The sequence below is a fragment of the Glycine max genome, chromosome 7, assembly GCF_000004515.6.
Source record: "Glycine max cultivar Williams 82 chromosome 7, Glycine_max_v4.0, whole genome shotgun sequence".
NCBI lineage: Eukaryota > Viridiplantae > Streptophyta > Magnoliopsida > Fabales > Fabaceae > Glycine > Glycine max.
In genome coordinates, this window is record NC_038243.2 from 800873 (window position 1) to 1083499 (window position 282627).

General features: G+C 32.4%; 33 protein-coding genes, 1 non-coding gene and 4 pseudogenes across 60 annotated transcripts; 24 read left to right on the top strand and 14 right to left on the bottom strand.

The window, feature by feature from the left end:
* The first annotated feature begins 4309 nt into the window (after window positions 1-4309).
* LOC100790464 (DEAD-box ATP-dependent RNA helicase 20) lies at window positions 4310-10462 on the top strand. Its single transcript, XM_003529836.5, has 10 exons — window positions 4310-4580; window positions 6306-6577; window positions 7001-7180; window positions 7293-7454; window positions 7598-7752; window positions 8166-8258; window positions 8446-8531; window positions 8620-8846; window positions 9288-9521; window positions 10180-10462. The coding sequence occupies exons 1-10, from the start codon at window positions 4525-4527 to the stop codon at window positions 10236-10238; spliced, it is 1524 nt and encodes a 507-aa protein (XP_003529884.1). The 5' UTR covers window positions 4310-4524; the 3' UTR covers window positions 10239-10462.
* A 763-nt stretch (window positions 10463-11225) lies between these two features.
* On the top strand, window positions 11226-15555 carry LOC100305896 (uncharacterized). 2 transcript variants are annotated; one of them, XM_006582769.4, is made up of 4 exons: window positions 11226-11489; window positions 11591-11764; window positions 15021-15367; window positions 15486-15555. In XM_006582769.4, the coding sequence occupies exons 1-3, from the start codon at window positions 11441-11443 to the stop codon at window positions 15320-15322; spliced, it is 525 nt and encodes a 174-aa protein (XP_006582832.1). In that variant the 5' UTR covers window positions 11226-11440; the 3' UTR covers window positions 15323-15367; window positions 15486-15555. The 2 variants fall into 2 exon arrangements, with proteins under 2 accessions (XP_006582832.1, NP_001238383.1); NM_001251454.2 differs by having other exon boundaries at window positions 11404-11489; window positions 15021-15520.
* A 2121-nt stretch (window positions 15556-17676) lies between these two features.
* LOC100797868 (3-epi-6-deoxocathasterone 23-monooxygenase CYP90D1) lies at window positions 17677-22434 on the top strand. Its single transcript, XM_003529849.3, has 8 exons — window positions 17677-18071; window positions 18305-18629; window positions 19156-19305; window positions 19401-19646; window positions 20107-20196; window positions 20289-20474; window positions 20558-20679; window positions 21801-22434. Exons 1-8 carry the CDS (start codon window positions 17860-17862, stop codon window positions 21889-21891), a joined length of 1422 nt encoding a protein of 473 aa, XP_003529897.1. The 5' UTR covers window positions 17677-17859; the 3' UTR covers window positions 21892-22434.
* Window positions 22435-24981: 2547 nt separating this feature from the next.
* Window positions 24982-28091, bottom strand: LOC100801943 (calcineurin B-like protein 10). 3 transcript variants are annotated; one of them, XM_003529855.4, is made up of 9 exons: window positions 27919-28091; window positions 27663-27837; window positions 27472-27554; window positions 27231-27290; window positions 26382-26490; window positions 26243-26295; window positions 25857-25937; window positions 25649-25761; window positions 24982-25359 (listed from the first exon to the last, which is right to left on the bottom strand). In XM_003529855.4, the coding sequence occupies exons 1-9, from the start codon at window positions 27946-27948 to the stop codon at window positions 25272-25274; spliced, it is 792 nt and encodes a 263-aa protein (XP_003529903.1). In that variant the 5' UTR covers window positions 27949-28091; the 3' UTR covers window positions 24982-25271. The 3 variants fall into 3 exon arrangements, with proteins under 3 accessions (XP_003529903.1, XP_014633110.1, XP_014633111.1); XM_014777624.3 differs by having other exon boundaries at window positions 26210-26295; XM_014777625.2 differs by lacking the exon at window positions 25649-25761 and having other exon boundaries at window positions 26210-26295; window positions 27919-28074.
* A 2597-nt stretch (window positions 28092-30688) lies between these two features.
* On the bottom strand, window positions 30689-34365 carry LOC100789235 (phospholipase D alpha 4). Of its 2 annotated transcripts, none has more exons than XM_006582957.4 (4): window positions 34190-34365; window positions 33300-33866; window positions 31755-32949; window positions 30689-31275 (listed from the first exon to the last, which is right to left on the bottom strand). In XM_006582957.4, the coding sequence occupies exons 1-4, from the start codon at window positions 34298-34300 to the stop codon at window positions 30839-30841; spliced, it is 2310 nt and encodes a 769-aa protein (XP_006583020.1). In that variant the 5' UTR covers window positions 34301-34365; the 3' UTR covers window positions 30689-30838. The 2 variants fall into 2 exon arrangements, with proteins under 2 accessions (XP_006583020.1, XP_006583019.2); XM_006582956.4 differs by having other exon boundaries at window positions 33300-33884; window positions 34190-34364.
* A 4397-nt stretch (window positions 34366-38762) lies between these two features.
* On the top strand, window positions 38763-41400 carry LOC100789765 (PRA1 family protein F2). Of its 3 annotated transcripts, XR_005892317.1 has the most exons (3): window positions 38763-39766; window positions 40060-40115; window positions 41081-41400. XR_005892317.1 is itself a non-coding variant. In XM_041017240.1 (2 exons), exon 1 carries the CDS (start codon window positions 39211-39213, stop codon window positions 39745-39747), a length of 537 nt encoding a protein of 178 aa, XP_040873174.1. In that variant the 5' UTR covers window positions 38763-39210; the 3' UTR covers window positions 39748-39766; window positions 41081-41397. The 3 variants fall into 3 exon arrangements, 2 of the variants coding, with proteins under 2 accessions (XP_040873174.1, XP_003529735.1); XM_041017240.1 differs by lacking the exon at window positions 40060-40115 and having other exon boundaries at window positions 41081-41397; XM_003529687.5 differs by lacking the exon at window positions 41081-41400 and having other exon boundaries at window positions 40060-40265.
* A 2233-nt stretch (window positions 41401-43633) lies between these two features.
* On the top strand, window positions 43634-47235 carry LOC100810989 (RNA binding domain-containing protein). Its single transcript, NM_001255895.3, has 10 exons — window positions 43634-43895; window positions 44006-44068; window positions 44580-44661; window positions 44944-45018; window positions 45251-45317; window positions 45473-45512; window positions 45734-45837; window positions 46001-46070; window positions 46750-46832; window positions 46935-47235. The coding sequence occupies exons 1-10, from the start codon at window positions 43713-43715 to the stop codon at window positions 46963-46965; spliced, it is 798 nt and encodes a 265-aa protein (NP_001242824.2). The 5' UTR covers window positions 43634-43712; the 3' UTR covers window positions 46966-47235.
* Window positions 47236-47998: 763 nt separating this feature from the next.
* LOC100814216 (DNA replication complex GINS protein SLD5) lies at window positions 47999-51238 on the bottom strand. Its single transcript, XM_014777626.3, has 6 exons — window positions 51010-51238; window positions 50817-50939; window positions 49979-50061; window positions 49700-49809; window positions 48520-48610; window positions 47999-48436 (listed from the first exon to the last, which is right to left on the bottom strand). The coding sequence occupies exons 1-6, from the start codon at window positions 51184-51186 to the stop codon at window positions 48376-48378; spliced, it is 645 nt and encodes a 214-aa protein (XP_014633112.1). The 5' UTR covers window positions 51187-51238; the 3' UTR covers window positions 47999-48375.
* A 4278-nt stretch (window positions 51239-55516) lies between these two features.
* LOC100816340 (inactive protein kinase SELMODRAFT_444075) lies at window positions 55517-61432 on the bottom strand. 5 transcript variants are annotated; one of them, XM_014777627.3, is made up of 12 exons: window positions 61184-61416; window positions 60734-60806; window positions 60315-60508; window positions 59771-60040; window positions 59278-59432; window positions 59103-59197; window positions 57925-58958; window positions 57436-57596; window positions 57066-57142; window positions 56828-56975; window positions 56498-56647; window positions 55517-56021 (listed from the first exon to the last, which is right to left on the bottom strand). In XM_014777627.3, the coding sequence occupies exons 4-12, from the start codon at window positions 59952-59954 to the stop codon at window positions 55773-55775; spliced, it is 2253 nt and encodes a 750-aa protein (XP_014633113.1). In that variant the 5' UTR covers window positions 59955-60040; window positions 60315-60508; window positions 60734-60806; window positions 61184-61416; the 3' UTR covers window positions 55517-55772. The 5 variants fall into 5 exon arrangements, with proteins under 5 accessions (XP_014633113.1, XP_040873125.1, XP_040873123.1 ...); XM_041017191.1 differs by having other exon boundaries at window positions 56593-56647; window positions 60315-60806; window positions 61184-61432; XM_041017189.1 differs by having other exon boundaries at window positions 60315-60806; window positions 61184-61432.
* Window positions 61433-74205: 12773 nt separating this feature from the next.
* LOC102661144 (ABC transporter C family member 8) lies at window positions 74206-76159 on the top strand. Of its 4 annotated transcripts, none has more exons than XR_415023.3 (5): window positions 74206-74323; window positions 74539-74628; window positions 74709-75046; window positions 75198-75263; window positions 75422-76159. XR_415023.3 is itself a non-coding variant. In XM_014777628.3 (4 exons), the coding sequence occupies exons 2-4, from the start codon at window positions 75040-75042 to the stop codon at window positions 75712-75714; spliced, it is 366 nt and encodes a 121-aa protein (XP_014633114.1). In that variant the 5' UTR covers window positions 74354-74628; window positions 74709-75039; the 3' UTR covers window positions 75715-76159. The 4 variants fall into 4 exon arrangements, 2 of the variants coding, with proteins under 2 accessions (XP_014633114.1, XP_006583024.1); XR_415022.3 differs by having other exon boundaries at window positions 74740-75046; XM_014777628.3 differs by lacking the exon at window positions 74206-74323 and having other exon boundaries at window positions 74354-74628.
* Window positions 76160-79525: 3366 nt separating this feature from the next.
* LOC102667823 (ABC transporter C family member 8-like) lies at window positions 79526-82572 on the top strand (annotated as a pseudogene).
* Window positions 82573-85650: 3078 nt separating this feature from the next.
* On the top strand, window positions 85651-92253 carry LOC100790301 (ABC transporter C family member 8). Of its 2 annotated transcripts, XM_006582962.4 has the most exons (12): window positions 85651-85791; window positions 86144-88101; window positions 88211-88531; window positions 88623-88709; window positions 88787-89380; window positions 89489-89653; window positions 89746-90040; window positions 90135-90349; window positions 90464-90769; window positions 91044-91107; window positions 91342-91581; window positions 91671-92253. In XM_006582962.4, the coding sequence occupies exons 1-12, from the start codon at window positions 85767-85769 to the stop codon at window positions 91802-91804; spliced, it is 4404 nt and encodes a 1467-aa protein (XP_006583025.1). In that variant the 5' UTR covers window positions 85651-85766; the 3' UTR covers window positions 91805-92253. The 2 variants fall into 2 exon arrangements, with proteins under 2 accessions (XP_006583025.1, XP_014633116.1); XM_014777630.3 differs by lacking the exons at window positions 91044-91107; window positions 91342-91581; window positions 91671-92253 and having other exon boundaries at window positions 90135-90365; window positions 90464-90625.
* A 7728-nt stretch (window positions 92254-99981) lies between these two features.
* On the bottom strand, window positions 99982-102253 carry LOC100306469 (inorganic pyrophosphatase 1-like protein). Its single transcript, NM_001248572.2, has 4 exons — window positions 102086-102253; window positions 101856-101977; window positions 101240-101438; window positions 99982-100752 (listed from the first exon to the last, which is right to left on the bottom strand). Exons 1-4 carry the CDS (start codon window positions 102221-102223, stop codon window positions 100381-100383), a joined length of 831 nt encoding a protein of 276 aa, NP_001235501.2. The 5' UTR covers window positions 102224-102253; the 3' UTR covers window positions 99982-100380.
* Window positions 102254-104519: 2266 nt separating this feature from the next.
* LOC100782134 (inorganic pyrophosphatase 2) lies at window positions 104520-106966 on the bottom strand. The gene is made up of 4 exons (XM_003529891.5): window positions 106543-106966; window positions 106263-106384; window positions 105975-106176; window positions 104520-105039 (listed from the first exon to the last, which is right to left on the bottom strand). Exons 1-4 carry the CDS (start codon window positions 106678-106680, stop codon window positions 104683-104685), a joined length of 819 nt encoding a protein of 272 aa, XP_003529939.1. The 5' UTR covers window positions 106681-106966; the 3' UTR covers window positions 104520-104682.
* Window positions 106967-109135: 2169 nt separating this feature from the next.
* On the bottom strand, window positions 109136-111246 carry LOC100785878 (inorganic pyrophosphatase 2-like). Its single transcript, NM_001254485.3, has 4 exons — window positions 111047-111246; window positions 110613-110734; window positions 110291-110492; window positions 109136-109652 (listed from the first exon to the last, which is right to left on the bottom strand). Exons 1-4 carry the CDS (start codon window positions 111182-111184, stop codon window positions 109296-109298), a joined length of 819 nt encoding a protein of 272 aa, NP_001241414.1. The 5' UTR covers window positions 111185-111246; the 3' UTR covers window positions 109136-109295.
* Window positions 111247-124121: 12875 nt separating this feature from the next.
* LOC100789058 (serine/threonine protein phosphatase 2A 55 kDa regulatory subunit B beta isoform) lies at window positions 124122-132016 on the top strand. Of its 3 annotated transcripts, XM_014777631.3 has the most exons (15): window positions 124494-124626; window positions 125007-125196; window positions 126128-126231; window positions 126349-126447; window positions 126533-126652; window positions 127326-127532; window positions 127978-128069; window positions 128293-128411; window positions 129673-129796; window positions 130020-130143; window positions 130538-130606; window positions 130696-130787; window positions 130868-130945; window positions 131029-131099; window positions 131200-132016. In XM_014777631.3, exons 4-15 carry the CDS (start codon window positions 126379-126381, stop codon window positions 131334-131336), a joined length of 1302 nt encoding a protein of 433 aa, XP_014633117.1. In that variant the 5' UTR covers window positions 124494-124626; window positions 125007-125196; window positions 126128-126231; window positions 126349-126378; the 3' UTR covers window positions 131337-132016. The 3 variants fall into 3 exon arrangements, with proteins under 3 accessions (XP_006583026.1, XP_003529950.1, XP_014633117.1); XM_006582963.4 differs by lacking the exon at window positions 125007-125196 and having other exon boundaries at window positions 124122-124626; XM_003529902.5 differs by lacking the exon at window positions 125007-125196 and having other exon boundaries at window positions 124122-124626; window positions 127326-127529.
* Window positions 132017-139801: 7785 nt separating this feature from the next.
* Window positions 139802-141715, top strand: LOC100790822 (dof zinc finger protein DOF3.1). Its single transcript, XM_003529689.5, has 2 exons — window positions 139802-141064; window positions 141169-141715. Exon 1 carries the CDS (start codon window positions 140374-140376, stop codon window positions 141007-141009), a length of 636 nt encoding a protein of 211 aa, XP_003529737.1. The 5' UTR covers window positions 139802-140373; the 3' UTR covers window positions 141010-141064; window positions 141169-141715.
* Window positions 139848-140309, top strand: LOC100796263 (uncharacterized; annotated as a pseudogene).
* A 9331-nt stretch (window positions 141716-151046) lies between the features above and the next one.
* On the top strand, window positions 151047-151775 carry LOC102668090 (zinc finger protein 3). Its single transcript, XM_006584090.1, has one exon. It carries the CDS (start codon window positions 151047-151049, stop codon window positions 151773-151775), a length of 729 nt encoding a protein of 242 aa, XP_006584153.1.
* Window positions 151776-155295: 3520 nt separating this feature from the next.
* Window positions 155296-164273, bottom strand: LOC100802120 (ubiquitin carboxyl-terminal hydrolase 6). Of its 2 annotated transcripts, none has more exons than XM_003529919.4 (18): window positions 164024-164273; window positions 163209-163354; window positions 162968-163003; window positions 162769-162876; window positions 161634-161734; window positions 161422-161548; window positions 160539-160598; window positions 160380-160447; window positions 160028-160078; window positions 158979-159087; window positions 158417-158505; window positions 157368-157437; window positions 157156-157236; window positions 156951-157046; window positions 156405-156453; window positions 156199-156309; window positions 156035-156109; window positions 155296-155737 (listed from the first exon to the last, which is right to left on the bottom strand). In XM_003529919.4, exons 1-18 carry the CDS (start codon window positions 164031-164033, stop codon window positions 155682-155684), a joined length of 1443 nt encoding a protein of 480 aa, XP_003529967.1. In that variant the 5' UTR covers window positions 164034-164273; the 3' UTR covers window positions 155296-155681. The 2 variants fall into 2 exon arrangements, with proteins under 2 accessions (XP_003529967.1, XP_006583027.1); XM_006582964.4 differs by having other exon boundaries at window positions 161422-161554.
* A 1641-nt stretch (window positions 164274-165914) lies between these two features.
* Window positions 165915-166472, top strand: LOC102668207 (probable galacturonosyltransferase-like 4). Its single transcript, XM_006584091.1, has one exon. The coding sequence runs from the start codon at window positions 165915-165917 to the stop codon at window positions 166470-166472; it is 558 nt and encodes a 185-aa protein (XP_006584154.1).
* Window positions 166473-167211: 739 nt separating this feature from the next.
* LOC100791352 (dentin sialophosphoprotein) lies at window positions 167212-176018 on the top strand. Of its 2 annotated transcripts, none has more exons than XR_005892309.1 (12): window positions 167212-167639; window positions 168197-168420; window positions 170788-170855; window positions 171101-171172; window positions 171312-171658; window positions 171767-171835; window positions 171915-172003; window positions 172110-174314; window positions 174445-174522; window positions 174626-174737; window positions 175282-175372; window positions 175633-175735. XR_005892309.1 is itself a non-coding variant. In XM_006582965.4 (12 exons), the coding sequence occupies exons 1-12, from the start codon at window positions 167316-167318 to the stop codon at window positions 175678-175680; spliced, it is 3687 nt and encodes a 1228-aa protein (XP_006583028.1). In that variant the 5' UTR covers window positions 167213-167315; the 3' UTR covers window positions 175681-176018. The 2 variants fall into 2 exon arrangements, 1 of the variants encoding a protein (XP_006583028.1); XM_006582965.4 differs by having other exon boundaries at window positions 167213-167639; window positions 175322-175372; window positions 175633-176018.
* Window positions 176019-177283: 1265 nt separating this feature from the next.
* On the top strand, window positions 177284-187580 carry LOC100809032 (NADP-specific glutamate dehydrogenase). Of its 5 annotated transcripts, none has more exons than XM_006582967.2 (16): window positions 177284-177680; window positions 178151-178789; window positions 180286-180415; window positions 180526-180727; window positions 181781-181867; window positions 181947-182006; window positions 182087-182173; window positions 182635-182706; window positions 183066-183121; window positions 183443-183528; window positions 183716-183806; window positions 183896-184053; window positions 184143-184234; window positions 184499-184579; window positions 185284-185357; window positions 187167-187580. In XM_006582967.2, the coding sequence occupies exons 2-16, from the start codon at window positions 178228-178230 to the stop codon at window positions 187240-187242; spliced, it is 1914 nt and encodes a 637-aa protein (XP_006583030.1). In that variant the 5' UTR covers window positions 177284-177680; window positions 178151-178227; the 3' UTR covers window positions 187243-187580. The 5 variants fall into 5 exon arrangements, with proteins under 5 accessions (XP_006583030.1, XP_003529976.1, XP_006583031.1 ...); XM_003529928.3 differs by having other exon boundaries at window positions 178185-178789; XM_006582968.2 differs by having other exon boundaries at window positions 178185-178789; window positions 180304-180415.
* Window positions 187581-189113: 1533 nt separating this feature from the next.
* LOC100813322 (RWD domain-containing protein) lies at window positions 189114-194583 on the bottom strand. Of its 2 annotated transcripts, none has more exons than NM_001254993.3 (11): window positions 194398-194560; window positions 194160-194225; window positions 193954-194021; window positions 193132-193165; window positions 192888-192957; window positions 192678-192735; window positions 192303-192428; window positions 190638-190729; window positions 190255-190333; window positions 189640-189718; window positions 189114-189551 (listed from the first exon to the last, which is right to left on the bottom strand). In NM_001254993.3, the coding sequence occupies exons 1-11, from the start codon at window positions 194402-194404 to the stop codon at window positions 189469-189471; spliced, it is 762 nt and encodes a 253-aa protein (NP_001241922.2). In that variant the 5' UTR covers window positions 194405-194560; the 3' UTR covers window positions 189114-189468. The 2 variants fall into 2 exon arrangements, with proteins under 2 accessions (NP_001241922.2, XP_006582944.1); XM_006582881.4 differs by having other exon boundaries at window positions 189272-189554; window positions 194398-194583.
* A 1043-nt stretch (window positions 194584-195626) lies between these two features.
* LOC100791879 (uncharacterized protein At1g51745) lies at window positions 195627-200596 on the top strand. Its single transcript, XM_003529691.4, has 3 exons — window positions 195627-196309; window positions 197160-198229; window positions 199041-200596. The coding sequence occupies exons 1-3, from the start codon at window positions 196119-196121 to the stop codon at window positions 200132-200134; spliced, it is 2355 nt and encodes a 784-aa protein (XP_003529739.1). The 5' UTR covers window positions 195627-196118; the 3' UTR covers window positions 200135-200596.
* A 1810-nt stretch (window positions 200597-202406) lies between these two features.
* LOC100499921 (uncharacterized) lies at window positions 202407-204299 on the top strand. The gene is made up of 3 exons (NM_001251082.2): window positions 202407-202570; window positions 202854-203017; window positions 203998-204299. The coding sequence occupies exons 1-3, from the start codon at window positions 202423-202425 to the stop codon at window positions 204136-204138; spliced, it is 453 nt and encodes a 150-aa protein (NP_001238011.1). The 5' UTR covers window positions 202407-202422; the 3' UTR covers window positions 204139-204299.
* LOC113002265 (small nucleolar RNA R24) lies at window positions 203494-203586 on the top strand. The gene has a single exon (XR_003267808.1). It is a non-coding gene; the product is annotated as a small nucleolar RNA R24 (small nucleolar RNA).
* A 3027-nt stretch (window positions 204300-207326) lies between the features above and the next one.
* LOC100792403 (anoctamin-like protein At1g73020) lies at window positions 207327-213073 on the bottom strand. The gene is made up of 16 exons (XM_003529692.5): window positions 212361-213073; window positions 211978-212047; window positions 211713-211828; window positions 211257-211383; window positions 211072-211172; window positions 210888-210979; window positions 210697-210801; window positions 210316-210585; window positions 209348-209480; window positions 209150-209263; window positions 208945-209012; window positions 208714-208841; window positions 208447-208529; window positions 208205-208312; window positions 207864-208022; window positions 207327-207772 (listed from the first exon to the last, which is right to left on the bottom strand). Exons 1-16 carry the CDS (start codon window positions 212532-212534, stop codon window positions 207644-207646), a joined length of 1977 nt encoding a protein of 658 aa, XP_003529740.1. The 5' UTR covers window positions 212535-213073; the 3' UTR covers window positions 207327-207643.
* A 623-nt stretch (window positions 213074-213696) lies between these two features.
* Window positions 213697-215540, top strand: LOC100792932 (IAA-amino acid hydrolase ILR1-like 1; annotated as a pseudogene).
* Window positions 215541-219492: 3952 nt separating this feature from the next.
* LOC100784989 (IAA-amino acid hydrolase ILR1-like) lies at window positions 219493-223830 on the top strand. Its single transcript, NM_001364125.1, has 5 exons — window positions 219493-219940; window positions 220139-220264; window positions 221054-221368; window positions 222172-222300; window positions 223145-223830. The coding sequence occupies exons 1-5, from the start codon at window positions 219590-219592 to the stop codon at window positions 223547-223549; spliced, it is 1326 nt and encodes a 441-aa protein (NP_001351054.1). The 5' UTR covers window positions 219493-219589; the 3' UTR covers window positions 223550-223830.
* Window positions 223831-224460: 630 nt separating this feature from the next.
* Window positions 224461-228055, top strand: LOC121172631 (IAA-amino acid hydrolase ILR1-like 4). Its single transcript, XM_026129139.2, has 5 exons — window positions 224461-224808; window positions 225019-225144; window positions 225822-226136; window positions 226843-226971; window positions 227399-228055. Exons 1-5 carry the CDS (start codon window positions 224461-224463, stop codon window positions 227807-227809), a joined length of 1329 nt encoding a protein of 442 aa, XP_025984924.1. The 3' UTR covers window positions 227810-228055.
* A 654-nt stretch (window positions 228056-228709) lies between these two features.
* Window positions 228710-234307, bottom strand: LOC100793448 (glycosyltransferase BC10). The gene is made up of 2 exons (XM_003529694.5): window positions 232713-234307; window positions 228710-229848 (listed from the first exon to the last, which is right to left on the bottom strand). The coding sequence occupies exons 1-2, from the start codon at window positions 233214-233216 to the stop codon at window positions 229189-229191; spliced, it is 1164 nt and encodes a 387-aa protein (XP_003529742.1). The 5' UTR covers window positions 233217-234307; the 3' UTR covers window positions 228710-229188.
* Window positions 234308-237344: 3037 nt separating this feature from the next.
* LOC102663657 (ELF3-like protein 2) lies at window positions 237345-242202 on the bottom strand. 4 transcript variants are annotated; one of them, XM_006582973.4, is made up of 7 exons: window positions 241911-242201; window positions 240963-241225; window positions 240195-240302; window positions 239745-240099; window positions 239354-239654; window positions 238602-238653; window positions 237345-238492 (listed from the first exon to the last, which is right to left on the bottom strand). In XM_006582973.4, the coding sequence occupies exons 2-7, from the start codon at window positions 241188-241190 to the stop codon at window positions 237497-237499; spliced, it is 2040 nt and encodes a 679-aa protein (XP_006583036.1). In that variant the 5' UTR covers window positions 241191-241225; window positions 241911-242201; the 3' UTR covers window positions 237345-237496. The 4 variants fall into 4 exon arrangements, with proteins under 4 accessions (XP_006583036.1, XP_006583035.1, XP_006583034.1 ...); XM_006582972.4 differs by having other exon boundaries at window positions 239354-239675; XM_006582971.4 differs by having other exon boundaries at window positions 239354-240099; window positions 242000-242202.
* Window positions 242203-254746: 12544 nt separating this feature from the next.
* Window positions 254747-256821, top strand: LOC100793975 (transcription factor bHLH87). Its single transcript, XM_014777635.3, has 3 exons — window positions 254747-254807; window positions 255007-255189; window positions 255294-256821. The coding sequence occupies exon 3, from the start codon at window positions 255372-255374 to the stop codon at window positions 256665-256667; it is 1296 nt and encodes a 431-aa protein (XP_014633121.1). The 5' UTR covers window positions 254747-254807; window positions 255007-255189; window positions 255294-255371; the 3' UTR covers window positions 256668-256821.
* Window positions 256822-263627: 6806 nt separating this feature from the next.
* Window positions 263628-267584, bottom strand: LOC100794504 (LRR receptor-like serine/threonine-protein kinase IOS1). Its single transcript, XM_026129140.2, has 11 exons — window positions 267112-267584; window positions 266872-267004; window positions 266715-266786; window positions 266531-266602; window positions 266366-266446; window positions 265558-265784; window positions 265261-265490; window positions 265045-265171; window positions 264900-264968; window positions 264619-264808; window positions 263628-264291 (listed from the first exon to the last, which is right to left on the bottom strand). The coding sequence occupies exons 1-11, from the start codon at window positions 267464-267466 to the stop codon at window positions 263880-263882; spliced, it is 1968 nt and encodes a 655-aa protein (XP_025984925.2). The 5' UTR covers window positions 267467-267584; the 3' UTR covers window positions 263628-263879.
* Window positions 267585-273312: 5728 nt separating this feature from the next.
* Window positions 273313-278366, top strand: LOC100801945 (glucose-6-phosphate 1-dehydrogenase, chloroplastic). The gene is made up of 10 exons (XM_014777636.3): window positions 273313-273654; window positions 274698-274888; window positions 275246-275340; window positions 275496-275610; window positions 276092-276297; window positions 276367-276516; window positions 276618-276738; window positions 276893-277122; window positions 277225-277425; window positions 277866-278366. The coding sequence occupies exons 1-10, from the start codon at window positions 273444-273446 to the stop codon at window positions 278110-278112; spliced, it is 1767 nt and encodes a 588-aa protein (XP_014633122.1). The 5' UTR covers window positions 273313-273443; the 3' UTR covers window positions 278113-278366.
* LOC100795025 (pentatricopeptide repeat-containing protein At4g26680, mitochondrial-like) lies at window positions 278344-280199 on the bottom strand (annotated as a pseudogene).
* A 153-nt stretch (window positions 280200-280352) lies between these two features.
* LOC106799203 (mediator of RNA polymerase II transcription subunit 6) lies at window positions 280353-282578 on the top strand. The gene is made up of 3 exons (XM_014777373.1): window positions 280353-280419; window positions 281455-281573; window positions 282417-282578. The coding sequence occupies exons 1-3, from the start codon at window positions 280353-280355 to the stop codon at window positions 282576-282578; spliced, it is 348 nt and encodes a 115-aa protein (XP_014632859.1).
* The last annotated feature ends 49 nt before the right edge of the window (window positions 282579-282627 follow it).

Genomic DNA, 282627 nt, shown 5'->3' on the forward strand with positions numbered 1-282627 from the left:
TCAATAAAGAGTGGAGAGTAGTTATGATAATTTTAGTTAATGCGCCAAACTATTTAGATTTTGGATGTGTACTTAATTAGATTAATAAGTTGAATTTTATATTGAAATTCGTTTCATAAAGAAGAGAAGGTTTACTTTTCGTCGTGCAGGATACTAGCATAGCACCCCATCGTATTATTTTCTTTTTGTAAAAAAATAAGAATACAATTGAGACTTGTTCCGATACGAGTGGCCTGAGATAGAGATAATGTGTATATATATATAATTACATTAGTGTAAATGACAATTATTACATTATTATTATAATTTGGTATAAAATATGTTTTTTATTGATCTAATCGTTGAATTATATTTATATATTATTATATTATTAAGATTGTTTGTGTCAAATTTATCAAAATTGAACAACAAGTAATCAAATGAGTCATATTTTAATATATTTTAAAATATATATATTATGTTAATTTTAATTTATATGAATGAGATTATAAATAATTTTGAATTAATATAAAAATTTAAGAAAAATATTATTTGGTTGAAAGTTATATGATGATGTACTAGTTGTCAAAGTTAAAATAATATAATTTGATGGCTCTTCTCTTTCTATATATATATTAGAGATAATGACTAATTTTATTAAAAAATAAAATTAATTATTTTTAGGGAAATTTTATTTTTCTATTTATATGATTAAAATTTGAGATTTTATTTAAAAGATTTGAACTTTTTTCGAACAAATAACTTGTTGATGCTAATATTTATTTATTGATAGTTAGCAAACTTTTTGCATATTATGCACAAAATTTAAAATTTGAGTAAAATTCATAAATAAAAATGAATAAAGAAAATTATGCATATTTTTCATCATTAATAATAATAAAAATTCTTTATTCTATGGGAATAAATTAAAGAGACAGTATTATTAAAATATGTTGAATATAAATTACAAAATCAAATTATTATAATTAAGGCACATCATTTTTATTGATATAGTATGTCAAAGTAATTAAATTTTAAAAATTAAATTCAAATGAGGACTAAAAAAATTATAATCGTTTTAAGATTAAATTTATCATAAAATGCATTTTAAACTTGACGTAGTTGATCAAGATTCCAAATTAAAAAATTATAAATAAAAAATCAAATATTTAATATAAGAGAAGTAATTAAGTGACATAACAAAGAAGAAAATAATTCTAAAAAAATGCTTCTGTTCAATAATAAAATTCAAATTAATAATATAAAAGTGGATTAATTAGTATTGGACTATTAGCTGTAAATAATATGACTGAATCATCAATTTTGGTTCGGCTATAATGAGCATCTAGGGTCCATGCCTCATAATGTGATGTCTCACCAGTCACCCACGTTTTCCCCATTTTTGTAAGCACGTAGACTTTTACATAAATATATTGACCGAGAAGAAATAGTCATTTACATCAATCTTCCTAAAATAATAATAATAAACAAACTAAAACATTTTCTATTCATATTGTTTTTTTGAAGTTTCTATTCATATTCTTGTGATCATATATTTAATTATCATACCATTATTTTAATGCAAAGATACATCAGTCATTTACCCTATCCGTGTATGACCTTTACCTCATCCTAATTATTATGCTCTATTTTTTAAATCATTGTAATAATCCGAGGTTATTAACTAATTGAGCTGTACCTAACATATTTGTCATTTGTGGCAGTAAACATATGTAGTAAAGAATAATGATTTTTTCCTAACTATTTTACATCATTGAAAGTTGTTTTTTTTTTCAAAACACTTCTTCTTCCTCTGCAGTTAGCAAACATAAGATGTACTTGGCTAGAATCCGCATGTCCACTTTTGGTTAAGGTTGTTTGAGACCAAAAAAATCTGAAAGTGGTTAGAACCAGTTGATGTGGTGCATAAACTATTTTTTTTGGTTCAACTACCATTGCCTTGAAATAAGCTTTTCCTCTTAGATTTGAACCTTCAAGGGCAAATTATTTGCTTATAGATAACTCAAAGTGCCCTGTTTGTTTATTCCGAGTGACTCTTTTTGCCTACTTGTTTAGAATTTGAGATGGGGCCAATTCCATGATATAAAGTCTTAACATTTTGCATTATTTCGTTAAATGTCATTTCTCATTGGCTCACAAGACAATGCCACTAAGGACCATGTGCCCAATGAACCAAACTAACCGAACATAAAAGATAATATTGGCCTAAACAGAATTGGAGTAAAGAGCTTTGTTGTTTATTGCAACAGATTTTATGCTTGTTTTGGTGGGAAAGAGGGCCTGACCATGTTACCTTAAGTTATTGGACCACCAATCCAATTCTAAATGCCACTAAACACTTTCTTTCACTTTTTTATGAAAAGGAAAAGAACATGCACTTTGGGGTAGATATATATAGTTTTGGTTAATTTCAGTTCTCTTTGCACAAAATACACAAAGTTCTTAATTAAGCTAATAAGGAATTTCAAACAAATACACCACTAAAAGGGTCTATTAGATTGGAGGATGAGGATTGGAGATGCTCAATCTTATCACTACTTGATCAAGTCCATGCTTCTATCACTGTTACTTCTCAAGGCAAAGATAGGCCTTTGCTTTTATCCATTACAGTCAGCTACTATCATTAGGTATCAGGAACTTGTTTGTATTATGTAGTGATGTGTGATAGGTCTATATATCAACCAATATACATGAAACAATTTCATTTTATATATTACTTTGCTAAATATACTACTAAATTTTTGGTTCCTAAGCTTACTGTAATCAGTAAATACATTGTCCATAAAAAATTAAAATACTAAACGTACTTTATAAATTTCCCCAGAAATTCTAGTTTTAGAAATCTCATTCATAGAAAAGTAGTTTAATTTAGAATGGAAGATTTTCTGTACTACACATCATTTCAGTCTATCCAAATATCTTTGAATAGGAGGAAATAGACATGTTATCTGCCTATGCGATGGGAATGCCACTCTACTTTTATATTTTTTTTAGCCGAAAGGAATGTCATATTTTGCAAGGCCCTAAATAGTACCATATCCATATTCCAGAAAAGTTTGCAAGTTGCATGATCGAGTGTCCTCCCATACCTGATCCAAATGAGAAGCCATGCAATGCAATTACAACTTCAGCATATAGCATTCAGGGCCTTTTTTTTTTCGAGTCATTTATTCGTTATTATCCAATTGCCTTTGCCTTATCCATAATGATGTTGCCATCAACGTCTATTGTCACACATTCTCTCAAAAGACCTAAGTGGATAAACTATACGAAATCTAACGCATTACGCATATCATATCATATCAAAAGAAAAAGAAAAGACTTTACTATTATATATATGTGCCCCTGCAACTGACTAGGTACTCTTCAAGTTACATTACTTTGTGGGGGCAGGGAGAGAGAGGTTATTATTCAGAGCTTGATGGTAAGCTACTACGATACTAAAAAAGTCTTAATTTTTGCATATAGAAGTATTATCCCATGCAAAATTAACATAAGATAAAAGAATTTGTAAAAAAGAAGTTAATGTTCTAGAAATGACTATTAGAAAGGCCCAATTCTAAGGTCAAGACTCTAAAACCATAAAGGTATTGTTCCAACTACTACACTTGTTTGATGTGATGACAAAACACTACATCCCAAACCTACTAAGGTCATTGAGACTTATCTTGAGGGAATCTCGACTAAGATGACCCATCATGACTTTAATTCACTTAACAACTCTTCTAATGTGAACACAAATCCTAAAGTTACTTTAATTATATTTAAGAACTAATTATAAGAAAATATAGTAAAGAAGTTTGATGAAGATGAACATACACTTGTATTAAGGTACATGAAAAGTATGTATAACAAATAAACTGATTGATTTATAGTATATATTCTTGTCGTATTCAATTTGGAGAGAATTAAAGGCAACTTTAGGACTTCATTTAGAATAATATGGCCTATAATTAGATAACTACAAAAAAAATTAATTATTAAACACCATTAACTTACCAACAAATCATTGATGATATTGATCTTAATCTACTTAAGTAAGGTATTCAATTTGAGTTTTAAAGATAAAAAAAAACATGATTAAAAAGAAAAATCTCACTAAAAATGACCAGTTAAATTTTTTGATAAGATTAATAATTACTTAGATATTTTGCACCATTTTTATGTTGATAAAAAAAAAAAAAACACCATGAACTTTGTAATCAGATAATGGAATTACATTGCTCACCTTTTGTTTAACGTCATCATCTGTCCTCTTTCCAAGTGAATGTTACAACTTGATCAAATTCGTACATGTTGTAATTAGGCACACGTGCCAAAGAAGGCAAACCCTTACACAAAGTCTGCCTTAGCACAACCCATTATGAAACGTGTTAGCTTGAGCCCAAACGGCCCAACAGAAACATGACTTGGGCTAGCAAAGAAAAGGCCCAATTATATGCTAGAGAGAATCTGAAAAACGCTTTCATGGTCTTTGTGGAGCTGCAGTTAGAAGTGTGTAGTTCGACTTCGTGAAAAAGCATCATGAGCCGCTACGACAGCCGCTCCGGCGACCCAACTTCCTATCGTGACCGGAGGAGGTAACCGCCACTTCCGCTTTATTATCAACCCTATTTTTCTGTAAACAGTCATACATGCCCCTTTTTTGTTCTAATTCTATTTGTTTCATTATTCTTAATCAGTTTTGTAGCTTTTGCACGCCAATTTAGTTATATTGTTAAAATTTCACACTGTCAGTTATAGTTGACATTGATGACTTGAGTAATCCCCTAATATAAATGTTCCCGGTTTTTACTTTTTGTTATCTCCGCCTCAATCTTGTTTTTTTAGTTTTAGAGTGTAGATTTTTAGGGTTTGTTCATGAAGGAAACATTTACAGCTGCTACTTTAATCCGCCTTAGGTCCAATGGTATATTTACAGTTGAATGAGCCGGTGTCAATAAATAAACCCTATCAATTGCTTTGTTAATTTCACATTCATGGATGTTTTTAAAGGTTTTATTTTATTTCTATTTTTCGGATCCAAGGAGAGACTCATTATAGGCCTTAGAAGGGAGAGTTCAGAGGGGATTAGGGAGTGAGGAAGGATTGAACATATGCACTCACAATAGATGTCCTGCAGCCTAAGCATTTGAGTTAACTTGTAGTTGTGGGACAATGTTTTAATTTATTTTATTTTGTCCAATGTGGTTGTCGCTTGTCACCTGCCACCACGTGTAGTGACAAATTTAAAGCTTTGTATGTTTTTCCTTGAGGAAGAGTATTAAACTATCTAGAAAATATCGCATAATATCATATTATTGTGTTTATGTTAAAATATTTTAAAATATCTCAGATGCTTTTTAAGGACTGGTTTCCGAATTTCATTATATTTCAGAAGTCAATAGCACGCTTAGTAGAGAAGTGGAATGGAGCAACCCTAGGTTGCTTCAGGATTCAAATGTCGGAGTGATTTTCAATAGCTGTCATTGCAGCCAAAGTAGCTGGTTTTCGCTTGCTATTCGGATGCTACCATTACATAAAAGTGTAATTTGGGTTCTTTTTTGGGGGGTAAAACTGTGATTTCACCCCCATTTTCTAATGCATATTTTGCTTTAGAAACATAAAAACAGAATTTGAAACCCTTATTCTTGATCATTCCACCAATCGTTACCCCTGTCTTGATCTCTGTTCCTTCATACTTTCCAGGACTATTTTTTTATGTCTCATTTTTTGTTCTTCCTTTAGATTTCCCAATTCATGTTCTGCTAGTTATTTTTTTCTATTAATTTCACCATTGTCTTTAATTTTTTGACTTCATTACTATGCTCATTGCTCCTAGATTGATGGTGATTGTGTGGGTAAACCAAAACTTATTATTTATCATGAATTTCTTTAATTATGGGTTCTCTTTTGCTTTTGAGTATTTATATGTGTAGTATAAGCTATTTAATTTTTATTATAATATTTAAAATAGCAGCCACCCTGTTCCTTCTATCTTGATATATCATTTTCAAAGTTGGCTGCTATGTGCTGCTATCTGAGATTGATATATTCATAATTCTTTACTTATTGAATTTTGAATTGAAGTCTAGTAGACTGTCAAGTATTAGTATACTTAAGGGTTAGAGGGTTGCATTTTTTAATGCATTATTACACACACATGTTAATATTGCGTTCTATTATTCCACCATATATTAATATTGTATTCTATTATTAAGTGTTTATCCTCTCTTTTCCTTCTTTACCCAAATGCCTATAATTTCAACAGTGTTAATTTTATCTATATTAAAATGTTTTGCTGAATTACTGTGTTTGTTTGTTAGCGATTCTGGGCTAGGTGCACCTACAGGGTTTGGTGGTTCTGTACAACACTCTTCATCAAACAGGAGGGATTATGATGATGGTGGGTCACCAAAGAGGAACCTCAGTTTGGATGGTTTACCTCATTTTGAGAAAAACTTCTACGTTGAGTCACCAGCTGTAAGGGCAATGACAGATGCTGAAGTTAATGAGTACCGGCAGCAGAGGGAAATAACTGTTGAAGGTCGAGATATCCCGAAACCTGTCAAGTCCTTTCATGATGCTGGTTTTCCAGGTATTTCTGTTCCTTGTTTTTTTTCTTTCTATTTCATCAGTTTTACTTTCCACCTCCTTCAGCTTAAAGTACATGACTCTTCTCTTTATTGCTTTGTTTTGCACAAAACTGTGTCAAGAGCTGGTAATTTGGAGGGATTATTAGTTCTATGGGCTAGATTTTCAAGTAAAATAGCGTGCTAATAGTATTTTTCTAATGGTTGAGAAATTGGTTGTTTTATTTTATTCCGTAGACAGTATGTGATTTCATTTGATTGAAGTGGTCAAAACTTCCTGTTTGCAGAATATAAGGCAAAAGAAAGGGAGAAGATCATTTTGTTTATAATTGATTATATTGTATGATTATCTTGCAAAATTTGTTATCAGATTATGGGATGACATGTTTCAAACAGTGTACTGATTTTTCGGCCTTGGTTTAATCCAGAATATGTAATGGAAGAAATTACAAAAGCTGGCTTTACTGAACCTACGCCCATTCAATCTCAAGGTTGGCCCATGGCTTTGAAGGGGCGTGATCTGATAGGAATTGCAGAAACAGGATCAGGGAAGACACTTGCTTACTTGTTGCCATCCATTGTGCATGTTAATGCTCAGCCTATTCTAAGTAAGGAAATAAGGAAACAACTGAGACAATTAGATTTCATATTGGATGTAAGGGTGCCTTTTCTGACTATGTTACCTTTGTCTTGCCGTCCATTCGTTTACGATATTTTCAGATCCTGGAGATGGACCAATTGTGTTAGTTTTGGCTCCAACTCGTGAACTTGCTGTCCAAATACAACAAGAGGCTACTAAATTTGGTGCATCATCTAGGATTAAGAGTACATGCATCTATGGTGGGGTTCCAAAGGGACCTCAGGTGCGTGATCTCCAGAAAGGTATGTATTGAATTATACAATGCCATGAGTTTGGTTAAACAACTTACTGACTGCTTGTTGCAATGTTGCCCCTTTGTACAGTTTTTATTTTATTTTTTCATAATCATGGATTTTATTTTACTTCTGTTAATTTTTGTGATTAGGTGTCGAAATTGTAATTGCCACTCCAGGAAGGTTAATTGATATGCTTGAGTCAAATCATACCAACTTGCAGAGGGTCACATACCTTGTATTGGATGAAGCTGATAGGATGTTGGATATGGGGTTTGATCCTCAGCTACGGAAGATTGTCTCCCAGGTTGGCTTTATTTTATGATGTGGTAAATATTTTGAAATCGTACAATTTCAAGAAATGGTGTAATATTGTATTACAACTATTGTTTGTCACTGTCACAGTCAAGTTGTTGTTCTTGATGCTTCATTCGCTTATTATGAGTAATGTTCCAGGCTTCTAGCTATATTGCTAGTGCATTCAGGGGTTTGAGCTCACAATTATTTTTTTTAAAAATTGTTTTTCAATGTTAATTTATTTATAAAAAGTCCAATTTGGCTTACTAGCAATACTATATTTCCTATTTTGTCCCCTAACTATAGTACTAGCTGCACCTACCAATTAATCCAAATCGATTTAGAAATACAGATTGCTGAAGCTGCATTTTAAAGTTTCTTTATTCTGCTTGTCATATGATCACTGTTTTTTGTTTTTCTTAGATTCGTCCAGATCGTCAAACTTTGTATTGGAGTGCTACCTGGCCAAAGGAGGTCGAACAATTGGCAAGGAAGTTCCTTTATAACCCATACAAAGTAAGATATTTTATGTTGGGATATGTAACTGTAGTTTTTTTCTTTTAAATTTCGTTCCTCTATGATGAAATGATTTTTGGTCTGAAATGAATTGTCTTTTAAGAAGCATGTATGATGTTTATGTATAGTATTGTATTTTGTGAGAACTTTATTTATTTAAGCAACAATTTCTGTAATCATTGTGCAGGTAATTATAGGCTCTTCTGATTTAAAAGCTAACCATGCAATACGGCAATATGTTGACATTGTTTCGGAAAAGCAGAAATATGATAAGTAGGATGTGTTCTACCTTATTTTCATTCTCGTTGCATTTAACACCTTATCACATATGGCCACCTAATGGAGTCTTCCTATTTGTCAGATTGGTAAAGTTGCTAGAGGACATCATGGATGGCAGCCGAATACTGATATTTATGGATACCAAAAAAGGATGTGATCAAATCACTAGGCAACTCCGCATGGATGGATGGCCTGCACTCTCAATTCATGGAGATAAAAGTCAAGCAGAAAGAGATTGGGTGCTCTCAGAATTTAAATCAGGCAAAAGTCCTATTATGACGGCAACAGATGTTGCAGCCCGTGGTCTAGGTGCAAAAACTTTTGCTTTATTTAATTCTTTGTCATATTGTTATTCAGTGGATGAAAATGATTTAGTGATATATAGTTATGGAAATACTCAGTACTTTTATTTATTTTGGAAAATACTAATATTAAATTACTGTTATCCTTGTTTCCTTCAATCTTATATATTAAATGCTTTTTTAATTAATATTTTTTTGTCTACTTTTTTTCAGTATTTGATTATTTATTACATTATGCATGAATTGTTTGCCTTTTAAAGTTAGAATTACCTATCTGCTGCTGGAGGACGATCTCGTCATTAGTCTGTCTTAGCTTTCTGTTGTGACAAATAGGAAAAAGCTGCTTTTGTGATTTGATGACTTTCAGTTTACTTTGTCACTTTTTAAAGTTAACCAATAGCTTTGCTTATGTATATCTTAATCCTTTCTACTATTTGATTACGGTCAGATGTGAAGGATGTGAAATATGTAATAAATTATGACTTCCCGGGGTCACTTGAGGATTATGTTCATCGCATTGGGCGGACAGGGAGAGCTGGTGCAAAAGGAACTGCATACACATACTTCACAGCTGCTAATGCCAGATTTGCAAAGGAACTTATAGCCATACTCGAGGAAGCTGGACAGAAAGTGAGTCCTGAATTAGCAGCAATGGGGCGTGGTGCACCTCCTCCACCTTCAGGTTTAGTTAACTGGACCCAAGTATAACCAGGGCTTACAATGTACATATCATTTTTTGGTTTCGTACCTCTTCTCTTGATTGTAATTGTAGCTGTGAAGGGTCACGCATATAATCTAATACACTCACCTCACCTAGAAGAAACAATGAATAATACTAAAAGAATAACATTCACATATCATTGTGTTTGATAGTTTTCAGTGGGGTTTGCTTTGTTATTGTTTTGGTGCATTTGATTCCTCTGGATGGCAGTCTTCTTTTGAGCTCATTTTGGATGGACTAGAAATATCTGTGGTATTCTGCTAATGATCTTTTTAGGGGAGGGTCTTGATTCTTGAATAAATTTTCAGAGAGATCGACATGCTATGTTGCATGGTTCTTGATCTTTATTTTTTTATTTTTCCTGTTAAGTCTTTATTTTGATGTCTTTTTTCCCCTTAAGGATTTCTTTTTTCTTCTTTCTAAATGAATTCTGTTTGTAAAACTTTGACCGCTGTCTAGCTTGTCACTTTTATCCATAGGGATTTGTTGTGTCGTTGGCCCCTGAGACTTGTCCAAAGTTACAACATGTTTCTATTATACTCACTAGTTTGTTAAGTTTGTTGCACACTTTTGGCTTCTAAATTTCTCCTTTGTCCTTGTATATCAATCAATCAATTAGGTCCCCGAGGTTTCCAAGACCGTGGGAGGGGTTATGGCAGTTCTCGTCCATGGAGCTGATTGATGAAGGAAGGTACAGACAAACCAACTTGATTGACGAGGAAACTCCCAAGAACCATGCCATTTGTGTTATTACGGACATTATATTATCTTGGTAATTAGTGTAAACTTGTAAGCGTAGTAATAGGAATTTAGCATTCTTGTTCTTCAATTTTTTTCTTCAAATGTCCATATAACATGTACCATCAGACAATTGTTCATAAATACATTATTATTTATCCTTATGGTTTACGGGTTGTTTTGAATACTCTTTTCTGGCAACTGCATTGCAATTTGGTAGGTAGAGAATTACAAAGAAATTTAAGAATTTATTATGGGAATGTTTTTCGTTTTTTACTTTTATTTATGAAATTATTTTATATTCTATTTTGTAAATATTTATAAAAGAAACAATAAAAATAATAATAAAATTTCATATAATTTCTTGTACAAATTTTCAAAAATCGGAGAGAAAAATGCTTTTATGCTTAATAAGTAAAATAAAAATAAACACTTTATATATGAATTGAAATATAAATTTGGAAAATGAAGAGTTAAGTTTTTATTTTTCAATCTGACATTTTCAATTTCTTTTATCTCTTTTAAATTTGCATCTCACTTTTTGCGCAATTAGTCAAAATATATATCTACTATTTCAAATTAATTTTTAAATCTTTCTCTATATACTTGATATTCCCAATGGTTTGTGCATTTCAAAATCACTTTGTAAAAAAAATATTTTTTTATACACTTATACTTTTAATGGTATTGAGTCTAACATGTTTATATAATATAGAGAATGATTACTATAACTGTTTTTTTTTTTTGGTAAAGAATATTTTTTTAAATAATAACTTCTTTTAGCTTTTCATGTATTCGTTTTAGCTTTCCAAATCTAAATAAAAATATTTAAAATCTTATTAACATTTGGAGTTTTTTTTGAATGATTTCAAATATATTTTCCAAGACAAAAACAAATAAAACCTAATATAAATTAGGTTATAAGTCCCTTTCTAGTTACTTCATTATGGAATGATCCATTTTTTCAAACTCCCTCCCATCAATGGTTGAAGTTAAAGAAGGTGTAAATTAAAAAGAGAAAAAAAGTGACTGATTGCGTATATGCATGGGAAACAGTGTCTAGCAGAGTAGAGTTAAGAATTGAAATTTGAAAGGATTGAATGGTGAAATGAAGAGGTAGTGAGAGACAAGAAAAGAAAAGAATGAGTGAAGAAGGTCCTCCAAAGCTATATACCGACAAGCCCCGAAAAGGTTCGTTTTTTTTTTCTCCCTCTTCCTTCCGGATAAGAAAAATTGTGGAAAATCAAATCAAATCTGTTGTTTTGATTCAAAGTTTGTGGCTTTGGTAACAGCGCGATTGAAGCAGTTTCGGGGGCAACAGAAATCAAACGCGTTCTCCTCGCCGGCGGCGATGGGGACACACGCCGCTACTCCGCCGCCACCTCCGCCACCGCCAAAGGAACCCTTTATTCGGCGCTACAAATTCGTTTGGCCTATGCTTTTGGCTGTGAATCTTGGTGTCGCAGGTGATTTCTTCTTCTTCACCCCAATGACCAAAATATCGTTTTTTTTTTTCTTTTTGGTTTGAGGTTTTGGGATTTATGAAATGGGGTTTGTTTGTTTGGATTGGATATGCCCTCTCAATATGAATGAATAATGGTAACTTCATTCTTTTCTGTTTTAATCATTGATTATTACTTCTTATTGATCATGGGGTGGGAGGGAAAACACAGTTTTTCTTTGGGGTTTGAAATTTCATGGGTAAATTGACACCTTGGAATATTTGATTTCATTTGGGGAGGCTAAATTGACACCTTGAGTTAGTTAGGTATTATTTGATTTGGCCTACCAGTGTTTATTTTGCTCCTCTAATGCACAAAATACTCCCTCAAAATTAATGTGGTGTGTTAGGAAGAAGATGCAATCCCGCAGTGGGGGCGCCATTGGAAGAAGATGCAGTTAGTTAGTTACAATCATATTAGAGTTGTTATAAAGGTAGTGTATATACAGGATATTGAATGCATGAATAAACGGAGAGAAAGATTTGAGTAAAAGCTTAGTTTAGTTCAGGAGGGACCTTGACCTCGAACCAAGGCAATTTATCTTCTTCCTCTCGCTCATAACAATTGGTCCGACATGCCATCCATGTCTGCCTCTACCTGCCAGAACCACTACCTTCCACCTTACCCACTCACTACAGCCACCTACCGCCCATGGCTGCCTCTACCCCTACTCCGGCCATACCATAACACACCACCCGCAACCACCCCTGCAGGAGCCATCCCTTCTGCCCCAGCACCCACCTTCTCCTTATACACATCCAGCTCAATCCCTTGGGATTGATTTTGAGAGTACTCGGATCCGCTTGCTAGCCTTGTGCGGTACCTGGATCCCATGGTTTCCTTCTTTGGTGCAGCCACCACCGCCGCCGCTGCCGCCGCCTTCCATGGATCCTACAACGCCAACGGCAATGCTGGAACATCAAAACACAGGAACTTCCTCCTCCGCCAACCACCACTAACAACAACACCCACGTCAGCTCCGTCCTCCTCCGCACAACCACCACCAACAACAGCACCCACGTCAACTCCACCTCCCTTGGCTGTTTCCCACCATCCCAAACTCAAAACAGTCGCACCCATGGCTCCCTCGCTTCCCCGCTTTCATACGACCAACCGTCACTTCCAACTCAGTCGTCTGTTGCCCCTTTCACTCCGCACTGCCCACTGTCGTTACCGCCACGACCATTGCCACAAAATCCCTTATGGCAATGACACCATCTTGCTCGACGACGATGCCGTCAAGCATCAGATTCATCTGTGCTTGGTTTGGATTCTTTTCGCCGTCAAGACTTGGCTTTTTTCTGTCTGTCATCAGCGACGACGTCCGCCGCCACACCCGCCACCACATCCACCACCACCACCACCGAAGCCACCGCCTCAACCACAACCATGGCTGGCACAGACTGAGCTTCTGTTTTACTCATGTTCTGTTTTCTGCGCCCAACACCTTGAGGACAAGGTGTTTTTGATGGGCTAGGGAATGTTAGGAGGAAGATGCAACAGGTAGAAGATCAAGCAGCAGTGGGGCGCCATTGGAAGAAGATGCAGCAGGTAGAAGATCCAGCAGTGGGGTGGCATTGGAAGAAGATGCTTGCACTACCATAAATTGCCATAGAATCAGTTAGTTAGTTAGTTACAACCATATTAGGGTTGTTAGAAGCTGTTGTAAAGTTAGTTACTGATTTGTTAAAAGCTATTATAAAGGTAGTGTATATACAGGATAATGCATGAATAAAAGGAGAGAAACATTTCGAGTAAAAGCTTAGTTTAGTTCAGGAGGGACCTTGACCTCGAACCAAGGCAATTTATCTTCTTCCTCTCGCTCATAACATGCTGTTATCGGTTTAGGTGGGTAGGAAGTAGGATGATATTACATTAAGCTGTATTTCACTTTGAGATGTTTGTTCATGAGTGTGATGAGCGAATTAGTTAGAAGTTCATAACTCCATGAGGGTGTGCAGTGGTTTCTTGGGGAGGATTGGTTTAATGATCTTCATGTTCTGCAGTACAATATCTGTTTCCGAGGATGAGAGTGGGGAGCCAGTGAGATCGTAAGTTAAAAAGCATTGGATCTGGCCATGATTAACCAAATAAATAAAAATAAAAAATAAGAAATCACATGATTAGAATGGAAAGCTTTGACTTTATGTCTGAGGATGGTTCTTTTTATGAAAGGCCAAAGAAAGGGCTACCTTGTGCCTTTATTGCTATGATGCATGCTTGGTTGTTATTTTCTTAATATATGTTGGTTGAGGTTGTTAGATGCATCATTTCTAAGATCAGTGTGCTTGTTTCCTATCATTGTAACTTTTAGGTTGCATTTAGAACTCAAGGTTTGTGATTTTGACAATTATTATCATTTTCTTTATGATGCATTGAATCAAGGTTTGACAATAAAAAATGATCAAGGTGATACCTTAATCATTTTTGGGACTGTATATTGGACTACAGCATGCTATAATGATTTTAATTTCATAATTTATAGATTAATCATCCTATATACAGCTTTATACTTTTTAAATTTCACCAAAATAATGCGTTCAAACATACCTACAAATTTGCCCTTGATCTTATGGAAGATGATTGATTGCCGTGTGTTTGTTTCTAATCTAAGCTCAGTGAGAAACATGATGTGCAAGCACTTTATCCTATACATGATTTAGTTAATAAGATAGAGTGGACAAGGTCTAAATATCTAAGGTGTGCAAAACACAACATTTCTGCTATATTTGTTTTTAATCTATATGGTAGCTGCAGTACTGTTGGATAATATGGAATTGGAATTTAGTTTTATAAATGTAGTTATCACTTTTACTGGTATTCTTTTACACTTCATATTCTGACATCTTGTAGAATTAAGATGTTTAAACTATACCTTGCATTTCCCTTGCCAACTTGAGCGTAAAAAGGTGTTGATGAATCTTGTAACTAGTTTAATGATAATTTAGCCAAAGTCGGCTTCTCAATTAAGGATTCACATAACTGTACAATACACTGAAAATGTATTGCCACACTTATTGAATACATTTAACATGTGTCATTTAATATATTTTGAACAAGCAACTACTCTGCTCTGCTACCATGTCATTTTTCAGTGTTAGATCTTGCTTGTGTTGTTTTTGTGATCCCAACTCTAGTATGCCTGAATGAATTTCTATTTTTAAAACATATGTTGTTCTTGTTGCTAGATATTGGACTGATGATTGTCTGAACTCTGTAGCTTATTTGTTTACGAGGACAAAGAAGAAGGGTACTGGTGAGGAGGAGCAAGATGTAACTCGTGTCTCAACTAAGGATGCTACCCCTCATGTTGTTGAGATGCCTGTGCCGCCACCATCTATTACAAATCCCATGATCAAACGAGAGCCAATTCCAGAAAACGAACAATGTGAACTCTTGAAGTGGATATTGGAAGAGAAGAGGAAGGTCAAAGCAAAAGACGCAGAGGAGAAGCGGAAAATTGATGAAGAGAAAGCTCTGCTTAAAAAGCTTATTCGGTCAAAATCCATCCCAAGTGTCTAATGATGTTATCTTTATCGTCAGGGAAAAAAGTTCTTGAATTCAAATGTACTTGAATTGATTCATCCAATGCTTTTATTTTCTGTTGGTTTTTTGTTGGATTCTAGATTATAGATTTGTGAATTTGAGAGTTCAGGGTCCTGACATCCTAAATTGTCATTTGCAGAATTTTGGATGTGGTTCGCTGGTTCTTTTGGTTCTGACAATAATACAAGTTGATGGCACTTGATTTACAATGTCCATGTTCTTTTTTACCTATAGATGTCATTTGGATTTTCAATATATTTATTGGTTTTGTGAATAAAGCCAAATTTGAGTTAGAGACTCAGCACATGGCAAGTGCAGAGGCTGGTGAGCAGTGTTGCTTAGCTAATTTAAAGCACTAAGGTGAGGGTACTAATTAAATTGTCCAAAGGCAATGAAATTTTATTGAATTTAAGTATTCACTCTTAAGCTATGAAGCACAGACACCCATTCCCTTTCTGTGTCCGAGTGTTCGATACGTGTCCGGATGTTCGACATGTGTCTGTGTCTGACACGACATCGACACTGACAAGTAAATCAACATTCCATTAACTTTTTTAAGAGGTGAGGTGTCCACGTGTTTGTGTTCGTGTTGTGTCCGGTGTCTGTGTCAGTGTCGGTGTTTCATAGCTCTTAAGTTCCTTCCATGAAAAACATTCTGCATGGATCTAGGAATAGAAGACCGTCATTGATTAGATTATTTCAAATTAGTTGTTGGATGACACCATTTCTATTAGAATCTCAAATCTCATTATATAAATAGAAAAGGTGAGAGGTTTTCTGAATAATAATTTTATGGTTGTGCCACTCTATAATTTCATGAGTAAAACATTGAACTGTTTGACCTTTTTCTATCATCAACTCATCTCCCTTTAATCTCTTTGGTTATTTTCCAATTTCCAAGCCAAGCATGCATATTCTCCATGTTTTTTTGGGGGTGCTGAATTGCATATTCACCATGTTGAGGTTTGAGAGAGATTCACATGGGCCTAATGTAAGCATGCACCATTCCCCGAAAGGATGTGGACACGGATGGCACTGTTCAGACTGGCGGGGTTCCCACAACATGCATGCAAGCAAACCTCCATCACGAAGCCAACCACTAAAATACTATTAATTTGTATTCTTAACTACTAGTTTTCCTTTTCCTTTCTTTTCTCTTTTGAGAAAAAAAAAATGCTTTTTCTTGTAGATGATGCTCCAAGCTCCTCAAACTCCAAGAGAATATACAATATACTATATGAATTTCTTTATGGGATTTCCACTGATTTTGCTTAATAGTTAAATAAGATTCAGAACAGCGCCGAATAATCTCTGTTGCCAAAATGATATTAAAGTATGAATGTTGAATTGTTTGCCTGAAACTGATAGGTTGCTTCCCTTTAAACTAAGTCATAAAAGCTAACTCAGGAGTTGAGTTTAGAACTAGGCCATTGTGGTAGTAATATAAAAACAAAATAACAAAAAACAGAATTGTTGACTACAGTCAAAGTGAGATTTATAAAAGCTTAATCAAAGTTGGGTAAGCATGCATAAGAAATAATCAACTTGGAGAAGAAGTTATTTATCTTTAAACACCATCTTTCATGCAATTTTGGCACTCTTATTCTTGCTTGGTCCATTAAAGGATTGTGCCATCACTGCCCAATTAATACATTTTAAAGTCATACAAAATGTGGGGATGAGTATTTTTACATAGTAAAGAGAAAGAAAAGGTATGTGGCCTCTAGCATATAATATGAGAAAGGATGGAAATGATGATAACGTGAGAGGTTGGAGAAGACCATGGATTAAACAAAATGTTGAAGAGAGAGAGTAGTTTTGAGGAGCGGTGATGATGACGGATGAATGTGGTTGGACTTATTGAGTTTCACATGAAGGCATGAGGTCATCCAATCCAACTGCTACTGCCAAAGGAAAAGGAAAGGGGGGGACGCCATAATCCAATGTGCCACAGCAACATTAATTATGCCCTTCTGTGGGTACTTCTTTTATTGTATAATGTGAAACAAAATCATAAACTAAGCAAAACCAGACATGCATTATCAGCTAGTATTTCACCATCTCAACATATAATAAAAAGGCCTATTCTCTCACTTTTCTATATTTCACCATCTTAGATAGTGTATATTTCTTGGAATTTGAGATATAGATAATAAGCTATATATGATCTGAGACCGACATTCCCAACCCGATATTAGAGCCCCATAGCAAAACTGTTGACCCAGTTAAGTCCAAAGGACAAAGGTAGCACTAAAATTCTTTATGGCTTGTGAATAAAATAATTCAATACTATGCTTTTGTTAATGTATACATGAATATTTATACTCTCCCTAACGCAAAAAAGTTAGCTAAGACTTCACAAAACCTCTCTCCTTCTCCCTCTTCTTGCACGCGTACACACACATGCACACTGAAATCTTTCATAAAGAAAAACGTGGTTATGGCTGTGGCCACCATAAGATTATGCATATTTAAACCAAAGCTAGAAGTATTATAGAGTGTGTGAGAAAATAATGGACAATATTTGGATTGTGTTTGTGACAGTGTTTCTCTTATGCACTGTGATCCTCTACAGGAACAGGCTTAGCCTTATGCTTAAATCAAAACGTAAGAATAAGCTTCCATTAGGCACTCTTGGATGGCCTTTTATCGGTGAAACCGTTGAGTTTGTCTCTTGTGCTTACTCTGATCGCCCTGAGAGCTTCATGGACAAGCGACGCCGCATGTAAGTTCATAACAGCAATCATTTTCCATGCACCACTTATTTAAGCATGCACTTCATTTCACTTTAATTCAGCTTCATTACAAGTTAGCTTCAAAGTGTGATTTGTGAGTGTTTAACTAAGAAAAGCCATTTGGGTTGACAAAAGTCTCATAATGCCTTGGTTTTGTACTCAAAGTTGAATCTAGAAATTTATGTTGTTTTCAACAAGGATTTGGTTGTGTTGCAACTTGCAGGTATGGCAAGGTGTTTAAGTCACACATATTTGGAAGCCCCACAATTGTTTCCACTGATGCTGATGTGAATAAGTTTATCCTGCAAAGTGATGCAAAGGTTTTTGTTCCCTCTTATCCCAAGTCTCTTACTGAGTTGATGGGAGAGTCTTCTATTTTGCTCATCAATGGAAGCCTTCAGAGGAGAATACATGGACTCATTGGAGCTTTCTTCAAGTCTCAACAGCTAAAGGCTCAGATCACCAGAGATATGCAAAAGTATGCCCAAGAATCCATGGCAAGTTGGAGAGAGGACTGCCCCATATACATACAAGATGAAACAAAAAAGGTTAGTTCTGTTTCCTTCCCTTCTTCTCTCTGACTCTGAAGGGGTGAGTGAGTGTTTGTACATGTGCTCTTACGCCTATCTTTGTTTGCTTCTCTCTCCCACGTGTAGAGGTCAGAATCTAGCTCCAAAGTTAGCTCACGGTGACTTCTTGAGAATAGTTCCATCAGACACAAAATAAAACAAAAAGATGCTGCTTCTATTAAATCTATACTTGGCATCTTGTTACATATTAAGTTGTTTATATGAAAAATCCACTTCTACAAAGTTGTATGACTAAGTGACCACACTTTCTCCTCAGGTTTGTGTATGAGTTACTGAAGTAATTATTGGTGACTGAGTTATCTTTTTGGCAGTCTCCTACTTATGTTTCAAGATGATATAATTGTAAAGTGAAAATCCTAGTTATCTTTATGGGGTTCATAATCATTTAGCTGTAATCATGCTACATTGAAATTGAGATTTGCAATTATAATTTACTCTTTTCAAAGATACCTACAGGCAACAATTACTTTTTTTTTGTCCCCAGATTGCTTTTCATGTACTAGTCAAGGCATTGATTAGTTTGGATCCAGGAGAAGAAATGGAACTTCTAAAGAAGCATTTTCAGAAATTTATCTCAGGCCTCATGTCTCTACCAATAAAACTACCTGGAACTAAACTCTATCAATCTTTGCAGGCAAGTCCATTAATTAGATATTGATTTCTTTTTTACCATACATGTCATGTCATGATCATGGACCTGGCACTAATTACTTCATTTTTTGGTTTTAGGCAAAAAAGACAATGGTGAAATTAGTGAAGAGAATTATCCTAGCTAAAAGAAATAGTGGCATCTGCAAAGTTCCAGAAGATGTGGTGGATGTCCTTCTTAGTGATGTTAGTGAAAAATTAACGGATGATTTAATAGCAGATAATATTATTGATATGATGATTCCAGGGGAAGACTCGGTGCCACTTCTTATGACTCTAGCTACAAAATATCTATCGGAATGTCCTGCTGCTTTGCAACAATTGACGGTATGCTAGATCTTCCCTTAAGCGGTTATAATGAAATTCACCTTACCACAAATCATAAGCATTTCTGAATTCAAATAATCTCATTTTGTTTTGGTCAATTAGTATTCAGTAGTTATGCACAGGACTCCTACTCCTAGTGGCCTAGTCTAAAGACTAAAAGTAGAAAATCACTTTGTTGTTACCATTATGATTCTTTTCAACTATGTTACAAAGATTTTGAATTTTTCTTAGGGACAATTGGCTAGTAATGATAGGGTTATGTCCTTTCTACACTAGCTATATATGACTATGAGCCATTAAAAGAGTGGCCAACATCACACTCACGGCAGATACGTATGGATTTCGTGCTCCCACTTACCAAAGTTTTTGAATAATCTCTGATCATGGCATATCATGAGATTGAAACATGTGCCCTAATTTCCTGATTAGCTTTTGGCAAACTACTTTTGATGATTCTCAGGAGGAAAATATGAAGCTTAAGAAACTTCAAGATCAGGATGGGGAATCCTTGAGTTGGACCGATTACTTATCACTGCCATTTACTCAAACAGTAAGGAAACCATAGCTATTGGTTCCTCGTCAAAGAAATATAAAAATAATCCATAGTTTTCAGCTAACTTATTATGTGCTCTACTTGTATAGGTCATCAGTGAAACTTTAAGGATGGGAAATATTATAATTGGAGTTATGAGAAAGGCCTTAAAAGATGTTGAAATAAAAGGGCACTTAATACCAAAAGGGTGGTGTGTGTTTGCAAATTTTAGATCAGTTCATCTAGATGACAAAAACTATGAATGTCCATATCAATTCAATCCTTGGAGGTGGCAAGTAAGAGAAATCCCCTGTTAGTTTCTTTATGTTTTGTTTGTATGTTATTTATTTAGCTTAAGTGATGGATTGGTGAACTTCAGGACAAAGATATGAGCAGTTGCAATTTCACTCCTTTTGGAGGGGGACAAAGGCTGTGCCCTGGCCTTGACTTGGCCAGGCTGGAAGCTTCCATCTTCCTACACCACTTTGTCACTCAATTCAGGTAATCATTCAACACTTCACTTCTTTTCTAATGAGTGAACATAGTGAATAATTATTTAAATGTCATCATGCCCAAATTTTTGACCTCTCCTTATGACATAGGAGCAAAGGAAAAATCATAACAGCAGAGATGAAAATTTCTGTCACTCTGCGGACCAAATGGCTTTGCATGAACCTTTTTATTTACTTTAACATTTTCACTCATGATTTGCTCTTTTGAATCTAAACTTGATAGCTGAAAATTACATATTCCTCATATAAATATTCTGGTGGGTCAATGGCATAAATGTCTCTTTCTTGCATATGGACAAAGGAGGAATCAAAGTTGTAAAGTTTAGGGGACCAGAAAGCTTTACATGCTACATCAGAATTCAGAAAAGAAAAGCCACTTGATCCTAATCTTTGGTGTACAATAATAATTAATGTGTTAATCAAACTTCTTATAAATCGATCCTAACTGGGAGGAAAGCCATGATGCTTCTTGAATGTATCTAAACTGTTACTACAGTGCCAGGCTTGAGGATTTTAATCATAATCATGCTGCAATTTCACACTTGCTTTAATGACATATAAAATAGATATGAGTTTGACTAGTGACAAGGGTTCACAATCTCACAAGAAGTACAAGATTATACCGACATAGACAGAAAGAATGTTATTTCACTAGAGAAGTACATGCACCTACTGTCTCTTGGTACTGTTTATTTATTTATTTTCTAGCTTGAAGCAAAACAACCTGTTGTTGAGTACCAATTTATTTTATATTATTCCATAGGACTATATAGGTTTTGACTTCTAATTGCACCTGCTTCTATGAATATATATATATGGCCTAAAAAAATGAAAGATGCTACAATAAGGAGCTATGTTGATCAAATCATGTTAGGTTGTTGACCAAAGTCTTTGATGATATCAATCAATCAAGCAGCCTGATGATTTAGGCTTTGCTAGTTCTGCATAATGTGCAATCCAATAGTGCATTTTATGCCTTTCTTTTCTAACATTTTTTAACTCTTAACTTCTCTCAGCTTTAGTTTGTTTCAAACATTTTAATTAAGGGGAAAAAACTTAATGCCATGCAATGATAATTAGACATGTTAAAATTTAATGTTTTACATGCAGATGGCATGCTGAAGAAGATACAATAGTGAACTTTCCTACAGTAAGAATGAAAAAGAGGATGCCTGTGATGGTAAGGAGAGTGGAATCTTAAGCTTCCCTTGGCCAAAAAGTGTGGAGCCACTTCTACCTAAGGGTACAGAACAACAATTCTATGAAAATACAAAATGTGAAAGAAGAGAACAAAAGGAGGTGTGGGGGACAATAAAGATGTGCTAATGTGGACACACGTGTGGTGAACTTCATAAGCCTTTTTTTTGTCCCCTTGCATTAGTCTTTCCACATAAAGACAATGGAAAGTTTAATCTTGAGGGACCCTTAAATTAGGTAGTATTTACTTTTCACCTATTCTTCTTTCCCATTTTACCTAGTGTGGTAGGAAAATAAAGGTTGCTGATTGTAAGGGATAGCACTTTTATCTTGTTTTTTAATCAGAGTTCCTTTTGTTTATTTTTTTTTTTCTCTTCCCTACTTTTTTGTTCTTTCAACTTTTTCTCCTTTCTTTGGAAGAAGAGGAGGGAAGGGAGGATAGGATTGAATAAGGAGAATAATTGGACACGGACGATTATCGTTTGAGTTTAAGGGTCCCATAAATTAATGTTATTCTTAGGACAACTTGCTGAAGGTCCATTTTAAATATTATATTTATTCATATTTTAGATAGGCATGATTGAAGAGAGAAAAGAAAGTGAATAGTGTACACAAGATCCACCACCCTTTAGTTTGATCAATGATGTGAAGCAACTAAACCAGAAAAAAAGGTACTAAAATTATTTATGGATCTAAGATTCTTGCTTTTCCATGAACTCCAAATCGTTTTTGTTTATAATATATAAAACCTGAAGCACGAATTGTGGAATTGATAATGAACATATTTTGTTATGAAAACATGTCATCTATCATTACCTTCTATTATATTTCTTTACTTCCCTTACTTTAATGTTTCATTTATTAGAATGTTTTGGTTCCAACACCTCTTCATTAAGTGATATTAATACTGTTATACAATTTATTGAAGAATATAAAATAATGGAGCAGACATGAGTATTTTTTGCTTAAGAAGGAATTTGAGAAGCTTGAGAAAATTTGAGAAAGGAATGAAAGGATGGTACGTAAAGTGTACCAAGATTAGTGCCGTAACAAATAAGATTAGCACACAAATTATAGCTGGATACGTCAATGTTCATCTTATTTTTCTATTTATTTTTCAAACAAATGCTCGAAATTTACCATCTAAGCAAATATCTGTAAAGAGATTTATGAAACACCTTACTTTGATGAGCTAGTTTTTTTTTACCATCTTTGATGAGGTAGTTAAGATACGTTAGATCTATCAATAAAATATATAAATCATGTATATAAAAGATATAAATTACAAAAACGTATAATAGTCTATCAGTATAAAACCATTTGTGAGAATTAAATCCAAGATTTTTATGTGATGCGAAGAGTTAACCATTATTAGCCAGTCTTAGCCTCTTAGGCTTTTCATTTTGTACCTAAAACTAGTCCTTGCCTATTATGCATACCTCATTAAAAAAAAAAAAAATCAAAACTACCAAGTACTTACCCCCTGAATATGTAGAAACAACAATTTCTTAACACTTAAACTTTAGTTTGTTTTATATTAATTTCAATGCCACCGGCTTTAAAAGGTAAGATCACCAAGCGCATTTGTAATTTTATAAATAACTGGTAAGTATCTCCTATAACATGAATAATTTTTATTTGAATGAGTTTTAATAGATATAAATAAATAAAAACGTTTATCGAGAAGTTGTAAGTGTGAGGAATACTAAATTCGGTTACTTTAAACAAAATCTCTAAGTTCAAGTCTGGCTGATGAAAAAAACTTGATTGTGATAAAAAAAATTGATTTTCCAACAAAAATAGTCATCTGTAAAGTTGATAAATATTTCACATCAATGTGATAAATAGTGACAAAAAATAGAAATGTTTAAATTATAATAGGAAAATATATAATTAATATAAATAAATGAATATTCAAGTAATTTAGATTTATTAAGAAAAAGAGAAAAATATAAAATAAAAAGTGTAAGATGATGTTTAAATTTTTGAAAAAAAGAATTAAGATAAAAAGTTAAAGTTTATTAAAGTTGAGATTAGAGGAAAGAAAGTAGATATACAAGAAAATTTCAAAACAAATACTAATTTGGAGTTAAAAAAAATAAGTTATGAAACCACACACTAAAAGAAAAAGGGTAACCGAATAAGAAATGCCCTCAGAACATTGGAAGTCGGCCTATGTCAAGTTTAGGTGAGGGCAAACGATTATTAAGACAGACGTCAGAAGGAAAAGATTCTGGATTTAATATTTTTTACTAATAAAATTAACATTTATTTTTTGTCTAAATTGTTCGGGTTAAGAATTGTTTTTGTTAATGATGAAACTTAGATACTATTTGAATGATATAATCTTGACTTCATTTAATTAACAAAATTAATATTTGTCAATAAAAAAATAAAATAAAAGAAAATTGTATCGATAATAAAGGAGAGTTAAAATTACAATAGCCTTATTATATAACCTATGTTAAGGCTTTTTAAAAGTCCATTTATTGTTTTTTTTAAGAAGAAGCTTCCAACTATTTAAAAGAGTTCTTCAAACTTTAACAACTTATTTATAAATACAAATTATATAATGCTATGATTATTGTGTTTTTTTATCACAAGGTATTATTAAATTTTTAATGTCTTCAATAGTATTTATAAATCTATCCAGCCACCAAAATAATATTCCACGTGTCACAAAATTATGCTCTAACTTTTTTTTTATTTTTAATTTAATTAGTCTTTGTATTTTTCAAACTTATTTCTTTTAGTTCCTATAACTAATAAGTAAACATTTTAGTCCTTAAAGTTTATATTTTAATTTTTAAAAAATTTTTACAGTTAAAATTCTTTAACCAGCATATTTTAAAAAAAATTAACGATAAAAACCTTTTAAAAATTAGACTGTAAATTTTAAAACTAAAAAATTCACTTATTAATTATAGCAACTAAAAGAGATAAATTTAAAAACTATAGAAACTAAATGGACAATTAAACCTTTATTTTTATCTTGCATTTTGAAAAAAACGGACTCAATTTTCCTTTTCCAAATGGAACCTTTATTGATGTAGAGATTAAAACTATTTTTTTAATAGAAACTAAAACTTAATTATGATCATAAACACACTATATTTTAATTATTCCAAAATGCCCTCTCGTACAAATAAATTTTGTACACCGGCCAAAATGAGCTGTACAGTTAGCTGATCAAACCAAACAGTAATTATATTCAATTGAAGCACTTTACTGGTTTGGAAAAGATTTTTAACACTCTTAGGTGGTTTCATTCACTTCCATGAATTCTCTCGTTGGAGTGAAGGAGTCAACATTGGGAGAGTGGAATTGCTAGAATCTACTTCTCAGAACAGCAACAGCTGGTGCAACATAACAAGCTTCAACTCCTCAATGTTTATGATTGCCATTAAAATGCCAGTGAGAATCATCAACTTCTGTGTTGAAAATGAAACTGCTAAACAGTGTGGTGATGTCCCTGGCCAGTGACCAAACAAAATTGAAAACCATGAATTTCAGTCCCAACCAATGAAATGCAAACCTCCTAATGTTTAAAATGTATTTTTCTGTATTATATTGCAATTTTTATAAGTATTGAATAAAGACACACACAGAGACATATATGTATAACACTAAAGGCACCCTCCTTGTTTCTTTGTCCAATTGATAGATTATTTGCTGATTGATAAACAATAATGACATGAGCGGAAATCAACTATCATGGAAGAAGATATTAGTGAAAGAGGTATGGTAAGGTAATTAATTACTTCAGATGAGGAAGAGTCATGTGCTTCAAGAGTGTCGGGTGTCGAATGACAAATGCCTTCCATTCTTCTTTGCTTATTTTATCATCTTTGTTAGTATCAGCATCTTGAAATGTCTGATTTTTTTTTTAAAAAAAAAAGGGAAAAAGTTGCTTAAAGGACCTAAAATAATATCAACATGGAGGGAAAAAATGTTCCTGCAAACAATTACCTTATCAATAATGGTATCAAGGACTTCCTCATCCAGATCCATGCCATATTCTGACAGAATGGCAACAACCATTTGCCTAACCTGGAAAAAGTCACAGGTTAACATAACAGTTCCGACTGTTGATAAACTAAAAACAATAGGGGGATACACGTTATATAAAATAGAAGACGTCCTCATGGTTATTTTGTGTTTTACATATTATTTAATGGACATGAGATTGCCATAGACTTGACAAACAGAAACCACCAACACCACTTTTCTTTGTTAAATATGTCAAATCAAATTGATAATTGCAGTAAGGGAACTCTAGTGCAATATAATTCTATAATATCAAATATACTTAAGCCAATTACATATTCATAACCTGGACGTGCCAAGATACTCACTTCTTCTCGCTCAATATATCCGGTCTGTCTCAAGTCATACAATCTAAAAGCAACTACAAGCAAACCAATGAAAGAAAATTAAAATTTTCATCAATATAATCTTAAAAAAACAACTGCAATACTCTTACTGAAGTCTTACAATCAATTTTTTTTTCCAGAGGAGTGCAAGGATGAAAGATACTGAGAGCATGCACAAACTCCTCGAATTCTATAATGCCGTTTCTTTTTTCATCGAAGACATCAAACACCTAGAAGATTTTGTAAACAATAAAATAAACTCAATTATACAAATCAAAAAGGAAAAACAGAAGCAAACAGATCTTTCTGCACAAGTATATATATGTGTGGAACCATGACCGCAGGCTATGCCATATAAGGTCAACAATGTAAAATTAGATATTTAAACATCAGAAATAAAGTTGTGACTCTGTACGATACATCTTTCAATATATCAATTAAAAATATATACACCTTTGATCTTTCAAAGAGTTTTATTCAAATGACAAACAAAGCTAGAAAAGAACATCAATTTATCAAAATAATTTAAGACCCTAGTCAGTGTGGCAACAATCACTTACATAAGAAATTTTGAAGGGAAGTTTGGATATGGCAATAGACTATGGAGTTTTCATTCATGAGTTACAAAGGATGGAAATTATTACACTAGTAATAACAGAATTGAGTTGTGTGTACAAAAACAAAAAGGAAGTATGAGTGTATAAGGTAGAAAAATACTTCCACCCTGATTTACCCAAATGCCATAGGAAATCAAAGGGTATGATCTAATTAGGTCCGCTGAAAGAAGTTTCCCTTGCAAATCAAAATCTCCTTCCTTACAAGAACATATTGTTTGGTTGGAGAGAGAGAGAGAGAGAGGAGGGATCTTGAACAAAAGTCCCTTGTTTCAGTTGTTTGGATCATAGGGTCATGAATGAAATCAAGAAAACAGAAAACAGAAAACAGAAAAAAGTGATGGAGATGCGTATACCCTGTCAAGGAAAAGATTCTCGCCAGTGGTGGTCTTCAACAGTGCCAATGCGAGCTCTTCCTTCACAACACAAACAAACAAGAGTTAAAAGGACGCAATCTCACCACAAATCCAACACCACTAGCGACAGACCTAACTAACATCTCAAAATTAAGAATGCACAAACTTGGGATCAAAGAGACATTAATCCCCAAATCCCAATCTAAGTAGTTAACTTAATCTTCACACGAAGATGGAGTACCTTGTGGATGAGGCCATCATCAATGATAGAACTACTCAACTTCTTGAACAACTCATGCAACGCCTCGATTTCATTAACACTAACTGCCACACACAAATCAGCAACTTAAAACTGGCATCAGCATTTCCTTAGCAATATGAACAAAACAGCGAAAAATGAAATGAAAGAGAAAAAGAAAAAGCAAAACGAACATGGAGAATCCTCGGCGAGGGTGAGAATGTCATCGAAGGTAGAAGAATGTTTCTTATTCTTCTTGGGAGATTGGAAATCGAAGCAACTGGCGAATGTGAAAACCAAAGCTTCGACTATTCCTATGAGCGGAATGAACACCGAGCACAGCGTCTCTCCGAACGTCAAGCTCGATCTCTGACACCAATCAATCATAAATTCATTTTAACGACAACCAAAAAGAAATCGAAATCGCACGTTAGCAAAAAAGTGTATTACCAGAGACAAACGCGTGTCTGGGAACTCCATTTCATTTCATCGTTCAGAGTTACAATGCCATAAGTTTATTGACTATATCCTCCCAATTATAAAATAGATGCGTGCACTATCCACAAATATTAATTTGTTAAAAAATTAATTTTATTAGCCCAAAAAATTTATGATTTTTGTTTGTTAACCACTTAACCATCTAATACATCTTATATCTTTCTATACATACAGAAATTATTTTTTTTATAAAAGTATAAAAGGTGTAATTTTGGACTACTACTAGTTTTTTTTAAAAGTCATATAATTAATTAAAATAGTCATATACTATTGTTAGTTAATCCGTTTAATGGGCTACTTCAGCCAAAATAATGGACCAGCCTAGCGTGTTGATTGAAGTTGACATCATACTTGGGTGAAATATTTCTACAATGTACTTGTAATGTAAATAATAAAATCCGATTTTGAGAAAGATTAACATAGTACTTTTGAATGATCGATCTCGCCTATAATAAAAAATAAAATAAATCTAACACATCACACATATAAATATAAAAATATATGATCGGAGAATAAGTCAAGAGATAAAATTTCATATTGGCTAGAAATGAGAAAGTCGAACAATATTTAAATGATGGAAAAATCTATAAACTTAAGTCTTAATGTTTTGGATTAAAATGTAATATTAGAGTCACTTATATAATTTGTTCATGATCTATTGGTTAAATCTATTTGGTGTTTAAACTTCTCTATGCATAACCATTGATATGAGAACCTGGTTCGAGTTGGTGATCGATTTATATGAGTATAATGGAGTTGACGGTAGATCCATAAGCATGAAAGTCTATTATATCGAAAGTTTTTTTGACGAGTGAGTCCATGCATATAGGTTAGATTGCGAGTCCCACAGATATTGTGACGGTGCAAGGTATTAAAGCATATTGATGACAATAACTAAGCATATTAGATCATTCACAGTTAAGCTCAAAGGGTCACCATTAGGTGCTTATGCATTGAAAATAATTTTCGCTTGATGAGTGACTATCAAGTGGAAGAGACTCACATTTGAGTGAAAAATTATTGGAATATAAATGTGAGATAAAGTCTCACATTAGGTAAGAATAAGAAAATTAAACAACATATAAGTGATGTAAAAATCCATAAATTTAAACTTTAAAATTTTGAGTTAAAATGTGATATCAGACTTATTTATATGATTTGTTTATGATCCATTAATCAAATTTATCTCGTATTTAACTCCTTGATTGTATAACAAATATATAATGGATGTGTCTGAAAATCCATTAAACATAAATTTTTCAATTTGTAATACACAAATTTACAAGGAAGTGAAGAGTTATATTCACTTGGTATGGCAAATCTTATAATTCTTTGAGTTTCAATTGCACAATTTAGATGTTCTAAGCATTATTATTTTTATCCATTAAAATTAGGAAACTATGTGAATAATTTAGCCATTATTATTTTCATGTTTATTGTACATTTTATCATCATAATTACTTATTCTTTTTAATCTATTATGCTTTATCTCTATTTCTAAATTAATTTTTATAATAAAAATAATTTTATATTTTAATTTATATTAGTCATTATAAATAAAAATACAATTTATATTTTTTTAAAAAAATTAAATTAAATAATAAATATTTATCTTGTACAATTATATTGTTAAAAAAGAAACTACTAGTTATCATAAAACAAATATAAAAATCAGAATGCCAACGTAGCATAGCACCCCTCGTGGTCGGGACCTTGGATCCACCACATGAGGCTGGGAATGAATGTAACTAAAATAAGACTTAAAGAGTAATTTTATAATTAAATTAATGATTAGAAGGCTGAAGTTAGTGACTAGTGACTAGTTTTTATCCACATGGATTAAGTATTTATTTCTTCGATAGAAACGGAATTTGTGACGTGGGATTGGCCTTGCCATCATGTTTTGTACATTATTTATTCTAAGAATCATTATTTTAATTTCTTATAACTTTCCTTTTACGAATTTTCCTATGTATTAAATAAAAAATATTAAAATTTTGAAAGTATGAATAAGTAATGTTTTTTAAAAAGTAAGAAAATAACACGTATTAAAATAGATTAAATTATAAACACGTATAGTATAATTTTTAAAGTAAATAGACAAAAACATTATAATTTAGACATGCATGGTGCCCACAAAGGCCACGGATTTTTATTTATTATTTTTTGAATAGACCACAGATTAGTGGATAAAAATGTCAAACAAACATCACATTATTTATTTAAAGGGCAATGATTGATCCAGGATACATTAATTAATCTTGTACCTAATTAATTAGATTGCTTAAGGTTAATGCTTTCTTAGTCGGCTTCAACGTTGGCTTCCACGAGCTAAAACAAAGTGAAAGCTGAATATAAAATTTTAAAATGATTTAAAATTCTTACGTAACATATTATTGATACTAATTTAATTGTTAAGTACAGAGAGACAAATAATTATTTTTCATTAATATTTTCATGAAATATCATAAATATTATGAAAACATTACAAGAAATAATAAATCCTAAATTCCATTACCAAATTCAAATTACTGGAAAATGAAAAACACTCCAGTTCAACTCCAAAATAGGCTTTATTAAATCCTCTATCTATTCATCAAATATTGTTGACGCATGAATAAAAAAATATTGTTGAAACCAAATAAGACTCTTTTAAAATGAATTCATCCATAAAATAAACAAGATTGTATTTATTATTAATTTAATTTAAAGCACATTATGATTTTAGCTCACTAAAATATAATGATATATGCATCATACTGTACATTTTACAAACAAATTGACCTATGAGAAGTATTTTCAGTTTACATTTACATATTTATTAGAACACTAATGTGTTTGTGTGCTCATAAGTCACAACTTAACCATATATCTAAGTGGTAAAGATAGGGGGCAATATTTTAGACCTTTTCCCTTTCACTAAAGAATTTGTATCAGGAAAGTGAACTCCATCAGTGAGGTCTTTCACATACCCTTCTTGTGTTACTCTCACAGGGTAAGTTACAAGGTGCACACCTTCCATGTCCACAATTTCTTCACTGCTGTAGATTTCCCACATTTCATCTCCTATTGAGCGCATTCTCTCCACACATTCCAATCTTTCTGGCTCTAAGAACAACTCATCAACACTAACAGTGTGCTCATACCATAGAGACATTCTATATGCTTGAATATCATCTAGGTTCATTTGGTTGTTATCATCTCCATCTTGAGACTGGTAGCATCCAATGGCTATCTCAGTGTCCCTTTGCCCGTCCATGGATCTTTGGTTTACATTAGCTGATCCTATCAATATGTACAGGTCGTCCACTAGAGGCACATGCAAGGAAACAAAATTTGTCAAGCAACAATATCGCAATTGCACACTGCTATTACTTTGATGATTATCCTTTTATATATAGAATAAACTATTATGCAAACATCATTCCAAACTCCAAATAAGCACTTATGCAAATATGAAATAGTTAAGTAGTCTAACCAGCATATGATTATAAAAATGATATTAGAAGCATATGTGGAAAATGGTGTAGATGACTTCAAAAAGTAGACTTAAAGTCAATATTAACCATTGTAAAATCCACTAGGGTTGGCCGAATGGTGAGGAGTTTGGATAATTTGTTAGAGATCTTAGGTTCAAATCTCATTGCCATCATTGTACACATACACAAAAAAACACCTTGTCACAACACCTACAGTTCCTCTCATCAAAGATATTGGACTCTTTCAAGAACAAGAAAAGACCAAGAAGTGAAAAAGAAAATGATAAATGAAGAATAATGCTATAATACCTATCATGAAGTTGGAGTGAACATAAACCATGAATCTCCTATTTTTTTGAGCATTCCAGTATTGAGTTTCAGGTTGGGGAGAATCTAGTGGAAGATACTCCCCTTGTCCCTTCTGCTCCCTATTTGCAAGACAGAAGAAATTCAAGTAGTCTCTAGGGTGTGCTGGTTCTCCACTTTCTTGTATTGCGTCTCCAATCAACCTATACATCATTGCCATTGTTTCTCGGGTCCAATGCAGTATATCTTGAACAGGTTCACTTTCAGGCTCTCCTTCTGGCCACATTGGTATGACTATGTACACGGAAAATCTCTCCTTTGCCTTAATCTTACTTACCACCTTTAGTGCAATTTCAATTGGAATTAGATTAGTGCAGCCACTGTGCCTATCTTTCTTCCACCAATGGCACCCCCCAATGAAACATTGGTTTTCAATGTAAATAAACCTTTCAGCACGCCTAATTGCTTCAACATAAGCCTCATGGATGCTCCTCTCCACATTTAACTTTGTAGACAACTCACCAACTGAGACATGGTCAATTGACCTGTATACTTGAACTTTCCAATTCCTCTCCGTAGGAGTGCTTGAGCTTGTCCTAGGCATAAGATTTGCTAAGGTGCTAGAAGGGACTAGAAAAGAAGGATCACATTGCTTTGTCCATCTTTGCTCAAAATTGGTTAACACATCCCAAGCAGCCTCACCAGTAACACAAGCATGAGCATCATGCCAAGGTTTTCTTGGCCCTCCTTTGTTGAGGCTAGCTCCTTCAATGCTTGTTTGGTAGAAGTCATAACAATGAGATTCCCTAATGAGTGTTTGAAACAATGAATGTTGCTCTGAGTCATATCTTCCATCACACAGATCTAATCCACCCAGAAAGCTCATAAGTTCTCTGTCACCGACAGATTTGGGTGCTTTGGTGTCCACTGTTATAGTCTTCTGATGGTGAGCAAAGAGTGTGGGGAACATATGGTGTGACCTGGGACACTTTCTGCATATTACTTTTGTGTGGTTGAAATAAGCAAAAGCTTCCTCATCTTGGTTGTTCAGCTCACCTTTGTTCATAACAAAGGGTAAAGATGTTTCATCATCCCAAAGCATAACCCTCACAGCCACTCCTTCCTCTGCCTTCTTCTTCAATAGTTCACCTAACTTTATTCCTCTGGCACGTGGGATTTCTGTGAGAGGATCTCTAACCTGCCAAGGAGCATATTAGCTTCTAAAAAAATGTAAAAGAGGGGTGGATCCTTCCATTTTCATGATGTCATGTTCAGATTTTATGTGTTTCTCTCTTCTCATAAATACTAAATAATCCTTACCTAGTACCTATCAACTTAGAGTGATAAACACAAAATTTAAACTTGATCTGCTCATGTTATTATATGGTTTAGGACCATATGGTCCCAACCAATTTTTGCTTATTAACTATTTTTCATAAAATGAAAAATGTGGTCAGATGTCACATAGAAATTGATTAGAACCACATATCTTGGACCATGTAATAATTTCTAGTCTAAAAGGAAGGTATGAAATGACATTGCATTTACCAGAACCATCATGGGATTGAAGGACCACCCTGCAATATAAACTAAATACTTTGCACCCTCAATGGCTTTATAGACATCCTCCCATAGCTTTTTTGGAGCTCCACATAGATCAAATGGAGGTTGAAAAGCAGAAGAATGGTGAGCATCATGGTAAAGTTTGACCTGACAATTGGACCTTAGTGGGAAGGTAGCCTCCCTCAGCCCTTGAAATTCCCAGTCATTGCTCAACATCTTCGCCCAACTTGGTTCTAATTCTGCCGGCTTGAACCATAACTGGAACTTCAATTTAAGTTTTGGGTTTGGTTTTCCATTATCCATGAGGAGAGGGAAGAAACCATTGATCAAACCTCCTTTCTTCAGTAGCTGCTGAGCCTGAATATGGAACTTCCCCAATATGGAAGAACTCGATGTTTTCAGTGTTATGGTGATGCATGAATCAGCTGGATGAGCACATTGAATCTGAAAAGTTTGGTTCCACACACGGTTGCTTTCTTGGCTGGTTTTTGCTAACTTCTGGCTGTCTATCTTTATAGTCACATAAGCAGGATTTCCATTTGCACATATGCACTGAAAACAAGGAAAAAGCTGAAAAAACAAGGAAATATTAAGCCAGGGCATGAGTTTACGTAAGAACAAAACTTAGATGCAGTTCCTTTAGTATTTTTGGTGATATTCTTCAATCAAAATTTTAGTCTTACCTTGGTAAGGTGCATAATAAAAGTTTGCATTAAAGATCGACATAAGTTACTATGGTGAAACTCCAATTCTGATTGAAGAAAAATATCAAAAGCACCAAGGAACTAAAACACTGCAGAATTTTCAGCATAGCTGTATGCACACTCCATATACACATGACTACCATAACATGTGTGTGTGTTAGTGAAGCTTACATTGAAGGGAAATAAAGGTGAGTAAGGTGACGCATTGAAGATAGTAGCTTCAATTGTTCCATGGAGGAGCTTAGGAGTTTCCTCCATTGATCTTACGGTTAAAATTTTCATGAGGAATAAACGAGTTTACAATTGCCAAATCACAATTGATGAATTTTGTGCCAATTTACAACAACCAATTGTTAAATTACATTTATATAGGTGAGCAGTTTACAGTTGCAGATGAAGAAGCAAAGGAAACCTTGTAATGCAATTGAAAGTTGGAAAACTTGTGTAACTTGGCATTTATGTAGACACAATCCAGCCTTCAAAGATTTGCCATCACATGTTTTAGCTTGAAGCTAAGTTTCTTGAACCCAAATCACAATTTACCGTAATCAGTAAGTATAAAACAAAATACGGGCCTCGTATGGTCTTAGTACATTGACTACATCATTTATTGGTCGGTCAATCAACAAATATATGATTTCTTAGGAGGATAATTATTTTATAGTTAGGCCAAATTTATTGGATAAACATTTACAAGTCACATGCATGTTAGCTAGAATCGGATAAGTGGGTGAAGGGTCTTGTGAGATTGACACTTTATTAACGGAACGATTCCAGAGTACAGGGAACTTCGAGAAAGAAAAAAAATGAACGTCTTCTTATGTCTCTACCAAAGACCAAAGATTTAAAGAAATTCAGTTGCCTGTGGGTTGTTAGAAGGAAACATACCATGGATCTGTTTAGCATACCTAATGGGTAAGTTAGTTAAAATTTGATGTTTAAATAACTTTTTAGTCTCTTTAAAAGGTTGTTTCATTTTTTCTCTATCTTAAAATATTTTTATTTTTCTTATTTTGGTTCTTATAATTCTTTTTGTTTCATTTCAATCTTTATATACTTTCGTATAAATTTCTCTTAATAATCATAAGGATCAAAACAAAAAAACATTTTATAAGAATCAAATGTTTTTATTTTTTTTTCGACAGGGATAAGATTAATGAAAAGGATGAGTTACTTATCACATGATGAACGAATGTTCAAATTTTTGTAGAAAGAAATATTCAAATTTAGTGCCTCGAACAAAATTGTTACAATGGAGAATACATGTGAAAAAAATAAGAAAATATTCTTTTTTTTAATCAAAACAACATTATGGACCAAAGGGTTAATTAAGTTTTTCTTTTATAACTATATTATTGGTGTGAAGTATTTATTAAATTTGTTTGTATTTTTTTTGTTTATGCACTTGACACGAATTCCAGAATTGATCTAAGAAATTTGAGTCAAATTCCACTCATATTAATACCAATGACTTATTAGTAAAAATATAAAATTAGTAATGGATAATTCTTAAATGTAAAATTAGTGAGAGAAAGACATAATTACTTAGTCAAAACTCAATATTTGATAATTATATATTTCTAAATAATTACAATTTATCATCTTAATTAGGATAACAATTTTTTTATATTTTATTCTCGTTAAAAATTATTTTTATTAAATGTAATGGGATAACATAAATAAATTTATATTATTATTTTGATAATTTTATATTATACAGAAATGAGATTTGATGATTTTTGGAATTCTTTTCAAGAAATTAACAATCCATTTCTTTTCAAAATAATAAATCTTGTAACATTTTTTTGTTATGTTTTTCCTTTTTGAAATGTTTCTCCCGGCCCAGTAGAAATTTGGGGCCTTCTTTCTAAGCTTCCTTTTATATTTATTTTCTTTCTTGGAAGTTTCCTCCTGCACCCTCAAATTTCTTTCTTCACCTACTCTGAAATGTAAAATTAAATTCTGGATCGGTCTTTCTAGAACGTAAAAGTTTACATTATGGATTAGTGTTTCTGGAAGGTGCAGGAACCAATTGCCTTCTTTCTATCTCTATTTATTTTCCCCCCAACCCACAACCAATAGCTTAAAAAATTAAGACTTAAGCTTGAGTGTTTAACTCATTTATAACTCAATTATTTTTTTTAAAAATAAGCTAGATAATAATCTACAAATAAAAATATGTGCTAAACATGTGGTATAATAATGTGGAATCTATGTAATTTTAATTTTTATATGATATATCATTTGGGATATCAAACAAGCTATTCACGATATATTGATGTCGAACATGCAAAGCTTAGGCTTAAATCATTTAAATAATAGAGCTCAATTTCAAGCACGAATTTGTTTATTTAATTAAACAAAGGAATTTAATCAATTATTTAACAAATTAAGCTACAATAATTCATGAATAGTTTGACTTACACTTCCAATTGTCCTTCTATAGTAATTCTTCTAAAATATCAAACATACTGCCAACAAATTTGTCACTCCTCCCACGAGAGAAATTATCATGTGGTCTAAACTCTAAATTATATAGTCTCTGTTAATTATTACATGACATATAATTGTTGTTAATTTTTCATAAATTGAAATTTTAAATGTTTAAATATATTTTTGGTTTTGTTAGTTAGTTTTTTTTAAAAAAAAATTTAGTTCATGTAAGTTTATACTTTTTCAACTTTGATTCATTTTTAGTTTTTATAAATTTGTATTTTCTTCAATTTTAATCATTGTAAGTATGAATTTATGAAGATTATAAATGAACCTTGTGTTTGAGCAGAACCTTTCCATCTCTTTTGTTGAGTAACCACTTAAAAAAACATGATTGAGTTAATCTAAATCACATATTTATATTAGAACTATGTTTTTTCATTGAAAAGTGTAAAAATTGATTATTTTTTAAACTTCAAAACAAATATCATTTAAGTCTTATTGCCATCAACAAGAAGACAAGAACTATATTTTAACAAAACTAATAAGAGATCTTTTTGTTGACATCATAAGTATTGTGTATGAAAAATAATCTTATTCATATCAGACAGGATAATGATAACAATAATCTTTTGAGTATTTAACATAATTGTGTCATCATCCTTAAGCTGTAATAAGAGATTATTGGGAAGTCTGTTTGCTTTGGATCAATAGAAAAAAAGAAGGAAGGAAACTAGTGGAGTAAATATCTTTGATTGACAAAAACCAAAATAAAACACGTAAAAAGAGTTTGATTTACTATCTTGGAGATTCCAACGTGGAGACACACTGTCCTTGCTGGCCTGGACCCTTCTTGAGTCGTTATTTCTTTGTCGTGATGGCGTCCCTACTCCCTACAGGGTGTAGTCTAGTCTGAATTAATATTATCCTTTTACAAGGTTTGTTGGAAGTGTGGGATCAAATAAAGCAGAGCTGAGTTTTTGTATCCCACTACTATCCAATTACTTTAGTCTCTGTCATGCATGTGCAATACTACAAATGCAAAACAACAACTCAGTTTCACATGAAGCATGGACTTGAAAAATATTGCCCTCCAAGAATATGATCTTGTTTCTCACCTCTACTTAGATGAATTTAAACCATCTGCCATCTGTTTCTTTACCTGTTTTTTTTTTCAATTGAAAAATGATAGTGTAACTCAATTTCTTCGCTATTTGTTGTTAAAAGGATAGTGCTAGCTAGGTAAACTAAGTTTAAAACGGTTTTAATATTTTTATGTTTGAAAAATTAAAAATATTTTTCATATAAATCTCATTTTAACAAATTCTCTCTATTTTTCTCAATAAGAAATTCATCCCATAATCACGATTCATGAATTTAAGATGTGAACAAAGAATTCTAATCTACATTATGGAAGAGACCGAAATAGCAACGATGAAATGTATCATCTTCATTAAACTGTAATTTTTTAAGTTAAGGAAACTTGTACATTTTGCAAATAAGAAATTTCAGGTGACTTACTCAGCAGATTGTTGTTGGCAATCCTTAACATAAACCTATAAATTATTATGTTTATATGGTTCAATTTCTGATATACAAAATTTACACGAACGAGAACAAATCAAACAACAGTTAGAGTATGGAGATGAGATGACCTTGCATGACTTTTTAAGAGTACGTTAAACCCTGGCTTTCCTTAAAGTAGAGGCTAGCGGTACTGAAGAATGAACGTAAGACGTATCGAAATGCATTATGCATGGCTTTATGGCTCCAATGTATACCCTCTTCGAGTGATATCACTCATCAATGTAACGATGGGGCCTATATAGGCTATAGCTGTTCCTCAAGCAGTTACACATTAATTAATTGTTACTGGAACATTCTTGCTCGGTTGTTGAATTAGGGATCTTCAAGCAGTCTCAATCAGAATTTATGTTATATTCGATTTCCTTTTAAAATCTCTCCTCTTGTCCAGAATTTATGTATACTTTGTTGGAAGACGTGAAGTAATTTTTACATCTTAAAAAAAATAAGTCCCCAACGCTATTGGTTATTGGTTGAGAAATATTTTAGTGCACACCAAAAAAATCTTTCAAAATAAAGGCAAAGGAGCATTCGTATGATCTTGGGATTTAAAGAAATCAAGTAGATTTATAATCACCCAACTTTCATCATACTTTACCTACTAGAATACGTATTTTGTAAAGTAAGAAAACATATTCTAGTGAGATAAAATAAAACACTCTGTTAATTTAGTTAAATAAAATTATAAATATCCCACTCCTTAGAGTAACTATTGAACAAGATTAGATTTCTCACCTCACATTCGGAAATAGGTTAAACACTACAACCAAGGAAGAAAGCAACACCAACCTCGTTCCAAATTTGACAAAAAAAACCCGCCACGAATGTCTTCACTCATTTGGAAACTATACCATCCTCCATCCCTCTTGTCAATCATAAACTTGGACTCACCCAGAAGGAAATGTAAGTCCAGGAGCTCAAACCAAACGCAAATTAACATCAACCCCCAACTCACATCAAATTATACACCCAATCATACATTACAACCCCATAATAATTCACCCAAAAAATATGAAAAAAAACATAAACAAATTAAGTCATAGGTCAATTGATTCCACTTAAAATAATCTAATTCAATTCGAAAAAAAATGAGTAGGTCCCAACTCCCCCTATAATATACCAATAGCATTTCATAGTGTCACTCACATAATCGCACTTCTTTTCTCTTCTCAAGCATGACAACAACCTATGGCACGATCCCAACCTCGCCGCCTCCGAACCTGGAGTACATCTCACGCGCGAAGCAGCGGATCAAGGCCGGGCTGGGGACGCGGCGGCCGTGGAAGGCGATGTTCAACTTCCGATCGCTGAAGGTCCCTGGCGGCGGCGTGCCGGAGGCACTATCGCGGATTCGGATCAACGTGTCGTATTTCCGCATGAACTACGCAATGGTGACGCTGCTGATTCTGTTTCTGAGCCTCTTGTGGCACCCGATCTCCCTGATCGTGTTCCTCGTCCTCATGGCGGCGTGGCTGTTCCTCTACTTCCTCCGCGACGAGCCGCTTGTGGTGCTGGGCCACCTCGTGGACGACCGCCTCGTGCTGCTCGTCATGGCGCTGCTCACGGTGGCGCTGCTGCTTCTCACCGACGCCACCGTGAACATTCTCGTGGCGGTGGCGGTCGGGGTGGTGGCGGTGGTGGCGCACGCAGCGTTCAGGAGGACGGAGGATTTGTTCTTGGGAGAAGAGGAAGAAGTTGCTAGTGCTGCTTAAGTGATTCTTCTTCTAAAATGTAATAACTTATTTGTTCTTTGTTTTTTAATTTTTTTGTGAATTCGGGAAACTAAAAAATATGGTTAGATTTGGTTCGTTTTTACCGTTTATTGTTATATTTTTTTTTTTGGAAGGTGAGCATCATGTCACTTTGATGGATCATGGATCTATTTGGTAGTATTGTAGTTACATCATTTTTATTTTTTGCCCTGTTTTCGTATTTAGTTCTAACTTGTGTTGTGTAACAGCATCTAATGTAAAGTCGTTAGCTTTGGTTTGGGAGGGAAAATCTGACATGTGATTATGTGGCAGGGGTTATTGGGTCTTGAATCTCTTCAATAGCACGCTACAAGACAAGACTTTAAATGGTGTGTTTAATCCAACTTAACATGCATTATAATTTTAATTTATTAAAATAAGCTTTAAAGAAAATTATGCTTTTATTTATACAATTATAATGAATAGATAAAGACTTAAGTATATTTTTTTTTATTTTAGTGTACGCTTTTGTTTTATTTTGATTCCTATAAGTATTTTTTGTTTATTTTTAGTTTTTGTAAATTTGTATTTTTTAAATTTTAATTTCTTTAACTTTGTTAATTATTTACTTTTTATAATTTATAATAGATAAAAATGTGTTTTTTTATTTCTATATTTTTTTTGTCAAACTTGATTTTGATCCCTATCCTTTTAATTTGATAAATTTTGTTCTCAAACTTTTGAAAATATGTGAACTTTGTTCTTTCTCCAACTTTGTTGTCCTAGAAAACATCCATTAAATGTTAAGTTTAAATATGAAGAGAGGTTAAATTCACATATTTTTAAAAAAATTAGAGAACTAAGTTAATCAATTTAAAAATAGATACTATAATCAAGTTTGCCGAAAAGTATACGGATTAAAAACATATTTTTTATTTAAAATGAAATGAAAAAATTGTTTAAATAATTTAAATAAAAATATATTTAAATTTTTGTAATGTTAATTTTTTAAAATGTATTATGAATAAATAAAAAATATCATGAATAATACAATTAGATCAGAATAAATTTAAATTTTTGTATTGTAAGAAGTTTTTAATTTGTTAATAAATTGTTCATAGTATAATTTTAAATTGAATGGAAATAAAATGAGAGAAAAAATTTCTACTTTAATTTATCATGAGTAAAAAATATAATTTTATATTTTGTTTCCTTTTACTCGAAGGATGCAAACAAGCTCACTAAAAAAGCCTTATTCGTAACAAACTAACAATATTCCACATATATAGTGCTGAAAGGTAGGTGGCTTTGGGCACTTCATTTGATAGAACATGAGATTTTATTTTTACTGCAGAACGTGAGAAGTGATGAATTCAATATTCAGTAACACGAGGCTTGGTGATCGAATTGTTGAGGACTTCGGTGGAGTACTTTTCAAGCCATACAATCGGGGTTTTAGTGTTTTACAATATATTTTGAGGAGATCAATAACCAGATTATCATCAAGAAAATTGAGATCGACCCTTAATTAAGTTGGCATGCATGATTAGGAGAAAACCGATGATGATTAGAATTACAATATGTAGCTTTTATTTCCAAATAATTATGTTTTAACCTTGCTTGCATTCAAGAATCATAAAATAAACACTTGTTATTTCTTTTTGGGGTGAGAGATATATTATTCTTAGCTTGTGGATATATACACAATTGGTGGAACAAGAAATTCATATTTCATTTTTCAAGGTATTTTACCATATCTTTTTTTATTTAATTCACATATGAAACATACATTTATTAAAGGAGTTTAATTTAATTGATTGAGCATATGATATAAAGTGTCATTTTATGCCTATTTAATTTTAAATTAAACAATGGTTGCACCCCACGTGTTCTGGCTAGGAAAAGAAATAGAAGATTAGAGAAAACATCTAATCTGTTGCTTGTAAAAAAAAATTAGAAAGCAGAAAAAGATTAATTTGAAAACTCATTCCTTATAGTATTTTCTTATTCTCCGTAAGTTTAAAGAGTTACGAGTTAATCAAAAGGACGGGTCACTCCAGCTAAATAGATATACACATCATAACAGGAACTATGATCAATTAACATCACATTGAAATATCAATTACCATATCTTATGTAAATAATTACATATTTAATTTCATTTTAAAGAATTGGTTTAATTTGAAACAACTTTAAGTGTGCGTTTGATTTCTCATCTGGAATCCAAGTTTAATGCAAAATCATGTCAAATTAACGCTGGAATAACTATTATTGCACGCTTGATTCTACCTTTGAGATGAGTTTTGGAAGTTACTCCCCCAAACATGATTCTTCCATCCTTAACAAGTTTTTAAATATGTTATTGGTTACGTAGGAGATCCATTTTATTAAAAGATGCCATATAAAAATTGGAGCGCCTTCACTTCTTGAAATTAGACATGAAATTAAATATTCGAAGTTAATACTATTTTTTAGTGAGATAGTGCAAAATTAGAGAAAGCATCCCTAAGTATATAAGTTAAATTTTATAAAATGGAGACACGTTGTTGAGACATATCAAATGAAGAGCCTAAACTAAACTAAATTACTTGTAAATGGTGATAAACCAATCTATATATAGCTATCAGTAAATTATGCACAGTAAATTGTAACTTGAGTTTTTATCTTAATTAATCACAATTGTAATTTTGTCTATCATTACGTGAATTGGGAATCTATTGCAGTTTTGACCATTTTTTCTTCATTGTTTTAGTTCTCTTTGTCAAGCTTATCACTTTTTAGATTTGATTGTTATATCATCATCAGCTCGTCACCTGACAAAATTAAACAAAAAATAAAAATTGTTTAGGTGGAAATAACTCTTAAATAACATCTTTCAGGGTATTCAAATCTAAAACTTAAGAAGACAATCTCACAAAATCTATAAAACTTGTGTGAAAAGTGATGAAAATTACAACAATTTAGAGCATCAAGGAGAGGGAGAAAAAATGCCAAACTTGGGAGGGATTAATTTTCATAGAACAATTAGTAGAGGAGAGATTTAATAATAATCTTCGAGCATTAACACGTAAGCAAATAGGTTAATGTGACCCATAGTATATTGATGTAGCAGCGTATAATTTATATTATATAAAAATATGAGTAATATTATTGACTTTTTATAATAATTGTAATTTTGGTAAGTTTTTAGCTGAAGATTTTATTTATATTTGATTAGTCTTATTTTTACACTATTTTTCTCACATTGTATTTGTAATATCAATATTGAATTTGAATGTTTTAAGTGAGATATTAAATTTTATAGATAAAAAATATAATTAAAAACAAATATTCTATTAAAATTGATTACATAAATTAGTCATCAAGACATTTGTATTGGATAATGTACTTCTCACTTAATTTTTTTTTCACTATACTATTTCTCAATAACTATTTAATATATTTTTAATTAAAATATTTTTCGTTCTCATAGATATGAAAATATTTAAAATTTATTATATAAAATTTTTAAAATATTTTTCATACTTATAAAATTAAAATATATCTTTTTTTATTCGGATGTTGATGCAAAATCGATGTAAATGTGAATTTATTTTTTCATTCGTTATGTATATAATTGATATAATTTTGATGGTTTTTTACATACAAACAATGCACCTCTGAAATTTTTATAGGAATAAATTTTGAATATTTTTTTATGAAGAAAAAAATATATTTTAACCTATATTTTTTTAAATACACTTATTATTATAAAATAAAATTTATGATACAAAATTAAATAAATATAATTCTTCATTTAATTAACATCGCTCATAATTTTATGAGTATATACTAAAATTTAATTTAATTATTAACAGTAACACTCCTCTGGTTCGTAAATAAACGACACTGATACACAAGAATTTCGTTTCGTTTGTATAAAAGAAAAGCTAGCGTCATCGGACCTTCTCCGGCGTCGACCATCGCCGTCGCAGACGACGGCGCCCATGGCTCATCCGCCGTTGGATCCGTACTACCTTTACCAACAACAAGATGAGCGGAGCAACATCAACACGTTATTTGTCTCCGGTCTCCCAGACGACGTGAAGGCGCGTGAGATTCACAACCTCTTCCGCCGCCGCCCCGGCTTCGACTCCTGCCAACTCAAGTACACCGGCCGCGCCAACCAGGTACCATTCCTTCTCGTGAATTGTTCCTTTTTACTTACCTACTATTATGCATTGAAACTGAAGCTCGTGAATTTTGTATGTATTGAATAAAATTTCGCTTTCCTTTTCAGGTCGTAGCGTTCGCCACGTTTTTCAACCACCAATCGGCAATGGCAGCGTTGCACGCCTTGAATGTGAGTACCGTTAGAGTTAGGAATTTAGTCATTGATAACTCAATTTTATGATTTTGATTTTTGTTCCTTAGAATTATCATTTTGGACTAAGGGTCTGTTTGCACACACTTCTCAATAGGCACTTGAGAAGAAAATAAGAAGCTAAAATGAATTTAAGTTTCTCCTAACATAAAATTAACTTACGTATAAGTTAATTTCTACAAACTCTCATTTAGCTTTTCCAAAAATTGATTTTAACTTCCGCGTGAGCTAATTTTAGCTCATGAGAGAAGTTTAAGTCGTTTTATCTTCTTATTTTCTTCTCCTAAAAGTGTATATTGAGAAATTTATCCAAATGAAAGTGAAAATTGCACTGGCCTTGCGCAGATACTAAAAAAAAAATCTAGAGTTAGTGGGCTTTATGATAGAGTGTCAAAAGAAATTGTTGATCATATTTTACTGACAAGATGTTTGCAGTTTATAGAAATTGGTCTTCTATCTAATTCCTTTTTTCATTTTTGATCATTATCAGGGTGTGAAATTTGATCCTCAAACTGGATCTGTTTTACATATTGAACTTGCCAGGTCAAACTCTAGGAGGAAGCGTAAACCAGGTATATATATTATATGCATATTATATCATATGACCAAAAAAGGAGTGATGGAAAATATGAGAGTATCATCAAGTTACAAGGCAGATCATAGCATATGGATATCTTCTCATTTTTATTACATTCAGTTTTTCCTTCAAGCAACTTTTCTTCCATCCCCCCCCCCCCCCCAATTTGTGAACTTTTATGTATTTCTTTTGATGAACTCTAGAGGAATTCAGTTTGTTTTACTTTTATGGCTTTACTTCCTTTTTAGGATGATTACTGGATTTTTATTCTGCACAGGTGGTGAAGCCTACGTGGTTATAGATAAAAGGTCCACAGGGGAGCCTGATCTTCAGGGATCATCAAGTGATGATGGTAACATTACTTTATTAAGTTCAATGCTAAGTGTGTGTATTCTGAAATGACTATGATCTAGCTTGTTGCCATTTTATTGTATGCATCCATAGCTAATTGTCCTTTTCTTTCAATTTAAATGGGATGCATGAGATTAGAAAAAAAAATGGGAAGGGAGCAGCACGGGGAACTTAGGTTTCATATTCTTGGCCCTCTTGTTTCTGTGTCTCACCTGCACATCTTTCACATTTAGGTGACAGTGACCCTGATGAACCATCAGACAGTGGTGACAACCAGGGTGATATAGCAATCATGACAAGGTTGAGAATACAATAACTTTAATAACTGTTTAGCTCAAATGTTCAAAATCTTGCAAATTGTTCACACACGCACAAAAAAAAATGATAAAGTTATAACAGTACTTTGAATTTTCTAGTGGTTCACTAAGTCTATAATATTCTCTGCTTGTATGCAGTGATGAAACGGCTGTAGGTTCTGACAATGCTGTATCTGTGGTAAGTTCAAATGAAACTCAGCAATAAGTTGAAACTCTTCAGCTTATTGCATTTGTAGAAACCATCCAATATTTTCTTCTGCTTTAAATGCAGTACCTAGAATTCATGTCATTTCCTTCAGTGTTTCAACAAGCAGATGAAATTCTGTGTAGTTTGAAAAGGTGTCGCTTCCTTTTCCCATTAAGTACTTCTGTACTACAATCCTTTCAAATTGGCTGCAGGAGCAACATGGAAAGGGCAGTGCTGGAGGACTGTGTTCCACTCTTTTTATCGCAAATCTTGGTCCTAATTGCACTGAAGATGAATTGAAGCAGGCTTTTTCTGTGTGAGTTTATCCTTCTCTCTTGTTGATGAATCTGCTAATGGCCTCTGTTATTCAGATTGGACCATTGCTGAACATGCTAATTCTTGTTATGTATAGATCCTGCAATGTTCTTCATCTACTTGATTTGATCATAAAACTTAATGTCTTTAATCCATTTTTTCAGATATACTGGATTCAACATGGTCAAAATGCGTTCCAGAGGAGGAATGCCTGTTGCATTTGTTGATTTTGAGGTAAGTCAGCATGTGCCTCTTTTGCATTTTGAGGTATCTTGTTAAAATAATTGGCATTTATAATATTCATATATTGTGTGTGGATGTTCAAGGGAGAGAAAAATAAGGGTGGAGGAAGGGAGGGAAGGAAATGATAGATTAAACGTTTAGTAATAATGAGGGTTACTTCCATCAACTTTTTATTTTTTGGAATGATTTGCTGAGTTCTTTGTATAGAAACTCTACCTTTTCTGTATAGCATTAGACCACTGATTGTTCATGTCATCAATTTTGAATCATGTTTCTGGAAAACATAATTTTGTGTGTCTGTTTGAGGTAAGAAAACCATCTAGAAACTAGAGCTGTACATCCTGAGCCATCCAGGAATGTCTAATAGAACTAAATCTGATCAAGAGGACTTCACTCTGGGAACACAAATTCTAATTGGGCAAACCCTGTTCCATGCTGTTATTTTCTCATGCTTCCTGAACAATTGACTTTTTAGAAATATGAAATATGAGAACATCATGACATAGGCATACCATTGGATGAGAAAAGGTTGTTTGGTTTTTTTAGGTCATTGTCTCTTCTATAGCCTTGCCACCAAAGTATGGTCAAGCATACCGTATCTGTCAAATAACCTTGTCCTGATTTTTTACTCATACACTGATTATTTTATCAATCTTTCTTCTTTTGAAAGGAAACTGACCAAGCTGCTAAAGTTGTGGAGGAGCTTCAGGGAAGCTTGCTGCCATCATCAGATCGGGGTGGCATGCACATTGAGTATCTTCTAACCCGATGAGTTCTATTAATTTTAATTCTGCAATGATTAGATACTTCATCTTTCTAACTTCCTTTTTTTTTCCTCTTACCCGTGCTCTTTAGATATGCAAGGTCTAAAATGAGGAAGCGTTAGGAGAAACGGGAGCTAGACAGTTTCCGGATAATTTGGTTGTTCGATACAGAGGATTCGCAACATGTAGGAAAGATTGGGAATTTGGCCAATTTTGCAAAATGTTGTTTTGGTTATGCCTAGAAGGCTAGAACCATGAATTGTGTAGGAATTAAAAATATTCAGAAGGTTGCAAAATGTTTGTCCCTATCGGCAGTAAAACTTCTCGGCATATATTTTTATGGTAAATGGTAACCACATCAGTTAATAATAAAGTTTTTAAAGGGAAAATTACACTTAGACGCTTGATTATGTTGTCTTTTGCTCTTAAACAATTACACTTGTTTCTTTGATAACCCATTTTAATTGGAAACTAAAATTTTCTCTTTACACGGAAAGTTTTTTAACACTTAGAATTATTAACTTATAAGTTCTCTTGTGACATTTAACAAAGAGGGATATTTTGTATAATTCGAAAAAATCTCAGTAGGTGTTAATGTAATTTGCTTCAATATTTATACGGGTCTTCATTTTAAAAAAATTAAATGAGCCATATTTAATAATTCATGTTTTGAAATTATGATCATTAATAAAATATTTTTCTATAAAATATTACAAGCATTTACCTTTTTTCCCTCTTTCAATTACTTATTATTTTCAAGTCATTTTTTATACTTTTTTTCATGCGTTGTGTACCTTATTTAACGGTGATTCTCTTACCGTGAGTCTCTAGTTGGGTCATTTGTACTTGTCACAGCAATATATATCCTTCAAAGTTTTTTTTGTCACGCTCATTGGTTATATTTTGAGAAAAATATTGTTAAATACTGTCATTTAAAAAAAAATGTGCTTCATGCAAAATGAAAAAAAAAAATATACACGTAGTTAATATGTTTTTGTTAACAAAGAAAAATCACATTTTTCGTAAAATAAGAGATGATTTTTATCAATGAAATGAAAAAAAAATGCAAAAAATTACAAGATCCAAAAAGGAGTAAAGGTAAATGGTATACAAGAATTAGGAGAGATGCATTAATCATTTAGGGTAGTGAGAAAGTTATAAATCAAGAATTAATACCAACAATATCCATATGAACCAAATGAGCAATCTCCATGAGAATTGCCACGTTGAATGAGAAACGCGCTTTAGAACATTTAGAAGGAGATCAAAGGAATACTAACGAAATAGTGAGAAACGCGCATTAGAACATGAGATCATGTCATGTTGATTTTTCAAGTGACACTACCATGTCAAAATTTTGCACCTCTATAAGTTCGGAATTGTTTTACTTGACAACATCTTAAATCAGCTCCATACTTCAGAATTGAAAAGTAGGGGGGAAAAAACCCTTAGGAATAAAGGGTAGCCGGGATTTCACAGGTATCATTGTGAACTTATCAGAGGAGATCAATTTTGCCACTCTCTACAAGTGCCTATATTGATTTGTAACATATGAAGTGGAGGACACCAGGCTCCATCTCAAACAGCTTCGACCTGCGAGAATAATCGATTAAACTTTTTTTTAACCTTTTTCAAGGCAGAGCAGAATTAATTCATCCAAGTACAAGAGAATTTGCCTGTCATCAACAGGTCCATCTTCGAGCTGAATGCCCGTGAGATACTCTTTACTTCTACACAAAACAAATGTGTCTAGTTGTGGTTCTGGGACTGAAATATACAAACAAAATAATTGTCAAAACAGATGGTTCATTTAGGTCAGAGGACATCATAGTCTCAAGGAAATAACATATAATATATTAAAAAACAAAGTATGAAGCAATGAAAGACATCAGTTAGCAAAAGAGAAAACACAAGTGGCGAAAATGAGGAAGCTCCTCTAACTCTAACATGGTTTTTCACGTAAAATAATCCACAGTAACTGAGATGCACAAAAGGATATAAAATTAAAGGGCAACCCAATATGTATCAGACTCCAACCAAGTGGATTTGAAATTGGGGGCTTCCAAGTCACAAGGTAGCAAGATATAATAGTAATATATGTGTGCGTGTGATCAGAGAAAAATATACAATAGTTGTCTATACTGAAATACCATTCAATGTTAATAAGATAGCTAATCAAACAAAGTGATCAAAGTTTAACTGAGAATAATAATTTGACGCGTGCAAAAAAAAAATCTCTCGTCCTTTCTCTTTTCACCTTTGTAGGTTTCCATGTTATTACCAAAGATAAACAAGGTTAGCAGCCTTCTGGTATTTGTTATAAGAATGTGAAAGCAAGGGCAGTTATAAGATCGTGAAGTATTTACTGGGCTATTAAAAAAAATATCATTATAGCCATCAGTATATAATATAGTGTTACTGCACACTTATTTAGTGTCATCAATTTAGTAGTTGAAATTATGGGGTTATAGATACAGAGGGAGGAAGAGAGAGAAAAAAGAATGAAACACTAATTCATATTAACTGAGATATTTTACAAAACTTACAGTGAGTTTATGTGTTTGAAATAAGGGAAACTAATCCTAGGAGACAATGAGGAATCATGGAAACTAATCCTAAAAGACCATCTAAGACTAAACTTCCTAATTGACTGTCGGACTCTTCAATCCAAGAAATGTAAATCATTTCAAGCTACTTACTGAAATGCTAACAAGGTAACAAACTTTATCTCATAACAGACTGGTGATTTTCAGGCAAAGCAAATTTGACTACCCAGACAGATACACAATGATCCAAAAGAAATAATGAAATAACATAACCTAAATTGTCTTTTAACTTCTGAGAATGATAAATTACCCATGTCATCCTCTTCACTCATTGAAGATTGCCTCAGAACAGACTTATAATCTTTAGGCAACTTCAACAGAACGCTCTCATCCAGATGTTGCTTTAGGTCATTTTCACACCTGCAACCTGAAAATCAGATTCAAAAACCACAACAAGTGTGCTTTAATGCTACAACTTAAAACACATTGCTAGTCAGAAAAATAAATTATCAAAAAATATATATATATGTATATATATATATATATATATATATATATATATATATATATATGTAAAGGATAGCCTTACGCTTTGGCAAAATCTTTCTCGTCTTTAGATAGCCTGTTCCAAAGTTCTTCAGTTTTTTGGATGTGGAACACGAACTTTTCAATCTACAATAAAAACACAGCTACAAAATTAAACAAAAAGCAATCTAATGAACAGAGCAATAAGTCAAGTCAATTCCCAGCCGGTGGCTAGTCTTCAAATAGTTCAGCAACTAATACATACCCAGATACCTTAATTATTATAACCTATTATACAGGTAGTAAAATGAAAGCCGCAAAACTATTATTAGGGTGAAAATATCTGCCAAAAGTGAGTCCACAGAGAAAATTCAATTTACATCTAGTCGAAGATTCACACGGCCATTGCTCATACTTGAGGTTAATAAAAGACTACAATAAATTTCACTAGTTCAATTCTTTTACCCCTGATTCCTTCCCAAGGTTTTAAAAATCGGTTGGCAGCTACAATTTCTGTCGCAACATCAAGGAATTTCGGCTCTCCGCGGCCACGCCGGTCGTTTTCAAGGGTTTTAAACTGCAGTGATCGTCACAGTCACACGTTTTCATTGCCTTTCTTGATGTTACGGGAAATCATGGACAAATGTAGACACAATTGCAGTCGCATTGCCACACGAACACTTAAAAAAACATTGATGTTACGGTAAAAAACCATGGTTTTCAAAAACCTTAACCTTGCCGCCAAAATCACGGTTGCCAACCGCTTTTAAAAACCTCGGTACTCATTTGTTCATAATTACCAACAATGTCAAGAAGCAAACCGCAATTGCAATTTCGTACCTAAAGAAGGAATTCAGACTTAACAGGCATAAACATAACAATGGAATTTCTAAGTTGGGTACCTTCTGGATGCGGATCCTGAGATAAGATCTTAACAGAAAGAGAGTTCTATCCAAGTCCATCTGATACAGAGACACTGAAAGAGGATTAGTACCGCCACTGGATTTCTCCTCCACAGTTTCTTCCTGCACAAATAAAAATCTAAAGTTGGTTAGTTAGTTAGGGTTTGAGGTGTGAGAAGTAACGGTTACGCACCAGGAATTGAATGACTTTCTTGACGCGGGAAACCAAATCAGATTCGTAGCGGAGAATCTCGGGGGCTGCCTTCTCGTTGCGCCATGCTCGCTTCAGAAGCTCCGCGTCGGTGGTTGCAATCAAGGCTTCGTAATCGTCGCCCATTGATACTCCTTCCGCCGCAGAGTTTGAAGCCATTCACAACCACCACCCAATTATGTTTCTCTTTTCATTTTGCTTCCAACAATTAATAAATTGGCGCCAAAGGGCCAAAAGAGAGACTTCACGTGGCGGGAGCGTATGCTGAGGCGTGTGCATGTCAAAACTTAAAACAATCATGAGTCAACAATTCCCATTACTTATTTAATTTAGTTATAATTTTGCTAAATTTAATTTAAAATTTAAAATTTTGGTCTTTTTGTTTTTTTTTATTAATTAAATTATTTTTATAGTAGTTTAAGTGAATATTTTAAGTCTAAAGGTTTGACTGAAACAAAATAAAACATAAGTAAAATTAAAAATTAATTAAATTTGTGAATTCTTTAGAATAGAAATACTAAGATCTGCAAGAAAAAAAACAAAGAAACCAAAATAATAAATCAAGAGTTAAATGGATAACAAAAATACAATTTAGGCAATTATTTAACCATTAATTCAAGTTAGTTATCGGATTAGTTATGCAACCCAGATCAACCCATATATACAGGGGTGTTCGTGGCCCAGATTTTGTTGATTTTAAAATTTAATCCTATCAAATTTGATCGATTTGGGTCAATGAATTATCCATTTGAATTTGGTTTTTCTTTCTTTCTTATAACTACTATTTTATATCATAATTCATCTAAATATCTAATACAATTAACACAATATTATCAAATGTCTAAAAGTAGTAAAATTGATTCATTTAATACCATCAACATAATATTTTAAATTAGACTAATATAAATTAAAACAAAATATTCTTCAATAAGATTTACTATAATAGTTTGAATCATAATTATTTCCTACAAACTAATTTCTTGCAACAAGTTCTATTGCAACCAAATTTACTTAAACAAATGAACAAAAATATGATCCATTAATATTATAATCATGGCAAAAAAATGAAAAAAAGGTGAAACAAATAACAATGTAATTGAAAGTAATATGACCCAATACTTGTAGTTGTAACACTTGGAGTTTCAATATTAATAGTATTTAAAGTCAAACAACCAACTATAAAAATTTAAACACAATCTCGTTAACACAAAAATTAATCGATATTTTATACAAATATAAAAAAAATGAAATAAGAGATTACACACATGATTCAATCTTTTTCGTTACATTTATTTTAACTTGCAAGTCATTAATATTTTGCTTAGCAGATCTAAGCCAATTTTGGACACAAATAAGAGCTTCAATAGTAGCATGACTCAAGGAATTATGAAATGAAACTATAATTTTACCCATGTACTAAATGCCGACTCAGATGATACAGTAGATATATGAAGGGACAATATATCTCTAACCATACAAGAAATGTGTTAAAATGTAATGTCTCAAAATGTAAATGTGTTTCTAATTCTATTAGTGTGATGTGTTTCGGTTTTCGTAACTCCCAACATATTAAATTGTTAATATTTCATTAAAAGCACTAAAAGAAATAATGCACTACCACACATTCCCTTGATTGTCAAATTATATTTTTAGTTTTTAATATATATTGATAACTGACGTGCCTAAGTAGATTATGTAATTAAAACATACAAGAATTAGTAATATTCTTCCATTTTTATTGCTTCTTTTTGTGTGAATCATTGGAATTTCGACACCCTCTGAGTTTTTGTGTAGTAGGCGCCTTAAACTGCTAATTCATACTGTTTTGATGGTTTTCATTTTGCAGATATACAAGCAAGAGATAGAGAGAGAAGTTGAAGTCTGATGGTTCACGCTCTGTGCGCCAAGCTCGCTTAGCAGGAAGGTTTCCGCTGAGCGCGAAGAAGGAGCATAGAGAACCTGCAATTAGGCGAAGGGGCGTTTAGCGCACATGACGCGCTTAGCGCCCAACCACTTACTCACGGTCAACGTGTAGCCGCGAAATCTCAAACTCAGAAAGGGTTTTTAAGTGAAAAACAAAAAGAAGAAAGGAGTTGGTTCAGAACAAGAGAAAAGCCCTAAAGCTTGAGCTAGAGTTAGAAGACAATCATTGGGAGCCCATTCTCTTCCACCGATTCACCTTGATTCCTTACTCCTTCACCTTTTACATCCTTTTGTACATTATAGCCCTTTATGACCATGAAGGGCTAAACAACCCATTGTTGGGGAGCTTTCCACCATACTCTCTTGATGTAACGACTCTTACTATCTATTTAATATTATTGCTTGTTGCATTGTTCCTTCTTATGTTTATTTCCATGTACTTGGTTTGATCATCCATTTATATGCTATGTTAGGGTTTAAGCATTGAGAAATGTGGTTAATCCTTAGAACTTGGAATAGCATATAAAATGCTTCATTGTTAGGAATATTGTGAGGTAGTTTAGCCGAATTATACATCTCTATTAATTATGCAGTTCAACTAGTTTAGTTCTTGAGGGATTAAGAAAGAAACTAAGGGTATTAGGCTCCCTCGTGTGAGGAATTACGGTTAGAGTGCTTTCACGGATGTAGGTGATAACTAGAGTATTATTAAATAGAGAAAAATTAACCCAATTACATTAAGAGAAGTTCCAGAAGGGAGCCCCTAACATAATCAACTTCTGCATTTGCTTTTCGTCATCAATCTCAGTGTTTATTTTCTTTACTCAATTTTAGTCTAAAATCACATCATCGTTTAATTTGCAAACAAAAATGATTTACTTAGCATTTCTCCAATTCATTCATTAATTGCACACAAATTGAATACACACTAGTTCGAGCACAAACAAAATCCTTGTGGAAGCAATACTCAGTTTGATCGTTTTAAAATACTACTTGGACAAATTGGTGCACTTATTAATTAGTAAATATATATATATATATATATATATATATATATATATATATATATAATAGAATTTCTATTTTAATTATATGTTCATGAGTCGGGTTAATGGGTTAACGGATCTATAAATCTAAATCTGTGATCCAACTCGTACGTAAACAGTTTTGGTCGATTTGATTTAATTTTGATCCAAATATATAAATGACTCAATCCAAATTGTTCGGATCAATTTTAATTAATTTGGATTGATGAGTGACTCATATCCATTAACACTCTCCACATATAACCCGGGTTCAACTGTGAAACCCTTAACTAGTTCGACCAATTTCTTATTGTTAAATGTTGCTTTTGTCCATCACGCGGCCCAATGTGTCAAAAAATTGTTAACTGCACGCTAGGCCCTTTAAATACAGCATGACCTTATGGCCGCCCTTAATTATATAAGACTATATGCTGTTTTTTTTTTTTTTTTTTAACAATTTGACTATCATTTTCAACTAAGCAAACTTGTCATTCAGAATAATATAAGATTAATTAAGTTTTTAGTCTTTAAATTTTTTAAAATTAAATTTTTAATTTTTAATTTTTAAATAAAAGTTTGATAATAAAACTTTTAAAATTCAATATTTATTTAATGGAATTTCACGAATTAAAAATTAAATTTTTAAAAATTTAAGATTTTAACTGGACAAAATTCTATTCAGAAACTAAAAACCTTAATAAGAAAAAATCTAGGAATCATGACTAATCAATTTTGTTCTGGGAGCTAAAAATTAAATTTCAAAAATATTTAAAAACTAAAAACTTAATTAATCCAATAATATATTTTGTGACTGCTCAAGGTCCAACTGTCATCTCTAGATGGTCCCTAATTGTAAAATGCATGCATGAAATTTTTTGAAACTTACACAACAATATTGGAAGAACACAAGCTGTGGGTTCTGCAAAGTTTTTTTGTTTTTGCCGATGTTGATTAATAAGTAAGATATATGGACAAGAATCAGACAGAGTCGACCTCGGGATAAGGTGTGGAGTCTCTTTGTTTATAACTTGCCAATACATAACCGGGAAACAAGACACTTGACATGTCTCTTGATTGTATTATGTCTGAACATCATAGTCCTGTCACCATCAGCCAACCAATAAATTTTGTTTTACATGCTACGAGAGTCAAGAATTCAAGAAAAAAAAAATAACATTGTCATAATCAGCCAACCAAGGTGTTTTCATTTTGCATGCTTCTCAAATTTAAAAATTTGAATAAAAAAAACACAAGTTCTTAAAGTTAACAGATGTGGTGCTCTCACTGTCCCGATTGCTAGTTCAGATGATAATCTCAGCTCAGGTTTTGTTCACTTCTCAGTGCATGCATGTCCATGCACAGACAAGAATTGGAACAAGAGGAGAGAAACAAAGAGATGAAAAATTATTATGTATTATCCCAACCAATTTTTACGTAACATAATTGAGTTTTTTAGTTTACTCAGAAAAATAACTAATAAAACTGAATTACATGTTACGTGAAGATTGATCAAAACCATAATAGTTGGAACATAAAATAAATTAGGGAGGGTTGAAGAGTGAAGATCATATAGACAGCAGTTAGGTCTGTCAAGTCATTCAGACACTAGTTTACATGATTTCCTGAATTTTTTTCAAAAGCTTTTCTATACTTGCCTATCCTACTTTCACTCTGCTATACAGATGCAAAATTAGATCCCATTGCACAAAAAAGGAAATAAGAAACAACAAAATAGGTAGGCAACAAACATATTTTATATTTAGCATAACAAGAATGCAATTTTCATCATCAATCACTTCAGATGTCATCTTCACATGAAGCCCTCCTAGCCTTGTCCCTGTCTCCCCAATAGGAAGGCTTGTACTTGTCAAGGGATAGCTTTCCACTGAAGGATTCCAGAGACTCTTCTAAAAGGGGACCGCTATAATGCTGCTGCCTTTGTAACGGCTCTGACCAAAGTCTACCACTCCGGTTTCCTGCATCATAACCTGGAGTTGAGATGTAATTTGAGTCCATCACCATGTCACCTTCTAGTATTCGGAGAACCTTCAATAAACAACCACAAGTATGCCAAAACAGTTAGATTGTTTTAGAATGCAGAAACATGTCCAAACAACTAAGCTTTTAGTATTTCAGCAATGAGCATATTATATTATTAAAAAAATGTAACCAAAAAGTCTTGCCTAAGACTAGCCATTAAACTTGGCTTTTATTGGCAATTGCAACAAATTAATTTAAACACCACAAATTATTAAAGTGGAAAGTGGAGCAATTTTAGGAACTTAGGAAAGTTGAGAAGAAAGTGCACTGCACGCATGTGAGGAATTACTACTATACAAGCCTCCGGATATTTCGGAGAACATGTTATAATCCTTTTGAGCAAGACATGCAGTTAGCCTTTTCCTACAGGCAGTGTAGGATATTTAACTATAACTAAACATGATCAAGTTCCAAGAAATATGCAATTGTAAGTTCTTAGGAGCAAGCCAAGTTTGCCAAAAAGGGTTCAAAACTTCCCTTACCTGTGACATGCGTGGTCTACATTGAGGATCTCGCTGTATGCATAATGATGCAGCATGCAGCATGCAATAGACCTCATGTTCTGAATAGTGCTTACCAAGCCTTGGATCAATCAGTTCCTCAATGGCATATTCTTCCAACAGTGGTCGTGCCTGTTTAATATTCAAAAGTTTACACAATTAGGCAAGGCTAGTCATGAAAAAACAAAATAAATTGAAGCTTTTATGTTTGTCCATTGGAGTGTCATGAATGTTACTATTTACTCTCTTGAAATGGTGTTGTCAACAATCCAATAACATAACAAGTTAGATATTCTCATACTCTTGACTTACCCACTCAGTAAGGCACTGCTGCCCCTTTGGCCTAGTGAGATCCACAGCTTTTCTCCCTGTAACAAGCTCCACTAATACCACCCCAAAGGAATAAACATCAGCTTTTTCAGTGATTTGGCCACTTTGAGCATATTCAGGAGCCAAATACCTACACAGAAATGGCATAGCTTAGTTGTTATCTCGCATTGCTTATACAAATTTAAGGATGAAACTGTTTCAAGATCAATACAACACTTACCCAAATGTTCCAATCACTCTAGTTTCCACACCCGTGTCTCCATCAGGCTGCCACCTTGCCAGTCCAAAATCGCCAACCTTACATAACATAATTCAGCACAATTACAATACTGTTAGAAATGAAGCACGCATTTGATGCATCTCAAAACACACACTTAAGATCGTGATCTCTAGGAAACTGAAAAATCCATGACCCTTTTCCTTTCATAAGTATTTTTTTTAAGCAGTCCACAATTACTTTAATGAAGAGAAAATTTGAGGTAAAAAAAAAAAACTGTAGAGAGATGAACATTCAATAATGAAGTAATGGTGTCTTTCAATATGTAAACTATGACACCGTGTTGTACAAAGGAAGGAAAGCAGTAACCTACCAGAGGTTCAAAATCATGAGTTATGAGAATATTGTTTGGCCTCATGTCACGGTGGATAATACAACCCACTCTACACTCTTCATGAAGATATCGTAAACCGCGAGCAGCTCCAACAGCAATTTTTTGCCGTGCAGACCATTCTAATGTATCCCGTTGTCGCCCTGAAATACTTCAAAGTATTAAATCAATTTACAATCAAGTCACCATATTCATATCACTGAATGTAACATGAAAGTATCATGATGTTAACATACTATGCATTAATATATAGCCTTTAAAGACAAAATGTTATGATACTTGGCATATCCATTTATAAACCAAAAAATTGATTTTAAATTATCATTTTCCAATTGTTCAATGACACTTAGATATATGATATATAATTAAGAACTTGACAGATTATGAACTTGAAAATCTTCACTAAGTTCAGGCCAATTCTAAATATATTTCTATCATGAGATAATTTGGTATGGGAGCAAGAGAAATCACCATATAAATGTGAATCCAATGATCCATTGCATATATACTCATAAACCAGTAGCCTTCTCTTATCCTCTATACAGAACCCAATGAGCATAACAACATTCCGGTGCTGAGCACAGCTCAGGACTTCCACCTCTGAGCAAAATTCAAGATCACCCTGAGAACTAGCCAATTTATGTTGCTTGACAGCAATGACTTGTCCTTCTGGTAGGACCCCTCTATGAACAGATCCAAACCCTCCTTCTGCCAAGAAGTTGGCCTGTGAAAAACCACCAGTAGCAAGTTCTAACTCCGAATAGGTAAACCACCTTGGAGGTTTTCCAAAAACAGGTGCCTTGTGTTGACATATTGAACATAATGGAGGGGGACCAGGTGGGGCGTTTCCGGATAATGCTATTGCTTCTCTTAAATTTCCACTGAAATCCATGTCATTTCTATAGGTTGAGATTTCAAATCCAGCTCCTCTATCAAGCCTAGAATACTTTTCTAGGAAAGCTCTGGTTGTAGATGCTTGAGGAATACCGTGAGATATATCTGATCTCTCTTCATTGCGTTGTGATGATTGTTGATGTAAAAGCAATTCTGTGATCCATGGCTGGTATCTCATGCTTGCTGAAGATGTGGACAGACTTTCACTTTCTGTGTCTGAATTAGTATCAACCAGTTCTTGACTTTCCTTGATAGTTTCCTCTTTTTTGAACTCACCATTCATCTCTGAGATGAAGAATGGTGAAGTTCCTGGATCAGAGCTTGAAACTGATGAAGTACCAGCTTCAGTTGCAGTGAATGGTGTCCCTAGCTCAGGACTGCTAGTTGGAGTTACAGTTGGTCCTTTGATAGAATTTAAGGAATCAAGCTTTATTTTGGTTCGGTTTTCAGGCATGTCATCTTGCTCAGAAGGTGATGGACCTGCTTCTTCAACATCCTTCTTTTGTGGTCCAATCAAATTCAAGCGCAGTACTTTAGGTTGAGAACGCTTCATAACCACAATGTTACACTGCAGTTCTTCCATGCATCGCTTTTCCTCATGTTTGAGCTGTCTGCAAAAAAGGCAACACCAAAAGCCAACAACACAAACTCAATTATAATCTCAGGTAAACAACAAAACAATAAGTCAAAAATGGAGATATAATCAAATAGCATGTCTATCAGTGAGGAAAATATAAGAGCTGAGAGACTATTACTTGTCTAATACGACCCAATTGGCTTGTGTTTTTTTGGCTTCTGCAGCCACTGCTCCACAAGGTGATCCGGAAACAATTTTAATCCTGACATTTATCTGTTGGGGAAAAGATTGGAATAAGGATACAACCTCAACATTCAATTTGCATGAACCTCGTATACATCAAGGCTACTAACCTTGTTTGGATCATAGACATTATGGAGCTGAAGGATCATCTGAGAACAAGAATCAGTGAGATCACTCTTCTGCTCTGATATTGTTCCTGGAGGGTACTTCTTAATACCACTGGCACAATCACCAGCAAATCTAGGAAAACCCCATAATCTTCTGCCTGCATACAAGTAGAATACCAGTCAATTACACAGAATACCATGGTGAAGGTCAAATTCCCACAAAACAAACACTGACAAAGTGCATAGTTTAGAACCACTCATTGCTATTTCCTGCCACATTGCCATCACAATTTCAAAAGGAAAAAGCATGAAACAATCCCTTTATATGATAAAAAAAAAAGGAGGATGATATACATGAAAAACCAATGACCATGTTAGATACTCAAATCTGAATCAAAGGAATCAAATTCCCATTTTTCCAATTTGCCAGAAAAACAATATCTGGCAAGAAAAAGAAGCGCAAAACTATATCAAATGCAGGCAACAGAGGAATTACCTGAACTTTGTGAAGGCACAACCACTAGTAGTGTAATGCAATCCCCAGGTTGAACAACATGACTGAGGGACCAAACAAGAGCAGTCTTTGGAATTTCCTTTGATGCCTTAACGGCAACAATGACCTTCTCAGCACCATCAGAACCTTTCTCTTGCTTCCCCCGCTTCTGTTGCTCTCGACTCATCAGCACCAATAAGATTGCCTCAAAAACTTCCGTGCTCAAAAGATTGAACTCTCAACAACCATCCAAAGCATGTGTGTTGCCGATTCCTATATAAGAGAAAGAGAAACAGAAGAAGACGTTCAGTATGATATCTATCAATCATTAGCCTGCCCCACCAGTACAATTATTATTTATCTTATCACCAACATGCTTGTACATTCCACCGGGCAATAAAAGAGACAAATTCTTAATGCCAAATTCAAACCATATGTATCAATATCACAGACTCAAAAGTAAAAACCTTCCCCAACGTTCACAGAATCTTGTTTCTTTTACAAGTACCCTCCCAAAGTAGTATAAAATCCGGGGAGAATCAGATACCCTTTTGTGGATCAGAAAGCAAGACGAGGTTGATGCAGCAGCACCAAGTTCAAAATGCATTTCAAGCTTTCTAAAACCCAACAAGATTCAAAGCAGTGAAAGATGGCATAGCACACTACTGCTTTACTTGCTTGTAGATGAGAGATTTGAAAGGAGACCCTTCACTCCACTACTAGCTGTTGTGCTTTTTGTACCTTCAAATCACCTACCAAGTCAAAATAGTCGAAAAGAAGCTGCTTCAAAAAAGGTAAAGGGGGTGTGTGTGATTTGGATCCAACTATTTGGCTCTACTATCGAAAACACTTAGATAGAAGCCTCCGCAAAAGATTCCTCAGCATAAATAGTATCTTATCTTGTCCTTCCTACTTCAACAGCAAAAAAAAAAAAAAAAGACCAATCCAATCCTAACTCCCCCGAACCTCATAGACACATAAATATGACTTGAGATATAGCTCTCTGGCTCCTTCAAAGTTCACCCTCAATTTTTTTACCCTGCATAGCCCCAGATTCAACGTACATCAGAAAAATAATACAACAATATTGCAGAGTTAGGTGTGTGAAGAAGAAATGTAAATAAATAAATTCATGTATCATGTATGTACAAACATATGTATGATTTACTAATAACTTGCAACCGCCATTTTGTTGGTTTAGAAGGTCAAAAGCATCATTGGAGACAAGAAAAAAAAAATAGGGGGGGAAGGCCAGAATAAGATCCAGTCCAAAACTTTCATTTTCTTTCTTATTATTTATTTATATTATATTTGTCCATCAAGCACAATCCCTGTGGCCAAATGAAACAACCAGCGAAAAACAAGAAAAAGGAATATCACACTTTTTTTATAAAAAAAAAATTGTTTTTTGCTTACAAATTATTGTCTTCAGATTCTCTTAAAAATTTGATTTCCAGCGATAACACGCCTGAGCAAACCAACTCCAATCAAAACGCCTCTTCCCCATTAAAATATGAAAATGGGGCAAGCAGAGAGAAACTCCAAAATGAAACAAAGTTGGAGGCTTTAGCAACAGATAAGCCAACCCTGAAAGAGAAACCAGTGTTGGTTGAGAAGAAAATGAGTAATGAGTACAAAATGGTTTCTGGGCAAGACAAAACAAATGGAATTGGAGACAGAGAAAACAAAACTTAAAAAATTTAAATAAAAAGGTAAATATAAAATATTACCGTAATATTAATAAAATCAAACTATTCATTTGCTCTATAATTAGAAACCGAAAGAAAATTAGTTCGTGAACAGTTTATTTGGCGGTTTATTATAGTAAAAAAATATTATAGTAATTTACTGATTTTACACCGCCAAGTGTTCTATCTTCTATGATATTAGCAAATAGCAATTAGTAATTTTTTTTGGTGAAAAAAAATTAACCTATAATAAATAATATTTTTTTAATACTTACATTTAATCACAAATTATTTGCATGATAAATTTTTTAAATCTTATAATAAGTCATATTATTTGATTAGTTTACAGTATAAAAATTTTGAGTGAAATTTTTGCATACTATCGGTTAAAAAATATTTTTACATTATTAATCATATATTATAATAAATATAATGTACAAAGTAATAAAAACAAACAACTTGGAGACTTTCTGAACAGATGACCATATAACTTCTTTTTTTTACACTGAGTATATTGTATATAGGTTAGTATTTTATAAATAAAAAATTACATGCACACCTATATTATGTGATATTAATATTATATAGTATGTTATTTAAGAAAAATATAAATTTTGGGAGAAAAGGCAATCGTATTCCTCTCTGGTTTGGTGTACATCGTAGAACAGTAAGGTGAAGAAATACAGAGACCTGGCAGTCACCTCATCATCTTCTTCTTCTATTACACAGTTTTGATTTTTGCAGTAAAATAACCTTCGAGGGGTGGTCACGTGTTGAATGTTCATAGTATGAAACGGCATCGTTTGAGGCTCTGAATGTGAATCTAAGAATTTTAAATGTTGATGCATGGGCGGGATCTTATAGAAAACGGTATCAAAATCTATAAGGGTTTTCTGATCTGCTCTGAGCTGCATGCATTGATGATTTTATGACTTATATGTCATTAATAAAGGGACAGTGTCGTGTTATGGCTGTGGTTATTATATTATGACACAAAACTCACTGACTTATTTGGGTCACTGACAAATGAAGCAATTTGTTACTTGGAGTAATGGGAAGATAGCTTAGATAAGAGTGTTGTGGGGTGCATGGGGGGGGACCTACATGATCTCTTCTCCTAGGAGTAGTATTTGTTTTTTCTCATCTTAAAATTTCAAATTAAAGGGTGTTTTGTTTTGTTTTCTGGTGATTCGAATGTGCTAAAGTTTGCTTCTACCTAAAGTTGTGTGCCGGTTGAGACCAAAACAGTTTGGGAGGGAAATCTGGGTGACATCATCACCTCAACTAAAATGGAGAGGTGTGTGTACTTTTTATGGTTTTTAATTGGGAATTTTGAGATTGATCTCATCATTGTCTAAATTAAAAGGTACTCTCCCATGAATCTAATGTCTAACTTTGTTATTCCTCCTTTATCATCAGATCTTAACTTCATGATTTTGCTTGTGATTGGTTTTACTGCTACCTCAAAATATTGCATAATGGATGCAGTGATTAACAAATGGATATCATTTTCTAAACTTCATTAAAAGATTAATATTGTCATAAAATAGCTACAATGACTAACTCAAGTGATAATTTAATAATAGTTGAAAAAAATTTCTTAAATATATTTTTTCTTTTCGTTCCTTTAATTTAACTTTTTTTATTTTTATTCTTACAAAAGAAATTATTTTAGTCTTTATAAAATGTGTTTGTTATATTTTTTATCTTTAAAATGTTTTAGATAGTGTTTTAAATAATAAAAAAAGTGCATTGGATAATTTAAAAAATGTTATCTAAAACGTTTTAAAAATAAAAAACAAAAAAAAAATATTTTACAAAGATTAAGTTGTAGTATAAAAAAATTACTACATTTTACAAAACTAAGTTTTCTACTATTTAAACGTCAAATTCTAAATATTGTATTTAATATCCTTCATCATATACATTGAGTTTTTATTTTACATTTCTACACATCCTAAAAATATTTTATACAAATCAAGAGAACAATAAATATTGTCTCAAATTTGTTGTTAAAAAACCTTATTCCAAAACTAGTACTGTATGACAGTCAAAGAAAAGAAAGTGATATGGAGTGTGGCGTTATTACATGGGCATGGGCAAGTGTGTGAGAAATGAAATAGACGAAAATGATGAATCCCATGGATCGTAAATTGCTCAAGGTTAATGTTATTGTCTTCTTCTCTCACCCCATTCAATGTTTTTGGATTTCGCTATAAATGCCATAGCGGTTAAACTTAAAAAATGCACCGTCACGTCACCGTAACATTCAATACTACTATAATATACTAGTTCTAGTTCATGTTCATGTTCATGGTGGTAGTGCTACCACCACACCTCATGCTCATGCTCATGCTCATGGGATCCACTCACTCAGCTGAACACAACTTCTTCTCATGAATTCAACATTATTCATCAATCTTGTATTTTCAGCAACAATATATATATATATATATATATATATATATATATATATATATATATATATATATATATATATATATATATATATATATATATATATATATATATATATATATATAAAGTATCTAATACTAGTTTTTTAACTGACATTTTAAGACCTTCCTTTAAGTATTATTTAGAATTTCTAATCTAATAATCTAACTTGGTAATGGTGGAGTTTCTCCCCTAATAGTATAAGTTTTGATATGCCCGCAAAAAGGTTTATTCTTTTTCGTTTCATTCACGTGAAGATGATCGAATAGAATATTAAACTCGTTAAATTGAAACTGAAAGTCATTATATATGTTTAATAAAAATATTAATATAAATATTGTAAATTTACACCACAACTCATTATATTACTGTATTAACAACATATATTAATTCTTATAAAAAATTAAGATGATTTACTCTTAAGTACGTAAGTGTTAAGAATGAAGTAAAAAAAAAGATAAAACCTGATGTGTATAACATTTGATGAGAAATGAGATTTTTGATGGTAAGAGTTGTTAAAGTGATAGTAACATCTAAATAATTCATTACTTATAAATAATGTATTATTAATAAATAATTTGTTGCTAATAAATAAGTAGATATATATAACTTGATAAGGGAATAACAATATTATAGTTAGAATTAACATATTTATATTTTATCGACCTAATAATCTTAAGTTCGTGTAGACGAAAAGAATTGAGGTGTATATTTTAATATCATCTCACCTATCATGTCAATTTATGAACCCAAGATGTATGATAGTACAGTAATAATAAGATTATTATTAATATAATGTACTATTAAACGGTCAATATAAGCCTAATAGTTAACAAACCGTTTGTAAAAGAAAGAAAGAAGGGTTAACATGTACTGTAACAATTTTTTGAAGTGAAATTTTATAGGGTATAGACAGTGACTCAACGACGTCGTCTTAGTATATTCGATTGTGACGCCACGTATCCCGTAGCTTCCAAACCTACGAAGCATTTTTTTATTTGCAAGATCTGATTAAAAAGTCATAATCTCTTCGGCTTAAACGAGGCCAGACACTAGACAACTCAATTAATATTTTTTTTTATTTCTATGATAATTAAAAATGTTCGTAAAAATTAATTATTATTTTTCAATATAATACGGGATTTTTATTAATAATTTTCAAAAGATATCAATAAAAGAATCAATAATAAAAAATAGGAAAAACATGTTAGGAGTATATTGTAAATTGAATTTATTTAAAATACATTTATAGTACAATTTTTTTATCCTGTTATTTAATCATAAGTTATCACATATAATAAAATAATTGATTTTTATAATAATTTGTTAAAATTTTATATTCACATTGTATGAAAATTAGACTCTTAAAAATTATAATAAAAATATATAGATAATATTTTTAATAAAAAATACTTATAATTTATTAACGAGTGTCTTTATTTAATATTTAATCAATAAAATAATTTTTAAGAAGAAAATATCATTTATTAAATGGTAGTAAAAGACAAGAAGTGTCCTAACAAAAAACAAAACAGTGCAAAAAGGATAGTCAATAAAATATTAGAAAAAATAGTAAAATACTGAAACAGAAGGAAACAATTTTACGCATTGATGTTTTGTCTTTCTTTGGATACAGTAGGCATAAACCAATTAGGCCGTAATTAGCTAGATGTTCCCAACGTTGGTTCAAAAAATAAAATTAAGGGTTTATTTATTTAGTTTTTAGTTGGGTCTGATTGTAAATTGAGTAGTTCTGTTTTAGTTTTATCTTAAAACTCAGTTTAAAATGAAATTAAGGAAGCACTTGAAGAAATTTTAGTTCAAGCATGTACTTAAGCAAACTCCAATCAATTTATCACTATAAATGTCATTGATCACTTTTCTACGTATAAAACTCATTAAACTAGTAGTTTAGTAGATTGATTATTTTTTAACTTTCATATTTTTTTTCTTTGTCTTTTGCTTTTACTAGGAAAAATACTATGATGTAAATGTATCGTTATTTATTTATAATATTAGAAGCCTATTGACAAAACGTGTTTCAGACTCAATGCCAAATAACACCATGCAAAAGGTTTATCCAACTCGAGCACCCCACTATACACTATTCAAATAAAATACTTTGCACAAAACTCTAAAGTGATATTAGATATCAACATCTAGAATGCAGTGCCATATATAGTGATAAGATTTTAACTTAAATTAAACATAAAGGTTAAATCCATCGCATTATGAGATAAAGGTATATGCTATGCACGCCCAAGCTGTCTGTCTACTGTTCTAATCTATCTAAACGCATAAACAAACATAAACATTCAAAAGAGACAAAATGATCTCAATTTCATGAATGTTATTTCATAAGTTAAAATTCACAGTCCAAACTCCGAAGTTTGTAAATCTAACAGCACAGCCTAATTTTCTAAGCCCTAAATTTGTCCGATGTGCTACGTACTCTCGTGCTTCTAACCTATATTTAATTAAGAACAGTTGTGATTGTTTGAAATTAGATGAACTCCCCATATAATACGCATCACTATAAAATGGACTTAATTGCACGTGGCAAGTAGCATGCTCACCAAAATGTGCAATGAAATATTATGTCAATATTTTCTCCGGACTCAAATATGACTCAAATAGTAAGTACCAATATATACTTTCATATTTACTAAATTTTTTATTAAGAATCTTAGTTAAACTTATTTAGTTTTTTATTTTATATAAAAATTACCTTTCTTAAACTATCCTTAATCATAATTATTAGAGATAATGCTCACATTTTTAGTTACTGTAATGTAGATATGAAGTATTTATAGATGTTACTACTAATTAATCTTTATCAAAGAAATTTATTGATAAGTATTCACTTGTTAATGATTAATTTTTTTCAAAAATAACTAACTGATTACTTATGTTTACATTTAAATTAACTTACGAATAGTACTTTTGAAATAATGGTTTATATGAAGTTATGGAGGTTTGAGATTTACTTAGTTAATTAAACACACAATACTAGCATAAATAAATTTAAATAAGAGTATTTTTTTAATCATTCATCATCTCTTATCAATATTTATATTATTAATATATCAATACAATGGCATACTTTCATAATAATCCTCTCTTGTTCTTTGTCCTTCATCAGTTTTTGCTTCATTAAAGTAAGTTGCATCGATCTATCTCAAATTTATGATTTTTTTTTTTTGGCTAAGATCAAATTTATCATTCATAATATGTAAAGCTAATGTTTTTGTAATTTTGAAAAGCACGTATAATCTTTATTTTATAATTTATTAATTTTATTTTAACTTAATTAAACTATATTTTATATCATCGAACGTGCAAATCAAGGGCGGAACTACGTTAACAGCAGGAGCAGCCACCCCAAAGATGTAAAACATCTTAATACTTCAGTATAAAGAAAAACAATATATCTTCTTAATATTTGATCCAATGTCCATTAAAATAAACCTATTTGTAGCATGTAGCTAGGAGTGGGATCGACGACTCACCATATATTTATTTGTTAACTTTTATTTATTTATAAAAATAACCTAAAAAAATTCATTTTTTAACCTAACCTTTTAACTTTACGGACAATGAAACCATTTCACTGTTTGTCCTTATCCCTATCTATAATATGTTAGACACTTTTACTCATAAGTTGTAATTGGATTGTTAAACAAATAAAATAAAATAAATTCTAATTATATGAAGTTTATATGCTAAAAGTTGAATTTAATTAAACTTTATTCTCAATTGATTATCATACTAAAAAAAGTTCAATTGAATCTTACTTTATTAGATTGTTTTTAGTGTTACTTTTTATGTTTATTTGTTTGTAAAAAGAAATTGTAATTGTATTGTTAATGATACTAAAAAAATTTGTCCCTAGTATTTCTTTCCAGGTTACGCCCTTGGTGTAAATCATTTAATTAGCGTGAAGCTGTTTCTGAATTTGAATTCAAGTCTTAACAATATAACTATATTAAATATTCATATTGAAAGTGTAGAAATTAAACTTGTGATATCTAAAAACAACTACTATATTTTATAAGTTTGATATAGTTTACACTTAATACATGTTTGAAAATCAGGTCCATGGTGGTGACCAAATCATTCTATTAGAAGATTACATTATCTTTCTCTGTGTGCGTGGGTCCTGCTTATTTTATAAGTTTGATAACTAACACTAGAAGTACGTGGGTCCTCTTTGATTATTGACTTAGAGTGGCTAATTTGGTACAGGATGCTGAAAATCGGGTCCTAACAACAAGATTTCGTTGTATAAACTTCTTTTCATGCAGGCATTGATTGAACAATTATTTTTAGCTTTGTTGTACACCGTTGACCATAAGGTTTAAATATCAAATTAGGAGGGAACATGCGTTAGGTAAACTTGCAGGGTGTGCTAAGTACCACATGATAAAACTCACTAATTAAGTTCATTCTAATTTATTTGCCCACTAAGCTGAGTAGTGTGCCCTACTTGCACAAACAGTACATGTTTTCTTTCCTTTTGTGATGCGATTGATGCTGGCCCTCTCAAGTAGTGTTGGGAGGACATGACCATATTGTATGATTAATCTAAACTATGTGTTGGCTTCTTTCCATAGGAATCTGGTTTGCAATTTAAATCTTGTTGGTCATCCCTGTGATAAAAGTGGTTGGGCTGTTAAAAGCAAAAATGAAAAATTGATGGAGTGTCATTTGGGAAAAGACGAGCTCTAACATGAATTAACTAACAATTTTATTCATCATAAAGGGTAGTGGTCATTCAGATCGGAAACAAAAACAATCGCTTGTGCCAGTGTGCAGTTAGATGATACTTGAGTAGAACTTCAATTAAATTTTTTACCGTTAACATATTCGTGATTTTTTTTATGACAACATTATGTCATCATAATTTTTTTTTGGTTTAGATTACAAATATTTTTTACTCAAAACAATCTCTTCAATTATTTAACATAATTTGAATTCGAGATGTTTAGTTAAATTCAAACTTTAAGAGTGTGTTAGTAATAATTTAATGTTGAACACTGAATCCAAAAGATAATACTGTTGATATAAATATCAATGATAAATTTTCCATATCTCAATTTTTATACCACCATCATATTCTTTTTTATTTCTTCTTTTGCATTGCATCATAATTGTTACATTATTACAAGCCTAATTTGTTCGTGTTAGTGATTTTCATCATGTGATTTGGTAAATAATAAATACTTTGAAAGGGACATGAAAAGGAAGGTGGAGAATGGAGGGATGGACCATTCATTACCTTATTTATTCTTCACACTCCCTAATAGGAAACTTTGATACAGCTGAAATAGACTAAACAGCTCAAGAATTTGCCAACCATTATCACCTTCCATTCACAAAATCCATTACAAGGAATATAAAATTAAAATATCATAAGAGAAAGAAAAAAAAAAAGTCCCCACCAAAGTGCATGTATCACACACTCAATAGTGCAAGCCCTCATGGGTGGGCCACTTATGCCACATGAAATTTCTCCCACGTAGGGTGGACATGTTACATCCCCATATGTTCCCACCCTGTGTCCATGAAATGATGAGATAACTGGGTCTCCCCTTCCCCCACAGAAGGACTTTTATTGCTACTTACACTTCACATAACTACTTTATGTCTGTCTCAATTTCGAACATGGTTTTAAACAATGGTCGGGGATCCAGATTTTGACTGCAATGTCAAGGTTTTTGAAGTGTTTGTGACCCTAATATCAAAAAACGTGATGAAACTGTGATTATGTTTGACGCAATTTAAAAACCATGACTTTATGAGCTTAATGATTTTGCCGGGGCATTGTAAAACGCAAACCCAATAAGCACATCAAAGTATCAAACCTTGTCTGCTTATTGAGGTTATAAATTGTTCTTTTTCCAATGCTTTATGACATCGGCTGGCCCTTTTCTTTTTTCGGTTTAGTTTTTCCATATTCGTCTCTTGTTTTCTTTTGATCAATTTAATATTTCGGCCATCATTTCACTGTTATATACTGTGCGAATTGGCTGCAGACTCTGCTACGAAGACAAGTTCAGCTCAGTAAAGTGACAAAAACATCAAATATGTTGACCAATGATCATTTTCCCTTAAACAAATTATTGTTTTTTCCCCCAAGTTCTTTTTTTGGGTATTTCCCCCCTTTTATTTGTATCATCTGCTTGTTTGGTCCATCAGTTATATTTGAGTGACGCGAATTCTAGGATGCCAAATGAAACTCCTTTGACACCCTACTTAAGTTTATAAAAAAAAGTGGTAATCATTCGGGTTCGTCTAATTTAATAATAATAAAATTAAATGGATCGAATTTGATGATGATAACTGGATTGAGAGATCACCAAATGTACACTCCTACGATTATTGTTCTTCCACCGACGTCATTCCGTTGATAAATCTGGAAGCATCCCTGGCGAACTGCTCTTCCAAAGCGCATCTCGACCTCTCTGGAAGCATCTCCGACGAACTCCCTATTAGCCTCAAAACCCTCGACCTCTTGTTAAATGCTTTCTCCGACAAGATTCCGAGCTCCATTGCAAACCTCTCTCAGGTTCAGTTGATAAATCTTTCCTACAATCAATTTTTCGACGAAATTCCGACGAGCCTCGGAGAGCTTCAGTATTTGCAGTAACTCTGGCTAGACCATAATCTCCTCGGAGGAACGCTTCCTTCGACGCAACCAAGAACTGCTCTATGCTTTTGCTTCTGAGCATGGAGGGAAATACATCGTTCCATCGGCAATTTCAGCGCTTCCGATTCCGGTTGCCATCTTCAAATCTGATCCATTTAATTTTTTATTATTAAATCGGACGAATCCAAATGACTGTTATTTTTTTTATAAACTTACCTAGGGTGCAACCTAGTCATCTTCTTGAGTGGCATACTTTTCCATAAAACCTAGTTTTGTAGTTCAACTTTTAACAGATTTCTTTTATTTTTTTTATACAGGCAAAAGAAATATATTAATAAAAACCAAATGACACAAGAAGTATCAAAATTTGGTCAAACATATAAAAAAACATGAAAGCATCGCTACCTAAAGACATACGCAATATTCTACATGCACAATGCATCCCTGTAAAAATCAACCCATAATAACCAAATTTCACTAGTACATGAATCCCCTCGCTTAATGTGCAAACAAAAACCCTTCACCAGATGTCAATCATAACTCCCCGCAAATAATATTATTGCTCCAGTAAAATTTCACCTTGTGTAAAAGTTCCAATCACAGAATGGCAGGAAGTTTTAACTATTTCCGATTGTATTGCATTTTTTTTATAAACAAAAATTCAGGTGAGTGTCTTAGGGGCTTACTGTGACACCCTCTACTCCTCACATATATATTAATAAAGGAATAAAAATTCAAATATTAATTAAAATTATTTTTAAAACATTTTTAAATACAAGCTTTTCAAATGGGTAAAAGGCTCACATTCACTTTCTTCTACATCATATTCAAACTTGTCCAAATAAATAATAAAGTCATCTCGACTCAAAGAAAGTCATATAAGTCTCATACAATTAATATAGAACCTATATCCTAATGTCACATCCAATCAGAGCGTGGTGTTCCCGTGTCCTCTAGCATGAGGTTCTTCATAGTCATCCACCTATTCATCTGCTCCCCCGAACACAAGTTCAAGATCATCACAGGATCCAAACACAACAACACACAGGGAGTGAGTTATCACATTCCTAGCTAATAGAGAAACAAAACAATTAAATATACGTATTATATAAATGAGATACCACTTGCTTAAACATAGCTCACGTAACTTCACCACTTCGTCATTCAAAATTCACTTTTCAATTATCACTCACATTACACAAGAATCTCACACTTCGATCAAGATATAATAACACATCAATTAGCAAGCATATGCAATAGTTATGCTAAGACTCAATTCTATATGCAATGTGGTACCATGTCAGTGAAAAACCACCCTGGGGCGCTTAGGAGTACATAACAAGACACACCACACAATGGGTTTGTCAGGTCACTCTCACTAAGTAAGATCATAGGGAGACCAGTCAGGGTCACGATGTTTTGCGAGAATGCTCCAACCATATGAGATCAGCATAAGCTTAAAGGAGTACTCAAACCCGGTGACCCCCAAGGCCTACACTCCGAAGAGTCCGTCAGGGCCTCTCCCTCCTGATTCAGGTCCAACCCCTAAAATAATTTTTTTTTACATGCAGACACTGCTCATGAATTATACAATACCCACGACCTTACACTCGTGTTTTAAACACGTTCAACACAATTGCGCTACGATTTAACACTGGTTCCTAAATAGGAAACCTACATTTTCTCTTTAACACTGCGCATCAACGCTTTTCTCAAGATAACGCTGGTCGGGTATTGTACAATTCATAGCTTACAACACAAGTAATTTCACATCAAGTGTTAACTACACACTTATCCACAACTAGAACTCATTCACAATTTCACATCTCATAGTGTCACAATCCACCATCACATGTTTACACGTATCTCACAAATTAACACATGTTCAACTTTACACTTATACTCAATCTCAATAACAATATTATAATCTCAAAGCAACATGTTATTCTACAATTCATCACATACTCACAATTTGAATTATCATTTCATGTCCTCAATATAACAATTTATATAAAAGACTATCACAACATGAGGACTAAAACCCCTCAAATAATATTACACAATCATATCCAAATCATAGGTCCAAATATACAATATCAAGAGCACAATTTATTAAGCAATTTTCATCAGGACATCAATATTTTATTTATAATCATAAAGGAAAAATTGCAATTTAACAAACATCCCAAAATAAAATTCCAATATAATTCTCTAAGGGTCCCTACACATGTTCTCACTAATCCCCAACTGTGAATAACTCATCCCTTACCTCTAAGCGAGCTCACGTGTCTTCAGCCAGCGATAGCAACATCTCTAGCGGTTCCCGGAAATTCTTTCAATTATTCATCCGACTGCTCCGATAGAATTCCCAAACGTCAGAGAGACGGAGAAGAGATTGAAACCTCCACTTGTATTGTCTTCATACGATTCCTTTTTCTCCCTCCACGAATATTATCTCGCAAATCCCAACGGTGGAAGCGTGCGGAATTGAATTTCGAACAACATATCCAAATTTCACAATAATCCAACGGTTAACGAAACTAGGATCGTAGTTTTACCAAGACAGCTCTGGGTTTCTGCGGGAAAGAAAAAGGCTACAATGCGAAGGGTTTTTCTCTTAGTTCAGACATGATATCGAAATTCCCAACGGTGAGAATTCTCGGAATTGTGTTGCGAACATGATACTCAAAATTCACGACGATCCAACGGTGAACGGGTTCGAGATCGTCTTTTTTCTGAGACTGATTTGGTGGGCTGCGGGAAAAAGAAAGGGTTTTGAGAGGAGAAGGGGAAAAACGAAAATGAGACCAAAAGGAGGCAGCTGACTTAACATAACTATTTATACCTAGGGTACTCAGCCTATTATTTGTTCTATATTTATTTATTTATTTATTTATTACTAAAAAGCTTTTTAAATTTATTTACGAAAAAATTGGGATGTTACACTTACCAGGAACAGAGCACACTCATCACTCAAAGAGAACTCTTAGAAGTATTTATGATTATTATCTATCAACAAAATTTTCACATCACTAGTGATAACTTATATCTTTGTGGAATATGAATCATATTTTTACCAACCTGACCAACCTTGGTTTGATTGTATTGGAAGCATAGGGCACAATGAACATGCATGAGGTAAGTTTCATCTCTTTAGGTTGGACAAAAGAAAATCATTAAATTCTCTGTTTGTGTCAAAAACATGAATTTGTTGAGAATTAATCAATATATCATCCTCCTATTGGGACAATTGAATTAGGAATGGTGCCATCTTTCAAAGTTAAGGAGCTAAACTACACTCTGAACAGTAAACACAATGTTATTCAAATAAGTAGCATGTAGCAATGCACCTTGTCCTGCTTGTGGCATCCCTACCACATTCATATTCGAGAAATGTCATAAGTACGGGACCTTAGATTTCAATAACAGTAGTATATAAATATTAATCTAACATACCCAATAACAAAAAAGGAGCTAGTAATCTCAATAAAAAAAAAGAGTAGTAAAGCATTCGGCCCAACTTTAGTTGTAATGGGCTCGGAGGAAGTCCAACTTTTTTTTAATTACAAAAAAGGTATCATCTACATGAAATAATTTTGTTAGCATTATATGGGAAACAAAGCTCAGTGATACTTAAGTCTAGTTGACACAGATGCTGCACTTTTCTTGCACACTAGGGCTGCTATGGAGTGGTTACTAACAAGAATTGAAATACTGCAGCTTCTCTGTATGTGTTTCTTCCCAAAGGATCTATAGCCTCAGGTGACATTAAAATCATGATACTATAATCTATATTCTGTGTCCAACTATGGCAGGGTTCTAAATGATTTTGACATGTTTTACTGTTTTTTTGGTGTTTTCATGGCTTGTGGGACTTTCTCTGTCTTACGCTCTGTCATTGACAAAAACTTTGCTGTATGTCTTGTAACTTCTCAAACTTCATCATCTCTGTTGAACGAATCAAACAATTCATGCAGATGCCACAAGAGCCTCCAAAAATATTGGAGGATGAAAGGCCACCATCTTCATGGCCTTCTAATGGCAGGATAGAGTTTAAAGCTTTGAAGGTAAACAAATGAAAAGATTAATATAGTAGGAATTCTAACCCCATCCCTCGGTTTGTAACATTATTCCACTTTTGGTACAGTTTGGACCAACCAACACATTGTTATTTTCAGGTTAAATATCGTCCAAATGCTTCATTACTTCTGAATGGAATCACTAGTACTTTCAAAGAAGGGACTAGAGTAGGAGTTATAGGAATGACTGGGAGCAGAAAAACAACCCTTTTAAGTGCATTGCTTTCGTTTGGTAGAGCCTACAAGTGGTGAAATTCTTATAGATGGACTTAACATATGCTTAATAGGCCTGAATGAATTAAGAATGAAGCTAAGCATCATCCCTCAAGAACCAATTCTTCTCAGGGGTAGTGTTCGAACCAACTTGGATCCACTAGACCAATTCTCCGACAATGAGATATGGAAGGTTTGATAATTGACTCTGCCAAAGACTCCCCTTTGGTTATTATACATAATTTTTATGTGTTTAAATAGGTGGAAGCCAACAAGTGTAGGGAGTAGGGTAGGCTTCAATTAATATTTCCATAGTACCTAAAGCTTTTCATTTTTCTATATAGGCATTGAAGATATGTGTCTACTCAATGAGGCTATTAGTGGATTACCATATCTACTGGACTCATCAGGTGACTTGTGTTCATTGACTGAAGCGAATACTTCATAGTTGGTAACATAATTAAATCTTGACAATGACCAAAAGAAGAAGATTGTTTTACTTTATTTATTTAATGTGATTTACTAACAGTTATATATAACTGTATTATGTTCTTGGTTTATTTTACAGTGAGTAATGAAGGTGAAAATTGGAGCATGGGACAATGCCAATTATTTTGCCTTGGAAGGTTTCTTCTAAAAAGGAATAGAATTTTAGTTGTAGATTCCATTGATTCTGCAACAGATGCCATTTTACAAAGGGTCCTCAGGCATGAATTCTCTGAATGCACAGTTATAAATGTGGCTCACAGAGTTCCAACTGTAATAGACAGTGACATGGTCATGGTCCTGTCTTATGTTAAGCTTCTTTTTCTTTTGTACATAGCAGGACACTTAAAACTCTCCCCTATTTCCCCCAAATAGTTATGGTAAATAGTTATGGTAATGTTGTAAAAAAAATGTAGAAAAGTCAAACCATTTTTTTATATTCTTGAAATTGGTTTGTTTGGTTATAAGTTTTAACCCTCTTGTTGGTATAAGTTAACAGTAAAAAATGTTTGATTCATACCATTGAGTTTTATATTATGATTGTAGGTAAACTGTTGGAGTATGATGAACCATCAAAACTTATGGAGGCCAAATCTTCTTCATTGTCCAACCTTTGTAGCTGAATACTGTTCCAGCTGCAGCAGGAACTCCTTATGAAGAACTTTAGGACTTTGTCTACTAAGGCCCCCACCCCTCCCCTTTTCTTTTTTGCATTATATGCAAGCCTGCCTTTATAGTTGCGTTGCTTTTATCTGTTATCATTGATTGAGACAAGAGAAATACGATGTTTATAACGTAATGAAAATTCAATACGCTAGACTCTGATGGATAACCATATATGCAGAAGTTGATTATTCTCAGCACAGTCCAACTAACATGAATTTTAAATGGAGTTTTTTAGAAATTAGAGAAATTGGACTTAAGGCCTAACTGAACTCTACAAATGTGCCTTAGGACTGGATATCCAAAGCATAAACAAATGTGGGTGACTGAAGAACAACAACCCCTTGTGCCTAGGAATAGAATAGACATCTAGATCCTAGACAAATATGGGTGTCCTAATTATAGATCTATGATAGATTTTAATACCATTTTAGAATTTGACCTTTTAGGGGATGTTTGATAAAAGATAAGCTTTTGATTTTTCGGGAATCATAGATTGAGATACTTACAATTTTTCATGTTTGATTTGCATTTTAAAAAATAAATTTCTAAAAAAGAATGTTTTTTAATCAGTTTTTTATAAAAACTTTTTCATGGGAAAATGAGAATCTTAGAGTTTGTTTGTGATGGTTGTGAGTTTGTGATTTTTGAGTTTTAAATGTAATTTTTAAAGCAAAACGTGCTTGGTAAAAATGGAGTGAAAATGATTTTTAAATCATTTTCAAGACACTCTTACACTCATCTTCAAAATCAAGCAAAAAAGTTTTGTTAATTTGATTTTTAGTTAAAAACACACCATTCACACATTTTTTACATTTGAGAATGACATTTTTTATTATCACCACCATTCATCACTAGCTTCGTCACTACCACTACAACCACCACCACTAACGTCTTTGTAATCACTACCACTTGATGTCATCACCAACACTACTACTATCGTCATCATTGTCGCCATCAACATCACAATCATTATTGGCATTGTTACCACCACCACCATTAATGTCACCGTCATTGTCACCACTACCAACAATATCACCTTCATCATTGTCATCGTTACCACAACCACCAACAACATTGTTACAACCACCACCACATTGCCACCACTTGCTACACCAACACCACTACCACCACCACCACACCAATACTGACCCACCATTGTTGGTACTGTTATAACTAGTTGTCACCAGCATTGCTACCACCACTATTATTGTCATCGACATCACCACTAGTATTGACATCACTACCATCAATGTCATTGTCACAATCACCACCATCATTGTCACCATCGTCGATATCGACATCACCATTACCACCTTCATTGTCATCACCAATACCAATAATACCACCACCATCATTGTCACCGCCATCACTTGCAACCAACGCCAACACCATTATTATACCACTGTCACTATCACTGTCGTTGCCACAAACACCACCAACATTGTCACCACCATGACCATTGTCGTCACCGCCACCATCACCACTAATACCGCATCCATCACCACCACTAACTATCATTGCCACCTTGTTACCACCACCAAATTATCATTGTCACCACCAATGCCACCTCCACCAACACCACGGTCTGTCACCACCAATATTCACTACCACCACCACGTCGTCATTATCATCACTATCAATATCACTATCACCATTAATGTCACCTCCACCAACATTGTCATCATCACTATTGTTATTGTCATCATCACTAATATCTCTATTGTTAGTGCCACTGCTGACATCATTATCATCACCGTTGTCATCACTATCATATAAAAATATTCTTAAACTAATTTTAATATGATATGAAACTTTCAAAATGAATTTATTTGAAACTAATTATATTTTTAAAACTGCTTTGATTTTTTTTAAATTAAAACTAAAAATTAATTGTTATTTTTAAAAAAATTTCAAAACAAAAATCACTCCAAACATGACCTTAATTTTCCAGTTTAATTTTTCTTTTATTACAATAAAAATATCATACAATTCTTTATTAAATTATATCATGTAATAAATAATTGATAAAAATAAATATAATTCTTTAATTATTAAAAATATATGTAAACTTTTTTAATAACCAATCAAATAAATTTTATTCATCTTTCAGTAAAATATGATTATTTGAATTCATAAGAAATACCTGCATCATATATCTGTACCTGGATAATCATTCAAAGACAGCATAGATAGAACCAGCAGTCGAAGTATTTCAGGATCTGTGAAATTCGAATACAGCCAACAACAATCTCTATCCGTCTTAGTCATTGGCCTAGTTAGATAATCTGTCTGATGGCTAAGGGTTATCTGGGACAGCTTGATGGCCTTGAATTACGTACCCTTTTCACTTGTGAATATTTTATTTGGCTTCTTTCATACCATGCGTACATATATGACACGGCAAGGTTTCATATAAAGCCATTGACAGTGTCTATCGGTATAACCAACAAAAAGTTTGGCATGTATTATAATAACAATTACAATAGAGTTTATACTAAAATAATTTTGATATTATTTTGAGTTTTAAATTGGCTGTGCCTATAAACATCACGTTTATGCAAAAATTACACCATCTTATGAAGTATGTAATACAAGTCACAAAGTGTTCAAATTAATTACAAGTAACATTAAAAGTATAAGGAAAACAACAGTAAATTAAAGTTTCGAAAACCTCTATATTATTAACTCTGCAAAGAGAGGGATTCAGATACCTGCTCCAGGCCGGATTTGAATTTTATCTGCCGCTCAATAACAGTGTCAAAGTCCAGAATTTCACGTTAAGATAGACACATTGACATTAATTCCTGCCATGAAATTTTTAACAAATCAAGCAATATTCCACACTATTTAGAGGTTGCACAGTTTCAAGATTTCAAGATAAGAGAGAGATTAAGGTTTGACCTTTGAGCCACGTCGCGCACGGAAGAGGAAAGGTTAGAATCAACTGTTCGGAATGGCGGGAAGTGTTCGATCACAAGTATGAAGAAGATGTGAACTGGCGTGGGTGCGAAATTTCAGGCTTAGCGTGAGAATCAACAACTTAAGTATATTAACCTGTTAATTGTTGAAGCAAATTTAACCATAACTTTATTTTCAGAAATAATATCTTCTCATGCATCTCATAATTATCTCAACCTATTGGCATAAGTGATATTATGTCTCTTAAGAGTGAAAGATCTAAGACCCGAAGTGAAATGGAATCAAGCTATTTAATAATAACTATCATGTATATGAATAAATAAAAAATATTAAACATATAAGTAGGATAAGAAAATGAGATAATAACTTTAAACACATAAAAATAAGAGATATAAATATTAAATTTTAAGATAAATACTTATAATTTTATTTAAATAAGGGATACATTTATTTATCCTAACATAAAAATAGATTAAGAGATTCAAACATATAAGATTAAGGGATATAAAATATAAAATTTATATAAAACTTTATTAAAATGAGAGGATGCATTTGCTCACTCTCATAGGTTTGCCAATGTCCTTTAAGCAAATGTTTTAAAGTTTGAATTCAAGTTAATATCATGCTCAGCCAAAAAATAAAACTCATAATCATCTTAATACATCATTACTTTTATCCACAGGACAAAGGGAATCATTATCATCTTCAGTATTGATTTTTTCCCCACCAATTAGGTTCATATGTTAGGTATAGAATTTGAGGAAGTAGGCTATCTAGTTCAATGAAACTGTTATCCTCACTTCAGTGGATCAAACCACTTGCATTTACATGCGTACAGGACTGTGTAATGATGGCTCTAAGAGAGAAAACAGTCATTCTAGTCACTCATCAAGTGGAGTTTCTCTCACAAGTGGATACAATCTTGGTAAAATATCTCACTTGGATGCCTATTACATTGCATTCGTATATAGTTAACATTCAATCAAATTCTAGGTAATGGAAGGTGGAAAAATTACTCAATCGGGTAATTACGACAATCTCCTGACATCTGGGACAGCCTTTGAAAAACTTGTGAGTGCTCATGAGGAAGCAATTACAGAGTTGGAACAAAGTAATGAAATCAAAACTCATACGGAAGAGTCTCAAGATTTTTATGTCGCTAAAAACGAAAGTGAGGAGGAGATTTCAACTGAGGGTCAACTTGAGGCACAGCTTACACAAGAAGAAGAAAAAGAGAAGGGTGATGTTGTCTGGAAGACATTCTGGGATTATATTTCGTTTTCCAAGGTTTCATTCATGCTGTGTTGGATCATATTGGCACAATCTGCTTTTGTTGCTTTGCAGACTGCATCAATGTTTTGGCTTGCTCTAGCCATTGAAGTTCCAAAATTAACTAGTGCCACCTTGATTGGAGTTGACTCATTAATTTCATTTGCTAGTGTTGCGTTTGTATGTCTAAAGTCTCTCTTTGGCGCTCACCTTGGAATAAAAGCTTCTACAGCCTTCTTCCCAAGTTCACGTCTGCTATCTTCAATGCTCCTATGTTGTTCTTTGACTCGACTCCTGTGGGAAGGATTTTATCCCGAGTAAATATGAAAAATTCCAACCAATTTCCTTGTTTTTTTTATTACTATTTAATCATGCTCAAAATTTTGATCCATCTTTACTCTCTTGCAGGCTTCAGCAGATTTGAGTATTTTGAACTTTGATATACCTTATTCCATCACCTTTGTAGTATCTGTAGCAATTGATATTGTGGTGACGATTTATATAATGGTTTTAGTAACATGGCCAGTACTCATTGTTGCCATTCCTGCAATGGTTGCATCAAAATATGTTCAGGTTTACCAACTTTCTTATTTTTCTGTTTCCCGCCCCTGCTTAGATCACAGAGCTAGAACTTTCTTAATCTTTTTTTCCCCCTAAAAGGGATATTATCAAGCCTCATCAAGGGAATTAATGCGGATCAATGGAACCACAAAAGCTCCTGTCATGAATTTTGCAGCTGAGACATCACTTGGTGTGGTTACTGTAAGAGCATTTAACATGGCAGAAAGATTTTTTAAGAACTACTTAAAGCTTGTGGACACAGACGCAACACTGTTCTTTCATTCTAATGTGGCCATGGAATGGTTAGTTTTAAGGATTGAAGCACTTCAAAATTTGACGGTCATTACTTCAGCTTTGTTACTTATTCTAGTTCCTCAGGGATATGTGACCTCAGGTAAAGGTGAATCGCCAAGTTAAGGCTTCTTGCATGCTGTTAACAAGCTAATAACTCTTGACAATTCTCTTGGATTGTGCAGGCCTTGTGGGACTGTCTCTCTCTTATGCTTTCTCCTTGACAGGATCTCAAATATTTTGGACTCGATGGTACTGCAACTTATTAAACTATATTATCTCTGTTGAAAGAATCAAGCAATTCATTCACCTTCCAGCAGAGCCTCCGGCCATCGTGCAGGACCACCGGCCTCCATCTTCATGGCCTTCCAAAGGCAGGATTGACCTTCATGCCTTAGAGGTAAAGTTGCATCATTGTCCTTGAATATTTTTTTCTTCATTTTATTACTTTCAATAGGAATAGACACCCCTTTGTGTCTTATGGCCATTTTTTTTACATTGACTTCAGATTAGATATCGTCCCAATGCTCCATTAGTGCTTAAGGGTATCACTTGTACGTTTAAAGAAGGTAGTAGAGTGGGAGTCGTAGGAAGGACAGGAAATGGAAAAAGTACACTCATAAGTGCTTTGTTTCGCTTAGTTGAGCCAGCAAAAGGTTATATTCTTATAGATGGGATTAACATATGCTCAATGGGGTTGAAGGATTTGAGAATGAAACTAAGCATCATCCCTCAAGAACCAACTCTTTTCAGGGGCAGCATTAGAACCAACTCAGATGATGATATATGGAAGGTGAATGAGCTAGCCTTCCAGTTGGAAAATATGTTATATTTAAATACCTTTATCTTCTATGTGAGCTTTTCAATAAGCACAGGATTGGTTATGTTTAATTTGTATGTAGGCTTTAGAGAAATGTCAACTTAAGGATACTATCAGCCGCCTTCCAAAACTCTTGGATTCCTCCGGTGAGTAATCTTCACATACTTGAAGCTACAAGCCTTGAGCCAGAATCTATTGCTCCTTTACTCTTTTGAGGCTGAACATTAGGTGGAATACAGAATCATATTTGAACTTACATGTTGTAATTTTAAAGTATTCAGTTTGCAAATTAAGATTTTGGAATAATTTAGCTATTAAAGTCAAATTCTGACAAGTTATACAGTGAGTGATGAAGGAAATTGGTGGAATATGATGAGCCTTCAAGACTAATGGACACAGACTCTTCATTGTCTAAGCTGGTAGCCGAATATTGGTCCAGCTGCAGGAAGAATTCCTCTTCAAATATTAGTAGGCAGCAATATTGAAGAATAATATTATGGGAAAAGGGAGAACTAATAAATTGAAAGAAGATTGAATAATTGAAATTTTAGAAGGGTGTGGATACTTTTGATTGAGTTGGGCTTCCTGCACATAACTTAGTTTATTTGTATGGATTATGCCTAGAAAGAGGAAGAACAAATTGAAGAACACTATGGAGAGAAATTTGAAATTGAAACACACTTGTATTCGAGCAAACTATTCAACAAGTCGCAATGACTTTCATTGCTATTCTCTATGAAAGTTTATTTGATTCCATCATGTTTGTTAAATGTAGGAAAAGTAAATCATTTATATATTCTAACTTAATTTTATTATTTTGAATAATTACACTCCCCACGCGTCCTTCTTGGGCTTTATCCCCCTCGTGACACACTTATCGTTTTCTCCCTCGTCACATTACACACCTCCATCCAATTTTTCTGCACCACAAAGGAACAAGAATGAGAGACCAAATCTCATTTTCTCCCCGTGACATTCATGGTTATTTTTTCTTCAATTGTTATTATTAAGATGGATTTGGAAATTAAAGAAAAAAAATAAATCATAAGTTTGAATTTTTTATTAACATTTACATATAAGAAAATGGATGTTCACTCCTTAGCCGGTGTCACCTAGAGACGTAACATTAGATTAATAGTGTGGGAAAGAAAAATGACGTCCCAAGAGAGAGTGCCATACGGGTTCCGTCGGCCATATTAGATGCAAAATATCACCACAATAGGATAGAGTCTCGTACTAAGACAAATAAAATGTTTAAAGGCTTAATTACTCTTTTTTTTTTTTTATAGTTTCATGATTTATATTTTTTAGTCTTATAATTTAAAAGTAATTTTTTAATTTTTATAATTTATAGTTTAATTTTTTTTTAATTTCTATAATTTAAAAGTGATTTTTTTAATTATTATAGTTTATATTTTAATTTTCTCTTATTTTCTATAATTTAAAAGTTATTTTTTTAGTTGTTATATTTTGTATTTTAATTATCTTTTAATTTTTACTTAAAAAAATGATTAGTTATAAATTATTAACTATTTTTTATTATAAATTATCTTGTCATAGATTAGGTATGAATTATATGTTAATATTTTTATAATTAATTATATTACTCATATTTTGATGGTAATAACTAAAAGAGAATTAAAAATATAAAGTATAGTAATTAAAAAGATCATTTTTAAACTATAAGGATTAAAATAAAATTAAAATACAAATTATAAGAACTAAAAAAATTATTTTCAAACTACATAAACTAAAAAATAATTAAAATATAAATTATAAAATTATAAGATGAAAATACTAATTAAATCATGTTTCATTGTGTTAATATGGTAAACATTAACAACAAATTTTGAAAAGACAGGATAAAGACATTTTGAGAGTGAGAGAGAGTACTTGAGAAGGTATGAATTAGTTGTAGTCACATTGAATTGATCAATTAGTCAGAACAGTCATATAACGACTGAAGTTAGGAAGTTAAATAAGAAGACAAATAAATACTTAATCACATTATTAACCCTGCACTACACAAATTTGTTTGACACGTTCATTCATAAGAAAGCAAATACTTAATAACATTTTGAAAATAAACTAACATACCTAACTTATATATTTATTGAAAAAATACTAATATTTTATATGAGGAATATTTATTTTAATATAAATTAAATGACTTATTAAATTCTTAAATTATCCTTTTAATGATATAAATATGATGTTTTGATACATATAAATATGATTTCACTATTATGTAAACAAATAATAAATAAAATTGTCATTGATTGATTGATTGTTAGAGCATGTTTGGAATAACTAAAATCTTGTGATATCATTTTAAAAGAAAAAACTATTTGCAGAATAATCTAAATGTTCGGGAACATAGTGTTTCTTAATCTGAAAATTTATAGCTTATGATTATTTTTAATAGTTTTTTTTTTCTTTTTCAGCTATTTTCATTCTCTTTTATTACGTAAAAGCTGTTTTTTTTTCTGAATCCAAACAGACCTTTTCAATAAACTTACCCAAATTAAAATTAATTCTGATAATCTATTATAACAATAGTTAATTATGCATATAATCAATTATTAAAATAACTTAATTTATGTATCTATCCTTAAAGTAAAGAAAAAATATTTTTTTCATATTTTTTTATTAAGATATGATAAGAAAAAAAAATGTAATGAGTAATGCATTAAAAAAGAAAGAGATTATAAATTTTAAAAAATATTTAAGAAAGACATAAAAGATAATAACTGTGATAAATATAACTCTTTAAAATTTAAGAAGTATTATAAATTTTATTTTCTTTCTTATTTTTCCTACATTATTTTAATTTAAATATTTTTTTCTACTCCCAGTTAAATTCCATCAGAACTAAACACAGTGTAAGGCTACCACGCGTAACACGACAACTCCTTGATTTTAATTGTTAGTCTCAGGTCAAAAGCATCTTCTTTTCCCCCTCTAATGACAGAAACAAAGAGGTAGACAACACTAATCACATCACGTGGGAACACAAAATATTAATATTTAACGCAGACAATGATGAGTAGTAGTTATGAAATAGCAGTAGAAGACCAACCAACTTAATGTAATATTATTCATAGATAATTTTGTCCGCACATGTTTTACGAGTTTAATTTCTAATTCATGTATAAAAAACTATTTATTGAAAAAGATTAATTTTTTAAATGAATCTTATAAAAAATTGATAAATTAATTATTGATTTAAAAAAAAAAAAACAGTAATAGAAGGTGATGATGATGGCCGCATTTTTTTATTCACATAACGACTCCAGTTAAATGTTCCTGTAATGACATACGTATCAAAGACGATATGCATCTATCAATGCAACGTGCTTACATTTAAAGTTGAGTTATAGATGTATCAAAGGAGCTACATGTTCAATTTCAGAAACATGGACATGTTCAAAGTAGATTTTTCATTCCAAGAAAAGCATGTGCTTTATCCTACCAATTTGCCCAGAAGAATTTTCAGGAGCAATGGAGTGGACAACTTGTATTGGAAACGCATCTTATTCTATCTTACTACTTGATTTTTCCATTGCACTTAGAAATGGTATAATTCTAAAAGGGACATGGGTAAAGTTTTTAAAATGTAAAGAAATCAAGAGAATTTATAATAATTCTTACACTTTATTTAAAAATGATTAATTTATTTCAAATAGCAAGAGTATTTATAATAATTCATACACCTTATTTAACATGTTAACAAATTAATAAGTAAAATATTTTTATTAAAAATTATGCAAACAAATTATGATTGCCTCAGAGCAACTGGTGCATGAAGCTTGTTTTTAAAAATACTAGTGCCGCACAAGTATTTTAAAATACTGAGACACTGCAAAAAGGAGGACAAACCATTCCAATTCAAGCTCCAAAAATGGCTTATTTTGGGAAAACAATAGGTATGCTTATGAAATTCTACACTGCGGTTCGTTTTTTTCTTTTATGAGCTTGTGCTAATGTGTGGTTCACTTATTTCAGTTATGCAACTACAATCTGCTTTTGCTATAATATGAAAATAATTTCTTGTTTTTCTGTATTATTTATGTCTCACAACACTCGTTCTCCTTTTATATGCAATAAAGAGATTCTGAAAGCAACTTTTTTCATGGAAATAATAAAATGATGTCTTTGCCTTTGATTACTGATTTTCATGGACAATTTCTTATTAACTTTTCCAAGTTTGAACTGTTGCATGTAGAAGTGTTGATCAAATCATTGACGATGGTTGCTATTTAATGGATCTATATGCAGATGATTTCTCATGGACTTGTCTGAAGGATTTTGAATTCACTTCTTTCTGTTCGCAAAGAACCACAATAGACACCATAAATCTACTTTTTGTGTGTTTCTTCTACACGTCTATGATTATCAGTATAATCAGAAGATGTTCTATAAGTTGTAGTTTCAGGACAAAATGGACTTTCCTTGTTGCCTCTATCTGCTGCGCTATTATTAGCATTGCTTTTTACAGTATTGGCTTGTGGATTCTCATAGTCAAAACTGATAACACCAAGCAACTGAGCTGGGTAGCTTGCGTTGTCAGAGGATTTGTTTGGACTTCTTTGGCAGTTTCTCTGCTTGTTCAGAGAGAAAAATGGATCAAAATTCTGAACTGTGCCTGGTGGACATGTTCCTGTGTACTGGTTTCATCTCTCATCATAGAGATTCTGTTGAGAAAGCATGCAATAGAAATTTTTGATATAGTACAATGGCTTACACACTTCCTTCTTCTGTTTTGTGCCTTCCAAAATCTATGTTACTATGTCTCTCAAAGTCTGCCAGAAAGCTTATCTGAACCACTGTTAGCTCAAGAAGTTGACACTAAACAAACAGAACTAGGCCATAGTACCTTTCTCAGCAAATTGACTTTCTCTTGGGTTAACTCCTTACTCCGTCTGGGTTACTCAAAGCCACTAGCTCTTGAAGACATCCCTTCCCTTCTTTCTGAAGATGAAGCAGAATTTGCGTACCAAAACTTTATGCATACATGGGAATCCCTTGTAAGGGAGAGTAGCAAGGACAATACCAAAAACTTGGTTCTCTGGTCTGTTGTTAGAACTCACTTAAAAGAGAACATACTCATAGCTTTTTATGCACTACTTAGAACCATAGCTGTGACTGTTTCGCCTTTAATACTTTATGCTTTTGTCAACTACTCAAATAGCAGGGATGCCAAGCAAACAAATCTCAAAGAAGGTCTTTCCATAGTTGGTTTTCTTATTCTCTCCAGAGTGGTTGATTCTGTGTCCCAGAGACATTGGTTTTTTGATTCCAGGAGATCAGGATTGAAGATAAGATCAGCTCTGATGGTGGCAGTGTATAAAAAACAGCTAAAGCTTTCTAGCTCGGCAAGGAGAAGGCACTCAACAGGTGAAATTGTGAATTACATTGCTGTTGACACATATCGTATGGGAGAATTTCCATGGTGGTTTCATATATCATGGACTTCTGCAGTACAACTTGTTCTCTCTGTTGGTGTCCTTTTTGGTGTTGTTGGTGTTGGTGCTCTTCCTGGTTTAGTCCCACTTGTTATATGTGGACTTATCAATGTACCATTTGCTAAGATCCTACAACATTGTATGGCACAGTTCATGATTTCACAGGATGAGCGTCTTAGATCAACTTCAGAAATTCTGAATAGCATGAAAATCATTAAGTTACAATCCTGGGAGGACAAATTCAAGAATTTGGTTGAGAACCTACGTGCTAAAGAGTTCATCTGGCTGTCTAAGTCACAGATGATGAAATCTTATGGAACATTTCTGTATTGGATGTCACCTACCATCGTTTCTGCTGTTGTTTTCCTCGGTTGTGCTCTTTTCAATAGTGCCCCGTTGAATGCTGGAACCATTTTCACAGTTTTTGCAACGTTGAGGAACTTGTCAGAACCTGTTCGAATGATTCCAGAGGCTCTATCCATGATGATCCAAGTTAAGGTATCCTTTGATCGTCTCAATACCGTTTTGCTTGATGAAGAGCTAGATAGTAGCAATGCTAACAGAAGAAATATAAACCAAAGTTCGGTTAATGCTGTGGAAATCCAAGCCGGAAATTTCATTTGGGATCACGAATCAGTATTTCCAACTTTAAGAGATGTGAATTTACAAATTGAACAAGGACAGAAAATCGCAGTTTGTGGGCCTGTTGGCGCTGGAAAATCATCTCTTTTATTTGCAGTACTTGGAGAGTTTCCAAAGATCTCAGGAACCGTGAGTTATTAACCAAACAAGTTTAGTTTTTTGTCATGTCAAATTCATGTTTATAATCCTTGTGTCTAACACTTTTTTGTCCCTGAAATTTTACAATAACTGAAAACAGGTTAATGTGTCTGGCACTGTAGCCTATGTTTCTCAAACTTCTTGGATACAAAGTGGGACAGTTCGAGATAATATACTCTTTGGAAAGCCAATGGACAAAACAAGATATGATGATGCCATTAAAGTTTGTGCTTTAGACAAGGATATTAATGATTTTAGCCATGGTGATCTGACTGAAATAGGTCAGCGAGGGATTAACATGAGTGGAGGACAAAAGCAAAGGATTCAACTAGCTCGTGCAGTCTACAATGACGCTGACATCTATCTCCTTGATGACCCTTTCAGTGCAGTTGATGCTCACACTGCTGCTATCCTCTTCAATGTAAGAAGCTATCACTTTTAGATTCTTAACTTAAATAAAACTGTTATCCTCACTTCAGTGAATCAAACCATTTGCATTTACATACGTACAGGACTGTGTAATGATGGCTCTAAGAGAGAAAACAGTCATTCTAGTCACTCATCAAGTGGAGTTTCTCTCACAAGTGGATACAATCCTGGTAAAGTATCTCACTTGGATGCTTATTACATTACATTCGTATATAATTAACATTAATTGTTATGGCTCAAATTCTAGGTAATGGAAGGTGGAAAAGTTACTCAAGCAGGTAATTATGTGAATCTCTTGACATCTGGGACAGCCTTTGAACAACTTGTGAGCGCTCATAAGGAAGCAATTTCAGAGTTGGAACAAAATAATGAAAACAAAACTCATACAGAAGAGTCTCAAGGTTTTTATCTCACTAAAAACCAAAGTGAGGGGGAGATTTCTTACAAGGGTCAACTTGGGGTACAGCTTACACAAGAAGAAGAAAAAGAGATTGGTGATGTTGGCTGGAAGACAATCTGGGATTATATTTCATTTTCCAGGTGTTCAATGATGCTGTGTTGGATCATATTGGGACAATTTGCTTTTGTTGTTTTACAGGCTGCGTCAACGTTTTGGCTTGTTCAAGCCATTGAAATTCCAAAATTAAGTAGTGTCACCTTGATTGGAGTTTACTCATTAATTTCATTTGGTGGTACTGTATTTGCATTTCTAAGGACTAGCATTGGTGCACACCTCGGATTAAAAGCTTCTACAGCCTTCTTCTCAAGTTTCACTACTTCTATCTTCAATGCTCCTATGCTGTTCTTTGATTCAACCCCTGTAGGAAGGATTTTAACCCGCGTAAGATTTTTCATTCCCACTGGAAAAGAAAATCTAAACAATTTCCTGTCATTACTATTTAGTATTCAATCATGCTCAAAATTTTGATAATTTTTTTCTCTCTCGCAGGCATCATCAGATTTAACTATTTTGGACTTTGATATACCCTTTTCCATCACTTTTGTAGCTTCTGTTCCAATTGAAATTTTGATGATAATTGGTATAATGGTTTACGTAACATGGCAAGTTCTCATTGTTGCTGTTCCAGCAATGGTTGCATCAAAATATGTTCAGGTTTACGCACTTCCTAGTTTTTCTTGGTTTTCTATTTTTTGTCCTTGCTTGGTTCATAAAGCTAACAAACTTTTAATCATCTTCCTTGAAAGGGATATTATCAAGCCTCAGCAAGGGAATTGATAAGGATTAATGGAACCACAAAAGCTCCTGTCATGAATTTTGCAGCTGAGACATCACTTGGATTGGTTACTGTAAGAGCATTTAATATGGCAGACAGATTTTTTAAAAATTACTTAAAACTTGTGGACACAGACGCAGCACTGTTCTTTTATTCTAATGCGGCCATGGAATGGTTAGTTTTAAGGATTGAAACTCTTCAAAATTTGACAGTCATCACTGCAGCTTTGCTGCTTGTTCTAGTTCCTCAGGGATACGTGTCCCCAGGTAATAATTACATGAAAGGTTAATTGCTAAGGTAAAGCTTTGTGCATGCTATTAACAAGCTAATTGTTCTTGGTAATTCTCTTGGTCTGTGCAGGCCTTGTGGGGCTGTCTCTCTCTTATACATTCACCTTGACAGGAACCCAAATATTTTTGACTCGATGGTATTGCAACTTATTAAACTATATTATCTCTGTTGAGAGAATCAAGCAATTCATTCAGCTTCCAGAAGAGCCTCCTGCCATTGTGGAGGACAACCGGCCTCCATCTTCATGGCCTTCCAAAGGCAGGATTGACCTTCAAGCCTTAGAGGCAAAGTTGCATCCTTGTATTTCCTTATTTTTTTTCTCTTTATTTTAGTACCGTCAATTGGATAGATCTATTCATTTCTGATAGCTTTTTTTTTTCTACATTAATTGATTTCAGATAAGATATCGTCCTAATGCTCCATTAGTGCTTAAGGGTATCACTTGTACGTTTAAGGAAGGAAGTAGAGTGGGAGTTGTAGGAAGGACTGGAAGTGGAAAAAGTACGCTCATAAGTGCTCTTTTTCGCTTAGTTGAGCCAGCAAGTGGTGATATTCTTATAGATGGGATTAACATATGCTCAATAGGGTTGAAGGATTTGAAAATAAAGCTAAGCATCATCCCTCAAGAACCAACTCTTTTCAAGGGAAGCATTAGAACCAACTTGGACCCTCTAGGCCTGTACTCAGATGATGATTTATGGAAGGTGAATGAGCTAGCTTTGCAGTTGGAAAATATGTTAATTTAAAGAGGAGTGCTGGCAACACACTCTCTAGCTTACTCTTTCTTACACACATTTCTTATAGGTTGAAATATATTGAAAACTACAAAATCATGAGAGACTCACTGAAATCTATGATTTCTAACAAATTTCAGTTCAAAAATGTGTGTTTACTAGCATTTTTCTAATTTAAATACCTTTATCTTCTACATGAGCTTTTCAATAACCACGGGTTTGACTATGGTTAATTTGTATATAGGCATTAGAAAAATGTCAGCTTAAGGAAACTATCAGCCGTCTACCAAATCTCTTGGACTCTTTGGGTGAGTAAACTACACATACTTGAAGCTACAATCCTGATATGAGTATCTTCTATCCAATTCTCTCAGCGGCCTTCGGCAATCATCTATTGTTGCATTACTCTTTTAAGGTTTAACATTAGGGGGAATTTAAAATCATGTTGAAACTTACATTTTGTACTTTTAAAGCACTCAATTTCCAAATTAGAATTTTGGAACAAATTAGTTATTGAAGTCTAATTCTGACTAATTACACAGTGAGTGATGAAGGTGGAAATTGGAGCTTGGGACAGCGCCAACTATTTTGTCTTGGAAGAGTACTACTTAAGAGGAACAGAATTCTAGTTCTGGATGAAGCTACCGCATCCATTGACTCTGCCACAGATGCCATTCTACAACAAATAATTAGACAAGAATTTGCCAAATGCACAGTTATAACAGTGGCTCACAGGGTTCCAACTGTAATAGATAGTGACATGGTCATGGTCCTCTCCTATGGTATGTTTTTCATTTTTCTCCTCCTTTTTAGATATAATACTTCTATTCTCTAATTCACTCTGTTACCTTTTTTTTTCTTGTTGCTAAAGGGAAACTTGTGGAATATGATGAGCCTTCAAAGCTAATGGACACCAACTCCTCGTTCTCTAAGCTGGTAGCTGAATATTGGTCCAGCTGCAGAAAGAATTCTCCACAAACGTTAGCAGGCAGCAACATTGAATAATAACACTATTGAAAAGGGAGATCACTAAAGGGAGAACAAATAAATTGAAGGAAAATAAAATAATTGCAATTATAGAAGGGTGTGGATGCTTTTATTTAGTTGGCCTTCTTACGCATAAATTAGTGTATTTGTAAGCCTAATTGGCCTTGAATTCCCATCTTTTTTTACCTAGATCTTCAGTTGTCTACCCATTTCTTTAATTAGTTGAGTTGTCAATTTTCTTTTACCTAAACCTTGAGTTGTTTAGCTTTTTCACTTGGCCTTGAGTTGGCTAGCTTTGTCTTCAATTGGCCCAGAGTTGCCAATTTGTCTTTACCAATATCTTGAGTTGTCTAGCTTTTTCGTTAGACCTGGAGCTGCTCATCTTTTCCTTCTTTTGCCTTGAGTTTCTAACTTTTCTTGAAGTGAATCGGAGTCAATAAAAGGAGTTAAAATAGTGACAGTTGACAGATTATGCCTGTTTTTTTCTCCATTCAGATTGTTATGCTCAAGTTGCTTCTTGGCAATAAAAAGGTGATTGGTGATTGGTGATGAATTATTATTATATTTATTGGGTTTAAATATATTTTTAATCCTTTAACGTTAAGTCATTTTCTTTTTAGTTTTTTAAATTTGAAGTTATTTTTTTTCTTCTTGAAATCCACAATATATTCTTTTTAGTCCTTCTGCATAGTATGAGTCAAATGAAACAAGAAATTTGTAATGACTTTTCACCTCCAAAAGTTGATTTTCTATTTTATATTTTAAAGTATATTTCTGGTGGTTAAAAAGTGTCATATAATCGTTCTAAAAATGTGTAGTACAAAACACTAGCATAGGCCTATGCCCTAACAAGGAATCTTCAATCAAACTTCAGCAATTTAACTCAACGAATCAGAAATCTGTCACATCCTATTTAAGAAATACACAATAATATAATTGATATCACCAATTTATTGTAAAATGTTCTGGGCATAGTGATTAATCGTTGATAGTTGTGTGGAACACCTGACCACATAAATGCTATACAATGAAAATAATCTCTAACACACAAATAATAGATTATCAGAATTTAAAATTACTCAAAACATTATCATTATTTACTCTAATATCGATAGTTTAAAGATGCAACCATCATTAATCCAAGGCACAATTAACAATAATATTCTGCTCAGTCCTATGTTTTGTAGGATGCAGGAAATATTTTCCTTTGCATTTGTCCCTAGTTACAGTTCATAGTTCGATGGTGCAACTTGATCCTAAAAGATTTGACCTATTGTGCCGTTGCATTTCAATTGGCAATATTGTATTGTTCATTGCTAGGTTTCTTGTAAAAAAAGTATTGGAAAAGAAGCAGGAGCTTGAAACTTCGGATTCAAAAGCGAAATCTTTTAGTGAATTCTTGTATAGATACTGCAAGATGGAAGGGGATCAAAGCTATACCAACTCCATGAAAGCTGTTTCTGGTTATTTGCAGAAGAGAATGACTTGCAAGTCTATACTCCAGAATGTGAAGATCTTCTGACTTCAAATATTATTCTTGTCCACATACAATGTATAATATCATTTTTCTGAATTCTGACAAACATCCTCTTTGTTTCTACTTTTATGTCCCAGTTGTGGGAAATTGAAGATTTTGAACGCAAGAATGGTTGTTACAGAGTTTGCCTCAACTATTGTGGTTATATAACCCAAAGGTTAGTTAATCATGCTTGGTTTCCTTATTTTTGTGAGTGGAGCTTAAGTATATCTTTTATGATATGACTAAATATGCAAGTTCCTACTTATTATGATTGAATGTAGGTTCATAGTAAATGCTAGTCAATCTAACATAATAATATCAAATACCTTGAATGATGTGAATATCAGGAAGGTAATTTGGTTGACAATTTATCTATTTAATTACAACATTTAATTTTCATACCTTTCTCTTTTCGAATATGGTGTGTGTATTTTTAAGACCTTCCCAAACTTGGATGCTTTTTCTGCATTCGTGTTTGTCTTAAACCCTCATACCACTAAGAAATGCACTGGTTCAAGCAGTATGGCACGAGAAACACAGGTAGATTACTTTATTTCTTATGATAATTTTCTTGTAGAAAGTTTGTTTTTTTTTCCTTTTGGAGGGATTACTACAATTGTTATTAATGATGATGGTGGTCTACAATTAACATGTATATTTCAATATCTGCTTGATATGGACCAGGAAATTTAAACTAATGATATGGATCACGGATAAGCCTTGTGGGCTGACAATCCTTGTAGCGTTGGCTAACAAGCCACAATTTAAAATATGACATGGCCAAGTATAATAGTTACTGTTGGAGAGCAGTCTCACATGGTGAAAAATTAGGGACAGAGACATAGAAGACAAAGAAGAAACACAACTATTGCAAAGAAGACAATCAGTGATAATTCAAATTTCAAAGAAACTTAAAAGATCAGTGGGGTTATAAGTTGATCACATAAATATACATTTTTATTTCTTGGGCTAAGAGTGTTCTTTTTACATCCTCATAGGTTTCAAGTATTAAAAAATAACAAATGATGAATACTATTTTGCAACATTATGTCATAACTGACCCGCTATTCTACAGATAACCAGTTCACTTCTAATTAATTTTCTAGGTGTGGTTGAGGAGGTTCAATCAGCTTGGATAGAGATTAGGAATTTGGTCGAGGCAAAGTTTTTTTCTCATTCTGGTAAACAAAAATTTGCTTTACACTTTGAAATATTATTTTTAAATTGTATTCTCATTTCAGCCTTAGAGTTGGATCCTCAATTATGTGCAGAAAATTCTTCCAATATCTGATTGGAAGTTGTTCCTACCTTGCATTTTCTTTGAATTGTGTTGATAAGGACAGACTGCATTTTCACTTTAATTCATACTGCTTTTGCAGTTCAGCGGCTTTATTTGCAGTTGTCTTTCATTGATTTCTATAGTGGGAGGAAGGTGAAATTGACCTTTGATATAACATGCTTAAAATGGTAAAGTTTTGCATCTTTTTTTTTTTTTTTTTCAATTTCAATGCTCATTGATCCGATTTTAATATTATTTCTGCATTTTATTTTTTTTGCCATAATAAAATGTCTTTGCCTTCATCGCTTGTAGAAGGAATAAGAACTGCAGCAGAGAGTGTGAGAGTTGGGTATTCAAGAATTATTAGTCTTCCTAGATGTATTTCCCAGGCAGTTCAGGCTTGCAATAAAATCAGATGATTGGCAATTTTTGCTTTCATTGTTCCCAATTTTTGGTTGATTGTTAAATTAGTTTCATCTTGTATGTATATCTTTACTTCATGGTTTTGCTACAAACGGGTGACAATTCTCATGCAGCATGCGGAATATTCCTGCTATTATCCAGTGGATAATGCTGAGTGAGCTTGGGACACTTCACCCTTATGTTTTGGTTGAAATCAGTTTAAGGTCTGTAAATTTTCGATTAAAAAGAAATTATTGTTTTTAGTTATATTTTTGCTTATTTTCTTTACATACTAAAATGAATGATTATGAAAATAAAAAGATCCAAGATCAAAAACCGGAATCGATTACAAACGATGAAAAGGGACATTAAGGAACAATGTTTTACCAAGTATAAGGATTCTTTTCTCTTCCTTTTTTTGTACTGAAATACAGCCTTTCTGGGATATTTTAATTTTCACATATGATTACAATATTTTGGTTTATTCTTTAATTGGTCATGTTTAGTCCAACTTTTCGATGACACCATCAAATACAATGTAAATTTAAGTGGGTTGAGCTAATGTTTGAGTAATGTAGTTTTATTTCTATAATTTTTTAATAATGGTTTGAATAATACTGAGGTGATATCGATTAGTTAGTTGAAAGCGAATGAAAAAGAGTTTAGAGATTCTAAAAATAATTAAAGATAAAAAAAATAATTAAGGAATAAACTGAAATTTAAATATTTTAGGGACTAAAATATTAAAAAAAAAACTGATAATTTTACACGCAACACAACATGTGATTACAATTCCAAGCTTTACTCTTTCTCATATATATGTTAGTCTATGTCTTAATTTCATTTGAATACAACATATAGCTGAATTTTTGGCCCTCAGGTGGGTGATGGAGTTAGCCATCCATCTTTCTTTTACAAATGTCCCCTATGAGTTGGACTGTCAAAGGCTAGTGAAAGCATGGAGCTGAGATATGTAAGCTCAGATAATATGAGTTGTTTTGCTAGTTTGGTTCTGGAGTGTAAAGACTTGGTGGTGGTGGGGTTTTCTCACCCACAGTCGCTATCTTTTATTCCTAGGACTGTGAACAGAATAGCTGATAGCTTAGATTGTTTCCCAAGTTGAGGATAGAGTTTGGATCGAGGAAGTTTCTCCTCATATTCTATCTTTTGTAAATGATAACTTGAGGCCTCAGGCCGTTTTATGTTAATGGAAATCATTTACTTCAAAAAAAAATAAACATATTTCCAACAAAGAAAATAATTATCATTTACTGTCATCTAGATTTTTTTTTGGTACACATTTATTCATCTGGATGATTCGGAATATAAGGTTCATTTGTTAGCGCTCGCGATTGTAGCATGAATGCAATGAGAACAATAGATCATAAAAATAATATGATTGAAAAGTTATATATGTAAAAAAAAAAAAAATGGGAAAAGGAATTGAATCAAATTATTTAAAGTTGTCACGAAATTGACACCCCTTCCTTAATGAACATTTGTAATGATATGATGGGGTACCCTTTTTATCAATACCTTTATTGCAAAGATTACGGGCATAATACAAGTGTTTACGCGCGTTATGATGACAACAATATGAGGTGAATCAGCACTACAGGGTGCCAGTTTCTGATTTGAAAAGTACATTGCATTCACTAAATTTAATCTTCAAGAAAATTTTAACTTTATTCCATGAATGGACAAACAAATCTAATCTTTCTAGCAACGAAAAATATCTAAGCTCTAGCTTTTTTTATAAAAAAAAAAAGGACTATCTAAGGCTCTAAGCTCTTTCTAGGCCTGAGTTATACTCTTATAAGGCCACCTATACGGTTAAATCAAGGGTGAGATTACACAAGTTGCTCTCCTAAACCCTCATCTGATTCTGACAATAATTAATTAAAACTGTGTTTACCACAAAATCAAAATTATTAAGTGGCATGATTATAACAATACTTGCTTTACTTTGCTTGTATTGAAAATGGCTTTCGTAGTTGCCAATAAGTTGAAAGAAGTTCAATTATAGAAGCAGTGTTTAGTTAAATAGTTTAATGAAGTGCAAACTCTAATTATATGAAAACTTGTGTCATAAATTATATTTTGTCATAAAGTTTATTAGAAGTTCTTCCAAATACTCATTGTGGATATCTAAACTGCACGCAGCATGCTGCATGTATTTCACACAACACAACTGCTCTAAAGTTTTCAACGAGGCAAAAGATAGAACACATTACTTCTACGGAAGGAGTACGTTCCAGCAATAAGGAGAATGATTTTTGTACATTTTTTTTACCTTTAAACCTATTTTTGGCCCTATATCATCCTGTCCAGTGCCTGAGATTTGCCTAAAAAGATGATAGATTTTTTGTGCGGGAATTTGACCAATCTTTGCAAGAATTGAGTTGTCAAATTTAGTTATATATGCAGAAAGAATTAATAGAGAAAAATATAAAGTTATGATCATATAAAACATATAAGTGCATAGTTTGTCATAAAAGAAGAGCATCTAGCAAAAAGACTTGGACACATAACATGATCATATCCTGAGAAATAATGCAATATGTGTTGCTAGTGTTTATAGGTTTGGTTGATAATCTATGTTATGGTTACAGTGTTTTCTTGCTTTCATGCTTTATTATCTTTTTCTTAAGTGAGATCCAACTTGTGTGCATTCCCTAATTAATGGTAGCTAGTATAAAGCAAACTAAAGGTGGTTTTAGTGCGCATGATCGATACACGACTCAAACAAGGCATTATGCACGGAAGCATGTAGCTTTTTTCCTGATTCAATAGCGTGTGCTTTGAAGAATAGACTAAACAAATCCAGCAATTTCTGAGAAAGCGATCGAAGAAGATGCCAAATTAATAATGACAATGGAGAACATATGGTGCATGAAAAAAGTGACCGAGATTGGATTTTTCTAGTTAAGCATTGACCCAAATCATGAATAGTATGTTGTCTGATCTTTGGTTCTCTAATTGCCCAATTGGTGGTTTTGTACGTAGCATGTATATCTATTTTTAATTTATCTTTAATACGATCTACAACTGCAGTTCAAAATTACTACTTTAACGTGGAAACTAAATTATGAATAAGATGCATTAAATAAGTAGGATGCATTCAAAATGTGTAATTTTTAATAAATTTCAGTTAATAATCAAAAATTTATTTAAAAGAATAAATTATATATACTTTTTTAAATTTTAAAAAAATTACGCATTCATCCTACTTATTTAATGCATCTTAAATATATGTAATTTTTAATAAATTTTAATCACTAATAAAAAATATATTTAAAAGAATAAATTATACGTGTCTCCCATGAGAAATTCCATATGCATCTCCTTCTTTTGTAAAACATACACATATCTCTTCTAAGATTTAAAAAAATTATATATGTCTCTTTTATTTACAAAATCTACACAAATCACATAAATATTTTCTAAACATTTGACAATAAAAGGTCATGTGCATTAACAATTTTGTTTAAAAAATATTAAAATATGTTTTTCGTCTCCATAAATATGAAAATGTATGGAATCTGTAAAAAAATATATATCTATTTTTCGTTCTCGCAAAATTTAAATCAGTTACTTTTTTGTCTGGAACTAGATTTGAATTACTCAAATTAACCTGTGAGTATACTGTTATAGAAAGTATTAAGATTTTTAACTTTTTTGCATCGGTTATAGGTATAATAGATTTAAATTTTGGAAGGATAAAAAATAAACAAAAAAATTTATAGTGACGAATTTTGAAAATTTTTATATTTATGAATACGAAAAACATATTTTAATCTTTTTAATCAAAATTATCGAGACAAAAGACTTACTAGTGTCAAATGCTTAAATAACATTTAGGAAATTTGTGTAAGTTTTAAAAATAAAAGGAAGACGTATGCAATTTTCTTAAACCTCAAAGGAGACATATAATTTTCTCAAACTTTATAGGAGATATGTGTAGATTTTACAAAAGAAGAAAAAATATATGTAATTTTCTTAAATTTCTTGGAGACATGTATAATTTACTCTATTTAAAATTATATTAAAAAATAAAAAGACATTTGTTTCACAATTTAATTTTACATTTTCCGAAACATATTCCCAAAAATATTATTCCCATACATAAGTTTGGTTAGTATTTAGTAATTTTGAAAAATATTTAAAATTTATATTTAATTAAAAAAGAGAGAGAGAAAGAAAAAGGTTGAAGAGGGTAGGGGGAATAGATAGTCGTTATTGTCCATGGGAATACAAACTCCTCACAAATTCGGGAAATATATTTTCATAACCTTCAAAGATAAAAATATTCATTCTCGCTCTCATATTCCTAGAAATAAAAGAAGATAGCATGAAACAAATATCGCCTTAGTTTCGGATGTATTTAAGAAAATGTATTGATGAAAGTATTACTATCATTTTTCAATAATAAATACAGTATATAGTTTTGCAGTGTATATTGTATTTTACTATACATTAACAATAACCATTGGGTATATATATATGAATTATAGTGGATTTGGTTAACGTTGAAAAGGCTTGATTTCAATTTAGAATTCTAAAATAATGTTTAAGACTATTGAAAATTCGTATTTTTATGTTTTTAGCAAGTTTTTGTGAGTTAAAATCATATTAAACTTGATTAAATCAAGCTAATTAAAAAACAGTGAGTTAATTTGGGTTCAAAAGGTCTAGGCACACTTCGCGATTCGTACATAATTTCCTACCTAAAAATCTATTTGTAGAATTCTCACTAACAACCATTTGATTATCGCATGGTATCTTAGTCCTTTGAATAAAGTAGTCAAAATTTTGATGGTTACACTTTAACATGAACCAATAACGTGTTTCATCCATGCTTCACATTAAAGTTCAAATTGACAAAATAACTGTCGGGTAAAAATATCTTGTCAAAAGGCAGAAGTCTAATTCTTAACTTTTCAGCTAATAATTCAAGCTTTTATTAAGAGAAAAAGGTTGTTTGACAACAGGCATGCACCACAAATTACTTTAGCCTTTCGTACTTTTATTCAACATAATATATTTAATTATCGTGAAGGACCAAAGCACGGTCTCATACATTGCCTGAGAATGAAACAGCACTTAAAATAATTCAGAAGTTGACAAGACACAATAATGGCCCTTATTTTTTATTTTGAGGGCTACAAAAGACTATAACAGCTTTAGTAAAAAATTAGCATTTGACAAATCATTAATTACGTGATCCGAGATTATAATCTAGACCAATTTTCACATGACACATAATTAAGTATTATTATATTTTACGTAACTTATATACTTGAACATGTGTTATAAAGAGATTAATCTGGAGTATAGATATGTGGTGGCACATAACTATCTAATAATTTCTTCCTTGCAATTGTAGCTGACTAGTTATTGAGGAACTGATAGGGCTTTAGGCAAAGGTTGACGAGTGTCAATTGCAATTGGCCCCATCTTGCAATCAACTGAGACTTTCTGAGTAGAATTATTAATGTTGTTTCCTTCCCCAATTTCTTTGTTGATAACATGGAGCAGAACATGTTCAAGCTCTTTCCCATCTCTCCAACCATGTACTTCTGCCTTTATCTTATTAGAATTTTTAGAAACTAAATCACACAATGGAAAGTCCTTTCTAGGCATCACATAGTCACCATCTTTGAGCCTCAAACTTGGGCAAAAATCTCCATTTCCATCTCCAAGATAGATTAGTTTCTTCTTTCCTGCTGCAGCGAGGGAGTTTTGGATCCTTTCTATCACCAATCCCTGTATGTCATGAGAGAACTTATGAGGAAAAATTAAAACTGCAAACATATAAACTGTTTCTAGTGCAATTAATCTTGATAAATTAGCAAACAAATAATATTTATGAATTTTTTTTCCAGGAATTATCTTTTTTTTTATTGAAATTTTTTAAGACATAATTTGACAAATATTGCCAGGTTACCCTGGATGGTGACATACAAATGACAAAACCCAGAAAAGTGGAGGATGTGAGGTCAATAATCACAAAGTGCTAAAATTTTGTTAATTTAATATGATCAAATTCAAAAGTGAAATTGACCAAATCATCCTCCAATAACTGGCTTGTGTTACTATCCATTAACGAAATGTTGAGGAAGTAAAATACTAGACCTGGGGTTCAAAGGCATAATAAAAGCTTAAGTGGTTAACTATATATTACTAGAATAAATATGAGAATTAATTGCTTGGCCATAAGTAAATAGATCTTGGGAATCAATGCAATTATTGCCTTGCACATGTTTGGTGGGCAAAGATTGCATCCATGAGAAGATTTAAGATAATCATGGTATGGACAAATATTGAGCCTCCCTTCATTAACATGGATGGGGTTGGCAATGACATCTGAGAAACAGTTCCACACTCCATGATGCTTCAGAATTGTCTCAATAAAGAAAATATTTGCGTCACTCACAATCTTCAGGTCACACCTGAATACATTTCCATAGGCATTAGTTAGTATCCTCATCCAACCAACAAAAGCAAAATGACCACACACGTTTCATTAGCTACTTGATCATAAGGGTGTGTTCATTAGGAGAAAAAAACAGAAGAAACTTAAGGGCTACTCGATTACTCTGAAAAAATATTTTTTTGCTGTTTCTTTTAATTACAAGGCTGTTAACTTTATTGTTAATTTGTTTTTTATTTTCAAATATTCGTACACTGAACAGTAAAAAAATTGTTTTCTCTAGATTTGTAATTAGAAGTGAAAACAGAAAACCAAAATAAAAGTAAATAGGAAGGTGGTGAATGAAAATTCACAGAAAATATTCTCTCTTTTTTCTCTTAGTAGGTGGTACATTTTACATGTAATAAAGAAGAGTGAAAGAGAAAAACAGAATTACCCAAGAGAATAAGCTGCCTCAATAGCAGGGACAATGCGAGGATGCATTGGTGTCCTACTCAGAATTTGTACAATGTCTTGAATGGTTTTCCCTTGTGAATGAAGTTCATTCATCATCTTATCCTGCAATGTTATAGGAAAAACAAAATTAACAAAAATATATTATAACCCAAACATGAAAGAAATAAGCTTCAAAAATATAGTGTGTAAAGCAAGAAAATAAATGTAAACCATTAGAGGGTTCCAATGCGTGCTAGGAAGAAGCTGATAGAACTTTTCAGTTAAACCGGTCTCATCAAGCACCCAATTATCACTATCACACTCAATGATTGTTGAGTCAAAGTCAAAAATCACTACAATCCCAGCCATTTTTTGAATGCACCAAAAACAAATGTTATGATAAATTAACTGTGAGATCATGCACTAATTGAGAGGGTATTTATAGGAAAAGAAGGTGAGAGCTTGCACGTAAGCATGATATTAGGAGCATTTAGATTACAAGGATATTATTTTAGTGAGTGTTAGGAAAAGCCACTTTCTCTCCACTTTTAAACATTTTCTTTTATTGGGACAAGTAATTTAGAGGAAAGGATAGCCGTGAATGCCTCCTCATGCAACATGAGACAGATATTCTATCACGAATTAACATGATGAATAGCCTTGTACTAGAAGGAGGGAGAACTAGGGCAGAAATATGAAATCAATGGTACGGAAAAATTGTTGCATAGACTTAATGTATATAAGTTGTGCTTATTAAATTAAAAACTTTTTTTAAGGTAAAGACACAAGTTATCCTTTTAGATAGGTTTAATTGAACAGTTTTCCATTTTACTTTTACTTTGATGATATTGTAATTCTGTCACAAGTTTTATTTTGAGTATTTTGTCTCCTTATTTTTAAAAATTTTAGGAATTTTGTTCATTTGTTAGTTAAAGTATTGGAGGTTAGCTTGTTTTGGTTTATATAATTTGCATAATTGATAATTTTTTATAATCAAAATAAAATATTTAATAAATATATTTATCATATTAAGTATTAACTGTTAATATGTTGTCATATAATAAATATAAATATAAAACCCAGACCCCTATGTTGAGAGGCACTCTTTACCACTTAACCAACACATTCACTCTTGACAATATAAGTGACATTCGTATATTGCATATATAGACCGTTTTTTAGTTCAACTATTGATTCATTGATTTAATTGATCACCTATTAATCCAATATCTAGAGCATATAAATAAATCGTATGGTTTTTAAAACACTGGTTTGAGAGAATGGAGTTGGAGGTTCCAAATTCATTTTGATCAGCTAAAATCACATGGTGTGTCGCATGTGTTCTTTCATTCATTTTTTTTATTTGTTGTTCTATCTTATTGTTTTTTATATTTTGTTTTTTGAGGATTGAGAATTTGGATTGCCATTTTCTAAGGACCATTGGCCCAAAACAACTTCTTGTGTTCATCTTTTTCTTATTGGGCTCAGGCTGACCCATTATTATTTTTTATTTCATTTTGCTGTTCTTTTTTATTGTTTTGTGCTGAAATAAATTTATTAAATTATTATAATTATTATTATTATTATTATGACCAGAAAAGGAAAATTAATATATAAAAAAATAAAACAAAATTAGGTGTTGACATTGTGTCTCATACCCGTAAACCTGGTTATGTTCTATTATTAGTTACATATACATCTACACTTTTGACAAATTCTACAGTATATGTTTTAAAAAAAGTATATGTTTAAATGACAAATTATACCAAAAAAGGAAAATAAATATAAATGTCATATTAAAAAAAAGGAGAATATGAATATGTTTGATAATGCATTTCAGTTAGTTTCTATTTTTTTTTACTCGTTAAAAAATTTGTTTAATTATTTGGTAAACGAATTTTTAATAATTTCTAAAAAATTTTACTAGTGTTTTTTAAATAGGTAAATTTTACTTTTTTATATTTATTCCATTTTTTCCTTAAATATTTATTATATTTCTATTTTAATCTTTTCTATTTAAGGTAAAATTTTATTATTTTTATTCTTTATGTAATTTTATATTTTCTCGTACTTCACTTCAAGAGATAATTTTATCAAACACTTATGATTTAAGAAAATAATTTTTCAACTTTCAATTAATTTTTAACTATCACCTAACTTTTCAAATAATTTTACCAAACATTTATAATTTTAATAACAACTAATTTTTAGCTTTTGTGAAACATATCCTAAATATAAAGGTAGAATAGTATAAGCTACAATCTCATTCATTCACAACCATGAGTTGTTAATATGCCTTTGCAAATTGTAGTTACGGCTTGGGATAAAAACAAATTTTGACATCATAGGATAGTAGCGAAATGTGAGTGGCTTCCATTTCCTCTTATATTATTTGTATAATGTTTTTATAATATTGTTATTTTTTTTTCTATTACATTATTCATCTTATCTGATATTTTTATTTTTCTTCTCTTGTTACCTTTCTCTTTGATGCAAAAAATTCCTAAGTATAAATATCGTTTATATTTGTGAATTTACAAACAGAAAACCACAGTGATGTTAGGTATGTTTGCCGAAGACCAAAATATCTTGATTCTAGTCAAATATTTTCCTTATTGAAACAGTGCTTAGCACATAAAACAAAAATAACCAATCCTCAAGCATATAGGGCAAATCGGTATGTATTTGTATTTGATAGATGCCCACTTTGGACCACTTCCAACATTAGAAATTTTGGTGAAGATTTGATGAAGGTTTATCAACGAAATAAGAAAGAAAAAAAAACGTTGAGTTATGATACATTTTGAAAGATACTATAAACTAAGAGATTATGGTCGAACTGGGAGGACTTTAGGCAAATCCTCATGAGCAGAGACAGACAGAGTCTGTAGCTTGCAATCAGATGAAATGAACTGAGCATTTTCCTCCATTGAAATTTTGTTGATTAAGTGCAACAAAACTTGCTCCAACTCTTCTCCATCACTCCAGCCATGGATTTCAGCCTTAACAAGCAAAGGGTCTTTGCATATCAAGTCCCACACTGGAAAGTTCTTTCTTGGCATCATAAAGTCTCTTTCTTTGAGCCTCAAGCTTGGGCAATAGTCCCCACTACCATCACCAAGATAGATCATCCTCTTTTTACCCTCTTCCAAAATTGAATCTTGGATTCTATCTATGATTAAACCCTGAAATGGTTAAAAATTTAATAAGATTTTAGAACCATAATAATTGGTCACAAGATTCCAAATGATAGAAACTTCAAAATTGATATGAGTAAATGCATGTTTGGTTTGACTTTTCAGAATTGATTATAATTACATAATTAATTTTGAATATATTTTAATATGTTTTATTTATCAAGAAGAATTCAGAATTGATTCTAAATTAAAATAACTTTGAATAGTTTTTACATTTAATCCAAAATTTTATATTGAATTTTATTTTTAACTTGATTTTATAATAAAGTATCCAAACATAAATCACATAATTTTTCATTCAAACACATACTAAGAAGCCTGAATCCAACAATCATTTGGTAGATGATTTTTTTATTTATTTGAAACTATTTGATGATTCTAGGTCAAAATTGTTCTTTGCCATAATCAAATTCAGCGGCCACAACTCAGAGAAACCCACGATAGAGTGGCTGGTTGGTTTGAGCAGAATTTTTTAATGGCGAAAAAATTAGGAGACAGCACTCCATTGTTAAAGGATCAATTCATGACTCATGGACATGATGAGTCACGTTAGCAGCCATCTTTATAATTAAAAATAGCAAATAATACTTTCCCAGAAGCTAGAGTCAGTTAAGATCAACTTGAAAACAATATCTAAAAACGTGTATTGTTGCCAACTGTTTATACAAATCGATTTTTGAATTTTTAAACCAACAAGAGTGTTTCAATTCAGAATTAACTCTTGTATATTTTTCAATATTCACCATGATTTGGCAAATCAAAGACAGGTTCAAATTATTTTGAAAAAAATATCTTTTAACAAATTAAGAAATAAAAAGGTATACATATACATACATGTATATATATGTATATGTATTTATATATATATATATATATATATATATATATATATATATATGTGTGTGTGTGTGTATGTATATTACCTTGCACATGTTTGGAGGGCATAAACTGCAGCCATGAGAAGCTTTGTTGAAGTCATGGTAAGGTAAAATCCTTAACCTTTCTTCTTCGTTAACATAACCCGGGTTAGTACTGATCTCCGAAAAATATTCTCTTATTCCCAAGTGCTTCAGAATAGTCTCAATGAAAAACATGTTTGCATCACTCACAATCCTCAAATCACACCTGAAACACAAATGCCACCATAAATTTCCACCCCAAATCATATTTCACAAAACAGAATTTTGTGTAAGAAATGCATAGTTACATACCCTAAAGTATGAGCTGCTTGAATAGCGGGAATCACTCTGGGGTGCAAAGGAATCCTATGCAGAACCTCTTCAATGTCCTCAATGGTTTTACCATTTGAATGAAGCTCCATCATCATCTTGTCCTATAAATCCAAAACCGAAACACAAAATCCTCGGCTAAGTTATTCATGCCTATAAGACAATGCAGTATGCAAAGTTATATTTGAAATATAAAAAGGACTTTTGAGAACCATGGTATTGAAAAAACAGAACATGTGACAAGACACCAAATGCTTCTTACCATGAGAGAGTTCCAAGGCATGGTGGGAAGAAGCTGGTTGAACAAATCGGTGAAACCCAATTCGTCGATGACCCAGTTGTCACTGTCGACATCGACAATGGTCTTGTCAAAGTCGAAAACAACCACAATTCCAGACATGATTTTTTTGGAGAATGAAGAAAATCTCAATGACCCAGAAGAAGAAAACTGTTTCTCAAGAATAAGACTCTATTTGGGTGTCTTGGTGGTCTCAAGATCGGCTCTTGGCTTGGTTTTGTAGCGCAGGATGAGAAAGGTATTTATAGTGTATGTAGGTTAAGCCTAAACCAAAAACCCCAAAAGAAAAAAGGAATCTTTGATTTCAAAGGAATATTACATTGCACCTGGTAGAGGAGAAAAGGAGGCCATGAAAAACTGAAAAACCGAAAAGATGTCATTTTGCCCTCATAGAACAAATTTCTGTGTGGCATTTCAAATTCAATTCTTACCGTTGGATGTGATGAAATTTAGGTGGGTCAAAGGATCGGAGGGTGAGAAGAAAAGGAGGGAATAAAAGGGAATATTCCAGAGGGAGAATTGGATGCATTTATGAAACGCACTACTCCTCCAACAGGTGCAGCCAATGAGAATATTCTGGGTATAGTCCGGTTCCACTTATCTCAGAAGGTTAATTCTTTTTTTATGGGAAAAAAAATTCTCAACCCCAAAGATTAATAATAACTCATGTAATTATTTAATCAATTGAATTAAATCTTTGATCCATAGTATTTTTGTGATTGCATGAAATTCTGACTATTAATGGAAATAATTTTTTGGCAGAAAATTTTTATTTTCATTAATGAAAATAAATTATTATATAAATTAATGGTTGTTTGATAGGCTGAATATGGTATAGATAAAATTAGATAAGATAACTATTCTATTATGTTATAGATTATTACGTTATTTTTTCTAATAAGATATGGTTAAAAATAATAGATTTAAATGTAATTATGGTTTTTATATTTTATTCAATTTGTAATTTTGATTTTTTCATTTTAAAATTAAAATATTTGATGTTTTGTTTTTTAAAATACGTAACTTTAGTCCTTTTACTTTAAAATATAAATAATTAGTTTTTTATTTTAAAAAAATTATAATTTTGATCACATTCTCAATTTTGTCTAATTTTATATATTTTCTTTTGATCCAATTGAACCATAAACTTAACATATTCATTTAAGGTATTATGAAGCAATAATTTAATTAATTATAAAATAAAAAATAAAATGTAGGAAAAATTATAGGTTTTCTAAAATATGAGAACCAAAATTGTAAATTTTCTCTCAATTTTAAAATAGATAGATCAAAATTGTGGATTGAGTAAAATAGAGGGATCAAAATTACATTTAAGCCAAAATAATATAATAGACGAAATTCTCTCTTTAAAAAGGATAAATTATCCCCCTTACTCTCATTCTATATTAGATTTATATATAATAATAGTAATATATTAGTTTATAACATATATATATATATATATATATATAACAATTTTATATATGTAATAATTTTGACTTGTAAATTTAAATTATATTATTAATTAATAAGAATTAAATGACTATTATTCAAACAAAATTTAAGTAAAAATATTTGAAGAATAGTTATAATTTTTAAAAAATTATATAATTATTTTTATAATTTTAAAAATGCTAACTACATAAATATTTTCTATCAAGTCTCTACTCACAGAAGTGAGAATACTGATAAGTAGAGATTTGGCCATTTTCAATTAGCTTTGAATTATTTGTCATGTTTAAATAGATTTATGAACTATTTTTTTGTTCAATTAGATATTTGAACTTTTATTTGATTTTTAATTTAAAATAATTGATAAAATTAATTAAAAATTATCAAATAGTTCAAAAACTCACAAATTAATTTAATTGTTTTTTAGCAATGTCATTTTTATTAATATTCAATTTAGTCAACCTTCAAGCCCGTTTAACAATTTAGATGGACTCAACAAATTGATGTCCATATATCGAGTAAAACCGTGAAATTTCATTTTTGTTTTTCCATAAAGCTGATATGGATTGGCGGCGTACAATATGGATTGGCCAATCTTTAGTGGATTTATGGATTGACCAATCTGTATGAGGCCCAAACAATTTTTTTTTCAAAAATATATTTTACAAATTAATTTAAAATTAATGATTATACGTTCTAATCAATTAAGTTAATAGGTCAATTATATTATAAAATAATTAATATTATTATATATAATAATAAAGTTTCTATCATATATTTAATGCACATGCAAATTTAGATAATAAATTTTATGATAATTAATTTTGATATAATAATTAATTTATTTACGTATAAATATGTTGTGATATATGGGACTGTTGTTATAGGCATCCGACACAATTGCTGTACACCAACCTTTGTAATAGTTTCCATTTAACCTTAATTTATAACATTTTTTTGTATTTCTCTACTTTACATTACTCATCTTATCTCACATTTCTTTTTTACTTTTATCCACCTTTGTCAGTGTTGTATGTTTTAGTCAAATAATTTCCACAGTAAAATAATGTAAAACACATGAAAATAACCAATCCGCAAAGATCTAGAGCAAACCAGTATTTGTATTTGATAGAAATTATAGTTGCCCATTTTAGACCATTCCAACATAAGCAATTTTAGTGAAGCTTTCTTGAAGGTTAATCAACGAAAAAAGAAAAACCCTTTTGAGTTATGATACATTTCTTGAAGGTTAATCAACTAAGAAATTATGGTCGAACTGGGAGGGCTTTAGGCAAACCCTCCAAAGCAGAGACGGACAGAGTCTGTAGCTTGCAATCAGATGAAATGAACTGAGCATTTTCCTCCATTGAAATTTTGTTGATTAAGTGCAACAAAACTTGCTCCAACTCTTCTCCATCACTCCAGCCATGGATTTCAGCCTTAACAAGCAAAGGGTCTTTGCATATCAAGTCCCACACTGGAAAGTTCTTTCTTGGCATCATAAAGTCTCTTTCTTTGAGCCTCAAGCTTGGGCAATAGTCCCCACTACCATCACCAAGATAGATCATCCTCTTTTTACCCTCTTCAGAAATTGAATCTTGGATTCTATCTATGATTAAACCCTGCATTGGTTAAAAATTTAATAAGACTTTAGAATCATAATAATTGGTCACAATTAAAAATACAAAGAAACTTCTTAATTGGAATATGAAGCTTCCATCCAACATCTTTTGGTGGACAATTCTTTACATATTTTGAACTATTGGTGGGCCTAGGTCAAAATTATTCTTTATTTTCTATTTCAATCAAATCCAGTGGGCTCAAATCAGAGACAAAAACCACGATAGAGTGGTTGGTTGGTTAAGCAGAATTTTCGTAATTTTTTAAAGAGCCAAAAAATCAGGAGGCAGCACTCCATATATTGTTATAGGATCAATTCATGACTCGTGGACATGTTGAGTCACGTTAGCAGCCATCTTTATAATTAAATAAAAATAGCAAAGAATACTTTCCCAGAATCTAGAGCCAGTTAAGATCAACTTGAAAACAATATCTAGAAACGTGTATTGTTGCCAACTGTTTATACCAATCGAGTTTTGAGTTTTTAAAACTAACAAGAGAGTTTCAATTCAGAATTAACTCAAGTATATTTTTCGTTATGATTTTAGCAAATCAAACACGGCTCCACATTATTTAAGGAAAAAAAATCTTTATCAAAAGATAAGTTAATAGATCAAAAAAAAAAATTAGTTGAATTTACCTTGCACATGTTTGGAGGGCACAAAGTGCAGCCATGGGAAGCTTTGTTGAAGTCATGGTAAGGTAAAATCCTTAACCTTCCTTCTTCATTAACATAACCAGGGTTGGTGTTGATCTCTGAAAAGTATTCTCTTATTCCCAAGTGCTTCAGAATAGTCTCAATGAAAAACACGTTTGCATCACTCACAATCCTCAAATCACACCTGAAACACAAATGCCACCATAAATTTCCTCTCCAATTTAGATTGTTAAAATAAAATTATAAAAAGAAAAAGAACAGAAACAGAATTTTGTGTAAGGATAAGAGATGCATAATTACATACCCTAAAGCATGAGCTGCTTGAAGAGCTGGAATCACTCTGGGGTGCAAAGGAATCCTACGCAGAACCTCTTCAATGTCCTCAATGGTTTTACCATTTGAATGAAGCTCCATCATCATCCTGTCCTATAAATCCAAAACCGAAAAACAGAAGACTCAGTTATTCATTTCATTAAAACCATACATTTTGCAAATTTAAAATTAAAAAATAAACAAAAAAGGACAAAACAGAGTATTTTAAATAATGACAATTTAGATGCAATTCTTGGATATTTTTAGTATTGTTCCCGCATTAGAATTAGTGTTTCACGTCAATAATATCAAAGTGGAAAAGTCTAATTTTGATTGAAGAACAATACTGAGAACATGCGACAAATTGCAACCAAGTTTTATCTACTGAAAAAAGAAAAACCCAAAGACGTGACACCAAATGCTTACCATGAGAGAGTTCCAAGGCATGGTGGGAAGAAGCTGGTTGAACAAATCGGTGAAACCCAATTCGTCGATGACCCAGTTGTCACTATCGACATCGACAATGGTCTTGTCAAAGTCGAAAACAATCACGGTTCCAGACATTTTGTTTTGAAGAAGAAACCTGTTTCTCAAGAATAAGGCTCTGTTTGTGTTCTTGTTGGCTTGGTTTTGTAACACAGAATGAGAAGGGTATTTATAGTGAACGTGGGTGAAGAAATTTAAAAAAAGAAGAAAGGAATCTTTGATTCCAAAGGAATATTACGTTGCACAATGCACATGGGATGGATACTTCCTGGCCGGGGAGAAGGAGGCCATGAAAAAAGAATTTAATAGATATATATTGGTTAACTTTTAAAATAATTATTTAAAATTATGAGAAGATAAAATTTATTAACTTTTGTTAAAGTAATTTTTAAAATTAGTTGACTTTTAAAATAATTATTTATAATAAAATTGAAATTTTGTTATAGATAATTATTTATAATAAAATCTGTTATAAAATAATCATCTCATCATAATATATCATTTATAATAAAATTTGTTAACTTTTAAAATAATTATTTTAAAGAAAATTATACAAGAAGTTAATGTCTATACACACATCATCAGTTAATCTCAACTCATTATTTATAACAAGATTAATTGGCTTTTAAAATAATTATTTTAAAATAAATTACACAAAAATTCAATGTTTATATAATTTATACTATCATTCAATCACAACTTACTATTTATGATAAAATTTTTTAATTTTTAAAATAATTATCTTAAAATAAACTATCATGTGATTTATTTTTGAGATAATAATTTAAAAGTTAAGTAAACTTAATATACATTACACAATGCGCATTGATTGAGGGATACTTCGTCCTAGGAGAGAAGGAGGTCATGAATAAAGAATTTAAACACTTTACTTTATCATTCAATCAAAACTTATTGTATATGATAAAGATTTGTTAACTAAAATAAATATTTTAAAATAAATTATGATTTTAAGATAATTATTTTAAAAATTAATAAATTTATTATACATTATAAATTATGATTAAATGATTATATATAAAAAATTTACAACATTACTGCATAACTTTTTTTCTCACGAAAAAATTGAAAATCAAAAAGTTGTCATTTTATTTTAACCTCATTGAAGAATTTCGGTGTGTGGCGTTTCAAATTCAATCTCAACCATTGGATATGATGAAATGTACGTGGGTCAAAGAATCGAAGGGTTTAGGGCCAGAGAGGAAAACGCGGGAATAAAAGGGAATATTCGAGAGGGGAATTAGTTGCCTCTCCTGACTGTGAAATGCACTTCTCCAACAGATACAGCCACCAGAATATTCTTCCGCACAAGGTTAATTCATTTATTCTCCGCTCAATATAATACTAACAGATTTTACTCATTAATGCATAAATTAAAACGTATAACAAATTTTTTAATGCATAATTTATGCTATTATAAATTTTAATAAGTCAACATTTTTAAACAAGTAAATTATACTAGTACTTTAGATTTGTTGTTAATTTTTTTTAAAAAAAAAGAGAAATTTAATTTAAAAACAAAGATGAAAAAGTAGATTAAGACAGATAAATAGTTTAAGAAATAAGTATACAAATAAAGATAAAAAAGAGTGTGATTTGAAATGATTGTTGAGAATAAAAAATGTCTGAACTAGTTGTGAGATTAGATTAAATTTGAAATTAAAATTAAGAAATATGTTTAAAAAATAAAATAAAAAATACTCAATATTTGATATTGATAACTTTTAAAAAAAACTAAGAGATAGTTATAGATTATTCTTAGAGATTTTTTAGGAAAAAATTAAGAAATTAATATCTAAATACACTTGTTAATATTTGGGGATTTTTCTGTGGATGTTAATTTGCTTGCAAAACATGTGCAGATGAAAAATGGAGCTAAAATTGTTGAAGTCTACATCGTGTTTGAGTTCTCTTTCGTTTGTCGCTTTGCGAATGGGAGGTCAAAATTCAAACTTGGAAGGTCCCCCGGAAACCATTGCTGCCAACAATCTTCTTCCCTTCCACATTCTTTCTTTTAATTCATTCATTATTTCCGAAAAAACTTTCATTTCTACATGTTACTTTCAAAGCAACAATTGATAAAAGTAAATGAGAGTTCAGCTAAATATAATTTAAACATAACAATATATATCAAGATGTAAACGCGATAGTTTTTTCTTCGAATAGTTAAACTTAACTGACAGACATCTCTTGTACTTTTCGAAAAAAAAAAAAAAACCAGACATCTCTTGTAAGAATTGGAATATATTTTCCAGTTTTAATTTCTTTCACATTTACCGGTTAGTTAGACTAATGTAAACAACTAACTGGTCAAGAGAATATTTTTTATTTGTTGGATTGATTTTTAGTTAATTTAGTTATTCAATTCATATCTGAGAAAATAATAACTTATAACCTTTTCTGTGTATTTATCATATATGATTTTAACTCGTGTAAAAGAAAGATTAACAATACTCTTTCTAATATATTTTTTTTTTATTAATCATGCATATATATTTCCTACCATTGACTGAAATTGACCATAGAAATTACAAGTTTTTGTGGGTTTAATCTCTTATTTAACGAGTCTGTCCCGTAGATTGTTGTTGTTTTTAATATATTGTATCTAATAGTAAAAAAAAATATTATTAGTCTTCCTCTGAATGAATAAATAGTATTGAATGCAATGAACTAAAGGAAACATTTGCCTAATCAGATCAGACAACATACGTGCTCTTCATTGGATCATGTCCCAAATACTTAGTGGATTTGAGTAAGACTCAAGAGATACATTTAATTATCATCAAGATGTTTGGATTGTAGTGTTATCCAAGAAAGAGAGTTCATGATTTAGTATTATACTTTTATTATCTTGTCATCTCCATCTTTTTTTGCTTCGTCACATCTTATATCATCAAGACAAGATAGTGTTTCTCTTTATCATTGGTGGTTTTGACCTACTAATGGATTTATTCTGCCAGTTTTTTTGCGTCTTAAATTTGGTAATCCGCTGATTTGTATATTAGAGATTATATTACCATTAGTTGGTGATGACAAAACAGGGGACCCCATATGCTTGTTGTTTTTGTACGTGCTAGTGTTTGTTTGCATCAGCATTTTGATTAAATTAAATTGTTGAAAATTGATTTCATGATATGTTTGGATATTTTTATTTTAAAAATAAGTTATTAGTAGAAATAAGAATAAAACTTTGGATTTAACACCAAAACTAAAAATTGATTTTATATTCAAAATCAATATTCTTCAATTATTTTATAACTAAGATTACATTAATTTTATTTCAACGTGATTTTAAGTAATTCAATGTTAATTCAAATATACACGTGCATTACCAATTTTGATTTTTTTATTGTAAATTGATTTTTACATACTTGTTTTTTATATTGTGTATCACCAGCCGTGACTGTCATCCATTGCATAGTACTTTCATATTATTGACTTCAATCGTCACTTGTTGCATGAATTCAATATGTAATTAATTCGTGATTAGTATTCTAGATTATTTTGTAGAAACAAAAACAATCTTCTCAAACATGGTATTGAAATGGTTTTTGAGTTCCTGACTCAAAAAAAAGGATCAACTTGCGTTATTCTATTCTCATAATTAAATATTTCTATCAACAGGTGGTAAGTCTGAGTTAAGGGATTACATAATTGCTTAAATTTAAAATTGATTTTCGAAACTGGTTGGAAGGAGAATCTTCTGTTGCTGTTTTAAATTTATCATGAGGGGGATATTCGATCGTAATATTTTTTCATTTAAGTAAATTTTGCATAAGAGTTGTTAATTGCGAATTCAGTTTAACTTATTTTGAGGGAATAATTATTTGTTTATTTGAAATTTTGAGAAAGCTTAAAAAGACATGAAGTTTATTTAATATTAAAAAATGTCTCAAAAGAAATTGTGGACACTGGGTTCCTTTAACTAGATCGCCTTTTGAAAGTCTAATAGAGTCGTAGCTAGACATCCTAACTTAGATTCAACAACAGAAGAAAAATTTATGCGCATGGCCTACCTTTGGGTTTGCAATTTAATTTACATTGTTTGTTCTCCCCAGCATCAAGTGAAATTATTAGGTAGTTTGAGATATAATCTCCACCAATCTTTGCATGATACTTATTGAAAAATTTTAATTTATAAGAAAAATTAATTAATAACCCTCAACTATATGTTTTCTAAAGATTAATATGAATAACAATAATTCCAGACCATCTAATAATTTCTTCCTTCATTAAACTATGGTGCAATCTAATATTTCAAACTTGTTTAATACTAATTTTCTGATTTTTCATTTTTAAATGTTTCAACTATTATATTTAATTTTAAAGTTATTTTAAAGTATTTAAAACAAGTAAAAATAAAAAATATATTAAGTTTAATTAAATAAAAAAGTGAATACTTTATTGTTATTATATATATATATATATATATATATATATATATATATATATATATATATATATATATATATATATCAATAAAATGTCCAAAAGCATTATTTTTATTTATGTAAAAAAATTATCAATTTTTGCTCTTATTCTTATAAGTTTTATTTAATAATGTTTGAACATTTATTTATTTATTTTATATTTTATTAGTAACATATTTAAATTTTGATAAATGTAGAAACACATTTTTTAACTTTCTCCTTTGAACACTCATTATTATTATTTTTTTTGGAACAACTCATTATTAGTTGAAATTTATTTGGAACGAAGGCAGTACCAAATATTTCAAGCACAAGAAGCACCCAACTCAAGACTCACAAGTCACAATCTTGATATCTTTGATATACTTTACATGATGTTATAAGCATTGTTATTATTATGGGAAACATTAATAATATTCAATCAAAATAAACTAAGTTTCAACAAATAAACTAGAGAACATGTCTGAGTGACACTTTAATATATATAAAGCGCGCATTTATGCTATTGTCCTCCAAAGAATAAAAGCCATCCAAGTGTTCAATAATGTCACAGGGAGATGGGAACGATTTGAAAAGAAGAAGAAATATTCCTTCCTTCTTAAAATCATTATAATCACGGATCGACGATTAGAAAATATAGTTTATTTTAAGTTGTTTGTGATTTTTAAAAAATGAAAAATATTCTTCTTTAATTTTACTGTTATCTTTAATATATTTATTGAGGAAAATAAAATTTATTAAAAAAATTACAATCAAAATATTTCATAATTTTTTGAACTATATATATATATAATAAACCATCTTGAGCAATATGGTTTTTCTTACAACGTAAATACTACTAACTGATACGTATAAACGTTGATTAATTTTTTTTTAAAAAGCTGTCAATATATACCTTAATTTTTAATACATTTTTAATGTGATTTCAAATGAAAAAAACGTTAAATTTTGTAGTACTGATTATAATCATTACCAAACGTGTTAATCAACTACGAAAATGATCTCGACCATGTTAAATATTCAAAAGAATCTTAATAACAATTACGAGTATGTTTGAATGTGTTGTATATTTATGTTCAACTGAAAAATTATATACTTTCTAAAATATAATTGTCAAATCAAGTATGTTGAAACTTTGGCTTAAACGTCCGTTGCATTTTAACCAAAAACGACAGTTGCGTTAAATTTAATTCCAACACAAATATATTTTTTTCATATCTGATTGGAATAAAATTATCTCAAATAAGATATCTTTTTTAGAAAATATTCATACGTGATGTATATACTTAAAGAATATATACTGGTCATGAAGACCATTTCCTACCATCATCTAAGAGGTGGCCTGACGTTTGAGGGCATGGAGCTAACGAAGTCATTTGTGATTTGCCAAAATACACAAACTAAAGATCCTACAAATTTTTCTAGCAGGTTTGTTTGGATTAAATGCAAAGCAAAGTGTCACAATTTTAGTTGCCTTTCAAGACACGTGGTATCCATAACACGGTGCTCTTAACTCTTACGTACATAATAATAATAATACCAACCGAAACAAATCATTCTTCAACATTATTCGTAATTTCGTACGTGGTTAACACAACATGCATGATGCATTGGAAACTCCACATGGCACCATTCTTGGTCTGTTTCATGCATGCCACAAACTAATGTGATGACTGACGAAGTTCACGAGCAAGCATTTGCAATCAATTGTTGTCCACTTCCCCTTTCATCTTTTTATTGAGTATGTGGCTGTTGATTCGATACTAAACTACGAGCTCCGTTTCTTCCACTTATTTTACTTTTTCTGAAATGTACGTGTCTTGTAAGGTTCTAATTCAAGCCAAGAAATCCCAACAAGAAAAAAGATAGAGGAACAAATCCTTTCTTGAATGATCTACTCCTTTTATTTATTCATTTGGTTTTTGCTTAGTTACCCTAAAGAAATAATTTCAATTTTCTACACCCCAAGTCTCACTCAATATCATGAGTCTAGGCATATTCGCTCATCAGTTGAGTGACAGCTATTTAATTAGTTCGGTAGAATATCACGGAATTAAGAACCAAATAATAATCAGAAGTTTGGCCTTCACACTGCTTTATGATGTGCCCTAAACTTCTTCTTTTTTATATTTTTTATAAATATGCAGTACTAAGAGATGACAACAAAAGAACATTGCCACCAGACGTATGTTCGCTTAAACTTTAAATCAAGAGGGGCGTATCATATGACAAGACAAGAGATAAGTTTTTACAAAATTCAATAGTTGCAAGTGTATACATTTTTTTCGTTCCGATGCTTTTGGGTGGCTATAGGATAGGTTTGGTAAAAGTTTTTGCACTTGGGATTCAGGGGGGAATAGGTGGTATAGTGTGGTACTCATTTCATAGTTAATAGATTATAATCCCCATTTAGGGTGTGTAATGTTGTGAAGAGAAAAGAACCGAAGACAATAGGTGAAATGAGAAAAAAAGAGAAATTGAGTGAATATTAAAGTTATTTGATGGAAGTGAAATAGAATAGAATAAAAATATTTAAATTAAAGTGAGTTAGTAAGAAAAAAATAAAAATAAAAAAATTAATAATTTATAAAAATATTACTCTATCCTTGTAGTTAAAAAACTCTCACTAGGAGAAGGACTAATCAAGAAACAAAGTAAATAATACTTATTTATTCTCAAATCTCATCATTTTTTTAAGAAATTTTTTTAGTGAATCCATATTTTTTTTTCAAAAAATTCCTTCCTCTTCTTTCATACCAAACCACTCCTTAATCATATTTTTCCTTCTCTCCCCTCCTCCTCCCCTTTCTCTCCTTAATATCAAACCACTCCTTAGTCATTTTATAAGTAGGAGTGAACCTAGAGATTATAATATTTATCTTAGAAGTATTGGTAATTATAGTAGTTAATTATCTTAGAGTTATTGGTAAAAAAAAAATGTTCTTTAAGAATTTATTTTTAATAGATTTAATTATTTGTTTAATTCTTATTATTACATAATCATATGCTTAAAAGTTACATGCTGAGTTTATAAGAAAATATTAAGTTAAATTCTCGCATAATACATCTTAGGAAGCATATACGTGAAAATATCATTAGAAAGTAAAAAATTCAAATTATGGTGGTTAAAAAAAATATCCTTTTTAATTTCTTTTGATTCTTATTATCTAAATTCAAAGATTAATATATATATATATATATATATATATATATATATATATATATATATATATATATATATATATATATATATATAAATATAAAGATTAAAAGGAATAATTTTTTAAAGTATAAGAACTAAAATATAAAACTTAAATGCCTATAAAGATATTAACCTCCTTATTTGTTATACATCTCATTTTTAATTTGGGATGTTTGTATAATTTTATATACATATTTTTTATTTCACTTATTATACATCTTACATTTTTCTTTTCTTTTTCTTTCTTTTTTCACATTTTTTTTCTCTGCCTTTCCTTCCTAAATTTAACAAAGCATTAATTTCTAACAAGAAAGAGGAATAAATTAAACCACCCTTCGACATCATTAACTAAACTTGTTTAACATATTCCTGGTAGGCATGCATGTAACTGCAGTCTGTTTAACATATGTCAAGTTCTTGGGGTGTTCCTATGCCTTGTTGTGTCATTCATCCATAGGATATATACCTTATCCAGTCACATGGTCGAATTTGTGTTAGCCAGTCCTTTTCGTTCACACATTGATTGAAACAACATATATGATTGATGAAATGAGTGCTCCGCAATCCTCTCTGGAAGTTTGTAACCAATGCCAAAATCAGCATATATCTGACTGATATGATATGTATAATGTATCGATTCCATAATTCTATTGATTGAGAAAAAAACTAAATTTGTCAGGTTCTTTACACACAACTCACATAAGGATTGGGTGGGTCGGTGGGTAGGGGGTGAATCTAGCCCTGACAAACAATGATTTTAATTAAATGAGTTAAATTTAGTTCATATTTTAAAAATAACTAAAAATATGTAATTGTATATTATACATATTTTATTCATACTTGAAATGATGAAAATAAGTATTTCTTTTATAACAAAATAAAATAAAATAAATAATAATATAGAAATATAACAGTTTAATAGAAATGAATAAAAAATATTCAAGAAATGCCAAGTCGATCTTGAGCTGGGATATTGAGTAACCTTGGTCCACTCTATATCATAATTGGGACAAAAGTGACACCTGCTTTGTTGTGGGACAAGCTCAACATTTCCAAAAACATCACAAGTTCACTTTAACCCAATTTTGAGATTGTTTTGCTTTCACACCGGAAAAAGGTTTTGTTTTTCCATATTAGCTCAGGCTGGTTACCACTTACCAACCACAAGGAGTCTGCCTTTTGATTCTTACATATAACAAAATATATTAGCTCTCGTTTATTTTTAATTAATCTATAGCTGATGTGGGATTGAACATATTATAAGGCTATTTTTTAATATTGCACTGGAAAAGTCTCCCAGTCAAATGGATTTCTCTAAAAAGAGTTGTAGGCTAAGTAAATTTTTGGACAGAAGAGGGTGACCTGATGTCAAATCTCTATTAAATAATTGAAATTAAAATCTTTATTAAATTAAAATATTCTAAAAATAATTTCATTAAATAAGATAAAAATTAGTTAAAATTTTGGATTATCTTTATGGAATTTCTTTCATAAGGGAGTATCACTTGAACTACACATGTGGTGTTGAAATGTTTTTTTTGTTGCCGTTCAAGTTCAACGGTGGCATGACTTTCTTTCATTGGGCCGTCAACCATCGGGAGAGAAAAGCCCAGATATTGAGACGTAGATCCAATGGCCCAAATAAATACATCGGGCTTCAGGACTGGAATTCTTGAACGAGTTACTGAGTTGGTTTAGTTCATCATGAACAATTGTTATTTTCACTTTCCCTCTTTAATTAGACACCCTCCTTCTTAATTTATTTTCCAAAAACACCCTCTTTCTAAAAATACGCTCCTGTTAACATACTTGCATCATTCATGTCCAGAATGTCTTAATCTTTTGCTTATTTTCCTAAACATAATATAATTCTCTTAACTTCAAATTAGGAAACCTGTTTCAATTCCTTCCGTAAAAGCTCACTCCCAAAAATACCATTAAAAACAGTTTATAGTGTTTTTAATAGCATAGGAAAATGCTTTATTCAACAAGTTGGGTTTTAAGGTTACGTGTCTTGAGGGAGCAGCGTTGAGTACTCCAGAAAATGGCGATGCGCGTTATTGCTCAGCTCCGTGTCCAGAAAATGGCAGTGCAAGTTTGATGCTTCGATACTTCAATTTAGGGAGAGAAACAAAAAATTGGGTCTCTTTAATTTTGAGAAAAGTTTGAGGCTTTGTGCTAAAACCTTGATGGGGGTGGGTGATTTTTGAGTTAGTGTGTATCATTCTAGAGTGTATGAGGATTCAAAGTACCAAAGACAGGGAACAAAGGAGAATTGTAGAATCATTAATTTTTTTCAGAACTGTTAAAAGTGGAGGAGAGTGTATTTTTTTAATGGAGGATATTTTTAGAAAACAAATTAAAAAAAAAATACTAAGCAAAGAGAGAGAGAGAGTGTGAAAATAACAATTGCCTGAATTAGTATGAATTTCATTGAAGACTTGAAAGTAGACATTTCATCATGGTTAAGGTCTCCGCTTAAAATAATGGATCGTGTCCTTCACGTGTCTAGATCCGAATATACACATTTAAAAGGCTAAATATCTAATCAATAAAATATATATTATTTTATACACCATTTAACACATTTGGTTGATTTTATTAAAAAAATTATTACCTTTTTCGTTATTAATTTCTTGAAAGAGATTTCTTTAAAAAAATATTATTTTTCTTAAAATTATTCATTCCAATCATGCATATATACTATAGTTAAACCTTTGAGAAAATTAACTTTTTAAAGTAGTGATTATTAAAACAAATATTTTACAAGTAATAATATCAAAACTGAATAGCGATTAAAAAATATGTAATTCATATTCTTAGAAAATAAAAATTTATCTTTTGAATAAAAGAATTGAACATGCACTATAAAGAATATTTTAACAATTTTAGGAAAGTAACATTGAATTTAAAGTTTCTTATCTTTGATATAAAAAATATAAAATTTTCTTAAAATAATTTATTCTCAAAATATTATTTATAAATTATCAAAATAAAAATATATCTATTTCATAAGTGAGAATAAAAATTTTACTTCAGTAAAATAAAAACTTAATTTATTTTTGGAAATTATCAATAAAATATTGTTTTAAGAAAATAAATTTAAATTAAATACATTTTATAAATGTTTTTCAGAAATATATTCTTAACAAATCTCATTATTAGAAATGTATTTTAAATGGAAATCAATAATTTCTATACCAAACTTCCTCCAAGTTCAAAAGAAGATGATTGGAGAAATAGAAAATGAAAAGTCGATACACTAAATGCTAACAGAAGCATATAATTTCCAATGAAGAAAAATTAACAGAAGCATGTAATTCATAGGAAAATCATATTTTTTTATGCATTAGAATAGGAAAATTATATTTGGACACAATGTGTTCTAGACACCCAAAGATACAGGAGAAAAAAATATAGATATTACTTATAATATGATATGATAGAGAAAAAAATATAAAGATAAATGATAAGTATCAGTTAAGTGTTTTAAGAAAATATTAATATCGATTAAGTGGTTAATTTTTCTACTAAAACTTCCTTTGGTTATATATTGTTGGTGAATAACTTAACCTCGAGTAATAATTCACTAGCAAAAGGTAGTTAACTTGAATTGTCATTTAATTTACTAAAGACGAATTTAGTATTTTAAATAAAAAGGTATTAGTATTAGACTTTCCTCACTAAATACAAAAAATAATGTTATAAGTTAAAATGCAGGCATGCATGAAATAAAAAAAATATTTCTAGAGGATTTATATCTGTTTACATATAATAATAGATTTATTATTTGTATCTGAATTAAAAACTTGCATCTGTACATAATTGAATTTTGGATTACAAAGAACTTTCCAAACAAATAAATCAACGTAACTTTTTCCATGTCTTTTTTTAATCTTGTTTATCTTCTTTAATGTTATTTAAGGGTGTCTATCTAGTTAGAACCACTTGTTCTAAGAGGAGGTTCTCAAGTCCTGGTTTTTTTTTAAAAGCTTTCTCCATGTCATGACAAATTCGGATTGTCTTTCCGGTTAAGAAAGAAATTAAAAAATTGACCTACAACAAAGTGATATACACTTTCAAAAACAATTATTTTGATAGTATAAATAAACAAATAATCTCAACGACCTTCCAAGAACGTGTTTTTTTCTTCTTCACTTTTTTGGCCAATTGTGTAAGACCCCAAATGTTTGCTTGGTCACGATGAAGATAAGATAAAAAAAAATAATGCAAAAGAAAGAAAAAATTAAATAAAAAAACTAACAATTTTTTAAAAATCAATTAATTAGTTTAGACTTCTTGGTTCATGCATGATTAGTCATGAGCTTGATGTTCTTTTTCGTTCACTTACAACATCATTCCGAATCCTTAGCAAAAAAAGAGTTCTTATATTTATATATTTATTTTCTTTTTCATCTCATTTCCAATCCGAGTTTATTTTTTATCCTCTTCTTTATTTTGTAATTACATAATTTATTATACCTTTTCTCTTTATCTTCTTTCCACTTATATACGGAAAACTGGGATGTACATTGATATTTTTCCTAACAAAAAAGCAAGGTGATGTCCAACTCTATGTTAAAGATAAATTACTGTACTATGAAATTATTATAATTTAATTAATAATTCAAAATTTAAACTTTAAATGTATATTTAAATTAAATGTTGAACAAACATAATTTTTTCCTGTTTATAATAATTTTACTCAAACATGAGTATGTTTGGTAAAAAAAAAATGAATTTTTTTAACCAAAGACAAATAAATAACTATGGATAGATTGGGTGCAAATGTTTTGAGATGGGGTTGAGGGCAAGTACTGACCAATATCCATCAATCACACTCTATTACTTGCATATTCCATGTATACTGCATTCTTATCATGTATGCAACATAATCTCACGGACTAAGATTTCTTACATTTTTTTCTTTATCAATTTTATATTAAAAATAATAAAACCTTACAATCCTTAGCCGTTTGATCATGGCCTTGTCTCCCTGTACATGGCCCACTTCTATGTGATGGAAGATCTCAGGAGTGGTGGTGAAAGAATATCTGTGGGGAGAAAAGGCAAGGACATCAATGTCATTTCACACAAATCTCACCTTAACCTTTTTTTCATCAACAATTTCTGGTCCTTTCACAAGTACTTTGTTAAATTAATGAAAAATTCAACCAGTCTAAAAATTATTCTCTAACTTCACCGGCTTTCACAACTAATTCGTCACAGACGTCAAATATAACGACATTTCACCCCACCACCCCATCAGAATACAGCCAAAGGCAGCACATTCACAAACCGTGCATGACCGACGCACAAGGTTATCACGGACGAGGAAATTATATATATTTACGTACGAAAAGAACAAACAGAAACCTATTATTCAGAGAGAGAGTAGAGAGAGAAGAGTGTGCGTGCGTGCGTGTGTGTGTTGTGTTTTTTTTTTCATCTCCAAACCCAAATAGAACCGTTTACTCGGCCATTTTAATCCCCCAAAAATTCCCATTTTACTCCTTTTAGAGAGAGAAAAGATTGAGCTTTCAGGAGAGAGAAAGAGGAAAAAGACTTGGAATTTTTTTTTTTGGGGTGTTCCAATGGTTGAACTGGAAATCCAAAGAAGGGTGTGAAAAAAATTGCATCTTTGTTTGGTGGGTGTCTCTGAAACTATGATCTTGTGAAAACCCAGAAAGGAAACCTTCGATGCGCGTTGGTAGATAGAGATTGCTGTTGGGATTTTCAGAGAACCGTTGATTGACAAATGAACGGTGGTGATGAGGTCGTGGCAGCTCCGGCGGGTCCACCGCAGCCGCTGGAGTGGAAATTCTCGCAGGTTTTCGGGGAACGTACGGCGGGGGAGGAAGTTCAGGAAGGTAATTGTTGTTCCTACGTTGTTCTGTCGGATCCAGTTGTTGATGTCTTTGGATTAGGGTTTGGTTCCTTTGTTTCGATCTGTTTCGGATCATGTTCTGTTGCTCCCTTGTTGTTTTGGATTATGGGTCATTGCCTTATCGGGGTGTGATTGTGAGGGTGTTTTTTGATTTGTGGGGGAAGGGAAATAGTGGTTTGAGGTTGGGTTTTTTGCATTGTGGATTTTTACGTGGTTGGATTGGTATGAGTGTAACTGAGCTGTTGGACTTAATGATGGCGTTTTTTGTTTTGGTTTGTGTTTTTAGTTAGTGGTGTGTGTTGGTAGCAGTTTTTGTTGTTGTGGATTGGTTTGTTTAGTTTTTAATGTGAGTTTGGCTGCTAGGTGTTAGATCTTAACGGTCCGGAGTTTGGTGAGTGGCATTGGAATCTGGCTTCAGGGATCGGGTTGGTGGTGTTTGATTGGTGGGAGTATAAGTGAACAGGTGGTGATGTTTGGATGATATTTTTCAGAATGAGCATGTAGCGGATTTGTCCATGTCGTAGAGGAAGAAATGCCATTTTCTTTCCACAACGTAAAACAATAATATATATTGATAAAATTGAAGCTATGTCATGCTTTTCTGTAATAGTCAGATATGTGATGTGTTACCATTATGCTAAGGTTGCATTTGGAATTTGGGATTGGGTTGTTTTGAGGGTAGAAAGAGGATGAGTATGCATCCAGCATCTAGATGAGGATGGGTATTTACAGTAATGCGGGTTCAATATTACATTTCTTTCTAATTTGTGTTTTTATTGCTGCAACTAATAACCTTTATGGTTTGGAAACATTGTCTCTGGTTCAAATGGCAGAGCTGTCTTCTAATTTAATTGTTTATGAGTGACAATTGAAGAAAAGTAAACCACTAAGTATCATTGAAGTTCAATTTCCCAACCCTCACCAAAAATGAGAGAGAAAACGAGGACTCAGAGAGAGTAGATAAATGTTTGATGTTTTATGGTGAAACTTGTTCATTTAATAATTTTTTATATGAGGGAACTAAAGACATGTAATTCTCTTGAAGTTGTATCTAACTATCTATATTATCTGAACTGGTTTGATTCTAAATTTGGACAACTTTGGAAACTTTTGACATAATATCGCACAGGACTATGATGGGAGAGATTTGGACTTGGATAATGGACTTGATTTCTCTATGCACAGAAACCTTCTGTTTTTTGAACGTTGATTTAACTCACAGCAGACATGCAGTACTCATGTCAAACTGTAACTAAGATCTATTTCATGGTTTATATATGGGATTAAGAGACTAGAAATGATAGCAATTCCAACACGGGTCTTTTAAATCTGATGGGTACTTGTTGGGTATTTATTCTCAGCATGCTGACTCCATTAACTGAATTGTGAAGCCTGCCAGTATGAGTGATTGACATAATTGGATTAGCTATTGTTGCTGTTAATGTGTAAGTTTCCTAATTATTTACCCAATTTTATTTCTTCAGTGGATATAATTTCTGCTATTGAATTTGACAAGTCTGGTGATCATCTTGCTACTGGTGATCGTGGTGGTCGAGTAGTTCTCTTTGAGCGGACAGATACAAAAGATGTAAGTCTAATTTTTTCTTCAGCAATTTCTTTTATAACTAAAATTACTAACTTAGGTTTTAAAGATTCTACTTTACACCCTTAATTTTCTAATATCTATGTATACTGTAACTTGCAGCATCACGGATCAAGAAGGGACTTGGAGAGGATGGACTATTCTATTAGTAGACATCCTGAGTTCCGTTATAAAACAGAGTTTCAGAGTCATGAGCCTGAGGTAATTTTCAGTCACTGGTTAATGCTGCCCGAAATGCTTGTGGAGCAGAAATCTTAACATTTATGACTTGTGATTGTTGTTTCAGTTTGACTATCTTAAGAGTCTGGAAATAGAAGAGAAAATTAACAAAATCAAATGGTGCCAAACAGCTAATGGTGCTTTGTTCCTTCTATCCACAAATGATAAAACCATCAAATTTTGGAAGGTATGAAATGAATGCTCACTTGTGGGATGCTGAATGCTATTTTTTTTATTCAATTTATATATGAATGACACACATGGTTACATTTCTGTCAAAATAAGTTTGGTTCCTTGTTTCACATGCTTTGACAGTATATGTTTATGGGGATTTGTTGTAGCTTACGAGGCTTATATATCTGAGTAATAATGGAATCTGTTGCTTGGACTTAGCCTTTGCAAATTACAAATTATATTTGAGGTTTAATCATTGTTTACTTTACTAATGCTGAAGCATTTTTTAGTTAGTCAGATAACTCTGCTATTTGAGGTTGACTTTTTAGGGTGCATGTGTGTGTAAAGCTGTTCATTTTTAAGTGCATTAATAATGTCATGACTTCTTTTCTGAGCAATGCTATCTTTTAATTACTTTGGTTGATATGTCATCGTAATTTATAACGGATTGTATGATTGCTACTTTCAATATTTTACCAGGATAGGAAAATATGAAAGATAACCATGCTGTTCAATAAATCCCAATGGACTCTGACCTTAGTGTTTGCTTGTGCATATATTCAAAATGAATGTGTTCTGTGATTACATTTCCTTTAGTTTTTTTTTCATATGAATATGAATTCACATTATTGATCTGTCTTCAAGGTCACTTATTCGTATTTTGTTCTTATCTATGAGTTAAACAGGTTCAAGAAAAGAAGGTCAAGAAAGTTTCTGACATGAATGTTGATCCTAAAGCAATGGGAAATGGCTCTATTGCTAGTTCAAGTAATTCCAGTAGCTCCAAATCATATCTTGCAAATGGAGTATCTCCAGATGGACCATACAATTATTTAAACAACGATTTCTCATTTCCACCAGAAGGCGTACCTTCTCTAAGATTACCATTGGTAGTTGTGTTCAGCCCTTCCATTTTATTTATTTTTTCCCAATATTTGTTTCTTGGGGATAAAAATTATAGTAGGTTTTAATGGAGGGGAAGGGAGGAAAGGAGAGGGTTATTCTGTTTGGTTGAAGAGTGGGGGAGAGGAGAGAAAATAAAACTATCTTACTTTAAAATGGAAGAATATTTTAGTCAATGTATTTTAAATGTTATGAAGTTTAAACCCAGCTCTTCCCTCCAAAATCCCTGCAATATTGGAGGGGAGCCAAAATTGAATGAGGAGGGATGTTGACCCCCTCCAAATCGTTAACATTAAGTTTGTTGTTTTGATTGTTCCATCCTTGTTTGTGACTGTATTTTTGTATGTAGTGGAGCTAGTTTTCAAGCCTTGACAATTACTTGTTTGAAACTTTGTAGTTTAGTGAGTGCTAACACATTGATTGTAAAATATGTAGGTAACCAGCCATGAGACCAGTTTGGTGGCTCGATGTCGTAGAGTATATGCCCATGCTCATGATTATCATATTAATTCTATTTCAAATAACAGGTGATTTGAAACCTTGAGGGTTCCTATTTTAGGCTGTTCAGTGTGGAATCTTGCTTTTTGGTTATCTTTATTTGTTTTAACGTAGTGTTGATTTGAAAGTTTACTGCTTTTCTTTTTTGAGTTTTCATGTATGCATTTTTTGCGCCCTTATTTTTGTTTGTCTATCATGCTTTTCTGAAATCTGATCAAATTTGGACTATGGTATGTTTCAAATATCTGCTAGCGATGGAGAAACTTTCATATCAGCTGATGATTTACGAATAAATCTTTGGAACCTGGAAATTAGCAATCAAAGTTTTAATATTGTTGATGTAAAGCCTGCAAATATGGAGGATCTGACTGGTAAGTTTTCACTATTGTATTTTTATGCTGTGCTGAAACTGTTCTCTGTTGATAACTTGGTATAATTTATCCATTTAAAGGGCAAAACTTACAGTACCATAGTTACTAGTGGGTGGTACTGCTCTCTTATCGAATCAAAGTATAACTCGAAATATAACACTGGTTACCAAGATGCCAATTTTAGTTATCTAGATGAAATTGGTTGCCACATTGAAAGTTGAAAGCAGTTAGAGATGAAAATAATACTTGGCCAATTTTGATTGGAAAACAGTACCATGACCATTAAGTCTTGTCCTTTAAAGAAGTGATAACATGTAAGTTGTAGTTATCTGAGTATTGTTTATTTACGTGTGTATATCATTCTAGTTTCATCTCTGTGATGTTCATGGGAAGTAAGATTGAGATTAATCTTATCTGAATCAGGTTTTTCTAGGTGAATTAAGGGTAGATAATAGGTGGACTGAAGTTTCATGGGTTGTATGTCTTGGTAAGGGGATTCACAAGCAATTGGATGGAGTTTTATGGTTAGATTGATGGTTGTTTGGTTTCTGTGAACAATATCCACAGTATTAGTGTTTAGGTTTAATGGGTTTGAAGAAGAATCAAAGAATCAAATTGGACTTTCATAGGGTGAATTTTAACGATGTCTGCCAAAGAAATATGATCTTTGCAATTGTTGCATCTATAGGATTTTTGATTGCCGCATATCGTCAGGCATATAGAATATGTTGTCTTACACTCATATTTCATAAGTTTGATCTTTTGTTTAAAACCAAGCATCACACTAGTTTGAATATCGACCTCTTATAAATAATCCTGCAGGAATGAGTAAAATCCTTAACCTATAAGCATGAAGATTCCATCATTCTACTAAACAATGTATGGGCAAATATGCCAAAATGGTGTGCCTATGATGTTGAGGTGAGGTGCCAAGAAAGGGGTCAGCATCTCTAGCTAATTGAGGTGTTACCCCACCTCTGGACCCTTAGGCAAGCCTCTGTGGTTCAACTGTTCAAGCATGGCATGCTCCAGTGCCTAACTGTGGTATCTATGAACCCCCCTCCCCTAAAATAAACCCCAGCAATATAACTCGTTCACTGTGATGCTAAAGCAGAGAGATAATTAGTTGGAAATTTAAAGAAATAAAAAGTTGTTAGTCTTGTGGATCAGGTATCATAAATTGAACCTTCTTTAAAATTATTTTTCTTTTTTTTTGTGTGTAGCTTTGGTTGAGCCTTGACCCTATATATTATTATTGCAGAGGTTATAACATCAGCAGAATTTCACCCTACACATTGTAATACATTGGCATATAGCAGCTCAAAGGGTTCAATTCGTCTTGTTGACTTGCGGCAGTCAGCATTATGTGATTCTCATGCCAAACTGTAAGCTATCTTTTGCTTATGTTATTTGTTTTCATTATGGCTTACACCCAGCAATGTTGAGGTTGATGGGGGAAATTAAAGGGAAGTAGATAATTTGATTCCTTCTTTACAGGGGCCACTGCATTTTGCATACAAAGAAAAGCATTTTTCTGGATCCTATTATATTTATTCATTTATGTGATTTCTTTTGCGGTAGACTCACAGAAAATTATTTTCTGTACAGATTTGAGGAACAAGAAGCCCCTGGGTCACGATCATTTTTCACAGAGATTATTGCCTCAATCTCAGACATAAAATTTGGGAAGGATGGAAGATATATACTTAGTCGTGATTACATGACCTTAAAGGTTTGAGAGCTTTACTATTCCAAAATACATGCTTCTGTCAATGAAGCTTTTCTGAGTATTTTGGATGGAGTTACTCTAAATTTATTGAATTGAACTCCATGAGACATGGGTGTTTGGTTTTGGTCTCAATGATAAGATTCTTACTTAGGCTCAAGTTCAATCAGATTTTTTGAAAAAATTGGTATTTGATAGAATCCATTGGTGGTGGTTGTTGATACCATGAACCAACAACTTTCTGTTCAATTTTTTTATTTTTTATTTAATTTACATTGGACATTCAATTGTGGTTGGGCAGGCAGAGCATGCTATGTAATTCATTTTTTTTTACTTTTGTTTGGATTCCCTCTGTTTTTATCAACAAAATCCCACTAGTCTCATCTGTCTTGTATTTCAGTTATGGGACATCAATATGGATTCTGGTCCAGTTGCAACATTCCAGGTTCACGAGTATTTAAGGCCAAAGGTTAGATTCCCATGTTTATATAAGTAATGAGCAATGAATTCCTGCTGCTTTATCAAGTCATAGTAACTGGCTCATTTTTTTTTGGCCAGCTTTGTGATTTATATGAAAATGATTCAATTTTTGATAAGTTTGAGTGTTGTCTAAGTGGTGATGGATTGCGTGTTTCAACTGGTTCTTACAGGTATGGATACAAACTTAATCTATCTGTGGTTCTGTCATTCTTGAGTCTGCTTCTTACTATTTTGTTTCATTTGATACCAGCAATCTATTCCGTGTGTTTGGTTGTGTTCCTGGAAGTACTGAGGCTATGACTTTGGAAGCCAGTAAAAATCCAATGAGGTAATTTTATACCTTAATTTTTAAAAACAATTGCGGTTTAGTCGGGCACTGTAGAATTCATATGAACTTTTTCATTTACTCAGGCGTCAAGTTCCAACCCCTTCAAGGCCATCTAGATCACTGGGAAACAGTATAACAAGAGTTGTAAGACGTGGTAAGTTCTCAATTTATCAACTTTGCCCAAGTTTTTATGATATATATAGCTTGTTCTTGTAGTATATCAAGACTTGCAATATATTGGTAATCTTGAACAGGAGCAGAAAGTGCCAGTGTCGACGCAAATGGGAATTCTTTTGATTTCACAACAAAGTTGCTGCACTTAGCATGGCACCCAACTGAGAATTCAATTGCTTGTGCTGCTGCAAATAGCTTATACATGTACTATGCTTAAGGAAGAAAGATGATTGAAGAGCATGTATTTGCTTTGGTTGACCTGTTTTTGGGTTGCTGTGGAGAAGGCTTCTTTACCCTTCTTACCAACCAATGAGTTGGAGGCTACATTAACTCACACTACAAAGTGCCCTTCAAAATCTTTAGCAGGAGCTTTTAGAAAAAAGATCCAGAAGTGGCTGTTTCAAAATTCCTGGGTAGGCAGAACCTTATTTTGTTTCTGGATGATGAGCAGCATCTCTTTTTTTGTTCAATTTTTCCACCTTCTTCCAACCCTAATATTCTTTCCCCCTTTTTCTGTATCTTCTTATAAAAAGAGAAGGTGCAGTCAATGCTTCATATTGTGTTTGGCTTGCAAATGAAGAAGAAAATGTGATTGTAGCTCTCCTACAACAAATACTAAAGGATGTTCAATATCTGCCACTAGGATAAAAAGATAAAATGTAGTTCTTTTCTTTTTACCCAGATGTCTTGTGGGATGGAGCAGTGGAAACCTGCAGTGCATCATTTTTTCATTGATTATTTGTGTTGGGAATTAATTTGACACTGTTTCAAACTCCAATTTTTGCTGCACTTGGTCAATTTTTGTGTAAAATGTCTAAAGGAAGTAATAATTCTAGGTTGGAATGATGTAGGATAAACTGGATTGTCTCTTCCTACCAAATTTTTATGGTTTTATCACTTGTTGGATTTTTTCCTTTTTGCCTTGTGACTGACTAACTGTTCTTAATGTGTTGCCCAGAATGTAAGGGTATCAAAAAGCAATTAACAATTTCATGATTTGGTTGCTGAACATTTTTCTGTTACTTTGTTTGTAAAGTACAATTTTTTTTTTTTTTGTTTCTAACGACTAATCGTGTTTTTAGAAGTTTAGGCAACTTACAGAAATGGAAAACCGATTATATTTTTTCCCCTCTAATGATCAGTGCTTAAACATTCCAGTTTCATAGAGTTTGAGCTAGAAGATAGATGAAATAATTATCAGAGTGGAATAACTACCTGTTAAGACAATTAATTAGAAGGTCCATTTTTAATTTTTTATTTATTAAAGCATATTCTAGTTAAATTGATTATTATGAAAATTTAAAATTGTTCAACCACATTGCCGTTTGGGGTAACTTTCTCCATGTAACTTTAGAGTTTGGCAGTGTTTGAATCCTTGCCTTGAGTAAAGTAAATAAATAGATTCGGATCCATCTTTTGCTGAAAAGAAATGAAAATGTCCACCTTTTTCTTTTCTCCACTTAAAATATTGGTGCAATCTGCTCACATTTTCTAGAATTTTAAGCTTTATCTTATTATCATTATTGTTTCTTTTTGATAATTTAGTTTACTTTAAAAACTTACGGGAATTTCCTTAAAGCAACAAAAAGAAGAGGTGTTTAATTTATATACATTTTGAGTGTAAAATATTTTATTATTCACTAAACAATATTTGATGATTTTACCATGCTATTTTAACCATTGATATAACATGGTACACTCTTATTGGATGCGGGTATTTTACAAGAAGGGGAGACCGAGAAGGAAGAAAAGAAGTATTTTCAGAGTAGAGAAACACTTTTTTTCTTACTTTTTATTTTCAATAAATATTACCACCATTCTTATATATAAGAAGTTTTTGAGAATTTTGTTTGTTTTTGTAAAATTCTTTTTAAAATGTCTCTTGCTTTAATTCTTTTTTTTTTTACCTAAAATTCTCTTAATTATTTAACAATTTTGTAGTCAATAAATAATAAATGTAGTAAATTACTAAGATAATTTGTTTATTTCTCATGGAAAAAAAATTGAACATGTCAAGGGTCACAATTTTACCGTTTTTCTTTTAAATCTTAGTTTTAAAATAAAAATATACTATGTTGATGAAATTTATTCAAGGGTTGGAATGTTGATCTAGAGTGAGATGATAACTCGATAATTTTAAGGGCTAGTTTGAAAAAAAAATTATTAGTAAATGTAATATCATTATTAAAAAAAAATGTAAATAATGTCAAGAAAGTTTGGCTCAATTAATTGAACAGCATATTGAGTTATTAAAAAAAATCCCTAACGCGGTCTTCAATTGTCACGAATAAAAAAACACAATTAATATTAATAAAAGTCTCTTTTTTTTTTATACATCTTTTTCAGTTCTTTGTAAGAATAAATAATTCATACACTCAGTTAAAAAAAGTAATGCACTGATGATATGAAATTACATACTCTTTCAATCACAACCTATCTTATGTGATAAATTTGTTGAGTATTATAATTTGTTGATTATGATATGAAATTACATACTCTTTCAATCACGTGTAAATTGTTCTTTTAAGGAGAACAAAGAGTATCCAAATCCTACTGCAGTATAGCAAATTGGGGTGAGCTAATCTTTTTCCTTTTTTTTACTCACCCCAATTTTATGTTTCAATTTTCTAGGTTTCTAATACTGTCATTTTTTGAGGCACTTGGCAATTTTCTTAATCCTCTTGTCCCACAATGCTTATGCTGTGTGCAAACATGTCAACTCATGAACGTGAACGGTTTTCAGCTATTAGTTAGCAACAATTCATTCTCGGTTGTTATTTTTGTATTTGTCTATCACCTTAAGGTATGCGATCAATGATACATGCGAGACCCTCCTATTGTACGTTTTGATCACTCATGTCATTTAATTCTTGGTCACTGTCCATGGATTGAGATGTTTGTTCATTTTACATCACTCACGTTTCCATCCTAGCCAGATCAATCAAAATTATTTGAGCACGATTACTCGTGTGAAGATGGGCATGGACTTTTAATTCATAGGGTTGCAAAATGGAACCTTGTGACCAATTGAAAACCTAACTTGTTAGGCATAATGACTGACATATGGGATACATTCATGGTATTAATGTTGGGCCTCCTGCCTCAATTTCATAAGGAGTTGTGATCTTCAACCTCTATTTTTGATGTATAAGTAAATACCATTCCTAACATAACAAAACATTATAATATTGTCTTATCAATTTGCTACCTTAATTTAATTAAGAATGTGTAATTAATAATCAATCATTATCATCTATCTTTCTTTACTCACCGATGCTGGAGTATCATGTCACACCTTTGCAAAGTTACAATTAGAAAACCGAGTATTTTTAATTATACAGTTACAGTTCTTAAATGCACTAATCATCTACGTCTCTAGGACGAAGACTAGGGTGCATGACACTAACTACATCGTTCTTCCATTTTTTTTTCTCGTGAGCAGGGTGCAAAAACCAAAGGAATTCTACTTTGACACCCTAGTCTTTGTCATCATCTTCCCAGCTATAGCATACTCTGCATGACCTGGTAATGTTTAAAGTCCCACTGAGTATATAGTACTCCATTCGAGTCATAATAATTGTTGTGTATAAATAAAAAATTTATGTTAAATTATTTGTTATTATAGTTTTAATGTAATCTTAAAAAAAAATTATTAATATTTTTTATAATATTAATGATATGAATTATAAAAACAAAAATAAATTAATAAATAAAATTAATTTTGTAAAATAATTCTTTTATTTCATTTATTTAGTGGTTTTTTTAGTTGTATGTAAAATAATCGAATACGATAATTATGATGAGTTGGCATATGTAACATTTTATTTTTTTATTTAAAGTATTTATGTCATTATATGTATTATTTTATTTTCTACGCAACCAAATAAGTAGAATTTTTTTTTACCTTTCCTTTTTTTTTTACTCTTCTATCAAATAGCTTGAAAAACTATTTTATTCTACTTTTACTTTCTTTTTTAAACCGAACATGTATTAGTTTTTTGTTATATTTCTTTATCAAATATAAGAGGAAAGAAACTTTTTAGTTAGGTCTCATAATAATTCTGGTTCCACCCCAAAATAGATGGAAATTAGGGGAGAATGGGCTTTTAATCATATAAAACCGAAATTAACATCATTATTTTAATCACGTTAGTTCTTTAATTTTTTTTTTCTTATAAAACAATTTAAAAAATGATCTTATTCTGTACCTTTTCTTCCACTTTCCTTCGTTTGTGAAACACATCTACATAAGTACATTTCTGGCTTGAAATAAGACACTGTATATTATTAAATCTATGCAATTTGTTATCCAGAGATAAAGAGAAAAGGTTCATTAATTAGTATTCATGATTCTGTTGACGATGGTGATGATGAAATCGTGCAGAAAAGTGGTAAAATATTGAGTGAGGAGAGCACATCCTTCAAATCATAACCGCGCACGTTTTGCTGAGATAATCATTATTCATTCAAATCCTTCATTTTGGTGCACGAACACTGTGCTTTTCTTCATCACCCAAATCAAATCCTAGCCCTTGGATTATTTTTCATAAAAGGTGGGTCCACATTTCCTAGTGCTCAACCGAACCCACTACTCCTTCTATCCAATAAGTTATAAGTACCAGCGGGACCCAACCAACTATGTTTCTAAATATAAATATATATTTTTTCTTTAAGACATTATTGAGTAAATGATAAATTAGTCTTTGAATTTATACCTGACTTCATTTTAGATTTTGAAACTAAACAAAAACTCAATAAATCTTTAAGGTTTTTAGAATTTTATTTAAATGCATGAAATTAGCTTCTTTTTCTCATTTTGATCCATAAACTTATATTATTATTATTTTTATTATCACTTAAGTCTCCAGGGACAAAAATGAGCAAAATGATTCGTTTTAAGATTTAAATGAAATTATAAAAATTTTCATACACTTATTTGAATTTTTCTTAGTTTTAAGGACTAAAATGACAAAATAATCCAAATTAGAGATTAAATTGACTATTTATTTAAAATTATTGTTTAATATTCTACCTTTTGTTTAATAATTTTAAGAGTTTATTTGTTAAGCATTGCAAAAAGTTTTATATTATTATAATAAAAAATAATTGTTAATATAATTTTAAAAATAATTATCAAAATAATTTTTTATATATAATAACTTATTATTAGATAACAATGTAAAATTATTTATACTCTTACAATGCATAAGTTATTTTTTAACTATTTTTAAAATCTTAGACATTATATAAAACTAAATATATACGACAACAATTACTAAGCATTTTCCACATGTTTACTGTAACTTGTTTTTTCTATAAAAAATCAATTACCTTTATTAGTTTTTTAAGAAAGTTGTTGAAATAATTGATACTACGTAAGTGATTATTATTTTTTTTTAAAATCAATCTACTTCTAACATGTACTAAGTGGAATAAGCTACAAAATTTATATTGTACCATTTTTTCGATAAAATTATATTATAATGTATCATAAAGTTTGCTGCGTGAAATAAGCTACATAGATTATACTGTATCGTAAAGCTTTGTCATTTATTGAGTACAGAAATGAACTATTTACATTTAATTTCCTCTTAATATTTGACATGTAATTTTTTTGTCCTCTACTTTTAATTGCCAGACCATCTTCCATCTAATTAACCTTCTTGTTGGTACTTTGATATTTAATGAATTAGATCAAATATATAACTCATTGAATAACATTACTACATAATATTAAATGCAAGTGGTACATCTAATTAAATTATTAACTAGACTATTAAAATATTAAAGTATTATTTTTTTTATATGTGAGAATCAAAGATAATATTAAAAAATTATAATAAATTATGTATCTTATTTAGCCAATTGAGGCACTAAATTAGACTTCCTTAACAAAAGTATTATTTATTAACATAAAAAAAATTAATTTACTTATTACTCAAATTTATTATTATTATTAACCCACTTTCACAAGAATCATTGGTAATAAATAAGTAAATTTTCGTGGTTGACCTACTTGACCAAAAAAGTTAGTGAAGAGTTAGATATTAGATATATTTTGTTAAATCGTCTCATAAAATATGTTTAGTAAAATCCATTTAAAAAATAGTAAAATGGCCCAAAACTAAATGATAATTGATTGGAAATAGCGTTCTAGATTTCCGATTTAACAAAAAAATATTTTTAAATCAAATTAAGGCCCGCTTAATGCATGTTAAATTGTAAAAGTTTATATATATATATATATATATATAATCCTTGTATTAAATGCTTTATAAGCTTGAATTTTTCACTCGAACTCTACGAGACTTAGGAATAATGTCTTGTCTCAACTTTACGCGTGTACTGTTGTCTGTATAGATGTCTGAACAAAGATAAATGAACATCTATACTTTTCAAACACCTAATTAATATTTATATATATTTTTATTTTTCTCCTCTTATCATATTATATAACTTATTATAAATTATATATATATTTTTTTCTTTTTTCATTTTTTCACTTGGTGGGTCGTATAATATATTTGACATCCATAAATTATTTTGGTAGATGTTTACTTTGAAGCATCTTAAAAAATTTATTTATTATTGACCTATGTTTTATGCTCTGATAAAATTACTATGTAATGTTTAAAAATAATTAATATTAATACTAATTATTATAGTTAGACCAATACACTATGAACCAGTATTTACACCAATAAATAATGTTAAATCTAATTTAAAAAAAAAACATTTAGAAGAATAGTACCTTACTTACCTAAACTGTAGTGTATAATTAGAGATGAGTGATGTAGTAGAGAGATAGGACTGGGTCAAACCCAAAATGACAAAAACCACTCCCATGGATGGGGGGGTTACGCCACGTGTTGCGGGTGACATTGGCCATGCTGAGGTGGGGTGACGGTAACTCAACGCAATCAAACGGACCATTCCCGCTTCTTCAGGCTTCCACGTCCCAGATTTCCTTCCGTCTTATTCAACGGCTCAGATCTTCCCCAGAAACCCAATGATGCCCCTTTGCTTTGTTCGCACGCCAGGGAGGTTCCCTGGCCCACTGCTTGCCCTTATTATGCTGCTCTATGTTTGGAATGAGGATAAAAGGATCAAGAGAAAAGTAAAATATTTTTGTTTTTATTTTTATTTTCTCTTAATTCAATAAAATAAATTGTATTATTATTCTCATTTTTTGGGTCAATCATACCATAAGAGTGTGCTTGTTTTGCCCAATTGAGATATGATTACACCAAGTCCAATATAATTTGACTATAAAAATAAGAAATGTGATGTTTTTCGGAAATAGAGATTGACATAAATGTATATTGGGATCGACAATCTATAAAGGTACTAAATATAATTTTAGTATATCTAAAATATAAAAAAATTGATTTTAATTTTTAAAATTTTTATCCTAAAAAATTAAGGTATGTTATATTTCGGGAACCGATTAAAATGTCTCTTGTGTTGAATCTTGGATGTGTCTTGAAACATATTTAATAACAAATTAAATGATAATCTAAACATGCTCAAAATTATTATTTCTGGACCTTATTATTATTATTATTATTAGGTAACACTTATTAATTTTTTTAAGTGACATATCATGTCAATACATAATATCGCAATTTTTTCTAATTTTTTATATATTTTAAAATGAACATTAGAAAAAAAATAATCATTTTTAATTTTGAAGAAAAAAGTATTTTACAGAGTAAAATGATAATTTACTTATTTTATACAGACTGAAAATAATAGTTTTAAATTTTAAAATAACGAAATATGAATTTATATACAAATTAAAATTCACTTTTTTTTATAAAAACTAAAAATATCTTTAAACCTCACTTTCATTATTATCTAGAATTATTAGATTAGATAGACTATTAGTTGATAGTTGTGCTTTGTGGTTGGTGGATTAATTAGATTAATTAATTTGATAGAGACATTCTACTATCACAAACTAATGTTATGTTTAAACAATTAGCATTAGTATGATGTGTAAAAATAAATCTTGTTGATTTGTCTATTACCATAGGAATTTTTGTTGTTATTATACCCTACTTTTGCCAAAGAATAACCTGTTTCCTTTTATATTTTAGTGTTACTTTTCCATTACCAGTAGTCCAGTACACTTTGGGAAAGTGTGTGATATGCAAAAGTCATGGATTTTGCCTCTTTTCAACTGGAAGTTTATTTTATAAGAAAGAGAATTATAATTTGTTAATTAAAAATATTTTTTTTGTCTACAATTACAGTGTCTTCTACAGAATAATCCTAATTCATTCCGAGTTTTGAGAAAAAAACATTTATTTAAAGAATTAAATATGTATCACTTTAAAATCAATTATTTAATGATAAAAATTTAAATATTTTATAATTGATCATGCACAGTTATATATTTTGGTAATGGTCTTTAAAGTAAAATAAAAGTAATTGATAACTTAGTTTTCTACATATGTAAGAGCATATTTGGAATGCTTTAAATTCAGTTTGGAGAAAAAAAAAATAGTTTTACGACATACTTAATTACCTTTAAAAATATGTCTCACATAGTTATATTTGATCTGAAATTAAGTTTCTATAAAAAATCAACTTTATTTTAAAATAAACTCAATTTACAAAATAAAACTATTTCATAATTAAGGTGATTCTATTTGATTTGTGAGCTTGTGGTCACTTCCACGCGGATGTACTGGTTGACAACATCTTCATCTTTGTCAACATTTTCATGCTCTCCAAATATCATCACATGCCATCTCACATTTCCTCTTCAACATTGCTTGCTCCATGTTTTCTCCACTTTAATCTGTGTGCTTTTCTCCTCAGTCACTACCACAGAAATCCAACAACCGAACAGAAGGTTCAATCTCTATGCATTCGGTACTTTGTCTTATATTCCTATGTTTTATATTATAGCCTATAAAACAAACTCTCTGAAATTGGTCCTAGATTGAAGACTTTTCATGTGATTACATTTACACTAGACCTCCAAAACACATTTCCAGAGTCCCAAAAAATCCAACCTTTTTGTCCTCTTTCTTCTCTTCTTCTCTCATTGGTGATTGGTGGTTCAACTCAATTCAATTCCTTTTTGCCACTTCACATCCTCAAAAGCCAACACCAACTACTGTTTCCCTCAAGCAAAAGTTTGGATCTTCCTACACCAACCACTCAGTCACTCATCTCTTAACTTTGACACTTATCTTTCCATAAACACCATACACACCCTCTTCAAAATTCAAGTCCTTTCTAGGATGCAAGACCCAACAGCATTCCAAGGAGTGAAGCCACCCCAGTTTCCTGAACAAGAACAACTCAAGTGTCCACGTTGTGACTCCAACAACACCAAATTCTGCTACTATAACAACTACAACCTCTCGCAGCCACGCCACTTTTGCAAGAACTGCAGAAGGTACTGGACTAAAGGTGGCGCTTTGAGAAACATCCCTGTTGGGGGTGGAAGCAGAAAGACCACAAAACGTTCTTCATCAACCTTATCAAAACGCTCTTCTGCACCATCTTCTTCCTCTGCAGTTTCGGATCCTGACCCGACCCGGATTTGCACCAACCCGGTTGATCAAGACCAAAGGGTGCTCAACATTGGTGGTGGCAGTTTCAGTTCCCTTCTAGCTTCATCTGGGCACTTCGGAACCCTCTTGGAGGGTCTGAATCCATCTGGGTCGGGTCTCAAAATGGGTGAATTTGTGGAGGGCGTGAGTTCTGACCCGGGTCTGAATCTGGATTCGGGTCTAAACCCGGATTTGCAGGTTCAGAGCAATGAGAATTCAGAGAGTTTTCTAGGTTTGCAGAATGGTGATTCAAGCTGTTGGAATGGTACTCATGGTTGGTCTGATCTTGCAATATACACACCTGGCCCAAGTTTTCAATAGAAGCTTAGTGATAAAAGTTTGAGACTTTTTGGCTTAATCCAGCTTCTCGATTATGGTGATTGGTCTTATATATATAATATATACTTAAATACTATTGTTGTGTTTTTTCCTGGTTATAGAAAAGTTTAGTGGAGTTTGATCTTGGGAAATTCATAACAGGTTTCACCGTTCAAAAAGCACTTAATGTACAGGATATTCAAATTCACATTCTTGTGAAATATGAATTCTATCTTGTCAACTGGATCAATCTTCGTTCATATTTACTATATGATTATGTAAAGAGTTATATAATTTGATCAAGCCTATGGAGAGCATGCTATGGAGGATCATACATACACCAGAATGTCACTGAAGCAGCATCCTTTAGGTAAAGATTTTTTTTTCTTTCAATAGTTTATATGCTCGTGATTGGTGTTTTTCAAACTTACCACTTGTGAAAATTTGGGGAAAAAAAAGGCATTTTTTTTGTGAGGATGGCTCGGAGGATGTGAGATGTTATTATCATATGTAATTTGGTATGTGTTTTTGCATAGCTTTTGAAGTGTCCTCGGATATATGGAAGTTTACATTGACAAGTTGTTGTTGACTTGTTGTGCGTTATATTTAGATATTTAAGGGGATTTGGGGATGATATGGGGAAATCTAAAGTACCGCCTTTGAAGTTGTATCTTGTTTGTATCTTATCAATGGAGAACCTGACAACTGACACCTTGTTTCTTTGCTCTTATGTTCCGTCCTGGTCAATGTTTTCAGATTCATGCCTCTCATGATCTTGTTAACTTGTTCAAAACTAAATGGTGTAAATGTTGGTATTATTTAATATTTATTTAACTTTAGCATTCTTAATCTGTATAATTTAAGCTTCAAATTTATGGCTTTAGTATAAGGGATGTTCCGTTGGTAAGCATATCTCAAATGGACGTGAGTTTTACTGTCAATGTGAAAATTTTGTAGGTAAATAATCTGTAAGTATTATCATGATTCTGACGAGTCCTCATAATTTCAGCTCATGAAAACTTTCCATGAGCTAGAGTTGTTCAGTTTCTTTTAGTGGAATTCTTCCAAATATGTTATTGTGTTCATTTTATTTGTACTTATAGGTATATAATTTTGAGTCAATATATGGCTTGCCAAGAATCAAGATCCCTCCAAAGATTGTACGAATTTCTATCTTAATGTGCTGCCATAACTAAACTCATGTTGAATTGATTGTGCTTTTGTGATCGAGAAGTGTGTGTTTTTTAATGGGTGTGTGATCATGATCTTAGTTCTCAAGTGGTCTCCACATACCATGATGGACCACTATGTGTGTGTGTTCTCTCAGTTACCATTTCATTTACGACGCCGCACATATGTGTGGGTTGCCAGCTAAGTTTGGCGACAGATTCATGTATATGTTTAATTTACGGAACTTGTGGAAATTATGCTAATAAATAGCTAGCTAGCATCAATATATCCTATGGGAGTATTTTTAGTAAAATCATAAGTTTAAAGAAAAATATTTAAAATTTTAAAACAGCTTATGAATAATTTAAAAATTGAATTTAAAATAAAAGTTATGAATTATGTGTTGTTTCTTTATGGCTATAAAACTAGAGATTTAAAGGTGTGTTTATATTAGTGACCATGTTAAAATAAGATTGAATATGACTTGCAAATTTTTATTTCATGTTCGGTGTATTTTAAAAATAATATTAAACTAGACAAGGGTTAAAAATAGTATATTTTGATTAAACTAAAGAGGAATCGAGAATAAAATATAAAATCGTTCCATTTGATTTTATGTTTGAATAGACAGAAGATGATGAAATTGCCATTGTGTAGAACACTAATGCTATACTTAGAAGAAGTGAAAAGGGGAGGAAGGAGAGATGAAAAAGATCAAAATATGTTTATACATTTTTTGTTTGGTATGTTTGTGTTTATAACATCGAAGAAAAGATTAAAATTCAAGTGAGATTCATTATATATATATATATATATATATATATATATATATATATATATATATATATATATATATAATTTTTATACAATAAAATAAGAAGAAAAAATGATAACTTATTTTTTTCACTTTCTCTTTTACTTTAAATAATTATCTCATTCTTTTTTTCATCCTAGATCAAACGTACCCTAACTCATTTTCTATTATTCAATATCTTCAACTAGTTTTTTTTCCTCTTGAAGGATGGACCATGCAATGAAATGAATATTTTGTTTGTTTGATCATAGAAGTATCGAACAAATATTTTATTTTAATATTAACAAACATTGGTATATAATTAGATTTTTTTTTAATCATGTTGAGTAGTTTTTGATTCTGTGACGTGAGTGGACAAACATTGTTGAAAGAAATTACACTTCCTCATCTCGGCAATTTTTTCTTTTAAATCTTGTTACGGATTAATTTCCGAGTGATAATTAGGGAATATTCTTATAATTTCTTACTGTCAATCTCATTCTTTATTAGGTATCCAAACACAACCTAATTCTTACTAAAAAATATCTCTAGTTTAATTTATTACACAGGAAATACCATAAAACAGTTGTTTAATGCAAACATTTATATCACTTAATCTTAAATAATTTCTATTGATTATTTATGACTGAATTTTTATAGGAAAAAAAGAAAAATGCTGGGTCATTAACATGGACAAAGAACACGTACAGCTATTTTCTTTCACAGTTGATATGGTTTCATCTGAGTTTGAATTTGCGGTACTTCATTTTCTTTTCTTCCAATGTCAAACATAATCGGAACCATATGTATGGGCCGTGTACTTAGCCTAGTAGAATACTCAAAGAAATTGTCCCAAGTTACATCACAAAGAAAAACGTGTTTTGAGTAATCAAATTGATGGACACAAACGTGATGTCTATAGTTTGCTTAACTGTGGCCAACGTTGATTGGGGGGGAGGAACAGAATAGTCATGGTGAATTTCAAACTTCACATTTCGAATATCACAATCGACATGCAAGCTTTGACTAAGATTGCTATAAATGATCAGGAAAGAAGATATTGCTTAGCTTCTTCCCTATAATAAATGTGATCCACGTCAACTAGAAGATAAATCATGTTAGTCCAAATGTTAACTCAGGCATGTTATCATTAACAAAATGTCTTAACTAACACATTGAGTGTCTTCATGACACACATGTTCTAGTCAACAAAGACTAGGGCTTTGCATGGCATACTAGACCTTTATGCCAAGAACAATTTCATTGGTACCTCTTCTTGAATCCTTGTCCCACCCTTGGGGTTCACCTCTAATATCTCTTCCACTCTTGTGCCTTAGATCTTTGCATGGCATAATTTAATTTAAGGTTCAGAGAGAAAGAGAATTATTTGAAAGTTAAGGTTAGAGGTTCATCGACGGCCGCAGAAATGGAAATCACGCACCCAATCCCTTCTCTGGTTTGCTACGAGCAAAGCAATCATTCATGAAATTGTATTTGTTTTTCTTCTTATAATGTTCATGAAATCCCTTCTTTAGTTATTACATCCTTGCATTTGTTTTTACATGGTTATTATTGCAAAATCAATATTTATTTTGGAATCAATATTGACTAAAAATTGCTCAAAACAATCAATAAAATATTACTAATAGAATGATGCAATCAATAGGTCAAAGAGTTTCATGGATTATAAAATGCCCAGTGAATGAGTTTAAGAATTATTGGATGCTAGATTATAAATTACTCAATCAATAAGTTAATAAGTCAAAGAGTTTCCTAAATTATAAATTGCTCAGTTAATAATAAGTCAAAGAGTTTTTTGGATTTATAAATCATTCAATCAACAACTTAATAAGTCAAAGAGTTTTCCTGAATTATAAAGAATTTACTGAATTATAAACTGTTCAGTCAATAAGTCAAAGAGTTTCATGAATTATAAATCATTTTTAATTTAATAGTAAGTAAAAGAGTTTCTTGAATTATAAACGTTTAGTCAATAAGTCAAAGAGTTCTCCATATTATAAATGGCTCAGTCAATAAGTGTTAGAAATTTCATATGTATTTAATACGAAATTTTCTTTTTGTTGTGATAGTTGCTTAAACTTCTTATATAGTAAGATACTCCTTTAGTCCACTTTTATAAGATATTATTGATTAATTTATGCTTATTAAAAAATTGATTAATTTATGCTTATTAAAAAATTGATTAATTTAAGAAATTAACATTAAATTTATCTTTAATTATAATTTTTTAAAAAAATTTACTCTTGAATAATTAATGCATGAAAAGGAACTAATAGTAGCATAGTTTTAATTTTAAAATTAAACTCTTCACTTCTCCAATCCTTACAAGAGAAAAAAAAATTCATAGCATTTATTATTTATGAACTAGATTTATTAAATGTATTTTGATAAAAAAAAATAATTATCCATATAATATAGTTTTAGCCCAAAAGATTTAGCATGTAATAAGGAAAAAATAAAGCAAAACGTCAAATCAAAAACTAATAATTAAATATACTAAGAGGGATTAACTTACATCAAAAATTTGGTTTAAGTTTAATAGATCAATTTATCATTATATTTATTTTTGACGTACAATAGTCACATTAAAGTTTGAACCTAAGACCTCATACATATTACTCCAAATCTCTCATCACTGGATCACCCTAATGGTTCAATTTTCCATGATTGATTTCTCCTCTTAGTTATCTATTGAAACTGAGGTCTTAAAGTCTGGAACTTAATCAGAAACTCTTGTAATATTATTTCATGTAATCAATTAGCAACAAACCGTGTAATAATATTTGACATAATAGGCGAAATAATTAATAAAGATCATATCCGATGATCCAAAGATAACTAACATCACCATTACACCATTAAGATCTATCACAAGATAATCAGATAAGGTATTTTTTCAAAATTACCAAAACAAAACGGTTATAATAGTGTTTAACAACGATTACTAAGTTGAAGATTGTTATATATAAGTCACTTGTAATAGCTGGCCTTGAACCACTAAAAGCTACTGAGGCAATCTTGGCAGCAAAGATAAAATGGAAATCAATCATGGAAAAGTTGTTATTGCTGCTGCATCAAATAAGTCAGCATCATTAATGAAGGAAGTTTTTTGCAAGTATTGCAATAAGAAGTTCAGTAGTTATCAAGCCTTGGGTGGGCATCATAATTCTCACAAGGCTGAAAGAGAGCAGAAAAACAAAACAAAATTCTTAGCAAGGCTTCTGCTTATTATAAAAAATCATCTGTTAATTCAAATCATGCTTATGCTTATGGGTATGGTGGAAAAACATTAGGGGTTTCACCACTATCCATGACTCCTTTTAAGCCCTTCTGTTATATGGGGTCACACATGACTATCAACATGTTGCTGCATGGCCATGGCAGTACCAGATTTTGAATCCTCCTCAACCCACCATGCATCAATTCATGGCTGAAGGGAGTGGATTTCATCAAAATCACAAATCATATCAACCTTCAATTTCTTCTACAGGACCAAATTCAGGGTCACAACCACAGCCAAATCATATCCACACTTTTATGACTGATGGGAGTGCATCTCATCAACAATACAAATCACATCAACCTTTGATTTCTTGTACCGTTGGAGAAGGACCAACAAATTCAGGGTCAAAGCCACATTCATCACATCCTAGTTTATGTGATAAAGGCAATTTTGGGCAAGCAACCGATTCTTCAATGATACATCAGAAGGCAATCATAGAAGGGTCTGATTTGAATGTCAAGACTTCATGTGATCATGAGAATTCTGCTCCGGAAAATAGTTCTTCTTCAGTGAATGGAGCAGTGGAGAATCTTGATTTGATTCTCAAGCTTTGAAGTCCCAATTCAGTCTAATTTCATGTTCTTTGGTGAATTCACTAGAATTATGCTAATGTTGAGGGACTTAGTAATTTGGTATTAGTGTTTGTATCTGGTATGCATAATATGGACAAATTAGTCATTTCTTGGAACATAATAAGACTTGTTTTTTCTGATCATTATCAACTGTGTTGAATTGTTATATTGCTTCAGCCCACAATAACAAACGCATCACTGTCCTGATTATTATAAAAAACGCATCATTAATGTCTTCGACGTTGCCAAAGCCAGATTGTCATTTTATATAAATTATTATAATTATATGGACTTTCTATTATCAGTACTAAGATTCAATATTTTAATGAATAATATTGGACAGTAAAATCTCACTGGATGAATTACATACATATTTTCACTAGAATGTCATAAAGGAGGTTATAAAAAGATTGACTCAAATTAATGAGCACCAGATAATTAAATAAATAAGAAAAAGAAGTCAAATTACCAAAACATAAGGGGCAATGATTATTAAGTTGCAGAGAATGCGAAACTTGTTAGTATACCATATATAAGTCACTTTTAATAGCCTTACACTACCGTCAGTTACAAAGCTAACTAACCCTCTTTGTTTCTATTTCTTGGCAACAAAGAAAGCAATCTTGGGAAGAAGAAGGATACAATAATGGGAGCATACCGAAATCTTAAAGAAGCTGCAAGAAAGCATGGAAAAGTTGCAGCAGCAGCAGCATCATCAAATGAGCCACCACCACCACCACCACCAGGAGAAAGGTTATTGCGTTGCAAGTGTTGCAATGCCGAGTTCGATTGTAGCAACGCCTTGCGTGAACATGAGAAATTCCTCGAGGAAGAAATGGAAGAAGAATGCAGAAATTCTTCAACATTACCTCAGAATGAAAGCATACAGAGGCAACTTGGCCAAGAAACCAGCAATTCTTCAATATTGTCTCAGGCGGCACAGAATATTATCATGCATCAGTTCCAAAGTTTAATGGCTCAAGGGATCAGTGGATCATCTCATCAACCTTTGGTTTCTTGTTCTGCAGTGCCAGTTACAGTACAAGGACTTCCAAGTTCAAGCTCACAGCCTAATGGGAATTTTGGCCAAGAAAGCAGTTCTTCAAGAAGACCTCAGAATGAAAGCTTAGAGAGGCCTCATTTCAATGTCAATGAGAGGCAATTTGGCCAAGAAAGAAGCAATTCTTCAATATTACCTCAGACTCAGAATATTGACATGCATCCTCAGTTCCAAAGTTTAATGGCTCAAGGGAGTACTGGACCATCTCATCAACCTTTGGTTTCTTCAATAAGACCTCAGATTGCAAGCATAGGGAGTGCAGCATCTCATCAACACCACAGCTCATATCAACCTTTGGTTTCTTCTTCAGTTACATCAAGTTCAAGGTCACATCCTAGTTTATGTTATGAGGGTAGTTCTGGCCAGGAAAGCAATTCTTTAGTAAGGCCTCAGAATGCAAGCATAGAGAGGAGGAGTGATAAGAGGAAATTTGGCCAAGAAAGCACCAGTTCTTCAATCAGAGAGAGGAGCCCTGCTGATTCGAATGTCAAGCGACTCAAGCCTTCATGTGATGAGAGGAAATTTGACCAATCAAGCAGTTCTTCAGTAATAGTACCTCAGAATACAATCACTGAGGTAGAGGGGCCTCAACAAATCAGTTCTTCTTCAACACCTGTGAATGGAGCTCAAGAGGAAGAGAAGTTTGATTTGAATCTCAAGCCTTGAATTCACAAGTTAGTCTAGTTTCGTGTTCTCTGGTGAATTCCTTATAGCATGAGATTAGAAATTCATGATGACATTAGAGTTTGTATCTGGTATGCATAATATGGACAATTTAGTCATTTCTTAGAACATAATAATAATAAGACCTTTTTTTTTCTGATCATTATCAACTGTGTAGAATTGTTATATTGCTTCAGTCCTCACTTGTCAAGTATCGATGTTTAGATGTTGCAAAAGCCAGATTCTCCTTTTATGGAAATTATTAGAATCATTTGAACTTTCTATTTTCTATCATCAGCACTAAGTTTAAAGGGACATGAGCAACGGAAGGGTTAAAAGTTCTTTGTATCAGGAAGTGCCAAATCCTGCACACCTGTTTGTATCAATTTTATGCATTTTGTTGTGCTTGTGGCTGCTGTTTTGGGTTCATTTGCACTTCCTAACTGATATTGGACCAACAAAATTGTCTGCCATTTTGCGTTTCGAACTTGCAACTTTTGAGTGAGAACATATATTTTTGCTAGATTTTCTATAACTAATTGCTTCTGTTATGATGAGTGCTAATATAATACGAAAAGAGGAACAGGTGATATAATAAATTTTAATTTGAGTTATGAGGCGAGCACATTAATAATAAAAAATGTGGGGGAGTTCTCTGCTCTGTTTTTAGAAAATAAGACAAGTTAATATTATTATTATTATCGATTTTCCAATTAAAAGAAATAAGTCGTATTTATTATCATTCACTTCCCTAATTTATATTTATATAGATACATAAATAGGGTGAGAAATAAATTATTCCATAAATAACTTTATTGGCTGGATTGTTAAAATTTAGGCTAAATTATAATTTTAGTCATTCTATAATTTCAAATTCGTAATTTTAATTCCCATATTTTAAAATTAAGATATTTAGTCATCTATTTTTTAAAATAAATAATTTTAGTCATTCCATTGATTAAATAAAATAAAAAATAAAAAGGATAGATTTAAATTCATGACCTTTGACTAAAAAATAAGTCAATAGTTATTAATTATATTTCAGAAAAAATAATAACTCTTAACAAATAATACATCTAAAATAGAATTTATAAAATTATTTATTTTTTTGTCTTTAAATAAAATGTTCATTTTCTACAAAAAAATCATAGATTTAGAATTATAAAAAAATTAAAATTACAATTTAATCTAAATTTTAGCAATCCAACCAATAAATTGGGTTCACAAATTTTATAAATTTTAAAAAATATTTGATATTTTGTTAGTAAATTCAATTTAACGTACAATTATTTTTTTAATATAAATTGTTTTTTTAAATATATGTAAATGTGAGCATAAGATTATATAACTACAAATATATCAAGAGAGCTTAATTCGATTGTTTGAGTATAATGTGTGAATTAATATCAATTATTTATATGTGTCTTTGATTACTATGAATAAAACAATATTCAATTTATTTAAAAGTTGGTGTGCATGATCATTCAATAATAAGAAAATATTCAACGCTTCTATATATATAAAGAATTATTAAGTATTTTAGATCGATCGTCCTAACCCTATGTAAAAAAAAAATACTTTTTACATTGTACTAAAAATCATTGAAAAAAGTACTTTCAAAATCGATTTTAAGAAAAATAAAAACATTTTGAGATTTTGATTCTAAGTAAATTAATTTTTATTTTAGGATAATTTTAGTACAATTATATGGGAATTTTTAAAAAGTGATTTCTTGATGAACTTATAAAAATCAACAAATTCAATAAAAGATATAATACTTTATTAATCAATAATATTGGATAATAGTATTTCAAAGGATAAAATATATATATTCTTATAAGAAATAACATAAAGAAAGTCATAAGCGTGTATTACTCTTTATAGAGATTTTATCGTAAAAGATATTGAGAGAAATAAGAAATAAGTAGGCAAAAAAATGTAAAGAAAGGTGTATTTATAAAAGTGAGTGAATGAATCTTGATAATAATAATACTAAGAACAATAAAGAGAAAGTAATTTCATAATTATTTTCATTATCTTCCTTTTAAAAAAAATATTTGCATTATATTTTTTAAGGTTAGCATATTCTTAAAAGGAATAAAATCAAATCTAATAAATTATGAACATCTACAAATTAAAATAAACATATTGATTTAAAGCAATTTTACTATTTATGAATATAATTTCACGTTATCAATAAAGGAACAGGGTAACAATCATGGGTACCATATCCCAGGATAAATTACTTTACAATTAAGATATATCACCAGATAATTAGAAAATAAATTTTTTTCAAAATTATTACAAAAACAAAACCCTCATAACAACAACAACGATTACTTACTTCAATAGAAACTTGTTATATATATATATATGTAAGCGGCTGTTAATAACCTTGTACCACTAAAACCTACTCTGAGCAAAAAGACTCTCCAAGTTTGGAAGCAATTTTGAAAGCAACCAAGATAAAAAAAAATAATGGAAAGCAATGTTGAAGCAGAAAGCAATCATGGAAAAGTTTCTGCTTCTGCATCAACATCAAATAAGTCACCACCAATGAAGAATGATTTAATTTGCAAGTATTGTAACAAGAAGTTCAGCAATTACCAAGCCTTGGGTGGGCATCAGAATGCACACAAGGAAGAGAGAGCAGCAGCACAAAAAGAGAAGATTCTTAACATGGCTTCTGCTTATAACAAAAATTCATATGTTGGTGGGTTTGTTAATTCAAATCAATCTTATGGATTTGGTGGCAAAACATTAGGGGTGTCACCTCTATCCATGACCCGTTTTAAGCCCCATTATTATAGTAATTGGCCTCATATGTCACACGTTGCATGGCCAAGGCACCAGATTTTGAATAGTGTTCAACCCACCATTCATCAGTTGCAAACTTTGATGATGGCTGATCAAGGGAGCGGATTTTATCAGCACCACAAATCATATCAACCTTTGGCTTTTCCTATACTTAGAGAAGGAGCAGTAATAAATTCAGGGTCACAATCACAGTTATTATTAAATCCTAGTTTATGTTATAAGGGGAATAATTTTGGTCAAGCAAGCAATTCTTCAATAATACCTCAGAATAAAATCATAGAGGGTTCTGATGATTTGAATATCAAGATTTCTGGTGAAGCAAAAAACAGTTTTTCTTCAATGCCTTCCAATGGAGACGTGAAGGAGCTTGATTTGACTCTCAAAATTTGAAGCCCCAAGCTATTTTTGAGGCATTTAGTGATTTGCATGATATTAGAAATTCAGGAAATTAGAGTTTGTTTCTATTTCATTATGCTTTTGGTTATTTAGTTATGTATTTAAACTCCTTTTTTTAGTGCTTGTTTAGATAAGTTTTCTTTGTCTTTTTATGCTTCAAACGACAGAAACAACAAACACCCTAGTTGTGCCCCCATGATTATAAATTATAGTTTTACCTTTCTTTATGTTCATTCACTTTTCCCTTCCATCCTTTATTGTTTAATTCAAAATTACGTCCATATATTACACAACTTTTGCTAATGAAGTAAAAAAAAATATTTTTTTCTCATTTTATTTTGAAGACAAGATGTATCTTTTAAGGATATAATCTTGCTCATATACTACTATACAATTCTGCTTGATTATCTTTTCCTATGGATATTTAACGTTACTGCGTATTATTTCTCATTATTAATCTGGGAAACAAAATTCTTTCTAAAAAATCTTTTTGATAGATTATTTTATTTATGAATAAATACTTTAAATTATTATATACGTCAATTATATAAATTATTAATTGAACCATATCACCTAATTAAATAATGAATATTTGATTTTCACTTTTAGTGTGAATGAACCATAATGTGTTAAACTGCTCATTGCTTCTAATATTCACCTTTAGAGGCAATTTTATAATTTTGAGAATATATTTGGATTTTCTGATTTTATAACAAAATAATTAATCTATAAGAGAATATGTATTTAAAAAAGTACTAAATGACTATTTTTTGGTATTATCATGTAAATCTTTTGTTTCGTTACAGATATATTGATTATTTATGAGTGAAATTGAATTCGGTACCCTTAATCAAAATTTTAAGTTTAAACCTTGTAAATATATATATATATATATAGAAGATAAATTACACTAAAAATATCAATTAAATTTCTTAACGAGTCATGAAATGGATATCTTACAACAAAATTATGGTAATCTAAACAAACAAAAATCAATTCAATAGACATTCACGTGACCATGTAAAACTTCAAAAATAGCATTTGGATTTACATGCTAAACTAATCTGACCGCAAAAAGATGCCACTAGCTTATCATATCGAGTTCATATATTTTTTACCAATGCAAATGTAACAAATCAGTTGACCAAAACAAATCCCTTTTTTTATGCTACAAATTCATCAAAACGAATGTATGGAGATTTTTCTTCAGGTGCTCCTAACTCTGAATAACTCGCTGAATTTTGCCTTGTCTTGTATATAAGAAGAAATTATTTCAACCATCTTTTGTTAAGAGCAGAGGGATTAGGAACTCCTTGGATTCGAGGTCAAGGAACCTCCTGTGCTATTTTTACTAAGGTTATGCAAATTCATCTCCCTTAATTCATTGATTTCAATTGCGTTTTATACACTGCTTTGTTGGAACAGATTTCTAACAAATCACTAACAAACTGACAAAGGCTCTAACAACCTCTAAATGGTTATAACTAACTTATTCCGAGTTCTATGGCAATGCATTCTTGGCTGAAGCTTACAGTAATTCACACATGGGCCTCAAGTACTGCATCTGTCTCCTCTTGTGTGTTGCTATCATCTTCACATATGGATGTCTGTGTAATTAGTATATCATAACAAAATATTATTTAATATAAGAAAATCTTTAATACACAGAAATCAAGTAGCACAAAAGATTATCTAAAAAAACTATTGGTGGCAAAATGGGATTAAGTTAAACAAGAGTACGGTTTAGTTATTAAAAATCTGAAACCCCAAAATTTATAACATGTATTATAAATTTTTGTTAATTGAAAATTGTAATTAATTATTTCTATTTACATTTCTTACCAATAGTTAAAAAATAAGTAAAATCAATTGCAATGTTCATACAACTTTTGTGCAAAGTAACCTTATAATCAAATAGTAAGATGATTGATATCACAAATAAATAAATAAAAATATTTTATTTTTCCTATTTATTGTTTATTGGCCAGCTGTCCTTAGGACAAGAACTATAACATAAGCCAATGAAAATTTAGGATTATGATATATGAACCGCAAAAATAATAATTTTCTTCTAATAAACGAGTCACATCAAAATTAGAGAGATCTTATACCAACAAAATATAGATACTTTTTCGTAATTTACTACTTAAGGATGTCATAATCAACGTACTTGAAATAGTTATGGAATGAGTGACATCTTGGGAAAAAAAATTATGAAAATAATTAATGATCTTAGAGAGAGAGCTCATTCAAACATGTTAGAGCATTCAAACATGTTAGAGTTAGTTGTCGAAATTTTGGAAAGAAGAGAGAATCTTAACCACCAATAAAAATGTTGAGTAAAATGTTATGGTATGGAAGTTACTTAGAAGTTCTTGTGTATATAATTAAGCTTGTCTTTCTTTTATGACTTTGGGAAAATAATGATAAAATGAATAAGAAGAAAATTAAGATATACTAGTAAATAAAAGATATTAAGATATTCTAACAGTTTTTCTTGCAATTCATGCTGAAATATTGGAAAAATTAATAATCATTGGAGTATGAAAAATAAAGTTTCCCTTGAGACATATACAGTAATCAAACCAACCTACCTGTGTACGCCGTTCGTCAACATATGTCTTTACTTTGTGAAGTAAAGCTTCTTTCATCCTGTTACAAAAGATGGCGTGAAAGTTATCAAAGTAACATGGATCATAAAAGTATACTCAACTTAAGAAGAAAATCATGAACGATTCGGATCGGGTAGATGAACCAGAACTCCCCTTCTTCCCGTCACTTTCGGATCTCGAATTTGTTTTTTTCTTTGTTGTTGTGCTTGCGAGGAGAGAAGTAGAGAAAGATGAGAGATGCTGAGGATAACAGAGACTGCATTTTTCTTTTGGAGTGAGATTGTGTTAAGAACTCAGAGTATTGATTGAAATACTGAAGTGCAACGCACATCCTTTTATGATTAATATATTGTGCCAAGTCAAATAGATTTGATCTTGGTCCATATATCTCGTATTGGAGGATTGTCGGGCAAATAACTTGTCTTAAGCACATAGAAGTTCAATTATCGGATCTAGATGTAAAAAAATATCTCTAACTAGTAAATAACATGTTTTTTGATTAAAAAGCTTGAGAAGGTTAAAAATATATATTTTTATCCATAAAAATCAAAACATAAAAAGTTTAGAGTTTACAAGTCAATAACTCCTAGTGAAGCTAAAAGATATCTGTTGTCCATTACCATTTAAAAAGACTATAAAAATGATAACATTAATCATTACTATTGCATTTTTATCATGATTCTTAGTTTGGAAAATTAGTTATTAATTTCTCAATTAAATGTCCTGAAGATACAGATCAATAAGGCCCAAATTAATAAAACAAGTTATGTTAAAGTTAAAAAAGCAAACAAACAAACGCACAAACAAACCATTCAACATAATATTTAATTAGTAGTATTACCATAAAGAGAAAACAAATCAAAATGCCACGACAAAGGGTATAAAATATTTAAAAATATATATAAAAAAAAGGATTCGCTTATCATAATCAAATTAAACATGTTTATGTCAAGTTTTCATCCTGTATTGTATGCTCACTAAGCATTTCATAAAGGACGTTGCTCTCGCGTTTGATTCATAGAAATAATAGGCTAGGCTTTCACCACAGAAATGTATGTAACTTGATATTCAAGTGCCTCTTGGACCCAGTCGATGGAAGGAAGGAGATTCAGGGGTACCATGCTTCATTTCAAATCCTTATGCATCCTTTAAAAAAAATATAATACCTAAACGAAATAAATACCGACTAATGAGCATCAAACCTCAGGAGTAGAAAACAAATAAACCATTTCTCATTCACAATCCTTGATTCTCTGAAGTAAAACACCAAATCGGCTCTTCCTAGCAATTACACAGATACAACACGAGCCTTGTACATGATTATATACGCCATGTGCCAATCACCTACAGACAAAGATGACAGCAAATTTTTTATAGACTCATCTATATATATATACACACACATACATACAACAAATTTGAAGTTGATGTAAGTAACGGATGCACTTGTGATTTCCTAATATAATAAATTGGCTAATCCTTTACGAAGGAAGAAAAAAAGTTCAAGATATGCATATGCAAATTGGCGATCATGCTAGGCTCAATTGGGGAGAAAGCAGAAGGGAGGGGGTAGCAGGGGAGAGGGAGAAGTAGTAACAACGATATCGATGTCGGCAAACTAATTCTGTTGTATATCCTCACCTCCTCCAGATAGTCTAGTGATGTCTTCTTCTAGTTTTGGTTTGGGATTGTCATCATCAAACTCTATCCATTTCCCTGCCAACAACAAAAATTAATATTATTGCTTGAAAGAGACCGGGACAGAGTCAGATACTACAAACACAATTCTGTTTCCCAGAACCAACCATTTTCTTGCTTGACCCAACCAACATAATGTCCTGAATCAGCACTTCTACCCTTGTGGGTTAATACAGCAACCAAATCATAAATTCCAGTCATCTGTGTTTCCTTTTCACCTATAGACAGAGAATGGAGTAAAAAGCAGAAAGTGGATTGAGAAAACAAAAACAAAATAAATAAATATGAGTAGCATAATGTTGCAGGTTTTTACCCTCCTCCATGGGAACTACAGATGGCTCCCCTCCTCCACTTGTTGCTCCCTGAATCAACGAAAGAAACAAAGTATTAAGGATTGTGATTATTTATGCGTATGGTAGCAGCATCTAGCATGTGGTATATGCAATGGTGATTCAATGGAATGGACTTACTGTAACAAAATGACCATTCCTATTTCTCAGTTTGGCAGCTTTAGGAATGAATGGCTTTTATAATTGATACATGGAATCAATGTAAATCTAAAATCAAGGTTTAACTTTTCTCATATACAATAGGATCTTGCTAACCAGTGTCCTAAGAAAACTGGTTAAGAAATCAATAAATCTAAGGTTTATATTGGAAATCATGATGGAAGTGCATTGAAAATCATGGTAGGAGAGCATTAATAATACTTTTTAAGAAAAATTATTCCTTAACAAGCGTCTGAGGGTATTGGTTAGATGGGATGAAATTACTACTTCATACTTATGCTAGCAAACAACATGGCAATCATTAATTACTGCATATCAAGCATGATGTTTCAGTTTGGCTGTTTCCTCACCTCAGCATCAGACATTTTTACATCATTTTCCTTCTGAACAGAGCTTTTCTCATTCACTTTCAGACCAAGCTTTTTGCCTTCTTCATTTCTTAGGATCTGAAGGTACAATATCCAAAATGAGAATATAAGCCCACACATTTTACAAAGCAAACATCTTTTTCTTACAAACAACCATAAGATTTTCATGTCAAGACAAAGAGTATACCTGTCTAGGAGCTTCCAATTTTTTACGAAGTTCGTCAGAACAAAAATCATAAACATCCAACTCCAGAGGATAATCTACTTTCTGAGATAACCAAGCACGATGACATTGTAAAATAAATTTCAGAAAGCAAACAAATTCTTCCAAGGATAATTTGTCCGACTCAACAATAACTATCCAAAAACACACACAAAAAAGCAGATAGTGAGCTTTACCCGCAAAATCTTAGCCTTCTGGTTGGATTCCCTCTTCCAAAAGAAACGGACAAACTGAACAGTCAAGTACCTTGAACAGGAAAAGGTTGAAAATCACATCACTCATAGCAATTACCAAGGAAGAAATAACACAACAAAGAAACAACCAATCTTCATCTCAACAATTACAAGGCCAATATCTTGAGGTCCAATTTTGTCAAACTCAAACCAATATTTTAATTCTGATACATGAGAAAGATTGCAAGTTATATAGAATCTTAACTCTTTCAAAATAGTTACATAGAGATGTAAAATTTCAATTAGTAATATTAAAGAAGATAAAATAAGAACTCATGAGCCATGACTAGAATTGTTACTTAACACCATCCACACTCAATCATAGGAATTACAATGTACGGCCAAAACTAGACAGACTTGTTTTCATGATAGACCGTAGAAAGATGTCTTGGCACAGTCAATTTAAAAACCCAGCCTATCTAGTATCTACGATTTAGACCATTTTCAGTCATAGCCTACAAGAAATTTTAAATTTATTATTATGGTTTTGACATTATATTGTGTGGGTGAACGGGGGGAAAAATAACACAAAAATAAACAACACAATTGAATCCCACTCACTGTCCCTGTTATTATGAGGGGGGGGGGGGGGGGGGGGGGGGGTGGAATCATTATTGGGCCAGTAACAAACATGTTAAGCTTTTAGATTCTTCACATGGTATCAGAGCAACTATATGACCAAGCAATTAGTTCCATTAAATTTCAGCACAAGTACACTGGACTTACGCATTATCCATGCTTCAAACACAAATGACTATTGAATTAAGGGATGAATAAGACATTAAAATCATTCATGACTAGAATTGTTACTTAACACCATCCATACTTCATTGAGTTAGCATTGAATGGTCCCATAAACAACACCTTTGATGCAAGTTATACAAGAAAATGTAGCTTGAACTTGTATAGTTCAAAAACTCCAACTGAAATCACATGACAACAAAGAAAAAATCATCCTAAGAAATATCATTTCAAAAAAAGAGAATATCAACCTTGGTAGGGCATTAATGCGTGATTCCTTCAAGTGTATAGCACTACGGCCCAATACAAGTGAAGCCTTTTCTAACTCGGATTTTAACCCCTACAAAAGTCAACTAGGTTAAATAAAAGTTCATGAAAAGTGTATTCATCATAAGGAATATGCTGTTACACATTAACCACAGCATGAAAATCATTAAACAGATAATGATTTCTAAAGAGCAAAAACTTTGCCAATAATTCCTTATTGTGGTCTATAAGTTTAAGTAAATTTCAGCAATCCAACATATCATTGCACTTTCACTGACATAATAGCATAGTTATACAACTTTATCAAGACAAAATTATCAGTGAAATCTTAGGAGTGAACTAGGGAAGAGGTTGGAATAGTAGGGAGAAGAGATGGACAGATTAACAGAGCATGAAGGATGAAAAAGTTAGACAAGCAAAACAAAAACATAAAAATGGGGGTTAGACTTGCAAGGAGAAAACAACATCCTTAGTAAACAACCCCCAAGGTCCCCAACACACAAACACACATGTTGTCAATGGAAAGAGAGATGCCTTAGCACTTACATGTTTTATCCCTTCATGCAAATGGTTCACCTCCTGCGATATGTGGCATTTAAGTGAATAAACAGACTCTGCTTCTGAGCTTTCTTCCTTACTCTCTTGACAATGAATCCTAACAAGTTATTATCAAAATGACTACATTAAACGGGATACAATTTTATGGACATCAGTAAGCATTTTAATAAACTTCAAAAAGTGTGGATTCTCTCTTTTTTTTGTAGTTTTTTTGGTGGTACAGTCACTTTTAATTCATAATAAATTGAACTAACCAGAATGCTCCATAAAGCAAGGACTACAATGCTACACAAGGAAACAAATGTTCACACATAGAACAAAATTAAAATTCTCTCCAGCCAAGACTGACATCATGGATACATAAAAATATGAAAAGAGGTCGTTTCCAGATTCAAACCCATGACTAACAAAGCATAACTTTACCGCTATGTCAGGACTTGTCCTCAATTTAAATATGCATTAAATATTAATTTATCAAATATATAATCTATACTTATCAATATTTTTTAAGCAACCCAAGCATCATAGAATAAATAGTTTCTCTTGAAAGTTGGTAAGCAGTTGTGTCTTAATTCCTGATTGCATTTAATTCAAAAACATTGCCAGCAAACAACTTCTTTAGCATAGTTAACATCCCCAGACAATGAAAAAAGTTGCCTTTGTATTTATTTATATTCCATGAGCTTCCATACTGTGATAAACTAATAGGTTTAATCTCTAAAAATATAATACGTGGATAATATGCCACTGGCACAATTTGCTAGATACTAGATATAAGAGAGCATGCTTTAGGATGAGAAATAGCAAAAAATAACATGACAATGAGACGTCTACAAGTAAAAATCAAGAAAAGAAAGAATTTACTTGATTTTTCATACATTCAAGGCAAGCCTGTCAAATCACTAGACTAGCTACAAATAGTAGCTAGAACAATGGTACAAATGAAAACAAAAAATTAAGCATAGAGTACTTTGAGGATGTAATTAACATATTGCACGTTAGTAGCCAACAATTGGGGAGAAAGTGTTAGACTGTACCTGCTAATAAGTTCTATGCCAAAGAGGGCCTTCACAGCATCGGGATTTTCACTGAAAATAAAGAATAAAATTTGTTAGATTGAAATTCACATTCTGAATGCAAGTGGATGATAAATATTGAGTAATATATAAATCAGGAGAGTTAACAAAACCTAGTAGACTGTATTTTAAACAAAACTAGATTGACCAAACAGTATGTCAAGAAGAGAGAAGTGAGAAGTGCAGAGAATGGAGATCAAATGTTTAGTAATTTAATTTAAATCTGCCACATTTTTTAAACAATATAAGTATCAATCGTGAGATACTGCCACAATTGCATTCAATTCAGTTACCAAGAAATAGACACAGTTACCTAGATCCAGGGGATCTGAGGGACTGAGAGAGTGTGTATAAAAGTTGTGTCCAACATTCTTCAGCATCCTATTAGACATGAAAAATAAAATAGGTAGGTATACAGTTCACTACTAGAGCAATAAAACTAATTCCATAAGGTGGCATGCAACTTAAAAACCTGTTGCATGAACACTCCATTATGCAGCTGGCCAAATTGAGGATATTTTTTCCGCAATACCTGGCAATCCAGGGCAAGAACAGAGCAGTAAGCAACCATTAAAAAAATATGAAAATAAAACTTTTCAATATACAATGACAGAGAATAGCTATCCTACTCAAATGACATAAAAGAAGTAAAATAAAAGTGGCAGAGGATACACATCAATATATTCTTAAACCACATGCTAATAGTGACAAGTTTCCACTTTGGAAGTTAATTTCAAAAGGACATAAATATGTTGGTACAAAAAGGTACATGAATAAATTTTTCAATAACAGACCAACAATATACATCAATCTAAATAAATGAAACATTGGGTGGTAGAAGACATTCAGATGGCCAAATAACACCGACAGTCATCAGAGGTGGCTGGTTGTCAACCCAGGGTTAATATGGGATACAATAAAAGGTAGAACCTAAACTCCATATTGCCATACTCCTAAGACCTTGTCGAATTGAGATTTAAAAGATGTCAGAAAAAGAACAAAGTAACAAAAATAATAATAATTTAACTGAATTCCTGAATCCATAAACTTGTGCCAACATATTTATGCCCATTTTTGTGCAAACATATTTATGTCCATTCAAAAGGAGAACATAAATATATTGGCACAAAAAGAAGTAAAAAAAAATAGTTATTATGAAATTTAATTTAATGAAAATCTAAAACTACCCAATACTGTGTTACTATGAAATTTTCAATGTACCATACTAATCACTAACATTAAAAAATTCAAAAAAATGAAAGTCTTCCCACCCAAAAACATACAGCATCATATAAACAACAAATTAACAAAGATAAACAAATAATTAGTTATATAATGAACACTATATAATGTACCATCCAAAATTGCATTGGCGCCACAGGCTTGACACTTTTATCAAGCTCGCTGAACAAGTCACGGGTTGCAATGGTCAACAGATGAGAAGATTGATCAACATCATTGTTTCGTCCTGAATGTGAATAACTGATTCTAAGAAAGTTAATATTATTCATCACATCTCAGCTTCAAATGCAGCAAAATGTCAAATTGTGTCTTAGAAAAAACTTACTTAGTCAAAGCTGACTTTAACTCAGGCACAGAATGGAGGCATTGCAATGTTGAATTCATATAACATGTGTTTCCCAAGTTGAAAAGACCAGCAGTATGCCCCTAGGAAAACCAACAGGAAAAAAAAAATCAAATGCTAAAACAAAAATATTCCTTCTCTAGTTATCAATGAGATAAAACTAGTCATTCAATGAGAATTAATTAAACTCCATCAGTGTTTCATCCTTTCAGGACCAAATTACTGCCAATTTAAGGACCAAAGTGATGGCACAATTTGACATTGAAGGACCAATTTGATATCATATATACTATTAAGAACCAATTTGATGTTGTGTTTAATGGTTGACCAATACAATGCTATGTACATCTTTAGAGGATCAAGCAGAACAAAGACCCACTGAACATGTTAATCAAACACTAGTGTATGGCAATGGGTCAGTGAATGAGTGGTCAGACCAGTGGGTCACTAATTGAACCGCACCAACCGGTGTAAAATAAAGTGACATGAAAAATAATATAAGAGTGTGTGTCTATATATATATATATATATATATATATATTATTTGTTTTACATCCACTCAAAAGGAAGCGTAGCTTAGTGGCACTTGTTAAAAATAACTCTTCTGCAAGTACAATGTACAAGGTTTGAATCTTGTTGGTGTTGTTTTTTTTTTTTAATATTTACAAAATTTGTGCTGCAAGAGTATTAATTACAGTTGAAAAGTCAAGCATGTATCACATGGATCAATGTCTGTTGTGTGTGGATTAACATGCCAGAGTGAAAACTGAAGTCAAGTCATGAGATAAAAAAAAAAAACGGATGAACCGGTTCCAAGCACCAGGTGGACCAGTTTATACCAGGTCAAATGCATAACCGATCTGGTCATGTGCTGGACTGGCACTGGTTTCCGGTTCAACTACACGGCCCAACCCAGTTTTTATAGCACTGTTTCTGTGTTCTATAAATGACTGACAACATAAGGACAAAAATACAAGATTGTTAGATTATACATCTGTTAAGATGCTTATGACTCATGCCCGCTATTTTAGAGCTACGCTATCACAAAAAATAAAAACATAACCATTTGCAGTTTACCAAGTAACATATGTGTGTGTAATTAAGAATTGAAACTTACAACAGCAACTACTTGTTCTTCTTCAGGAAGATCTTCAACAAAAACAGTTCCCTTCTCAGGAGTCTTTACAACTTCATCAGCTGTACCCATCATCATTAGCTTTTGACCCTGGAAAAAGAAGATTATGTAGATCTATTAAATGAAAAGATGTACGGAATATAGTTGAACGGTAACGAAAAGCACATTCTAGCATCCTAACCTCTTTCACCCCTACTGTTGACCAATCAGCATCATCCTGCATTGCAAGAGGAAATTAAAGGAAGAAAAAGAAGAGCTCTGAAACAACTTCATTCCAGCTTATTTATACAGAAACTTTTTATAAGACCTACTAAGATCAACTCACTGATTATTAATAAGGAAATATGAAAATCAAATCGGATAAAGCATGGTCAGGCTAAGTTTGCTTATTTCTTCCAGTATCACTTCAACAATCTACTTACCTTCAAAAGACCACCCTTGACCATAATTTTTTGTCTTTCGGGAGGCACACCAGTCAAATCATACAATTGGCATTTAAAAACATAAGGAGACTGGGTAGTGTCAAGTTCTACATCTTTGAAAATCTCCTTTTGCCATCTTACGCTTACTGCAGAGAAAGATCAGTTGAACTTGTGAGTACCAGAATGACGAATTCAGATTAAAAAAAATAACAATCAACAAGACAATAGCAGTAAAAGGAACTCCATCATTATCTTTCAAAATCAATTTTAGTCTATCAGTAACATCCTTTACGAGATGTAAAACAAGACAATCATTCATATACAATGAAAAATATTTAAAATCAGTTAGAAACCCGTCGTAATTTCCTCACTATTCCTATAGCATAGTTAGACTTCCAAAGAAGTGAAATGCACCTACATCTTCACTTTCGAAAGTTCCAAGGAACACTGGATAATGATAATAACAAAGTGTAACGAGACACGGAACTTGAAAACAGCATATCCAAGCAAGATAACACTGAGTCACCCTAGCTTACACAAAATAGATTAATTTCATAAAGAAAGCCAGAAATCGAGCTCAAAAGACAACACCTCGTCAGAATTCAAAATGAACAGAAATTCCTTGTCTCATTAGCACAAACCCTAAATTACCAACGCTGCATCTCTTAGATTTCGAACAGTAGTAAAAGTAATAAAAAAAATAACAGCAGCAAATAAAATTGAAATAATAATGCATCGAAATAAGGGCTATGAATGCGTAGAGAAGAAAGGAATAGTAGCATGTTGAGAATAAAAGAGAGAGAAAGGTGTGTGACCTGTAATCATGGTGAGAGTGAGAGGAAGAAAGGAACAAAGAGTTGGGAAGAGGTTGGCTTGAAGAAAGAGCAAAATGAAACGAAACAAAATATATTGAGGCCTTTGTTTCTGTGTGTTGGGGTTTTATATTTGGGGCGAGAGCAAGAGGAGATTGTCTGGCCCACTCTCTCGTGTTCACTGCGCCAGCCGACGAACCCAACCCCACGAGACTCTTCTTTTGTTGGACCGCGACTCTCTACTAAATCATATCAGCCTTCGCAACTTCCGGAATATGACAGTATTATATTATGAAAAATATATATAATTAGATAATAAATATGTATTAACTTAGATAGGATAGCTATTATACTACAAAACGGACCCTAAATGTATTTGGTCTAAAAATATATTGAGTATATTTTATAATTAAAATTTATAATAAATAAATATTTTATTCCATGCAAGGTTGCTTGATTGAACCATACAATGTTTATTTCATGCAAACTTTCTTTTGCCCAAAGGCCTTTGCGAGGAAATTAATAAGATATCAAGGACCTTTCTTTGCTCTTTCTTACAAAAAAAAAATGATTTTGTGGGTCCATAATATTTTTTATAAATATCTTGAGAACAATATTTTATTTAGTACTAAAATGAAATTAGATGACTCGTACATTTGAAGGAGCATTGTGACAGTGAAAAACATCTTCAACGTCGAGAGTCAGGCTTATGGCGACTCCTTCAATGCTGTCAAAAGAGAATGGTGCTAAGGAAAGTGGTTGTCGTTTCAAGTTCTAAAGATAAATTTGTGAGTAAGAGAGAACAAGAATACAACGAGTGAAAGGAGAGGAACGACCATACGTAAAATTACCATCGTCTTCGTTTTACGCTATTGAAAGACAGCTTAGCGAAAATTGTCTTTGAAATGTTGACAGTATTTGCAAAATTACCCCCCCCCCCCAAACAACGATTGCTTTTCGACAATCGACTTTAAATACGTGTAGTAAAAAACACTTTTTTAGTAGTGTTTTTGACATCATTTACGATTTAAACTGCAACCACAATAATGCTTTTAAATGGGTGTGGAAGATCCACATATATTCCAAAGAATATATATATTACTTTTTTGTTGGCTCATTCTTCATAAATCACTGCCCATGAATTCTTTGAGGCGTCACAGGAACACAACGTCTTCTCTTGTGTGCAACAATTATTCTCATTAAGAGATGTTCTCCATTGTTTGCAGGAATGTCCGTATGCTTTTGGAGGTCTAGATGTGATTATCCCTTCTCTCTGAGCCTGTGTTTTTTGTTATGAACCATGAAGCTTGATTGAAAACTTGGTTGAAGTCCCAACATGGTTTCCTTTTTGCAGGAACATTATGGTGAATTTGACGTGGAGAAACAATCACTGTTTTGATGCAAACCACTATAAAATTAACCAAGTATTGAGAAAAATATAATTGCTTAACGATGACATCATTTCATCCCTACACGATCGGGGTATAAAGGCTCGATCCCATTTTTTTTTTCTCGAGATGTTCTCCTCCTAGTTTTCCTATGTTGGAACTAAATGTAGATGGTAGTTTATTGTTTTCATCTTCAAGCATTGGGTCCAGAGTGTTTTGCGCAATTAAAACTCTACTTTTCAATACTTGGATGTTATTATGTTTCCTTCTCTAAATATGTATTTAAATATATTTTAGGTTTAATTACCTATTTAGTCCCTATAGTTTTTAAACTTATTCATTTTAGTCCTTATAGTTAATAAATGACTTTTTTAGTTATTGTAGTTTACCTTTTAATTCCAAATAAGTCCTTACCATTAAAATTGTTTAACATCATTAAATTATTATTGTCAGGACCGCACCGACAATTGGTGTGTTTTCCCACCGCACCTTGCCTCTTCTATGATATGTTTGCCATTCGCCTCGGTCTCATCTGCCGTCCTTCCCCGGAGCTCCCTCTCTTCTGGGAGGCCCTCGCCTTATGCAACGGCGAAGACTGCGGCTCCTCTCCTTTTGCCACCATTAACGTAGCTATGATCCTCGACACCAACTACCTCCGCGACACCATGGCCGCGATGCTCTCCATGCTTCAACATTCGACGTGCCCCAAGAACCTGGTCTTCCACTTCCTCTTCGCCCATGACGACGCTCTCGAACTCTTCTCTAGCATCAAGTCCACCTTCCTTTACCTCAAGATGAAGATTTATCGGTTTGACTCCAACAGGGTCTGCGACAAGATATCCAAGTCCATTCGACAGGCCTTGGACCAGCCCCTGAATTACGCCAGAATATACCTTACCGATACCATACCAGAAGACGTGAAACACGTGATATATTTGGACTCTGACCTGGTGGTGGTTGACGACATAGCCAAGCTTTATGGTGTTGATATGAAGAGCCAAGGTGCGGTGCGAAAACACACTGGTCGTCGGTGCGGTCCTAACAACAATAATATGCTATGGTGAAGCATAGTGTCGCGGAGGTAGTTGGTGTCGAGGGTCATGGCTACATTAATGGTGGCGGAGGGAGAGTAGCAGCATTCCTTGCCGTTGTGGAAGGTGGGGGCCTCCCGAAAGAGAGGGAGCTCCGGGGAAGGACGGCAGACGAGGCCAAGGCGAATGACAAACATATCAGAGAAGAGCCAAGGTGTGGTTGAAAAACACACCGGTCGTCGATGCGGTCCTGGCAACAATAATTTAACGATGTTAAACAATTTTAACGGTAGAGACCTTTTGGAAATTAAAAGGTAAACTACAAAGACTAAAAAAACCACTTATTAACTATAATGACTAAAATGGATAAGTTTGAAAACTATAGAGACTAAATGTGTAATTAAACCTATATTTTAATACTTCGTGTTGACATCCTCCTTTAAAAATATAAATAATTACTTTTAAAACTTCTTATTATCTTAATTTCTTATCTGAAGATACATTTTTCTAGGACATTCGTGTCACCTATTTTATCAATACTTATCACTCTTACTTTTATAATTTATTTTATTGTCATTAAAAAATTAAAACATGAAAAACAACATAGAATTTTCACAATTTCAATGAAACAAGTAAAGAAAGCAAATTAGGGTAGAAGAAAAATAATACCCAACTCATGGGGGGCATTATTGCAATGTGAAGGATAGTGAAATACAAAAAAAGAAGAAATATAGAGAATTCTATTATTATTATTGCTGTGGCATTTTCATGTTTTTTTTTTAATTATTATCAAATATCGATCTGAAGAGTGGAACGAACGTTCCATCCTCATCACAGGCATTTCGGAGGCGAAAACAACGCAACCGCAATCCCAACATGTACGGCGGCGCCTCCTCGAAGCTGGGCCGTGGCGCCCCCAACCGCCGCTCCTTCCCCCCTCCTCCGGCGCCGCATCGTTCCTCGGCCCCCGTCGGCCGCCTCTCCCTCGGCTCCTCCGCCAGCAACGCCGCCAAGGACACGGCGGCGGCGGCGGCGGCGGTGGAGGAGACATTCAGCCTCGTCTCCGGCAGCAATCCGCTCGCGTTCTCGATGATCATTCGCCTCGCGCCCGACCTCGTGGAGGAGATCAGGCGCGTGGAGGCACAGGGCGGCACCGCGCGCGTGAAGTTCGGTCCCAATCCACACAATCCCACCGGAAACGTAACGCTTCTCACTCAATTTGTTTGGTTTTCAACTTTCGATTGGTTTCTGCAAAGTGTTGGTTGTCAAATCGAACGTTAAAGCCTTTGTTTATTCATTTCTTTTTGTTTCTTTAGTCATGCTCATTTAAGTTTAATGGAATAAAAAGAAACGTTACGGATAAATATAAACTAGGCCACTTGGGTAACCGGGAATTCACCAGTCTAAACATTATTTGAACTTGAAATTATGCATATTTTGAAATTCATTCACTGAATTTGAATCTGTATCAACGTTACTCCTTTTTGAACAGTGTTATAATCATAGTACTACTAGGAAGTAGTGACTATTTGTTGAATTGTGTATTTGTGAGCCTAATTTGATAGTTTTCAATGTTATGTGCTGACTAATTGACATGTAAGCTTATCAATATCGTTTCTGTTTGGGTGTGAAATTGGGTGATTTTGCCGCATGACTCGGTTTGTGTTTACTGTCTTTTGTTTCTGTGTGTTCGTGTTTTTGTTAAGCAATTTCTGATCTGTAGTTTGGAATGTCTGTCTGTTTTGTATTTGTGCCAGATTATTGATGTTGGTGGGAAGGAGTTCAGATTTACATGGTCAAAGGATGGTGACCTCTGTGATATTTACGAAGAGCGCCGTAGTGGTGAAGATGGGAATGGTTTGCTTGTTGAATCTGGGTGTGCCTGGCGCAAGCTGAATGTGCAGCGTGTCTTGGATGAGTCAACCAAGAATCACGTCAAAAGACGGTCAGAGGAAGCCGAACGCAAGATAAAGTCTCGCAAGTATGTAGCTGTAATTGGGATATTCCTTACATTATTTTCCTTTTCAGTGATCTTCTGTCTCTTTCCTTGTTAATTTGTTACTGCTTGCATTTTGTATGCATTTATAAGAAAGTGCACAGGATGCTTCTGTTAAAAAGATATTTTAATATATTTGTTCTACAGTATCGGTGGAGCAATCTCTCAAAGTATTACCCTAGAATTTTCAAAATTTAAGGTATGCGATAAAAATCAATTGATATATTTAGAGTGTAAAGTAAGTAATATCAGTCATTGTTGACAAAATCAATGGTCGATGTTAGCGCACAATCACATGCTAACACGCATGATAAATCATGGATGTGTTGGAATATCAACCATTGTTTTTCTCATAAACAGTTGAACTTACTTACTTTACCATTACTCACTTTAAAGGATCCAAGTCCAAATTTCAAACAACCACCAGGGTAATAATGTTGAAGCTGAGTTTTGAAGTCTTGATGGTTAGTTTTTGATAAATTTTTTCTATGGTTGCTACAATTTTTATTTCTTTCAGAATTCTGTCACATATTATTACATAAAAGGATATTGGAGTATGTAAATACATAACTATGAAAACAGTTTTGTTTCATGATTGTAAGGGATGTTAGCTCTTGCTAACAGCACCCATCTAGTATTAGTCAGCAGTATAGATATTGTAAGGGCTGTTAATTTTTCACTAACGACACCTCACTAAGATCAGGTAGTTACATTCTGTTAGAAGTTAGTAAGGATTAGTTAGAGTTAGTTATTGTTAGTTTCTCAGTTCAGAGGTCTTTAAATACCTCAGTTGTAACTAACTCAAGTTAACTTTTGAGATCAATAATATCAGTTTTCAATTTCTCTCTCTCTCACTCTCAGTTTATCGAAAATGGTATTAGAGCCTATCTTTGATCCATTAAAGGGTCACCCACCATGTTATCCATGCACCAAGCCCAAAAGTGTTGGGTGTGAGAGGGTGTATTGGGGAAAACCCAAGTCCGACATCTGCTAGAGATAGTGCCAAGATAGAGTATATAAGTGGGGACAATCCTCACCCTACGAACTAGCTTTTGAGGTTGAGTTAGGCCCAAACCAACATTCTAAGATGAAAACATAATATGTATAACCAGCTGTACGATTAATGTGGGGTTTTGTTTATGTTGGGAGGCGACACTCTAAGTGTCTTGTATTTATGTATACTTCACCAGTACCCCTGGTACCGCTGTGATCTAAATTAATAATATATATATTTTTCCCTTCCAAAAAAAAAAAATAACCAGCTGTACGTATAGTAGATAGAATTTCAACAGTTGAGGCAAAATAGAGGTGAGCATAGGGGGAACAGATCCTAGTTCAGTTTGTTATTAACTTCCCAGTAGTCAACAGTTGTCCTACAGCAGTTAGTTAGGTGGAGCCTCTGAATGAATTGTTTAGCCGTATTAGAGTATTGTACAGAGAGTTGCAGTATTCAACTTCACTCTCAATCAAGTCAGTTAGTTAGAAGTTAGGTTTCTGTTGTGAGTTTGTTAGTAAGTTGGATAGTCAGTTAGTTAGTCATAACTAACTACTCAGATCTATAAATACTCAGTTGTTACTCAAAGTTCAGTGGCTAATAATCATTTTCCTCTCTGTTCTATGATTTGTTAAGACTCTTTTAAGCGGGAACTCGAGCCAAAGTAATAGGAAGAGGAATTCTAGGGGGTGTACTGATTTTTGGGAGTCTTGAATCCCTGGAGTTGAGAGAGGATTCATTACTGTTATTTTCATCATATCTTTTCCTCTTGGCTCTGTAATCTTTTTGATTCTTAGTTCAGACCCAAGGATAGGAGTTAATGTTATTCCATATCTGTTTTTCTGCCTTTCTGGTACTATTCTATTAATGTCTACTATTTAACATTACAATATACAACAACAATAACATGCAGTTAAAGCTTTATTTACTTGAAATACGAGGAAAACTTTTCTGAATAATATTCAGTGATTCAAAATATACAAGCTCTACTGTTAATATATAGGCTAATCCCAATAAATGAAAAACAGGAAATATGGCAATACTATATTGCAATAGTTACAAATACTAATGGGATATGCACAGGAAAGAAAAATATTCATTCCTAAATAAGAGTGATTTACATATTTACAACATTTTTTTTGTAAAAAAGTAATATGCTCTATTTCTAGTGTTAAAGTCATCATTAACTCATCTGTTTCTTTTCTTAGCTAATTAGCTTGCTTAAATTTTTTGTAACTCAATGATTTTTTTCTTATATTACTTTCCATACAGTGATTGTTTATGGTGTATGAATCCTCCGCTCCCTCCCCCCCTCTCCTTGTTTTGGCCAGTTCATTTATTTTTGTTGTTTACAACAGAGCCATTGTCCTAGAGCCTGGGAACCCATCTATGAAGAGCCAGATAAAGGCATTAGCAGCTGTTGAGGGTAACTTTTCTTTCGTTTCTTCTACTTTATGGATGAATTTTTCCTGTAATATTTGAAGTGTGAAAGTTCCAAATAGCTATTGTCATTGAGATGAGCAACTTGAAATTTTTTCTTGATATTGGGCATGTTATCTGCTTATCATCACTCTATTTTCTCTGCCAAAGCTTTCCAGATTTACTGTATTTAGTTTAATAATGTTTATATTGAACTATTTTAATGAATAGCCTTACACTTGCCTTGTCCAGCTACACCATGGAAGAATTATAATAAAAAGAAAGAGGCTGCACTTAAGAAAAGGAAAGTGGAAACCCTTCAAGGTGATTGAAATTTACATCTTTCCAACATATTTTCAGTCAATCTTAAGATGACATTTTTTTACCAGTATTGAAACCCTTCTGATAAATTTCTGTTAGCTCATGTAATTCATCTGTAATGTCTTGAACTTTTTTTTAATAGTTGGTGGCCCCCCAAAATCTTCCCATAGATCTGGATTGACTTCAACAAATACTAGTACCAAGGGCAGACATTCCTCTCCTCTTCCGTCTCCACCAGATCATTTTGCTGCTTCATCCTCTCCAATGGGAGCTGTAAATATGTCTAAGAGCTTTGAGGATGCTGTGCCCTCACAAATGACAGGCAAACAAGATACTAATGCTGTTTCTGAGAAAGAAATCCCTACCAGAACAAACAATGCTATGAGGAACACGCCAGGAGGCAAGGGGAAAAATTGGTCTAAACCAGTAGATTTGCAGGTCATGTTAATTTCTCTTCTAAAGGATAAACCTAATGGAATGACTTTGAAGGTATTGTACAAAATCCAGTATATAATTCTTCTTAGGCTTATTTTTAATTTCTCTAACTTTTGATTCATGTAATTTATCTTCTTAACTGCTTTTCCCCTTTGATTATAGGCCTTGGAGAAAGCTGTTGGAGACACACTTCCAAATTCCATGAAGAAAATTGAGCCAATTATAAAAAAAGTAAGTGGTGGGATTCTTTTGAGGCTGTTGTTTTATGATACGCCTGTTGTATAATTTTTCCTTTAATGTTGAGCTTCAGATTGCAAAATACCAGGCTCCAGGAAGGTATATTTTGAAACCAGGAGTGGATTTGGAAAGCTTAAATAAACCTCAGACTGAAAGTGGAAGGTACCTTTTATTTTTATATAACTATACTATGGTATACCAGTACTGCAAGTGCATCACTTTTGTGGATCCCTTCATGCATATAAGGTGTATTGTCTTTTTTGTACAGTTCTCCTGATGACAATCACAGCCAGATACTTGCTCGTGAAGATTTTTATGATCAGACATCAGGTCCACAGGGAGGATCTGAAGAGAAAGTACCAAATATTGATTTGGAGGGAATTGTTAAAGAAAATTCCAAAGTAGAAGAAGAATCAAACAATTTGGAAAAAATTGATGCCCAACATACTTCACCTGATATCCTTGGTGATAAAAAAGGTTCTGATCATAGTGAAGGGCAGGCAGGAAGCTCCAGTGATAGTGGAAGTGACAGTGATAGTGACAGTGACAGCAGCGATAGTGGAAGTGATAGTGGAAGCCACAGTAGGAGCAGAAGCAGAAGTCCTGCTGGGACAGGGAGTGGGAGTAGTAGTGACAGTGAAAGTGATGCATCTTCCAGCAGCAAAGAGTTACTGGAGGGTTCTGATGAGGATGTAGATATTATGACCAGTGATGATGAAAAAGAGTCAAAACCAAAAACAGAAGTCTCTGATCAAAGGATGCCCTTACCCATTCCAGCAAAATCACCTGATCGAAGGTCAATGCAGAATGAGGTTGATGAGCAGCAGGATGGTAATGAATCTGATGCAGTTGAAATTGAAAAGGACTTACCTGAGGAAAAGGAGGCTGAAATGGCTCTACCTCCGGCTACCATTTCTAATAGAGGTGGAAAATATGCAGAAGAGACAAGACCATTTCCACCTGACTATCAACAACTCCAGGAACGCCAAAATTATATAGGGAGTTTGTTTGACGAAAGAGTAAATGAAGTTAAAGATAGTTCTAGGCATGAACAGTATGACAGCTCTAATAGGTTTTCCCAAGGTAAACATAAGAGGGGTTCTGATGCGAAGAACATTGAGGAGAAATCAGAACATGCAAAAAGGTTGAAAGCAGAAAACTTGACCTGTCAACCATTTTCTCCCAGTAATGATGTGCAGACATTCGAGAATTCTCGGAACTTGTCTCCTTTTGAATTTACTGAAGACACTAGTAAGGGACCTAATGTACAAGTGTTGAACAGAGCAGAGAGACAAGGGAATTCAAGTGTTGGGTTACAGAAAGGACCCAATCGAGCATTTCCTGGAAAATCTGGTTCAGATTTTCCACAAATAGGTCAAAGGTCATCAGCTCAAATCCCTTCAGAAAACCCTCCCTACCCATTGGAAAAATCAGATAAGCAACTTGAGAGTGTAAGGCACAGTAAAAAACACTCAGGAAAGGACTTCCATGTACGGGAAGCTTCTTCTGTGCAGAAAGATAAATCTCAGAGAGATTCCTTGAATGAAGATATTCATGCCATTGAGAAAAAAGTTCCCAGGAATTCCAGGGATGGTAGTAATGGAAGTAAACAGTCACTATCCATGGATTCTTATTACCAAAAACAAGGTGAAATGGTTGGTAAATTAAAGGAAGGCAGACAAAGTACACAGTCACACTTGGGAACATCACCTAAGGACAACAATCAAATTGGTTTTGATCAATCCCCTGAAACTAATGGGCGAGGTATCTCTCTTCAAAGAGAGCTTTCAGACTTGGAGTTGGGTGAATTTCGTGAGTCCACTCCAGATGAAACTCATGTTGCAAAGCAATTTGAACGAAAAGGTTCATTTAAACAGTTGGAAAACAAAGCAAACACTTCAGAGGATAGAAATTCTGATATTACTAAAGTAAAACCTTCTTTGAAAGCAACTTCAGATTTAGGAAAGCCATCCTCAGCCTTTGTAAATTCTGGGTTTCCCTGTAATTTCGACAACACTAATAAAAAGAACTCAGATAATCATTTTGAAGATTCAACAAAATCTCGTTCTAGAGTTATGCAGACTCATTCGCAACATTTAAGAGCAGATCCTGCAGAAGTTGGATCTCAAAACAAATTGGCAGAAATGAGCAGTAAATATAGAAATAGTGAATCTGGGGGGAGCCAAGATTTTGACTTGGAAGGTCGCAGTGAAAGCAATAGAAGAGTGCCTGCAAATGCATCTAAACCACAAGACAGTAAACGCGGAATAGTTTCTGACCCTGTGAAAGAAAGTAAAAGACAAACACCTAATTCAGTGGAAGAGATGGCTGATGGAGGAAAGGATTCTGTGTTTGCAGATAGAAATCATAGCGATCAAAAGAAGAGAGAATCATCAGATGAAAATAGTTGCTCTTATTCAAAGTATGAAAAGGATGAACCTGAATTGAAGGGACCAATAAGGACTTTCTCCCAGTAAGCTGTTATTCTTAATTTTTTCTTTAAACTGTTGTTTCAGTGATTCATGTTGTGGCAGGGTTCGCCTTTTTAGTTAATCACTTGATTTTTTGGGCATCTGATACGTTTTTTTCCTATGCAATGCTAGATATAAAGAATATGTGCAGGAATTTCAAGATAAATATGATAGTTACTGCTCCTTAAACAAGATTTTGGAGGGATACCGGTAAATGCCATTACAAATCAAGGATTCATTGCTTTTATGTTAGATGTTTAGTTTTATTATTTGTTTGATAGTCTGTCTAACATCTCTTACCCATAATCTGCAGGGATCAGTTTCAGAAACTAGGCAACGATTTAGAACTTGCTAAAGGCAGGGATATGGATAGATACTATGACATCGTGGAGCAGCTGAAGGAATCCTATCGACGCTGTGGACCGGTATGTTCTATTTTGCTCCTTCCCATGCATGCAGTATTTGTATAATTGTACTATAGAGCCCAAATGTTGAACAAGTAATATTTTAGTACATTCTTGTTCTGCATTCAACAGTTTCTCAAAATTTTGTTCATTCTTAAGCTCCTTTTGTCTAATCTTGTCCATTTATCTTTCTGCATTGGAAGAAAAAATCTTTGAAAATATTTGTACTGTCTAAATCACTTGTACGATAATCTTGAAGGAATTTATGTTGATTGAAAGAGATTGTGTATGAGACAATTAATGCTCTAGTTCATGTGCATGTCTTAACTATTAAGCCGGTTCATCTTATTATCTTAAATAGCAACCTGATATAGCATTGGCTGCAATGGTAATTGACTGGTAATTGTCTAGTTCAACTTGATGCAATTTTGGTTGAGTTTATCGTTAAACAAATTAGTTATTTAACTTTTTATTAAGACTTTGTGTTTGGATATAGGAGTTTTTTTAATCGTTTCTCTAAGTGTTTCATGTATTACCTAATTTGTAAAGCTCTCATCGTATTTAGTATATATCTTCAAAACATGTGGGCATGATGTGAATTGCAGAGGCACAAGAGATTGAGGAAAATATTTGTTGTTCTTCATACGGAATTGGAGGTAATTATTTACATCTTCTCTAACCTTGATCTAGAATTGTTTTCTTAAGAGTAAATATACAATTTCAAAAGTGTCAACCTATATTGATTTGGTCCCGTAAAGTTTCCATATACACAATTTTATCCTTGAATTTGTCTATTTCATGAGAAATTAGATCTTCCAACTTGCAATTAACTAAATTTGGAGTCTAAATTTGTCATGAAGTGCTTCTTTCTACATGCTCCTGACGCTTCTTTTTTTTTTTTTTTTCCCACTTGCAGAATCTCAAGCGAAGGATCAAAGACTTTGCAAACTCGTATAATAAATGATGAAAATACAAGAGGACTATATTAGATAAAATTGAAGCCTGTTTTTCAAGGTTAAGAACTTTTGGGTGATACATGATGCGCAGTTGAGTAGATGGATTCTTTTCTAGGTTGGGTGTGCACTAGTTTTTGATACTATTTCTTGGTAGAGCCATATATTTGTATATAAATGAAATTTTGTCTGTTGCTTTTGCGTATGGGTCTGGCATATTTTTGGCTTAGCCTGGCCTTCATTTTGTCTCCATGTCTAGATAAATTGTATATTCTTTAATACCGTTTAACATATTCACCGAGGTACTAGAGAAATTTGAGAATGTGCATTTTAAGTTCACAAGCCAAAAGAAATGTCACATTGAACTTTTACAATGTCACATGGTTATTATGGAAAAACTGTTGCCAAATAGGGCAAGGAAATGAAATGGGCATTCTTTAAGTGAATTACTCCCTTCATTTTTTTATTTTTTTTGTCTAAGTGTTCCGGTTCATCAAGAAAAAAAGATGTTAACTAATCTATAATTCGGTGGAAAGGTAAATAAAGTTTGATAAAGAATTGTTTGATTTATTTTTTATAAGATCCAATCCATAATTTTCATGAAAAAAATCTAATTCTTTAATTGTGTTAGTTATTTTTTGACTAAAATATTTTTAATTAATTCTACTTGCAAACAAATAATTAATTGTACTGGCATTATTTATTTTTTGAATCCATTTTAAAAAAAGTCATTCAATTTTAGTTGTTTGTTTGATTATCCAATCAACTTGCTTTTCAATTCAATTTTATTTTTTTATTCAAAATTCAATTTTGATTTAATATAATATATTCTAAAGAAATTTGAATTGAAGTTTATAACACAATAAATAAACTTTAAATTATACAATAAGATAAAATATCTAATCCAATTAGCATATTATTATAATTCTAAAATTAATATATATATTTCTATTTAAATTATTGAAAAAACTTATATAGTATTTTATAAGAAAATGTTTAACTTGCCTGTTTTTGTTGTAATTTATTTTATAATCTGTTAAAATATATTTTATTCTGTTTTGTTGTTTTTTATTATCATAAAAATATCATATTTAAGGAAATTTATGAGTTATGACGACTTAATAATCTCTTAATTTTTTAAAATCTCTTAATTTTTTAAAATTATAAAAATAAATTCTTGAGAACCATTTTATATCCCTTTTTTTCTGTTGTTATAATAGATCCACTTACTTAAAGAATTACATAATTTTGATTTTTTTATTACACATGGAAATACTCAATAAGAAGAGGATATTTTGTCAAGTTAAAAGATTATTTTTCTTATTTTAAAATAATTATTTTTTAAATAATAAAGACTCTCATATAATATAATGTAACGTAATATAATATAATATAAATTGAAAAACTTTAAATAATAAAAGTTTGAAAAAATATATGAAAATTATTTCACTAAAACAATATTTCTGAAAAAAATAACATTCATATATACGAGATTTTATTTTCATTTCCAAAATCCATGCATAAATATTTATAACCAACAAAACTAATTTTACCTCTTGAAAAATGAAACCGTTCTAATAAATCATCATATCCAAAATTCCTCATTATTATCGCTATTATCACTATCATATTATATCAGATCAAATCAGGCTGGTGCCAAGATTGTTTGAGTTATACATATATTTGATGGATGATGATGATATACACACAATCCACATCACATCACATAACATCACCATCACATACATGATGATACGTTCATCCTCGCCACTCTTCACTCCCCCCACTTTCTTCGATTTCTGAAATACCTTACAAAACAAACAGTCCCAGAAACAATCATTAAACTCCCAATTTTGTCTTGTTCTACTCATCACTCATTCTCTAACCTCAATTTCAAATAAAAGTTTCATTCTTTTCACTGCTCCAATCTCCCCTCTTTGATCTCACTCCAACCACGAGATGCTCAAAACTTCTGCTTTTCAAGTTTGCCACTTTCGTTCTAATTCTCGAGGTATTTCAGCTCACCGATGAAATTCAACTTCTGGGTATTTCTGCTAATTTAATTACGAGTTGTGGGTCGTTGGCAAAAAACATTTTTTTTGTGGGGTTTGTGTGGACTCTGGCTTTATGTATTTTGAGGATTCTGAGGTTTATGATGTGCCTTGGGGTTTAAATGATTGTCAATTCAAATATTGGGTTGAGGGAAGTTTATGAGGGGGTTTCTTCAATTGAAATGTTGCCTGAACACTAGAAAGGATGTTCATGTTTGGGATTTTTGTTTATTGCGATTTTGAAGAACTGAAGACTGGCCTAGACAGTGCCACTGTTTTGATTTCTACTTGAGTACCGGTTTGTTTTGTGTTGTGTGTGTCTAGGCCAACTCAATTAAGCCATGCAATTTTATGAAGCTGATGTCCAGACATATGTTTATCTTGCTTAAGAGTTTTGTTTGTTTGTTTGTTCCATTAACTCCTAAAATAGGTAAATTGGTGATTCGATGTATTTGTCTTGACAGAAAGCAAAGTATTTTAAATTTGTTGAGAGGGTTGTGATGCTGAATGTTGTTTCCAACCAGTGGAGTAAGGATGAATTCTGCAATGGATGATATGAATTTGATTCAGCAAACCCAGAGACATCACTTGGTTGTGAGGGAGATTGGCGAGGAGATTGATTTAGAAATAGGAGCTGGGGAGGATGACCCGTCATTTGGTAGCACTACTCTGATTGGTGCACCGATGCGGGAATCTTCTGTAGAAGAACATGGTGAGAGCAAGCAGATGGGGATGATTTCTCAGCTTCCTAATGATGCTCAAGATATGTCCAAGACCCAACAAGGGAAAAGGAAGAAAAAGGTTGTTAAAAGATGGAGAGAAGAATGGGCAGACACCTATAAGTGGGCTTATGTTGATGTGAAGGATGGTACACCGAGGATTTTCTGCTCTGTCTGCAGGGAGTACGGTCGGAAGCATAGAAGAAATCCTTATGGGAATGAGGGCAGTCGTAATATGCAGATGAGTGCCCTGGAAGAACACAACAACAGTTTGCTTCACAAAGAGGCTCTTCGTCTTCAAATGGCCTCCAAAGATAAAATTGTGGTCGACAAGCCTGTTTATGTAAAAGGTTGGCCATCTCAGCATGCTATAATAACTTCCATGTACAGATAATATTTTTAGTTATTTTGAAAATGTTGATGGTTGTATACTGCGTTTTGTATTAGTTGATTTGAGCCATTTGTTGTGCTCTTCCCCAATTCGTTTTAATTTGTGGTCATAAGTTCATAACAAATATATTGTTTGTTGTGTTGAAAATTCACAAAAGATGCATTTGATCAATTATATAGGATAATAAGGGATATGCTTCAATGCTGCATTCAACATTTCAATTGATCTTTAGTTGTATGAAGTGCACATATTGTGTTATTAGATGAATCTGAATGTAATTGTGATCTATACTACTGCTTTTAGAGTTTAAATTACCACTGATTTGGCAGCATCCTATGGCATACAACCATTTTTATTTGTTCCCTCCACTGGTTTAATGGTTGCTTTGCAAAATTTAGTTTCCGTCCACACTTTCAAATTCTTGCTTTCTGCTTTTGTCCTGAATAATATGATATTAATTCGCCATTTTGTTTAATATTAGAGTATATGACTGTATCTTTATGCTGTAGTTGTATATTGTTGCCAGTATATTGTTAGCTTTAACACACAGCACATGTACCCTCATTCTGTGAGTTAAGAGAAGTAACCAACAGATTAATTTAACTGTTTAGTTAGTTAGCGGCTCAATAATTCTGTTACAATAGTATTCCCTACACTGTTCCCTATATTTTTAGAGCTGCACTCAGATAACAGGGTTAATTCATTTTGTTTTAGAAAAAAAGTATACCATTTTCAGATTCTTTCTCTCTCAGGTTTCTTTCCTTTTCTATTATTTTCCTTCAGTTTCTGTTCACATATACTTCAACATTTAATGCTATTTTTAAGGTTTCAACGTTCATCTTAAAATGTCAATGATATGGGCTCAAAGAGGCCCGTTATTTCTAAAGTGTATGTGGGAAGGGCCTAAAGGTGCGATGCACCTGATCATAGCCAAAGGGCGGAAATGGGGGGATGGGTGGGGAAAAAAAGTGATAACAAAATAGTGGTATAAGTGGAGAGAGAGGGAAGGAGGGGGTAAGATGGAATTTAGTTGAATTTGGATCCTTTGGAGAGTTTAGGACTCACGAAGTGCCCGAGAGAGTTTCTCTTACTAATTTCTTCCTTGTTTATATGGTACACAGTGCTATATCTCAGGATCTTGTTCTTAATCCCAGATCTGAATACATTAACAATTCAGATACTTTTAGTTTTTATTTTTATCTGTACTTGATACCTAACAGTCAAGATTCAGTTATCATTATCAGTGTGATAGAATTTCTATTTTACAATTGACATAATCAATTTCTTGAAACAAGTATATATTTGTTATCTACACACAAAATAGTATGTAGATTTATAAGTCATCATCATTGATCATTCTTATAATTGACATAATCAATTTCTTGAAACAAGTCATCTTCTTTCTTATAACATGCTTATGTTCTTGGGTATTGTCTGACAATTCTATAATTGAAGTTGCCATGTCAAAAACAGCAGGATCAATTCTTGAAGCTACACTAAAAAGGGATCCTCATGAGGTTGAATTCATTCAGGCAGTCCAAGAAGCAGTTCAAGCCCTTGAAAGAGTCATAGCAAAAAATTCTCGGTGTGTTTTATTCAAATGGCTATAGTTATATATTTAATTATCCACAGATGACAAAGCCAATGCTTTTGTATTTGATGCTTCTGATTCTCATCAATATTCTCATGTTTCAGTTATATTAACATCATGGAGCGCTTATTGGAACCTGAACGAATGATTGTTTTTCGAGTTTCATGGGTGGATGATAGGGGTGGGACATGTGTGAATCGGGGCTTTAGGGTACAGTTTAACCAGTCAATGGGTCCATGTAGGGGTGGTATTCGTTTTCATCCATCAATGAATTTAAGTGTTGCCAAGTTCCTTGGTTTTGAACAGGTATTATGAGTATTTTTGGTATTCACATATGACATTATTTCTTACAAGTAATGCCTTAACTCTTGCAGAATTTAGCCTATTTTAATGCCATCGCATTTTTTTCCATGACTTTGAAGCCTATAGGTTATTTGTCAACCACAAGAATGCACAACATGTGTAAAAGATTTTCTTCCTTTTTTTTTGGGTGGGGGGATCCAAGTTACACCCCTTGATCCCTTACATTTGGGTTGTATGTTACACACTTTTTACATTTCATCCCCATGGTAGGACCCACCTTTTTCTTTAATTTTTTTTAACATTGATGTGATGCCACTGTTAGTGCTGTATGGTAGTAGTCTGTTTTGTGTTTTTAAAATGAGAATAAACACATGAAAAGATGGGAGGATAAGTAAGCAAACATGTGTGCTTGCAGTTGCACATACACGTGTCCATATATTGTTGAAGTTTGTTGATAAAAAAAATAGATGGGAGTGAGCAAATAAGTGCCCGAATGATAATAAAAAGATGGTGAGAGTATTCAATGGAATAAAGAGTTAGGCAGGGTCAATGTTGGAGTTCTTTTAAATACTCTCTTAGGGTGGCTTTTGGGATGCTGATATCTTAGATGTCTAAGATCACTTGGTACCAATTATACTAACATAAGATGCATGCGTTTGAGAATGTAGGTGTTTTTACACACGTGGGTATGCTGTATTTGTGCAATTGATAAGTAAACCATAAAATTTCATATCTGCCTTATCATAATTCGTGGTAAAAACTAAAAAGTTAAAAATGTTAAACTCAATACTAAATGCTAACATGACTAGATCTTTTGTGTTCTATGCACTTTATGTAAGGAAATATAATGATTGGGACAGAAAACCTGTATTCACTCAAAATACCAATCATACAATATCTTGAGTTTGGTTGAGTAATGATGTATATATCTAAGCCTTCATTTGTTTATATTTGACAAATATACTGAGATTCACATATCAGCCAAAGAATCTGATTCTGAGCTGCATTTCTGCATTGGACCACTTTATAGTTTATTCGACACGTCCTTCTCTGCAGACTTTAAAGAATGCCTTATCACCATACAAATTAGGAGGAGCAGCTGGTGGAAGTGATTTCGATCCAAAAGGAAAAAGTGATAATGAGGTGAATTTTCAACTTATTCAATTTGATCTCTACTTATGTAGTTCTATAATTACTAAATGTTACTTTGATAAGTCGGCAGATTATGCGATTCTGCCAAAGTTTCATGAGCGAAATGTATCGCTACCTGGGGCCTGACAAGGTAAACTGAAAGCATATCTTTTAAGCTTTTCGCATTCAAGGCCCATTTCATGTATTATTCTTGTGATGGATGTCTACTAGGACCTTCCGTCTGAGGAAATGGGTGTTGGTACTCGAGAAATGGGGTATCTTTTTGGACAGTATAGGCGTCTAGCAGGTCATTTTCAGGTAATTCATACATTCTCAAATCCTAACAAACTATTTGGTCGAAATATAAACATTTTACCTTTTTTCTTATATATTTTCCCCTGTATGTTTATACCTCAGATCTGAATTGCTTGATGCACTTTATGTAAAAACATCAATAGAATAAATCCCGATGACCGAGGAAAAATGAATAGATTGAGCAAACTCAGAGATAACTGTGGACCCGACCTAATAGGAAAAAAAATGGTTGTTGTTTCTGGTTGTTTTTCTGCCTTTATGTGCTTGAGGATTATTGCTTTACTGTACAGAAATGAATGTTGCATATCTTGCACAATATATCATGTATAGTGCTTCGTGTAGCATATCTAATCAGTTTAGGAACACAAAATTTTGAGATACTGATTATGTTGGCATTTGGGGCAGAAAGGACAACTATGTTTTGTTTTCTGGGTATTTTTCATATGTATGCCTTACTTATGCAGGGAAGCTTTACAGGGCCAAGGATATTTTGGTCTGGCTCCAGTCTTCGACCTGAAGCTACTGGCTATGGGCTGGTAATTTCAATTTTTAATTCTCACTCTCTGGATGTATGGTGAGATGTGAAAATATGAGTGATTATGTATGAAATGTGCTCCTGCTCCATGGTAGCCTTCCATTTTCTTTCCTTTTCTGTATGAGATATCCTTTCACAGCAGGTCCTATCAATTTCTTGTGTATATCCTTGTTCAACAAAAAAAAAAGAGCAATCTCTAAGCATTATTGCCTATGACCTCATATCAGCTAACTCATCATATCAGAACAATAAGCATGTAGCATGCAAGTCCATTCTGGCCAAGAAGATCATCATAAAATGTTCTCTGCATCTATTTTTTCTAGTAATTAAATTTTTAACAAGTTTGTCATGCTTCTGCAGGTTTTCTTTGCCCAGCTCATGCTTGCTGACATGAATAAAGAACTTAAAGGATTAAGGTTTCTATTTTAATTTACACTCTTTCTTAAACAGTGTTGCTAATGACTTGTTCATTATTGGTGTACCTTTCTGACCCTCATTTCTTGTTATGATATCCCTTTGAGAATTTAAATCTTTTCTTTTCAATTTGGTAGCTTTCTTTTCTTGAATTCAAAATTCCATTAATATTAGAAACTTGGAAACCCCCATTTTCAATAATATCTTTTGTTAACTTATTAGATTTTTTTAAAAGACTATCTAGTGTGAAATTTGTTGCATCCTAAATTGATTTCTCACATTCGTGATCCTGGAATACTCTTCTAATTTATAATTTCTTGTAGATGTGCTGTGAGTGGTTCTGGAAAGATTGCAATGCATGTCTTAGAGAAGCTAATTGCTTATGGTGCTCTTCCCATTTCAGTATCAGGTAATTTTGGTTTTTATGCTGTGTGTATTCTTTTATTCTATCTAGAATGAAAACTTGTGCTTTGTACACGAGATTTTTCATATATGGTACTAATTGAATATAAGATTCTCATATCATTTTGAGTACCGTTGTGTATCCTGGTCCTTTCAAAGAGTTTTTTTTTTTTTTTAACAAAAGCATCTGACAGATTCTAGAGGATATTTGGTTGATGAGGATGGATTTGACTACATGAAAATATCATTTTTGAGAGACATCAAAGCTCAACAAAGAAGTTTACGGTTTGTATCATTCCTGTTGTCTGTTTATGCTTTATTCTTGCTATTATGTATAATTTTACTGTCCTTGTTCATAAATTTACAATATGTAGAGACTATTCAAAGACCTATGCTCGGTCCAAATATTATGATGAAGCAAAACCATGGAGTGAAAGGTGTGATGTTGCATTTGCTTGTACTTCACAGAATGAAATTGATCAATCTGATGCCATTAATTTGGTTAATTCAGGTTGTCGTATACTAGTAGAAGGTAGTTGTTCTTGTAGGATGCAATATTTTGGTTTTTTTCCTCTTCCTCATATATACTAATGGAAGCTACCTTTTTAATTTGAATCCCAGGTTCAAACATGCCTTGTACCCCTGAGGCAGTTCAGATTCTTAGGAAAGCTAGTGTTCTCATTGCTCCTGCAATGGCTGCCGGTGCTGGAGGGGTGAGATTTTTATTTTATTTTTCCTATGTATATTTTATAGTGTATAAATAATCCCACCGTAACCAAAACAACAACAACATTAGTGATCGTGGTGATGGTGGGGTACAGCCACTTTCAATTCTAATACTGCCATGATGAAAATGCAAATTTTATCCACCTTAATTGATCTTCTCTTCAACTTATGGAAGATTCAATTTCAACACCAAACGTTAAACATGACATTTGGTGGATCTATCTTTAATCTTCTGTTCCCATTGCTTGCAGGTTGTGGCTGGAGAACTTGAACTGAATCATGAATGCAGTTTGATGCACTGGTCACCGGAGGACTTTGAATCTAAATTGCAGGTAGTTTTGTGAAATCAATTGCTCTTACAAATCATATAGGTTTCCTTTTAAGAACTGTAAATGGTTGCTAAGTTTATTATTATGTAGTTGTACTCAATGTTCTTATTGACTCTTCCTATTCAAATTGAATTTAACTCATTCTTACATGTTAGAATAGAATGATACAATTTCCATAAACGAAGTTATGTTTCTTATGTGCAGAGAAATACATTATAATGTGTGTTTACTGTTTATTTGTGATTTTATCTTCTTTTTATTGTTTTTGGGAGAGGGAGGGTAGGGCTGCTAAAAAAACTAGTTTTAAAAAAATAACTATAACTAGTTATATAAAAGTAGTTATAAAACTATAACTAGTTTTATAGTTATAGTTATAGTTTTAGTGTTATACAAATGGTTATTTCAAATAACTTATTTTTATTCATTTATAACCGGTTGCGTAATTGGTTTTAGATATAACTAGTTTATTCATAACCAGTTATACACCCATATTTTAAAAACAATAACTGGTTATATCAAATTATAACTAGTTATTGTTTTATAACTACTTTTATATAACCAGTTGGATGACTGGTGCCAGATGAAGATGTGGAAATTGTGAGTTACTCATGTTTAATTAATAATTTTTCTTCCACACTTCCGTAAACATCCGCCACATACTGTTTTACAACAACTTCTGTCTTCAAATTTGTTGTTTCTATGGGCAGGAAGCTATGAAGCAGACTTATCAGAGGGCTATGAAAGCTGCAACTGACTTTGGTTATCAAAAAGAAAGTCCTGAGTAAGTGCTTTCTTCGGTAACACATTACAAAATGATGAAAGCTTCTAACTTTATATGCTTTACTTTCCAAAATTAATGCTCTCCCTGTAGGCATCCTGATTGATTTGTTCTCTCCTTTTTCATTTTGCTGTCCTACCACAATACAAAATATATGATTTTCCTCTCTGAAGTTCTTTCTTGATGTTGTGAGTAGGGGCGGACAAAAAAAACTGAATTGAACAGAACTGCTATTCAGTTCAGTTTTAAAAAATTGAACCACTTCCAAAAGAACTGTTAAATGAACCATTATTAAAAAAACCACGACAGTACCAGTGCAATGCGGAAGAGTTTCGCTTCAACACTACATCCGTGCTTCGTTTCAACTTTCACGATCCTGCTTCTAATACATTATAGGCAAAATTGTATTTTTGGTCCCCCAATTTATCTCTAGTTTCGAATTTGGTCTCCCAGTAATTTAATTCACGAATTTGGTCCTCTTATCTTATAAAATCGTGCAATGTTGGTCCCCCAGGCCACAATTGGACGTTGACCGTTAACAACAATGCATTTCATCTTTCATGGAGTTGACATCCAATTAAAACATGACACGTGACAGTCATCATCCAATAAGAATGTGACACGTGACAGTCAACGTCACTTGTTAACGGTCAATGTGCAATTGTGGCCTGAAGGATCAACATTGCACGATTTTATAAAATATGAGGACCAAATTCGTGAATTAAATTACTGGGGGACCAAATCCGAAATTGAAGATAAACTGGGAGACCAAATTTGCAATTTTGCCTAAATTATAATTAAACACTTTTTTCTAATAAAACTACTTTCTTCACGTGGGTTTTCAATTCAGTAACTTTGCAAAATCACATTATATATGTATTTGAATAAAAGTTATAATTTGTCTAAATTTTAAAATAAATTGCTTCTGTGCGTTGAAAAGTAATTAATAATAGATTTGAAAATTCTTAACTTTTATAATAAATGTTTACTTATTTAATAGTGTAAAAATCTTTATAATAAAAATACATCAAAATTGAACACGCATTTTTATAATGAATTCTTATAACATTTTTATAATTTATTTATTTATTATATTACTTATCTACTAATTTTTTTCTAACATAAATCAATGTAAAAATGAGAAGCAAAATTAAAATAATGTGGTGTTTTTGTAATTAAAAGTGAAAAAAAAGTTGTTTTCTCAAAACAAATTACCCTTAAAAATAGTTCGTGCAGTTTGGGACAATTTAGAGTAGTTTGCAACATTTCGGAGCTGTTTGGAACAATTCAGAGCAGTTTGAAACAGTTCAAAACAAATCAGAGAGTAGTTCAGTTCAAACCAGTTCAGTTCAGTTTGAATGCCTCAAAGACAGTTTGGTTCAATTTGCTTGAGCTGTTTTGCCAGTTTAGTTCAGTTCAGTTTGGGCGAACTGGAAATGCAGTTTGGAACAGTTCGCCACAATTCAGTTCAGTTCAAATTGAATAGCCCTAGTTGTGAGTATTGAGTATGCTAATTTAGAAGAATTATAGCTACAAGATCTGTCTTGACCAAGTTTATTTTTCAATGATCAAGATAGCATTTGTGAGATGCAATGTCTTTTTAATATTAAAAAGAAACTTAGAACACCTATATAATCCATCCTTTTATTAACTTTTTTATCCAAAAAAGGTAAAATGCATTCTAGTGTAACATGTCATTGTAATGGCAACTGTAGATTCTTGTGAGTGTAGTTTCCTTGCAATGTATTTGTTTGAATGATCATTCATCTAAATATGTAGCCCTAGTTAATATGTGTATGCTTGGTATGTCAGGGCTTTGGTACATGGAGCAGTCATCTCTGCCTTTCTAACCATTGCTCAAGCCATGACTGATCAAGGCTCTATATAGAGGTTCATATTGCATAGTTTTGAATGCATCCAAATACTGATGTTAACCAATTAGCACTGCTTGGAAATCTGCATTCAGTGAATAGTCCAAATCATTGCTGATGCTACAGTATTGCCAAAGCATATTTCCTTGTAAAAATATGTAAGAAAATTTAGACTCAGAAAAGAAAAATATTTGAAGGACAAATTTTAGTTTCACAACAGAATAGGCATCTTTATTATTACCAAGAAAAAGGAGAAATTGTCCTTGGCTTATTAAACCCTGTTTGATGCTTGTTCCAAACTTGAGAAATATTTGGATATTGAGATTTGAAATAAAAGATTAGTGTTCAGTTTGAATATGCTTGTTGTTTAGAAGTTTTCCTTCGAAAAAGTCTTTAGATATTTCAAAATTTTATTCGAGACATTTTGTATCTTAAAATTAAAAGTGACCAACCATGCTATTAAATTCCTACAAACGTTCAAGTTTAGGGAAAATTCTTAAAAATATTCGTGTTGAATAATAGCATCTAAAAATAGTCTCATTTAAAATAAAACACACACACACGTGTGAGTGTTTTTATTTTATTTTTTATGTTCTCTACTTTGTTAGCATGTTTAATAATGTTAAAAAAAAAATACTAAAAATTGCAGGAGATTTTTTAAACAAATTAATTAAAACAATAAAAAAATCTAATCTTTCTCGCAAGTACTCAATAAAAACTCGAACCGTGCAATCATTGCAAACAAAGTTAGCAAGTTTGTCTTCCCCATATCTTCAATCCGTGCAATCATAGCCACAGGAAAAACACCTTCCACTTTTTTTTATTTGGCGAAATTTTCCTTGTCATATACTCATATTCATGGTCGAGAATTTTTATTTATTGCTCCTCTGCATATGTATATGCTTCGAGAAGGCACCGACTTACTTTAAAAATAAGTCTTAGACACCTTTTTTTAACAACTTTTTTATAATACAAATTCAAAAAATTTAATTGTTGAATCAAATTATGCTATAATGACTATACATATCAAAGTTTAGATAAATAAAACATTCATAGGTATATAATATTATATTTTAGAAGTGTGGTACCTGTTAAAAAAAAGTTGATTAATGAAGTATCAAATTTTAATTTTTATAATATATTTTATAAACTTGATATCCTTAATGAAAACTTTCCATCTTTAATTAGATTAATGTAATTTAATGTTTATAAAAATTTATTAAGAGATGTAAGTTGAATAAGAATTAGTCTTGAAGAAGTAAATGACCCTCAACCGAACTTGTGTAAGTAAATGTTTATAAAAATTATCTAAATTTTAATAAGTTTATTTAGTTCAACATGGTTTATTATACTTTATTCTTTGTTATTTGTTAAAAGAAAAAATTAAAGAAATAAAACATAAGTAACAAGTCCAAGTTTACAAAAGTAAACAGATTATTACATATGTAGAAATAAATTGATTACTTTTGCATATGTGTTTTTTTTATTCACAAATGTTATTTTGTTAGAATGTTAATTTTATTAATAAATGAGATCGAACTTACCACTTTTTCTCTCTTTCCTTCTCCCTTCACTATCTAACTCACCTAATATCTCCTAATTTTGTAAATGTATAACTTACTATTGAACCATGTGTAACTGGATGCAGAAATAATCTTTGTAAATGTAGGCACGGTGGAATTTTGTCATTTACTAGAGGTTAAAAATTAAATGGAATGCCAAATGTTTTTCTTACTCCAGTGAAGAATTTCAGCCGACCAAACTAGTTTTAAATTCCGTATTTCATTCATGATATATAACCATAACCTTAAAGAGAAAATGATAAAACAAAATTTGAGACTATCTCTAAACTTGAATGGATTCAAATTCAGACATCTCTACACTCGATTAGAAAGGTCAAAAAGGCAGAAGAGTATTCTTTTAGTTTTTTACAAAACACTTCTGCATAGATACACACATTCATAATGAAACAAAACCATCTTATTTCTTCTACTTCAAATTGAGTTGTCTACCCTAAGTTACTGATTTCAAGCAATTCAAGGATGATGACTACAAATAAAAGATATTTCTTTTATATGAAACAGTGTTTAAGTGAAATACAATATCACACATCAAACACTTCTGTATTGTATCTTCGATAATATCATAAAACCAAATCCTCCAGTCTTAGAAAGATGGCAAAAACTCCCACAAAGTCAGCGAGGCATACTGTAAAACTCTGCCTGGTATGTGACATATTCAATTTAACTAGCCCTCATAGAAGAATGTGTGGATAAATCTGATTTTTCGGCCAGATAATGCTCAAGCATATCCTCTTCTTCATCATCTGCTATGATTATCATTATATACAAAATAAGTATTTGTTTCAAAGAAACAGCACGTATGTGCATAAAGATGGAAAGAGAGAGGAATACCTTCAAAATCATCTTCATCAAAGTCAATATCTTCCTCATCCTCCACATCAGATTCCTCAGCGACAGCAGCCACACCTTTCTGTGAATTAACAAAAATAGATGGTATAACTTATATGCTCATAAAATTTAAAAGAATTACTGTAAGATGATGCCAGTAGGAATGAAATTTTAAGAAACAGGATCCATTAACCAAGAGTGTTTAATTAAGTTGTGACATGTTTAAAGCAAGATTCATTAATAAGGAACCTTAGGCAATTGTATTCAACAACCAAGATGCATTAACCACTAGAGGCTACTGTGATAGGTTTTTAATGTCTAATTTAGGAGGCACCATTTACCAAGGAATGCTTTTTATATATATTTTTATAGCCTTCTCATACATTACCAATTCCAAGTTGTGATTTCTTTTTAATTTAATTTAATATAAAACAATTTAAGGTTCATCATTTATTTTAGTTGCTGGTACCAAGTTACACATTTGAGTTGTTGAACGTGTGACACAAAAATATTAATTAGGACATCAAAGTTAGGAATAACTATAGTAAGGACAATGTGACACAAATATTAATTAGGACATCAAGGTTAGGAATAACTATAGTAAGGACAATACGGTACCACTCTTCCACTTTCAAACCACTGTCTACCACTGAGCTTCTTTTCCTTAGGAGCTGTGAGCACAGACTCTGGCATTAGCCTGCAACCAGAACAAATTGTTTTGGCATCAAAAGAAAAGTTGCAACAGCAGGCATTTAGAATAGATCGACTAATTATTTACTCTATTATGTCATTTGTTACAATGTTACATTTCAAATTTACAATCTTCCCACCCCTACTCTCTTTTTTCCTGTCTTCCTCCTGCCATACATTATAAATATATTTTTAAATACCCCCACAGATAATCACTTGTCACACATGTAGAAGATTCATATATTTACAGAAAACCTTTGTATCTCAAAATTGTAGATTTGAAGAGATTGAGAAAACTAAAAGGAGCTTACTTGGCTAGTTCCAATGCTAGTTCAGCTTCAAACCTTTCTCTCCATGCCAAAAATGTTTCAACGGTAACTGGTTCCCCGTGGGGTATCACTACCTAAAATGTTGGATAGATAAAATAGTCAGACAGCTTTTTCAACACAATTTTCATAGAAAAATGTAAAAAATCATAAAAAGAATATATTACAGAGGAAATACATCTTCATCTTAAAATGAATCCAGGTAAGAATATATCAGAAGAAAACAAACCACCACTGCTACCTAATATGACTACTAAGAACTAAAGGAATATTCTCCAAAACACATTAACAGACAAGAAGTAATTACATATAAAAATGAATGTATAGTCTATAATTCTATATGCTCATCTACCAGGCACAATCTAATGGAATTACAAAAAGAGGGAAGTCTGATAATAAAAAATTTCCCAAGAAGGAACAATTATTGAACCCAAAATATTATAGAGAATAACTGCTTCAAATGGTTATTTCCCTTCATAGTAAAAAAAAGTATAGTAAGAGGGCGAGCCTCGGCGCAGCGGTAAAGTTGCGCCTTGGTGACCGATTGGTCATGGGTTCAAATCAGGAAACAGTCTCTTTGCATATGCAAGGATAAGACTGCATAAAGTGACCCTCCCCCATGCCTTTGCATAGCGAGGAGCCTTGCACCCCGATACGTTAGTTTAAGTTATTGGGCTTTGAACTTTGATCATATCAGTGCTCTTATTCACTGTGTTTGACTTGACTATTACCCTTCTCTATTTGTCCCAACTTCTACAAGCTGCCTAAGATGTACAAGCACATATTTTCTCCTTTCACACAGATAAACTTTGTTCCTTCCATACACAAACTAAACTTTCTGGTAGAGAAAAATAAAAGCAGTCAGCACTGGCCTTGCAAATAAAGCTGTTTTGAATAAAGCATACCAAATATCTAAGCTAGGGTTACTTTCACTAATCAAAGTATCAAATACAGATGCAGTAAAGGTACAAGTATTATTGAGATGATGTAACATTTAGTATCACTGATCTTGTTAGCATTACTCACTATGAAGTTCAATTACTGGGATAGAGCAATTTATCTAAAGTATAGGATACAATACAGGAAGAGCATACATTAGCTTAAGTAATTAAAAATATAGTTAACATGTAATAACAATAATAATAAATAAATAAATAAATTCAAAACATTTTAGGGACAATATGACTTGCAGTTCAATAGTGTTTCTTATTTTATTTACCAGTGTGGAAGTTCTTTTTTATATTTTTAGTTTATGTTGAAAATGTCTTTAATAGTATTCATTGTATACTGTATATAGCTCTAATCTTGTTCTACACAATTGTACTACAAGTTGTACACAGTCCTTTCTGCTAATAAGTCTCAGAAAGAAGTTGCTATCTTTTTTACAGAATTTTTTTTATTAAAAGGCTAAGAGAAAGAAATTACTACATTTTGAGAATATGGGATTCTCAATGGGGAAAAACGGGAAAATCAAACACAAACACAAAAAAAAAAATGTGGGCCTCACTATTGTCTTACTATATTTTTCAGTAGGTACTTTGTGATCACAAATAACCCTCAATGTCTTTCTCCATTTTTAGCCATCCCGCTTGTATTATGAGTTTAACCAAAATTTCAAAAGAAAAATCATAAAATAGACGTCAGTCTTACATCATCTTTGGCTGCTTCTTCTGCTTCAGTACTCCCAACATCATCTTGAGAAAACCGGTCAGCCAACCACTCTTTAGCTGAGGTAACAAGTGTGTAGATCATAGCCATACCAAGATTTTCAGATGCCTGTGGAACACAAGTTTTGCATCAAAATATCCAATTTCCATAACCTAGCAAGTATCCACAACAAATGTAGAGTTCCATAACCATCACTTGTTGTGCAACATGAAAATGCACACATAACAACAGCAAACATATTAAATTAAGAGTGACTATTTAAATGTCTTTCAATCTGAATGACAACCAGTGCAAGAATAGCACAAAGACTAGATCAGCTCAAACATTAAATAGCAAAACTGCATTGTAAAAGACTACCTCTTGTTGAAGTTTTTCTTTCAAAATCCTTAGATCTTCAGCAGATATTCCTTGCAAACTGTTAAGTATAGATGGAATATAGACACATCATAATGTTAGTGTATGCTAATAAATGAATCAAAAACATATGTAATGTGATGCACTTGACATTAACTGAACAGACAAACAAAAATATTATAAATATTAGACAATTATAATAGCAATACTGACCTTTTCAAATTTAAAAGTGGAGGTTCATCAGGATATGTTTCTGTGTGTGAAAAGATCAAAGCCAGTTGTGCTGCAACAAAAATAGCAATTGCATCATTCATATATGCAGTATATAATGTCCAAAAGTAAAACAATATCTTAGGAAGAAAAACAAGATATTCCAAAATCTAAAGTACATGTTCAGTAAAACTGAACACCAAAATGGAGAAGAAAATAATATATCGAAGAGAAAGAAAAAAGAAACCTGGATTAGTTATTGGCCCATCTTCATCGTCATCCTGTTCAAATGAATAACATTTAGATAAATATAAGGATAGTTTTTGTTAGTTTTTAGCTTAAAACCATTTGACACAAAGTAAAGTTGTCCAATAGATATATAAGTTGTACCCTCATAATTGAGGTAGGCAATGTGGGACTTCCTAACCCCCCCCCCCAAATGCCTACCAGAATAGGCGAGAACCAAGATGTGTTATATAGGTTTTGATACCATATTATATTTCAACTTAAAACCAATTGGCACTAAGTGAAACTGCACCCGAGAATTGATGTGGAACTTCCTAACAGTTTTTGCCAAGTTATTTGGTAGGGAAGACATCTCAGTTCCCTAAGTATAAGGCACCAATCAAAGGAGGAGGAAAAGCAACGGAAATAAACCCAAACAAGCTACTTTTTACCAGAAGAAGACATCGATATTATTCCAAATAATTTCAATGAATGACACTGCATACAACAGGAAAATGTTCATCTCTTCTTCTCAACAACAAAGGAACTTCATTACATAGAAAAAGAAAAGTAAACTATTAATCAAAATATATGGATCGCAATAACATAAACACAAATCGTTCCCATCATAAATAAGCTGCATAATAGCAACCATCATAGTTATCCATGCCAAAGACTTAAAGTATTTTCCACCAGGTATGGCCAGCTATACGGAATATGGATCAAACAATACCACTAGTAAAAAAAACCGACTCTTCGGACTTAAATAAACAAGAAGTTAAAAAAACCAAAAATGCATAACACGAGAAACCAAAGTAAAAGAGTTAGAAATAGAAACATTTACCTGCGCAACAACCTTTATTTGGAAGCACCGATTGGAAGTACTTAGGCCACTTTCACCAGAGTGTATTTCTAGCATGGAATGAATGTCAAACAGAAAATCAAGCCCCCTTTTTTTTTCTCAGTGGAAAAACAAATGACAAGTAAATTGGGATAATAATAATAATAATATAATATATAGATATTTTAAATGGTATTAAAAAAAAAAACCTTTGAACTCATCCATGAGTATAGCTTCTAATGCTTCAATCTCCATATCCTGTTCTTGTTTGTAGTCTGCGTAACACAACATATCATCAAATAAGGCTAATGCTATTGGGAATTTACGCACATAACAGAATGATCAATTTGCAACCAAAAGCATGGAATAAAGTTGAAATAACATGCAATTGCAAACGGAAAAAGTAGAAAGGGGGAAAAAACAGAAAGATTAAGATTAAGGAATTACCCGTCATGGTTGGAAATTGATTCCTATTAAAATGTAGAGAGAGAAAGAGGGAGGATGGGATTAGCAAGGCGGTGTCAGGGCAACAGTGGGAAGGGAAGACCTAACCACTGAAACACTACGTTTTGACAAGTAAGCCGTAATTTCGATTCATTCCAACATGAATGTGATTCAAACTCTTTTTTTTTTCTTTTCTTTATTTCGGTCTCTCCAATAATCTTTATCTTGATTGTTAGTATATATTTTTAATTTGAAAGGTAAAATAAATAGATGATTTATTATGATTAATATCAAGCTAAAATCCAATTTTAGTTTATATATTATGTATCAACTTTAATTTCTAAAATAAAAATTGCCAATTTTGGACCTTGATATTTTTTATGGAAAAAAATTGATTTGGGGGTGGACACAGATCTATATTGATATTTCTTTGATTTTTTATTTTAAAGTGGAGGGGGCTTGATATTTCTTTGATAGTTTGATTTGATAATTTTGAGGGGGTGTTTGTTTCATGATGGATTCTAAAAAATATGAAGATGAGAATATATATATATATATATATATATATATATATATATATATATATATATATATATATATATATATATTCTCATGTTATAAGTTTTTTAAAAAAATTCTTAAGTATTATTAATTTCTAGAAATGTTTTCTTGCATCTATATTCTAATAAGGAATGGGTGGGAAATTCCCATGGAAATAAGTGAAAATATAGTAAGAGAATTTGTAAGTACTTTATTGAAAATGATCGATGATGGGAAATTAGAAGAGATAAATATATCATAAAAAGGGAGAAAAATATATGGTTGTGATCATTATTACTACACATATTAAAGAGTTCGAATTACTATTTTCAGTTGAGAATGGGTATATAAATGTACGCAGCATGAAATGAGAAGCACAATAAATCAAACGAATTATAAAAAATAGTGTTAAATTTTATTTTATAGTATTTTATAAGAAATAAAACTAAACCAATACTATCCACCAAAAAGGAAAATTTTTATACTAAATTTTTAATTTTTAAAGAAGAAATAATAATAATAATAAATACATGTATGCTGACAACACAGGTGAAACCTGACAAAGGGTGTACTAAATTCAACCGTATACACTTTTTATTTATTTATTAAAAAAAAGAAATATAATACTTAGAATTATTATAAACAGCACGATCATACTGTATTGTATTCGATTCTTAAAGATAAAAATAAAAACATAAAAAACGAACACATCCCTTCACTGCCTCCCTCCTTGCTTCTCTAATGGGCCATCGCCTAAAGATACCAAATGTCACGTTTTGATCCAAACACCAACCCAACCTTCTTTCTCTCTCTCTCAGTGCAGAAAACCGCTTTGCTTCATCTCACTCTTTCTCTTTCTTCCCTCACTCACTACTCACTCTCTCTGGTGTGTTGCCACGGATGACCACCACCATGAAATGGCAAAAACCCTTCTCACAAAACCCACTTTCCTATTAGATCCCTCCTTTCTCCTTTCCCTCTCTTAGATCTTCCCCTGCATGCACCCATTACAATTCCCAATGGGGTTTTAGCCTCTTCGCCTTCTTCTGGGGTTCACCTGTTTTGCGCAAAAGTGAAACCTTTGAACCCTTTCCCAACTGGGTACCTCCGCAGGGGCGTGTTTGGATTGATTTCTTTCAAGGGCTTAAGAAAAGAGCTTCTTTTTATTATTTTTATTTGGAGAAATGGGTAGCTCCGGGGAGTCGAACCTGAACGTAATCGATGCGTCGGTGGGTGGGTTGGTTTGGGTCCGACGGAGAAACGGGTCGTGGTGGCCGGGTCGGATAATGGGTCTTCACGAATTATCGGAGAGTTGCTTGGTTTCTCCGAGATCGGGTACTCCCGTCAAGCTCTTAGGTCGTGAAGATGCAAGCGTGTCAGTTCCTTCTTCTTCTTTTCTGTCTCAACTTTTTTTGTTGTTGCAATTTCTGTTTCTATGTTTTTGCTCATATTCCTGTCTGAACTTGTTTTTTTCATCTTTAACTGGATGGTGTTGTGGTTGTGACTATATGCTATCAATCATGTGATACTAGCTTGATCATTGGATTTTTATTTTTTATGTTTCTGGTTTATGTCATTAGAGTATTATTTATAGGGTGGAATTGTTTTCTCAGCTTCTTAATTATGTTCCCCACATCTTGGGATGCTTTTTCCTTTTTTTCTTCCTGAGTTGTTGGGGAATCTTGCAGCCGCCATTGAGCAATGGAGCGTTTTAAACCTTTAAAATAGATATGATTGCTTTCTCTAGTTAAATGTGTCTGTTACTGCTTCCTGTTTAGTGAAGCTTAGGACTGAGTAGAACTAATTTATGTTTCTCATAAACTTATGATTGGAACTGTTTTGCTTTTACCAATTCGTTGATTTGTGTTTCCAGAATGAGAAATTGAACCATATAGTCTTGTCATTCTTTTGGAGAAACATTATGATTTATGATGCCTACTCCCTCGTCCCTAATCTATATGCCCAAGATAAGCTACAAACAGATTTTCAGAAGAACCAGATATAGTTTTAGAACTTGGCTGTGGCTTTCCCTTTTCAGCCGAAATTTAAGCTGTTTGTTATTAGGAAACTTACCCATTTTCCACTGTAACTTCCTGAATTCGATTCATTATCATATAAAAAATTAATGTCTAGCTTGTGTACTACAGTTGTCTTTCTTGAATTTGTTTAAAGGTTTATTGAAATTTGCATAAGATTTGATTTTGAAAAAAACTTCTGTGATACAGGGATTGGTATAATCTTGAAAAATCAAAGCGGGTAAAAGCTTTTCGCTGTGGAGAGTATGATGAATGCATTGAGAAGGCGAAGGCATCTGCTGCTAATTCAAGCAAGAAGGCAGTGAAGTATGCTCGCAGGGAAGATGCTATTCTTCATGCTCTTGAGCTAGAGAGTGCTCACCTGGACAAGGAATCATTAAGCTTATGCTCCAGATTAGATAAACCTGGTAGTGAACATGGAGGATCAGCTGGCGAATTACCACTCATGTCTAATTCTGGTGAAGACAATGAAGATGTGGTGGATGATCTGAGTGACTCTGATGACAATTCTAATGCAGCTCCAGAATTGTCACAATCTGGTATATCTTTTGAAGAGCCTAATCACTATGGTACTTTAAAGATGCAATCTGTGCAAGGAAGGAGGAGAAGAACACCTAATGATTCAGAAGATGATGGATTTGAAGGAGTCAAGCGAATGAGAGGACTTGAGGACCTAGGCATTGGTGTAGTGTCAAAGAGACAGGTCCAAGGTACAAGTGCAACTGAGATAGTTCATCACATTAGTGCTTCACTCAACAATTCAACTGCAGGGAACTGTCTGGCAAATGGAACTTCTGTAAATGGTGGTAAAGGTTATTCTTCAACACTGAAAAGGAAGAGATCACAAGTGGCAAATGCTCATGAATTATTGAAAAGGAAAAATCGACGCCGGCCCTTGACTAAGGTTTTGGAGAGTACAGCCATGGTGTCAGTTCCTGTCATTTGTAATCAGCTTCCCAGTTCAAGCAGTTCTCCACTGTGTGGGGTAACTGATGGAAGGATTTCAGGATTAGATTCTAATGGTTCAAAGAAAACTTTTCCAACTACAACACATAATTCAGATAGTACTGAGGCTGCTTGTGAGAATGGGACTTCATTAATTGTTCATGACCATGGTAGTGATGATGCTTCCCAAATCAATCACGAGGTCAAGGAGAATGAAACTTTTGGCATACCGGGGCTAGTTGGCAAAGATTCTCCTGATGAACTATTTGATGTGCCATTTGTTGGGGTTCTAGGGGAGGAGAAACACACTACGGGTATGCCACAGTATCTGAATTTCCATAGTTATCAGAATGCATTGCAGTTTCAATGTCCTCCTCCCCCGCCACCCCCCGCGCTTGCTGATATTATTTTTCTTTTTTCTTTCCCTTTTCATCCATATTTAAATTTTCCTTTTGGTTTCGTGACAGATTTAGGTCTTTAGAAGGGTATGTTGCATAAGTTAAATAGTTTATGTAGCCCTGCTCAGATCATGAAGCTCAGGAAAAAAAGAGGGAAAATGAATGTGGATTCTGGAAGAGACACAGTGATCATAGATTATGATTAATAACAGTTGAATAAGCTAGGTTAGGTTGAAGCATGGTTATATGGTTGGCTTCTTTGGAAGTAAACTATTGAGATTCATTGACCTTCAATTTTGCACCTGAGCTAGTGGCACTCATGTTGCCTATGTTGCAGAAACAGTTTTATCTGAAGTGTATAACTTGTGCTCTTTCTCCATTGAGATTGTCACCTGCTTTTGTCTGTTTTCTCATGGTTATTGCTCATGTCCCAATAGTATGTGTACAAATGGATTGTTTAAAGTTGCATCATTGAGCTGTAGAATAATTATCCATAACTACATATATTAATTTTATGTGGCTGTGTTCTTTTCCTGAGGTTTGCAATCAATGCTACTGCTTCCCTATTTCCATCTGTTTATCTTTAATCAATAAAACCCTTTTTTTACCTATTGAAAGCTGTAGAATATAGTTAAGTTATACTACAACTTTGCTTTTCTTTATGTTGTGGTTTGAAAAGATGTGGGCTGGATAATTAACATGCACTGATGTTAATTTCTTTTTCCAGATTTCTCACCCATACAGGTTTCTTGTTCATCTGGCAAGCCTCAAGTTAGTGCATTGGGAGAACAGTCTTGTAATGCTAGTCAATGTGAAGCTGTGTCCTTGAGAAATGAGAGCAAGAATGAACCTGGTTGTACCAGTTCAGCTGCTGGTCACATTATTGTTGGCCATAGAGCAGACAAAGGTAGTTCAAAGTGGCAGTCAAAAGGAAAGAGGAATTCAAGACATACGAGTAAAAATATAAAACATGCCTCAAGAAAATATGTGGACACAGACCCCCAATCCAGTGCTTATTTGTCAGGAATAGGGATCTCGGATGGAATCTATCAGGGTGCTTGTCAGAAAGTTGATTGGAATGGCATGGGTGCACCGAATACTTCATACAAATGTACTTCTCAAGTTAAGTGCAAACCTGTTGCTGTGGGCCAACTGGAAGGATTCCGGGACTTGAACAAGCATATCAAGGGGACAACAACAGAGGCAAAGCTATTGCCTGATGGATCTCTCACACCTCAGAGATTGCTTCCTTATCGCCATTCACGCTTCACTGTTAACTCCAGATATCAAACGGCAGATTTCCCTGGAAGAAATTATTATTCTGATGCTTCATTATATGACGTTAAGCTAGAAGTTAAATCCAGCTACCGGCCACAACACGTCCCTTTGGTTTCTCTTGTGAGTAAACTGAATGGCAAAGCCTTTATTGGACACCCTTTGGCGGTTGAGGTCTTGGTTGAAGGTCATTGTGATAAAATGTTGAGTGACATTGGATGTGACTTGGAAGTTGGTGATGTCTATTGTGCAGCCAAGCCAAACTCGGTGACCAGAAGAATACATTCCAAGAATTTAACGCGATTTTCGCCTAGTAAATCCTCCAAGATGAAGAAAACTGGGCTCTTGAATAAAAAGATTCGGAAATTGTCATCATTGACAGGTCACAAGCAGTTAGAAGAGGAAAGAAAACCAGTGGTAGATAAGCTCAAGGGTCCTGTTATAGCTTGTATTCCCCTCAAAGTAGTATTCAGTAGGATAAATGAAGCAGTGAGTGGTCAGGCACGGTCCACATACCGTGCATTACCAACATCATCCAACCCTTGACTTGTGAGGAGTTAAATGAATGGATGGTGGTGTGGATAATTGCTTCTTTGGTAATGTAAGAGATTTTGGTTTAGTTCTGCAGACCATAATATTATCTCTACTTTTTTTTAACTACATGCACAGTTTGCAGCCCCCACATATTCTGCCATGAAGGTCGAATCTTCTGTACAATTTCAAGACATTTTCATGTAGAACTTAGTAGGAGTTAAATCATCTGAGGCTTCTCTTGGCTCTGTAAATAATGTAACATTGGATGAGATGTAAAGAGGGATGGTCTAGTATTAGATGTTTGACCTGATATTAGGTTCTTAAAAAGTAATGAATTAGGATGTTACGGAGGTTCAATAACTACATTGTATACTCATGTTGGATTTGGACTCGATTGTTTATGTCGAAGTCACCTCTATGAATCCTACAAGCCTAAAACAAAGAAAAATGCAATTATGAGAACATTTGGATCAATCCCCATTTCAATTCGTTGTGTTTGTATGGGAACTTGTTTGCCATCATTACATATGACGGTTGCTCATATTGTTAGTATTTTTCTTTGTTGTGAATGCTTATTCTATATTCTATAATGTGGATGTTATTTCATTAGCTTTATGGATGTGATTATCTTTAACAAACATGCAAAAGAAAAAGAGAATAGTTATTCTATTAATTATATTCATTTCTTTCTAAATGTACATTTTTAAATAGAATTTTATGTAAATATTTACATCATAGTTTTATTTTTTTCTATCGGTTCGAATATACAGTTTCATAGGTTATGTTGCATCTTATGTCCCAGTAAAGCGATACTGAGATTGTAAGGCTGTGCAATTTGGACTTGTAATATGATATATGTAATAATTTGGTAGTTTCTTATTCATTGAATGACAAATCATATGTAGGGCATGAAGATGCAAATTAAAATGGGAAAAAAATTTCTTACGGCAATGACAAACTATTCAAAGTATATATTGGAACCTGGAGATTAATTAAAGTGAGATTGTTGACCTGATATTAGGTTCTCGTGTTCAATATTTTAGAAATTTAGCTGTATTAAAAATTTGCAAGAGTTTTACTATACATAATAAGCGATTGAGTTCCACTTAAATTAGATATTTTATATGATGCTGTTAGTTCTATAACGGTTTATTTATACTTTTAATCTTGATACTTAAACTTAACGATTATTCTGTAAAAAAAAAACTTATAAGCGAATTTGCTCTTTTCTAATTTTAATTGTTTGTATTTATTTTTCATTCTTTTTCAATTATTCAATTAAATATCTCACTCCAAAGTTTCATAAAAAAAATATGTATACAACAAAGATATGATATATTATTAATTTGTATTGATTTGCAAAGGATAAAAATAAATAAAATAATAAAATGAAAATAAAAACAATAAATTACTTGTTTTTTTTATAACTGTTATTGAAATGTTTTATATGCTAAGTACATACATCAATAGTACGAAATGCTTTATTGAATGAAATCTTGCTGTGAAAGACTTAAATTTGAACGATTAAAAATTTGTACCAAGTAAATACAAGCAATTAAAACTAGGATGATGAAATAGACATGACATTAAATATAAATACTAAAATTACAATTAAGCTAAAAGGAAAAGAGTATTTATAGTTGATGATAACAACACTAAAATATAGAGCAATTATGACAAATGGAAAAATATGAACAAAGTAATTCTTGTGAGTATCACATGATTGTCATTCCTCTCTCTTGAGTCTCTTCTCCTTCACTTCAATTGTTTTTTTTTTTTACGTGTTTAGTTGTTTATTTTAAGAGAAATATTTTAAAAAGGAAAAAGGAAACCATGTTTAACCCAAAAGGATTTCTCTTTTTTATCTAAATTCTAATTTTTAAATAGAAAATATAATTAACCTGGCAGTTATTTGAAGTTTCAACCCATAATTTTAATTTTTTTTTCGTATAAACATTTCTTTGGCATATATATTAGCACATGTTTGCATTTGCTTAAAATTCAAGAAATTTTTATTTTATATTTTTTTAATTGGTTTTTAAACATGGTGTTATTCACTGTAAGTTTATTAATTTATATTTTCGTATAAACATTTCTTTATTTTAATTAATTTTTAAAAAATTGGAATGGGCTATGTGATCCTAAGTAATAAGATCCAAATCCAACCCACATTACACGGATCTTTACGGGTCGAAGTTCCCGAACCCGGTTTATTCAATTTGATAAATTAGGGTTTTTTCACTATCCTATATATAAGCCTAACGCAAAACCCTAGTTTTGTCTTGCAGGCGAAAGAGAAGATGGCCACCGTTCCAGGGCAGCTCGTGTGGGAGATCGTGAAGAAAAACAACTCCTTTTTGGTCAAGCAGTTCGGAAGGGGGACCCAGAGCGTCGAATTCAGCAGAGAGAGCAACAATCTCTACAACCTCAATTCGTTCAAGTACTCTGGTATGCCATCACTTCATTTTTTTTTTAGCTAAAAAATTGGATTTTGTTTTAGTTATTGAAAATGAGTTCTTGAAAAACTATTCCTTGTGATGATATTGAGTGAGAATATCTGGGGTTGAATCATTGGGGTAGAGCTTGTGCTTATATTGAAATGCTTAGATTTTGACGATGGCGTGTTTATCTAATGATCTCAGAGTTGGCTTAATTTGAGAGACGTTTTATGGATTGGATCAATGTGTTTTGATAGTTTTTGTCTGAATGTCCTGTTTCATTGTTATGGTAGGTTTGGCAAACAAGAAAACTGTTACGGTACAGCCTGAGGGTAAAGATCAGGCTGTGTTGTTGGCTACAACAAAGACAAAGAAGCAAAACAAGCCTGCTGCATTGCTTCACAAATCTGTGATGAAGAAGGAGTTCAGGAGGATGGCAAAGGCTGTTGAAAATCAGGTAATTTTAAAATAACTTTCTTCCTTAGGTTAGATTTTTTATGCGTAATGGAGTATGATATTCTTTTTCTAATTCTGAGAGGTAGAATCTATTGCTATTTCAAATATATGTTTTGTTTTGTTTTTTCTTCTTTGATGACCACTAATCTAGTTTGGTTCTTGTTTGGTGTTAGAGTGTTAGTTGTTTTAGCTAAGAGTCAAATTGAACTTGTCCTTATTATCCTGCAAAGTGATATTGCTAGTAGGCCTATGACTTGCGTTTGATGCTTACTCTATTATGTCAGTGACTGAACTGTCCCCCAGGTGGCAATTTTGGTGTCATTTTCATAAATGAAAAGAAATTATGTGTTATTATTGTTCTTTGATCTGTTGAAGTTACATTGCCTACTTGTTTTGATTTTGTGATTGTTGTGTGTCTTTGTTGGGGGACATTGTGCTTAAAAAACAACCTTTTTGGGCTTTTGACAGTAAGACTCAGCTGCAGTGATGAGCCTCTAACATATAAGAAGAATCCTTTTCGTTTGAGTTTCTTCAATGAAATATACATGTCACGCTTGGCTTCTGAGCTTCTATCATTCAGAAATTTATTCATGAATTTGTTCTACTGATTCCTTCCTGATGCTGTTAATATAGGAAAGTTTATGTTCCTTTCTTATGCTGGTTAATCATTGTCTGATATCAGCATCCAAATTTTCATGTTAGTATTATGTTTTGGTCTGAATTTTCCCAAGTATTCTGCTTGAACCCATGAATTCCCTCGAGTAAAAGCTTACTTGAGTTTTGCATGGACAGTACATGGTTCTTTAGTTTTGATCTGTAATAGTTTTCTTCGTATTTTCCAATTGCCCAAAATTCCCTCTTAATGCCTGTTTATTTATTTGGAATTGTTGCTTCTAAAAATTGTGATGCTGTTACCCCATTATACCCAAAATTTATAACTTTTAACTGATTTCCTTTTCCTAATGATGCACTGTGCTTCAGGTGGCAGAAAATTACTACAGGCCCGATCTCAAGAAGGCCGCCCTTGCAAGGTTGAGTGCTGTTCACAGAAGCCTCAAAGTTGCCAAGTCTGGTGTCAAGAAGAGGAATAGACAGGCCGTGAAGGTCGCCAGTAGGAAGTGAAAGGGAATCGAGAAGAGTTAGATTGCATTCAACCCTCGTTTTTTGCCCCCTTTTTGTGTTTTTAGAACTCCAATCTAGATTTCTCGAGTTTGTTTTGCAATGCAATTATTTATTAACTATTCAATATGAAACTTGAACTACCATGTTATAGATTTCACCTTCATTGATTTGTGTCTTGGTATAATCGCCTTATGCATGTTGCTTTAAAGTCGTTCCGACAAAATAGGTAGCTATTATTGCGTCAAAGGAGGGGGATGCTTGGTGTCTTTAGCATTAAAACCCTTGATTGAAAAGATTTTTATTTGTTTTTCTTTTATCTTAGCATATAATGAACGCAGTTGTGTAGAACTTGTGAATGTTGAAACCAGAGTTGGTGCGAGTGCGAGGATTGATTGGTTGGGGGGTTGAAACATGGTAAAGCACAGTTGCGTAGATGTTCGTAATAATTCGGTGAAAACTTAAACTTGTTTAGATTATTCGCCATGAAATATGCTGGGTTTGATTTAGTAATTGGCACCTCAATTAACTAAACAAAGTAGCTCATGCAATAAGATTTTTGCCATTTTGGTATAGCGAAAATATTTTTGCAATACCAGAGAAAAATGAAGTTGCAGAGCATCTCTTAAGGTTTGATAAAATAAATTGCATACCTCTTACATAAAATAGATTAACTGTAGAAAGATGAAAAAAAATCAGTTGATGAGCTATGGTCGTTGACGACATTATTTGTACGTAAAATGCGACATTGTTACGTAGGTTGTATCATAAACTTGAGAGGGGTTAATCGTAGGCTGGTTTTTGGCTGTTGGTTGACAAAAAAAATTGGTGTATGAAAAGAAAGGTTAGAAGTAGCATGTCAGAAGTAAATATGTGGTTTAAACAACTTTCAGAAGTAAATCAGATGCAATGAGTCCTAACTCTAGTAGCTACCTAATATTCAGCCATTCAGAAGTTTCGGTCGGACCTTGGTTCCAAGGGTGGGGGTAGTACATGTAAATGTAAAGAGGATTTGCCTGCTACAAGTTGTCACATAATACTTAGGTAAATGCAGAGGGTTTTTAGTATATAACGACGGCACCTAGAAGCTTGAATATTACCTTAGTTACATTTTGTGTGACTAATGTTCATGTTATAAGGTGATGTGTTGCTATTCGTAACATTTGGTCCTGTTATGATTAGGCCTGATGGTTGACTGGCTTGTCCATTCGTGACCATCACGATAGTCTTAAACCGTTTGAGGCTTAATGTTAATTAAAAAAAAATATTACAAATTAATTATGTTTATTTTGAATCTCTTTTCTCCTTTTCAACACAAGTTTGGTTTATACCAAAAATTTTTTGTTTTGAATCAAGAGGCCTCTCAAATTCAACCACGGAAGAATTTGATACGCTTTAGCTTCTCGTTACAAATTTGTAAATAATCAAACTATCTGTTATTCTTCATAGTTAAGTTAACGCGGTCTCTACTATTAGTACAGAAAATTTCCTCATTAATATGGTCATTTGTGGTCTCGTATAGAAAGGAATATATCAAATTTTGAAGTGTAAACACTATTCTATTCCTATGGTACCAACCTTAGTTCCATATATTATAATTCAATACCACTACGTTCGTCCTAATACAAAATAACACATTGTTTTTGTTTAATAATCAAATAATTACTTCTCTCAGTCAACAGGAAAATGAAAGGAAGAACAAAATTAGAAAAAATACAATTTGAATGTGTTGACAAAGTTTAAAGTCAATGAAAGTATATTATTACACGAATTGGAGTACCATGTTACTTGTCTTAGTGTAATTCGTTGGCCTTATAAAAGAGTTACATACAATACAGAGTTTCATAATTCGTTGGGTACTTACTGTACCACATTTTCTTTCACAAACTATTCTGGCTGCTGATCACACAGCAGCCATGTCTGTAAAGAAATCTGTGTCTCTCAATGGTGGCAATTCGGTTGCCAAGCTTAAAGGCCAGAAACCTTCAAAACGGAGGCGTCTCAATCGTTGTTTCTCTTCGGTTGAATTGTCTATGGAGCCAGGGAAGCAGCTGAAGGACATGGATTCCAACAAGTTGAAGGGTGAGATCAAGAGGTGGGCTAAGGCTGTTGTTGCATATGCACGCCAAGTCAGTGGCCGTTTTGGAAAGTCACATGGCTAAGTCACAAATTAAAGTTGATGGAATAACAAGTTCTTATCTAAGGGCCAGATCACAGACATGGCTTTTTGAATTTGTTTGATGGAAGAAATGTTGGTGGAGTTTGAAAATGAGCTTTACATCAACTGGTTTTAGCCTTGAGAATTGGTGCATAGATGTTAAAGTGGTGGTTGTATATTTGTTGTGAGAAGCAAGGTGAATCAAATAATTTTTTTTTTTTTGTGAATCATATAATTTTGTGTTGGGATATCCATTTGTATTGACAGGAATCATGCCCTGTCAATTTGAAGGTAGAATGCCAAATTATAATACATTTAAATTTCACAAAGTGATATTGTAAATATAATCTGGAATTAGAAAGTATTTCTTTTCTCTCCATTGAACTGCTAACTGCCAAATTATACTGTGATGCGTGAAATGTATACAAATTCTGCAGCACATGAGCCGTAGTATCGTATTTGTATATTGAATTTTCATAAATTCTATGTCCAATAGATATACTGCTACCATTTTTTAACTAATCGTATACCTGCTTTTCTGAAATGGATACTTATACAAGAATATTGACACCAGTAACATGTTTTCCTTATAAGTATCTAAGTGCAAGTTGCAAACACCAAAGGAAAAGCAATTGGGGTTGGAAATAAGAAATATTAGGGCCTGTTTATTTCTGTTCACTTTTAAAATACAAAACTGTCATTTTGTTTTTAATTTGTTCCTTGTTTTCAAATATTTGTACCAGAAACATTGAAAACATTTTTTTCTTCGTTCTCTCTATTTCCTATAGATTTACAAGAAGGTAACAGTTTTGTAAATCAAAAGTAAAAACGGATAATAATGAAAACAATCTAAATGTGTCCTAGTCAAATCGTCATATATAAGACAGTAACTAAACCGCTAAGAGATACACTTTGTTCTGAATTACATTCCTTTCTCTAGTACACACAAACTCGAGTGTCTAGAAATATTTTCAGGTAGCCACCACTGCTGTGTTGTCAATTTGTCATTCATCACCTTTGGTCATTCCTCAAATTCGTAATCAAACAACTATAATGAAATTTAAATGCCTCAAAAAGATACAATCCTTGTTTCACTGACTTCTTGACAAAACTTGTAGTAATTAGTAATTTTCTTATGTACAATTTAAAAGGGAGAACACTAACTGTAGGGTTGTATGAACTATTTTATAGGCACAGGAGAGGGAAGATAAACAGGTCAATCAAAGCAAAATCCCTTCTTAATATACAATTCAGCCATGGAAAACTGAGACAATAGAAAGACAATCCAGCATAAGCTTTCTTTCTCTCGTGTTGAAGTGGTAATGAAGTAAATAATAAGCTGGAAAGGCATCATTCCAATTTTTTCCCCTCTCTAAATGTCTTATCTCCTCCGGAAATAGTCCTTAAAAGCTTCTTAGAACACATATCCTGTGCCTGTGTAGTGTGTTTTGCACGGTTGGCTCTTACCCAAGCAGGTTCCTGCAAAGAAAACAGTACCATAAGCTTGTTATCTCTCATTAAGCATCTTTGAAATGGAAGAATGATAGTGGATGGGAAGCAAAACAATCACCTCAGGAATGAAGCGAGAGAGACCGAACTTAGTCAACAAGAGGACATGCTCCATGATTAATATTGCCGCAAGTCCAGGCTCTATTTTCCATTTTCCCTCCTCATCATATAGCCATGCTAAAAGAGCGCAGTTGGTGCATATAGACATCAATATAAGAAACTACAAAATGAAGAATGTTCTTAAATTAGAGTTATATAAAAATCAAGTGTATAACTCAAGGTGTAGATATCTCTTCCATATAGTTGGTTATTTGGTAAACATGTTTTTCCAATTTATAATTAATATGAAGTGGATTATGCAAAATAATTGACAAGCACCTTCCAAAATATATAAATAAATACCTGAAATATGTTAAGCCAGGCTCCTACTGTTGCAGCGGCACGAGGAACAGGCCGCCTCAAAATCACTAGCAGCTTCAATGCATCTGTCCTGATCTCCATAAGGTTGTTCTGACCATGGAGGGAGTAAGTTGTCAACAATGTAATATTTTATAAAAGTCCGAAATGAATTAAAGAGCATTTATAGCAATGACGAAGGCACAAAAGCAAGTGAAAACAAGGGAGGTAGATAAAAGCATTTATACCACAGCAGCAAAAGCAAATGCAGGTGGGAATGCGCAAGCAAACATCAAAATCATTCCAAACTGCAATGCCAATTCTAAGAAATCTGCAAAACAGGATAGGATAATGTCAGTCTTGGAACACTTCTTGAACATGATGAGAAATCAAGCCTTTTTAATTTAGACTTCTACACACACATGTATATCTAAATGAAACTATTTATATTCCATATGTTCAAGAATTAATTAAATACCATATACAATTTAAAAGTGTAATGAATTTGGAAGTACCATCAAATAACCCATCTTCAAGCTCCTCACCAATGCTAGCAGAGTAAGAGAGCTTCAGGTATTCTTTTTCTACTCTAGAAGTAAACTGGAACTTTTCTCTTGCTTCTCCTTTCTCATTCTTCTTGTGTCTTGAGAAATAAAATAAATTAGCTATTGTATAGTGGTAACTGGTAACAAGGTAAACAAAATAAACCCAGCATACTCCATGTCCAAGGGGATGAAAAGGCTTACCGAACCCTGTACTTTTTATAGCTATACTTGAGATAAGGCAATGAATTTTCCACCAAGTTTTCCAACACCTGGAAATATGCTTTCTTTTACTCTTCTATGTTAAAGGAAAAGCCCCAAACTAAAGAGAGGGAGAAAAGTAGAAAAGTAATGGGTAAATGGGAGAAGGGAGAGACAAAGATAACATGAGAAAACTTTTCTCTGCAACCTCAGACAGAAGGAGTCGCTGAATCAACACTTGGCGAAGAGTTGAAAAATTACGATGCAACAAGGCATGATAAAAGATTCCAATGTATGTCTGCATAAAGTACAGACCAAACACCTGTGGGAGAAAGTAAACCCCTAAGTTCAATGTTTAGGATAAAGTGAAAAAAACAACATGGTATCTATTAATCCCCATCATTACCTTGTAGACCAAGCTATCAGCCCGTTTTTCTGTGTTCTCATTGTTTTCATTCATGATAAGTTTGACAGACACCTTGCCACCAATCTTGGTAATATACTGAATGGCGAAAAGGTATACAGCAGTGAGCCCAAACCTGAAACCCAACATTAAATAAGAGTGATATTAATGAAGTATTGATCTCAACCAAATATAAGAGTTTATATGACTAACAAAAGATACTTATTAGCATCAAATTACAGATTATTTAGTAGAGACAAGCTAGTGCCTTCCTAATGGGATCTAAATCCACAAGTTCAAATTTATTTTGACAGTACAAAGAACAGAATTCGTGAGTTTTACGTGGGTGACCGAGAAGCTTGTGGGACTAATGTAACAACAAAATGAATCTCAATTTTATGTTCTTATTCTCAGGTACAACACTAAAAAAAAAAAAAGTCCACATTGACATGTATGAATCATGGGATAAATTGCATTTAGAAAAAACACACTCAACAGAGAAGATACTAAGTATTCATAGAGACATAGTATATCGAGAACAAATTGGATCACACAGTTAACGATCCTGGTGGTGTTATGCTTTACTTCACTGGATGGAGTTGAACTTTTAGTTTGACAGACACAAAACTAAAGTAGGGTAATTGCTGCTGCCTACTACAGAGTCAAAAAGGAGAAAATGAATTAAAAACAGTCACATTGATACTCAAAGGGGCTGACATATAAAACAAAATCCTTCAGAAAGGTTGAGAGCCCCATCTCAGTAAAGATGTGAAAATAAATGTTGCAAGAACTAATAATTATACGAACAAAATGGAAGATCCTTTAGTTGAGATTCAAGAATGAAAGAACAAAATAGAATGACTGGAATAAGAGAACAACACAGAGAAAGAAATTCCAAAAATAAAAATAACAGAATATTCAATTAACACAAACAAGTAGAAGTAAAGAAAAAAAATGGTATGCATTCTTACTTAATTATATCAGAATCAAGAACTTCATAAAGATGAGCATATGCCAACTCAAATGGTAACTGGAGGCATATGATGCTGAAGATAATGATAGCATCATTTCTGAATCGCATAAGACGCCCAAGCCACTCATGTCTCTGGAATATTTCCTTCTCTTTAGCTCTATCAGTCTCAAATACTTTCATGAGTTCCATTGGGGGCTGCCAGGAGCTCGACTTCCTGCCTGAAATCTTGTATCCTTGGTCAGCTGCAACTATAGAACTAATAGGCCATCTGCAACACCAAAACACGAGAGAGAAAAAGATGTGAAGGAAGAGGGAAGAATCTCAGCAAGCAAAGAAGTGATTGCACTGATCCCAAAAGAAGTAAAAAGTATAACATTACCTGGCTAAAAGTGCAGAATTTTTACGTTTCCAGAACTGAGAAAACATTATAGCCCAAAGTATCACCATGATGAAGAAAATAGGAAGCACAACTAACTTCAATGACCTAAAGTGTAATAAGAAGTCATAAACCCACTTGACTAGATGCAACACTAAAGAAGTGGTAGCATAAACACCCTCAGATTTGCTCACCCAAAATCTATCAATTGCAAAGTAAGCCCAAATGCAGCAGGGAAGAGCATCCACCGTGTGAACATTCCAAGAAAAGCAAAATAGATTGCAATCTGCAGATTATTCATTCCTTCATTGGATAAGGAGAATAGATAACATCATTTTCATATAATGTTATAAAGCTCAGAGTCATAGTCACACAAACCTTTGCCCCATAATATGAATAAATCTCATCGATTGGCTGACTAGTGAAGTCCCACCATTGAAGTGCCCAACTTCTAAGAAGTTTCTTTCTCTTCTGTTCATCTATCAACCAAAAAGCAATATTAGTCCAGGTTTCAAGTCACACCAATCTAGAGAAAAATTGATGGCACATGTGAGTTAAAACACCATGCAAAGGAAAGACTTGCTTAACAATTTCCACTGATTCCAATTTTAGAAGCAGATTCTCCCCAATTTCCCAATGGATTTCTTTTCCATCAAATTTAAGGGTTTTTACTGACTTGCTGTTGTTTACCTGCAAATTCAATTTTACAAGAGAACGAAAATGTTAAGACATGTCAAATTGTCAATAGGAGAGTTCATACAAGACTGCAATTCCATGGTAGTCATGGCCACACTACTGATAACAGCAACAAAGTTAATGAGCATGCCACATTTTTCGTTTTCATCATCACAAGAATGCTTTTTCCTAATGTTTTCTTGAACTAGAAAACTAAGGCACCTATAATCTGAGAATCGGGTAAAACAACAAGCGGCATGTGTGGAACTGGCTAACAAGCACAACAAATTACAAAGAGGGATTTCAACTTGAAGAAACGACAAATGGCCACAGAAAAAACTCACTATTCCATATATCAAGTGACAGTAGCACTGAAAACGCTCATACCAACTGAAAACAGAACCATCAGGTTGTTTCACAAAAGCTTCAACCTCCTCAACCTCAAATTGCAAATCCATACCTGTCATTTATTACAAGACGCATTAACACAAACATAGGAATTGTATAACCACTCACATGCTAGTTAGCACTTAGCACCATCTGACACAGTGACTTAAATACTATCGTAACAGGCAGAACAGATGCCCCCTTTGAGGGAATCGCATATACCAATAAGAGTCCGTTTCTTGATTTGTAGTTCAGCTGCAGCCCTCCCCAACGTCTCCAAAGGTGCAGCCAACTAAACAAATGACAAGTAAGTTTTAGCCACTCATCAAAAAGCTTAAATTAGACACACATAACTTATTAAACCACAAGATTGATAGACTATGGTTCATAAAAAAAAAAAAAAAGAAGATTGATAGACCATGGAACAATATCATAAGAAAATGCCTTTTTTAGAAAGAAAAAAAAAAGAGACTAAGATTCCCCTAGACATACCAAAATGAGAAAAAAAAAAAGAAATTGTAAACTGTAAAGCATAGAATTGGATGAAAGTGACCAATGAAACATATGGAGTTTTTAAACATAGAGAGGAATTGAGAAAACCTAACCTTGATGAACTCATCTGCAATGCCAATAACTCTCTCAACTACAAATCCCACCTTCTCAAACTCCTTTACAAGGACGTATGCACAGTCACATGATTCATCTTTTTCCTGAACCACTCTCCTAGGAATCACCACCCCAATTTCAAAAACATGTTCTTCATTTCCATGCTTTTTCATCTTCGACCCCACTAACCCAATACACGTGAGAAAAAGCCAAAAATAACAACAAATTACCTCCCTTCCCTCCTTCAACTATTCAAAGGAGCATTTGTTTTCACAAAATAAAATAAAAAAAGCTTCAAATGAGCAGAAGAAAGATCCGTTTTTGGCCAAAAGGGGTTGAAGAAAATGCCATAAAAATGAAGAATTCCGAGGAGAAAATCAATGGGTGCGCTGTGTTGGAAAAAACTAGCACCGTCCAAAGGGTGGAAAATTGAAGACGGTGTGTTGTATGTGTGGGGTCATACAAACTGGAATGACGAGAATTCCTAAGGAAAGGTTTTAACTTTGAATTGAAGTAAACACAAAACTAAAAAGGTGGTGATGGGAAAAAAGACGGAAAGAAGGAAAAAATACAAAGAGGATTAGAACGAGCTTGAGGAAGGTGTCATAACTCATAAGCCTACCAAAATGAAACGGCCATTCTCAGCAGAAACCTCTCTCAGGAGGGACAGACACAGACACATAACATTAACACAGGGTCTTGTCCACGTCCATGCTTGCTACTTTTGTGCCTTTCTCTTTTTCTTTCTTTATGTAAAAAAAAACAAAAACTTTACCAAAAGTATTACAGTATATTTTTATTATTATTATGAAATGAAATATTTACAGTCTTTCACAACTTAATCAACTGGTTTTAATTAAGTTTTTTTAATATTTTATTTATTTATTTATTTATAATACCAAATTCGAAATTTTGTTTAAAAAGATTTAAATTTAATTTCATTCGTACCCACAAATGTTGGTGTATATATTTTACATATGTTATGTTATTACATTATTTATATTAATTAAATTAATCTTTTAAAACTTAAATCATCATCATCATAGCAATTTCCATCATATCAAATTAATCTTTTAATTACTAAAAATCGAAAATATTATCATATTAATATTGAATTTAATTGCTAAAATAATTAAACTAACATTCTATGACAATTTAATTTACTGATAGATAAATCTTTGAAAGAAAATATATAATTTTTATTTAATCACAAGTCCTTGAAAAATTAAAATAGTGATGCAAAATAACTTTTAAGAGACTAATTTAGTCGTTAATTTTTTTTGAAAAAAATTAACAAAGTTATGTGCGTATAAGATATAATAGTATTAACAGAAATTGAATGATAAAGTTGGCATTGTAATTGTGAGCTAGGGATTACACGTGCTGCATTTAAAACATAACCGTGGTAACATAATGGATTCTGCTGCATGTATGTATACCAACTGGATCTGAATGAGTAGACCCTGTAATGGCAGCTACTAATGTGATTATTAGCTTACAAAACCTTGTTTCTCGCGAGGCTGATCCTCGAGGTATATTTGGTTAATTCTTCTTTCTCCCTTGTGCTTCACATTTATACTTATTTTATCCTTACTTTAATCCTGTCTTCTGCATGTTTACTTAAAATAAATTATATGTAACTATCAAGAAGAAAATGAACTAAAATGAAACTATGAGCACACCTTTGATTGGAGCCTATTCATGGAAACCTTTTGCCTGTTTTATTTGCTTGAAATGTAGAACTTGTTAAAGCTTTTCTATGGTAGAGATAATTGAACATAACTATAGTTCCAAGAATCATTATTAATCATATGCCAAATAAGAGCATTATTATATTTTATGCAAGAAACTGACTGATTAGTTTGGCTGGAAAGTTAGCTTGAATGAGCACCATATGGAGTTGAAAACCATCGAATATCTGGATTACAAGACAGTGTCCTGCTAATAAGTGTCTCGTTTACTAGGGGTGGGAAAAAATAAGGACTTGTAGACCATGTAAGGTGAAGCTTTAATACCCTTGTCAGAGAAAAGGATGAGCAAGAGGAACACAACTTCACCACAAGCTTTTAATGACCATAGAGGCATATATATGGGATCTAGACCTTTAGGATCGATGTATGTATATGTTTGTGAACCTTTTTGTATGTGATAATTGCTGATTATTTAAACAGATGAAAGGTTCGATTCCTGAAGGACTTAATTTACTTCTTATGCTGAGAATCTTCTGTGTCTTCTTTACGTATGTCCCTACAGTTTCAAAGCTCCAAGGAGGTGCTGCATTCAATGTTATTCCAGATTATGTCATCATTGATGGCACCTTCCGAGCTCTTTCTAGAGAAACATTGAAGCACCTTAAACAGCGCATTGAGCAGGTTTGTCAAGCAAAGGAGAAGAATAGATTCATTTTGCAAGCATAAACCTGAAATCTGAAATTAATGATCTGCTCTATGATACATCATCACCTCATTAATTAATCTGTTGTTTTCTTTCTTGTGGTTGTTATACCAAATAGCTTGATTAGGATTATGATTATGAGTTTTAAGGGTGAACCTTTACATAACTGCAAGAATGAGATTGTTGTGTTGCCTTGTGGCCTTCACGTTTAAGGCTGATTCACACATTATATATATGCAGGTTATCATTGGTCAAGCTGCTGTGCAGAGGTGCAATGCAAATGTCAATTTCCATGATGAAGAGAAACCTTTATATCCTCCAACTATAAATAATGATGACTTGCACAAGTTTTTTGTTGATGTAGCTGGGAATTTGCTTGGTATCAATAAAGCTAATACTGACGCAAATAGACTTGGCCGCTGAAGACTTTGCTTGGAATGAAGAATGCTTCATTTGAACCGGTTGCGCCATTACATTCACCCTATCTCGTAATCAATGAAGATGGACTTCCCTATGGGGCTGCACTTCATGCATCATTGGCCACTAGTTATCTTACAAATTATCAGCAGGACATAGCCAGGGTAGTCGGGAAATATTATGAAGAATTATAAGTGTTAATAATTATCAAGAGCCATTGTAGTCTTATTTCTTGCAACATTAACCTGATATGTGAAAGCATTGTTTACAGTTTTAATTGTTGCATGGTTTAGATTCCTAAGAGCGCATTTAGCTAACGGGAAAATGGGGCTAATAAAGATAAGAAAAGACTTCACAGTCCTTATGGAGAAGACTTTGGAAGAGGTTTTGTCTCATGGCTTCGTCTATGGGAATGGCTTGTTTTAAGAAGTAAAAAAAAAAAAAGAAGATAAATGGAGTGCTAGCTAGGAGTACACAATCTGACATATATTTTAGCTTACTCTATTGATTAAAATTTATTAAAAACTGTAAAATTTAAGAGAAAAATTCAGTATATAAAACTTGAGACTCACCAAATAAATAACCAGTAACACTACAAGAAAATTCATTATCACCCATGGACATAATTTGTGGGTAATGTAATTTTCTTTTTTACGAATTTCCTACCAATAAATATTCGTCAATAATATGCTTGCATGAAATTATTATTGACGGATATTATGTTTTTGTCAATAATTACTGAGGATGGCTTAATCCATGGGAATGTTGTGAAGAAGTACCTACGGATTTGTTCGCGGATAATTACTCACACCAATAAATATGTTAATGTTGTGTCGTTAAAAACCACTTAACAGGTGAATCCATTAATGTGAAGTTGTCAACTTAACTAATTGTATATATTAAGTATGTGGCTTGGGTTTGCAACTACATCAAATTATCGGAGGGGGAGCTTTGTTGCCAATAGTAGTCCTATATGCCTAATTAGAGTGAAATTGTCTCCGGTAGAAGATACATATAATCTATATCAAATATAAGCATGTTAGATATGACTTAGAAAACTTAGTTTTCCTATTTTCATCATTGTCTCATACTTTGAGTTGAAATGATAAATAAGTTTTTAAGTGATATTTTGTGTCATTTTACATGTATTTTCTTGATAAAACTCACGTTTAGACATTAATTTTGTATTACAAGAAATCAAGAGTATAGCTACTCAATTGAGTGAAAGAGTTGAAAATTATATGATTTTATGAAGGTATGAAGACTTTGCACTTAATAACGGTCATGGTAAGTAGCACGACCATGACAAGAGCATAATTGACTTTCAGAACAACGTCAACCATCTAACAACGATCGTGGTAAATTCCACCATGGTTGTGGTAAACCATGAGGGCCACAGTCAATCCACAATGCCCAAGAGCTTCAACGTCACTATTTTTTTACCATGATCGAGGTAGATTTTACTGTAATCGTAGTGTACCTTTTCATACTGATATATATTAGGAAGCTATAAATAGGGCTTTGAACTTTGTAAGAAAATAATCTTTTGATCACTTTTATCTCTTATGAATTTTGAGAGAACCTTTATGGTTTTTAAGAGCTATGAACCTTTTAGTTCATTGTTACTAAAGTGTATGGTACATTTACCCTGTGCGAGTACTATTTTTATGCATCAAGAAACAATTTTAAATTTTATGGATCATAGTTTGTTTTAAATGGGTTTTTTTTTTGTTTTGTATTGGCCTATGAGCACATTAACCCACATAGAGAGAAATTAGACTTATATAAAAGCTTTAATGTGACATTGATCTTTACGTAGAATAAATGGCCAAGTCATACTATCACGACCCACTCTTGGACCATGACCAACACACAAACTATAATTTCTTTAGCTTGGCTAGCCTAAGAGTACCTCACTCCAAATCACAATTAAAAGACCAATCAAAAGGGGTTATCGAATATCCGACAAAGTTTCCCCTAAAAACAAGATTAATCTCATATTGAATAACCTATGAAAGCATATCATATATATATATATATATATATATAGATCCAATAGTTAGATATCAAGACTACTGATCATAACATAGGCCCTTGACATACTATCCAAAATATCAACTAATAATAATGTTGGTCATATATACTAATCATCAAAGTGTCTTAAAACATCATAATTACACCATAAGCATATTTACATGATAGGATCATCTATATCTCAAAATAAAGAAATTTTCTCTATATTTATTTCTACCATTATCCTTATAATTGCATCATATTGGAGTCACAAAAAAATACTCTCCATCAAATGCAATGGAGGCCTACCAAAAAGATAAACAATTTTCTGGGTAAGTCAGCAAAGCACAAGAAGTCAGCTACTTAACCACCTGTGTATTTGAGGGGGATGAAAGAAAGAGGCAAGTCACGAAGACTTAGTGAGAGCATAAAATACAAAACGGACAGGAAAGGTAGCACAAACATAACACAAGTCTTTACATCCAAAAAGAATTTAAATGACATTAAATAAAAGCAAAATAAATACAACTCGCTTTTAGAAACTATTGTATACTCCCTTGGAAACTTTTAAGACTACATTAATCTTGTATTCAAGAATAATTACTTTGTAAAAACTTACATTCTACTATGTGCACATAGACCATATTATCTTTTCGTTGTGGTGAACGATAATTATAGAAGTATGACATTTAGCTCGTAGATTACATTATCTCTTTCTTGCAATGAACAAATCTTTAGGAGCTATGGATATTCAACCCATAGATTGCATTCTCTCTTCGTTGCAGCAAACCAAAAATACATATAAACTATGAATATTCGACTCATAGGCTACATTATTTCTTCGTTGTAGTGAGCAGTAATCAATCATAAACTCACAATAATAAAAATAAAAGAAATCCAATATCCACTTTTAAATACCTTATCAAAACTATTAAGAATTTCAAAGAATAAATTTCAATCAAACAAAAATAAATATTTTACTTCATTCTCAAGTACTCCTAGAATTCAAAGATCACAAAAGAGTATATTTTGGAGTTTATTTGCTTCTCCTAAAAGAATTTAAAAGTTTCACTAAGTAGATTAGCTATTCACAACCAAAAAGAAGGCAATCAATGTCTTCCAATGTCATTGGGAGGATCAATCACCATATTTTTCACAGAATCTAAGCATTTAAAATAATAAGAACAATAGATTAGACAAAATTTCCAAATTTAACATACATAAGATTTTGAGAAAATCATAATAATTCATAATACTTAGTTTTGTAACTCCTCTCACACAACCCATAGCTAAACTATGCTATAAAACACCCATCTAACTTAATGGGTTATAAATTTACCTTAAAGAGATCAGATAAAGAATTTTAAAGAGATGAGTGTTGTTCCTTTTTACTCCAATCACATTCCCTTGCTGGAAAGTGCCACAAGAATGCAATAAACTTGATGAATTTTAGAAGAATAAAAGATAAGGAGTCGAAGGATGAGAGATGAATAAAAATGAGGATGAAGAGGGAGGATTTAAGAAATGTGGGTGGATTCTTGAAAGAAAATAATTAGGAAAGGGAGAGGGGGAATTCTCGGAAGTTCTAAAATGGGAGGAGGGGGTTGTTTTATTATTATTATTATTATTATTATTATTATTATTATATAAATGTGTGTGTTAAAATGAAATGGTGTGTTTCACATAGTTTCATGTAGGTTAAGTCAAGCCTAAAAGTTGAAGTCTATGACATCCTTAACTACATGCTTTTTATTTTGTTCTCACTTTGGTATTAATAGAGTGTTTTAATCATGTAAGTTTCACTTTTTTTTTTGTTCATTTTAACCTTAGCATGAGTTTTGAAATCCTCTATAAGTCACTTGTCTCAAGAATTAATGTAAAAAGTGATTTTTCTCATTAATTGAGGAACTGACATAGAAAGATTATCACTTTCTACTTTGATCGATTTCACATTCATCATACGATATAGAATGTCCAATACAACCAATAATAATGAAAATCTATTATACCTAATAAACCAGACTTAAACTTTAATTTTTTTACAAAAATTAAACTTATTTAAGCAAAATCTTATCGATCTAACTTATTTCCTCTTCTAATCAACCATCCTAGAATCATTCACTCACTCAATCCATCCAACGGAAAGAGACTCAACACTAAGAACCTTGGATCCCACATAAAAACAATCATGATAAAGTAATATGAAATAACAAGATTTTTTTTATTAGTGCCAAACACAGAATTGAACGGTGAAAAAGCAATATGCTAAAAAACATTGTGTTACGTGTCTCATCCAATAAACATGTGTTGCCAGGTTGGAGTGGTCATCACGATCTTATAAAACAAATCTGACTGTTTGCACTTCACTTCGTTTCATTCTCTCAAACACCAAACCCAAGTGATTATGTGTTCCTTCAAAACATGGTTCAATTTGTTCATCATTTTCCTTGCCTCGGCTGCAACACCCATCTTCTCATTAACAGATTCCCCAAATCAACTCTCCACAAACTTTCTAGAAATTGCCAAGAAACCTGAAGTATTTGATTGGATGGTGAAAATCAGAAGGAAGATTCATGAGAATCCAGAATTGGGTTATGAGGAATTTGAGACCAGTAAACTCATTAGAGAGGAATTGGATAAACTGGGTGTCCCCTATAAACACCCAGTTGCTGTCACTGGTATTATTGGCTTCATTGGGACAGGAAAGTCACCTTTTGTTGCAATAAGAACTGATATGGATGCACTTCCCATCCAGGTTTCATGAGTTTTATGTGTTTTTTTTTTTTTTTCATATGCTTGAACCAAGATTGACTTTTTTTTATGATAGTTTTATGCGTTGGTTCTCTTGGTTAGGTGGTAAGGGTAAGACAACAAAAGAGTTATGTTTGCCCTTAATTAATTAATTCCTAAGTTTATTAACACTTTTTTGTATATTCCATTGATTTGATCTCAGGAAATGGTGGAGTGGGAGCACAAGAGTAAAGTACCTGGAAAGATGCACGCATGTGGTCATGATGCTCATGTCGCTATGCTTCTTGGGGCAGCAAAGATTCTCAAACAACATGAAAAACAGTTGCAGGTTTTACTTACTTTTTATATTGCCTTCTTTATTTCCATTTCCTTTCTATAATGACGTTATGATTTTGCTTTATTCATAGTCACGGCCTAATTGCAAGGGAATTTGAAATAGTATGCTTAAGGCCACAAGTTTTAATTTTGGGTCAGAAATTAAAGAGTCTATCTAGTTTGACTTGTGGCCCATAAGATATTTGATATTTTTTATTTATTTTTTTACTAGGCTTATTATATATGTTACTGTTTATTTAATATTTTCTCCAAAGAAAGATAGAAATAAGAACGAAAAATTGCATATCACTTTAAGTTGGATTGGATTGGATCAAATTTAAATTTTAAACCAAATTGATCAAATGATGAATAAAAAAGAAATTGAAATAATTTGATCAAATGACTTTTCCCTTCAAAATAGATCCAATCTAATATGCAAAAACACATAGTTGGTGCCTTTATTAGTCTACCATACAAAGGACACTCATCCATGTATGCTACTTTTCTATGGATTATTTTTTATCTTGTTTGGTCTGAGACAGGGATCTGAACTGCCTTTGCTTCGTGAGTTGGACTGGAATTATAGATTCCTATTAGACTGTTGAATTGGTCCGATCTTGACAATTTGGAACCAGTTTGGATAACTGGTGTGATATCTGCAAAGCTACTCCAGTGCTTAAGTCACTAAGGGTCCTCCGTAAGAAATATAAAAATAAATGCATATACATGTTACAGTGACATATGTTGTCTTCATCCTCTCTCATGGATCCCTTACAAATTCATTATCTTGTTGTCTAAATAGGGAACTGTTGTTCTTGTTTTTCAACCAGCAGAGGAAGGAGGTGCAGGGGCTAAGAAAATTTTAGATGCTGGAGCCTTAGATAATGTTACTGCTATCTTTGGATTACATGTGACGCCTGACATTCCAGTAGGTGAAGTGGCCTCTAGGTGTGGTCCATTATCGGCAGGAAGTGGTGTATTTGAAGCAATAATAAGAGGAAAGGGAGGTCATGCAGCTCTTCCCCAACTTTCTATAGACCCTGTGATGGCAGCTACTAATGTGATTATTAGCTTACAAAACCTTGTTTCTCGCGAGGCTGATCCTCTTGATCCTCAGGTATATTTGGTTAATTCTTATTTTTCCTTTGTGAGCTTCACTTTTATACTTATTTTATCCTCATTTCAATGCTATTATCAAGAAGGTTTTTACAATATTCTGAGTCTGTGACTGCTAATAGCTACGCGTTCATCCTGTCTTCCGCATGTTTACTTAAATTATATGTGGGAATCATAAGGAAGAAAATGAAGTAAAATGAAATAATAAGCATAGCCTTTGATTGGAGGCTATTCATGGAAAGCTTTTGCCTGCTTTATCTGTTTAAAATGTAGAACTTGTTAAAGCTTTTCTGTGGTAGAGATAATTGAACATAACTACAGTTCCAAGAATCATTATTAATTATATGCTAAGTAAGAATACTATTACATTTTATGTAACAAACTGAGTGATTAGCTTGGCTGGAAAATTGAGCTTGGATGAGCACCATATGGAATTGGAAACCACTATACTTCTCGCTAGTCAAAGCCATCGAGTATCTGGATTTCCAAGACAGTGTCCTGCTAAGTGTCTCGATTACAAGGGGTGGGAAAAAATAATATGACTTCAAGACCATGTTGGGTGAAGCTTTAATACCCTTGTCAGAGAAAAAGATGAGTTAGAGTAACACAACTTTACCACAAGCTTTTAATGACTATAGAGGCATATGTGATCTAGACCTTTAGGATGTATATGTTTGTGAACCTTATTATTCGTAATAGTTGCTTATTATTTAGACAGAAGAAAGGCTTGATTCTCGAAGGATTTTGCTAGTTTATGGTGACAATCCTCTGTATCTACCTTACATAAAGTATATGTCCCCACAGGTTTTGACAATTGCAAAGCTCCAAGGAGGTGATGCTTTCAATGTTATTCCAGATTATGTCACAATTGGTGGCACCTTCCGAGCTTTTTCTAGAGAAAGATTGGAGCACCTTAAACAGCGCATTGAGCAGGTTTGTCAAGGAGAAGAATAGATTCATTTTACATGCATAAACTGAAATATGAAATGAATGATCTAGACTCTCTTATAATGTACATCATCACCTCTCACTTATTTGGTTGTTTTCTTTCTTATGGTTGTTAAATGTAATAGCTTGATTATGATCATTTTGGGTATTTAAAAGGATGTTACATTAAGAATAATTGGTTAGTTTCCTATTACGTCGAACTACTTATTTTAGTTATTAATAAGAAATATGCTGTATTTCATAGGATCAGTTAGAAACTTGTATAAATGTATGTTTTGTTTGTAAGGGAACAATAAAAAACAACTCAAATGCCACCTTTACATCATATTTTATAATTCCATAATCATTGATGTACAAAATGAAAACGAGTTCTGGTGCAGCCGTAAAGTTGCAACCTTGCTGACTAGTTGATTATGGGTTTGAATTCAGAAGCAGCCTTTTACATATGTAAGGGTAAGGCTGCATACCATGACCTTCGTCATACCTTCACATATGAGCCTTCTAGAACCGGAGTATGTTGCTTTTTTTTTCTTTATTGTCATACAAAAAACATGTCAACATAACTGAGAGTAGATGCATTTATAAATTACACAAACATGGGGAATCAAATTCCTGTAAAGTAGTTTTTCTTTGTAGAGCATATTTAATAGTTACATAGTCATAGAACTTGAGAGTTTAAGGCAAAAATCTAGTAGACCTTTACTGTTTTACCTTTTGTTGATGTTTGACAAACTTATGAGTTTGAGGGTGAACCGTTACATTACTGTAAGAATATGATTGCTATGTTGCCTTGTGGTAGGGGCTAAGGCTGATTCATATATTTATACAGGTTATCATTGGTCAAGCTGCTGTGCAGAGGTGCAATGCAACTGTCAACTTCCTTGATGAAGAGAATCCTTTATATCCCCCAACTGTAAATAACGGTGACCTGCACAAGTTTTTTGTTGATGTAGCTGGGAATTTGCTTGGTATCAATAAAGTTGACACTAACATGGAACAAGACATGGCCGCTGAAGACTTCGCATTCTATCAAGAGTTCATACCTGGCTACTACTTCACTCTTGGAATGGAGATTGCTTCATCTGAACCGGTTGCGCCATTACACTCGCCCTATCTTGTAATCAATGAAGATGGACTTCCCTATGGGGCTGCACTTCATGCATCACTGGCCACTGGCTATCTATATCAGCAGGACGTAGCCAAGGTAGTCGGGAAATATCATGATCAATTATAAGTGTTAACAATTGTTAAAAGCTAATGCAGTCTTATTTCTTGCAACAATGACCTGATATGTGTCATTGTTTTACAGTTTTAACAGTCACATGGTTTAGATTCCTAAGTGCTTTCCCTTTAAAGTCACTGGTTGTGCATTTAGCTAATGGGAAAATGGGAGTAATAAAGATAAAAGGAGTGCTAGAAATACCTGGAGACACATATTTTAGAGTTTAATGATGATACACTAATCATGTAAAATAATTTTTCACTTTAATTCAATTACTCATAAATTATTATTAATATGACTTTTAAGATAATTTTGTAGAAATCAACTAAGTTATCATTATTGATGGTTCGTGATTGAATAATAATGTAAAATTATTTTGTATGATTGTTTTTTTTTTCTTTTCTGTTTTAACACACTTTTTTTTTAAACTACAAAACTAAAGGTGATATTCATTAAATAAGACTTGAGACTCACCAAATTTTGTAATTTTTTTCTATCTTAAATCTCTAAAATCCCTACTATCTAGAGAATTTTATATTGTTTTAATCAAATATATTAATTGTATAATGGAAATAATAATGACACCTATATAGAGTGCAAATAAATCTCTATTATAAAAAATACACATAAAAAAGAGAGGGTGTTACTCATACTTTATTTATAATGGTAGTAGCATTATTTGATTTCATGAAACTTTTCAATAATGAAAAGATGGTGTTAAAAAAAATGTGTTTCATCCAATAATGCTTTAGCAAAGTGTGACAATAAAGAGATCAAATCTGTACCAGGTTGGAGTGGATGTGGACCCTCACAATCTTACTAAGCAAAAGAAACAACGTCGATTGCTGTTTTACTATCCTCGTTCCTTCCTTCCTTCTGTTCTGTCTGTTATTCATCTCATTCTCTCAAACACCAAACAAATTATGTGTTTCTTCAAATGGTTCAATTTGTTCATCATTTTCCATGTCTTGGCTGCAACACCCATCTTCTCATTAACAGATTCCTCAAATCAAGTCTCCACTAACTTTCTGGACAATACCAATAAGCCTGAAGTGTTTGATTGGATGGTCAAAATCAGAAGGAAAATTCATGAGAATCCAGAATTGCGTTATGAGGAAGTTGAGACCAGTAAACTGATTAGAGAGGAATTGGATAAACTGGGTATCCCATATAAATACCCAGTTGCAATCACTGGTGTTATTGGTTACATAGGGACAGGAAGCTCACCTTTTGTTGCAATAAGAGCTGATATGGATGCACTTCCCATCCAGGTTTCATCATTTCTGTACTCATTTATTTCTATGCTTGAACCAAGATTTTGACTTTTTATTTTTATGATAGTTTTGTTGGTTGGTTTTATTTGGTTTGGGGGTAAGGGTAAGACAACAAAAGAGTTACGTAATGTTTGCCTTTCCTATGTTTTATTGATATTATTTTTTTAATCTATGTTCCACTGATTTGATGGTGTATCTTAACCTTAGGAAATGGTGGAGTGGGACCACAAGAGTAAGGTACCCGGAAAGATGCACGCGTGTGGTCACGATGCTCATGTCACTATGCTTCTTGGTGCAGCAAATATTCTCAAACAGCACGAAAAAGAGATACAGGTATTACTTATCAATTTATATTGTTTTTTTTATATTGCGCTTCCTTTCTGTATAATGTTATGGTCTGCTATATTTTTTCCTCAACTATTTCTCTTTTCATATTGATTGGAATAGGGGTTGCTAGCAACCTACTGACACACTGTATTATTGATAAAAAAAAATCATTGAAAAATACAAAATCAAGAAAAAGACTCGTTAAAATTTGTGATTTTCAATCAATTTTAACGAATAAAAAAAGAGTGGTAGAGTATGTGTTGCGGGCATTTTTCAAATTGAAAATGTAGGATCACTTCTCACTACTGTTTATTAAATTTTCATTGTAGAGTTCTTATTATGTCAATCTTTGGTTTCTTTCTAACATACGGGTAAATTGTTGTGCATGTTCCAATTACCAAATGCCTGTAGTATCTTCCATCATGCCAATTTTGTAAATTAGAATCATTCTATCATCTGATATGCATGTTAATCATTTTATTTTTTTCAAAAGAAAAATATTCTTGTTTCTAGTTACTGTAACACAATCTAGAAGGAAAAAGGAAAACTTAAAGTAAAAAAGCTGTTTGCAACTATACAAGGACACTCACCCTTGTTTGCCACTTTTCTCTGGATCGTTATGTTCAGATGTCTTCATCCTCTCATGGATCCCTCATATATTCATTATTTTGTTGTCTAAATAGGGAACTGTTGTTCTTGTTTTCCAACCAGCGGAGGAGGGAGGCGCAGGGGCTAAGAAAATTTTAGATGCTGGAGCCTTAGAAAATGTTACTGCTATCTTTGCATTACATGTGATGCCTGACATTCCACTAGGTGAAGCAGCCTCTAGGTCTGGTCCAATATTGGCAGGAAGTGGTACCTTCGAAGCAATAATAAGTGGAAAGGGAGGTCATGCAGCCATTCCCCAACATTCTATAGACCCTGTATTGGCAGCTTCTAATGTCATTATTAGCTTACAGCACCTTGTCTCTCGTGAGGCTGATCCTCTGGATCCCCAGGTAAATTAGGTTAATTCTTCTGGTCAGCCTCTAATTTATACTTAATTTATCCTAATTTTACTGCTAATATGAACTTTTTATGATATTCTGAATCTGTGACTTTGCTAATTGCTAAGCAGTCATCCTGTCTTCTGTATGCTTACTTAGATTACATGTGGAAATCAAAAGGAAGAAAATGAAGTAAAAGGAAATTATAAGCAGAACCTATGATTGCAACCTATTCAGGGAAGCTTTTCAATAGTAGAGATAATTTGACATAACTCTAGTTCTAAGGATCATTATTAATTATATGCTAAGTAAAAATTCTATTATATTTTATGCAATAAACCGAATGATTATCTTGGCTGGAAAATTGAGCTTGGATGAGCACCATATGGAGTTGAAAACCACAATATTGTTTGCCAGTCAAAGCCATTCAGTATCTTGATTACAATGGATGGGAAAAAATAATTTGACTTGAAGACCATATAAGGTGCTTTAAATACCCATCAGTGAAAAGATGAATTAGAGGAACAAAACTGCACCACAACTTTTGATGACCATAGAGGCTTGTGGGATTTAGACCTTAAGGATGCTTGTGTTTGTGAACAATTTAATGTGATAATTGCTGATTATTTAAACAGATGATGAAAGGCTTGGTTCCTCAAGGACTTTACTTGTTTATGGTGACAATCCTCTGTGTCTTACATAAAGTATGTCCTCACAGGTTGTGACAGTTGCTAAGTTCCAAGGAGGTGGTGCATTCAATGTTATTCCAGATTATGTCACAATTGGTGGCACCTTTCGAGCTTTTTCTAGAGAAAAATTGGACCAACTTAAACAGCGCATTAAGCAGGTTTGTCATGGAGAAGAATAGAATAATTTTACAATGCGTAAACTGAAATCTGAAATTAATGATCTCTTCTATAATATACAATATCACCTCACACTAATCTGTTGTTTTCTTTGTTGTGGTTGTTAAACCCAATAGCTTGTTTATGATTATCTTGGCTGTTAGCAAGGATGTTAGTATGTTACATTAAGAATACCTGGTTAGTTTACTTTTGTTGATGTTGACAAGCTTATGAGTTTGAGGGTAAGCCTTTACATGACTATAAAAATAAGGTTGTTTAGTTTCCTTGCTTAATCCCATAATAGTTGGAGCCTTGTGCATCTCGCTTTTTATACATAAGCTAATGAGTTTCTGTTGTAACAAAAGTGTTTGCACTACAGTATTTGTCACTACATTTGTGGTAGGGGCTAAGGCTGATTCATTTATGCAGGTTGTCATTGGTCAAGCTGCTGTGCAGAGGTGTAATGCAACTGTCAACTTCCTTGATGAAACAAGACCTTCATATCCTCCAACTGTAAATAATGGTGACTTGCACAAGCTTTTTGTTGATGTAGCTGGCAATTTGCTTGGCACCAATAATGTTAATATTGAGAAGACACCTATCATGGCCGCTGAAGACTTTGCATTCTATCAAGAGGTCATACCTGGCTACTTCATCATGCTTGGAGTGAAGAGTGCTTCGCCTGAACCGCACCAGTCATTACACTCACCCTATCTCAAAATCAGTGAAGATGCACTTCCTTATGGGGCTGCACTTCATGCATCATTGGCTACTAGTTATCTTCTGAGGTACCAGCAGGACGTAGCCAAGGTAGTTGGGAAATATCATGATGAATTATAAGTGCTAATAATTATTAAAGGCTAATGTAGTCTTGCAACAATGACCTTATGTGGCATTGTATTTCACTTTTACTTTAGATTCGTAAAAGTTTTCCCTTTAAAATGACTAGCATTGTGTTTGGTTGAGGAAAGAAAGGGGGTGAATAAAAGGGAATATGTGAGAAAAGAAAAGAAAAAAAAATGAAAATACTAGTTGTTTTGTTGAAGAGAAATAAAGTACAATAAAAGAAAAATATTTAAATTAAAATTGTTTGGTAGGTAAGAAAAGAATTTAATATTAATAAAAATACGGTATTATTATTATTATTATTATCAATCTATAAACCTTCAGAAAAATAAATCAATTAATCATTGGTTCTTGCTACTTTAAGTCGGTAAAATCTTGGAGGGAGAAAAGAAAATGAATAAAAATAAAAGTTGGCTTACATACCTTTTGCTACCCCATGGCAGCCATCCATATCTGCTGCCACTTTTTTTCCTGAAAAAAAGCTTGGAATGATGAATGCCTTGTTTGAGTCACTTGAGTTAGTGCACTCAAAGTTAGTTTGGATAATTTTTTTCTATTTTTTATGGGAAAAAGATGAATGGAAAAGGTAAAAAAATATCAAACTTTTTTTATAAATTAAAATTAACTTGTATACCCAACTTATAAAAATGTTAAATGAGAATAGATATAGTGTGATTCAATTAGCATCATAAGCATGTATCTTCTCATTTTTATTGCGCCAAATCCAATAAAAACATGAAAACTACCTTCAAGTTAGACGTGGATTCAATTTGTGTCTGAAATGGAACAAAACAAGCACTTACTAAAGCAGGCAGTAGATTCTCACCAACCCAATGTGCCCAGACTGCACAGTGACACTGGTAATCTGGTACCACACAAACTACTCACAGCAAAATAAAGCCAAAAGAGGGGCTTACTGATATTTTTACCAACATGAAACAAACTATAATTCTGACATCTGAGTATATTTCATAGCTCTGGCCTTGGCATCTTAGTTGCAAGATAAACCAACTAGCAGAGATGGAAACTGCCAATTGAAAGAACCACATACTGGATGCCTCAAAATAATACGCTAGTGCATTTTTTAATGGCCAGAAAAATAACTTGTGTAAATGACAAAACATATTCCAAAAAGATGGGTACAATATTTACTTAACTAATAAATAATCCAATAAAGTATTAATCAATATTTTGGCTAATACTTCTGTAAAATATGGTTTAGATTCAATGTCCTAGACATCTAAATGCTGGAGGAGCAACTCAAAATTTCTGCAAAGCAGGGAGATTAGATGATGAATCATGCGACTAAAACAGAGTTAGCAGATGGCTAACTAACATGCTTCTGTCAGCGTGTGCTCCTTCAATGATGTAGCTTAGAAGCTATGCCTTTTTCCAATTCCTAGAGCTTTGGGTGCTATGTCTAAAAGAGGGCCCAAAGCATTAGGTGCAAATTTTCTTGCAAATAAGAAGCAAAGGGAAGATGGCTGGTTATTATAAAGACATGTCTGATCTTGCAAAATTTTCTTGAAGAATTCCTCTTTGATGTCATCCTTCCCAAAGGTAGCTGGGTGAGCACCACCCCTTGACCAGTCCACATAAGTGAGGCTTCTATTTGCCAAAAGATGAGGAGTATTAATTGTTAACATTGTCTGAAAATAGTGCTCATCAACATAACATTTGTGTGGTTTGCAGAATTCTTTGAGCTTAGGATAGTAAGTATTGTCTTCAACTATCCTAAGAGCTAGTTCTCGGTTAATTTCAAACCACTGAGAGCCTTTTCGCCAGTCACTCATGTTGATCTCAGGTGCCATGTTTCCATCATACCGTCCTCTCCCATAAGGACCAGGTTCATCAACTGCACCCATAAAGCTATATCTTGAGCGTGCTATGTAAAGGTACACAATGCTGAAGTTTTGGAGGGGAATGCAGGACTCTGATAAGAGGATAAACCATTCATTTGAGATATCAAGCAATGCATTAGCCAGAAGTCTTCTTTCAGCATCACACATACTCATCATTCCCCACTCTGCCACCTGTGAAGGAGAAGGCTGATTAGAAATTTCTAAAAAAACACACACAATATTTAACCCTAAACCTATTCTTGGTCTAACTGTCACAACATCAAAAATGAAAACCATTGCACAATTCATTGAACATATCAAGGAGTGGGGAGTTGATATTTTGTTTGGTATTAGAAGCATATTCTCCCAATGAATTGGTGGATAATAAGAAAAACCATACAATAGCAGCATGTTTGATTGCTGAGTGTAAGTTATTTCATAATTTCCCCAAGCTTCTATGCATCACACACACACACACACCGCGATTCTGATGTCCCAGTTTTCTAGTCTAACAAATATCATATCATGAATTCCCAACCTTCCCCCCTTGTAATAATTTGCATACCATCCAATTTCAGAAACGTTTGTTTTATTTCCATTTGCCATCAAGAAAATCATAGACAACCAGTGTTATCTGCATTTCAATGTCCTCTTCTACTCTTCTAGATTATTTATTAAGTAGGCTTTCAAACCAAGTCTGATGATCACAAACCTATTACCAGCATTAATGACTCAATGCTATTTTTTGTAGTTTGTATAAATAAAATGCTGGCAAACTGAATCTATGAACCAAAAGTCTTCATTGATTATAATTTTAATTCATGAAAAGAATTTACAACTACAATAATAAAGTGTACAAAACCTATTAAAACATGCACACCTCACTGAATAATGATACAATAACTGTCAGCAGCTAATAACCACAAGTCAAAAAGTGTACGTAAATAAAACTAAAGGTGGTGAAAAATTACAACTGAAAAAAAGCTCTCTTTTAATAAATATGATAGCATTAATAAACATTGTTAACTGAAAAACTGAATTAGTCGTTCTACAACTTTTTAATTGCTACCTGTCATAAATTTGAGCAGAAACACAAAACTGCCACAAATTTTGTGTAGGAAATCGGTTTTGAACACTAGAGTAACCAAGAAAAAACACATTTAATAGCATGAACAAACAATTTATAAAGACTAAGGATAAGATCATGAACAAAGCATGAGCCAGAAACCCAAGGATCAAGAGGGAATAAAGGATCATCAAGAAACAATATGGAGTGAGGTACCTCAATGTCAAGAGTAGATGTGAGCAATTTCAATGATATGACAGTTTTTGCTCAGTGGTGTCATTTTGTTGGGGTGTGTGAAGACAAGAAGATCGATTAATTATTCCATTAGTTGCAAAAAGTTAATCAATTGGGCTAAGAAGTACTTTTTTGCACTATTACTGTGCAAGGCTCAAATGGAACAACCAAGTTGAGTCTGAATTTCTTTATAGAAGTTGTGAAACACATTGAGCAACTATGATATTTCTTTTATTAAGAAAATTCAAGTATATTTAACATCTCAAAAACTCAAATGAAATTATGAAAGTAACAAAACACTTATGCCCTAAAATAGAAGTGACACAACTAGGAACCTAAACATCAAAATGAATGACATCAAACAATGACTTGGCTTAAGGGTTGATATAGTTTGGAAAAGAGGCACAAACATTTTTTCCAAGATGACATGACTCACATTCTAATGATTGTAAATGGGATAGATAAGGAACCACTTTCTTCCATTTTGAGATTGTGCACTACACAAGATAAATTTTTATTATATATTTAACACTCATAGTAAATGAATATTTTTTAATATATAAATTATATTATTATTAAAAGTCATAATAAAAAAATCTTTGAATATATAAATAATCCTTTAGATTTATAATTAAACAATTTAAATTGTGATATAAGATTACTTTTCATTATTGACCATTTAAAAAAAATAGCTACTGAAATTCAATTTAAATAGAAATAACAGAGGATAGATTGAAAGAGAAATGCGGTTAAGAAAATCAGGTATACAAATTATGATAAAAATAAGGAAAATTTAGATGGTTGAGAGAGAAATTGTTTGGCTAATTGTAGTGCTAGTGTGTAAATTGCACCTCCAAATGAGATTAGAGAAAGAATATTGAAAATGTCCAATTGAGAGAGTGTGGAGAGTGAGAGTTTCTTTCTCCAAGTTGTGTATTCTAATTTATAATACAAGAGTGAGAGTTTATTTCTCCAAGTTGTGCATTTACTTGCATGTTTCATCTCTTCCACCGTGTATTTTACTGACATGTTTAGTCTCTATCTCCTATTGCTACTATCCTCGTGTCTTCAATCCATCGAGTTCATAAACCCTAGTTTGTGTATTTTGTCTTGCCATTGAGTGTCCAAGAGGACACCGTAGTTCGTCCCAAAGACTGCCAATCAGGCTACTATCTGAGTACCATTATTAGAGTCATTGCTACACAGCCACACGTGCGATTTTTTATAAGCAGCATTTGCCAGCGCATAGGGTTCATGCACCTCCTTTCCATTATCTGTTTGTTGTGTTGTTTTGAATAGATCATTGTATCAAATCATATTCAAAATTCAAGATTATGTTATTCTCTTCTCTCCTTTCTCTCTTAAAACCTTGTAACTTCAACACATTTCAACATTTGTTTGACATAAAAAGGCATGGGATCTGACCATCATTTAATATGACCTTAAATTAGCACCAAACATAAAATTCACAAAGGAATAGGATCTGAACATCATTTATTATGACCATAATTAGAACCAATCATAAAATTTCATAATAAATAAGGGTGGATGGGCTGAAACTTGAAACACCAACAAATAAATGGCATTGTCATGTCCTGTGGCTCAAAATATAGAATTTGGATGGAAAAACATGCCAATGAACAATTGAAAACATGGAAATCCATAAAGATAATGCTACTTTCCTGATGAATACATATAGCCCCTAACACCATGAGACATTTAAAGTCAAGTAACATAGAATAAAGCGAGATTATACCTGGCTTGGGATCTGTCTCCTGTAAAAGACTGATGATGGTGAAAAATCAGCATTATAAGATGGCAGCGAATGAACATAGATTGAATAAAGCCCCTCATGCCCTCTAAAGAACTTCTCCCAGAGTGGTGCCATTGGCAAGGGTCCCTTGGTCAAGAACATGAAGGCAATCTTGGGAGTTCTTTTAAAAGGATAACTCTTGATCCTTGGAACAAAAGAAGCTCGCCAGAAGAGTTCGGTGTCATTCATGGTATGCAGCAAACTGGATCGAGGCCTAATCCAACTTTCTAAGGTTGCCGGCTGCTCAAAGCAAGGCTTAAACGAAGACTGAACCAAAGCCACATTATGAATACCAAAATGCCTAATCATGTACATGCTAAGAAACGAAGCACCTAGGCCAATAACCAAAAAGGCCAAGAAGAACTGCAGAAGTCTCAAAGGGAAGGGCCTAGAGGGAGTAGTCCTAAATCCAGCAGGGTCCTTCCCTTCCTCCAACCTAGACTGCATGGTTTTTCCTCTGCTCTCTACCAATCAAACTTAGATTCTTAGTACTCGTGTTCCTTCACACATAATCAAATCTCACAAACACCTCATACGCATAAAAAACCTCAGTTTTCAATGCACAACCAAATCAAAACAAACGTGTCACACTATTCTAATTTCTACCACATGGGCCATCCTTCCTTCTTCGTTGGGAGAACTGATCACAGCCCATATCAAATAACAGATCAAAACACCAAACTAAGCACGAGATCACATCAAATAACGTAAGAAAATCAGCTCCCCTTAAAACCAACAATGTTCATACCGTTCAAAAACCAGAAAATTAAGAATTTTGAACAAATCCAAACTTTGGTTTCCCGTTTTCTCGGAAAGGGTGGAAATGGCATTGAAGGGTGGATTAGAGAGGGAAGAAAAACAAGAAACAATAAGCAGAGAAGCGTGAGAAACGCATTACCATGATGCCATGTTCAAAAACACAGTTCAATCAATGGCAAAGAAAGAAGTTTGAGGAACAAAGTGGAGGATCCCTTCACACTTTTCTCCCTTACTCTTGAATTGCGCCAGATTTCAATGGAAGTGGGTATTGTGCGACCTCTGCAATCTCTACTCTTTCATTCTCATCACTGTGTTAAAAACGTGCTAAGTGGTGGTGTTTCTAATTTTTCTCTTTCTGTTTTGTTTTTACTTTTTAGGCTTTGAATGAAGCCCCAGTTAAAGGAAAGTTGAGACGGGTACTCCAAGGAGAGAGAGAGAGAGAGAGAAGTAGCATGATTGGTATTATTAACCTAAGATTGAGTTTCATTTCATAGATTTTTGTCTGTTGCTTTTTTAGTTTAGGTTGTTGCTGTCGTATTGGGTTTGGTTGGGTTCGGCCCACATCATTGCCGTTGGTTTCTTGTGTCAAAATTAATGCATGTACAATGTAATATTTTAGAAACTTATTTGATATTTTTATTATTATTTTCATTTTTTCCTTTTTTTATATTATCTATTATATTACTAACCAGTGTAAAAATATATCATTGTTCCAAGTGAAATTGTATTTGATCTCCTTTAAATAAAATCTTAAATCCAAGTTTTGTAGATAACAAAATATGATTAAGAATAAACACCTTAGTATAGATAACTAGTGATATTTTTTAATAGAGATTAGTCATTATTAAAGTTAATAAATATTTTACATCAATATTATCGTAATAAAAAAAATATTATTATTCAGTGAGTGGATTAACTTGCAGTAGCATAAACTTGTTCTAACTTAAACAATTTTTTATTTTGATTCTTAATTCAAATATTTTAAGAGAATTCATATAATGTTATTCGATTCAAATAAAATTATCTCTTGACATTACATGAACTGGAATAAATAAAAGTGGACTTAATCTTTTAAGTAAAATATTAGTTTTGAATCTCACAAATAAAAAAACATTAAAAAAAAACTTATTAAAGTTTATCAATCCAAATTTTCAAAAAATTAGACATCAACAAAAAATTATAAACATTTCACAAATATAATAAAACAAATAAAATTGCTGCTGCAAGTTAATCACTCTTTTTTATCTCTCTAAATCTAAATGTAACTTAAGGTAGCACAAACATTTGTTTTTATCCACATTTATGTGGTTTATTATAGATATAAATACACGTGCCAGTGATTTCATGTAGATCGTTATGTGTGTTGTTAGAATTTTCTACAAGCACATGTTAATTGTAGAAAATTCCTCATTATACCCATATTGTAGAGTATTGTAATGTGATTTTCTTAATTGTTTTATTTCATTAATTTGTCATTTGATGAATCCAAGTTCTTTGGGGATGGGGCAGTTTCTAGAGAAAGTAAATTGTTGAAGGGTCAGTGTAGGGTTTTCCTTTGATTCTTGTTGTTTTTGTTTCTTTCTGAGCATTTTCTCCCAATCATATTGTTTCAAGGTAGAATAATTCGTGGACCACCAGACTTTTTCAGTCCATTAAGTATTCACCAGATTATTCTTTTCCTTTCCTTCAACGTTTGGATGGTGGTGATGATGGCAACGTTCAACTTAAGATTCTTGATAAAAACGGCCACAAAATTATTTGCTTGTTCGTTAATTAATTCTTGAAGTATGCCCTTTCTAAAAGTAGGCGTAAGTGTCTTTAGAATTTTTGTAAAATGAAATTACAATATGTTTCACTATTTTAAGGCAAGTATCGTTTAAAATTTCGCCTAAAATTTAAAAATATAAATATTCTTAATTTTAAATGCCATTTTACTTTATTAATATATTTTATTTTAATAAAATATTAAAAGATGAAAAAATAAATAGTTGACGTGTTTATTTTTCTTTTTATTAAATGATACAAATTTAAAACAAAATAAAGACTCTCTTTTTTATCAATAGACTCAATTATTTAAATCTACCAATTTCAAGTTTATAGGGTTTTGATTGATATTTTCCTTATCTGGTTTATTCATTAAGAGAAAAGAACATTGACTAATCCGGATTTCACTCAAAAGATAAAAAAAATTGACAAAAAATTATTTAAGTCAAGAATCAAACTCAAATATTATCTAAATGATTCAATTTTAACTTCAACATATTAATTATTAATTATTTATGTTTAATCACTTTGTTAAAGAAAAAAAAGGTTTACATTGATATCTCATAAATAATTTATATACTTTATTTAATTAAACTCATGTCTTGAGTGGTGCATTAGCCCTAATAATAATAAAGATTAATTTTTTTATTAATTGAAATTGTTCCATATATAGAGATATGAATTTTATTACAGGAAATTTAATAATTCAATGTGACAGTATCATATCAATTTTTGTAAAATAATTATTATTAAAATTAACATAAACTTATCATACAGTAAGTTGTAGTTAAATGATAATGTAAAATATAACTTGTTTTCTGATATTCAAATTATAGACATTATATTCAAGATTTTGGTGTGACGAGAATTTTATTTTTCAAGCACTTTTAAATAGGAACTAAAAAAATGATCTCTAGTTAGAAATTGAGTCATATGATACTTGCAATATTTGCTGTAAGGTTTGTCATAGCTTAGATGTTGGTGATTAAGAAATGATGGGATTCAAAAAATATTATGCAAATAAATATTATGTTATATTATATTATATTGATAAAAAAAGACAAAATTTGTAAGAAGATGAAAAAAAATATATGGAATCATCTTTTTATATAAATTTAATTCTCTTTTGTAACTCGTGCTTTTATTGTTTGGTTATAGGGAATTATGTTTTTATTTGTTACGCTTTCATGAAATGTAAAAATTGAATTTTATGGAAAGATAAGAGCAATATGGAATGAAATATTTTCATGGAGAAAATGTTTAATTTTACTATTGACTTCATGAAAATAAAAAAAGAAGAAAATTATATTAGAATTTAGTAATGGTAACTAAGCAAAAATGACTATGTGCTGAAAATTTCAAGTGATGAAATGGCATCTCCATATGTATTATATATACTTTCGAAATTATATATTATGAATAAATGGATAGATTTTTGTATTGAATGGAGTTATTGATACATAAATATGTATTTTCATACACCCTACTTTTTTACATTTATTCTGTTTTCCAAACTTACCCTTATTAAAGTTTTTCTTTTAAGAGTAAAAATATAATTGATGAATTTTTTTAGTAATATGTTTAATAAATAAATACTATATTTCATTACTCTAGATATTACAAAACTAACACTTGAGAAAAAATATTTTTTATTTAGAAAAATATTGAATATATTTTTAAAATAAAATAGAAACATAACAAACAAACAAAATAAAGATAGAAAGGGAAGTTCATCCATTTCCTCTCTTTCTAGTTTATATAATAACAACATGATAGATTGTGACTTTTTATTTGTATTGATCAAAATACAAAAAACAATTCAGGTGTGTAAATAATCAAAAGGGTCCACAATTCTACATTTTGTAGTTCCCTAGCTTGAGTGTGTGATGCTACCACTAGTCTGCATGAAACCTAGCAACTTATTTGTACAAGGCTGAGCGAGCTGCTGAGGTTTCTGCATTTCTTCAAGTGGTTGGTACAAATATTTTTCTTTAGTCTCATGAATTTACAGTGTTGCTTCAGCTTCTGCCTAACGATGCATGTGCTTCTTCCTTAGAAGTCCTCTAGTATTATTGTCAATAAATACATTGCAGGTATATTTATCAGGGAAAAATGGTTATAGATACAATGTTTGATTGTCAAACTAGAAATATCTGAAATTAACAGACATGTCATGTCATGAGACAGACAATGTCATCACTAGTTTACAAATGTTTCCTTTCTTCTTGTATTGACCTGAATATCTTGGCAGCTGTTTCACTTGCTGTTTTTGGATTGTGAGGCATAGCTTTGATTACTCGTGGTTGTTGTTCAACCTGTGTGTTTGTATCTTCTGATTGCCAACATGTTGGTGCCAAAGGAAACAAAGGAAGCGCTTCTCCACTTACCCTCTTGGAGGGACTGCTAGCTGTGCTTCTATGCAGTTCTTTATCTTGCAGTGAGTGATGATAAGTTGAAATGTTTCTTGGCATCACTTGACTTGTGGGGCTTGACATGTTAGATGAGCTTTGGAACAGTATGGCAGAATTGACTTCACCCCATGAGTGGTGATTTTCAGGACCATTAGATTGCCCCATTTGCTCAACAGCTGAAGCTGATATAGAAGATGGATGATTCATGAATGATGGTGGTAAGAACTGGGGTAAAGATGAACCAGAAAGGATTCCAAGCTTTTGGTGAGAACTTGGAGCAAGAGCTGCATCTGAAGAAGCATCCTTGCTTAGAGGATTGAAGCTCACTGTGCCACAAGAACCATATATGGGTGCCATGAAGCCTGCATTTGGAGGGCATGGCCATATGATTGGTTTGTATACTAGGCCTTCAGATGGGGACATGACAGGAACTAGCCACTGGTTCCCAGGTGGGGGGTAGACATAGCTTGGCGACTGTTTGGAATTTGAATCTGCAGAGGCTAATGCAGGGTTTCCTAAATGATGGCCATAGTTTGGCAGCTGATTAGCATGACCTTTGGTTGTGTTGCTGATACAAGGAATGGGAATCTTCCCAACTGCGCTGTTTGTAGCCTTCTCAGCAGTATTGACCTTCACAGATTTATTGTCAAGTTTAACAACTGATGATGGTTTTTGGCTGGCAAAGTCAGATTGAAACTTCTTGCTTGTGGATGTTTTTGGTGGTGGCTTGTTAAGTAAAAGGTTATCTTCAAGCAATACATGGGGTGAGCCTGCTATTAATCTTTGCACCTGCTTACAAGAAATGATTTAGTTACTTCTCATATTATGATGAGTGAAATTAAGGTGCATATATTTAATAGAACAAACAGTCAAGAAGAATATCTAGTCTGGCAATTACCTTTATCAGTCTATGCAACTCAAACACTTGCTTGACAAAGATTTTCTGTTGACTGAATAGAGCAATGTTCAGTATCAGGTCCAAGTAGGGATCAAAATACAAAAAAAAAAAAAGACAATTTTAAAAAATGAAGTGACAAAAAGTGAGCACATCAAGAAATAGTTCACTAGATTCAATCTGCATTAAAATTTGAGAAATGCAAGGCTGTAGGTTTGGAGGATGAATCTTGTCAGAGATTAAGTAATGGAGGTAGACTAATGAAAAATTGAGGTTTGGAACTCTTTTTCCTTTAATTCAAATGAGGTAAGGTGACTAATATTTAAAAAGTCTAGTTGATGCAAGCAGCACTAAAATTCATAAGTGACTTGCCCAAAGTAGGTTGTTTATAGTCCATACTTTCAAACCAGAAATTATAAGACATGTTATAATGCATGTCATGGATATTCAAAAAAATTAAATTGAATTTTGGTCTGTGGATTTCATCTATCACTATATAAGATTTGGCAATGGTCACTACTTGTGATGTTGAACCATCTACATCTGTAAGTTACTGTGTTATTTTGTTGTATAAAGGTGAACCAAAATACAATGGATCACATAGAAAACCATGCACTAAAAGTTTGTCAGAAACTTAAAGAGATTATCTGTAAACAATAACAAACTCAGCATAGTTCAGTTGTAAATTTAAGTAGCTTAACAGAAAGAGAGAAAGGCCATTTAACAAACACATATTGCTAGACAAATAAACTTACTTAATGATAGTTCTTCTGACTTTCCAAAATTGTTGTTCACCTATAGCTCCTACAACATTGTCAGGGGAAATATCCATAGCCAATGTACATTCTGAGTTAACTTTACTTACAGCATCAGAATGCCTATATGTCTCCTCATCTTCATTCATGTCTACCTTGTCCAGGAAGCACCTTCTACCAATTTCTAACTCACCAGCACATTTGTGTACATCATTAGCTGTTGGCTTCTCAATGTGATGGTCCCTTGAGTTTACTTGGTCCTCAAAAACTGCAAGCTCTTCATGTGTACGGACACTGCTACCTTGCGATGTTTTCAAGCTATCTATTAAAATACTTCTCTTTTCTTCCTTCAAAGATCTATGCTCTTTATTCATTGATTTAGAATTCTTACCTTTCACCAATGAGATTAATGATGCATCTGTCATGTCACCAAAACCATCTAATGAGTGAGGAAGCACTTCCTCTGGCTTCTGACCATTTTGACTCACTTCAGTATGATCCTCCATCCGGTTCTTCCCATATTGTGCTGACTTCAGGTCTACAGCACCAGGTGAATTCACCTTTCTAAATGAATTTGGACTTTTAAGCGAACCGCTCAAATTACTATGAGAAAGTTTGTCTTCATCTTTAAAATTTTGGATGATGCTACAGGATGAGTTTTTTCTATGTGCAGAACCACAAGTTATAAAAGTATCTTCGCCATCAAGTGTTCTCAGAGAATTCTTACTATTAATGAAATCATCTTGCTGAAACAAATCACGTTTACCGGTCAATGACAATGAGAACAAGAAGTTTAAATTTGGTAATTTGTAGGTTTCTTTGCTTCTCACTCATGACTCACCATGAATTTGGTTAAGTTAGTCTTTCTGGAATTATAGGTTTGACTCTTCTCAGCCAGAATAGAAGGCATGCTAGAGGTGCAAAATTGGATGCTTTGATTGCTACTGATCTGCAGCAGTGTAAACATCAAAAATAAAAATAGCTGCAAAGGATCAACAAAAAAACTTATTTTTAAAGATATGTAACTATGATCACATATGTGTTTATGTATGCTGCTAAGTGCTCCATGCTTTCCCCTGAAGAAATGTGAAAAACAAAAATAAGGGAGATAGAAAGCAGAACTACTTGAGGGTTAAAAGATGGTACAACCACTTCCCTTTCCTTGCTTTCATAAGAAAAAAGAGTGATATTTATGATACAAAGATCAGAAACATAAATATATAAGGGAGCAGGAACAGATAGGTATTTGAGAATAAGACTAAGAAAAATTGTTAAAAGAAAAGAGGTATGTCATTGTTGATACAATTATGTGCTTCCTTTGAATACCATTTTAAGAATACTTCAGTAGTATTTTTTTTTTTATCTCTATACTTGAATTTTGTTAAACTTCCAAGTTTGGTTATAATGTCTAGTACTATCAGAATTCATAAAAGCTTCATTCAAGCTTAATACTTCTATCAAAAGCCTATACTCTATATAGCTTATGAAAGAGATAGAAATAGGAAAAACAAGCCGAGTTACGTTCTAACCATCTATGAAAATAAGACAAAGATAAAAAGGGTACAAGAATGATTAGTTGCAAAAATTTAAAGAACTTCACTTGACTCACGTGGCTAGATGATGTAGGGCCTGTGTAGTTTCTGAGCGGAAGTGGAAACAAGGATGCTGATCCTGGTGCAAAATTTTGAGAAGGGAGGCTGAATTGTTCATAGAGTGCCATCTTATTCCTTGGGGGTGCTTTTGGCCCTCCTCTCTCTGCATCCTTAACATGCAACCTTGGAAACATTGGGCTAATCTCCTTGTCCTCTTCAATTCCCCCACTCATCCTATTCATCATTCTATGCACTAACCACTTGCAACAACTTCATATCTCTGCCAATTTCACAAAACACACTTTTCATTCCTCTCATACAAAATTGCTAGCCGAGTATGTTTTTGTCAGTAGCAAAAAACCACTTCAGAAGTACCAGAAACTCAAATCCACATAACAGAAACAAGTTCTGTTGAGAAATTTAGCTAGAAAAAAAAAATCCAACCCTATCAAAATAAGTCAATCAATCCACAAGCAATTCATGGTGCATTAGCACATACAAAAAAAAAGGATTAACCAGCTTCAAAGAAACAGTTTTTCTGATTGTACATTATTAACAAGCTAAGGAAGAGGACCACATCATAAATGAGAGCCAAAAAACATAAATTCACATGTACCTAGTTCTCAAAAATTTAACTTTTTTAGCTGAAAACCAATGATAACCGAACAACAACAAACTTAGAAAAGCATAAGAACCAAAATGAAGATTAGTTAAACCGTAAACAAGGACATCAAAGGAAAAACTCTAGCAAGTACAAAAGAGATATGATAGATTATTTTTTAATAAAAAGAAAGAAAGAAAGAAAGTTTGAAGAAAGATAGATAGATTCAGTAGGAAAACAAGGCCACCATGAAACCATGAGGGCATCACCAATAAAAAATTTGAAGAAAAAGTGAGAGCAAAATAAACTTGGAAGGCAATATGGGGTAGCTAGGGACCTAGCAAATTAATGTGAAATAATATACCCAATGTTTGTAGAGAAAGTAGTGTTCCCGTTTGAGTATGAAATAGCATCAATAGCAATAGCATTGTTGGCGAGTGATGATGACCCTACCATGTTGTTGAGTTGATGAGGAAGAGTTGGAGGCAAAGAGTATAAGAGGGATCGGAGAGTAACATGGCACAATGAATGCGGATGATTGGAGACAGAGGCAGTGACCGAGTCTCTCTTTCTTTCAATTCATTTGCATGCACTGCGAAGTGCAAGGCAAGGCCAAAGGGTAAGTCAGTGCATGGTTACCACACGTTGCATTTTCGCCAATCTTTCACAAAAAATCCGTGTCCTCGTGTTTTAGCATTTTTTAAAGTTTTCACACACACAAAAGTGCCACTCCTGCTCCTACGTGCGTGCGTGCATGCCACCCTCCAATCTTGTCGGGTTTGCATCCCAATCGCGATTGGTTCAACTTCGTTGATGAGGAAATTACATAGATTGTGGTTGATTTATTTTGTAGTAGTAAATTTTTTTTCTCTCTTTTTACTAACATGTGATTAATTTGGCTTAAGAAAAACATGCAGTTTTAATACGGATATTATTTGGTCTTAGACACGTGAGTATTCTCCTGCTTAGGTGGCTGACAGACACATGGAGTTCCTTACCTTATTTTAAAAAATCCTTCATTTCAATTCCTTTTTCTTAAAAAAATATATCTTAAATGTTCTCAATAATAATAGAATTTTCACTTATCACACAACTGAGAACTAAAGGTGTGCTATGTAACTGTTTCATTATTATTTTTAAAGGTAAATTGCAGTCGCTGTTAATAATGTTAAAAGGATAAATTTTAAATATAGTATTGTAATTATTATTGCTATTATTTTCTATTTTTTTTAAGTATGCTATCATTTTCTAATTAAAAAGTGTAATATTTTATCTTGATGATTATTATCTTCATCTTGAATAATTACATGATTGACAACTATTACTAAAATGAAGCATTGGTTTTTGTTGGAGAATAATCTTTTTGGAAATTAAATTTTGTACCAAAATATGATCAAAATTTTGTACCAAAATTAAATGATCATTTTGTTATGTTGAATAATTACAGTTCTCTCTACTAAGAGATTAAATGAGACATACTTCAAATCATTTTACTATGAATGAGACTTTAATTACATTCTGCAGTTTGGTTTCATTATAAAAAGAAAAATAAAAAAAGTGGCGGGAGAGAAACGGGAAAGATATTGTCCTTAGTTTGTTTTAACAAAGAAAAAATGAATATTGGTCTTATGCCTTTTTATTCTGCCCAAATTAGCCAAGAAACTTATCAGAAAGGGTCAAAGATATTGCTTCTTACTTTACTTGCTTCCCAAATAATATCGTTGGATTTTCATTGCAACTTTTGAAGCACTAAACTGTCTCATTCTCCATCGTGATTACCTTCAGTTATATTCACATGTCATTACGTTGATCCAATAATATATATTTTACTGGACTGCAGTATATATATTTAGTTATTTACCAACCCGTTAATTTGAAGTTTTGAACTAATAGCTAGAGTTCCTTTTTATTTTATTTTATTTATTTATTTATTGATATTTTTTTTAATAAAACCATCATCAAAAACTTTTTCAAGTTCTTTTTTGCTTAAAATATTCATTTATTATGGTCAATACTTAAAAAAATCTATTAGAAAACTTATGAGTTCACTAAAAGATGCGTTGAGTCGGTTGAACTTTTTTGGGTCAGAAAATGTACGAATAAAATTCGAAGCCCAAAGGGTACGAGCTCAAAGGCAAAGATTGGGCCGGGGCTGGGAATTGGAGCCCAGTTCTAAAGTGTTGGGCAGCAATCCATGCACTACTTCCCAATGACAAACACTTGCGCCCTAGAGATTGAGCTTTTCTTTGGAGTCAGAAACGGCATGGTCCAACGCCCAAGCATGTATTTTTCTAAGAGCTCATTAGAGCACAAAATATTGAAAATGTAAAAAAATTAAGCTCTTTAAAAAGAATTTAGGGTAAATAGTATTGTTGGTCCTTCCAGAATTGGTCAAACTTATTTTTAATTCATATAATTTAAAATTAATAATGTTAGTTGTCTATTTTTGAAATGCAATGAAATTAATCTTTATGCTAACTTCACTCATTTGTTTGCTAATGTGGGTAAGGGATGACATGTGTCATCATATGGCAATGATTGTGACATGGATGACGTGATTGTTATGAAAAAGGTATGGTATGTGTTAGTTAATAACTTTTTTTATCTTTATAAACCGATTAAATATAATTTTGGTTCCTATAAATTAATTAAATATTATGATATTATAATCCTTATATTTTAAAATCAATGGTTTAAGCACACTAATTTCTGAAATATGCATGGTGAAAGTATTCTCTGCTACTAACTCTATTTGGGTGGCAAAGATGACATGTGACTTGCTTTAATGATATGCATATGACTCTAAATCAGACGTTGAAAACTTCTAAAGCATGTTTCTTAACACCCTTCAATGATTAACAGAGTTTCAACACTTGAAGTTCTTATTAAAAACAACCCTTTAGAAAACTTTACTAATATTAGAGGAAAGGTTTCAAACTTCTTTAGTTTTGATGTGTTTCAAACTAGATATTTTTTCACTATTGCACAATAATGTTCATTACAACAAGACAAAGTTAAGTAGAGTTTTTCCTCTTAGGTAGATCTTTTAGGCAAGGTGTCCTAAAAGTAATAAAAGAGTGTGATATCCCGTTACTTCTTTTGCCTTGTTATAATTAACATTGTGCAATGCTGAAAATCTCTAGGCTATGGCTTGGATATTGAATGTCTTATCTAGATTGTTTTTTAAGGCCAGGTGCAACAGTGTACGTCTAACGAAGGAACACATCAATACAAAATAAATTTGAGGTCTTATCCTTTTATTAATAGACAGATTCAGATTTTAAAAATAAGGACCATATATATATATATTGATAATAAGACTTCTTGAATCATTAGAAAATATTTTATATAACACTTTTTATATTTATATTGATATTTTTTAAAATCCATATAGAATAAAATATATAATTTAAATTTAGTTTTATATTTTCTAATTCTTTTATATATATATATATATATATATATATATATATATGAGGAATTAAATTATTGATTTAACCGTTAGATTATATTTATATATTATCAAGATCATTTATATCAAATTTTATTGAAATTGAATAATAATAAAAAGATAATTAAATGATTCATATTTTAATATATTTTGAAAGATTTATATTATATCAATTTTAACCTATATGAAAGAGATAACAAATAATTTTGAATTAATATGAAATTTTGTATATGTGATTTATATGAAAGAAACTTTTAATCCAACGGTGAATTTTAAAAAAATATTATTCAATTAAAAGTTATAAAATAATATAATAATTATTAAATTTATGTCGGTATAATTTGATCACTCCTTTTATATATATATATATATAACACATGTGTGTGTTGTTTTATCACTTATACATCAAACGGGTAAAGAGTATAATAAACTCATCTATCTTAATATGTAAAATTAACACATCTAACGGTCTATCTTAGTAAAAAGAAAACACCTCTAATGATCCGTGTTAGAAGAAATAACGTGTTTCTGATAATTAAAGTGTTCATTTTCTTCGTTTATTATTGTTAATTTCTTGTCTTAGTACGGTGAGACTTGAGAGTTCAACAATTTTCAGACTTCTCACGTAGATTTTCGCTAGGCATAATTTTCCTGAAATAAGTGGAATACAATTATTGTAGGACCAGTTTCTTGGTTAACTTTATTATCTCTATATTCATATCGACATATTCATATTATTTTGACTAAAATTATGATAAAATTAGACACCTCATATATTGTTTAAATTGCACACCGACTTAGGAAATGGGGTGCTTCGTCCATTAATTGTTTAATTCGGGTATAAGCAAAGCAATCCCCTGCTTCGTCCATTAATTGTTTAATTCGGGTATAAGCAAAGCAATCCCCTAGAATTGATAATGGTACCTCGATATGAGAGAGATGACAACTTGAATATGTATATTTTATGTCCTAGGAAGAGAAATATCATATGAGATCATGTACACGAATATATATATATATATATATATATATATATATATATATATATATATAGCGTGCTGGGCACGTGGTTTATGCATCCGTGTAGCAAAGTTCAGTTAGAGAAAAATGATGAACGAAATAATTATAATGCATGGTAATTAACAATGATCAATAATTTCCACAACTAGTAAAAAAGAAAAAGGAAAAAGACATAGATGATTGCGTGGACCTATTGTGTGCACGTGGAGTCAACATCATATCATCACCCACCCTTGAGCTATGGCAATCGGCAAAGCCAGTTTAGGAAATTCAATTGGATAAAACTATATACTATTTCTAGAAAGGGTAAGAGGAAAATGGTGGTTTATTCTGAGAAAGTGATAATAGAGTGAGCATTTGCAGGTTCTTTTATTTGGTTGTTGTTGACCTAAGGCCATTGAACGTGACGAATCCTATTGTACATACAGCAAAAGAAAGCACACAATGCCATGGAAAAGAAGGAAATTCTTTCAACCATGGTTGTTGATATGTAAATTCCATTTTGTCAATAATGGTGGTCACACCCCCTTTTCCTATCTCATCTTTAGCCGACATGTTGATTCATTCACACTATTGTATATGACGAATCAAATTACGTGTATATATATATATATATATATATATTGTTCATTTGACATTGATTCTCATAGGGTAGTATGAGAATGATTCTAAATGGGCCATTATGGAGGTTGTGGATGGATGGAAAGGTAAAAAAGTCTATATCTCAACGGTTCATAGACTATATATAGGGTCTTCTTCATCTTGTTCGGTTGTCTTTATCCTTTTATTTTCTCAATTTCTTCCTTAGGATGAAAATTTATATACTTATATTGATAACTATTAACACCAAACACGTGATCAACGGTTATAAAATTATTTTAGTTTAATTAATAATTTGAAATGCAAGTTTTGGATATAAAATTATGTAAAACACTTGAATTTTTTTTACTGTTTATAATAATTTTATTAAACTCAAACATAATTATTTTTCTTAAAAAATACGCATGATTCCAAAAAAGTATATATCAATGTATGTTCTAATACTTTTTTTTTTTGTAAACACCATATTCATAATTTAATTAATATTAAATAGTGTTTTAAAGTTTGTTACTAAAATCTCTAGTAACTGTTAACAAAAATTATTGTTAGCTTTTTTTTTTTTACAGTGTTGTAATGATAAATTTTTATTGGAACCATAAATTTATATAAAGTAAATATTTTCATTTCAATATAATATATTCTATATCCAAGTTTAATCAGAAATCAAATAAATTATTTAGTTAAAAAATAGAAATCATTAATTATCAGTTGTGTGTTATTGTTTTTTATTTTATTTTATGTAATCAGATGAGGAAAACAACCTGCATATATAAATATAGTGTATCACGTCATGCATATGCGTCGAGTCAATAGATTTGTTAACATCTGAAAGTTCCTGTTGAGTTAAGGCTTCGAACAATTAGTTGGTTCATGATTGGGTTTATCACTTTATCTTATATATTCACTCAATCAATGCTTTTACATAGAATTTCAGCCGCTCAATTATTTAACTATTTTCCAACAAAAATGATAAATCCATAAATTTTTGCGGTAATTGTTAAAAAATGAAAGTTGACATGAAAGAATAGTTTAATTTATTTGTTTTATCCAAAACCTCTCATATGTTTAATTATGTTTTAGGTTGTTTTTGAGAAATAGACTCTTTTAAAGTTTTTTTAAAATATTGCTAAAAAGTTATTCTTAATAAACAAATTAAAACATATCCAAAGTTATATACTGATGTCTACAGATCACTCAATATCAAATAAAATGTAATCTTTTATTTTGTATAAGTTACCTAACTTTAATATAAAAATCCAATTTTCAATATAAATATACCTTATCGTTTAGCTTCAAACTTTACTCTCTTTTTTTTAAAAAATAAACTCTTTTAAAGTTTTTTTAAAAAATATTGCTAAAAAGTTATTCTTAATAAACAAGTTCAAACATATCGAACGTTATATACTGTTTTCTACAGATCACGCATCTTCCAGAGGTGTCCAATATCAAATAAAATGTTTTAAATTGACAAATATATTTAAAAAACAATAAAAATCGATCAAAGCCGGAGTGGAAACAATCAACCCCAAAAAACTGCATTTTCTATATTGTAGTTTCATTTGATTTTTTTATTTTTAAAATTAAATTGCATCTTTAATATATTTATATTGATTTGCAACATTGCATAACCGTATTTCAGTAATGATACTATGCAATGCAATGTCGTATGTGTTGGACAAAGGAATAGTTATTTCGTCTGGTCTAACACTTTTCATTGAATGAATAGTAATCAAGTAATTTAAATATTTTGATTGTAAAACATAATTTTTTTGTGAAATTAATGTAATTAATCTTATATAACAAATTAGGTTGTTAACTAGTTGCTCGAAAATGAGATAATTCATTTTATAATATAAATTTTTACTCCTCATTCTTAAAAATCGAGCAACTCTAACATGTATAATATCTTCTTACTTTATGTATACAATTTTCTTAATTTATAACACATGTTTTATGAAATTTTATATCAAATCATGTCAATATTTTTTTTTCTATAATTAAGAATTTTTTTTATTTCTTAAATTGTTTTAATAAACATTTAAGTTTCTTCGGCTAGCACTAGTTGTAAACTAAATTAAGATATTTGAATACTACATTTCAATATTATTTTTAATTAAGTGATTTTTGACATTTTTAAAATAAAAAATTAAAACACTTACATTGTTATATTTTTATTGGTAATAAAATATTTTTTAAAAATATTTGTTAGTTTATATTTTTCCATTTTATGTAATAATATTCATAGATTGCACAAAATATTTGAGTATTTTATATGTATTCCTGTTGAAATAGCCATCTAAGAATAATATTTTTCTATTTTATGTAAAAATATTCATAGAATGCACGAGATATTTGGCTATTTTTATATATATTTCTGTTGAAATAGTTCACATTCATTAAAATGCATTAAAATAAGAGTAAATCATACTAACATTTCTTAAAATTTTGTGAAATTACACTAACATTTTCCCTGTCTTTATCTATCCTTATATTAACCCCGTTAGTTAATTTATGCACACACATCCCTCATCCATTACATTAACCCTCAAAACATTACATCGGACTCCCTTTAAGGGAGATTAGTCTAAATGTGTTAAAAAGCATCAGAGATTTATGTAATTTTACAAAATCTCAAAAAGGATATTTTTATAATTTACTTTTAAAATAAGGTTAAAATACATTTTTTATATTTTATGTTTTTTTATTATATATTTAGTTTGATTGTTTATCTTTTAATGATCCTCAGGAGTAAATAAAACCTGTCTCGTTAAATTTAATTACTTGAAAATTGTAGAATGAAACTGATATTCAATAAAAAAAACCATGAACTTGAAAAATATATTAACTTTTTTTTGTTGGTGAAACTTATTTTTTATCATGTTTATAACTCTTTTTTTTTCAAATATTAGTTGATTTTTATAGTTTTATGTAAGTGAATTGAATGAGAAAAATTTTATGTATTAAATTAGTTAAAAAATCATTTAAATTTGTGCTCTAAAATTAAAAATAATTATTATTTTGAAAAGACCATTTTTATCTATTTTACAAATATAAAAAAATTAAATTGAAATTTTTAGAAGATGAGAGAATAAATTAAATATAATTGAAAATATAAAAAATTAAAAGTATATTTTAACCTTAAAATAATAAAAAGTTAAGATATGTCGACGAGATGATGGGGAGATAATTAAATTCCATTACTAAGAAACAGTTAAGGCCCATATTTCTTTTTGTTTACTCATTATATATAATTTTTTCCCCTAGAGGATTAAGGTTTGAGATTGTCTAATGATTGTGAGCTTTTTGACAATCCCATAGAGTGAGAAATGAGTAATACTATTTTGATTCTCAAGTCAATAATAATAATACTACTAAAATGATAACATGTAATAAATGATTAATTATTACATTAATATTAGTTGTTTTCATTTTTACAAAAGTTTGAGACGAACTAAATTCCTGACAGAGGGTTTAAGGCCTCTCACAAACAATAATACTACTTTATATTAATGTAGCATTAATAAGATAACTTTGCTTTAAGTCTATTCATAAATGCATATAATTAATACCTTTGTACCTGCATGTTAATTTGCAATTGGGTTATGCTAAATAGTATACTTAGAATATTGATTAAAAAAATTAAAAAAATATATTTATTATATAAATCATAAGAAAGCATAAAAAAATCATAAATAATATATTTTTTTTTATTTCTCAATAAAAATATTTTTACTTTAAATTCTTTAATCAATATTATTAAGACAGTAATTAACAATTATTTTTGTAATTTTGCTTGATTTAGTGTTTAGGCTGAGGTGCCTACTAGATAGAATGGACCTATGTTCATAATTTATTTAATTAATCAAATATTAAAAAGTTATATAACAAAAAATCCCCTTTATAAGAAAAAAAAATCCCTTTATGAACGCTAAATCCCTTTTATATATATAAGATTATTAAAACTTTGATTAAACATCTTCATCTATCTGCCACATTAAACCCATGAATAGATGAATAATAATAAAAAAGCCATAAATATAATGTATTAGACGATATAAATGATTTTCGCATGATCAAAATCTTATTATGCATGTTATCTCATGATCACATTATATCTTTAAGATATCGCTATAAATGAGTTGATGAGAAGCAACCAAAAACAAATTGAATTTATAATAACATGTTTATTAATAATAATCAGCCTGCATCCATACTTGTCACATGATACAAAATGGATTGGTAAATAAAGAAGGAATATTGTAGTATTTGGAAAATCGTCATAATTGTTAGGCGAAAGGGGCTAACTTGGATGAGATGGTCCTAGTTTTGATGTTTGCATGGCACGTGGGAGAGGGCTATCTCATCAGGGGTTCCACCAATGGTTGGCCTCCACGTGTGAATAGGAGCGTTTACTTCACGTGCGAGTTGTTGATGATTGAGCCGAGTTGAGCCGATGGCGTGATGTTAAGCCGACAGCTCACGGCCTGTTTGGCAGAAGAATGCGGCAGCGTGATGTCTCCATAGGATTGATTGAGACAAAAAACCACTAGGCCCACCCAAATGGCCGAATAACTATGAAACGAGGGTAATCTTTTTTCTAAATTATTAAATGAAGATAGTGAAGCAATAAATTATAGAATATTTCACTAATTTATGATTTTGGTTTTATTTTTTTATTCTGGAATCGGAAAAAAGTTTATGACTTTTGATTTTTTCTTAATTATGTATTTAAAGTCATAAATATTTTTTTTTATTAGAAGTGGTAAATGATTTATGACTTTAGAGTCTAAGTTTCTTTTATTTAAATTAATTATCAATAAATTTAAATTAGATTTCATTTTTAGTTTTATTTAATATTTTTGTATATTGTTTTTTATTTAATATTTTTAATATTTTTCTATATTATTTTATTTAATATTTTTTTTACTGATGTTAATAATTATTATTTGTTTTATAAATTAGAAAAATAATATAAAAGACTTAAATTTAAATAAAATATATTAAATATACTACACACATGTTTGTTTAGGAAAAATATTAATAGTATGATGATGTTCACAATGAATTTTTATAAAAATATTGATTAAAAATTAAAAATGAAAACTAATTTAAATTCGTTAATAATTAATTAATATGAAAAACTTACGAATTCTAATAATTTTCTTAAAAAAATTAAAATATTTATGACTTCAAAGTCGTAATTTTTTTAAAAAAATCAGAAGTCATAGAATAACTTATGACTTATCCCTTTCTAGATATTAATTTAAAATTTATCTACATTTGATAATTTAGAGAAAAATCCTCTGGTTTGATTGTTTCACCCATCTCTTCTTTACTCCACACCTCAGAATATATATGTATATAAATAAGTTATTAATGTAAGTGATATTAGATCCGATCTTTTAAACAGAATCTCAGATTTGAACATTGTAATTGAAAGATGTGATTAAGAGAGGAGAATTTCATTAGATATGATCAATCAGTGTTTTTGACAAAGATTAATTATTGACAAGATGGATAGATATTCTGTATCAATAATATCATAATTAATTTATATATATAGAAAATAAATAAAATATAAATATAAATGAGTTTATTAATGGAAAGATTCTCATCAAATTTGACTGAAACTTCGTAACATTATGTGAAGAGAAAACCATTTTTAGAGTGTAAGATGTAGAAGGGAGTAAAGGAATAAAAAGACAAAGAGAGAAGAAAGTAAGTGAGTGTAAGTGAGAGATATAATAAGCGATGAAAGTGACCGAGATAACAAAAAAAAATGAGGTAAAAAAATGAAACTAAGCATATAAATGTTATTGTTAAAATAAGAATATTGATCAGAAGTTGATCTCTTGGTTGACATTAGATAGAGTGCTTTCATTTTTTCTATTTTGAAAAAAAAAATATTTAATTAGAATATTTATAATAACAGTGTAAAGATTTTTTATATTGTTATTCAATTAATTATGTATGAATGGTCAAATGTGATAGGGTAATTGACTTTTGTAATAATTACTGGAAAAAAAGTCTAAGTGCTTTTAATTTATTGATAATGTAAAAATATTTATACCAAATGCATAAATATTAATTAATTTCTTTAAATAAAAATATTCTTAAAATGTACAAAGTTAAGTTGAATAAAAAATGACTAAATTTCTTATAATAAAAAAAACTAAATTTCTAGACTATAATAAGTGTGTCAATTTTTATAAGTTGCAAATTCAGCAAAATTAGGTTTGTAAATTTATTTATAGCATGATATAGTGTTTAAATTATATTAAAGTTACTTAAATTCTAATTACACCCATTATTTTTTATGTATAATACATTTTTTTTTCTTTTTGCTTATTATTTGATGAGTGAAAGGCATTTATCTTATCATTTATATTTTCCCAAAAAGGATTATTGATCTTATTATATCGTAACATTTTAAAGGATAAACTATGGATAAATAATGTATTTCATGTCTTTAAAAAGCACAAAGTTGACGTCACTAAAATTAAAGGTAGATATTGTAAATTTGGCAATTATATATATATATATATATATAAAATAAAAGGATCACCTGACTCCAATACCGTATGTTCTGTACGTGGTGCATTCCTGTGACTCTGAACTATATGTGTCTCTCTCAAACCAGTTATTTGAAGAAAATATTAGTTTGACATATATTCATAAACATGACTCGATCTGCAGATAATGCAGGTGAAGAAAAACATATAAGAGATGCTATAGGCAAAATGCTATGGGAACCCATTCACTGATCAGGAACATGTAGTGAAGGGGTGCATGTGAAGGAGCTATAGTGTTATGAGTTAGGACTGATCAGAATTCACTGATATACCTGTGAATATATGCAATGCCACAACACAACTCCTAATAAATCTAAACAAAAGATACATATATAAATTAACTAGGATGTGATGAGACACATTTGAATAGGCTATATATGCTTTCTCTCTCTGCTAATCTGACTGCTGCCAACTTGTTTCTGTGCTCTGTGGGCTCTCTCCACTATCAGGATTTATGCCCAAAAGAAACAATCCTATGAAAGTATATTTGTAAACCCTATCTTTTCAGATTGTGTATGTGGTTTTTTCTAATAAGTTTTCAGGTGCCACACGTATAATACGCCTACTTTATACATTATTCAATTTTTACATCAAATTTTATGAGTTACTGTATACATATATTCTATTTTTATATATCCTTAATATAATTTTGTACAACATTATACAGAAAAAACAATAGAGAAAATAACATACATTTACACTATCAACCAATGACAAATTACCATACATATTAAATTTATCAACTTTTATAATAATTATATTAAAAGTTATATCAATAATGATTTATGATTGATTAACATAATTATTACTTTATATTGTAAATGCTTAGCTATTAAATTCTAAATAATATACACATTGATAACATAAATGCTTGTAACGTAAGTTTATTAAGTTTGCTAACAACTCTCTTAAAAATTATATCAAAGATGATTTTAGTTGCTTGATGATCTTTTACAGCATGTCTGTTAAATTCTATTATATAATTTACCATTTATATATTAATTACACTTTTCGACCGTAATAATTATTTTTTCTGTGTATACATATACAAGTACAAGGTGGTAGAAAGTGAAAACGTTGCAGGCTATGATTAAACTGTGATTAAGAGAAAGCTTTTATAAAGAGGGTATTGGTGTTAAAAGATGCTTCACTTACACTGCAGTTTTTACTAAGCGACCAAAAAGGGGTCAGAGCTTTCCGCACTTAAAAAGAATACAAAAACAGGTATGCCATAAAATATTGAGGATTTGACATTCAAAATACTAACCTGAAGTCTCATGCATGCTCCCTGTCTGCAAAAACAGTTTTACTTATATATATAGACCCACCTAGCTGATAAAAAAGCATCATCCTTTTCAAAAACCACTATATTGCTCTAAACTGTTAAAACCATATTATTACTACAATATAATAATAGTCTCTCCCTTTTATTTTTCTCTTGTATTTATGTTCATATTCAAGGGGCTTACTTATTATACAGTTTCCCGACGTAATTGCTCAAGTACCAATATTTGTTTTTATTATAAAAGCATGTACCTTTTGTTCTCCCTACCTATACAAGGTTCTCCACAACAAACACGCTGAATCAGTACTGGGGCTTCTTCAATGACAGATGAAGGTACAACCTTAACCTTATTCTCTCACTTTCTATTCTCTTTCCAGTTTGTTAAATGTATCTGGGATATATATATCTTTTATAAGGGACAGAAGAATTCTCTTTCTTTTTCAACTTGTACTTTCAGAATACAGCACTGCATAAAATTCAGTTTCTCAATTCACTAACCATTTGGTTCTTTTCTTTCACCTCCTCATCACAGCTATCTCCACATTGAATTTGAAAAATCCAGTTAGTGCTACAACAAGATTATGCAAAACCTTGGTGTAAAATCTGTGTTCAATCCTCTGTTTTGTTGCTGACATTGAAGACTCTTAAACAATTAATTAAGGATTACTCTATAGTGTTTTGGTTCTGGCAGCAGTTGATCTACAACTGGGAATTGGTAAGGCCTTAATGTCAGTATTTTTTTTTTTGTACTCAGATAAGTATTGGGGTATGCTTATTTCATCTCATATATTATAATTGTTATTCTCTTCAACATATTAGGTAACAAGGATCACTTTCTCCTACAAGATTCAACTAGATTTCTTGTACTTTCATTTTCATAAAAAATTACATTCATCTATGGATGGTCTTAGTTGGGATGCCTCACAACTGTGGGGTACTATTCAGCAACCACCAGTCTTTGGAGGAGGTTACTCCATGCCCCTCAATGTTCTCAATCAAATACAAGAGATGCAGAAAGCTCAAACAGGTCATGTATTCTCAAATTCTGAAAGAGCGATTTATCAGTCCGCAGGTGCTACCACCACTTCCTCAGAGATAATGGATGTGATGCAAAAACAAGACAAAAATCTATCACAGCATGTGTCTACCATGCCGGTGAAACCAGGAGCTGGAGCCAGTTGGGGAGAAACTTTAACATCCCAATCATACCCATCCCTATCAGTCAATGGACCTCACAGTATGAACCTGATTAGCAACTACACGCCAGATTTCAACATGGCCCACCACCAACAACTTGTCAATGGCTCACAAAATGGGAAGGGTGGTTGCTCTCTTGAGCCTTTTGACTGCTTGATTTCAGCTACCAACAGCAACACAGACACTTCTGTTGAAGATGATGATGGGATCTCAATGATTTTATCTGACTGTGGAAACCTGTGGAACAACTTCAGCTATGGCAGTGTAGCTTCCACTGGTGAATCTGAGAGCAATGCTTCCAATGGTAGAAACAAAGACATGCAGTGTCCAGTCAATGAAGTTGATGAAACAGTTTCTCAAACAGTAGAATCAGAGGCTAATTGTTCAAAGAGGAGTCATGATCAATCTAAAATGATCCAAGTTGGTGATTCCTGCTTCAGTATTGTTCAGAATTCTTCTCCAATTGAAGAAGGTGGTTTCAGACTTATCTCAGATAATCCACCAGAATGCAAGAAACCCAGATGGGATATGAGTTCCTCCTCAAATAATATCAATTTCCAGCAACCAAATTCATCCATTTCTTCTTCCATTGAAGAGCCTGATCCAGAGGCAATTGCACAAATGAAGGAAATGATATATAGGGCTGCAGCTTTTAGGCCAGTGAACTTTGGCTTGGAGGTGGTTGAAAAGCTAAAGAGGAAGAATGTGAAGATATCAACTGATCCACAAACTGTGGCTGCAAGGCACAGAAGGGAGAGAATAAGTGAGAAGATTAGGGTTTTGCAGAAGCTTGTGCCTGGGGGAAGCAAGATGGACACAGCATCAATGCTTGATGAGGCTGCAAACTACCTCAAGTTTCTCAGGTCACAGGTGAAGGCACTGGAAAGTCTAGGGAACAAAGTTGATGCAATGAATTGTCCTCCTACTAGCATTGCCTTCTCTTTCAACCCTTCTTTTCCCATGCAAACACCCCTCAGTCACATCCATCATTCCTAGGGTTGATGAAATGGTCACCTTACCATCATGGGGTCAAACAACCCCCCATGACCCCTAATCATTTCATTACCAATCACAATGATTAACATATCTGATCTTCATTTTCTAGCCAAGAAAAATTCTAATTGTTGACTTATATATCATTGTATTGTAATTGTCTTCAGTATAATCATCAGTGACTTGTTTAAAATTATCATAATGACGATATTCTCAGGTTACAGTAAAATAGAGTGTTCATTTTTATTTTTATTTGGTTACAGTGTTATTTATAATGCTACTACGACTGTCACAGCACTTTTATAGATTGAAGGTGCGGCGAATTGGTTACCACGAGAAGTAGTGAAAATATTAATGGAAATGAAATTACCTTACCTTTTAGCATGCAGAAAGACCTAGCAATTATAGCACCTTATTATTGAGATAAAGGGCTAGAGAAAGTGATTGTCACTTTAAGTTTGTTTTATATTATAGTTTAAAGGCGCATTTTTCTTGGAGACCCATTTAACAAGATTTTTTTAATTGATGTGCTTTGTTAGCTAACCAATGCACGAGACATTCTCTTACGATTAGTGAGCATAGTCAGTGGTCCTGTCTCCTTGATTCGACCCAACGCGTGCTCTTGAAACTCACTCTAAACGCATTGCTCAGCACGTGCTGCATATTCTTCTTTTTTAGTTACGAGTGTTTGTCATAAGCAATACTATATAAAAGCTCTCTATGTCTTATTTAAACGTACCAATTTGCTCTTATATTAATGTAACTAATGATATTGTTAATGATGATGATTATTATGACAATGACGGCTACAACAAAACGTGATGTGGGTCTTGTGCTATTTGTCATCAAACACGGGTTATTTTATTTTGCTCAAATATCTTCATTGAGCACGTCTTTGAGCTATTAATTGTTACTGTATATGCATGTGCTGTATTTCCAGTTCAGAATGAAGTCCTTTCCTTCCCTTTTCCCTCTATCTCTCTTTTGCTTAAGAAACATTCTACTTTTGGTTCACTTCTGATCACGAACACAAAAGCTAATTCTCCCACTAATTCTTTAATTTTTTCTCAACTCCTCTGCCTATTTGTAACTAAATTTTTCTCTTGCCAAATAAAATTTTACACACACATATATATAATTCATGTAAAATCTAATAATTTTGTTGCACATAAACCTAAAGCAATGTAGCATGGCTTCGAATTGCGGTATGCAGCCGCAAGTGCGGCTATAATATTGTAGTTTTGAAGGTAACTAACTGTACTTACAAATTTGTCTATATATATATTTTTTTTCATAACATAGCTGATTAATAAATGCAGCTGCAATTTAAAACCATGGAATATACTTAAACTTTCTCCTACTCTGTAATAAAAAATATTTGTTAAAAAATTGAGTGGTTAACCGATATATAAGACATGTGATCCCTATATTTAAACACTTAACGATTTTGGATAAAGATGTGGTGTTTGGTTCTCTTGGTAGTCCCTATCCGAGTCCTCTCCTGATCCCCCTCCCCCAACAAGTAGTATTATAGTCTGCCTGGCTAGACTTGAGGGGTGAGCAAGAACAGCTCTAAGTGAGTGGTTAGTCTCACATTAGTTAAGAGAATATTCAATGAAAAATATATAAGAGATGTCGTGTCTATACTTTTGAATAGTCTTTATTATTAGCCTATTAACACTTTTAGGTGCTTTCTCCCAAACTCAACATACTTTTTAAAAATATATATATATATATCTAAGTAATGCATGAATTAATTTACATTCACTTCGATTAATCCATATGCACAAGTGTATTTCTTATAGCTTAACCTAAGTAATTGGAGAATCTGGTGTGCCACGAGGGATATAAAGGAACTTTTTTCTCACCTTGATAAGTGGTACAATGCATAACCACCAAATCACCAAGTTGAAGCCAATAATCAACTTGATCAAGGAAAATCAGCTTGGTTTTTAAATACGTGGATCCTGCTCTTGCTTGTACCCAGTGATTGCTTGTTTTGTTCTTCAAACTGGAATTGGAATTGAAGGTTGAGAGATTTGGGGGGAAAAGGTTGCCATGATTGGATCAAAAGGGGTTATAGCAGTTGAGTTCCTTGCTAAATTTGGAAATTCTGTTGAGAAATGGATTAATAGATCTTTTGCTTTGGTTTGTCTCGTTTGATTTTATATTCAATAAAGCAATTGTCAATAAAACATCAATTTCTGTCTTGAAAATGTCAATAGATAACCAATTCTTTTGTAGGGTTTCACAAGTGGGACAAAGAGAGGATGGCAAAGACTAGACTTTGTTTAACAAACAGTTGTGTTGTAGCTGTTGATTCTCCGACTTGGCTAAAATATATTTGCTACGAGTCATTTTTCTTAGCTGTACAAGATATGCTAAATTAAAAATAAATAATTATAAAAGTTTCATAATTTCATTTTTATAAATAAAATTAAACTTAAGATAATAAAAGGAAAAGAAAATCGTCTTATGACGGTACACATGATCACTCGGCAGAGCCATGCTTATTTCTGCAGGTTCTCAAAGATAGGGATTTAAGATTTGTTAATTTGATTATGATTGAATTTTAGTTGAGTTAGTGATAATTAAAAATGTATTTTTAATACAATATATTAAGTAATAGTATCTAACAAAAAAAACATAAAAAATAAGATAAAATTCAAATTATGGATGATCATATTGATTTAATAATAAGGGACTAAATAATAATAAACTTCACATATATAGACCTTTATAACTTTGTACTGAGTCTTCGTTAAAAAAAACATTATTAACATCTTATTGTGTTATCTTTTTATTATTGTTTCTTAAACTAACTCATTATTTGATTATAATTTTATTTCAATTCAATTGTCTACTCAAAACCTTACTCTTCACTTTACTACTTTTTAAAGTAAGAACTCAGATTTGTTTGCTTGGCATCCGTCAAAATTTTTGGTGTTGTTGATGGAGACTGTGTCAAAGTTTTTTTTTCATATGCCCTGTTCTTCTCGTATAGGTAAACTAAAATATGTTCCAAAGCATAAGGAAGTAAGTCAAATTTCAAAGCTAAACAGAGCAAAGAATTCGCTCCTTGTCTCGAAAATTGGGCTTGACCCAAGTTAAATGCGTACTTCAGTTAGTGAGACGTTGAGGGCCCACACAAGCACTTGAAGGAAATCCATGGTTTTCTTAAAAATAATAACAAGGAATTCTTAAAAAGTAAATCAAGCTTCGAGCTTTCTTTTCTCTCTAGCCAACCAAGCAAAGGACCATATTCTATCTACTACTGAAAAGGGTCAAAATATAGGAAGACATGTTAAAACTGTTTCTTGAAGACATTCTTTCACGCCTAAGGGGAGATATATCATATATATATATGTTCCATCAAGTAAGAAGACACATAGATCCTTCCTGAGTGTTAGGAATGATTGAAGTAATTGTGTGTAAGTTGCCCCAACTCAATATTTTAGAGCATCTCCTCGTGCAATATTTTTATAAAAGGAGGATTTTAAATGTAGTTAGTCGAGGTTCTCTGATGAATAAAACCCAACAATTTAGACTTTGCTAAGAAACACTTTCTAGAAGGGTTGATGAAGTAAAAGTGTCATCCTTGAACATCAAATTTCTAATTAATCTAGCTAACCTCTCTTTTTCAACAACTTGCTATGAACCAAGCGGAACCATCTAGAGTCCGTGGGATTTGTATGGATCCAAATCACTCCATTTGTGCTTGCCCATGGCTTCAAGAAGGACACAAGGACAAGCAAATGCAATCCTCAGACCATTCCCAAGGACCACAAAATTTCCAGAACTTCCAAGCAAGATCTTGGGCCATTATTAGAAAACAAATTCTAAGCTAGATATGTCTCTCAAGAATATAGTTAAAATTATTATTACTGACGGCCAAACATTTAGAACCTAGAAATGCATATAAGGGAACTAGCATCCTCTATAAAATAAGTTGGAATTATAACGAAAACTCACTTTGCAACCATTAACCATATGTAAAACTAATAAAAGACCCTTTAACACACAAACCAATACTTCAATACAACAAAAACCGATAGCACTTTTTCACCATTACCACCCTTGTCCGCGTAAAGATATCTTAAATGCAGCAAGGGATAGATAATTATACATTTATTTCAAACATTTAATCCCTTTACCTCGCAAGAGAACTCAGTCCACTGATTTCATCCGCAGAGACAATTTCACTGGATCCAGTGGACGTAGTCCCAAGTTTTCCTATTGGAAAACACTGTTTTAATTTAATTCCATGAACACTTGATTCATTGTTGGCCTATTAACAGAACTCGGAGTTACACAGGCCATTGCAATATCTATTACTTTCCTTGCAGCTTCACTGTCATATTTTCCTTGTATCCATATAATACCATCAATTTCACCATCATTAACCAACAACATGGAACTTACCCATTTAATTATGTGAGTTTTCTCATGGCATGGATTTTCATTATGGCTGTTCCCCCATGATTATCTCTAGTAGAACGACTCCAAAACTAAAGACGTCACTTTTTTCATTCAACCTGTTTGTTAAGTTGTATCTGCATGATAATTTGACTATAAGCACAACAACCACGTATAAGTTCTTCTTTAATTTCATAAAAAAAGTAACAATCTCGTATAAGAAAATGCAGGGAAAAACACTTATTCGTTTCTAGAAGTGTTGGGTGTTGTCATTTAATTAATTTCGGAAACTAATTAACGAAGTTAAAAAGAAAAAGCCCCTTAGAACTAGAATATGTCAATCAAGTAGTCCATTTGTTAATTACATGCAAAAAATATATAGTCAGTGAAGAAAATTAAATATAGAAGGTATAATAATTAAGATGTTAACCCAAAGAATTAAAGGGAGAGTACTTGATGAAATTAAGGACCAAACCTGATTGATCCTGGGCATGAATTAGAGCTGCAAGAGTCAAACACAATTGATATAGATTGCTAACACAAAATGTTTAGCCATTTTTCTAAGTCCTAACCCTGTGTTTTATAAATCTTTTAAGGACTTTGTCTAAGACTGGAGTGCAGTATACGCGTACGTGGTTCATTCATCATTTAGTTAAATATTTATTTGGAATAAGATAGGTTATATTTAAAAATATAGCTTTCTCTGACCAAATCAAGGTCTGTATAAACAGGCAAAAATAGTTTTTATTATACACAAAATATTAAAGAAAATGACACACTCAGTGACTAACGCAGTTTTCTAAGAGTATTTGTAGAGAATGTTTCAAAATTCGATAGAATTTGAAATACATGGGAATTAATTTGATTGTTTTCTTAAAATTATATATTTTGTTTAGATACAGTAGTTAAATTTTTATATATTTTAAATTCTTTATTCAGATAAAAACATGATGGAAAAATGATTTTTTATATTGATTCCTGGGATGTAATATGTGAGGCAATAGCATTTTTGTAATACCAAGAATGTGATACCAAGTATATGCTGTCATCACTTAAATGATATGTTGCTATCGTTTTCTTGGAATGGCAAAATTTAGGTAAGGGGTGTATCAATATGGATTTAAGCTCCAAAGTATTTATCAACATCTTCATTACTTCATACTTATATATATATGTAGAGTGATTGTTTTGTAAGATTTGAGGTTGTTCATTCTCTCACAGTCTTTAATTAATTTCTGTGTTGGTCATTCTTTCTCCCTCAACTTGTAACTTACTGGAAAACTCAATTTACTTGCAAATACAAAACAAAAACATACAAGAAATGAATTTTTTAGTTTCAACTACTTCTATACACAACTAGAAAAACTTAGTGACCGATAATAGATCATTCTACATTTCCGTCGCTAGCTAAGTTAGCAAGAAAAATAGCGACTACTCAATTCAGGGACAAAACCTAAGTCGCTAAACGGTCAGCTAAATTAAAAGTCGGTCACTGTGTAGCGACCGATATAACTTGTCGCTATATAGCGACCGATTATGTTTCAGTTGCAAAGTTTAAAGTTGCTGCTGTGTGACTAGGTTACAGGTTCAGGTTGTGAAATTGGGTAAGACGGCCTACAGTAGATCCATATTAGGTCCAATCCTTTCTTGGGCTCCTCCCATACAAGGAGTTTTATAGCTCCAGGTTCACAAATGCAATAATTTTGAATGATTCCTTATCTTGACATAAATTAATTATCAAAATTTTATTAGGATCAATTCTGACATACAGTTGAGTTGGATGATAATTTACCTGTCAAATAATGTTTTGGCGAAATCTAAACGTGAGAAAAATTACAAACTTGAAATGTCATGATGTAAAAAGTACCAAATACAAATATGTGCTTTTATAGAAGCAGAAACTCCTGTTCACACTTAATGGCCCAGAGTTGCTTAAGGAATGAATAATTTTAGGCAAAGAGCTCTCTTTGTTTATTTATCAGATATTGACAATTTTTCATTTTGCTACCTGTTACCCCATTTTGGTTGAGGTTATAAGTTGAAGTAGTACCTCAACATACTAAAACATTTTTTTTATATTATTTAATGAAATGTTCGCTTATGCCTTATGTTTATACGGTTTTCCTTTTGCACAGTTTCATTTTTTGATGTTATCTACAACATTATAGAACGATCATTCATTGGACATTTAAATGAGTAATTAGAATGCTATTATGCTTTGGGGCTTTGGGCCTTTGAGATAACATCGGATGCTAGTAGATTTTACTGGTGTAGTTGTACTGTGTTCAAATTGACTGCATAAAGAGTCTGTCTCATTTATTCATTATGGTCGAGGGTAAGAAATTAACAAATAAAGGTTAATATTTTCTTTCATTCCCTATTAACAAATTAATAAATAAAGGTTAATATTTTATTTTCATTGTTGCAACCATAATCTATTAGCGAAAATTGGATATATTACATATATGTCCTTTTGCATTCGCATGGATATTCTTAATATATGCGAAAATGGATGAACACTGTATACAAAATTTCCAAGTTCCCCAAACAGATATCCTCTTGAACAGGTTCACTTCTAAACTCAAAGCAGCAAAGCATATGGACTTACATATAGCATAATCATGGTATAGTTACTTGGTTACAGAACATCAGAATAAAACAGAAGAAACATTAGTCCATTGAGAAAAAAAAATTACAAGAATGAATATGCAAAACTGCAATTCAGCATTCAGGTACACCAAACTGAAATTGAAACACACCACAGCTTTAAGGAATATTTTTTTTGGTATCAGGAAGGTGCTACCTAGCTGGGGGACCAAGTTCAGTTGTGAAATTCAGAGTGACCAACTCAATGGAGTCATTGTTTTCAGTGTCACGACCACTATATTTTCGAGCTAATTCTGTAGTCAGACACTCCTTTAGTTCGTTCACTATATTGCTCATACTTGGTCTTTTGACAGGACTAATGGACACAGAAGCCATTCCTATTTCAACAACTCTCCAGACTGAGCTTGTGTCAAAATCTTCTTGTAACCTTGAGTCAGCAATATTCTTTATATCCCCATTAGGAAGCATGAATTTAACCCACTGACTTATGTGAGTCTTCTCAGGTGTTTTTGCAATAGCTGGTTTACCTGTGACCATCTCCAAAAGAACAACTCCGAAGCTGTAAACATCACTTTTCTCTGTCAACCTGCTTGATATGCTGTACCTGTGAGGCAGATCATATATTTTAGTCCATTTGTCTCATTCATAATTTTTCGTTTGAAAATTAACGATAGAACAAAACTTAGATAGAGTTCCTTAGTAAGTCTATTTGGAATTGAAGTTTTACCTCAGTAATCACATAATAAAGGTCTGCATTGAAGGATTACGCAGATTACCAAGGTAAAATTTCAATTCTGATTGAAGAGCAGTACCAACAACAGCTAAGAAAGCATATCTAAATTTTTTCTTGAGTGATATGTTTCTTAGTAAGTCTATAATACGTTTCCAACAAAAATGATACATATCCATATATTATAATTGAAGCACTTACTCAGGATCCAAATAACCGGGAGTTCCAGCAACAACAGTGGACATATAAGAGCCCCCATCTGTGGGAAAGCTTTTGGATAGCCCAAAATCAGCCAATTTTGCTTGGAAGTTTTCATTTAATAAAATATTTGCACATTTCACATCTCTGTGGATTATTGGTGGCTTACAACCGTTATGCAGATATTCCAGTCCTAATGCCATCAAATCAAATTCTTAACATAAATAGATGGGAAGAATCAAAGGATTGAAGAAGAAATTTACATATTTAGTTTCCTTTCTAACCTTGGGCTGCATCCAGTGCTATTTGGAGTCTGTCTTCCCATGTCAAGAACTTTGCCCTGCTACTTTTTCCTGCAAAATCGAATCAAATCAATGTTTAGTACTTTTTAAAGCTTTTTGAGAAAGTTGATTGAGTGAACTTGCATACCTGAAAGAATTTCATCCAAGTTTCCATTTGCCATATATTCATAGATGAGCCCCATATTGTTTTCTTCATTGCAATACCCAACAAGAGAAGTCAGATTTCTGTGATGAACTCTCATCAGAAGTTTAACCTGCAATTCAATGGCCACTTTTATGTCGTGACAACCGCAGATTGGGTTGAGTTCACAAAGAAACTTTGGTGCAAGTAATGACCACTTGCCTCTGCTAGAAATTGTTCATATCCTCGTACTGCTGATGGAGAAAGCATCTTTACAGCTACTTGAGTGTCGTCAATAATTCCGTGATAAACTTTTCCAAATGCACCTCTACCAAGAATTCTGGTAAAGTCATCGGTGATCTTAACAAGCTCATTGAATGAATATTGCCGTTGCTTCGATGCAAATTGTGATCCACTTGGAGTATTGGTCTGAACATCAATGTTCACAGATGCTAATTACATGGATATAAATTTTAGTTGTTTACAAAGTATAATGAAATCAGATCATGGGAAAGAAACCAAAAAGGTAGTTAGCAACAGCTTTACCTTGTGGTTTTCTCTTTTTAAGGCCGCAGATTATAGCTGTTACTACAATTATTACGAGCACCAAAATTCCAGCAACGGATGTTGCTGCCGGAATAACTATATTATTTTTGTTCTTATTCTGATTAGCAGCATCTGGCTGCTTGTTATTTGACTGCTGGATGCATGGATCAGATTCACATAGATTTGGATTTTGCCCCAGGCTAGCATCATACAAACAAGAATGAAGTCAGAGAAATAGTTGCATTTACTATCACATATTTCTTTCAGCTATCAACAACTTTTGCTGATACTTCTTATTTCAAGTTTCTTAGAAAACAATTTTGCAAAGATAAGAGTGAAGAAATCGCAATGTTAATAATCTGAATTCAAGTTCATGCTGCATTCATATAAGATCAGGGGAAGAAAAAAACTCAATGATTAACAGTCTTCACTATATATATGATAAGACAGCTAAGTGATGTGTTATGTAGCAGTGATGTGTGTTTCCTGTTTGGTAATCCACTGACGTATGACAGTTATGTGTACATTTCTTAAATAGGATACGTGACAAATTTCTGATTCATTATGTGTAAAATTGCTGGAGTTTGTCCAAAGGAGGAGACTCCTTGTTGCGGCTAAGGCCTGTGTTAGTGTTTTGTACTACAAATTCTATATTAATTCCAGAATTGTTTCAATTAAACCTTCCAGCTTCTGATTTCAAATTCTTGAGTCTAACAATATAATGCTATGATAGAGAAATTAATTTACAATATTCAATTTCAAATATATTTTGGGTGCTTACCTCAATGATAGTGAACCTTCCTTTGATCTTTCAACAAGTCCTCCAGGAACTGGACCAGTAAGGTTGTTATTTACCAAGTTTCTGCGCAAAGAGGACGAATATGACACCCCTTTCTCTTCACAAGGAAAGAAAATGAACTGATTCAGGATATGGGATTAAACTTACAAGACTTTAAGTGATTGCAGTTGTGTCAGAAAATCAGGTAATGACCCGCTTAAACTATTGTTGGATAAATCCCTGAAAGGAGCAAATGCGACATTACAATTCTAAAACTCCAAGAGGAGAAAAAGGTACAAATTGAATGGATTTGGTTCCATCATTTGTTAACCAAATGAGATGAGGTACTCACAAGTACTGTAACATAGTGAGCTCGGAGATGAAAGATGATATCTGCCCGGTCAGTCCACTTGAAGATAAATTCCTGATTGCATTTCCAAATATATTATCATTTGATGGTTGGAGTTTATGGATTTATACATGATTTATTTTATGAATCATTAACTTACAAGGATGTGATTCTTGGGGTGTTATCATAACTACAATTTAGACCTTCCCAAATGTATGCTACTGGGCCACATGGATCTCCTTGCCAATTTCTATCCACCCCATAAGCGTTTTTAATGTTTGTGATAGCATCAACTTGTATTTGATATTAAAAAAGAATTCAAAACAATTTCAAGCCAATTTATGCATGTAATTGAAATTCAAGTGACAATAAAAAACATAAGTCCAGATTTAGAGCATACCATCATCTTGTTCAGTTTCTGATTGTGGAAAATCTATCACTTTATAAATCTCCATGGCATTAATGATGGGTGGAAGAGTAGAAGTCCCTGTCTTAGCAAGAGAAAATAGGTACCTTGTAGCTCCAGTCAAAGCTGATTTTGCATATATGGTATTTGTCGTCAGATATCCAGGAGTTAGAGGTCCATAGAATAACTTTCCATTCATGAAGATATTGAATGTTCTAGTTTCATTTTCTGCCAGAATTTCAACCTCACTAAAGTGCATGTAGATGTAGAATTTATCATCCACATTATCTGGACCCCAATAGAACTGAAAAGGAGCACTAGCATTTATTGGTGTAGCAGCAGTGCTCATGACAACTTCTGGTAGTTTATAATCATTCTGGAATATATCAAGAAGATGGAGTGTGCTGCTTAATTGTGTCCACTGGTTCAATCCGTGAGGCACCCAGATGCGGTCATAAACATCATAGTTGTACCTATATACCGCAAAATGTTTTAATCAGTGTTTGATATATTCTTAATTAATGAACAACAACAAAAGCCTTATGTCACTAGGTGAGATCAGCTACATGAATCATATGATGCCACTAGGTTGGTTAAAGACCAAATCCTCAGATATATTATTTACCATAACATCCCTCTTAACAACTTCCTCTAGTGTCCTTTTTGATCTTCCTTTCTTCCTTTTTACACTACTAAAAACCATGTAATATACTATTTTTAGTGGTGCATTCATTGGCTTTCTTTCTGAATTTATAATGAATGAAATCGTCACATAATAATATAATCGAGCTAATCTGACTCACCTGTATCCTAAGTTGGTGATGGAACCTAAATCATATCGCTGATAGTATGCCAATGATTCAGCTGAGGCAGTGACATAGAAAGCATTGTTCAAAGTCCTCAATTCTATAGCTGAAATGAATGGAGTCCCTTTGCCTGTGTTAACCAGACATGGTTGTATGTAATCTAGTGATGGAGTGTGAATGATCTCACTGATTTCACTGAGTGAAGCATTGGGGAAGTTCACTGTGTCCCATATATTAGCTCCAAGATGAAGATCAAATTGTGGGGGCTGATTGAGACCATCATAGTTTCCATAAAAGAAAGTAGCTCTGATCAAATACTTAGTACCACTTGTTACATTTATTCTGTAACAGTTTCTCTCCCCACTAGGAAAACTCCTCACATATGCTAGCTGTTGTAGATGAGTACTCTTCTGTGCAGGTGAAATACTCTTGCTTACACCAGCATCTATAAATTTGGCATCTGAAATGTAAAATATGCCTGTGGTCTTCTCATTATAGCTTGAAGCTTCAGGTAGACCACAATCAATGCTAGTGAATCCTGAGAAACAGAAACAAAGAAAAGGTTTAAGTTGTATTACTTTTTGAACACATGACAATGTTACTTTAGTTAAGCTAGTCTTCAAATTTGGATAGCCAAACCTGATTGATCCTGTGCTTGAACAAGAACAACAGCAGTAAGTACCCCAAACAATGCATAAAGAAACTGCAATAACATTCCCATCATTGTTTGATGTATCATGTTTTGTTGAGGAAGAGAAAGATGAGTGCCATAAAATCATTTATACTGATAAAGTCGTATGCCGCAGTAGTTTAGCCGCAATGTTGTCAGTTTGTGCGAGTAATTGTTGGTTAAGAAATTCTTTGGAAGATACTGTCTTACTTTGGTTAATATGAACTTTATTTAAAAAATGTATTGTTAGTATGAGACCCACAACTTACACTATCTTTATTTAAAAAATGTATTGTTAGTAGACGAGTCATATTTTTTCACAGTGCATTTTAATACTTACTCAGTATTTATTTTTCAGTTTATTACGCATGTACTGTATAATGCTCTTACTAATTAAATAAAAGTTAATAAAATTAGGATACATCACAGTTTTTTTTTAACTGAGGATACATAGTTTGTAATCGGATAAAAGACTTTTATACTGTGTGTTTCAATACGTGTTTTTTTAATAAGTCTCTAATACAAATTGTAAATTTGGGTGCAATGTAAAAAGAGTATATTAAGTTGAAGTGTTTGTAATAAAGATATTAGTACTTAAATGATTTTTTTCTGTGTTAAAATAATTCACATTTGAGAGTTTTTACTTTATTTTAAATTATATATTGTTCTAAATAGTTAAAAATACAAAAAGGTTCATTTTTATTTTTTGATAATATTAATAAACTAAAAATATAATATAGTTAATAATAACTTTTTAAATATTTAATACTTTTAATTTCTATAAAAAAAATTAAATGACAAGTTGACAACTGTTTTAAAATATAGATGCATGTGATACTTTTATAAATGCCAATTAATTAAAGAAATGCCAAAAAATTAAAAGGACACGTCAGCAAGAATTTCTATATAGTAGACCAGCATAGCGTAAGCCTTTTTATATAAAGAAAAAAAGAGTTATGTATTTAGAGGAATATATATATATATATATATATATATATATATATATATATATATATATATATATATATATATACTCAATCACAATTCATTATATATTATAAATTTATTTGTTTTAAAATAATTTAAAAATATAAAACTGTTTGATATATATATCAATATATGCTACGCGCTAGCTGTACAACTATGTGCTCCAGTTGAGTCAAAGTAAACGGGATTAAAAAAGATTATAGAAGACTTGGATACTACTATATTTACATGTTATTGGGATTATTTTAACTTTAATTCCTAAAATCATAAATATTTATTATTTTAGTCTCTAATTCTACAAAAAAATATTTAAGAATAAAACATAGTTATAATTAATCCATTTTCTGTTAAAACATTCCCTTTAGCACTTAATATTAGTAGAAAAATATAATGAGAAAGAATTAAACTATTAAATTGAAAGATAATTTACAAACTCAATAACTATAATTAAGGGGAGAAATGTGTAAAATTAATCACGATTAGCAGTGATCACATACACATGTTTACGTAAAAGATATTATAATTGCTTAGAAAGCTATCAAGAGATCGATGTTTCTATCTCATGCAGGCCAACTCTATACATGGGGAAAGCTTTATACTTTAAAAGTCGTTTACTTTGATTTTCTAGGAGCAAATAGACAAGGAACAAATGGTAAGCAAAGTTGTAGATTGAACTTTATCAATGATTAGAATTAAAGATTCCATCTCTTTCGAAACAAACTAAAAAAAAAGTCATAGATGCTTACTAATAATACACCTTAGTGTTTGCTTGTGCCATTATTCCAACAAAACTATAGAATGTGAGCAAAACAATATGCATGCTAGCTACTCCTCCAGTTAAATTTGTCATTGAGTCCACACGGATATGATATATTGATATTCTACCATAATTATTCACCCAAGGCCATAAAATAAATTGTTGGAAACTTTAACGATTAATATCGTTTGTGATATGGGGAGCTTCTGTTTTCGCATTTTTATTTACTCAAATTAAAATCATTTGTAATCACTTAGCACTAGCAGTGAGCATATAATTATACACAGAAGAAAGGTACTATATAATTGCTTAGAAAGCTATCTTCAAAATTTTTGAACCATTAAACATATAAGCATGCTAATTTAATTCTACGTAGAAGTTTTGCCTTGGAATCTTATTGAGATGTTGGAAATTTTGGAATCAATACTAGAGAAATATCATTTTCTAAGAGGAAATATACTAGGAAAAAAGGAAAAGCAAGTTGTACATTGAATTTTATGTGAGATTGAAATTACATTCCAGCTCCTAATCTACAAAGACCGAAATAAAGTCATAGCTGCTTATAATAATAATTAACAAAAAAAAAAACTATTCGAGATATATAAGCTTTTCCAAGTCAACTTCTACAGTATGAATTAACATGAGAGCACTCGTCCCAAAGACCAATTCAAAGAACTTGTACTATAAGTTAACATTACAATAAGCAATTTCTTTAGATGGATGCAAGCCACTGAACCGAAAGAAAGTAGTGCACAAATTGAACCACGTACAACTGACGCCTACTTGGTCTTTCACCTTCAAACAAGATCCCTAGCTATGTTTGCGTCTTTTTGTTGCTTAAAAAATGAAAGAAAAAGTCAAGAGTTTGCGACTTCAATGTTCTTCTTTTACACAAGTCATTTGGCTTTGCATGCATGTGCCATTTTTTCAACAAAACTACATAAATTGAAGAAAATATGTTTATAGGAAAAAGAACTTTTGAGATGCATTCATCAAACTATCTAGATGTCCCTTTGAAGGGAATAAATTTGTCCCGACGGAAGCGTTAAGTATAAGCTTCAATCACTACAAAATCATGAATTAACTAGAGAAATTAGTTCCCTTGTTAATTAGCTAGAGATTTGCGATTAAATAAATTTGTTGCAAACTCATCGTTACTTGACGAGGGATTAGAGAAAGAATTATTGTTAATAGTTTCACTGTGTTTAATTTAAATTAAAGACGTGGTTGTAATTATTTTTCAGGTAAATTTAAAGACTCATTTTTATTTAATGTATTTGTGTGTCATTTTTCTTTTGTGCGACTTACATATTTTGTGTGTATATATGTTGCTTCCCAATGTTTCTTCATATTTATCTATACAAAACTATAAATCAAGACCACAATACTATTAAAACTGACAAAAACTTTAAGTTGTTTTGTAACTTTCCAATCGGTTGAATTGAAGCTGACAAACCATCGAAGAAAATTCTGTTTAACCATTTTTTAATATTGTTGTGATGAACAATTAAATCACAAATCTATAATACAGTATTGTTTAATTTTGTTTAACCGTTTTTAATACAAATTGTGTCGTTGATTTGCATTGATTGAAAACTTAAGAAGTAAATGCAAAATAAAGATGAATACAGTATTATTTTATTTTCCTTGTTTTTCTATTGTAATAGGAAATAAGAAAGGCAGTGGAAATGATTATTTTTATATTTATAAATAATTCAATGTTTGAAGTTGAATGTTTATTTTTGTATTTATAAAGATTTGTTCTATGTTTTCTGAGAGAAAATTCCTTTCATAAAATTTGGACAAGTATAATTACACTCTTAATTTTAGTTGTATAAATCGTCAGATATTTATTAATAAACGTATTATATTAACTTATGTACTATATGTTATCTATAAGATTTCCGATGAATCATATACATAATTTTTCTTCCTAACACCTTGTATAAAGACTTAGAAGAATAAAGAATCCAATTATTTATTCTTTATATTTACATTTATGGATACAAGTATATTATCTCCGCCCTAGTCTTACTGTTATGCTCTTGATAATTTCAATTTGACATATATATATAATAGTTGTTTGTTTGAGATCATTATCATTTTTAACTATTTCCCATATTTTATATCATAAATCTGTCAAAATTAGTGTCACATGTCAAACCCTTCATATTTATTACCCGTCAAGCTACTTTTTATTAAAAAAAGTTCTATATAAAAATGAATTACATTTTCTATTGCCCCGTTCAAATTCTTACATTTTATATATAACTCAATAATTTATAACTATGAGGAAGAGACTATTTTTTAAAATTGAAGATGGGCTAAATACCCAATAGAATGATTGATCAAAGAGTGTTGCTAGGTACACCCAGTATTCTTTGAAAATAGTAAAATTGTCTTTGTTAATTTCTCTCCTTACGGATCAAGTTGATCCGTAAGTCTTAAAAATCAACTTACGGATCAACTTGATCCGTAAAAGATTTACGGATCAAGTTAATCCGTAAGTCTTAAAAATTAACTTACGAATCAACTTGATCCGTAAAGGGTATTTTTATCTTTTTGTGATTAGTGCTGGGTGCACCAACAATAATGCTGGGTGCACCTAGCAGCAGCACTCTTGATCAAAAAGAAATACTAGCCCATTCTTCTGAGACATTTGTTTTTTGGTCCACATCACCGAATGATTACTATACTATACATAGCATTCATGCCTCCTTTCATTTAATTTTATGGGCCCTCTCGTTCTTTTATTGCCGATAATTGAAAAATTTTACATTATTGTTTTAGATATTTGAAAAAATAAAAATAAAAAGTTGTAAGAAAAACTTGGGCCTCTCGTTCAGGATATTTTGTCTCGCATTTACAGAGCAACCCCTCACCCGCTCTCATTTGATGATGTGGTCGTTTCACGAACCCAAAGGGCAATTTTGGAATGATGTAACATTCATAAATCATAACACTTAGAAGATATTTATCCTTCTTCTACTTTACTTCAACGATTAACTATATAAACTGAACTCAACTTACCTGTTTCTGAACTAGGATTTTCACTTTGTTGTTCAGTTCTTATGGTTTTCTTGTGAATTGTTAAAGACCAATTAGCATGGCCAGTATTCTGTGTCCTTCTTTAACCATAGTCACGTCCTATGCATTCAGCAATGAACCAAAACTTGTCTCTAAATTCACTGCAGTAACAGGAAACTCTTACTCACCACTATGGCTTTCTTGCACACGCCCTGGAAATCCAGCTAGAAACCATTTTCAGCTCAAATCCTCAAATGGGCTTCCGCAAAATGCTGTTTCTTCTAATGACGGTTTGTTCTTCAACCTCATTTCTATATTATCTGTTATTATTATTATTATTATTATTATTATTATTATTATTATCATTATCATTATAATGTCTTGGATATATTATGAAGTTGAATTTTTAACTGGATTGAAATGGTTCCTCATACCTTGTTGCTTGATCTAGCAATTGTTCTTCCATGTGGCCCTTGATTACTCTTTTTAATTAAATTTGTGGTAAATTGGTCAGTGTCCTTGTTATCCTTGTAGTGAAATAAGGAGGGATATTGTGTATAATTTGAATTAATCTTAGGGATGTTAATGTAATTTGCCCGATTTAATTTTATCTAGAGAACATCTATTCTTCCATTGTATACCATGTTCTGTTTGTAAGCCAGCTGATATCACATCGACAAACAATAAGTTTTATTGTTGAATTGCCCGTATTTGGTAATCAAATTGTTATTCAGAAAAAGACTTCAGACTTTCAGACTATAGTCTTTATGTAGAAGCTTCTTCCTTTGCTCTCCGGACAACATTTTGGCCCTCTTATCATTTTCGATCCTCATACTTAAACTAGGAATATTATTTGCTTCTACCAGTGCAAAAATCAAATCATACTGAAAATTTCGGCTAGAGTTGGGCATGATGACTTCAGGTTGAGAGAAAATGTGTTGTTATTTTCATCAATTTTTATTATTTTGATATTTCTCTAGTTAGGAAAATCCACATTCCTTATTGCCAAGGGATCACAACATGTTGTGCTCTTCTCCTTCCCTTAGCTTCATGGCATCTTGCTGCCCCTATGTAATTAAGTGTCATTGTGATTAAAGCTTCAGTTCAAGATTGGATCCACGAATTATAATAATTCCAATAATCATACTCTACTTTTTTGAAAAGTATACTTTTTATTTCATCCTATTGCTCTGAACTCATCTTATGTTGCAGGCCCATTTACTTGTTTGCTTCAAGTGTTTGTATGACTGTTGACAACTTCTGCATTTGTATTTAATTAAAGTTGTTTAGCTTAGCCAAAGTCATATATATCATATATTCACATATTATGTAGGTTTAGCTGGAAGTTCATTGGCCAAAGAAGATGGCAAGCCCCAACCACTTGAAGGACCATTTCCCTTTCCAGATTCAGAATATACCGGATCCAACCTTAGTATAACTGTTGTTGGAGCTTCTGGAGACCTTGCTAAAAAGAAGATTTTTCCAGCACTCTTTGCTCTTTTTTATGAAGATTGGCTACCTGAGGTCCAACTTGTCATAGTATTTAGTTTCATTTGGCAATGACACTTAAAACATTGGGGAATTGAGATTTTGAGAAATGCTAGCAACACACTCTCTAAGACACTATTTTAGACACACTTTTTATTATTGGTCTATTAGTATAAATTTATTAGAAATTATAAATTTATGTGAGTCTCACTTCTTATTTAATGAGTCTCCCTTCTTATTTTCTAGTTTTCAATAAATTTTAACCAATAGTGGAGAGTGTTAGAAGAAGTGTATTAGAGAGTGTGCCAATAGCACTCCTCTTGAGATGTTTTAGATGATTTAAATGTTTTGGAGCATTAAGTTTGAGTCTGCATGGTTGTAATCTTTATGCAGAATTTTCTTGTGTTCGGATTTGCTCGGACTAAAATGACCGATGAAGAATTAAGGAACATGATTAGCAAGACACTAACATGCAGAATTGATAAGAGGTAAATGTCATTGCAGCGATACTATTTGGTACAATCTTGTAACCAATCATGTTTGAAGAGAAAGAAGATTAACATGCTTCCTTTGCAGCGATCACCTTATACTTTTCCCATGCTTCCTTTCATTTTATGCATATTGATGCAAGTTTAACATGCAGGGAAAATTGCGAAGATAAAATGGATCAGTTCTTAAAAAGATGCTTTTACCATTCTGGTCAATACAATTCTGAGGACCACTTTTCAGAATTGGATAGCAAGCTGAGAGAGAAAGAGGTAATATATTTACCATCTTCTTCTCCATAGATCAGAAAATGAAAAAAAAAAAACTGGAAGACATTTTCCACCAGAAGCAAACACAATAACAAAAATGCAAGATAATTAGATAAATCATGTTATCTGATCTTATATGCTATTTTTTTTTCAAATTTAACATAAATGTTTAAAAAACTGAAATACGCCTAATCTAAACATGAATCTCTTCTACTCGGGTGTGTCACTACTACTTTCTGAAAGTAGTACCTGGAAGTTGAACTGGCTTCAGAAAAAAATTCATTATTGCTTCAAAGCCTGAGTGCTGAGTTTCAGAGATCTTTCTTCTCTGTAGAATAGGGTGCAAAAACCTTTAGAGCAGATGGTGATTTGAAAATTAAAATTGTAATGCTACAAAAGAGATTTTATATTCCCATAATTAAATTTATACTAATAATTGATCTTGAAACTATGCTTAGATATATTTGACAATGGTCTTTTCTAGGGTGGAAAACTGTCAAACAGATTGTTTTATTTGTCAATACCTCCAAACATATTTGTGGATGTGGTGAGATGTGCTAGTCTTAAAGCTTCTTCAAAAGATGGATGGACAAGGGTTATTGTTGAAAAGCCATTTGGTCGTGACTCAGAATCATCTAGTGAGCTAACAAAGAGTTTGAAGCAGTACCTCACTGAAGACCAAATATTCAGGTGCATTTGATTCTTTTCTTACTTTAACAAGCTAAAGTAAAAAGCTTGGACTCATTGGAATTTCTTTAGGATTGACCATTACTTGGGTAAGGAGCTTGTGGAGAATCTATCAGTGCTTCGCTTTTCAAATCTTGTTTTTGAGCCTCTGTGGTCCCGAAATTACATTCGCAATGTGCAGATAATATTTTCTGAAGATTTTGGAACTGAAGGAAGAGGGGGGTGAGTACTGAGTAATTTTATGTCTTGTATGTTTCTTGATGGTATTCCAGAGAAATGATAATTCACACAATTAATTGAACTGTCTTTGTGTTTTTCTTTAGTTATTTTGATCACTATGGAATCATTCGTGATATAATGCAAAATCATCTTCTGCAAATACTAGCATTGTTTGCAATGGAAACACCTGTAAGCTTGGCTGCTGAGGACATCAGAAATGAAAAGGTACATCTCTTCTGTCTGTCTATCCATAGTAAACCTATTTAATAATATTTTATTACTGCTTCAATTCTATCCTCCTAAATATCCTATAATCTTATGGAAAGATTCCAGCCAATATAATGATGTTCAGTGATTACTGAGAATGGTCTCAACTCAGGTGAAGGTTCTGAGATCAATGAGACCACTGGAGCTTGAAAATGTTGTTGTTGGTCAATATAAGGGCCACAGCAAGGGTGGTAAATCACATCCTGCTTATACAGATGATCCAACTGTTCCAAAGGGTAGTCTTACTCCAACATTTGCAGCAGCAGCTCTTTTTATTGACAATGCCAGATGGGATGGGGTTCCTTTTCTCATGAAAGCTGGCAAGGCTCTCCATACTAAACGGTATGCAATATTTCTTCTTTATTTAGGTAAATTATGTCTTTGAATTTGCTGTGCATTCTCTGGAATTATTACAAAAGAAAACTCCAAAAAAAATGTATCCAGTGCAGAAATCAGAGTACAATTCAGACACGTCCCAGGTAACTTATACAAGAGGAATTTTGGAACTGATCTGGACAAAGCCACAAATGAGCTTGTGCTTCGTGTACAACCTGATGAAGCTATATATTTGAAGATCAACAATAAAGTTCCTGGTCTTGGAATGAGATTAGACAGAAGTGACCTGAATTTGCTTTTCCGAGCAAGGTATAAGAGCTATTAGACATGTTCTGCATAGAGTTGGCTGAATTAAATTCAATTGTAAAAGTTGTTGATTAAACATTACTGATAATTCAATTTAAATTGAAAATTTGAAGTCAAAATGTTAATATAGTTAGCTCAGTGGACACAGAAGATTGTTTTTCTCAATGAAGGTATCTTATAAAATACTAGATGCATATTAAGTTACACTTCCCTGCAATATTGGAGTTAGGTTTTCCCATGGAATTTACTGTTTTGACCCTTGTAAATAATTTGTTTCTATTGTGACATTTCCTTCTTCATAATTATCCTTGGAGATAACTCTTGCTTGTGAAATATAGCTTAACAATCTTATAAGATTCCATCAGCTAAGAATGGTCATGATATTGGACGAAATACATTTTATTGATAAGGGCATTAATATACAACTTTCAATTTCTGTGAAGGTATCCAAGAGAAATACCAGATGCATATGAGAGGTTACTCTTAGATGCCATTGAAGGTGAGCGAAGGCTGTTCATTAGAAGCGATGAGCTTGATGCAGCTTGGGCACTATTCACTCCTTTGCTAAAGGAAATTGAAAACAAGAAGATTGCTCCAGAGCTCTACCCCTATGGTAGCAGAGGACCGGTTGGAGCACATTACCTTTCTGCAAAGCACAATGTAAGATGGGGAGATCTTGGCGAAGACTAATAAATGGCAGAGCTCTCTTGTGATCAAGCACACTCATTATCAGTTTCTTTTCCATCACATTATAGGACAGCTCCGTGCTTGCCTTGCCATCTGTTGGAAGGAGGAAATTTCGTATAGAATGATAGCATACTTTTTAATGCACTATAGCCTGTGCTTTCCACACTGGTGGCAAGTTGATTTAAAATAATGACTATTGCATAGTATGATAGAAACTGGACCAGAATTCAGAAATGGAAGAAAGGCAAAATTTCTTATTGATTGAATGTATCTCTACTAAAAAATTCCCTGGATATTCAAGAGATCCAGGCCTCTAGCCCTTAACTAACTGACCGACCTATCATAAAATTAGTAATGAATAACAACTGAAGCATCAATTGGAGCAAATACAGCTCAACCTCAAAATATGTATCTATCGAGGTTGATTTAATGGAACATTCTTTACAGTGAAACTTCTAGAGTTTAGTGTATGAAAGGTAGTACAACCAACAAGTTAAGAAAGTACTAAGTAATGTACAGATTCAAACTAGAAGGAACTTGTCCCACACAGCGTAGCGAACTAAAGTTCAAATCTCTGTTGAGAGAGGTGTCCATTGTCCACATCGACTATCTGAAGTGCCTCGAACAGAATTACCTCTGAAAGAGTTCAGTTACTTGTCTCATTTTCTGGATGGGTGATGGCTATTTTTTCTTTGTCAAACCCCTCAGGCAATAGACGCCTCTTCCACCACACTACACAGCGCCAATGCCAACTGATTTTTCCCACACCTGCAAAGTCCATCACAGAGCTCGGACAATGTACTCAAATCTGGACTCATCAATCTGCCCAACATGTCCCTCAAAACCTGCACATCCCCATCAAAGTCCTCATTCTTGTAAAAAGCAGATATCAACATCTGGAAAATGTGTTCATTTGGACTATAACCACTCCTCACCATGCTCCTATAAATAAGAAAGGGACGCTCACCGAGTTGTTCCTCACACACAGCCCAGTAATAAGTGCAGAAAAGGTACTCCATTGGAGACCAAGTTCTCCTTGTCAAGCTCCCTAACAAACCCTGCAGCCTTCTTTGTCTTCCCATCCTTACACAGCCCCAAAATCAAAGCATTAATAGTCAATATATCAGCCTTAACCCCATTCCTCACCATCTCACGGTCCCCAACCTGACCATACCCATTCAACAAAGTATTATAAGTCACAACATTGGGAGCTACATGGCAACCTTCATCTCATTGAAAACCCTATTTGCCTCATGCCGCTTCCTCTCCTTACAAAACCCATTAATAAGAGTGTTAAAAGTAACCACATTAGGCTGCACTCCGTTCTCGCCCATCAAAGACTTAACCTTTAACGCCAATCCAAACAGCCCCTTGTTACAATACCCAGAAATTAAAGTATTGAATGACACAACATTAGGACTCAAAACCATGCCCATCATTTTCTATGACATTTCAAAACCCTTCTGAACTTCCCCCAACATGCAATAAGCACGAATCGCCATGTTGAGGGTGTAGACATTAGGCGAAACACAAGAACGACGACGCATTTCGCGGTAGAATGCTAAAGCTATGTCGGCTCTGCGAAGGTGAAGGAGAGAACTCATAAACGCGTTGCAGGATTCGACGGTGGGGGAAAAGCCGTGTTCTTTCATGAGGGTATAAGCGAGGGTGGCGTGGCGGAACTTGTTGGTGTGGGCGAGGGTGTTGAAGAGGGCGTCAAAGACGAGAGGGGAGGAAGAGCTGCAGAGACGGTAGGAGAACAACGACGATTCGAAGAGGGTGTGAAGAGAGGGTTTGCGTGAGGAATTTTTCGGTGGTTTTGAATAGGCGGTGTTTGGCGAGGGTGTGGAATTTAGGGTTGTGTGTGAGTACCCAATTGGACAGTTTTAGCGACGAAACGAGGTCGTTTCGGAGGGCGAGGAGGAGGTGTTTGAGACGGAAGGGTGTGAGGGAGGTGGATAAAGTGTGGAGCTTTTCCCAGTGGGATTCATGACATGGCGGTGTGCCACGGTGATCAAGTCCAGATCCTGACCTCGAGGTTCGGTGACGGATGGGAAGAACGAATTGGATCGTGGTTCGATCAGAGTTGAAAATCAATGAGGCTCAATCTTTCGCATTGTTGCTGAAATGAAATTATTTGCCACTGAAACTCTGTTTGAAACCGATTCAAGGGATCGTGTTTGTATTTGTTCCCAACCGAGTGAAAGAAAAGGCTGTGTTCGTTAGTTACTTGGGAGTGGAAGATGGCAACGGTGCCGGGAAATCAAATGGTAAGTGGAGATCATAGAAAAGCTGCAAAAACTGGATACAGTTTGAAGAATGTTGTTATTAAAGTTTAACATCTGCAGTATTTTGTTCTTAATTTCTGATTAAGGCAAGCTGCTATACAGTCTTTGTAGCCTCCTTCCCTTTGTGCTTTTAAAGAGAATAACCTTTCAAAGTGGATAGTGAGATGGGCTAAATTTTTGTTTTTTAATTGCTAGAAATCCTAGTGTCAGGTTTATGATATATCATTTAGGGGTGGACATGATTTGGTTCGGGCTGGAAAACCAAACCAAACCTCAAATGTGGTTTGGTTTTTAGAATTGAACTGATTTTAAAGGTTCATAAACTGGTTCATTTTCCATTGAGCTAGCTCAGTTTAGAAAGCAGTTTTAAAACTGGTTTGAAACAGTTCAGAATTGGTTTTGAACCCCCAAACTGATTCATGGTTAGTTCAAATCCATGCACATTGCATTGTTCTTAATGGCCGCTTTATACACTCCCCTTTAAAAATCAACTTAATGAGTCAATAGATTTTAATTATCAAATAGAGATTATCATATACTAAACATCTACACTTAAAGCATGTTACACTCATTTCCTCCCAGAATTGTCTTTCACTTTTGTAGTCTTTATCAATAGTCAAGGACTTCATAAACATCTACACTTAAATGATAATCTCTATACAGCTTATGGAGGTGACCAACCCTGTAGTCTTGCCAGAACTTTTGGCATTCATTGTCTCCTTTGTCTATATTTGATCACTTTTATAATAGGTTCAGTTATTTCTGGTTTAATTCAGTTTGGTTTGCAGTGCGGTTCGATTATTCAGTTTTTTTTTTTTTACCATCGCTGGTATCATTTAAGCCATTTGTAATGTCAGTAAGTCACTGTTGCAACTTGAAAACATGCATAAGGGAATTCTGCTACTGTTATTTTACCGTCTATTTTTTCATTACCCATTTTATTCCCCTTACATCTAGATTCTGCCTGCTTGTAAGCCATGTTTTTGGAGGTTTTTAACCACAGAACTGTTACATTTCATACTTATGTGCTCTTTAACTGAATTGTGATTTCTTTTAGCTGGGTCAGTTGATTCTGAAAACGGGACTGCTTTGCTGGAGTCAAAGACTGCTAAGGAGACAATCGACATAAAGGAAGCTAAGCGAGTGGATCATATTCTTACATCCTTGCAACGCAGGGTAAGTTGAAAAAATATATTTTTTTCCATTTTTCCATATCGAACAATTAGTGTGCACACTATTAAAAATTACTAATATTTTTTTTTTGTATAAAAAAAGGGGTACAAGGGTTGAACTAAAACCTGTGTCGTGAATATCCACGCAATCAATTGTGAATACTGGGCCTCTTTACTATCTAAAAAATATTCTTTCATCTTTTGAACAATTCTTTATTGTCCTATCAAATTCTCCTAATTATTTGGAACAGACTGTGTTACATGAAAAGCTGAAGCATTTTAATATATTGAGAAGCCAAAATGCATTTAATTATTTGAATAATTAGGAGTAGTATTAACTCTGCAAATGAAAGAACTAAGGAGATCATCCCTTTCATTCATGGGTAACAACCGGATCATAAAATTAGAGTCTTTTTTTCTTGCTTTTCATGGGGGCTGGAGAAAGGTTTTCCTAAAAGGAAGAACATGAAATTCTTTTTTCCTTTCCATAGGGATGAGATCGGATCCAGCCATAAGAAAAATAGAAATGCTTGATTAATAAATAACTTGGATAATTTACTAGGAGGAGCTAAAACAATTTTTTTCTCTTGGCTGTTTTGTCATAATTTTATTTCACTGGTATGAGCATGCTTATGAGATGCTCTTTTTGCTCTTTATTCTTTTTTGGCGATGCATAAGAGGTTTTGCCTGAAAGGTTCAAGAGTTCCAGTTGAACAAATATAAACAAATAGTGATGAATTGAACGTGAACTGGCAACTTTATTGGAATTTTATCACATTCTTCTCTCAACTTTTAAGCTCTCGTCCTTTACTATTGGTGAGAAATGAGTATTAACTTGCTGCTGCAGTTACCACCAGCTCCTCCTCCACCACCATTTCCAGAAGGGTATGTTTCACCTCTAACAGCAGAAACTGAGAAAGGCACTGAAACTCAGGAAGCAGCAGAAACGCAAGCTCCTACTGCTGATCCCATAATTGATCAAGGACCAGCAAAAAGAATGAAATTTTGATATAAAAGACATACTGCAATGGCTATTAATACTTATACAGGTGGAGGAT

Coding starts and splice junctions, on each gene's coding strand:
- LOC102668090 (XM_006584090.1), top strand. CDS start 151,047: ATGGAAAGCAATGTTGAAGCAGAAAGCAATCATGGAAAAGTTTCTGCT.
- LOC100784989 (NM_001364125.1), top strand. CDS start 219,590: ATGTGTTCCTTCAAAACATGGTTCAATTTGTTCATCATTTTCCTTGCC. Junction 219,941..220,138: donor TGGATGCACTTCCCATCCAG/GTTTCATGAGTT, acceptor ATTTGATCTCAG/GAAATGGTGGAGTGGGAGCA. Junction 221,369..222,171: donor CTGATCCTCTTGATCCTCAG/GTATATTTGGTT, acceptor ATGTCCCCACAG/GTTTTGACAATTGCAAAGCT.
- LOC100789058 (XM_006582963.4), top strand. CDS start 124,515: ATGAACGGTGGTGATGAGGTCGTGGCAGCTCCGGCGGGTCCACCGCAG. Junction 128,412..129,672: donor AAATATGGAGGATCTGACTG/GTAAGTTTTCAC, acceptor TTATTATTGCAG/AGGTTATAACATCAGCAGAA. Junction 130,144..130,537: donor GTGATTACATGACCTTAAAG/GTTTGAGAGCTT, acceptor CTTGTATTTCAG/TTATGGGACATCAATATGGA.
- LOC121172631 (XM_026129139.2), top strand. CDS start 224,461: ATGTGTTTCTTCAAATGGTTCAATTTGTTCATCATTTTCCATGTCTTG. Junction 224,809..225,018: donor TGGATGCACTTCCCATCCAG/GTTTCATCATTT, acceptor TCTTAACCTTAG/GAAATGGTGGAGTGGGACCA. Junction 226,972..227,398: donor TTAAACAGCGCATTAAGCAG/GTTTGTCATGGA, acceptor TCATTTATGCAG/GTTGTCATTGGTCAAGCTGC.
- LOC100782134 (XM_003529891.5), bottom strand. CDS start 106,680: ATGTCTGGAATTGTGGTTGTTTTCGACTTTGACAAGACCATTGTCGAT. Junction 106,385..106,542: donor TGCCTTGGAACTCTCTCATG/GTAAGAAGCATT, acceptor TTGGATTTATAG/GACAAGATGATGATGGAGCT. Junction 105,040..105,974: donor GCCCTCCAAACATGTGCAAG/GTAATATACATA, acceptor TAACCATTTCAG/GGTTTAATCATAGATAGAAT.
- LOC100801945 (XM_014777636.3), top strand. CDS start 273,444: ATGGCCAGTATTCTGTGTCCTTCTTTAACCATAGTCACGTCCTATGCA. Junction 275,341..275,495: donor ACATGCAGAATTGATAAGAG/GTAAATGTCATT, acceptor TTTAACATGCAG/GGAAAATTGCGAAGATAAAA. Junction 276,517..276,617: donor GGAACTGAAGGAAGAGGGGG/GTGAGTACTGAG, acceptor GTTTTTCTTTAG/TTATTTTGATCACTATGGAA.
- LOC102663657 (XM_006582971.4), bottom strand. CDS start 241,190: ATGATGAATAGGATGAGTGGGGGAATTGAAGAGGACAAGGAGATTAGC. Junction 240,100..240,194: donor CTAACTTAACCAAATTCATG/GTGAGTCATGAG, acceptor GATTTGTTTCAG/CAAGATGATTTCATTAATAG. Junction 238,654..239,353: donor GTCAGAAGAACTATCATTAA/GTAAGTTTATTT, acceptor TGCTCTATTCAG/TCAACAGAAAATCTTTGTCA.
- LOC100793975 (XM_014777635.3), top strand. CDS start 255,372: ATGGATGGTCTTAGTTGGGATGCCTCACAACTGTGGGGTACTATTCAG.
- LOC100791352 (XM_006582965.4), top strand. CDS start 167,316: ATGTACGGCGGCGCCTCCTCGAAGCTGGGCCGTGGCGCCCCCAACCGC. Junction 171,836..171,914: donor TTGAGCCAATTATAAAAAAA/GTAAGTGGTGGG, acceptor GTTGAGCTTCAG/ATTGCAAAATACCAGGCTCC. Junction 175,373..175,632: donor TTCTTCATACGGAATTGGAG/GTAATTATTTAC, acceptor TCCCACTTGCAG/AATCTCAAGCGAAGGATCAA.
- LOC100793448 (XM_003529694.5), bottom strand. CDS start 233,216: ATGCAGTCTAGGTTGGAGGAAGGGAAGGACCCTGCTGGATTTAGGACT. Junction 229,849..232,712: donor GGAGACAGATCCCAAGCCAG/GTATAATCTCGC, acceptor TCTCCTTCACAG/GTGGCAGAGTGGGGAATGAT.
- LOC100306469 (NM_001248572.2), bottom strand. CDS start 102,223: ATGGCTGGGATTGTAGTGATTTTTGACTTTGACTCAACAATCATTGAG. Junction 101,439..101,855: donor GAGGCAGCTTATTCTCTTGG/GTAATTCTGTTT, acceptor AAATGTATTCAG/GTGTGACCTGAAGATTGTGA. Junction 100,753..101,239: donor GCCCACCAAACATGTGCAAG/GCAATAATTGCA, acceptor CATGACATACAG/GGATTGGTGATAGAAAGGAT.
- LOC100801943 (XM_014777624.3), bottom strand. CDS start 27,948: ATGGAGTTCCCAGACACGCGTTTGTCTCTG. Junction 27,838..27,918: donor CAGACACGCGTTTGTCTCTG/GTAATACACTTT, acceptor GATTGGTGTCAG/AGATCGAGCTTGACGTTCGG. Junction 27,291..27,471: donor ATGATGGCCTCATCCACAAG/GTACTCCATCTT, acceptor TGTGTTGTGAAG/GAAGAGCTCGCATTGGCACT.
- LOC100809032 (XM_006582967.2), top strand. CDS start 178,228: ATGTTGTTTCCAACCAGTGGAGTAAGGATGAATTCTGCAATGGATGAT. Junction 178,790..180,285: donor CAAGCCTGTTTATGTAAAAG/GTTGGCCATCTC, acceptor CTATAATTGAAG/TTGCCATGTCAAAAACAGCA. Junction 183,529..183,715: donor TCTTCCCATTTCAGTATCAG/GTAATTTTGGTT, acceptor AGCATCTGACAG/ATTCTAGAGGATATTTGGTT.
- LOC102668207 (XM_006584091.1), top strand. CDS start 165,915: ATGTTTGCCATTCGCCTCGGTCTCATCTGCCGTCCTTCCCCGGAGCTC.
- LOC100499921 (NM_001251082.2), top strand. CDS start 202,423: ATGGCCACCGTTCCAGGGCAGCTCGTGTGGGAGATCGTGAAGAAAAAC. Junction 202,571..202,853: donor CAATTCGTTCAAGTACTCTG/GTATGCCATCAC, acceptor TTGTTATGGTAG/GTTTGGCAAACAAGAAAACT. Junction 203,018..203,997: donor CAAAGGCTGTTGAAAATCAG/GTAATTTTAAAA, acceptor ACTGTGCTTCAG/GTGGCAGAAAATTACTACAG.
- LOC100790464 (XM_003529836.5), top strand. CDS start 4,525: ATGAGCCGCTACGACAGCCGCTCCGGCGACCCAACTTCCTATCGTGAC. Junction 6,578..7,000: donor TCATGATGCTGGTTTTCCAG/GTATTTCTGTTC, acceptor GGTTTAATCCAG/AATATGTAATGGAAGAAATT. Junction 7,455..7,597: donor GGTGCGTGATCTCCAGAAAG/GTATGTATTGAA, acceptor TTTTGTGATTAG/GTGTCGAAATTGTAATTGCC.
- LOC100792403 (XM_003529692.5), bottom strand. CDS start 212,534: ATGAAAAAGCATGGAAATGAAGAACATGTTTTTGAAATTGGGGTGGTG. Junction 208,842..208,944: donor TATAAAAAGTACAGGGTTCG/GTAAGCCTTTTC, acceptor TTATTTCTCAAG/ACACAAGAAGAATGAGAAAG. Junction 208,023..208,204: donor CCTGGCTTAACATATTTCAG/GTATTTATTTAT, acceptor TTCATTTTGTAG/TTTCTTATATTGATGTCTAT.
- LOC100794504 (XM_026129140.2), bottom strand. CDS start 267,466: ATGAGCACTGCTGCTACACCAATAAATGCTAGTGCTCCTTTTCAGTTC. Junction 265,491..265,557: donor TGTTGCTAACTACCTTTTTG/GTTTCTTTCCCA, acceptor CCATGTAATTAG/CATCTGTGAACATTGATGTT. Junction 264,969..265,044: donor CTTGGATGAAATTCTTTCAG/GTATGCAAGTTC, acceptor TCGATTTTGCAG/GAAAAAGTAGCAGGGCAAAG.
- LOC100797868 (XM_003529849.3), top strand. CDS start 17,860: ATGGACAATATTTGGATTGTGTTTGTGACAGTGTTTCTCTTATGCACT. Junction 18,072..18,304: donor ATGGACAAGCGACGCCGCAT/GTAAGTTCATAA, acceptor TGCAACTTGCAG/GTATGGCAAGGTGTTTAAGT. Junction 18,630..19,155: donor TACAAGATGAAACAAAAAAG/GTTAGTTCTGTT, acceptor TTTTGTCCCCAG/ATTGCTTTTCATGTACTAGT.
- LOC100802120 (XM_006582964.4), bottom strand. Junction 162,877..162,967: donor CAACAGTAGGGGTGAAAGAG/GTTAGGATGCTA, acceptor TTCTTTTTCCAG/GGTCAAAAGCTAATGATGAT. Junction 159,088..160,027: donor GGCATAGAACTTATTAGCAG/GTACAGTCTAAC, acceptor ATAACTTGTTAG/GATTCATTGTCAAGAGAGTA.
- LOC100816340 (XM_041017189.1), bottom strand. CDS start 59,954: ATGAGTCGAGAGCAACAGAAGCGGGGGAAGCAAGAGAAAGGTTCTGAT. Junction 57,597..57,924: donor ATTGGATTCACATTTATATG/GTGATTTCTCTT, acceptor GAAGTATTTCAG/GGCGACAACGGGATACATTA. Junction 56,976..57,065: donor AGAGTGATTGGAACATTTGG/GTAAGTGTTGTA, acceptor ATTTCTGTGTAG/GTATTTGGCTCCTGAATATG.
- LOC100785878 (NM_001254485.3), bottom strand. CDS start 111,184: ATGTCTGGAACCGTGATTGTTTTCGACTTTGACAAGACCATTGTCGAT. Junction 110,493..110,612: donor CAAGCAGCTCATGCTTTAGG/GTATGTAATTAT, acceptor TTTGTGTTTCAG/GTGTGATTTGAGGATTGTGA. Junction 109,653..110,290: donor GCCCTCCAAACATGTGCAAG/GTAAATTCAACT, acceptor TAACCAATGCAG/GGTTTAATCATAGATAGAAT.
- LOC106799203 (XM_014777373.1), top strand. CDS start 280,353: ATGGCAACGGTGCCGGGAAATCAAATGGTAAGTGGAGATCATAGAAAA. Junction 280,420..281,454: donor AGCTGCAAAAACTGGATACA/GTTTGAAGAATG, acceptor GATTTCTTTTAG/CTGGGTCAGTTGATTCTGAA. Junction 281,574..282,416: donor TTACATCCTTGCAACGCAGG/GTAAGTTGAAAA, acceptor TTGCTGCTGCAG/TTACCACCAGCTCCTCCTCC.
- LOC100790301 (XM_006582962.4), top strand. CDS start 85,767: ATGGCTTATTTTGGGAAAACAATAG. Junction 89,381..89,488: donor TAGGAAGGATTTTAACCCGC/GTAAGATTTTTC, acceptor TCTCTCTCGCAG/GCATCATCAGATTTAACTAT. Junction 90,770..91,043: donor CAGATGATGATTTATGGAAG/GTGAATGAGCTA, acceptor ATTTGTATATAG/GCATTAGAAAAATGTCAGCT.
- LOC100814216 (XM_014777626.3), bottom strand. CDS start 51,186: ATGGCTTCAAACTCTGCGGCGGAAGGAGTATCAATGGGCGACGATTAC. Junction 50,062..50,816: donor TCAGGATCCGCATCCAGAAG/GTACCCAACTTA, acceptor TTTTTATTGTAG/ATTGAAAAGTTCGTGTTCCA. Junction 48,437..48,519: donor GATGGACCTGTTGATGACAG/GCAAATTCTCTT, acceptor TTATTCTCGCAG/GTCGAAGCTGTTTGAGATGG.
- LOC100791879 (XM_003529691.4), top strand. CDS start 196,119: ATGGGTAGCTCCGGGGAGTCGAACCTGAACGTAATCGATGCGTCGGTG. Junction 196,310..197,159: donor GGTCGTGAAGATGCAAGCGT/GTCAGTTCCTTC, acceptor TCTGTGATACAG/GGATTGGTATAATCTTGAAA. Junction 198,230..199,040: donor GGAGGAGAAACACACTACGG/GTATGCCACAGT, acceptor TTCTTTTTCCAG/ATTTCTCACCCATACAGGTT.
- LOC100789765 (XM_041017240.1), top strand. CDS start 39,211: ATGACAACAACCTATGGCACGATCCCAACCTCGCCGCCTCCGAACCTG.
- LOC100813322 (XM_006582881.4), bottom strand. Junction 193,166..193,953: donor AAATAAAGGTTGTTGCGCAG/GTAAATGTTTCT, acceptor TCATTTGAACAG/GATGACGATGAAGATGGGCC. Junction 189,719..190,254: donor GGTTTGAAAGTGGAAGAGTG/GTACCGTATTGT, acceptor GTTAATTCACAG/AAAGGTGTGGCTGCTGTCGC.
- LOC100790822 (XM_003529689.5), top strand. CDS start 140,374: ATGCAAGACCCAACAGCATTCCAAGGAGTGAAGCCACCCCAGTTTCCT.
- LOC100305896 (XM_006582769.4), top strand. CDS start 11,441: ATGAGTGAAGAAGGTCCTCCAAAGCTATATACCGACAAGCCCCGAAAA. Junction 11,490..11,590: donor TACCGACAAGCCCCGAAAAG/GTTCGTTTTTTT, acceptor CTTTGGTAACAG/CGCGATTGAAGCAGTTTCGG. Junction 11,765..15,020: donor TGTGAATCTTGGTGTCGCAG/GTGATTTCTTCT, acceptor TGAACTCTGTAG/CTTATTTGTTTACGAGGACA.
- LOC100789235 (XM_006582956.4), bottom strand. CDS start 34,300: ATGAAAATTTTAACCGTAAGATCAATGGAGGAAACTCCTAAGCTCCTC. Junction 33,885..34,189: donor CACCTTTATTTCCCTTCAAT/GTAAGCTTCACT, acceptor TTGTTTTTTCAG/CTTTTTCCTTGTTTTCAGTG. Junction 32,950..33,299: donor TCAATCCCATGATGGTTCTG/GTAAATGCAATG, acceptor GCTCCTTGGCAG/GTTAGAGATCCTCTCACAGA.
- LOC100810989 (NM_001255895.3), top strand. CDS start 43,713: ATGGCTCATCCGCCGTTGGATCCGTACTACCTTTACCAACAACAAGAT. Junction 44,662..44,943: donor TAGGAGGAAGCGTAAACCAG/GTATATATATTA, acceptor TATTCTGCACAG/GTGGTGAAGCCTACGTGGTT. Junction 45,838..46,000: donor TTGAAGCAGGCTTTTTCTGT/GTGAGTTTATCC, acceptor CCATTTTTTCAG/ATATACTGGATTCAACATGG.
- LOC102661144 (XM_014777628.3), top strand. Junction 75,264..75,421: donor ATATCTACTGGACTCATCAG/GTGACTTGTGTT, acceptor TTTATTTTACAG/TGAGTAATGAAGGTGAAAAT.